The sequence below is a fragment of the Trichosurus vulpecula genome, chromosome 1 (assembly GCF_011100635.1).
Source record: "Trichosurus vulpecula isolate mTriVul1 chromosome 1, mTriVul1.pri, whole genome shotgun sequence".
NCBI classification, from domain to species: domain Eukaryota; kingdom Metazoa; phylum Chordata; class Mammalia; order Diprotodontia; family Phalangeridae; genus Trichosurus; species Trichosurus vulpecula.
Window position 1 is genome coordinate 39,427,490 of NC_050573.1, and position 244,999 is coordinate 39,672,488.

General features: G+C 44.1%; 3 protein-coding genes and 3 non-coding genes across 8 annotated transcripts; 1 reads left to right on the forward strand and 5 right to left on the reverse strand.

The window, feature by feature from the left end:
- Window positions 1-15,727: 15,727 nt before the first annotated feature.
- LOC118834560 (sodium-coupled monocarboxylate transporter 1-like) lies at window positions 15,728-17,754 on the forward strand. The gene has a single exon (XM_036742012.1). The coding sequence runs from the start codon at window positions 15,970-15,972 to the stop codon at window positions 17,686-17,688; it is 1,719 nt and encodes a 572-aa protein (XP_036597907.1). The 5' UTR covers window positions 15,728-15,969; the 3' UTR covers window positions 17,689-17,754.
- A 79,673-nt stretch (window positions 17,755-97,427) lies between these two features.
- On the reverse strand, window positions 97,428-196,650 carry SCARB1 (scavenger receptor class B member 1). Of its 3 annotated transcripts, none has more exons than XM_036759496.1 (13): window positions 196,342-196,650; window positions 141,897-142,054; window positions 136,217-136,358; window positions 130,614-130,817; window positions 127,103-127,198; window positions 125,729-125,844; window positions 124,878-125,044; window positions 121,742-121,860; window positions 115,594-115,667; window positions 113,048-113,099; window positions 109,102-109,248; window positions 102,893-103,021; window positions 97,428-98,804 (listed from the first exon to the last, which is right to left on the reverse strand). In XM_036759496.1, exons 1-12 carry the CDS (start codon window positions 196,465-196,467, stop codon window positions 102,893-102,895), a joined length of 1,530 nt encoding a protein of 509 aa, XP_036615391.1. In that variant the 5' UTR covers window positions 196,468-196,650; the 3' UTR covers window positions 97,428-98,804. The 3 variants fall into 3 exon arrangements, with proteins under 3 accessions (XP_036615391.1, XP_036615403.1, XP_036615398.1); XM_036759503.1 differs by having other exon boundaries at window positions 98,718-98,804; window positions 102,881-103,021; window positions 196,342-196,600; XM_036759508.1 differs by lacking the exon at window positions 102,893-103,021 and having other exon boundaries at window positions 196,342-196,631.
- Window positions 196,651-221,050: 24,400 nt separating this feature from the next.
- UBC (ubiquitin C) lies at window positions 221,051-224,145 on the reverse strand. Its single transcript, XM_036754175.1, is given in 3 exon segments — window positions 221,051-221,304; window positions 221,306-222,733; window positions 224,045-224,145. Coding segments are annotated over 2 exon segments (1,602 nt in total). The 5' UTR covers window positions 222,731-222,733; window positions 224,045-224,145; the 3' UTR covers window positions 221,051-221,127.
- Window positions 224,146-232,469: 8,324 nt separating this feature from the next.
- Window positions 232,470-232,541, reverse strand: TRNAA-UGC. Its single transcript has one exon. It is a non-coding gene; the product is annotated as a tRNA-Ala (tRNA).
- Window positions 232,542-242,529: 9,988 nt separating this feature from the next.
- Window positions 242,530-242,601, reverse strand: TRNAD-GUC. The gene has a single exon. It is a non-coding gene; the product is annotated as a tRNA-Asp (tRNA).
- A 441-nt stretch (window positions 242,602-243,042) lies between these two features.
- TRNAF-GAA lies at window positions 243,043-243,115 on the reverse strand. Its single transcript has one exon. It is a non-coding gene; the product is annotated as a tRNA-Phe (tRNA).
- Between the last annotated feature and the right edge of the window lie 1,884 nt (window positions 243,116-244,999).

Below are 244,999 nucleotides of genomic sequence, written 5' to 3' on the forward strand. Positions count from 1 at the left end.
GGAAGGAAGGTGTCTGGTTTGGTTTCTAAAATTTCTCTTTCCCTTTGTTAAAAAGAATTCTGAACTCTGCCTCCTGCAAATCAAACCCACCCTCATTGTCTAGCACTTCCCCCAGGGAAACAAGTCTGTGCTTGGGTCCATCCCAATTTCAGGGATGCTGGAAGCCATAAATCACCCCCCAGTGATGCCAGGGAACATTTCCTGTTACTCCAGTGAAACAATAGCTTGTAATACAGATGAGCTCATGCAGCCCGTACATTAGACTCGCCATAAATTATTACAAGGTAACAGGAAATCACAGTGACCTCAACTGTACTGCAGGGGAGGCGGCTGGAGAGTTATGAGCCAGTCCAAAACCTCAACACCCTCCCAACTCTGTTCCCAGTCACCGAACTTCTGCGGGTTCGACTCTGGAGACAAACCAGAGTGGGAAGGAAATGCGAGGCCTGAAGGTTTCCTAGAGGGCACAGGAAGACTTCTTTTAAAAAACAATCAAGTTTAAAGAAGCAAATGTAGATATTGAACAAATCACACACATGTGTTTACCTTTGGCTGCCTTTTTCCCCATCTGCAAAATTCTCTCCTCTTCTCTTCCCTTCCTTTCTCTCCTCTCCTTCTTCCCTTCTCTTCTCCTCTCTCCTCTTCCCCCTCTTTCTTCTCCTTTCCTCTTCTCTTCCTCTCTTCTCTCCCCTCTCTCCTTCTCTTTTATCTTCCCTTCCCTCTCCTTCTTTTCTTTTTCCTCCTCTCCTTTCTTCTTCTTTTCTCTCATTTTCTCTCCCTCTTTCCTTCTCTCTCTCCTCCTCTCCCTCTTTCCTCTCCTTTCCTCTTCTCTTCCTCTCTTCTCTCTCTCTCCTCTTCTTTTCTCTCTTCTTCTTTCTCTTCCTCTCTCCTCATCTTTCCCTCTTCTTTTTTCTTTGTTCTGTCCTTTTTTTCTTCTCTCCTCTCCTTCCCTTCTCTTTTCTTTTCTTCTCTCCCTCTTTCCTTCTTTGAGACCTGGCTGGTATTGTGGGAGTGTGGAGAGTTAACTCTTGCCTCCCCATCCCTACTAGAAGCTTAGCCCCCAATTGATGGACATGGCCAGTATTTATGTGCCACATTTTATAGGTGAGCAAACTGAGGGTCTGGGAGGTCACATGAGGTGTCCAAGGTGGCACACCTACTGGAAGCCCCTCCCCTTCCCTGCCTCAGGACACTGAGTGGACTTCCAGTAGCTGAATTTACAGAAGGCCACAAAGAGCCCAAATTTGAACCCAAGTTTTTTTATGCCAGAAACAGTAAGAAGGGACCTAGGAAAAATTCAGTCCAATGTGTACATGAAAAATAATCCCCTGGCCAGCACACCCAAGAAATGATCCTGTCTCTGCTTGAAGACCTCCAGTGATCAGAGACTTACCCACCCCTTCACACAGCCCAATCCCCCAATTTGGGATAGCTCTCATTGTTCAGAATCTTCTAAGTCCCCCCAAACATGACTTTTCCCAAGTGCCTCTAGGTAACATCCACACTCTGCTCCACATTCTACCCTCTGGGGCCGAGCAGAAGAAAGTCAATCCTTCTTCCATATGCTAGCCATCAGATACTTGGGTTGTGCCAGGTCTCTCCTAAACTCACTGGCAGGCAGAGTGGCCAAAGTGCCACTGCTTCATCTGCCCTCGGGGTCTCAGGGACCCTCAGGGGTTAAAGGGTGACCTACAAATACTGTGGAACAGAACTTCAAACCTAGTAAGCCCCTAATTAATCAATCCTTTATTCATTCATTCTTTATAGCTCAAGGGTTCCCACTGGTGAGCATTTTCACGATTACCAGTTGATACCAATTAACCAGCTAGACTTCAGTGAGCTTTTAGAGAATGATATCAACTAAAGTGATACAGCCAGAACAGTTAGTTTAAGAAGTTCCCCCCCTCAAAGTCAATAACAAATACATACAGAATTTCAGGTTAAATTGAGGGGGGTGCCCAGTCTCATGCTATGTTCTGCAGGAGACACAAATATTCTCCCATTTGAGCTTCTCGATCACTTTTCAAAGTAGAGGTTATCATCTCCTTTCTCCAGAGAAAGAAACTGAGGCAGAAAATGATTTAATCAAAGACTCCCCAGCAAGTTCCTGCTACAGCTGGGTGTAGAAGCCAGCTCTCCTGGCTCCCAGTTCACTATATCTGTCCTTAGATCCTCACTAACTACATGATGAGATAGGCCTCTCTGCCTTGTGGGCAGCTGTGCCTAATGGGGGCTTCTTTATTTCTTCCTCAGTTTCCTCCACTGTAAAGTGAGGATTATAATAGCACCTACCTCCCAATAGCACCTTGTTGTGTGGATCGAATGAGCTAGCATTTGTAAAGTACATAGCATAGTGCTTGGTACATAATAGGTGATTAATAAATGCTTATTCTCTCCCCTCCCTCAACTCCTGCAATTCATTGGGAAGAAAATGGATTTTAACTCATCGGAATCCTGCTTTTTGCCTGGTACTCAATGAAGGCCAGTTTCACATGGGGCTCCCAGTGGATGACATCATGGGCCACCCAGAGGATGCTCAAAGACCCCACTTTAATTGTTAGTCTTTTAAAAGGCAATGGTACTTCCCTACATCTTGACCCTAGCCTCAGAGAACCCATGATGTTCTAAGCGGAAAACACCTCAGAATACAGGGCATAGGATGCTCACACTGGGGGAGGTATTACGGAGAGATGTCACAACAGAGAATGTGAAAATGCAGAATGTTAGAGCTGGAATGTGCCTTAGATCACAGAATATTAGAATACAGAACACTGTATGTTAGAACTGAAAGGAATCTTAAAATGTTGAATGTTAGAACATAAAATTTCAGAATGATAGAGACAGATAGTAGATGTTAATAAAAATAGTAATGATAGCCAGCATTTATATAGCTTTTTAAGGTTTGCAAAGCACTTTACATATATTATCTCATTTGGTGATGTTCATGTACCACATTACAATAAAAATAGAAGTGACCCATCACATAACATCAAAAGATACGGGTATTTCCATATAGAAACTACAATGATGTCTTTCAATTACGCCTACATAAAGAACCCTCTCCTAGATCCCCTAAAAGGGACTTTAGAGAACAGAATGCTAGAATATAGAACATAGAATGATAGAGCAGGAAGAGGCCTTAGAACACAGACTGCTAGAACATAGAATGTTAGAGATAAAAAGCAGCTTAGACACAGGCTATTGGAACACATGACCTAGAATGTTAGGGCTGGAAGAGACCTTAGAACAAGACTGCTAGAACACAGAAAATAGAATGTTAGAGATAAAAATCAGCTTAAACACAGGCTATTAGAACACACAACCTAGAATGTTAGAGCTGGAAGAGACCTTAGAATGCAGACTGTTTGAGCTACAAAAAAAACTTGGAGCATAAAATGTTACAGAAAAAAAATGTCCAATCTAAAGTGGGCCTTAGAACCCAGACTATTAGAACATACAGACTGTTAGAATATTAGAATACAGACTGTTAAAGCTAAAAGGAGCCTTAGAAAACAGAATGCTAGAACACAAAATGGTAGAGCTAGAATAGAACTTAGAACATATACTGTTAGAACACAGAATATAAACTATTAGATTTGGAAAGAACTTCTTTCCAGGGAGTCCAATAGTCCCTGTAATTAGCCTTCATCAAATCAGCTGTCACTCTTCAGAATGCCTCCAGGAAGACATGTCCAAAACCAGGTCTTAAAAGCAAAATAGATGTAGGAGGTTGGAAAGGGAGGGGGATGGGGATGGTTGGGGGTGGAGTGGGCATCAGGTGACCTAGTTTCTAGCCCCAGCTCAGCCCCTAATACTTTGTGTAGCCTTGGACAAATCATCACACATCTCTGAGCATCAGTTTCCTCTTCTGTAAAGTGGAAATGATAAGCCACTCTCAGAATGCTGAGTATCCTAAGGCTCTGTCCACAGGCAGGGAATTATTATCTATCTGTGCACGGCCAGGCCAACTGTTCAACTCTGAAGGAGCTCCGGGTGGCAGGAATTGATTTTTTTTCACCTGCTAGGGCGAGGTCTGGGCAGGATGACTGCAAATGGATAGGAGAGCAGGCCAAGTTATGCTGTTAATAAGGAATGGGGTGGGGGAGGAGGCTGAGCAAAAACTAATGATCTGAACAGTCCCTCTAATTAACAGCTAGCATGCGGCAAAAGATAACCTTCTGCTGTTGTCTTTTGGGCAAGGAAAAATTTGGTCATTTATATTCCCCAGGAGCTAGGTTGCAAATTAGCCTCCTCCCACCCCCACCCCACTCCCAATCATTTTAATAAGTCCTTTCCTTTGCAAAAGGATGTAGGGCAGGCAGCCCAGGCGTGTGAGCTCACTGAAGTCATTTAGCCCTGACTAATGGGAAGTGTCTCTGCTGAAGCCGAAGGCCTTCCTCTAAAGCCTCATGGGTCAGGCCTGGAGGTGACCCTGGAGCCTGAGGGGCTGAGCCAACCATGAACACCTAAGCTCTGGAGAATCCTGCTTACCCAGCTGTATCAGCTTCAAGCCCAGCCTTGGATGGGAGGTGTCAATTTGGAGGGGCACAGTAACTACAGGCAAAGTAACCCAGATGATTTTGTTAGGGGATCATAGGCTCCTGGACCTAAAGCAAGAAGGTACCCTGGTGGCTGTTGAATCCAACCCCTTCATTTAAAAAAAAAGGAAACTTACGCCCCAGGGAGGTTAAGGTACTTACCCAAGGTCACATAGCTCCAATCATACTATCATACATTTAAATCTGGAAGGACCCCCTCCAGGGGTGGGGTGGTCTCAAGGGCACAGGTTCACCACCCCTGTCTAGGCTATCAAGTCCAAATCCCTCATCTTACAGAGAGGGAAATTGAGGTATAAAGAGGTTAAGTAACTTGCCTTATTAGATAGCTAGCAAGTGTCGGGGGAGTGGGATTTGAACCCAGCTCTCCTCTCTTCAGGAGGAAGAGAAGAAGAGGAAGAGGAAAAAGAAGGGGAAGAGAGAAAATGAAGGGGAAGAAGAAAGGGAAGAGGAAGGGGAAGAAGGAAGAGTGGGGAGAAGGAAGAGGAGAAAGGGAAGAGGAAAAGGAAGGAGAGGAAGAGGGAAGAGAAGGGAAAGGTGAAGGAAGGGAAGAGCAAGAAGAAAGAGAAGTTATTTTATTCATCTGTTCAATAGTCTGAAGAACATTCAATAAAAAAGAATCCTGGTTGGATAGCAACTTGTTCCACATTTGAAGTCTGTTGGGGAAAAAATGAGCAAAATTGAGAAGAATAGCCATGACAGTCACACAAACAATCGTAATAATGTTAATTCTCTCAAGCCTCAAGAGATACTACCAGCTACCATTTACCTTCGCCCGTCACCATCATCAATCTCGGGAACGGGTGACTCTGCTAATGGCAGCAGATGCATTAGACAGTAGAGGCATTTTTTAATTATCTCTCCATAACGAGTGGAACGTGGAGAATTCATCCATGTTTATTATAAGTCAATATCAGGTAAGCATAGTATGGCAGGACCATCTAACGGGGAAAATTTCCCTCTGAAAGTCATTGTCATTGGATGAAACTGTCTCTCCTCAAGCCCCTCGAGTCAAAATCTAAGGTCTAACCCCACTCCGAGCCCCCAAATAGACTGGCAAATCCTAGCAATGGAGAGTCCAGATCTCCCAAAGCACAAGTTACAAGGTCCTTTCCTTCCTCATTGCCCACAATCGAGATGGTCATTTGACTTGTCATCTGAATGCAACTTTCTATTCCTAGGATCCTGGGCTCTAAGATTGAAAGCCGGAAGGAATCTCAGAAGGCCTTAGAATCTAGCCCCCTCCTTTTTGGGATGAGGACACTGAGACCCTCAAGAGGTGAAGAAATTGGTCCAGTCATAGGTCATAGGGGGCAGAGCCAGGATGCTAGCCCGGGCTCTCTGACTTTAAATGCTGGAGGCTTTCTTTTTAAATAATTTAGAATGACAATAAAGATTTGTTTTGTTTTTTAAAGGAAATGATACTAACACACAAAGTAGTTTAAAGTTTATGGAACACACACACATACACACACACACACACACACAGAGAGAGAGAGAGAGAGAGAGAGAGAGAGAGAGAGAATGTCCCAAAAGTCCCATTAAAACTTGAATGGCTTTAAATTGCACTAAGACTTTTGGGACACCTTGGGTGAGTACAAGTGAGCTTCAGAGCAATCCTGTGAGGTAGGTACTTCAGGAAGTACAGGTGAGGAGACTGAAGCTGAAAGAAGTTCAGTGACTTGGGAGAGAACCACACAGCTACGAAGTTTAGGGGGCAAGATTCAAACTCAGGTCTTCCTGACTCCATGTCCAGACAGCCCATTTTCCATGACAACAAGCTGCCTCTTAGCACCTACTTTCCCGCCTCCTAGATTCTTGGATAAAGCACTGGGCTTTGAATCAGGAGACCTAGGTTTGAATCTAAGCCTTGTCACTAGAGGTGGTATGTGACCTTTCATAGCTCCTGTCCTCAAGAAGCTTCCTTTCCATAGGAAGAGATAGAATGTGTATAATCTCTTTCCTTAAATTGTTAACTCAAGTCAAATCAAAGCAACCAGCATCTATTGATCACTTACTCTGTGCTAGCCACTGTAGAAGTCCTGCAGATACAAAAAAAAAGCAAAAATAATCCCTACCCTCAAGGACTTTACATTCTAGTGGCAGAGAGAGCATGGCACCAAGCTCTTTCCTTAGATTACCACATCAAGTCAAGCCAAGCCCACAAGCATTTATAAAATGTTTAATATGTCCCAGGCACTGCAATAGGGGCTGGGGATACAAACACAAGCACAAAGAAAGACGATGCCTGCCCCCAAGGAGCTTACATTCAAAGAAGGGGAAGGCAAGACATAAAAAGCAGAGGGAGGAGTGGATGCCCACCAGGGGACATGGTAGAAAAAGTCTGAGAAAGTCCGGAGTAGAGCCCAGGGAGGAAGGAAATTCCTTAAAATGGAGGCAGGAGGAAGCGACCAATCAGAGGAAGGGGCCCCCGTGGGCAGAGTGAACTTCCAAGGTGAGGAGGCTCCTATGGTGCAGTGGAGAAAGCCCAGAGAGTCAGGAGTGGAATGTAGAGAAGTTTAAAATCAAATCAACTGAGTCCCATGTCTCCAACTGGTGCCTCCTTCATCCTCCTGCCTTGATATCTCCATAGACTATTAAACTCAACATATCCAATGCTGACAAAACCATCTTCTCTCCAATCTATTCCTCTTCCTGAATTTCCTGTTTCTGTTAATAGTACCATCATCCTTCAAGGAACCCAGGCTTTTGAAGCCTTCCATTTTGTTATCCCTAAATCTTATCAATTGCCAGGTTCTGTTGATTCTTTTTTAAAATTTATTTATTTAATACTTTTGGTTTTCAATATTGATTTCCACAAGATTTTGAGTTACAAATTTTCTCCCCATTTCTACCCTACCCCTACCCCAAGATGGCATGTATTCTGATTGCCCCTTTCCCCAGTCTGCCCTCCCTTCTGTCACCCTACTCCCCACCCCCTTATCCCCTTTCCCCTTACTTTCTTGTAGGGCAAGATAGATTCCTATACCCCATTGCCTGTATATCTTATTTCCCTGTTGCATGTAAAAACAACTTTTTTTTGAACATTTGTTTTTAGAACTTTGAGTTCCAAATTCTCTCCTTTCTTCCCTCCCCACCCACCCTCCTTCAGAAAGCAAGCAATTCAATGCAGGCCACACATGTATCGTTATGCAAGACACTTCCATAGTAGTCATGTCGTGAAAGACTAACTATATTTCCCTCCATCCTATCCTGTCCCCCTTTATTCACTTTTCTCCCTTGACCCTGTCACCCTGTCCCTTTTCAAAATTGTTTGCTTTTGATTACCTCCTCTCTCAATCTGCCCTCCCTTCTACCATACCTCCCTTTCCCTCTACTTTCCTGTAGGGTAAGATACCCAATTGAGTGCATATGTTATTCCCTCCTTAAGTCAAATCTGATGAGGGCAAGATTCATTCATTCTCTTTCACCTACTCCCTCTTCCCTTCCATTACAACAGCTTTTTCTTGCCACTTTTATGTGAGATAATTTTGCCCCATTCTATCTCTCCTTTTCTCCTCCCAATATATTCCTCTCTCATCCCTTAATTTTATTTTTTAGATATCATTCTTTCATATTTAACTCACCCTGTGACCTCTGTCTCTCTCTCTCTCTCTCTCTCTCTCTACATATATATATATATATACACATATATATATATGTATGTATGTTTGTATGTATGTATGTATGTATGTATATTCCCTTCAACTACCCTAATACTGAGAAAGGTCTCATGAGTTACAAATATCATCTTTCCATATAGGAATGTAAACAAAACAGTTTAACTTTAGTAAGTCCCTCATGATTTCTCTTTCCTGTTTACTTTTTCATGCTTCTCTTGATTCTTGTATTTGAAAGTCAAATTTTCTATTCAGCTGTGGTCTTTTCATTGAGAAAGGTTGAAATTCCTCTATTTCATGGAAAATCCATATTTTGCCCTAGAGTATTATACTCAATTTTGCTGAGTAGGTGATTCTTGATTTTAATCCTAGCTCCTTTGACCTCTGGAATATCATATTCCAACCCCTTCAATCCCTTAATGTAGAAGCTGCTAGATCTTGTGTTATCCTGATTGTGTTTCCACAATACTCAAATTGTTTCTTTCTGACTGCTTGCAATATTTTCTCCTTGACCTGGAAACTCTGGAATTTGGTGACAATATTCCTAGGAGTTTTCTTCTGGGGATCTTTTTCAAGAGGCAATTAGTGGATTCTTTCAATCTCTACTTTACTCTCTGGCTCTAGAATATAAGGGCAGTTTTCCTTGATAATTTCTTGAAAGATGATGTCTAGGCTCTTTTTTTGATCATGGCTTTCATGTACTCCAATAATTTTTAAGTGATCTCTCCTGGATCTATTCTCCAGGCCAATAGTTTTTCCAATGAGATATTCACATTGGCTTCCATTTTTTCATTCTTTTGGTTCTGTTTTATAACTTCTTGATTTCTCATAACATTGCTAGCTTCCACTTGCTCCATTCTATTTTTTAAGGCATTATTTTCTTCAGTGGTCTTTTGGACCTCTTTTTCCATTTGGCTAATTTTGCCCTTTAAGGCATTCTTCTCCTCATTGGTTTTTTGGAGCTCTTTTGCCATTTGGGTTATTCTGTTTTTTAAGGTGTGATTTTTCTTCAGTATTGTTTTGGGTCTCCTTTAGCAAGCTGTTGACTTGTTTTTCATGATTTTCTTGCATCACTCTCATTTCTCAATTTTTCCTCTACTTCTCTTACTTGCTTTTTCAAATCCTTTTTGAGCTCTTCTATGGCCTAAGACCAATTCATATTTTTTTCTTGGAGGTTTTTGATGTAGGCTCTTTGACTTTGTTGACTTCTTCTGGCTGTATGTTTTGCTATTCTTTGTCACCAAAGAAAGATTCTATAGTCTGAGTCCTTTTATTCTGCTTGCTCATTTTCCCAGCCACCTACTTGACTTTTGAGCTTTTTGTCAGGGTATGACTGCTTTCAGAATGTAGAGTGCTAGCCACAGATATGTGGATTCCGTGAGGACCAACCCTGACATACTGCGCTTTTCTCAGCAACCTAAAGGGCAAGGACAACTCCAGGGGACTCACGATGGAGAATGCTATCTTCATTCAGAGAAAGAACTGCGAAGTTTGAATACAGACTGAGGCACACTACATGCTCGCCTTTTCTGCTTCTCTTTTGTTTTTGTTTTTGGGTTTTTTTTTTTGTTCTGTTTCTTCTTTCTCATGATTCATTCCATTGGTCAAAATTCTTCTCCACGACCTGACTAGAGCATAAATTAATTCAATGCGAAGTTATACATGACAGTTATATGGGACTTCATGCCATCTTGGGGAGGGAGGGGGGAGGGAGGGGAGAAAAACTGGAACTCAAAACTATGTAGAACCGTGTGTGGTAAACTAAAAATAAATAAAGAAATTTATTTTAAAAAAAAAAAAGAATGTAGAGTGCTTTGTCCCAAGCTTCAGGGGTTTTGCGCTGCCATTTTCAGAGCTACTTCTATTCTGAGGTGGTATGATGCTCCTCTCCTGGCCTGTGCTCTGGTCTGTGAGTGCAGGCACTCATTTCTGCCATGTAACCACCAGAAGGACTACCTCTCCACAGCCACCACAAACCTCTGCCACACCAATGCTCCTCCCTCCCCCAAGAACCGCCAACCAGGACTGTGACTCAAATCCAAGTAGCGCAAAGCAAGAGAACCTTGCCTCAGCACCAGCAAAGCAATCTCTGCACTCCCACTCCGATCAGCTGCTTGATTCCTCTCACTGTGTGGGCCAGAAGCAGCTGCTGCTACTGCTGCTGTTGCTGCTGCTGCCACCACCTCCTCCACTGCTACAACCACCTCTGCCACCCTGGGGCTGCAGCTGGACCTCGAACTTCCCTTACCCAGATCCAGAAGTTTCCCACTGACCTGCTCCATTGTCTTTGGTGTTTGTGGTTGAGAAGTCTGGTAACTGCCACAGCTAAATGATTCAGGGCCCTGAGGCTTGCTCCACCCGGTCTACTCTGAACCTCATCTGTCCTGGCTCAGCCCACGCTGGGCTGAACTCCACTCCCGGTATGGTGCAATAGACCCTGCCCAGCAACCATCCAGGCCATCTTGGGCTGGAGACTTGTTTCCCTCTGTTATTTCATGGGTTCTGTAGCTCTAGAATTTGTTTAGTCATTTTTACAGGTGTTTGGAGGGATTTGGGGGAAAGCTTAAGCGAGTCCCTGTTTTCAAGCCGCCATCTTGGCTCCACCCCCACGCAAGTTCTGTTGATTCTATCTAAATATCTCTCACTTTTACACCTTTCTCCTCATTCCCAAACCCATCACCCTCATTCAAACCCACATCACCTCTCCCTTGAGAAACAGTGTGGTGCAGTGGATTAGAGCACAGGCTCCACGCTCAGATCCCATCTCAGACACTTACTAGCTGTTTAGCTCTTGGCACGTCACTGTTTCTTCCTCTAGAAGATGTGGGTGGAGAGAGGTGTTAGATTCACTGACCTGTGAAGTCCTTTCAACTTCTAAATCTTGGATGGCGGGGTGGAGCCAAGATGGCGACTGGTAAGCAGGGACTAGCATGAGCTCCGTACAGAGTCCCTCCAAAAACCTATAAAAAATGGCTCTGAACCAATTCTAGAACGGCAGAACCCACAAAACAGCAGAGGGAAGCAGGGCTCCAGCCCAGGACAGCCTGAATGGTCTCTGGGGGAGATCTACCCCACACAGAGCTGGAAGCTGGGAGCTGGGAACGGAGTGGAGCAGAGCCCAGCCTGAGCAGTGTGGACCAAAGAGACCAGGAGCTGGGCGGAGGGGGCCCTAGCACCCTGAATCAGTGAGCTGCAGCAGTTACCAGGCTTCTCAACCCACAAACACCAAAGACTGCGGAGAAGGTTAGTGGGAAAAGCTGCGGGAGTAGAAGGAGTTCGAGGATCCGCTTCCAGCCCCGGGGGCAGTGGAGGTGGGGCAGCTACAGCTGTTGTTGCTTCCGGCCCCAGGCCCACCTGGTGGGAGGAATTAAGTGGTGGATCAGAGCAGGAGTGCACAGCCTGCTGAAGATCTAAGCCCAGTCCGGGTTGGGGGTTCTTGGGGAAGGAGCAGTGCTGGTGTGGCAGAGCCGGCACCTCCCCCCCAAACGTGGAACATAGAACTCTCTAGTCTACAAGCAGTCATACCCCACTGAAAAACTCAAGGGTCAAGTTGGTTGGCTGGGAATATGGCCAGGCAGCGAAAACACACCCAGATTCAGTCTCAGACTTTGGATTCTTTCTTTGCTGACAAAGAAGACCAAAACATAGAGCCTAAAGAAGTCAACAAAGTGCGAGAGCCTACACCAAAAGCCTCCAAGAAAAACATGAACTGGTCCCAGGCCATGGAAGAGCTCAAAAAGTATTTGGAAAAGCAAGTTAGAGAAGTAGAGGAAAAATTGAGAAGAGAAATGAGAAGGATGCAAGAAAACCATGAAAAACAAGTCAATGACTTGCTAAAGGAGACCCAAAAAAATACTGAAAAATACACTGAAGAAAACAACACCTTAAAAAACAGACTAACTCAAATGGCAAAAGAGCTCCAAAAAGCCAATGAGGAGAAGAATGCCTTGAAAGGCAGAATTAGCCAAATGGAAAAGGAGGTCCAAAAGACCACTGAAGAAAATACTACTTTAAAAATTAGATTGGAGCAAGTGGAAGCCAGTGACTTTATGAGAAATCAAGATATTATAAAACAGAACCAAAGGAATAAAAAAATGAAAGACAATGTCAAATATCTCATTGGAAAAACCACTGACCTGGAAAATAGATCCAGGAGAGATAATTTAAAAATTATTGGACTACCTGAAAGCCATGATCAAAAAAAGAGCCTAGATATCATCTTTCAAGAAATTATCAAGGAGAACTGCCCTGATATTCTAGAGCCACAGGGCAAAAAAGAAATTGAGAGAATCCATCTATCGCCTCCTCAAATAGATCCCAAAAAGAAATCTCCCAGGAATATTGTCGCCAAATTCCAGAACTCCCAGATCAAGGAGAAAATACTGCAAGCAGCCAGAAAGAAACAATTTGAGTATTGTGGAAACCCAATCAGAATAACCCAGCAGCCTCTACATTAAGAGATCGAAGGGCTTGGAATACGATATTCCGGAGGTCAATGGAGCTAGGATTAAAACCTAGAATCACCTACCCAGCAAAACTGAGTATCATGCTCCAAGGCAAAATATGGATTTTCAATAAAATAGAGGACTTTCAAGCTTTCTCAGTGAAAAGATCAGAACTGAATAGAAAATTTGACTTTCAAACACAAGAATCAAGAGAAGCATGAAAAGGTAATCAAGAAAAAGAACAAGAAAAAGAAATTGCAAGGGACTTACTAAAGGTGAACTGTTTTGTTGACATTCCTACATGGAAAGATGATGTGTATGATACATGAGACATCAGTATTAGGGTAGTTGAAGGGAATATGCATACATATATGTTTATGTATATATATATGGGTGAATGTGTATGTATGTATATATCTATGTGTATACATATATGTATATATAGAGAGAAAGAGAGGGAGAGAGGGAGGGAGAGAGAGAGAGAGGGAGGGAGAGAGAGAGAGAGAGAGAGAGAGAGAGAGAGAGAGAGAGAGAGAGAGAGAGATAGTGTGGACACAGGGTGAGTTGAAGATGAAGGGAAGATATCTAAAAGAAATAAAATCAAATTAAGGGATGAGAGAGGAACATACTGAGAGAGGGAGATAAGGAGAGATAGAATGGGGTGGATTATCTCGCATAAAGGTGGCAAGAGGAAGCAGTTCTGTGGGAGGAGGGGAGAGGGCGGGGGAGGAGGGAATGAGTGAACCTTGCTCTCATCAGATTTGGCCTAAGGAGGGAATACCATACATACCCAACTGGGAATCTTACCCCACAGGAAAGAAGAGGGAAGAAGATAAAAAAGGGGGGGGATGATGGAGGGGAGGGCTGATGGGGGTGGAGGTAGTCAAAAACAAATACTTTCGAAAGGGGACAGGGTCAAGGGAGAAAATTCAATAAAGGGGGATGGGTTGGGAAGGAGCAAAATATAGTTAGTCTTTCACAACAGTATTATGGAAGGATTATACATAATGATACACATGTGGCCTATGTTGAATTGCTTGACTTCTTAGGGAGGGGGGGTGGGAAGGGAAGAGGGGAGAGAATTTGAAACTCAAAGTTTTAAAAACAGATGTTCAAAAACAAAAAAAAAGTTTTTGCATGCAACTAGAAAATAAGATACACAGGCAATGGGGTGTAGAAATTTATCTTGCCCTATAAGAAAGGAAGGGAAAAGGGGATGGGAGGGGAGTGGAGTGACAGAGGGGAGGGCTGACTGGGGAACAGGGCAACCAGAATGTACGCCATCTTGGAGTGGGGGGGAGGGTAGAAATGAGGAGAAAATTTGTAATTCAAACTCTTGTGAAAATCAATGCTGAAAACTAAATATGTTAAATAAATAAATTAATAAAAAAAAAAGAAAAGAAATATTGGATGGCCAAACTTTAGTAATAGCCACTTCACTGGATCCCTTGCCTTTGGTCTCTTCCCCCTCCAATCCACCGCTGTGGTTCAATCACTCAGTCACGTCCAACTCTTCCTGACCCTTGGGGGTCCATGGGGATTTCTTGGCAAAGATACAGGTGTAGTTTTCCATTTCCTTCTCCAGTGGATTAAGGTATGGGTGTTTAGGGAAGAGTGTATCTCTGGTACGAGGGCTACTCATTCACTTTTGGTAGCCTCCTTCACTCAACTCTCACCTCTGGCTCCAGGAAGCTGTTGCATGTGCCGCAGCCACACCTCAGTAAACTGTTTCGGCAGATGGGATAAACCAGGTTGAGGGTAACTGAAGGGTGTCAAACCCATTGGTGAGTTAAGGAGGCATCTACCCCAAGCATGGGACAATAACCAACCAACCACCAAGGAAAGCAGAGATTAAGTGACTTGTCTAGGGCCCGGAGTCAGGAAGACTGAGTTCAAATCTTATCTCAGACACTTACTAGCTGTGTGACCCTGATCAAGTCACTTAACCCCATTTGCCTCAGTTTCCTCATCTGTAAAATAAGCTGGAGAAAGGAAACCTCTCCAGTATCTTTGCCAAGAAAACCCCAAATGGGGTTAGGAAGAGTTGGACACAACTGAAAACAACTCAACAGCAACAATTTGCTTCCTGACTCTAGGCCCAGCATTCTATCTATCTTTTGAGCCACCTAACTGCCCAGGAGAACCTATTACCCAGCTCTGATCTCATCCCTCTGCTTTTCAAAAATCTTCTAATGCCCACTGAGTCAGGCCAAAACTCTTCACAAGCTGGCTTCAATTGATCTTTCTCTCCTTCTCTCCCACTTTATATTTCGCCCAAATTAGATCAGTTACTACGTCCATGCCTCTATTTGTGCTGGCCAATACTCACTTTCTCCTTGTTGACATTCTATCATCCTTAAAGGCTCAGATCAAATGCCTTGTACTCTATGAAGCATTCCCTAAAATCACCTACCTCAAAGGACCCTCTCCCTTTAAACTTTGCTCATAGCTCTCTTATAGACTAATAACATTTTAGTTTAAATTAACAGTTATTTTGTATGCAACACATATTGCCTACTAGATTAGATTGTGTACTTCTTAAGAGAGACTATAAAAGGGAGTTGGAGGTATTGGATCTCCATCAGGAAATTAAGCAAGAATTATCAAGACTTTCTTACACTAAGTTAGAAATAGGCTTAGAGCAGAGACCTTGGTACCAGTGAAAAGGAATTTGCAATTCAAAGACATAGTAAAGAACTTGGGCTCTCTAATTGAGCAGTTCTGTATTCTAAAGGACTTTGACCCCCGGGAACAAAAACCTTCCTTCTAGAGAGAAAAGACCAACTACAGCTACAGGTTGTGGGAACTGCCAGATCTCCCTCTCACTATGGGGAGAAAAGTCACTGAAGTTTTTCCTTAGTCTGATACTTGGCACATGAAGAATCGCCCTCCCTAAAATAGCTGAGGTTTAAACTCAACACACTAAAAGAGAGAAAAGAGACAGCCCCTCAGCTGAGTTTTCCCACTGAATCCAGAAACTGGCAGCAGAGAGACACTCTATGACCTCATAGCCAGGTGAGCAATACTTCATAGTAGTCATGTGCTCATTGAAACACTGGTTAGCAGTAGGCAAGAGACCAACAAATGGTACGTCCTTCCCAGTAGAGACTTCATTCAAAACTGGTGGGGAGCAAATGAGCAAGGTAGAAAACAGTGCCATAATATAACCAGAAAATGTCAGTGCCCTACAGCGATGGAAGGATGAATTGTTCTTCTACTCATATGCTGGAGCCATTCATGTCCCCTACACTTATTTCCTGAATCACATCATTGCATCAAAACAACTCTCAGGATCTGATCTTTTCTACGTATATCCTTATCTACATATATCCTTCACAAGCTGCTGCCATGGACCAAAACTTCTCAGTATGGGACTACGTGGTGTTCCTGGCCATGCTGCTTGTCTCAGCTACTGTTGGCATGTACTATGCATGGAAAGAAAAGGGCAAGCAGACAGATGCTGAGTTCCTCCTGGCTGGGCGCCAGATGTCGGGGATACCGGTGTCACTGTCGCTCACAGCCAGCTTTATGTCGGCCGTCACCGTGCTGGGCACGCCGGCTGAGGTGTACCGCTTTGGTGCCATGTTCAGTCTCTTCTTCATCTCCTACACCCTGGTGATCGTTCTCACCTCAGAGATCTACATGCCCGTTTTCTACCGGCTCAGGATCAGCAGCACCTATGAGTACTTAGAACTTCGATTTAATAAGCAGATTCGCTTTCTCGGAACGATGTTCTTTATCACTCAGACAATACTCTACACAGGTATTGTTATCTATGCCCCCGCTCTTGCTTTGAATCAAGTCACGGGATTTGAACTCTGGGGTGCAGTAGTTGCCACAGGCCTCGTCTGTACTTTCTACTGCACATTGGGAGGTCTCAAAGCTGTCGTCTGGACAGATGTTATTCAAGCTGTTGTTATGGTGGCAGGATTTTGTTCCATTATTTTCCAGGCTTTAAAAATTCAAGGTGGCCTGAAAACTATCCTAAAACATGCTCAGGAAGGAGGAAGATTAAAAATGTGGGACTTTAACCCTAATCCTTTGCAGAGACACACTTTCTGGACAATCACGATAGGTGGCACCTTCACATGGATCAGCATTTATGGTGTCAACCAGTCCCAAGTGCAGAGATACCTGGCCTGTAAAAACAAGTTCCATGCAAAACTAGCCCTTTATTTAAATCTTGTGGGACTCTGGATTATTCTTATCTGTGCAGTTTTGAGTGGTTTGTCATTGTACTCAGTGTATCGTCACTGTGATCCTTGGACATCACAAAAGGTCAAAGCTCCAGATCAACTCATGCCCTACCTAGCGATGCATATTTTACACGACTATCCTGGACTCCCAGGACTGTTTGTGTCATGTGCTTATAGTGGAACATTGAGTACGGTGTCCACCAGTATCACTGCTTTAGCCACTGTAGCCGTAGAAGATCTCATCAAACCACAATTGGATTCACCTTCACCAAAGACTCTTTCTTTACTTTCTCAAGGAACAAGTGTGTTCTTTGGTATCCTGTGCATCGGGATGGCTGCCTTGGCATCATTGATGGGTGGTCTGTTACAGGCGGCACTCAGCATATTCGGCATGGTTGGAGGGCCTCTTTTAGGCTTGTTTTCTCTGGGAATTTTAAATCCTTATGCCAACTCGAAGGGTTCATTTGTCGGTCTTATGTTTGGATTCTGCTTTTCAATATGGATTGGAGTTGGGACTTACATTTACCCTCCACCTCCTTCGAGAACATTACCATTACCTCTTTCCACTGCAAATTGTACCCAAAGTAGAAGCATGCCTCTGAATTTGACTAGCTTAGCAGGTTACTCAGTCTTAATACCATGGAAAAGTACTGCAGAAAGAAGTTTTTTAATGAATACTGTATATTCCCTTTCTTACCTCTACCTAAGCTGTCTGGGGACGATGGTAACCGTGATTATGGGAACGATTGTCAGCCTTCTAACAGGTGGCAAAAATCAGATTGTAAACTCCAACTACCTCCTGAAGAAAAGTGATCTGACACTGGGTAAACTTTTTTCAAGGAACCGAGCAGCTGCAGCATCACCCAGTTAGGACGTTGGATGAAACTGATAAATCACCTTGAAAAGCTTAAAATAAAGAGATAAGATGAAACATTTGAATTTTTAAATGGGGCAGCTCAGAATGGGTGACCATCCTATAGTTTCATGTTTTGTATTTTATTTATTTATATTTTTATATTTCCAAAGATAACTAAGATAAGGTCAGCAAGGTGGCCCAGTGGATAGAGCGCCGGCCCTGGAGTCAGAAAAACCTGAGTTCAGATCTGACCTCAGACATTTACTAGCTGGGTGATCCTGGGTAAGTCACTTCATTCACCCTGTTTGCCTCAGTTCCCTCATCTGTAACAAATGAGCTGGAGAAGGAAATGGCAAACCACTCCAGTATCTTTGCCAAGGAAACCCCAAATGGGGTCACAAAGAGCCAGACAGGACTGAAAACAACTCAGCAACAACAACAAGCAAGCATAAGAAGAAGATTTTAGTAATCTTATTGTATTCTTCCCTGATCAGACCACATTTGGAATGCTGAATTTAGTTACAATGTACTGCCATCATATTTTAAGGCAGATAACAATATCTAGCATTTACATGACACTTGAAGGTTTGCAAATTGCTTTTGAATACATTAATTCATTTGATCCTCACCACTCTTGAGGGAGGTGCTGCTAATATCCCCATTGATGAGGAAACTGAGGCACAGAATCATTAAGTGACTTGTCCACACAGCCTGTCTGAGGCAGGATTCCAACTCTTCTTGACTGAATGCCCTCTGCTCTAGCCACCTAGCATTGGTAAAATGGAATCCATCCAGAGGAGTGAGACAAGGATGGTGAGACTATATAAAGATCCACTGAAAAAAAACAGGGGTGGAGAAGAGAAGCCTGGGGGAAGGGGGGAGAAGGAAGAGAATATGCTTTCATATGATGCCTACTATGTGCCAAGCACTAGGCTAAGTGCCTTACAAATATTATTATCTCATTTGATCCTTACAAAAACCCTGGAAGATAGGAGCTATTATTTTTTTTGGAGGGGGGAAGTCAGGGCAATTGGGGTTAAGTGGCTTGCCCAAGGTCACACAGCTAGTAAGTGTGTCAAGTTGTCTGAGGCCGGATTTGAACTCAGGTCCTCCTGACTACAGGGCCTGTGCTCTACTCACTGCATCACCTAGCTGCCCCCTGGTAGGAGTTATTATCCCCATTTTACAGTTGAGAAAAAAGAGGCAAATGGAAGTCCAGGGTATGTCTGAAGCTAGATATGAACTTAGGTCTTCATGATCTCCAGGACCAGAGCTCTATCCACCATGCCTCTTGGCTGCCTCTATAACTGATGGGGTTGGAGGGAGAGGAGACACTATCATGCTTTAAAAATTTCCGGGTAGAAGGGATTAGACTTGTCTCCTTGGCCCCAAAATTAGAAGCAAGGGTAGACAAATTTAGCCTTGATCTAAGGAAAACTTTTCTGCTAATGAGAGTTAACCAAAAGTGAAATGGACTGGCTTGGGAGGAAGTGGGTGCCCCAGCAGTGGAGACCAGATGACCCCTATTGGGTAGGATATAGAGACAATTCTTTGATGGGTTGGAAGAGTTAGCCTCAGAGATCCTTTCCAACTCAGAGATTCAGGGATTTTACAGATGAGGAAATGAAAGCCAAGAAAAGCAACAACCTCCTTTAGGTCTTATGGCCTTCTGCCCTTCAGTCTGGTGGATAGAGATCTGCTCCTAGGCCACACTGCCCCCAGGCAGCTGGATGTAGATATATCTGCTACTCTGGGTCATAATGGGCCAGGTCAGGAAGCCCTGGGAAGAGATAAATAGAAAAGCAAAGCTTGGTATGCTTAGGAGCCAGACCCAGGAGTACAGACAGGAGATCAGAGCAGCCTGCCATACTAAGTGGGGAAAGGCCAGGCCCTTACCTTCTCCATCAATGAATAATCCAGCAAGGACAGATAGGGGAGAACAGTCTCCTTCTTAGAGGTTTCACTCAAAAACTTGGGAGCCAGAGAAACTGTCTGATGGTAATGACTAAACAAACCTGTCTCTAAGATGGATGCGACTGGGTATTTTTCTTCATTTCCAATGAGGACAGGACAAAAGAAAAATGGGCTTACAATCCAATCCAACAGGAATTCATTAAACACCTATCATGTGCCAGGAACTATGTTAGGCACTTGGATCCAAAGATAAATACAAAATAGGCACTGCCCACAAAAAGTTAACATGTGGTGGGGGATGGACACAACTGTGCTAAGGACTTTACAAATAATATCTTATTTTCAATCGATAATCAATCAATAGACATTTATTAAGAACCTACTACGTGCCATGCTCTGTGCCAAGAGGTTAAGAATTATTATCCTATTTTCAATCAATAATCAGACATTCATTAAGAGCCTACTATGTGCCAGGCACTGTGCTAAGAGCTTAAGAAACATTATCCTATTTTCAATCAATAATCAGACATTCATTAAGAGCCTACTATGTGCCAGGCACTGTGCTAAGCATTTTACAAATCTCTCATTTGCTCTCACAACAATCCTGAGAGGTAAGTGCTATTACTGTCTCCATTTTACAGTTGAGGAAACTGAGGAAAAGAGAGGTAAAGTGACTTGGCTAGGATCACACAGCTAGTAAGTGTCTGAGGTTGGATTTGAATTCAGGTCTTCCTGACTCCAGGGCCAGCCCTCTTTCTACCATGTCACCAGCTGCCTCTCAAAGCAAAAATAAGGAGGGAATATATTCTAGGTATGAGATCCAATCTTTGCACAGACACAGGAGATGTATTTTTGAGTTCAAGGAGCAGTAAGTTGGCCAATTTGGCTGGACTATAGAGTGTATGATGGGAAACCATGTGCAGTTATCCTGGAAAGAGAAGGTAGAACCAGATTTTAAGTAAGAAGCTGAAAAATGTGTATTTTATCCTTGAGGCAAAACGGAGTCATTGAAACTTCTAGGGTAGAAGTATGACACAGATTTGTGCAACAGGAAGCAAGTCTATAAAGAATGCGTTGGAGAGGGGAGATGGGAAGTCAAGAGTCTAATTAGGAGGTTTTTCAATAGTCCAAGTGATGGGAGCCTGAACTAGGTTGGGGGCCATGAGTTAAACAATAGGGACAGAGGGCAGAGATGCTGTACAGAGGTGGCAGACATATGACTTGCAGTCAGATGTGGGCCACTACGCTCCCAAATGATTCCTGAACCAGAATAAAAGGCAACTGGAAAATATTTAACAAAATAAACTAAAAAACAGTAAAAGTGTAGATATTACATTTTAAAACTAAGTCAAGATGTCACCCTCAGGGATCCTTTTGTATAGATAAGTGGCAGTTGCCTCCCTCCCCCACCCACCCCGCTCCCGGCTCTTTCTCTTTGGGTTTGACACCACTGTTGTTGAGGTATAATTAACAAGAATTGGCAATTGATTGGATGTGGGGGTGGAGTAATGGAGAGAAAAATGTCGAGAATGACTCAGAGCTATCCCCGAGAAAAGGAAATGGGCTGATATGTACAAGACTATTTCTTGCAGTTGTTTCTGTACTGACAAAGAATTGGAAATGAAGGGGATACTCATCAATAGGGGAATTGTTAAGCAGGTGATGGCATCTGAAGGTGATGGAATATTATTGCACCTTAAGAAATGATGGAAGGGATGGTCTCAGAGAAACCCAGGAAGACTTGTATGAACTGATGCAGATGGAAGGGAGGAGAATGGAGGAAACAGTTTCTATAGTAACATCATTGTCAGGATCAACTTTGAGATGCTTAAGAACTCTAATCAAGGCACGAACCAATCAATTATAATTCTGGAGGGCCAGCTCCTGATAATGAAGTAAAGGTCTGAAGAAGTGGAAAGAGAAATACATTTTCAGAGACAGACAATGTGGGAATTTGTTTTTCTTGACTTTGCATATTTGTCACAAGGGTTTCGTTCCTTTTTTTATTATTATTTGAAAGGGAAGAGGTCTAGGGATGGGGTAACCAAAAAGAGAAAGAAAGAAAAATAAAAGAGGGTTACTGAAGCATTTTTTAAAAAAATAATAGAAAGACCAATAGGATACGGTATTACAGGATGTCCCAAAAATCTTAGTGCAATTTTAAGCTGAGAAAGAACAAAAGAGGCACTGAAATATTGTTTTAAATGATAGAAAGACAGACAGATGAGTAGGACAAGTTATTACAGGATGTCCCTAAAATCTTAGTGTGATTTTAAGCTATTAAAACTTAATCGAATTTATTATATGCTCGAAAGTGAAGGTAAGCTATGTGTAATAAAGTTTCATGTACAATCCTTTTTTTCAGTTCTATTTTGTGTCAAAAAGTACTTATCTTAGTTGGTGTTTATTAAGGTTAGAATTTTAAAAAGATAATTTGGGGAAAGAGAAAGGAGGGATGGGGGGGAGGAGAAAGAAGAGAAGGAGCAGAGGAGAGAGATAGAGGGAGAGAGGTAGAGGGAGACAGAGACAAAAAGAAAGTTAAAGACAAAGACAGAAAGATAAGATAGATGAACGGATAGGTAGCTAGATAAATGGATGGAGATGGATGGGAGATGGGGGAAGGAGGGAAGGAGAGAGAGAGAGAGAGAGAGAGAGAGAGAGAGAGAGAGAGAGAGAGAGAGGAGGGAGGGAGGGGGAGAAAGGAGGGAGAGGGAGACAAAAAAGAGACAAACAGAAAGATAGATAAGAAGACAGGTGGATGAATAGATGGAGTTGGATGGATGGATGGATGGATGGATGAATGGATGGATGATTAATAGATAGAACATTTATGAAGCACTTACTATGTACTGGACACTGTGCTGATTACTAAGGATACAAACAGAAGATAGTTCCTACCCTCAAGAAACTTGCATTCGTTTTTTTAATTTTATTTTTATTCTGACCATCAATCAATTGTTCAATAAGCATTTATTAAGTGCCTACTATGTACTAGAAACTGTGCTCAGTGCTGGAGATACAAAAAGAAGCAAAAGAAAGCCCCTGCCCTCAAGGTGCTTACAGTCTAATCCAACAAACACCAAATAAAATGGCCATTTGCCTGTCCATGGTAGAACAAATAAAGAAAATTGTATGTGAAACTACCTGCCTCTCTGTGACGTACAGCTTACTTTTCTCTTTAGATACAAAGCGAGTCCGCCTGTGGCTTTCTTCTTTCTGGCCCTTCTCCAATTTTCTTCTCTGTACATATTTTTAAAGCAAACATTTCGATGAGCCTCTGCTTTCTGTTCCTTTTTCTCCGTTTTTGATACCCCATCCCTATCCCCATTCTCATGAGGGAAGACATCCCACGAAGGAGAAGATCTGGGAAGCGTCTGGGATCAGGGTGGGGCTGAAGAAAATCCTGCTTGGGTTGAGGAGGTCCCTTCCAAGCCCCAAGATTTAGGCTCTCTGAATGTCTGAGGGGTGGGGGTGGGGCACTTTCCCAAAACCTCCTTCCTCCGGCATCCCTTCCCTCGAGTCCTGGCCTCCTGCCCTTCTGCTGAGTTTGAAAAATCCCGTAGTCCAGATGCATCTCTGCCTGGCAGCCCACTTCCGATGCCCCAGCAAAAACAGAGCAGCAAATGCTAGTGCTCAGAGGCATCTGGTGCAGAGGGCGTTTTAATTTAAATCAATGACGTATTGATCCATCTTCCAGGCTGGCAGGCTGAGGGCACAGTGCGGGTGTTTCTTTCCACTGGACTGGTGCTTCTTGTGGCCTCAGGTCCTACAGTATAAAACTGATGTCAACCATTTCCTCTTGGAACAGGGAGACCTTTCAGGGCCTAAGGGAGGGGGTCACTGGGGGAGGGACAGTTCATTGGGTTCCTTCTCCAGGCTATAATTACCAAGTTCAAAGCTCACACCCAAGTTCTTCCTTCCGACACAGGAACTGAGTCATGGGTTCAACTTTCTCTTCACACAGCCTGCCCACAGCTTCCTCCTCTCCCTCTCTGGAACTACCCTGCTTTTCAAGTCAGTTGTCCCAGTTTGGTGGACTAAGGACTGGCCAGTTCCTTCCTCCAAGGGAGAAACTGGAACATACAGAGAATGAGGGTGGCCTCCTCCCCCAATCCCTCTTTCTTTTTATCCACCCTCTCTATGTCTGAGTAGACCTTCAAAGAAAGGGGTCTGGGGAGCTTGGGGCAATGGCTTCAAATTCTGACTCAGTTACTTAGTACTCATGTGACTTTGGGCTCATTTCCCCATCTGCAAAACAAGAGGGTTGGATAAGATGGCCTCTGAGGTCCTTCCTAACTCCAGCCCAATACTCTGAGTCAGATCTAGAGTCCCTTCATACCCCTCGTCTGTGGTCTCTCTCTCTCTCTCTCTCATTTAGTCACAACTCATTCATTCAACAAAAGCTCGTCACTGAGGCAGTTAAATGCTGCAGTGGATGGAGAGTGGGACTTGGAGTCAGGAAAGACCTGAGTTCAAATCCCACCACGGATACTTACTAAGCCAATAATCCTGGACAAATCATTTAGTCTCAGCCTCAGTCTCCTCGTCTCTACCTCACAGGGTCGTTTGGAGGATCAAAGGAGATTATATAGGTGAAGGATTTTGTGAACCTTAAGTGCTATAGAGATACTAGCTATTATCATTAGGCTTTGTGCTACACTGAGGATACAAAGCGAAAAATGCAATAGTCCCTGGCCTCAGAAGGCTTACAGGTCTATTAAAGGAGACAACCTACACACACATAGACACACTTATACATCTATCTATATGTTGTCTCTAATAGAATGGAAACTCTCTTACATTCTGTTAATGGAAGAAACATGAACATACATATGTACATGGACATACACACAAACATATGTACCTTTATATACACACATACGTGTGCATATGTGTGTGTGTGTATGTTCATCCTTCATTCTCAAAGAGGACCAAGGTGACAACATTATGCTAAAGTCAAGTTATAGCATGTCCGACTGTAGCTGATCAGGCCAATACGAGCTCAGAATGCTCTACCGCAGGCCAGACACAAATAGTCCATGTGAACATGTGGGGTGGATTCTCTAAATTTGCTCCTTTCATGTTTCTTTTAAGCTACTGCAATTCTGCTTTGCTCATAGAGCACAGTCCCTTGTCCGATGCGGGCACACCGTGAGGGGCAGTCCTGTGCCGGTGTCTTCCACGCCACACAATATTTCAAAGTTCTTTAGAGAGACCTTGAGAGTGTCCCTGTACTGCTTCTTCTGACCTCTGTGTGAGCACTTGCCTTAAGTGAGTTCTCCATAAAATAGTCTTTTAGGTTTGATATTCAAACAACGTGGCCAGTCCATTGGAATTTCCCTCTCTGAAGTAGTTTGAATGCTTGGCAGTTTAGTTCCAGTAAGAACTTCAGTGTCTGGTATCTTGTCCTGCCAGGTGATCTTCAGAATCTTCCTGAGACAATCCAAATGGAAGTGACTCAGTTTCCTGGCATGGCGCTGGTATACAGGTTGCCCAGGCATACAACGATGAGGTCAGCACAGTGGCTCTGTAGGCCTTCAGTTTGGTAGTCAGTCTAATACCTCTTGTCTCCCATACTTTCCTTTGGAGCCTCCCAAACACTGAGCTAGCTCTGGCAATGCATGTGTCAACCTTATCATCTACGTGGACATCTCTGGAGAGTAAGTGGTCAGGGCCAAGAGTAATGCCAAGGTAAGTGGCCACAGCATTGAAAATTTCTCCATTTGCTATAACCAATACTTTTATATACACGCAAACATACAAGTGTATGCATGTATATATCCATGGATATATGTATGTGTGTACATATGTACATTGTGTATATACACACAGCACATATTACATATGCATATGTATGTGCACGTGTGTATGTCTACATATAAATATGCATACATACGTATTGGCTAGGCAGTACAGCAGATAAGTCACCATGCCTGAAGTCAGGAAAACTCATCTTCCTGAATTCAAATCTGACTTCAGAAACTTACTAGCTGTGTGACCCTGGGCAATTCACTTAACCCTGTTTGCCTCAATTCCTTACCTGTAAAATGAGCTGGAGAAGGACATGGCAAACCACTCCAGTATTGTTGCCAAAAAAAACCCTAAAAATAGGGTCACAGAGAGTCAGATACAACTGAAAAAATGAGGAAACAACAACTAAATCCAAGATTTTGAAGAGGAGGAAGCAAATTGGGCAGGTGAAATTACCTGTCTAAGACCATATAGGTAAGAAGTGGCAAGACCAGGACTGGACCCCTAGAGCCTCCAACTCCAAACCAAATGCTCTTTCTACCATCCCCTACTGCCTCCCTATCTGATCAAAATGGCCCCTTGGACAGCGAGAGGGAAACTAACGTTCAGAGGTGAACTTAGTGACTGTTGGACACAAGCCAGGCCACAGGGAAACATGCCACCGCCTTCCCACACACATCCATGAGTGCCCAACAGCCAGTTTCCCTGTGGCATTGAGCTTCCTACTCTGTCCTGGCTCCCAGACAAAATTCCCCAATTCTACCTCAAGGACCCATCTCTCATCTCTTCTATTTCACACTGCTCTCTGTGGCTCCCAAGGGTCTCCATCCTGATTCATGTAAAATCATGGAACCCTTTCATTCACAGCTCTAAAAAGTCATTTTGGTGCCTGGGGAAAACAGCGTCTCACCCTCTCCATCTTCCATCCCCCATTCCATGTGTAATGTGAAAATAATTTTCTTGTCTATCCCTGTGATTTCACTGGTATAAGAAACTTGGTAACAATGAAAAAACACCTGCTTACGTAATCTAAAGTCTTAAATAGTTCCTTGAGCACAGACAGGTTCAGCGACTGACTTAGGCCCACAACAATACATGACAGAGGTGTGGCTTAAGCTCAGGTCTTCCTAACTGCAAGGCCGGCACTCCATGTGCTGACAAAACCAAAAATACAAGAAGTAATTAAGACGAAATCAGTGGAGCCAGAGGAAATTGGTTACTCTACTGGCTCACAGATGGGTATATCTGGTAGCTTCCTATTTGAACCAATGTTGCCAATTAGGTTCATGTTTCTAGCTGACAAAGGATTGTACGTCTTCAGCTTTTGAGCCCTTGAAATTTCAATGCCTTGGCTCAATGCTGTGGTCATCCTGCCCTGGCTATTGTTCTGTTTTCAGGACGGAATGACAAGTCTCAGAGTTGGATGGGACCTTTAAAGACTTCTGGTTCAACCTCCCATGCAGGGGCAGCATCCCTGAAGAGGGGTGCACAATCCTTGTACACCATCAGCATTCACTGAGCAAGAGGGAACAGAGTCCTTCTAATTAGTTAGCAAATGGAAGGCATAAACATCTGACCCACCCCCACTCCCACACTTACTCCCCCTTATTTGGTAGGGACTCTGGATCAGATCTCAGATAACAGTTTCCTGATCTGCTTCCAAGACTGTGGGAGAGCTAAGCCCTTCATATTATTCGTCCCTTGGTTCTTAAAGCTGACCAATGACATCACAAGGGTGATGTCTTGACTTGTGAGCGAATTGGGTTTGCGCCAAAGAACGGAGGAGGCCCCCAGCAGCCCACCCATTGGAAAGCCTTGTTTCCTGTGGGCAGATTTCACCATTTGGAAAACAATCCCTTGCTTCCCAGAAGCCAGCTGAGATCCACCTGGGCCAGCATAAGGATTTGGGGGTTGGGGGAGGAGTGTGGGAAGTCAGGAGAGAAAGTTTCCCACCCGCATCCCACCCCTGCTACATACACACATTCCTCCTTAAGGATCCCTTTCACAAGCCCTTCACATCTGTTCTGAAAATTCAGAGGAAGAAACCAGAGCAAGGCAGGGGCCCAGAAACCAAATGGGCTGACTTCTTTTCCCCAGTACCTCCTAGCCCATGGCTGGAAACATAGTAAGCCTATATTGAATTAATCACTTCCCACTGGATTATGAGTTCATTGAGGGCAGGGCCTATCTTTTACCTTTCTTCATATTACTAGATTTTAGCACCTGTGCCTGGCACATAGTAGGTACCTAATAAATGCTTGTCAAAATGACTTAATAAAATGCTTGTTGATCATGGGTTGACTGAAAAAGATGAAGTGAATATGTTCCTAGAAGTGGTGAGCTGTGACTCATTTGCAGTTACAGCAAAAATACGCCCACATTACATCTGTATTGCACTAAGAACGTTTTAAAAGCCCTCGCTTCCATCCTGCAGCAATGCTGGCCTACCAACAGTTTCTGACCCCCAGTATCCCACCTCCTAATTCCCAAGGCCTTTGTAATAGTGATTCCCCATGCCTGGAATGCTCTGCCCCTTCCTTCCACCTTAGTCTGAGAGACTAACCTCAAAGCCCACTTTCTTCAGGAAGTCCTTCCTGGTCCACCTTCCCCTTTCAGTTTGTCTCCATATACTCTGTATATATCACATATCCCTAGATATTTACATGATGTCTCATAAGAGTAAAAGCTCCTTGAGGGCAAGGACTGTCAGCCTCTTTTTGTATCCTCAGCACTTTCACAGTGCTGGTGCATAGTAGGCACTTAATAAATGTTGAATATTGAATATATATCACATATTCCTAGATATTTACATGTTTTTCCCTCATTAGAATGCAGATCTTTCCTATTCCCCCCACCTACTCATGTCTTGGCTCTGAGATAACCTGTCATCCACTTTGTATGTCGCTTGTATGCCCTCAGTGACTGTCTTCCTCATTAGAATGTGAGTTCTTTGGATTGTTTCTTTGTATTCCTAGAGCTTAGCACAGTGCCTGGTATACAGTAAATGCTTAATAAATGCTTGTTGATTGACTGACTAATGGGCTGATTTCATTTTGATCCTTACTACCTTCCTGTGACAAGGATAGGAAAAGCTATTCCTTTCTCTAGATGGGGAAACTATAGTGCAGAGCAAAGAGGAAAGACCCCACTGTAGGTGATTCTGTTGCCTTCCTAGGAGTAATGACCAACTTTCCAGTCTTAGTGGGGCATGTGCTAATTGTAGGCTAGAAGTTTTCCTATCGAACCCAATTTCATGGCGTCCCATCCCATCTCTGTTACTGTGTGGGCTTAGGCAGTCACTTCTCCCCTCTGGGTCTGTTTCCTAGTCTATATGTACTGAATACTCTCTAGGCTCACTACCCAGAGTCAGGCCAGTCACGTCTGCCCCTCAAGGTTCAAGGGGTGCCTCTGAAAGGCCAGTCTCTCTTGCCATCTGCTTGTACCCCCATTCACACTGTTAGCCACTGAATCCCCCCCAGTGTTTCCCACTGTTAGCCACCAGTAAATAACACCCCAGTTCCATTTAAACCACTTAATATCAATTAGCTTTTATAAATGAATATTTATTTTGAAAATAGAGGAAGGATGCAATTATAAACACTTACCTTCAATACCTCAGGGGTACATTCTTCCTGGGGAGAGCAGTATCAAACTGAAAGAAGTTTCTCTCTATTGATGGTGCCCTCCCAAGTTCACATCCAAATGGGACTTTGATGAAAGATGAATCCTCATCTCATCTACTGCTGGGTAGGGTCCTGAGGATGCTGGGCTGTCTGCCAAACCAGCACGGACTCAATTCCTGGCATCCTGGGCTTTGGGTGCCTTGTTCTCCTGACCTTTCAAAATTCGCAGGGCCATGCTTATGTACTAATCTCCTTCACCTAAAATGAATGAACAAATACCAAGGCAAATAGCCAAGGCCTGTATTCATGGCTACGTGCCAGCCTTGGAGGGAGAGGGTCCAAGGCCTCTCCTCATACAGTATTGTTTCTCACTGGATACTAGGAAGAAGTGGCTGGAGAAAAGAGTCAAAAACCAGAAGCAAACAGGACTGGATGGAATGATGCCTTTGGAATGCACCCCAAGTTCTTACTTGACAGGCACAGCAAATCGAGGAGGGTCCTCTTTCCTTGTGTGGTATGGAATATCTGCACATGCTCAAGGTCTCTGTGCTTTCCCAGAAGCAGGCTCGCCAGCTTTCATGCTTATAAGAACTAGGCTTAATGGCTACTCCTGTGCTCCATATAGAAAGAGGGGATTTGATTTAATGACATCTGAAGTCCTTCCAGACTAAAATACTATCCTTCCATGATTCTATGAATACGTGCCAATCAGCCATTACTTACTGAACACCTATCAAATTCCATGTCCCCCACAACACCACAGGCTATGGGACCCTGATGATCACCAAGTGCTACAAGAGACCCTGTGAATCTATTTATGGCCTATCTGTTTGGAGGGAAAAGTCTCGTAAACTTATTTCGAATAGTACTTGGGTACAAAATGTGGCCCCGAGGAGGTTGCTTCAGGTGGATGGGCTCCTTCCATGGAGAACTTTAAGTGGAATCTGAATGACCACTTGTCAGATATATTACAATTGGGATTCATTTTGAACTAGATGAGCCAAAAAGTCCATGCAGCCAAGTGTCATAGTGGATGGAGCACTGAGCCTGGAATTAGGAAGACCTGGGTTCAAATACAGCCTCATACACTTACTAGCTGGGTGACCCTGGACAAGTCACTTAACCCTGTTGGCCTCAGTTTCCTCATCTGTGAAATGATCTGGAGAAGGAAATGGCAAACCACTCCAGTATCTCAGCCAAGAAAACCCCAAATCGGGTCACAGAGCACCAGACACGACTGAACAGTAACAACAAAAAAGGTTGAATTTGAGCTGGGGCCTGAAGAGTCCTGGGGCTCCTAATTTTGAAGAGAGGAGGATAGAAAGCATTCTGTTTAAATGTTCTAGGATGGGGCAAGAACACAGCAGTGGAACATCGCAGGCAGTGAAGAGGCTGGTTTGGCTGGAACCTAAATTAATTGAGGGGATGATGTGTAAGAAGACAGGAAAGATAGGTTAGAATCAGAACGTGAAGGGCTTTTGATGCCAAATGGAGGAACTCATGTTTTATCCTAGAGGCAGTGGGAAGCATTGGAAATTCTCAAGCGGGGAGGGCATTGCCCAGAGCCAGGCTCCAGGAATAACAATTTAGCAGCCGGATAGAAGACAGTTGAGAAAGGGAAGAGGCTGAGCACAAAGAGAACAATTAATTAGGAAGCTATCGCAGTAATCCAGGCAGGGGGAGAGGAGAGGAGGTCTTGAATGGGGGGAGGTCCTTCAAGGCCCCAGAGGTAGAGTCCTGGTCCCCTTCCTTCCATTCAACATGGAGATTCACTGGGGATCACTATTGACAGAAAACTTAACAGAAGGTGAAATGCTGAAGTTCGTGTACCCAGAGTGGCTTCTGCTGGTCTTGGCTGTACCTTCTTACTGTTGCAGCCTGACTCCTCTTTGGCAGAATAACTGTTTCAGACTGCCCTTGGAACGTGCTCAATGCTCACTCACAAAGTTATTTGTTTCTTTCACTTGCCCACTGGAGACGTCTCCACTCTTCCAGAAGGCAGCTCCAGAGAGAAAAATTATCACAAGGATACAAGCAATCAATTTGGGCTGTAGCACCATGCCTCCTTCTGGGTGCAAGTGTGTGTGTGTGTGTGTGTGTGTGTGTGTGTGTGTGTGTTTAGGAAAGAAAAATCATGAATGCTCTATAAGGCAGAATTGAGGGAGGGAGGAGCAAGAAGGAAGCAGATTTTTCCCTAATTTTGGCCTCTCGTTATGTCAAGGGAAAATGAATAAAGTCTTCAACACATTATCACACACACACACACACCCCTCCATTTTATGGGCAGACAAGAATTCAAGTAGCACAGAATAAGCAGAAATTGGTGGGCTCATGGAATCAATCAACAAGCAGCTATTAAGGACCTACTATGTGTCAGGCATTGTGCAAAGCATTAACAATACAAAGACAAAAATGAAAGAGTCTCTGCCCTCAAGGGGCTTCTATTCTCTCCAGGTGGACAACATGTGCACTCAGTATGTTTAAAGTATATTCCATAAAATCACAAGGAAATGTTTGGGAAGAGGCACTGGCACTGAGGTGGGCCAAGAAAGGCTTTATCCCGGAGGTGACATTGGCTCAGAGCTTTGGGCAAAAGTAGGGATTCTAAGGATTCCAAGATGAAGGAATGTTAGAGGTCACACAGTCCAACCCTCTCATTGGACAGATGGGGCACAGAGGGATGAAATGATTTGCCCGGGGTCGCACAGGCAAGATTCAAACCCAAGTCTTCTGGCACCAAATCCAGGGTTCTTTCTCCTCCCATGCTACCTCCCATGGTCTGTTTCTTTGGACACAATGCCTCCAACCATCAGAGCATGGATTGTGAAAGGTTTGAGAATTTGATAACAATAGGGCACCATTGGTCCCAAGTTTCCCCCCCCCTCTTTCTCTTTTCCATCCAAATTCCACTCCCCACCATCTTTCTCTGGCTCCTAGGGAAGGGAAGACTCAGGGTTACACCATGATAGCTGTCTTCAGATATTTCAAGGGCATCACGTGGAAGAAGGATTAGTGTTGTTCTCCTTGGCCCCAGAGGGCCAAGAAATGGGGGGGCAAGGAAGAGGTGGGGTAGGAGGGGGAGTTTCAGAGAGACCAATTTAGGTTTGATGGAAAGACGAATTTCAATTGGAACTGTTCCACAGTTTGAGGAGGGAGGAGGTTCCCCATGCCTAGAAATTTTCATGCAGAGTCTGAAAAGCCATTTGTCATGAGAGATATAATGGATGGGATTCTTGTTCAGGTCCAGACTGGAGTAGATGGCCTCTGAGGCTCCTGTCAGCCCAGAGGGACTGTAATTCTCTGATTCTCTAAATGAATGAACAGACCAAAAGGCCAGTGTGAAACCTTCCATTAAGCTACCTCTCTGGAATCTGTCATTAAGTTTGAGAGAAGGTTAATGACAAACAAAAGTTTAGACAGTGAGTGGTGAACTCTGAATCACAGAAAATAAAATGTCAGGGCTAGGAGAGCTCTTAGAATAAGGAATGTCAGAGCCAGGAGGGGCCTTAGAACACAGAATGTTAGAGCTGGGAGGACCTTTAGAACATGGGATGTCAGAGCTGAGAAGGACCTTAGAGCACAGGATGTCAGAGCTGGGAGGGGCTTTAGAACACAGGATGTCAGAGCTGAAAAGGACCTTAGAACACAGGATGTCAGAGCTGAGAAGGACCTTAGAACACAGGATGTCAGAGCTGGGAGGGGCTTTAGAACACAGGATGTCAGAGCTGAAAAGGACCTTAGAACACAGGATGTCAGAGCTGAGAAGGACCTTAGAACACAGGATGTCAGAGCTGAGAGGGACCTTAGAACACAGGATGTCAGAGCTGGGAGGGGCTTTAGAACACAGGATGTCAGAGCTGAGAAGGACCTTAGAACACAGGATGTCAGAGCTGAGAAGGACCTTAGAACACAGGATGTCAGAGCTGGGAGGGGCTTTAGAACACAGGATGTCAGAGCTGAGAAGGACCTTAGAACACAGGATGTCAGAGCTGAGAAGGACCTTAGAACACAGGATGTCAGAGCTGAGAAGGACCTTAGAACACAGGATGTCAGAGCTGAGAAGGACCTTAGAACACAGGATGTCAGAGCTGAGAAGGACTTAGAACACAGGATGTCAGAGCTGAGAAGGACCTTAGAACACAGGATGTCAGAGCTGAGAAGGACCTTAGAACACAGGATATCAGAGCTGGGAGGGGCTTTAGAACACAGGATGTCAGAGCTGAAAAGGACCTTAGAACACAGGATGTCAGAGCTGAGAAGGACCTTAGAACACAGGATGTCAGAGCTGAGAGGGACCTTAGAACACAGAATGTCAGAGCTGGGAGGACCTTTAGAACACAGGATGTCAGAGCTGAGAAGGACCTTAGAACACAGGATGTCAGAGCTGAGAAGGACCTTAGAACACAGGATGTCAGAGCTGAGAAGGACCTTAGAACACAGGATGTCAGAGCTGGGAGGGGCTTTAGAACACAGGATGTCAGAGCTGAAAAGGACCTTAGAACACAGGATGTCAGAGCTGAGAAGGACCTTAGAACACAGGATGTCAGAGCTGAGAAGGACCTTAGAACACAGAATGTGAGAGCTGGGAGGGGCTTTAGAACACAGGATGTCAGAGCTGAGAAGGACCTTAGAACACAGGATGTCAGAGCTGAGAAGGACCTTAGAACACAGGATGTCAGAGCTGAGAAGGACCTTAGAACACAGGATGTCAGAGCTGAGAAGGACCTTAGAGCACAGGATGTCAGAGCTGGGAGGGGCTTTAGAACACAGGATGTCAGAGCTGAGAAGGACCTTAGAGCACAGGATGTCAGAGCTGGGAGGGGCTTTAGAACACAGGATGTCAGAGCTGAGAAGGACCTTAGAACACAGGATGTCAGAGCTGAGAAGGACCTTAGAACACAGGATGTCAGAGCTGAGAGGGACCTTAGAACACAGAATGTCAGAGCTGGGAGGGGCTTTAGAACACAGGATGTCAGAGCTGAGAAGGACCTTAGAACACAGGATGTCAGAGCTGAGAAGGACCTTAGAACACAGGATGTCAGAGCTGGGAGGGGCTTTAGAACACAGGATGTCAGAGCTGAGAGGGACCTTAGAACACAGAATGTCAGAGCTGAGAAGGACCTTAGAACACAGGATGTCAGAGCTGAGAAGGACCTTAGAACACAGGATGTCAGAGCTGAGAAGGACCTTAGAACACAGGATGTCAGAGCTGAGAAGGACCTTAGAGCACAGGATGTCAGAGCTGGGAGGGGCTTTAGAACACAGGATGTCAGAGCTGAGAAGGACCTTAGAGCACAGGATGTCAGAGCTGGGAGGGGCTTTAGAACACAGGATGTCAGAGCTGAGAAGGACCTTAGAACACAGGATGTCAGAGCTGAGAAGGACCTTAGAACACAGGATGTCAGAGCTGAGAGGGACCTTAGAACACAGAATGTCAGAGCTGGGAGGGGCTTTAGAACACAGGATGTCAGAGCTGAGAAGGACCTTAGAACACAGGATGTCAGAGCTGAGAGGGACCTTAGAACACAGGATGTCAGAGCTGGGAGGGGCTTTAGAACACAGGATGTCAGAGCTGAGAAGGACCTTAGAACACAGGATGTCAGAGCTGAGAGGGACCTTAGAACACAGGATGTCAGAGCTGGGAGGGGCTTTAGAACACAGGATGTCAGAGCTGAGAAGGACCTTAGAACACAGGATGTCAGAGCTGAGAGGGACCTTAGAACACAGGATGTCAGAGCTGAGAGGGACCTTAGAACACAGAATGTCAGAGCTGGGAGGGGCTTTAGAACACAGGATGTCAGAGCTGAGAAGGACCTTAGAACACAGGATGTCAGAGCTGAGAGGGACCTTAGAACACAGGATGTCAGAGCTGGGAGGGGCTTTAGAACACAGGATGTCAGAGCTGAGAAGGACCTTAGAACACAGGATGTCAGAGCTGAGAGGGACCTTAGAACACAGAATGTCAGAGCTGGGAGGGGCTTTAGAACACAGGATGTCAGAGCTGAGAAGGACCTTAGAACACAGGATGTCAGAGCTGAGAGGGACCTTAGAACACAGGATGTCAGAGCTGAGAGGGACCTTAGAACACAGAATGTCAGAGCTGGGAGGGGCTTTAGATAATAGGACATCTGAGCTGGAGGAGACTAGAGATCATAGTTCAGTCCCCTCATTTTTACAGATGAGGAGAGGGTGGCCTTCAATTCACTAAAGTTAGCACGCCTAAAAGATGAACAAATTGAAAATTAAAGTTTAAGAAAGCGAATGACTGAATAAGGTATGGAATAGAAATTTCATGAGACACTATTGTGCTGTAAGAAATGATGAAGAGAAGCGTTTCAGAGAAACCCAGAAAGACTTATATGAACTGATACAAAGTGAAGTGAGCAGAACCAGGGGCATAATTTATTCAATAACAACAACATGATAAAAACGAATGACTTGGAAAGAATTAGGAATTAGTACAATGACCAGCCAGGCCTCCAGAGGACTAATGATGAAACATGTTCCCTTGTAGAGAGGGGAACGACTCAGAGTACAGAATGAAACGTGTATTTGTTAACACAGCCAGTGAAGAAATTTGTTTGATTTGACCATCCATGTTTGCAGCAGGGATTTTGTTTTTCTTTCATTCTCAGTTAGGGGGAGGGGTTTGGCATGGGAGAGAGGTCAAGAGAAAAGGTAAGTTTTTGCTGACTGAAAAAAATAAAAATATAAATTTTTTAAAAGTTTAAGAAGGGTTTAGATAAATTTACAGATGCAGATCAGAAAGAAATAAACTTTCTCTCCATAGAGAATACAGAATGAAATTTTCCCCAGCCCAAATCAAGTTCTCACAATAACCAAGGTGGAAGGTGGGGAGTGGAGGAGGGGAAGGGTTAACAAATTAATTGTCTACTGTAGGACAGGTGACCCATACTCCCAGTATATTTTAGACAGTAACTAGCTGGGGCCACAGAATCACGGATTTGGAGAAGAGATTTCAGAGACCAGCTAGTCTGACCCCTACCTGAACAAGAATGCTCTCTACACTGTCTCTCTCCAGTCTCTCCAACCAAGGATCATCCAACTTTGGTTTGAAGGCTTCCAGAAAGGGGGAGCCCACTCTCTTCCAAAGCAACCCATGCCATGCTTGAACAAATGTTACTCAATGGGAGGTTGCCCTTATATCAATCCTAAATCGCCTCTTTGTAATTTCCACCCCTTGATCCTGCTTCTGAGCCAGGTAGAATAAATCTCATCCCTCTTCCATGTAACAACCCTTCAAGGTTAATACTAGATAATAGTAATGATAGCTGGTATTTTACAGGATCTCACTTGATCCTCACAATTACTCAGGTACTGTTACGGATCTTCATTTTACAGATGAGGAAACTGAGGCAGACAAGTTAAGTTACTAGCCTATGGTCACATAGCTGGCAAGAATCTGAGGCCAGATTTGAACTGAGGTCTTCTCTACTCCATGCACTCAATCCACTGCACCATCTGCCTGAGGTTCCTCAGTCTTACTTCTCATAGACTCAGTCAAGCTTCTTTTCACCCAGACTTACTCCAGGAACAAAAATTATTAACCAAAAATGTCAAGATTCTGACACCAGGTTGATCTGGGCTCTGGATTCCCAATAATCCCCTCATCCCATTTTCATGGATATTGGAAAGTCTAGGAGGAGCAGTTGGGGCAGCTAGTTGTGTGACCCTGGGCAACTCACGCCACCTGTTTACCTCAGTTTCCTTATCTGTAAAATTAGGATAATAATAGTATCTACCTCTCAGAGTTGGTGTGAAGATCAAATGAAATTATAATTGTTAAGCACTTAGCACAATGCCTGGCACACAGTAGGTGCTATACAAATGTTAGCGGTCATTATTATTATTGCCAAGTGGATAGAACTTACTTGTAAAGTTGTTTCCAAGATGGAAATAAGTCATTCCCTGAGCTCAAGGAACCAGATATCAGTGCTTTGCTTCTCTGTCTCTCTCTCTCCCTCTCCCTCTCTCTCTCCCTCTCCCTCTCTCTCTCTCTCTCTCCCTCTCCCTCTCTCTCTCTCTCTCACACTCTCTCTCACTCTCTCTCACTCTCTCTCTCTCTCTCACCCCCACACCCCATGTGTGTGTGTGTGTGTGTGTGTGTGTGTGTGTGTGTGTGTGTTTGGGTGGGTGTGTCTCTGTCTCTGTGTCTCTCTCTCATTCATTTTATTTTTTTAATTAAATTTTACTCTTATCTTATTTCCCAGTGCTTCACTTCTAAACACAAGAACCACTCAGCCACAAGAAATAAATGCCTCTCAATTCCTAAAAATAGCAATTTGTACTGGGGAACAGGTTAATCAACAAGCTCTCATTGAGAGCCTATCAGTACACAGATCTTGGAGAGTGCAAATTGACAGTGTGCTACTGGGATTCCAGAGGTGACCAGCAAAAGGCACTTGGGTCCCTACTTGTCTTTTTGAGACCAAAAAGATCTCTTAATGTCCCCAAGCTCCTCAATGAAACAAAGCCCCATCTTTTTTTTAATGGGTTTTTATCACCTAGCTTTTCCCCTGTATCCCTCCTCTTCCCTCCCTTCTCAGAGAGTCATCCCTTATAACAAAGTTGTTTTTTTAAAGAGGAAGGGGGGAAAATTCAGCAACACCATCAATACAATGGAGAAATGGGATGTTATATGTGAAGTTCCCTATCTGTGGTCCCCCACCTCTGCAAAAGAGTGAGGATAGGTATCTTCTCATCTCTCTGCTTTGAGGCCAAGCTTATTCTTTACATTTTCACAACATTCAATTTCCCTTGTTTGGTGGTGGTTGTCCTTTACATTTATGCTGTTGTGGTCATTGAGTATATTGTTTTCCTGGCTCTGATTACTTCTCATTGCATCAGTTCATGTAAGTCTTCCCATACTTCTCTGTATTCATCAGGTGTACCATTTCATACAGCACAATGGCAGCCACCATTTGTTCAACTGCACCCCAGTTGATGAGGCCCATCTTTTTAAATAACAATATTTTTCCATATGTTCTAAGGCTACAAGTCACAGGAAAAAAATCAATCTCTAAAGAAATGAAATTAAGGATCACCAAAAGGGCAATGGGGAGGCATATGGTGGGTGGGAGCAGTCCACAATACTTTTGTAATGTAGAAATAGCATAAAGGAGATCATCAAAGAAATATATGACAGAAAGAAAGGTGGGCCAGTCACACAGCAAAAACAAGGGCTGGCCAGTGGACAGCCCTTGGTATCCACACAACTTAAAGAGGTATGAGGAAGACCCTTAATATATTGGGTAGACCCCAAGACAAACTTAGGATAACAGTTCCAAAGGACAGGCAGGCACTGATGAGTTTTGATTTCTGTTACTGGTGGGAACGTCAACATTGATGAGATCATGAGTCCTTTGGGTGTACTGGAATGTGAGACCTGGGAGGGACCCTTGCTTACTTAATCCTTGCTAGATCCTTGGGGAGGTGGAGGGAGGTGAGAGGGAGGGACAAAATAAAAAGACAGATGGAAAGAAATCTCAGCTTTAGAGGAGTTCACCTTTTGGAATAGTGCAATAAGATGAACACTCATGAAACAACCAGAAACTAGTTCAAGGCTGTATAAGAGTCAAGAGCTCAATTCCACAGACCAATGGTCTCCCACGATTCTAGCAGATGCCTCGCTGCCTGGTGCGTCCTGAAGCTGCTTCCTGCCTTTCGACTGGAGGCTCCTCGGGGAGCTGAGGCGGCGGCATTTCTGGCAATGCTTTTATTTATTGCATGGGGCTCTATGCATTTATGGCTTTCTATAAATATTTAATCCTAATGAGCCAGTCACATGAAGGGCCTTGGGTTCGCCTGGGCAGCTGGATGCCCTGCTGTAGGCAGATGACTAAGTGAGCAAGCCCCAAGTTGGATATTTTCCTACAGAATTTGCTGGCTCACCACTGTAAGCTAAATAAATGCCCTTGCAGGGGAAAGGAGAGAAGGGCAGATAGTGTGGGGGTGGGATGTGGGGAAGAGGGAGGAGAAGCCAAGCCTGGGAGGATAGCTGCATAGTTGGAGTAAGACAATAGCTGTGTTCCTATTGTTTGGGACCTTGGACAGCAGCCAGCTGGATTCCCACTCTCTAGATTACCTACAGCAGTAAACACAGACCAAGGAAAGGCCTGGGTCGTGCTGAGACTGAGAAGCAGTTGGAACAGTGAATTCCCAAAAGGGTGGTGGGCGTGGGGAAGAAGGAGGAACATCTGCAAAGGGCCATTTTAAGCAGGCACTGTCTGCTCTTTGCTACTGCGTTAACAAGTGTGCGTAAGCTCTGTTCTCCTGGTGACTTTTACCATCACCCACCACCCCCACCCCTATCATCAAAGAAAGAAGAAAGATAGACAGAGACACAAAGGGAGAGGAGAGAGAGAGAGAGAGACAGAGACAGAGACAGAGAGACTGATTTTCCAGGAAAGCCCAGTACCTTGGTATGACAGCTCCAGACAGCTTTTTACACCAGCATCTTCCTCTTAGCTGAAATCTCACGGCTGCCTTGATGAGATGCATCCCAGGGGACCTGTCCCCCAGTGCTAGTCACTCAGTTTCTGACAGCCAGGCCATTAACCTAATTACATTGTTGTCAAGAGTGTGGCCTTTGCGGTCAGAGCATCTGCTGGAGGCAGAGGGCCAGTGCTCTCAGAAGAAGAGTTTGGGGCCTGGAGGGATGCCCTTGTGAGGTGACTGGCTTTTCAAGAAGATGAGGGAATTAGCAGATTGATATGGAGCATCTCCCTCATTAAACAGTCTTATTAAACATTACTCCCCTTCATGAAGTCTGTTATACATTATTCCCCTTTTCCTCATTATCCAGTCCAGCCAAATCAACTTTCTTATTGTTCCCCATACACAACAATCTCTCTCCCATCTCTATATCTTTACTCTGACTGTGTCCCGTGTTTGGAATGTCCTCCCTCCTCACTTCTACTTTCTAGAATTCCTAATTTACTTCCAAAAGTCAGCTTAAATGTCACCTTTTACATGAAGGCTTCTCTGATTCCCTCCCCTCTCCCCAACTATTCCCCACCCCCAGCGCCTGCTGGGGCTACTCCCCAACTCCCACTCTCATTGGTAGATCAAGCCTCCAGAGGGTCACTGACTTCTTGTTGGTTCCAGATTCTAGGGGCAGGCCTGAGAAGTTAGATTTTTTTAGTACCATCACTTATAAGCCCCTATCCGGTGTGTTCCCTATTGATTATCAGCCATCCAGAGTTAATTTGCTTTTCTAAAAGGTATTTTCACTATTGTGGTAGAGTAAAAAATATTGGGCATAAAAACTTCCCCTCCAAAAAATATTCCTCCCCAAAAAAAGTCTGGGACATACTCTCCCACAAGTACATACAGTATCCAAGGGAGAATGGACTCAAGCTTAGAGAGTATAAGTGAAAGCATGTGTGGCAAAGGGATGATTCACAGCCACTGATGGCTAGAATTCCATTTCTCCCTTTGTGGAATTCTTGTGAAGTTTTCTTTTGTATTTGAAGCTCTCTGCTGGGTTCTAAGGGTCTGTGCCCTTATAGAATACTGAAGCTGCCTTTCCTCTGGGGATCTAGTTCATACTCTTGATAAAGATATTACCATCAGTCACTGTTGTTCTGAGGGAAGTCCAAATCTTCTGACCTTTTGAAGCTTACAAAGTCATCCATTCCAATGCTTAGCACAGAACCTGGTACACAATAAGTGCTAAATGTTTGTTGATTAATTGACTGATCCTCTAGTCTAAGAGATGGAAGAAAGAGGGTCTCTCCTTCCCCCTCTAAGTCATTCCTTCTCAAAGAGCTTATGACTAGATTGGCCTCTCAGTGAAGTAGCAAATTAGGAAACTGCCTTGACTGATTCTCTCTAACCAACCAGAAGACATTCCCTATGTGGCATCACCTGCTGCCATTCACTTGTATCTAATTTGTGATTTGATTGATTCTATACAGGTGTGTAGGAATTGCTCACACCTACTTTAAAATCTTAAGTTGATTAATTCTGCAACCCAGTAAAATATTCTCTCACCTGATAAAAGGGCACAGAGCTGTCTTATTAGTTACATTAATTGGGCTTTGGGGTGTAGGACACCACTCCTTCACTTGACTTTATTTTGTACATTCTTCTATAGGGACATCTTGTCTCCTCCAATCCAACACAGGCTCCTGGAGGCCAGGGACTGTTTCATTTTGTCTTCTCATGCACAGGGACTAAAAGAGTGCCTGGCACTCAGTAAACACTTAATAAATGCTTGCTGCTTGATTGATTAACAGTAGGAAGAAAGACACTTGACATATCCCAGCTTCCTGAGCCTCAGCTGTCACAGATATCTGAAATGTGATGTAACCTTTAGTCCAATTGTCAATTCCTCTGCAAAGCAAAGCACTATGGGAAGAGCACTGAGATTGAGTCAGAGGACCTGGATTTGAATCCCACCTCTGACCTATAGTCCAGTCTTCCTTATGTGTAAAATGACAATGTTGAATTGAGCTTGTCTCTAGGGTCCTTTCCAAGTCTAAATCCAATAAACTGTTGCTGATCCCCCTGGTCAGCAATGGTCCCTTGAAACTGACTGATTGATTGTTTTAATCTTTGTATTTCTGAACTCTTATTATTAAATGAGATAATATTTCTAAAGTGCTTAGTGCAGTGCCTGGCATGTAGTAGGAACTTATTAAATGCTTGTTTTCTTCTTTCCCCTTCATCTCCTCAGTGTTTTGCATACAGTAAGCATTTAATAAGTGCTTGCTTATTTAATGTGAAAGGAATAATTGTATGAATAATAATAAAAATACACAATTATAAAAACATTTTATTAATCAACTTGTGCAATAGTCCATGAACATTAAAAACAAAAGGAAAATGGCAGGAGAATGACTTAGCCTAGGACAATTCCTATCTGAACTGCATGAGAAAAAATGAGGTGATTGTTATTATTAATAATAATGGTTCCCATTTAGATAGCCTTAAAGTTTGTCACACCCTTTATTTCATCCTCACAACAACCCTGGGAGACTGTCCTTCATTTTTGAAGAAGATTGATAACATCACAGGGTGACATTTTGACTCATGCGTGAAATGGGTTGAAGTGATGCACAAAGTCGTCAGCCTCATTCTCTCTTCCAGAATCATCAAAGTCCAATGGCAAGACAAAAGTCAAGATGACCAACGATGACCCAGCATGCAATGGATGACCTTGGCATCTTTGATGTCTGACCAAGCTCTAAGCGCTCCACAGCACCTGCTTCAGCCACCTTCATGGCCAATGGAACAAATTGTTTTCATCTGCCCACTCTACCGGGAAGTCTTCACATGCTTGGGGTAGACAACCCCACCCCCAAATCACCAATGGGTTTGAGACCTGTCAGCTACCCTCAACCTGGTTTAACCCATCTCCCAGGAAAGTTTTACTGAGGTGTAACAGCTTCCTGGAGCCACAGGTGAGAGTTGGGTGAATCAGGTAGGCACCAAAGGTGGATGAGCTGCTCTGAAAAGGGTTGGGAAAGCCCTCACAGCAGAGGTGCTGGCTCTCCTGAACACCATGCTATTATCCTGCCTGTTTTACATCTGGGGAAACTGAGGTATACTGAAGTTAAGTGATGGGTATTCTCAGGATATGGGGTTGTTAGTGGAATACAAATTCACTCTGTGTCAACATGATTACATGACAGCTCCAAAATCTAATATGATCTTGGGCTGCTTTGAGAGAGGCATGGTGCCCAGGACCAACAAGGCAATGGTCCTGTCAGCTCTGCCTTGATTGGATCATATCTGGAACTCTGGAGTTAACTTGAGCTCTACAATTTTAGTAAATTCATTGATTACCTGGAGAAGGTCCAGAAAAGAAGGACAAGAGTGGTGAGAGTCATGCGGTCAGTCAACAAACATTTATTAAGTTCCTACTATGTGCCAGGAGCTGTGCTAAGGAAAAAAAAAACATTTCTGCCCTCAAGGAACTCACATTCTAATAGGAGAGATAGCATGCAGACAATTGTGTGCCAACAAGATACCTAAAAGACAAATTGGAGACAACCCACAGTGGGAAGGCACTAGAATTGAAGGGGTTCAGGAAAGGCTTCCTAAAAAAGGGGAGCTTTGAGCTGGGACTTGAAGAAAGCTGGAGGAGCCTGGAGGTGGAGATGAGGAAAAAGAAGTGCAGGCATGGGAGACAGCAGACTGGAAATCGTATGATACCAGACTGGCTGAAGGAGCTGGGAATATTTAGCCTAGAGTAGGGAAGACTTAAACAATGGCATGAGCTGTCTTCATGTATTTAAAGAAGAGCTTCAGGGAAGCTTGTTGCACTTGGCTAAGATAAGGGGAAAATGAGGAGCAAAGGAAGACAAGTATATGAGGAAAAATTTCCTAACAGTGAGAGTTGTCTACAAATGCAATAGATGGCAATTTGTCCATGGGAGTTACATGAGGGATCCTAGAACAGATAGGCTTGGACTGGATAGTGCCTGGGGTCCCTTCCAGCTCTGAGATTCTGAGTTTTAAGATTACCCAACTCCTGTGTTTACCCATCATTTTACATTAAAAGACACCCCCATGATGCACTCCCAGGGAACTCTGGGGAATTGGTGGTGGGGTGAGCAATGTCACAGAAACCCAGTACGGATGGCAGAAGATGGCACAGATCAGTCCATGAGAAGTAGAGACTTTCTCAGGACAGACCATCCATACAAAGAAGGGGAGAAAGAAAGAGAACTACACAGAGCAGGTTCCCAAGGAATGATCCAAGCTGGTCTCTGTGCTTCCTTGATAAGGCCTGGATGGATCGTTCTGCTCTGCCAGGAACGCATAGTGGTGCCTCCTGTAAAGTTGGCACCACAAAACAAAAATTCCACTCACTGCCACCAAGGATGCGAAACCATAACATTTAAAAGAAAAAAAAAAGAAAACAAAATTTTGAGCAGGCTTCCAAGGGAAAAAATAAAGCACCGTTTGGTGAATCATGAAGTCAGTCCATACAGTAACAAGGATACAGACCTTACAGGCAATGGTATGAATGAATGAAAATGAATTTAGTAAATACCAATGATCTACCAAGCCAATTCCTGCTACTTACATATGTACTGGGAATACAAAGACAAAAGTGATATCATCCTGCCCTCAAGGAGCTCATATTCTGAAAGGGGGAAATAACATATAAAAAGTGTCCAAAAATTCTTAGTGCAGTTCGAAGCTCCTAAAGCTTACTGACTTACTGGCTATCTATATTAGTATGAATTATTAATATCATCACCATTATTTAAGATGGTTATTAATCACTATAATCAATTATTAAATCTTTATAATTATATTTAATTATTATTATAAAATTTTATGTAATTACATATCAGTATACATGTTAATTAATAAATAATTAAATATTGATGGCAATGTGTCATTGGCAGTAATTAAGTAAATAATGTTGATAATATGAGGCTAATTTGTTGGTTGTTGTTAATAATTAATGTTACTAATATTAAGAACTATTATGCTTTAATAGCTTCAAATCGCACTAAGACTTATAGGACACACTTGTATAGGGAAATGGGAATGTGGGCCTAGGGAATCACAGGGATGGTGAGTCTGATGTATATTGTCTCATTTGGTCATTACCACCATTCTATAAAGTAGGTACCATGGGCATGTACTGTCCCTATTTTATCAATGTGGAAACTGAGGCTCAGAGATCAAGTGATTTGCCTTTGGTCACACAGCTAATAAAATGTCAGAGGCAGGATTCAAATCCAAGTCTCTCCACTCCCACTACACCTTGCTGCCTTGGGCTGGTGGACCATCATCAAATGAGCTCATGTGTATCAGCACCTGTTAGGTGGCACAGTGGATAGAGTGCCAGACCTAGAGTCAAGAAGACATGAGTTCAAATCCAGCCTCAGACACATACTAGCTGTGTGACCCTGGGCAAGTCATTTAACCCTGTTTGCCTCCGTTTCCTCATCTGTAAAATGAGCTAGAGAAGGAAATGCCAAGAAAACTCCAAATGGGGTCACGAAGAGTTAGACATGACTGAACAACAACAACATTGCAACAGTGCCCGGTACATATTAAGCATTTAATAAGGGACTGTTGAGTGGTTGACTGAAGGGAAGACAGTGGACGTCAAGAAAGGACACCAAAATTCAGTCCTCTTGCCCTATTTCCCACCATCACCACCTTACAAACAGTAGAAACTCCACGAGGAACCCACACTCTCCCTCTGCCCCACCTGACCCCCAGAGAAGGAAGAGCCCCAGAGCTCTGCATCATTTTTCATAGACCCAGAGTTTCCCCAGTGGAGACCACAGCCATTTGGGGGAGAAGACCAAAGAATGGCAGAGCTGACAATGACTAATGGTGGGTCTCTGCAGACAGCTTGCCCTTCCCCGCCAGACAGCGGGTGGGCGAGCCATATGCCAGCATTTACAAATTAATCGTTGAGTGGGGAGCCCCAGCTCTGTGCACAGCCGCCCAGGGATTCCAGATGAATTTGTCTGAGTCACTTTAGGTTCAGGAAGGAGCTCTCTCCAAAATTAGGATCACTTCTGGCTTTTTTCCCCCTAAACCTATAATTTTATCAGTGTGGGGATTTCCTGGTATGGGAAACTCCTTCCACCTATACAAATCAACACTCTCTCTCTAACTTGGACATGTAGAGAGTCACCTTCAAATGACTCTCCATGGCCCATCTGAAAAAAGGAGGCAAATGAGATCATTAATAGCTCACCTTTATGTAGCATTTTAAGACTTACAAAGCTCCTTAGTGATACTGTCTCGATGGCCACATAACTAGATGAGTCAAAGAGAGGACTTGAACCTGTCTCTTCTTCCTGACACCAAAGCCAGGACCCTAGCACTGTACCACACTACATTTCATTTGTTCCTATGGCTCACAGAGAAAGGATCCACCAAATACAAGTTCTGTATTGGGGGAGAGGGAAGAGCACTGCCTTACAAAAGATATGGCTTCCAGGCATCGGGAGCGATCGTCCCTCTGGACTGTGCCTCGCTCAGACAATAGTTGGTCTACTGGGCTCAGTTCTGGGCACCAGCATTTGGGAAGGACGTTGATAAGTGGGATGACATCGACAGGAGGGTGATGAGGATGGTGCAAGGCCTCAATTCCATGCCATGCACGAATCAACTGAAAGATGTGGAGAAGAGAGGACTTGGGGAGGGAAGAAATCAATGAGCATCGATAACTGTCTTCAAGTACTTAAAGGTCACCAAGCGGAAGAATTCGTCTTGTTCTGCTTAATAATTATAATCGTGGTTAGCATTTCTATACTGCTTCAGAGTTTGCCAAGCACTTTGCCAATATCTCATTTATCCTCACAACAACCCTCAGAGGCAAGCACTAGTATTAGTCAGTCAGTAATATTTATTAAGCACCTACTATGTGCCAGGCACTGGCTAAGGACAGGGGATACAAAAAGAGGCAAAAGACAGTCCCTGCTCTCAAGGGGCTTATAATCTAACAGGAGAGACAACACGCAAACAGATATGGACAAAGCAAGCAATAGATGGGATAAACAGGAAATAATTAACAGAGGAAAGGCACTGGAATTAAGAGGGGTGGGGGGAGACTTCCTATAGAAGGGGGGATTTTAGGTGGGATTTAAAGGAAGCCAGGGAGGTCGGTAGGCAGAGTGGAGGAGGGAGAGCATTCCAGAAATGGGGGTGAGTCAGAGAGAATGTTCAGAACTGGGAGATGGAATGTCTTGTTTGTGGAACAGCCAGGAGGCTAGTGTCACTGCATCGAAGAGTTTGTATTGAGGAGTAAGGTGTAAGAGGACTGGAAAGGGAAAGGGGGATGGGTCAGGAAGGGCTTCAAAGCCCAAATAGAGCACTTTGTATTAGATCAGAGACAGTGGTGTAGTGCTGTAAAATGCACTTCAGGAAAATCTCTTTGGCGGCTGAATGGAGTGGGGAGAGTCTGGAGGCAGGTTGACCCACCATAGTCCAAGGGAGTGAGGGCCTGCACCAGGATGGGGATAAGGGGAGGCGGGGTGGTATAAAAGAGAGGTTGAAGTGGAAAGGATAGGCCTTGGCAAGCTCTTGGCTGTGGAAAGGAGGACTCCTGGGTTGGGAGCCTAAGGGCCTGGGAGGACCTGAGTTCATGTTCCCCCTGACCCAAAGCATTCCATTGGAAGGATTCATAGACTTCGGGCCTTGGAGTCTTTACGCTTCACGAGAACAAACACAGAAAGCAACAACATCTGAGAGTCAGTCAGCAACCGTCAATAACACCCGCTATGCATGGAATATGTGTGTTAAACATTGGGGATGCGAAGAATAGTAACAGCACCGTCCCTGCCTTAAAAAGGTTTACATTCTAACAGCAGGGACAACAAGTAAATATTAGATATAAAGAAGATATATACACATGTGGCCTGTAGAGACTTTGGAGCTATTACAGGCAGCTGGTGGCTCAGTGGATAGAGAAATGGGGCCTGGAGTCAGGAAGACCTGAATTCAAATCCTGCCTCAGACATTCACTAGCTGTGTGACTTTGGGGAAGTCACGTAACCGCTGTCTGCCTCAGTTTCCTCAAATGAAAAATGAGGATAATAATAGCCTCTACTTCATCGGGTTGTTGTGAAAATCAAACTAGATCATATTTGAAAAAATGCTTAGTATGGTGCCTGGAACACAGTAGGTGCTTAATAAATGCTTATTCTCTTCTTTTATCATAATCCTCCAATACCAATGAGAGGCTGGGTTCCCAGAGCATGGCTACATCTTCCCATTGGGGTTCTGGGAGCACCCCAATAGATTTTTTTGTTGTTCGGTTATATTCAGTCATGTTCGACTTTTTGCGGCCCAATTTGGGATTTTCTTGGCAAAGATCCTGGAGTGGTTTGCCATTTCCTTTTCCAGCTCATTTTTTCAGATGAGGAAACTGAGGCAAACAGGACTAAGTGACTTGCCCAGGGTCACACAGTTAGCAAGCATCTAAGGTCACATTTGAACTCAGGAATATGAGTCCTCCTGACTCCGGGCCTGATACTCTATGCACTACAGCGCCACCTAGCTGCCCCCTAAGGGGTTGGACTTCCTTTCTAATGCCATCAGCTCAAGCTCCCTTTCCACTGTGTTCTCAATATCAACCTCCACTTACAGCCAGTATTTTCCCTCTCTCCTTGGTACTCTTGGGTGATCAGTGCTCCAGTATCATTTAACCAAGTCAAATGAATTAGATTTTACAAAGAGAGAGTTACTGAGAAATGTCAACAGAAGGTACAAATTCAGTAACTGTCCCAGGGCTGTGCTGTCCCACATGGTGAAAGCCCTTCCAACTTAATCTCTGATCCGAAGCACAACCCTTCAAACGTTTGAAGACAGCTCTCAAGCCCCTCCCAAGTCTTCTCTTCTCCAGGCTAAACATCCCTCATTTCTTCCATCCTTGCTTCACCATCCTCGTTGAGCCTCCTTCAGACATGCTCAACCGTCTCCACATTGTCAATCATGGGATCGCAGACCTGAAGCCAGAAGGGATTCAGAGTCCAAGCCCCTCATTGATAGATGGGGAAACTGAGGCCCAGGTAAATTAAGTGATCTCCCCAGGTTCTTCCTAAAATGTGGTGTTCAGAATAGAACTTAAATTTGCATAGCCTGGTATACAGCAGCTGCTTAATAAATGCTTACTGATTAAATGAATGAATGAATATTCCAGCTCCGACCAGGGCAAATTATAGTGATACTGGTGCCTTCTTAGAAAGAAAAAGAAAGGGGCAGCTAGGTGGCACAGTGAATAGAGCACCAGCCCTCAAGTCAGGAGGACCTGAGTTCAAATCTGGCTTCAGACACTTGATGCTTACTAGCTGTGTGACCTTGGGCAAGTCACTTAACCCTGATTGCCTTGCCCCGCCCCCTCCAAAAAAGGGAAAAAAAGAATACCTTCCGTCTATAAACTCTGAACATGCCGAATTCCAAATTTGGACTCTTCAAGGTTCTGAGGATGTCTTGGCCCCAGACCCACTTATAAATGTCAAACAAATAGACTTTGTTTCTCAGGTGGTGTCTCTGAAGCTGCGCTCCTCACAGCCTCCCCTCTGCCTAACTTTGCAGAAGAGGATCAGAGTCATGCTCAGTTCAAACAGTCCCTGTGGAAGGAGGAAGATGCCTGGAGAGTTTTCATTTGGCATGATTCTAAACAGGCCCAAGGGTCATCCATCAAACTTGCCTAAGCCAGGACTCCTATCCCCACAAAGGCTCCCGGCTTTAGCTAACACTAACTGGCCTCCAACAGCTTGGAGACCTCAAGTTAAGTAAACAAGAGGGAATTATGGCCAGTTTGTAATTCAGACAGGCTTCCGCCAGCCCTGAACCAAAGTAGCAAAGCCCTTCTTCAGGGAGTCTGGGGAATAAGAGATTTTCTTTTTAAACTTCCCTGGTAAGCTCGATTTTCCCCTAGGGTGTCTTGACTCTAAATCAGCTTATCCCCTTACTTCATAGAGGTGGAGAATGCCTACTTTGGTCTCTTTCCTTTTTCCATTTACTCTACAAATATTTATGTAACCCTCCCCTCCTTATGGGTTGCCCCTCCAACTTGAACTAGTTGAACCAGAAGATGACTCTAACAAAGGTTCAAGAAACTCTATGAGTCTATATTCTTAAAACTACAGCTCATGGGCCCCCACTAGTGTGTTTACCTTTAATAATGAGCCAGAGGACGTAATGAGCTCAAAACAAAGGCATTTTTTAAAATGGCATTGTGGGAATGTAGCTACAAAACATTCTCCCAGTAAATCTTGGGCATATTCTCCCTGAAATATACACATTACTAGAAAGAGTGGACATACACTCCCAGAAAAGCACCCATCTAGGGAATGCACATGGTCAGGGCAGCTAATACCTGTGGCACTATAGGGCCTTGATTTCATTTCTCTTTACATGATGACTTCCTGGGTGTAGCATATCTTCTGGGAAGGTTACGCCATTGTGCTTCCCAGGTCTGCTCTTCTCCATAGCTCAGCTGGACTCCTCTGCAGGCCTCCTTTTTAGGGTTCAATGTCTCCTACAAAATATCTTGCCCTCTTTACAATGTTTACAATCTGAAAAAAGGTCATTTAGGGGGTAAGCCTCTCAGGATTCCACTCCTTTTACAAGCTATGAATGAAATCACTCAAAGGGTAAAATCTTAATGTCTAATTATGTCCCCCTTATGCTCCGTAATTTCATCAATTCGATTAGGTGAAGGCAATTCTATTTATCAGGAGCCCTCCATTCAAACCCCAACATCCCCACTTATCTATGTTTACGCCCCTTATGGTCTTCTAATCATAAACAAGCATTTATTAATCACCTACTATGTGTCAGGCACTCTGCTAAATGACTTTTTTGAGACAATCCACCTATCACAATCCTTAATAAACTGCCTCTATCATGAGCCAGGCAACTGTAGTAGGTTCTGAAGGTGTAAAAGTAAAAAAACAAACCCCGCCCTGAAGGAACTTACATACTAACTTACCCTCAAGCGAGGCATGTCTTAGAACCAAATTACCACCGCCAAGCCAACACCACCACCAACGATGACAATAATATTACGGTTATGTGACACAGTGGATAGACTGCTGGGACTGGAGTCAATCAACCAATAAATATTTATTAATCACCTAATGTGTGCCAAGCACTGTGCTAAGGACTTGGGATACGAAAAAAGGCCAAAGACAGTGCCTGCCCTCAAGGAGTTTACCATCTAATGGAATCAGGAAGTTGTTGTTCAGTTGAGTCCAACTCTTCAGTTGGGGTTTTCTCGGCAAAGATACTAGAGTGGTTTGCCATTTCCTTCTCCAGCTCATTTGACAGATGAGGAAACTGAGGCAAACAGGGTGAAGTGACTGGTCCAGGGTCACACAGTTAGGAAGCATCTGAAGCCAGATTTGAACTCAGGAAAATAAGTCCACCTAGTTACCCCAGAGTCAGGAAGGCTTGAATTCAAATCCAGCACCCGATTCTCAATGGCTGTGTGATCCTGGGCATGTTACTTAACCTACATCTGCCTCAGTTTCTTCAACTGTAAAATCAGAATAATACCAATATTTACCTCCATGGGAACAGGATAGGATGGAGGGAAATATAGTCTTTCACAACATGACTATTATGAAAGTGTTTTGCATAATGATAAAAAAATGATATTTATAACCTCCTAAGGTTTTTCGAGTACCAAATGAGACCAGATTTGTAAACCACTTAGCACAGTGCCTAACAGGGATGGGGCACCTGCAGTCTCAAGGCTGCATGTGGCCCTCTAGGTCCTCGAGTGTGGCCCTTTGACAGAATCCAAATTTCACAGAATTTGGTCAAAGGGCCACACTTGAGGACCTAGAGGGCCACATGTGGCCTCAAGGCCACAGGTTACCCACCCCTGAAACGTAGTAGGCACTATATAAATTCTAGCTATTATTAATAATATTATCAATTAATAATAATGACAATAGCTACTGTTTATACATCACTTTAAGATTCACAAAGCAGTCATCTCATTTGAACTTAGCAGCTGAAATAAATACAAGTTACATGTAACAGAAGGATTGAAAAGATCTGGCCCAGGGGCCCCTTTTCCCAGCAATATCCAATCAGCTAGGCCTCAGTCAAACGTTAGGGGGCTTGCTTCTTGGAATGTCATTTCCCTAGGCCTGCAGGCCTTTCCAGCTACTACTGGAGGGAGGGAGGAAGGATGCGGAAAGGGGAGGGAGAGGGCTGCAGCCTTCACCTCATTTTGATCTCTCCTCTGGCAGGATTTGAATTTCCCACTGCATTTCCAGGCTCCCTGCAGAGATATTAGTCCCTGCTGACTAAAATCTGAATTCGAAGCAGCAGTGTTAACAGAGCAGATATAAACAAGGCTCCCCCTGTTTCTAGAATTCTAAACTTGCAAGGATCATTAGGAAACCATTCAGGGGTCATCTGTCACCTAGATCAAAAGAACAGAAGGAATGTTGGCTCAATGGGCCTTCCCAAGCCTCAGAGATTTCCCAGCAGCGGCCTCATTGCAGAAATGGGAAGCTGGGGCCCCCAGCATCCCCAACCTGCCCAGATATATCTGCCTGCTTTCCGCCTTCCTTCTCTCATTCAAGTCCTTCCAACAAATATTCATTAGGTGCCTACTGTGTGCCAAGCACTGGGCTGGGTGCTGAGGACCGGAGATTTAGGTCATAAACAGACAGCTGGTGCTGGTTAAAATACTAGCATCTTCTCGGTAAAGTGCTGAGAATCACTAATGAGGTGGGATGCATCGCATTCCATTCTAAGCTCTCCATCCCACACTCCTCTGTTGACACACCTGGACCATGATTTAAAAAAAAAAAGCTGGGGCCCCAGGACAGCATCATCAGTACCCTTCTTTGACTGGTTGATTCAAGGAATGCCTGATAAGCACCTTCCAGACAGAAGAGGAAAGACAGTGTTATGCGATCAAGGGATGGCCTCAATGTCAGAAACACCTTGGTTCCAGTGCTGTTCCTGATGCTTCCTAGCTGTGTGACCCTGGACAAGTCACTTAACCTCTGTTTGCCTCATCTATGAAAGGGGGACCATAATAGCACCCCCCTCCAGGGTTTTATGAGGATCAAATGAGACAATAAATGCAAAGTACTATATAAAATGCTAGCTATTATTGTTACGGGGGGCAGTTAGGTGAATAGAGCGCCAGGCCCGGAGTCAGGAAGACTCATCTTCCTGAGTTCAAATCCAGCCTCAGACTCTTACTAACTGTGTGACCCTGAGCAAGTCACTTCACCCTGTTTGCCTCAGTTTCCTCATCTGTAAAATGAGATGGAAACGGCAAACCACTCCTGTATCTTTGCCAAAAAAAAAAAAAACCAACCACCAAATGGGGGTCATGAAGACTCAGACAAATTATTAAGGAGAACGAATTATTGCTATGGATTTAGGGCTAGAAGGGATCTCAGAGGCCCCTCCCATTTTACAAATGAGAAATTAAGGTTTGTGAAAATGGAGTCATTTGTCAAACCCTAAATGTCAATCAGCCCATTTAGGGACTCTGTGCCAGTCACCGAGAATGAAAGACATAAACAAAACCATCCCTGCCCTCAAGGAGTTTATACTCTATGGGTACTGATCAGGATTTGAACCCAAGGTCTGGGCCTCCAAATCCAATAACCTTTCTTCTCTGCTCCCCTGCTTCTAAAGATAAGAGCTCAGAGTCAAAAATGGCCCAGACTTGGGGCCAGAAGAAAGCAGAAGGTAGCCCCTCCCCTCTCTTCCCCAACAAAAATCCACCAGTTCTTCTACAACTTTCCTATGCACAATGGCTCTGTTTCCTGTTGGAGGGCAGGAATTATAATTCTTTAACTATTTATAGAAACCTGGGAGAGAAAGGGCCATTTATCTCCCTTAGAAAAGAAGGGGGTATAGGAAGGATGGAGGGAGAAAGAAGAAAAAAAAAAAGAAGGGAATCTAACCCATCCCCCACCCCCAATCTTGAAAACCAGCAGCAGCCAGCAAGATGTGCCCACCACAGGGATTATTTATTATTGGAAATAAAAGACATTTGTGTCCCAGCATCCTTGACTGGTTGCTGACCTTGGATTTGATTTTCTAAGAGACCATAGGTTGTAACAGCATAACTCTGTATTGGCACATCTATTTCCCTGGCTGGTGGTGGAGGCGGGGAGAGGGGCGATATGTTTTCTATTTGTCACTGCTACCAAAGCCCATTCCCACCTCCTCTTGATAATGGTCCCCAGCCCTGAGCCTGAAGCATGAATTAGGGCCCTTCATCTATTCTAGCAAAACAAACCCTGAAAAATAGAGAGGGCCTGATATTCTGACAGGCTCCCTCATTAATAACCCCACCTACTGTCACCATGAATCTTTCCAGCACCAGCATCTGCCGCTCCAGATCTGGAGATGGGACTGAATCCAATCCAATCCTATCCTGGAAGCGTGTATTAAGGGCCCAAAATATGCAAGGCACTTTGCCAAGCGATGGGGGCACAAAAATAAAATGGGAGAGGGGAAAGCCTTTGTCTTAAAGGAACTTACATACTACTGGGGGTGGGGGGTGGCAAGGAGGGTACAACATGTATGTGACAAATTATATGAGATAACTTGGGGGAGAAGAGAATATAGGGATAAGAAAAGGCGATCAATCAGCAAGCATTATTTAAGTGCCTACCATCTGTGCAAGGCACAGTGCTAGATGTCAAGGAGGGGAAAGCAAAATGAAACAGTCCCTGCCTGCTGGGATCTTATGTTCTATTGAAGGAGGTGACGTATATAAATAAATGTATGAGACTAAATTCAAAGTAAATTAGGGGTAGTAGGAGCTAGGAGGCTAAGGCTGGACTAGATGGCATTGGCCCTACATGCAGGACTTGTTGGGTGAAACCTTTATAGAGAAAAGAACTGGATCTGTAATTTCACAGGAGCTCCTGGTGAGGCATCCCCTTCAACCAATGAAGGTTGGTGCCATCTCTGTAATTTACCATCTTGGAGAGTTGTTGGGGTCCCTGAGAGGTCAAGGGACTTAGCAAGATCACAAAGTCAATATGTTCCAGAGGTAAGACTTGGACTCAGCTCTTCCCGGATCTGAGGCCAGCTCCCTAACCATTAGACAACACTACCTCTCACTGTATAGACATACACCTTTTTTTTTAGAATAAGGAAAGGGACCAGCAGGAATCCAGTCCCTCCTTGATTCAGCATCTTGCTCCTCTCTACCTTAAAGGGAAAAATTGAGACATACTTAAGGCCACTGCCCCAGGATGCCACGGCAGACTACAAGTGGGTAATGTGGAGAAAGGGAAATGTGCCCTCCAATGGTGGGGGAGGAGATGTGTAGAAACTCCTCAGATTCCAAAGATTTCAGCTCAGCTGCCTTTGAATAATTCACCAGGCTTTTCCAACCCCGATCTCCATACATCTGCCATGGGCTGGGTAGGAGGGGATATGACAGTTGTTGACAATTTCCTTAGTAAACAGATCATTATTTCTCAGGCATACATATGTAAGAGTTGCTATCATGCTTCCTGAGCTGACTCCAATTTGAAGCCTGTTGACCTTTTCAGCCCGAATTCCTCCTGATGCTATGGATCACACTCATCTTCCCTGATGTCCCCACCAAATGGACCAACCCTCGCCCCTCCCCCACTCAGCACCACCATGCCCTGAAACACCAAACAGGCTTTTAATTTGAACACGAAGATAGAAAAAGGCAAAAGAGTAAAAGAAGCAGAAAGGAGGCTGGGCTTACAGCCAGAAAGGAAAGGTCAAGTCCAAACCCCTTCATTTCACAGATGAGGGTATTGAGGCCAAGAAAGATTAAGTAGCTTGCAAAAGGTCATCCAATAGGGGTCTGAGGTAGAATTTGAAGCCAGGTCTTCCTAACTCCAAGTCCAGTGCCCTATCCAGAGAGAAAGAGAGGGAGGGAGGGAGACAGAGAGGGATAGAGACAGAGAGCAACAAGAGAGAGAGAAAGACAGAGAGAGAGAGAGAAAGCAAGAGACACAGACAGACAAAGACACACAGAGAGAAAGAGATAGGAGAGAGACAGAGAGACAAAAAGAGAAGGAGACACAGAAACAGAGAGAGAGATAGGAGAGGGAGAGACAGAGAGACAGAAACTGAGAGATTTTTTGCAGATTACAGGTATGAGTCCCAGAGACAGTTTACTCAGCCTACTCTGGTAGGAATTGCCCATGAGTTTATACCCTTTCAGGAATGAGTGTTGAGATGTGTTTGCTTTGCTCTGTGATTCCTTTCCAATTAAACATTTTATTACATCAATACCTGCCCCTTGTCCGTTCTGCTAGCCTGGTGCACACACTGAGTTTAAATGATTTTAGAAGGTGCCAACCGACCTAGAATGGGGACTCGAGCCAAATGAGGTAGATTCGTCATCCAATAGATCCCCAGATGGAGTGGAATACAAACCACACACAACATCTCAGAGAGGGAAGGAATCTCAGATGCCCTCTAGCCAGCCCTTACCTGAACAAGGTCTACAAGGTCCATAAGCAGTAATCCAGCCTTCACTTGGAGATAGCCAGAGATAGGGACCTACTGTCTCCCAGAAGTCTCATGCCACTTTGGCAGAGCTCTATTTAGGAGGAAGATTTTCCTGACATCAGGACAAGATGTGCCTCTGTTAGTCCTACTCATTGGTCCTAATTCTGTTCTCTAAAGTCAAACTGAACAAATCTAAACCCTCCTCCATATGCCAGTCCTTTTAATATTTGAATACAGCAATCATGTCCCCAGGAAGTTTTCTTTCCTCTAAACTAAATATACATCACATCTTTCTTCAGTGGTTCCTCTCACTGCCTGCTGAAGGGAATTTCACGATGTTGGCAACATTCTTGTAGAAGACAGCTCAAGGGAAAATAAGGAGACCCTTCTAACAGGGGCCCAGAATCTAGAGTGGAAAGGTAGCAAAGTATAGTGGAAAGAGTAGAAGGAAGGAAGGAAGGAAGGAAGGAAGGAAGGAAGGAAGGAAAGAAGGGAGGAAGGAAGGAAGAAAGGAAGGAAGAAAGGAAGGAAGGATAGAAGGGAGGGAGGGAAGGAAAGAGAGGGAAGGAAGGAAGGAAGGAAGGAAGGAAGGAAGGAAGGAAGGAAGGAAGGAAGGAAGGAAGGAAGGAAGGAAAGAGAAGGAAGGAAGGAAAAGGAAGGAAGGAAAGAAGGGAGGGAGGAAAGGAAGGGGAAGGAAGGAAAGAAGGGAGGGAGGGAAGGAAAGAGAGGGAAGGAAGGAAGGAAGGAAGGAAGGAAAGAAGGAAGGAAGGAAGGGAGGAAGGAAGGAAGGGAGGGAAGAAGGAAGGAAGGGAGGGAAGGAGGAAGGAAGGAAATTCCTACTATGTGCCAAGAACTGTGCTAAGGCCTTTACAAATATGTAATTTGATCCTCATAGCAACCCTGGAAGATAGGTGCTGTTATTATCCTCATTTTTCAGTTGAGGAAACTGAGTCACACAGAGGTTTAAGTCACTTGGCCAGGATCACACAGCTAATAAGTATCTAAGTCTAGATTTGAACTCAGGTCTTCCTGAATCCAGGTCCTACGTTCTATCCACTGTGATATCTAGCTGCCTCCATGATGATAAGCTCATAGCTTATTTTAGGAACCATCTATTCTGTAAAAGTCATTCTCCAAATGATAAATGGTCAAAATATATGAACAGGCAGTTTTCAAAGGAAGAAATCCAGGTTATCTATAATGATGAAAAAAATGTTTCAAATCCCTGATAAACAGCGAACCTCACATTAAAGTAATTCTGAGGTGTCACTCCATCAGATTGGCAAAGTTGAAAAAAAAGGAAAATGACAAATATTGGAGGGGTTTGGAAAAACAGGCACATTGTTGGTGGTGCTGTCACTTGGTGTTGCCATTCTGGAATCGATGGCAATGCCCCAAAAGTTGTGTCTATCCTTTGACTCAGTAATACCATCACTAGGTCTATGTCCCCAAAGAGATGAAAAAAGAGGAAAAGGTCCTATATGTAGAAAATTATTTGTAGCTTCTTTTGGGGGGGGTAGCAAAGACCCCATAATTATGAGGGTGTCCATCAGTTGGAGAATGGCTTAGCAATTATGGAATATTAATGTAATGTAATAATATTATTCCATAAGAAATGATAAAAGGTATGGTTTCAGAGAAGTCTGAGAAGACTTATGTGAACTGATGCAGAGTGAAAGGAGCATCAGTAGGAAAACTAACCCTAAATGATATTTTTTTAATTAACAATTTTGAAAGACTTGAGAACTATTATCAACTCAATGAAAAACTGTGATTTCAGAGGACTGATGAAGAATGCTACCCTCCTCGTGGCTGAGAGCTAATGGACTAAATATAAAGAATGACACGCACATTTTTGATTATGGCCAATATGGGACTTCGATTTGCCTAATTATGCATATACATTACAAGGGCTTTGTTTTGTATGGAGGAGAAAGAAAATGAATGCTTGTTAATTTAAAAAAGAAAAGGAAGAAAAAAATCATCTAGCCCAAAACGCTCATATTTTTTAAGTGTAGTAAGGGTTAATCCAGTGATCATTGGTCAACTGAGTCTCCCCTGTGCTTGAGAAATTATAGAATGTAAGGAGCAGATAACAGAGAAAGTGAGAGGCAGGGGTGTACCCTTTCAGACCCTGAGTCGCCCATTTGCATCTTATAATAGGCTGCTGACCATTGGATGAATGCAAGCTATAATTCACTGAGAGGATCAGACATGCCCTTTGTGGCCCAGATAAAAAGAAAGCCGGCCTCACTCTGAAACAGTCAAAAAGAGAACCACCTATGAAGTAGGAGCCCAGCTCTTAAGTATCCTCTTCACCTTTTCCCTTGTGAGTCTTGGAAAGTGCAGGAAACCAGGGGGTGGGAAGATTTCTCTTTGTTCTTCTCCCCATCAACGATGGCTTTTGGGAGCAGAAGGTCATGACAGCATCCAGTGTAGAAGAGTCTGGCTGCAGAACCGAATCAAGTCAAAGAGAAAAATGGACAGTATGGAATGCGGAGCTAGGATGCTGCTCAGGAGATAAGTTCAAGAGGTGAGATTCCTGTCAGTCTTAGACTATGGATTCAGATTCTTTCCAAAGGTGCATAGCGGAGCTAAGGCCAGGCTGAGAGCTAATCCTAAAGTGGGAGACGGTCATCATCGTAGCCAATCAACATCCAGCAGAGACTGAGGACATTTGTAGCCCAGAAATCCTGCAGCATCTGGGGCATGAGTTAATTCTTCTCTCACATATCTTGTCTGTATAGGTTCTCTACATGAGTATATCTTCACTTGTGGCAGAGCACGCACAGAGTTCGTAGGGAAGATATTTGGATGCCATTATTCTAACGGCAACATTTCAGCATATGCCTTTGCTTTGAAGTAACTATATACTCTGACTGATTAAAAACAAGGTAAGCGCACCAGTGGGGGTTCATGGGCTATAAGTTTTAAGAGTGAAGACTCATTTAGTGCCTTGAACCTGACACAGTTATCTCTTTAGGAAACTCAATCTGAGAATGCAAGCTGGGAGCGGGGATAGCCCAGAGATACGCTACAAAAGTTTTATTAATGCCTCCTGCTTTTTCCATCACAGTCATTTCAGAATATACCCAGGGCTTTGAGGTCCAGTGGGAAGAAGACTGGCTCTGGAGTCAGAGAACCCAGGATCAAAACCCTGCCTCTGATGTTTACTATCTGTAAACTTGACAACTGAGCTGCGTGATCTTGGGTAAGTCACTTAAATTCTATGGGATAAAATGAGGGACTTGAACTGGACTGACTTTGAAGGAGGTTTCTTCCAGCTGTAAGTTGATGTCGCTGTGATCTCTCGACTCCACCCTACATCCATACTGATCCCTTACCACCACTACTACTACACCTCTACCCCCAAAAAAAGTTAAGAAAAACCAACTAACCCATCAGACACCTCTGACTATGCATGCAACATTCCACACCCATAATCCCACACTCCTCCACCAAAAGGAGGAAGCTGCATTTCCCCATCTCTTCTTTGGGGCTATTTTTCATCATTATAATAACATGACTATATGCAGTATTATAAATACATTGTTTTAATCATTTCATACATTGTATTCCTGGTTCTACTCCTTCTACATGCTAGAATCTATACTACATAATACATCTGTCCACACAAGTCTCCCTATCTGACCCTATCACCTTGCAGATTTGGAAACTGAGGCCAGAAGAGTCAGACAAGTAAAGCGACACAAAAATAATGATAATGGCATTTATATATTGCTTTAGATTTTACAAAGCTTTTTTCTTATTTGATCCTCAGAACAACCTTTAACAAATGCCCATGGAATTGATCGGAATGTCAGTCCACCAGGCAAAGTTTCCTGGGACTCAGGCCAATGCTGCCTCCCCCCACTCCTGGAGGAGTCCAGTTTAGGGGCTGGGCATTCTTACAAACAATGCTCTTGTAACACCCTGATGTCTTCGAGAGAGTAAGTCCTAAAGCTCCCTGTTCTTCCAGTCCCCCTCCCTCTCTCTCCTCCCCACCCACATCTCCCAGCCCCTATCTGATGCGCCCATCTGGTCTAGAGGAAAATGAACGGGATGTCTGGGATGGGCTCAGCTGGAACTCAATTCCTCCCCAGCTCCTGGGCTCAAGCGCTCCAGCCACTGGACACCAGCTCAGAAACCTTGACTCCTCCCCTAGGCCTAACCCAGTCAGGAACAACAAAATGGTTTTTTCATGATGAGATTTCACTGGTGCCTTCCCAGAGTGCCTGGAATTACAGCTGGCAAGGAGAGAAGCCAAAACCTCAGGGCCAGATGCCTTCCAAAACAAAGAGAACCTCCTCCTTCTTTCCCTTCCCCCTCCTCCCCTTTCCCCTTTTCCCCTTCCTCCTCTTCTCCTCCTCCTCCTTCTCCCTCCTCCTCTTTCTCCCACCTCCTCCCCCTCCTCTTCTTTTTCCTCCTTCCTTCCCTTCCCCCTTATCCCCTTTCCCCTTCTCCCCTTCCTCCTCTTCTCCTCCTCTTCCTTCTCCTTCCTCCTCCTCTTCTTTCTCCTTCCTTCTCCTCCTCCTCCCAGCTCAGGAAAATCCCTTTTCATCCATTTTCAGCTTACTTCAATCCCCCTCAACAACTCAGTGATCTCACCTCTGTGGGTATTCTTTCCATCAGTGCAAATAGCAAATTATCCATGCCTTTTCCTCCTGGGCTAATCTCCTCCATATTTTGTTTTTCTGCATATTGTTCCCACCCCTTCCCCCCGCCATAGGACAGTGGATATAGGGGCTGGACCTGGAGTCAGGAAGACCTGAGTTCAAATGTGACCTGAAACACTCATTGGCTCTGCCACCCTGGGAAAACCACTTCACCTTCTGGTCAGCTTCAGGCTCCCCATCTGTAAAACCGATGTAATATAAGCACTTACCTCCTGGGGTTGCTGTGATGTTCAAGTGAGATAATATCTGTACTTCACAAACCGTCCAATGCTATATATAAATGTTGGCTACTTTTACCAATGGGCTGGAGGTCTTCTATCAGAGGTTCTTAGCTTGGGGCCCTTGAATTTATGTTTTCAAAAAATATTTTGATACTCTATTTCCACATAATGGGTCTGATTTGTAATCCTATGTGTTGTATTTTTTGCATTAAGAATACAATTCTGAGAAGAGTTCCACAGCCTTCACTAGACTGATTGCCAGAGGGGTCCAGGACCCCAACGAGGGCCAGAGACCTTGGATTTGGTCTTTTCTCCCCCATTTCATGGGCACCACCCTCGGTTTCACTCAAGGCCTTTTCCCCTCCAAACATTGTCTTAGTGATAATTAATAATAATAATAAATGAAAGGCAACACGGGGCAGAGGCGAGAGGTAACATGAGCACCTTAATCCCTGGTTTATAATTAGGCTCTCCCATTGTCCATCCTTACAGAGAGGAGTCAGGGCTACTCTGTTCTTGTGCTGGAGACCATCCAGGCACATAGTAAGCCCTTAATAAATACTTGATTGATTGGCAATTCCTATTTAGATTTAAAGTGAGGTCCCTTAAAATTTAATTCTTCCAGAATTATCCTTTAAACAAAATCCCGAGGCCACTTAGAGAAGCCTTGAGAGAGGAGCTGGGCAGGGGCCCATTTCCCAATCCTGGCCCCCAGGCTCTGCTCCAGCTCCTTCCTGTAACCTCATGCTCTGCCAAGAATAGATAGCGCCTCTGTCAGACTGATGCAGTAGACAGGCCAGACGGAGCAGAGGCCCCTTGCCCAAGCCTTAGAACAACTAGGAGTGGGGCTGAGTGTGGGGGGGGCGGGGGTTGGGGGGGTGCAAAGGCCTTGCCTACTGAGAAGCCTGAGAGAGATTCCCATGGTGGTAGCAGAACATTGTAAAGCATCGGAGCTAGAAAGGTCTTAGAATAGGAGATGTCAGGTTGGAAGGAACCTTAGAGCATGGGATGTCAGAGCTGTAAGGAGCCTTAAAGAATGTCAGGGCTGGGTAGGGCCTTAGAACAGGGAAAGAGCTGGAAGGGCCTTAGAACAGAGAGTGTCAGTGCTGGGAGGGCCTTAGAACAGAGAATGTCAGGGCTGGAAGGGGCCTTAGAACAGGGAATGTAAGAGCTGGAAGGGGCTTAGAACAGAGAATGTCAGAGCTGGGAGGTGTCTTAGAACACAATGTCAGAGCTGGGAAGGCCCTAGAGCAGAGAATTTAGGGCTGGGATCAGCTTTAGAACAGGGAGGGGCCTTAGAACAGGGAATGTCAGGGCTAGGAGGGGCCTTAGAATACACACAGTGTCAGGGCTGGGAAGGGCTTTAGAACAGGGGATGTCAAAGGCAGGTCTCCACATCCAAAATCAGAACTTGCAAGCTCAAAGACATCTTCTGTCTCTGGGTCCACAGTTCCTTTCACTCTACCTCTCAAATAGCACCATAATTCACATTTCTGAAGCACCATTTGATTCAGAAAAACCCTATGGGGAAGAAAATGCAAGTAGAAAAGGAAACAGAGGGTCTTAAAGGGCCCCTGGTCACACTACTAATTTCAGAGGTGAGATCAGAACCCAGGTCTCCTGTCCCTAAGCCTAGCATTCTTTCCATTACACCACACTGCCCCACCTAGTTATAATAATAAAAACTAACTCCATCAGGCTTTAAAGTTTGCAGAGCATTTTACCTACCTTGTCTTATTTGAGCTTCACAAGAAGGCACACAGGGCAGGTATGATTCTCCCCATTTTGTAGATAAGAAGACTGAGTTTCTGAGTGGTGAAATGACTTGCTTAGAGTGACCCAGAGAATAAGGATCAGAGGAGGAATTAACACCTAGGTCTTCCTGGCCCCAAGTTCAGCCTTCTAACCATGACGCCATACTCCAGCCTCTACGACCAATTAATTAATCGGTGTCGCAGGTTGTGACCTGAAAGAAAGATTTGCTGTGGGTAAGCTGTAATACCTCGATTATCTTCAGATAAGCAAGTGGAGGCTGTAGTTTAATTCCATCAGTTATTAATAGCTTACCTTTATAGCCTCATCACAGGTCTGGAGCAGAAAGAGACCTCAGGGGCCATCTAGCCCAACCCCTGCATTTGACAGATGGGGAAATTGAGGCCCAGGGGCATGGAGTGACTCTGACCCAAGGTCCCACAGGTAATAAATAGTAGGACTAGAATTCAGACTCCATTTGAGCATTTTATGGATTTCTAAACCCTATAAGGCAGGCACCAGAGACATTAATATCCCCATTCTCCATAAGAAAAAACTGAGACTCTGAGATATGTTGACTTGTCCAGAGTCACCCACCTAGTATATGTCAAAAGTGGGATTTGAACCCTGGTCTTTGTGACTCCAAGGGCACACCCACTGTGCCTCCTCTGCCCATTGGCCATTTCCTTCTGGACAGAAGTATAGAGACTGAGGTTCAGGGTAATTGATTATTAACATTTATCCCTCCTGACCATGGCCTGGGCCTTGCTAGCCAATAAGACAACAGCCACCGATCTGCAGAAATTCTCTGTCCAATCATAAGCCAGCACATCCTCACAGGTCAGCATAGAACTCTGGGATGGGAGCGAGCCCACTGATCTCCTGGCAAGAGCTGGCCTGCAAACCCAATCCCCTTGGGGAGGATATTCCCCTTCCACTGAATTGTCCCCACGTCCTCACTCACTCACTCACTCCGTCAACTCAGCAGCAGCCAGGATGCCAACATCTATCAGATAAAGTAATATATTGGCATCCATCACTCAGGAGACGAGAAATAAAGTCACTGCCGTATCATCGTCCCTGGATTAATGTCCCTGCTGTGAAAACAAACCCTGCTTCTTTGCCTCAACATTTATTTTTGATAAATGCTTTGACTTTGTCTTGACATTTCAGGAGCTGCAGGAGACCATTAGCCGGTGACAGTATTCTCTGCCATTGACATTATCTCTTAATTATAATATGCAAGTAATGTGGGGAAAAATGGACCATAAATAGCTCATTTGGAGCTGCTGCATTCTGTCCTGTCAGGAATATTGGAAGGATTCTTGTTGGCATTCACAAGTGAGCAGAGAATAATGGATATCTGGGGCACCCTAGATGCACAATCAACTTTCCGGTCATAAAAAGTTCTGAACATAAGCAAGGATTCTGGAGTTGCAATAAATCATGGGCATTTCCACCGTCCCCACCACCGCCTTTCTTTCCCCATCTCCCAAGTGCTTGGTGTGTTACTGGACCAACATTATGGGCTAACAGCCTGCCACCTCTGGCCCTGCAAAACAATTTAATATTTATTGTAGAATTGATGGGCATTGATTTTTCGAGAAGTTAATTCCATTACGAGGCAAAGGAGCAGGGCAAATGGGCTGACTTGTGCAAGTGAGATTTGCTTGTATCTCTCTTGGACCCAAGGAGGAGAGGAAGTCTGCCCTGAAGCACAAGGGACATGTTGGCCCTGACTTGAGTCTTGTACCCTGACCCAGGGACAAGACGACCTGAAGCTTTGGGTACAGATTGATAAAAACGGGAGTGATAAAAGCTGGAATTTTTAAAGTCCTTTATTTAAGGTTTATAAAGTCCTTTGGGAGGCGGCCTGACATAGTATATACAGCACCAACCTTGAACTCAAGAACACTTGGTTTCGGATCCCATTTATGACACATTGGCTACATGACCTTGGAAAAGTCAACCTCTTTGTTCCCCAAGTAATTCTTTGCCAATCTTCACTGTATCAGCAATGAACCTTATAAGAAAGTTCCTTACAGGGAGTTACCCACTTTGAAAGTCTATGGGATCATAGATTCAGAGATGGAATGTCTTAGAAGGTCGTCTGGTCTAACCCTGCCTAACCCTCTCATTTTACAGATGAGATAACTGAGGCCCAGGAAGGTCAGTTAATTTGCCCAGTGTTAAACAGGCATAAGTAAACTTCAGAGGAAGCATTTGAACCCAGGACTTTTAGCTCTCAAAGCTGTATACTTTTCAATACACCATGCAACAGCCTAAAATTTTATTGTTTCTGTCGTGTCCAACTCTCTGTAACCCCCATTTGGGGTTTTCTTGATAAAGATACTGGAGTGATTTTGCCCTTTCCTTCTCCAGTTCATTTTATAGATGAGGAAACTGAGACAAACAGGGTTAAATGACTTGCCCAGAGTCACACAGCTAGTAAGTATCTGTGGCTAGATTTGAACTCAGATTTTCCTGACTCCAGGCCCAGCTCTCTATCTACTGTGCCACCTAGCCACCCCATAATTTTGGTAGGTATTATTATTTCTTTAAATTCTACACTTTAACCAGTGCCAAAGGGAAAAAAATGCATTTCCAAATACATAATAGCACAAGAAAAAAAGGCTATGGCATATGACTGTGAATCTTTATTATGTATAGTTTGCTTTTTTTTAAGGTTTACAATAAATTTACCATGTTACTTTCAATGTTGTCCAGCTTGTCTGTGTTTCCTTCTGAATTTCCTTCTCTTCACTTCTGTGTATTTTCTTTTAATTGCTTCTATACAGCACTGCTGAAAGTTCGGTTGCTGAAAAAGGCAGGAAAAGAACATTTGTGAAAAGAAAAATGATAAAAAACCAACTTGTGAAGAAACACAGTCTTTCAGATAAAATGTTGAGGAGAGGCACAGGCTGCTCTGAAAACCAGATGGAGGACTGCCCCTCAGATGAGTGAATTGAGAGGATTTATTTGATGGCAAAGTAATACCTGAAGCATCGACGGCTGCAGGGCATCATGGCCCATCCGCTCATTTGTGTTTGACTGTTTTAAGAGGTTTAAAGCTCCAGAATTATAATCTATGCCCTGTTAAGGGTGGCTGTGAGCTAAAAGAACTTGTCACTGCTTCATCAGTTTGACAAAATTATCAACCAACTACTTGGGGGACTATGGGAAGATTATATAAGGATTGTTAGGAATCATAACTGAGCCAAAAAAAAAAGTGGCTTTCTTGTGTTCTAACTCATAAGGTAAAGAAGAGTCACTGACCACTGGGCAGCCCAACTTGGAGGCTTTGGAAGTCTTAAGAAAAGAAAGCTAAATGATGAGACAGAGAAAAGAAAATAAACCAAGCATAGAAGACATCCCAAGGAGCAGGAGACAGAAGATAAAGAAGGCTTCTAGCTAAGAGAATTGACTCAAACTGCTTTGCTGAGAACTTGATGACTGGAGAATGGCTACTTTGAAAGCTGATTGTAAGAAAGCTGGATCTTTCTTCTACATAAAAAGTCCTAGCTCATTTTCTCTAATACCACCTACAGACTGAAAGGAAAACTCATAGGGGTTCTGGTGTTACCTTCTCTGGTAAGGAGAATCAGAAGGGGTAATACAGGCTTTGTATCTGTTTCCCTGAGAGCTGTGGTTTTCTGTCAGGAGAGATTTAGAGTGGTTTGAACAAAGCAGAATCCCATGCTATTTGTAGAACTGAGTGCTCCTTGTCACTAGAAGAGGGTAACACTTTCTCAATGCCTTGTTAAGGGTGGCTGTGAGCTAAAAGGGCTTGAGAGAAGAGGAGCTGTGTTGCCCAGTAGAAGAGCTGTGAAGATGAGAAAAGGAGTAACAGAGAAGTGGTCTTGTATATTGTGTTCTAAGAATCCCTGAAGGGACCAAGATCATCAAGGATTCTAATCCAGAGTTGTTATCCTGGGCACATGGTTCTCCCCACTCATATGCCTCCATGGTAGATTTCCACTCTCCCCCATGGACACTGAGTGCACTGGTGGGAGAATATGACCTTGACCAAGATGTCAGTAAACATGGGCAGGGTCAAAATTCTATCTTTATTTTCACTGAACTCTAACTGAAATTTAGTATTTCCTTCCATTAATTAAAAATATTATTCTGAGAAGGGACCCATCAGCATCTCCAGACTGCTGAAGGGGTCCATGACACACAATAAAAGATTTAAAACTCATTCTATAAACCACTTTTTTTCAGAGAGGTTTTGGGAACATTTATTTCCAAGTGTGTGTTTTGTTAAGACAAAAATATATCAGTAAGTTCAATTTTTTAAAACTGTTTTTGCCTTTTGGAGAAATTGATGGCCTAAAGGGGAAGAAGAAAGGTGTTGTCTTGTCAAAAGGGCGTTCTGACCCTAAAAATGAGTGGACACCCTCATGGGGGCCCAAAAGATATTCTGGAAACATCTAAAACCAGCCAAGTTTTCTGACTCGTCAATGGCCTGTGTCACAGGGTTGGACTTTTTGTTCATTTGGCTGGGGTTTTTTGATTTGGTTTTTTTTTATCCAGACCTATGACTTCACTGGTCTAGCAAACCCTAAGTGAGGAAACTCTCCCTCCCAGTGTATATCAACACCTTCTCTGACACTGACAGTCTTAGAGATCTGCCTGAGGCACTGAGAATTTAAAGGACTTATGCCCAGGGTCACCCAGCGAGTCAGAGGTGGAACATGAAAATGGGCAGACAGCTTTGACTACATTAAGCTGCCACTTGTCTAACAGGGTTATTCAGCTTAAATGAGATAGCACGTGTAAAGTCCTGTTCTAATGTTCAGACTTTATAGAAATGTCTGTTGTTGCTGCTGCCATCTTTGCCCACTGTCCTAGAGCTAGTGAGTTTCACAGGTGGGTTTTGTGACCAGGCAGTCTTGGCTCCCAGTTCAGGGCTCCCTGCCCTCCAGCGGTGGGGGTCTCCTCCAAGGTGGCAGCGCAGAAGCACCAACCCCCAAAGCCCATCAAGTGAATTCGGCTTAGAAAGTGGACTCAAGGGAAGCTTTCATGCTGCTTGCCCAAGATATGTGTTATGGAGTTGGCCTTGGGCCCCTAAATTGCTACATCCAGCTGTACAATAGTCTAACTAGAATTGGGCGTGAGCTGGAGCAATCGTGAGCTCTTGCTGAGCCGTCACCCTTCACCCGTGAAAGTGTGGAATTCTGAAAGGCCAGCATGAGGGCCTATGAGAGAATGGACCGGACCTGACTCCAAGAAGACCCAAACCCACCCAAATCCTAACGCTCACTGACCGTGACTGGATGGCCACCTGGAAATCACTGTCTGAGCTTCAGGCTCCTCATCTGGAAAGTGAGGGTGGTAATACCTGCCGCCCCCACCTCTGGGCATTGTTGGGAGGTGCCAATGAGATAATGTGTAATCCCATGGAGCTGGATGGGGGGGCTCTGGCTCCACAGAGAGAGACGCACTGGGTGACCCTGGGCAAGTCACTTAACAGCTCTTAGCTCCAGTCTATTCACCTGTAAAATGGAGATAAAGATAGTAGCTATCTTACGGCATTCCTGTTAGACTCCAATGAGATTTCAGATCTATTTACACGTACACAGAGCGCTTTGAAAACCATAAAGTGTCCTGTAAATGCTTATTATCGTTATCTCCAGCTCTGTAGGAATTAACCTGGTCCCACAGACGGGGAAGGGGGTTGCTGATCCTGTTACATAAACAAAATGACTTGCATTTCTTAAAGTGCTATATGTGTATATATATATATATATATATATATATATATATATATATATATATATACACACACACACACACATATATATATACACATATATATACATATATATACATATATATACATATATATACATATATATACATATATACATATATATACATATATACATATATATATGCCATTTGGTGGGGTGCGGGGCTGGGGGAGAGGGGAGACAGTGGGAGTCAGCAGACTGAGAAAGTCTGGGCTAAGTGGTTCAGCCCATGGGGAGAGGCCGGCTTCCCTAGTTTGGTAAGGAAAGGTGCAGCATTGAGAATGACACACAACCAGGTCAAGGTCAAGTTCCGCCTGATCTTTCCATCAGCCAAAGACCTCAGACTGATGCGGAAACCGGGAGGAAGTGGCCCCCCAATGCACGATTTTTAGGCACTCAATTAGCACTGTGGAAAACAAGCAGTGGTTAGCACTTCCACACACAGAAGGGGTTGGTTGGTTACACACACACACACACACACACACACACACACTCATACACACGTACACTCACACACACACGTACACACAGATACATGCTCACACACACATACACACCTATACACATAAATAAACACTCACTCACACATTCACACATTCACACATACATACACACTCATACACATACACACGGTCACACATACATACACTCACACATACACAGTCATACACATACATACGCTCACATATACACACACTCACACATACATGCACTTGCACATGCACACACATACACACACATACACACACATACGCATACACCGATACACACATCTATACACACGCATACACACATATGCGCACATATGCACACACACACTTACACATACCTATACACACATACACTCACAATACACACTCACATACACAGTCACACATACACACATGCATGCTCACACACATACACACTCACATACAGATACACACTCACACATACACACACTCACACATATACACACATACACACACTCACACATACATACACACACTCACACACACACACACACTCTCCCGTACACACTTTTCTCTCTTCTCGCCTATTCTCACCCACACCCCACACAAATCTGAAATTAGAGCAGGGCTGGCTTCAGCCCTGGCTGGGTGGGACCCGAGATGTCAGGCTGGGATGCAGAGGGGAGCTGGGGAGGCTTCTGGCCTCAAATTGGACAAATACATCATTGCATTGGACAGAGGCACCTCTGAAGACTGACTTTTTCCAGAGCCTCCCTTCCCCCGCAGCTCCCCGGGGCACTTCTAATTTATGTCCCTCCTAGCTGGAGTCTTCCCTGTCCTGCCACCCACTGCGAGTGGGGAGACTTCCAGGATTCCGAGTCACTCCCTATAAACACACACCAGTGCAGTTTCCCCTCCAGACTCAGGGTATACCTTCAACGTGTCTGAGGACACGCAAGGCCCTGGTTACTCTGAGCTGCATCATCTCTCCTGGGACTCATGAGGTCTTAGAGTCTGGGAGTTGGAGAAGACCTGAGAAGTCATCTAGTGGCCAACCTCCTCATTTGGACACTGAGGTCAAGAGAGGAGAAGTGACCTTGTGTAAGGTTAAAGGGCGAAACTGGTAGTGGGACCTAGAACAAAGATGGCACAACGGAATGAGGTTTGGAATGGGAGTCAGGAGGCCTGTGCTCCCATCTCAGCTCTGCGTGAGTAAGAGCAAATGACTTCCTCATTTTGGGCCTTGGTTTCCTCCTTTGGAAAATGGGGGTAATAAAACCTACCTTAATAATACCTGTTCCTAGGATCATAGATGTTGAGCTGGAAGGGCTCTGAGAGGCCATAGAGTTTGATCCTTCATTTTACATGGAAGGAACCTGAGGCCCATAGAGATTAAATGACTTGTCCAATGTCACGCAGGCAACAAGTCACATTCAATAAGCATTTGTGAAGCTCCTGCTGTATGTAAGACTCTGTTAGACCTTGGGGATGCAGTCTCTCTTCTGAACTTCTCTATTAATGTTGAGGCCATCACCATCCTTCTAAGCCTTGAGGTCTTCCCTCGTGTCTCACTCTCCATGCCTCCTCCAATCCAGCCTCTAAGCAGCTGCCAAAATGATTTTCCTGAAGTACAGGTTGTTCGGCTCCTCAGGAAGCCCTAGCGACTCCCAACTGAATCAAATGTTATTTAATTTTTATCTTGGCATTCTTTAATTTCTATTTTGTATAAGTTTTGTAATGTAGAAAATTACTAGTTCAGTAATAGAAGAAAATATACGCATGTGAAGAATGTATACTCAAAAATGTCTTATTGACAAGAGTCTACAATTGAAGTTTGGAGACCACTGGCCTCTATGATCAAAAAGCACATCCTCCTGGCCTCCATTTCCTTTGGCAAAAACAGAGGCAGTCTTAAGCATGTGTGGGACTCAAGGGCAAATCTGACTCAAAACTGGGTTTGGACCTGGATTCAATCCTGGTTCTACTGCTTGCTACCTATGTGACTTTGGTCAAGTTACTTAACCTCTCTTGGTTTCTGTTTCCTCATCTGTGAAACATGGGCATTGGGGGATGAACAAAATGACCCCCAAGGTCCCTTACAGCTTTAAATCTATGAGCTTATAATCCTCTCACAACGTATGTCCACAACAAAGCTAGTTAAAATGGATAGTAATGGCAATCTCCTAAGAAAGGAAAAATTGCAAAAAGTCAACCAGCATCCTGAAAGGCTCCGCCCCCCCCCCCAAACACACACACTCCCCTTTACCCAAAGTGGGAATACCCATGAGCCTCTGGGCTTATTTTAATATCATCTGGCAGGATGCAGCTAGGCACCTCAGTAGATAGAACTCTGGGCCTGGAGTCAGGAAGACTTGATTTCAAATCTAAGCCTCAGATACTTACTAGCTATATGACCCCCAGCAAGTCTCTTAATCTCTGTTTGTCTCAGTTTCCTCAACGGTGAAAAGGGCAATGATGACAGCCTCTACATCACAGGGAAGTTGTGAGGATCAAATGAGATAATATTTATAAAAAGTGCTTAGCACAGCGTCTGACGCACAACCCTTAATAAATGCTTATTCTATTCCCCCACCTTTACCTCCAGCTGCCTTTTGGCTTCACTACCCATATGACTGTCACTTCAGTAGCACAGAGCCCTTCCAAAGTATGGGCCAGGTAACAAATACTCCAGTTTGCCTTCTACATATCTTTAAGTCAAACTTACAAGACTCTGTGAACAACAACAGGTGGTATTTATTTATCATTTTAAGGTTTGGAAAGTACTTTAAATATATTATATTTATATATATATATATATATATATATATATATATATAATATTTAAATATATTATCTCATTTGAACCTCACAACCACATGAGGTAGGTACTATGACTAAGCTCATTTCGCAGATGTGGAAACTGAGTTACAGAAAAGTTAAAGTGTTTTTCCCAAGCTCATTCACTGCGGCAAAGCCAGGACTAGAGCCACGGTCTCCCTAAAGCACAGGGCTCTTTCCTTGAGGACCCCACTGACTCTCTAATATGAGAAATTATTACAGCACCCTACTTCCAGATATATGTTAGCCCCCCTGTCAGAGGATGTTGGGATAGGTAGAAATCAACATGGTCTGAAGAGCTATTTCTTATATTTTCTAGAGGATATTCGTTGGACTAGATGGTCTCTGAGGTTCCTTCCAACGCTGGATCTATGACCCCATGATTCTGTTGAGGCTGATGAGTACCATGAGATGAGAGGATGCTTGGGTTCCCTGGAATACTCTCCTAGGAAAAGAGAGCCTGGGTCTAAAAAGTCCCAGGGGAGGGGAGAAATTCCTCCAGTCTGGGCAGCTTATAACAGTAGAAGGGAAGTCTCAGAATGGGGAAAGCTCTTCAAAGTCCTGAAATTTCTCCACAAAGCACTTCCTACTACAGTTTTAACCCCTTCTTCGCTCCAAATTTTCAATTCAACATATTGGGAGGTTCCCTCCCACCCCCAGAGGACTAATTTCTCATTTTATAACAGAAATGAATAAAGTCACAGACTTACGGGTAGAGTTGTGATGGGAAATTGTGTGTGTATGCGTGTGTGTGTGTGTGTGTGTGTGTGTGTGCATGCGAGTGTACGTGCAGGCGTGCGTGCCGGGGTAGAAGAGGACATATGCCCCAAGGAGTGTGACTTCCTGCCCCATAGGAGACCAGAAGCCCCAGGAAAATTACTACAATGGAACCATGGGTTTGTAAGAACTTCGATCTTGAGCTGGAAGGAACCTCAGAGGCCATGTAGTGCAATCTCACACACACACACACACACACACACACACACACACACACACACACACACAGAAACTGAGTCCCAGAGAGGCTAAGTGACTCATGGAAAGACATACGGCTAGTAATGTCAAAGACAGGATTTGAACCCCCATCCTCTGACTCCAGAATCAGTGCTTTTTCCAGTGACCACCCTGCTTTTCAGCCCAGGGGCACTCTCAGGAGCTCAGGCCAGGGGAAGACTGTGTGGCAAGGCAGTGAGCCATGGCTGCCATGAGAGGGGAAGTGTACCAGCATATGGGGGGAAGTACTGGTCCATCCCATACTACAGTTCTTTTTTGGGGGGGTGGGGGGGAAGGAAAGGCAATCGGGGTTAAGTGACTTGCCCAAGGTCACACAGCTAGTAAGTGTCAAGTGTCTGAGGCTGGATTTGAACTCGGGTCCTCCTGACTCCAGAGCTAGTGCACTATTCACTGCACCACCTAGCTGCTCCTGGGTATAGTTCCTCTCACCGGCAAGTTTGGTCCAATACCAAAGGTGGTACAGTGGAGAGCATACTAGATCTGGAGTCAGGAAGGCCTGAGTTCAAATCTGGCTTCAGACACCAATTAGCTGTGACCCTGGGCAAGACATTTAACCTGTTTGCCTCAGTCTCCTCAACTGTAAAAGGGTTATAATAATAAGCCCTCCCTCTAACGACTACGGCGAGATAATATTTGTAAAGTGCTTAGAATATTGTCTGGTATATAGTAGGTGCTTAATAAATGTTTGTCTACTTAAAGTACAGGACTGAAATTCGAGTTGATTAGGGGCTCCCTTGGCTTATAGATTACAGAATCGTAGACTCACAGCATCCCAGATCTAGAGATGGAAGGGAGCTCAGAGGCCATCCAGTCCATCCTCCTTCTCCTTTTACAGATGAGGACACTGAGGCAGATGAGGTCCCACAAGTAGGAAACAGGAGCAGCAGGATTCGAACCTGGGTCCTCTGACTCCATATTATCTAATTAGCTGCTCCCTGAGGCATCAGTAAAAAGCAAAGAGCCTCCACTTGCAACTTCTGCCTCTCTGACCATGAAAAATTATGATTCCAAGAATCTCTTCATGGTGATCTCAGCAATGAATGCTGCTTAATATTACCTCCAGATGATTGCCTGGAGCTGGGGGAATGTAGGAAATCCCAGAATATCAGAGTTAGAAGGAAGGGCCTTTGGAGGCATCTGGGCCAAGCAGGATTTGAATAAGAATGCCCTCTAAAATATCCCATCAAGTAAAGGTCCAACTTTTGTATAAGGAGCTCCTGTAACGGGAAGACTATTCACCCAGCTCCTAGGACAGCCCGACCTACTTTGGGATGGTTCTCATTGTCAGGAAGGTTTGGGAGGGTTTCCCCCCTTAAGTCTAAACTGGCCTCCTTTCACCTTTCTCCCATAATTCTTTGTTCAGTCCTCAGTTTTTTCCGCTTAAGTCTAAACTGGCCTCCTTTCACCTTTCTCCCATAATTCTTTGTTCAGTCCTCAGGGGCCAAGCAGAAAAAGTCCAACCCTTCTTCCACAAATATTTAAAGCCACCTAGCCACCTACCCCTACCTAAGCCTTTTCTCCTCTACCCTAAGTATGCCCGGTCCCTTGGAGCAATGCTCCCATTTATAGGCCCTTTATCACCCCGACACATTAAGGGGGCATGGTGTAGAGTGGGCTCCTCTTGACACTCTCTGGTTTATCAATGGCACCTCTTGAAAGCTGTCTAATTAGGGAATGTGGAGAGAAAGGGGATTGTGGTTTACTCTGGGTAAATCAGAAATCCTGGCAAGTCTCCACCACAATAATAAGCCAGAGTGGCCAAGACTGGGATGTCAAATGCAAAACAGGCTTGATTCTGGGAAGCCAAAGAATCCAAAACAAAGACGTGGAAAAAGAATGCTTGATTCTCTCAGATAAGCCAGGGAGGAGAGCTGGGAGCAGAAGGCTTCAGGCTGGGTATTTGTAGGGGGAGCATTATCGACCAATCAACAAGCATTTCTCAAGCAGGCATTATCACTCTGGCATTGGTTTTGAGAACAGCATAGAGGGCATAGAGCCAGCCTCAAAGCCAGGAAGAGCTGGCTTTTCCAGTTCCGTGTCTGACACGTACTGTTTGGGTGACCCTGAACAAAAGCAGCCCCTCAGGGACTGCAAATTGCAGAAGAGGTGTCAGCTAGCATTGGGGGAAGGAGTATTCTCACCTGGGAGGTCCCTGGACCAATAGAAATCACAGGAAACTTGCATGCACTGCAGAATGAACTAGAGAGTCAACAAATCATATATAACAGGATTTGAAGAGCTGGGAAAACCCATCGGAGATTAAGATGAAGACAGGATCTATTTGTTAAGATGAAATCACAGCTCCTGTCCCTACTCCCATCCCTTAGACATTCTCTGCAGCTCCAGGCCTCCTCTCTGAGTGTTCTGGGGACCCAACACCCCTCATCTCATCTCCCTTGTCAGTCTGCCCAGAATCAGAAATCTAGCTCTGGATGAGGAAACCAAGGCCCACAGGTCCCCCGGCTAGTAAGCAATTTGCCCAAGGTCACCCAATAAATTACAAAATTGGCATTCAGTCCCAGGCCCTCTAGCACAAAAGGGAAGGACTTCCATCGCCACATGGAAGCTTACTGGAGTCAAGCCAGGAGGGAGCAAAGTCGTCCACATGAAGCCCATGCAGGTGGAGCAGGGGCTAGGGGAGTGCACAGATGCCCCGTCCAGGCATCCAAAGTTGTGAGAGAACCCAGAAGGGAGCGATAGGGCTGAGGACCCTGCTTTGGGACAGAAAAGATGGATCAAATCCAGACTCTCAGACTTACTAGCTATGAACCATTAGCAGAGGAGGGGTGATGACCTAGACCTCCTAGACCATGACATTACAGCTGCTAAGGAGTCCCTAGAACTCTCCATTAGATTGTAAGCTCCCTGAGAGCAAAGACTGTCTTTTGCCTCTTTTGTACTGTGGCACGTAGTAGGTGCTCAATAAAGGTCCATTGATTGATTTCCCATTTGTGCTATATATAGCTTGCTTTGTATGTTTTTGTTTGCATGTTGTCTCCCCTATTAGATTGTAAGCTCCTTGAGGGCAGGGTCTGCCTTTTGGCTTCTTTATATCCCCAGTGCTCAGCACAGTGCCTGGCACATGGTAGGCACTTAATTAATGTTGATTGGCGACCAGTGAGGGGTTGGGAGGGGAAGAGACCCTTGGAGGCATATTATGCTGGTGGATTGGAGTCTGAGAACCTGGGTTCGAATTCCACCTCTGCTGTTTAAAGCTTTTGAGTGACTTTAACCTCTCTGGGCCTCAGTTTCCTCTCCTGTAAAAATGAGGAGAGGGGGACTAGATGACTTCCAACTTTAAATCTAGGCCCCTGTGTCCTCATCCCCCCACCTCCAAGGCAAGTCCCCCTTGGGCATCCCAGGTTGCCTAAAGTAGAGCAAAGTTCAAAAAGAGGAAGCATCTGTCTCCACCCTAGAGAGGGTTTCAAAAACCATCCATTGCTCCCACTTCCCTTTTCCTGCTGTCGGGAGTAAAAGTCCCGTTCTTAAAGGGAGCAGGAGCCCAGCTGGGCATCTGCAGAGAGCGGGGAGTGGGGATCAGGCTGGCATGGAGCTACAGCACCTCCCTGTGGCCATGTCCCACACTGCAGGGCCTTCCTCTTCCCAGGCCGTCTTCACCACTCCCAGACCTGCCTGCCCAGGCGAAAGTAAGAAGCAGGTCATTTGTTCTCAGACCCCACCCCCACCCCCGAACTTTCTTCTTTCTAATAGAGCATCCCTAATGATAATAATTTTAAGGCAGCTAGGTGGCACAGTGGATAGAGCGCCCAACCTGAAGTCAGGAAGACTCATCTTCCTGAGTTCAAATCCTGCTTCAGACACTTACTAGCTGTGTGACCCTGGGCAAGTCACTTAACCCTGTGTGCCTCAGTTTCCTCATCCATAAAATGATCCAGAGAAGAAAATGGCAAACTGCTCCAGTGTCTTTGCCAAGAAAACCCTAAATGGGGTCACCAAGAGCCAGACACGGCTGAAACAACCCAATTACAACAATAATTTTAAAATAATTAAAGTGCTTTATGAGGATTAGTCAGCCTCATCATTATTACTGTAACAATAATAACTTAAAATTTGCAAAGTCCTTCATATATATATATATATATATATATATATATATACATATATATATATATATATATATATATATATATATATATATATCACCTCATTGGATCCTCCAAACAAACCTGGGAGATCAGTGTTACTATTAGCCCCATTTTACAGATGAGGAAACTGAGACTGAGGTTAAGTGATCTGTCCAGGTCACACAGTCAGTACAATGAATCAATCAAAAAACACGTTTAAAAGCCAGGCACTGTGCTAAGCATTGGAGACAAAAAGAGGCAAGAGACAGCCTTGCCTTCAAGGAGCTTCCAGTCTAACGGAGGAGACGAACAAACATGTGCAAAGCAGGCCGTATACAGGATAAACAAGAAATGATTAACCGAGGAAAGGCACCGGAACTGAGAGGGGCTGGAGAAGGTTACGTGTGTGGAGCAGAATCTACTCTGTCAGCTGACTGGTACCTTTCGGACCCTCCCAACCCTCCTTCTATAACTGCCCAGGCTCCCAGTCAATGCCCTAATTCCAGTCAATTCAGCCTTACCTTGGCCAGTGCCCCAGCCAGTACCTGAGACAGGATTCAAACTCAGGGTCCTCCTACTTCCCAATCCCACATTCTAACCACTGTGCCAACTAGCCACGGACCTCCTCCCCACCCCCTCCCCTGCCCCAATGCCAGCTGGCTCTGCCCATTTGGCAAAGTCATCCTGTCAGGACCTATCATCCCTCCCCTCAGGTGCTTGCTCCACCCTGGTTCCAGCCAGCTGCTAATGGTGGGACTGGGAGGCAGTTTAATACAATTAGATTGTAAGAAAGCAGGGACTGTTTTTGCCTCTTTTTGTATCCCCAACACTTAGCACAGTGCCTGGCACATAGTAGGTCCTTAATAAATGCTGACTGATTGACTGTAGAAAAAACACTGGCTCTAAGGGCAGAGGACCTGGATTCAAATCCTGTCTCTGACCCTATCTATATGACTTTACACAAGTCCCTGAACCACCTGGACCTCAGTTTCCTCATCTGTTGCAGCACCAGAACTATGATCTCTTTCCCCTTCTCCCTGCCCCCTCCCCGATACTGCAAAAAAGACCTGAACACTAAATAGGTCATTCAATGCTTGGAAAAGAACCATGGATTTAAAGACCATTGAGATGATCTAATTTAATCCTTTATTGTAATGATGACCCTTCAGAGCCACAGAGAAATTCAGTGACTTGCCTGAGGTCACACAGTAGGAAAGCCAAGGCTTGAAATGCACGTGTGTACATGTTGTCTTCCCTATACAGTATAAGCCTCTTGAGGGCAGGAGGCATATTTCATTTTTGTATCCTTGGTGCCTAGCACAGTGCCATTTGTATAACAGGCACTTACTAAGTGTTTCCAAGCTTGCCTTGTCTTTATTTTGTATGTATTTTATATTCATTCATATGTGTGGTTGTGGTTCCCATCCTCCAATAGAAGGTAAGCACCCTGCGGACAGGGGCAGTCACTTCTGTCTTTGTATGGTCAGTGCACATAGTAGGTGCTTCATCGCTGCTTGTTCATTTTGAAAGACTTAAGAACTCTGGTTAATACAACGATCAGTCGCAACTTCAGAGGTCTTAAGATGAAACATGGGACCTGCCTCCGGACAGAGAAGCGGCGGACTCGGAATACGGACTGAGATATATTTATCTGGACATGGCCAATGGTACACAGTGGTTAGAGTGCCCAGAGTGGCAGAAAGGCCTGAGTTCAAACCTTACCTCTGACACTTGTTGGTTGTGTGGCTCTAGGCATATTACTTCACCCCTGTTTGCCTCAGTTTCTTCCTCTATAAAATGGGGGTCATGATAGCACTTACCTCTCAGGGCTGTTGTGAGAACAAATGGCATATCTGTAAAGCCCTTAGCAAACCTGAAAAGTGCTACATAAATGCTAATTATTATTATTAATCTATACATGTTTCTAACAGGGGTTTTGGTTTTTCTTGCTTTCTCAACGGGGCATGTAAAGATAGGGAGAAAATGAGGATCTGAAAATACAATTGAATTTACAAAATAATGCTTGCTGATTGATTGGTATGCTCAACCAAAGGCATGTACATGATGGGGACTGGAGGACCTGGATTTCAAAGGCATAGGGAACTCCCTGGTGAGGGAAATCCCTCCACCGGTGCAGGTCAGCACCTTTTGGGCACCATTTGCCCAATCAGCTTGTCTGGGTCCAAGGTCAGATGTGAAAGTCTTCCTGTCTTGGAGGCCAGCTCTCTCTCCCCTCTGGCAGCTGCCTCCCCAGCATGTACAGGTTTACAGGGACGCCCACTCAAACACACACAGAGGCACGTATGTGCACAGACATCAGCAGACATTGGTACAGACCCAGATGCCTGCATACACCCAGGCCCGGCTCCTGGTGTATTCGCCCTGAGACAGACAGAGCCATACGTACCCAGACACTCAGTCACTGCCACAGTCTCTGCCTCCCCTCCTCATTTCCTCCCCCACCCTACAGTGTTTGGAGCCTGACAAATGGCCTTGCTCTGAGGTGCCCTTTTTTGTCACCTTCCCAAAGGGCCCAGACTGATGGATGTCCCTGGCCCGGCACTCGCCTCCATCACCCTGTTAACTGGTGACAACCAGACAGATTGCAAAGGAGACAGGTCCTGATTCATGTTGGCTGCAGAGAAACTGCAGGGACCTGTCAGCCAAGCCTAACCAGAAGGGAAAAAATGCTTCCAGGAGGGGAGGCAGGGAAGCCTGAGTCCCCTACACTCAGACACAGAGACTTGGGGTACAGGCGGAAGGGAAAGGTGGGCTTCTGGCTGAGTCCTCCCAAGCCCCTGAGCCCAGGCTGTCCTGAGTACAGTGCTCCAGTTCAGAATAAAAATACAATAGGAAAGGTTCCAATCCCATCTCTGACACTTGCTACTTATGTGACCATGCATGTGTCCTAAGGCAAAGATACTAGTGTGATAGCCACTTTCTTCTCTAGCTCATCTGGAAACTGAGGCAAACAGGGTTAAGTGACTTGTCCAGAGTCACACAGCTAGTAAGTGTCTGAAGTCAGATTTGAACTCGGGAAGTCATCTTCTTGATTCCAAGCCTAGTATTCTGTCCACTGTACCACCTCGCTGCCAGATGTTTACAGGACACTTAATTCTAGATGTCTCAAAGGCAGGTGGTGATACAGGGACTAGAGCTCAGGAGAAAGATCAGGGCTGGATATGCAGATATGGGGAAGATGATCGGCTAAAAGTGACCTTAGAGGTCGTTGGGTCCAACCACCAAGTTTTACAGATGAGGAAACTGAGACTGGGTGACCCTTTCTTAACAAGATCCTCCGTTTGTATGACCATTGTGAAACAGACATCTCAGGAAGACGAAAGCAGACTTTTAATGCACAGGCAGATTCCATGGAGTCTCACATAGACCATGGAAGGGACCAGAGGGGTCACCAATTCCCTTATGGGACAGGTTAGAAAGTCCAGTTACTAGAGAGAAAAAGAATCAGAAAGTCAGGTTTTCAATCCCAGCTCTGTCACCCACTGGCTTTGTGACTCTGGGCAGGCCACCGAACTTCTCAGGGCCACGGTTCCCGCTTCTGTGAAAATGTATACACAAAATACACAGCCTACTTCAGAGAGCCACCATCAGGAAACAGCAATCTGGTAGATTATAGGACTAGATCCAAGAGCCAGCAGGGACCTCAGAGGCCATCAAGTCCTCATTTTACTAAGGAAGAAACTGAGGCCCAAGGAGTTTCATTGACTTGGCCAGGGTCATACAGAGAGTAAACATCATAGGCCAAGGTAGGATATGAGCCCAGATTCTCTGAATGCAGAACCATTTGTACCATGCTTGAGCAGCTAGGAAGACTCCCTTTCTTGAGTTCAAATCTGAACTCAGACACTTACTAGCTGGGTGACCCTGGGCAAGTCACTTAACTCTGTTTGCCTCAGTTTCCTCGTGTACAAAATGAGTCAGAGAAGGAAATGGCAAATCGCCTCTAGTGTCTTTGCCAAGAAAAGGGGGATCAGGAAGCGTGAGACACAACTGGATAACAACCACAAGAACAACAACCCTAACCGTTATGGAAAGGCTATTGACAGAGTTTACCCAAATTTTAGCAAAACACATGACCCATGTCCTCATGGTTTTGTGATGAAGATGATGAATGGAGGTAGCAGTCTAGATGACAATGCCGTTGGGCAGACTCAGACTTGGTGGAAGGACCTGACCCGAAGAATAGTCATTAAGGGTTTGACATCAACTTGAAAGGTCTCCAGTGGAGGGCCCCAAGGATCCGTGTTTGGTCCTGTCATTTTTTAACATTTTTATCCGTGACCATAGTGCCTTCCCTCTGAGACTACCCCCAATTTATCCTGTCTATATCTTGTTTACAAATGATTTTTTGCGGGTTGTCTCCCCAACTAGATAGGGAGCTCTATGAGGGCCAGGACTGTCTTTTGCCTTTGTTTGTATCCTCATTGCTTAACACAGTGCCTGGCACATAGCAGGTAGTAAATAATTGCATGTTTCCTTCCTTCCCCAACAGACTAAGGAGCTCCTTGAGAGTAGGAACTATCTTTTGCCTTCTTTTGCATCACCAATGCTTAGCACAGTGCCTGGCACATAGCAGGTGCTAAATAATTGCATGTTTCATTCCTTCCCCAACAGACTATGGAGCTCCTTGAGAGTAGGAACTATCTTTTGCCTTCTTTTGTATCACCAAAGCTTAGCACAGCACCTGGCACATCAATCAATCAATATTAAGCACCTACTGTGTCCCCAAAGCTTAACATGTAGCAGATACTTATAAATGTTAGTGGATTGAATAATTGACGCATGCTCATCAAATTTGCAGGTCCCATAAAGCTGGGAGAGATTGCTACCATACCGGATGAGAGTCAAGATTCCAAAAGACCTTGACAGGCCAGAACTTTGGGATGAATTGAATAACACTAAATAGAAATAAATGTAAAGTCTTATACTTGGATCCAAGAAGTCAATTTCACAAGCCCAATGTAGGCAAGGCAGGGCTGGACAGCAATTATTCATCTGAACAGATCCAAGGGCTTAAGTGGACTTTATGAATCAATAGGGTGACATGGGAAGAAAATTAATGGACTTGTGGGCTCAATTAAGACAGGTAAGCAAGGGGCTGCCCAGAGTCACAAAGCTAGTAGGTGACAGAGCTGGGATTGAAAACCTAGGGAGGTAAGTAAGAGTCTTCTTATACTTTGCCCTGGTCAGACGACATCCAAAATGTTCTGGGTTCCACATTTTAAGAAAGACATTGATAAACTGAAGAGTATCCAGAGAAGAACAACCAAGATATTGGGCCTCAAGTTGAGTTCATGAGAGAAATCATTGGAAGAACTGTGAATATTTAGGTTGGAGAAGAGAAAACTCAAGGTGAGCACATGAAAGATATCTTCAAGTATCTAAAGGTCTAGCACTTGGAAAAGAGAATAAATTTGTTTGTTCTGTTCCTGAAGTGTAAAAACAGGAGCAACAGATGGAAGAAATGCCAAGGTGCAAATCTAGGCTTATCATTGAGGAAAATGTTTCTGATAATTAGAGCTCTTCCGTGGGCTACTTTGAAAGGCAGTAGAATACCCCTCCCTAGAGGTCTTCAAGAAGAGACTGGACAATCACTGGTTAGGTATATGACAGTGGAGATTCCTTTCATGTATGCATTGGACAAGATGGCCACCAAGATCTGTTCCAACCTCTCAGATTCTGTGTTTCTGTGATCCTGAGCTGTACTGTATGCCTTCCTGTACTTTGCAACTCTGAGATTCTGTGTTCCATCCAATAAATCTGAAAATACACTGTTCTTTGGAACTTGGCCTCTGGATCTTATCTAAATCCTCCCCATCCTTCAGTACTCATCTTTGGTCCTGCCTTTCACATGAAAACTTCTTTATTTCAGCCTTCATGGATCCTTCCCTTCTCTGAATTACCAGAGCATTTGCTATAAGCTTGTATTATTTGCAGATGAGGCAGTTTTTGAGTAGAGATTTTTATACAGTCTTTTTTATTTGTCTTCCTAGTACCTAGTTCAAAGGTGCTTAATACCTGCTTATTAATTGACTGATTGATTCTGGGAGGTTTATCCACCTCGTTGTAGTGATTCTTTTAAATTGATTAAAATTCTGCAATAAAATAACAATAATCTGAGCCAATATCTTTGCTTTTATCTATTTCCCATTTTTTTTACTGTTAGCAGTTTGATCGATTAGGTCAAGATGCAACTGTTAAAATTAAGATTTTGCTTTCTGAAGGAAAATGTAATTAAATGATTTAAAATATGGCCAAGTCTTACTTAAAATTACCTTGCAAATGGTTTAACCAACTCTACTTTTAGATGGATTATGATTAGAATTATCTTCTCAATTCTTCTTTAAATAAAAAGGCTTGGTTGGTTGTTTTTCTTCATTCTTGAAGAGGACCAAAATGGCATCTCTACATTAGAGTCAAGTTACAATGTGTCCATCTGTGGTTGATCAAACCAATATGAATTTAGAATGCTCTACCACTCCCCGCACAGGTGGCATGGGGAGAACAGTTATTAATTAAAAGAATAGGTAAGGGTGAAGGTGTTGCTTCTCTAGGATGGAGACAACAAGTCTTTCCCAGCAATATCCAGAACATATACTTCCTCCCTTTGGCTGGTTCTCTGCCCAGAGGAGAGCAGAGAGTGAAGAGAGATTTCAGGTTCCAGGAAGATTGATCCCAGTTGATGGGGACACAGTTCAGTGGAGAGAGGCTGCCATTCCAGCCTAGGTGTGGCCCCAGGCAGAGGGGTGAGTCAGTTACTGAACAGATCAGAAGCATAGAGTCCCATGAAATCCCCAGACCACTTTCCACTCACAAATAGTGGGACAGTTAAGAATGTCTGTTTCCTGGGGAAGGAATATTTCTGCCTGGATCTCGTCCCCACTGAGGAGAGAGGTGTGGGGCACCCAGGCCTCCAGGGTCAGAGGTGGACTGCTCTGGGGTGTACAATACTTCCCTAAACCTAGGAATTCTCAGTGAAAGAAAGTTCTCTCAGTATATACTACAGATCAGAAGAGGCAGGATGGGAAAAAGCAGCACTCTCAGAGATGGGGCACTCTGGGAACAGAGATGGCAGTGGACTTCCCCTCATTATTGCTGGGTTCCAAGAGAGGTTTAGCACAGCTCCCACACAGCCATGGGACAAACGTCACTTTTGTATTTGTGTGTCTAGCAATGGCATATGATAGGAAGGCTCCTCTTCCTGAATTCAAATCTGGCCTCAGACATTTACTAGCTGTATGACCCTGGGCAAGTCACTTAACCTTGTTGGCCTCAGTTTCCCCATGTGTAAAATGAGCTGGAGAAGGAAATGTCAAACCACTCCAGTATTTCTACCAAGAAAACCCCAAATGGGGTCATGAAGAGTCAGACATAACTGAAAACAAGTCAATGACAGCACCAACACTATGGAAGAAGGTGAAAGGGTGGAAGGAGGCAGTTTGGGAGGCAACAGGGAGCCATTGATTATTTTTTAACAGAGGAGAGACATGACTCCATCCATGAATAATAGAGACTACTCTGCCATGATATCAGTGATCAATTAACTAGAGTGAGAGAAAGGAGGTTGAAAGATTTGTTTGGCCCATCAAAATCTAGGAGGGCGATAAGAAGAGTCTATGCCAAAGTGGCAGAAGAGGGAATAAAGACAATAAACGGATGTAAGAGATGCCGCAGTGGCAGAACAGAGAACGAGAGCAAAACCGTAAGGTGCTACATAAAGGTGAGCATTTATTGTATATGGGAGGAAATAAAGGTTAGCGATGGCCATTGACTGACATGGCTCCCGCGGCAAATGTCATTGGCACCATTAAGATGAGTTTCATTTTAGGAATGGCAGGACCTCCTTGCCAGCTGGCTGGCCTTGGAGGAAGCTGCTAAGCTCACAGATTTGCCGTGTGTCCTTGGGAAAGACACTTCACTTCCTTGGGCTACAGCTTCTTCATATGAAAAATGAATGAGTTGGATAAGATGATCTTTAAAAATTTTGATTCTGTCTCCCAAACAAGCTGACATCCAGGAGAAATCGACTGGAGAGCAAGCTGTGTGCCTTGAGTGCCCTCCAGTGGCCCAATTGGGCATAACTTCTGATGCAGCCTCATTTCTCCTTCCAGTACATGCTTCATCAAAGACCACCCCAATCCAACAGAGGAGACAGGGACCAAGCTGGTCCTGCAGGGCTAGAGTGGACCTACCAGGCAAGGGTCTTTTGCCCCAGAACACAAAGCCCAGGGCTTCTCTATAATATTTTAAGGTGTAGAGTAGAATAGAATATAGTATAATATTATATATATATAAAAAATATGTGCGTGTGCATGTGTATGTGTGTATGTATGTATACATGTACACATACATACAATACATATACATGTATACATGTGTGTGTATCTGCCATCTGGGTCGCACAGTGGATAGAGTGCTGGGCCTGGAGTCAGGAACAGCTGTTTTCAAATCTAGGTTCAGACACTTACTAGCTGGGTGACTCTAGCCAAATCATTTAACCTCATTTGACTCAGTTTCCTCATTTGTAAAATGAGCTGGAGAAGGAAATGGCCAACCACTCCAGTAACCCCAAAATGGGTTCATGGAGAGTCAGACGTGACTCTCAACAATACGTAACCACAGCAATAACAAAGACTAATGCCAGCTGTGCCAAGCATGCTCTAGGATCTGAGTCCTGTATTGAATTGTTAAGATATTGGTCTTCCTGGGCAGACTTTCAACAAGCACCACACCCAGATAAACAACAAAACTGGACTTGACCCCAAGGACAAGAGGACTATTTCTATATTTGAAGTGTGGAGAGAAGGCAATCCTTTTCCAGAAAGAGGAGGAGGATGAGGCTAAAACCCTTGGCCACATTTACTTGACATAGTAAGTGCTTAATAACTACCTTTTCATTTATTCATTCATTCACTGACCCCCACCGGGTGGATGGGGATCTGGGGTATGCACCCCTCCCCACATACAGAAAGGACTGTGACTTCAAAGGCAGGCTCTCCCCAGGACTCTGCGCCCCACCTAATCTGGTAACATACTGCTCCTGCTTTACCACCATCACCATGTCTAGCTAACCATTGCTCAAAATTCCAGTTTTATCACTTAACTAAAGGCTCCCTTGGTATAATAAGAGGCAAAGCCATTAGCAGGAGTTGACTAACACCTCACACAGAAAGTACAGAATTTCATTCCTTTAGGGTCTTGTGCCTTCGTATAGTTGGCTCTTCCCTCTAAAGATGCAGATCACAGCCTATCAATCCTTGCCTATCTGACTTCAGCCAGTCAGCCAATGGGCATTTATTAAGGGACAGTTATATGCCAGGCACTGTGATAAACACTGGGGACACAAAGGGAGGCAAAAGACAGTCCCTGCCCTCAAGGGGCTTATGATCTAATGGGGGAAACAACATGAAAACAAATATATACAAAGCAAGCTATATACTGGATGACTGTTGTCGTTTGTTTTTTGTTTTCAAAGAGGACCAATGACACCACGGGTGACGGATGGCTCAACTTGTGTGTGAATTGGACTTAAGGGAGGTGCAGCTGCACAAAGCTGTCAGCCTCAGCTTCTCTTCCAGAGTCATTGAAATCCCAGAAAGAAGGAACTAGAATTAAGAGGGATTGGGAAAAGCTTCCTGTAGAATATGGGGTTTTAGCTGAGACTCGAAAGAAGCCAGGGAAGTCAAGAGGCTGAGACGAGGAGGGAGAGCATTCCAGGTGGCAGGGGGGGATGAAAATGCCTGGAGGCTGAAGATGGAGTCTCCAGGCCAGTGAAAATGCCTGGAGGCTGTATTTGGAGCGTCTTGTTCAAGAAGAGCCAGGAGGCCAAAGTCTCTGGTTGGAAGGAGACATATGTAAGAAGGCTGGGAAGGCAGGAGGAAGTGAGGTTATGAAAGGCTTTGAAGGTCAGAGTAATTTGTATTTGATCCTAGATAGTGATAAGGCTTCCCATAACCACGCCACTGTTCTCATGGCCTTCCTTCATTCCCCTTGACACCTTGGAAGCACAGGGATTAGGAATCCGTTAACTCTTGCTCTTGTGACATGACCAGCCCATGAGAACCATGGGTTTCTTTGATGTCGTCTGCTGGCTCTTTCCCTGATGACTACATACATGTATCCTTTAGGGCGAAAAGAATTTCTTTTGAAGCTTGCTAGCTGTGTGACCCTCTGCAATGCACTTAAGCACTGCCTGAATCAGTTTCCTCATTGTAAAATGGGACTGATGACAACACCTACCCCCCAGGGCTGTGATCAGATGAGATAATTGTAAAGTGCTCAGTATAGTGCTTGGTGCTTAGTAGGCTGTTATCCTTTGTGCTTGAAGAGGACAAATTATATCACTGTCAGGTTCGTTGTACAGTGTGTCCAGCTGTGACTGATCAGACCATTATGAGTTCAGAAGGCTCCACCACAAGTCGGGCACAAATAGTCCTTATAAACATTTGGAGTAGAGATGGCACTAAATTTGTGCATCTCACATTTCTTTTGAGCTGCTACAATTCTGCTTTGCTCATAGAGAACAGAGCCTTCTTTGACTCGGGCACATTGTGCTGGGAGGTCCCGTGCCGGTGTCTCCCCTGTCTCACAATTGATTCCAAAGTTTTTCAGAAAGACCTCGCGAGTGTCCTTGTATCGCTTCTGACTTCCATGTGAGCTCTTGCCTCGTGTGAGTCCTCTGTAAAATAGTCTTTTAGGCAAACGCGCATTTGGCAATTGAATTACGTGGCCAGCTCATCAGAGTTGGGCTCTCTGCAGCAGTTTGTATGCTTGGCCAGTTCAGCTCAAGAAAGGACCTCAGTGTCTGGTACTACCAGGTGATCTTCAATCTAAGACAATTCAGAAACCTAAGACAATTCAAATGGAAGTGATTCCGTTTCCTGGCATGGTATTGGTAGACTGTCCAGGCTTCACAGGCACATAACAATGCCTCTGCAGACCTTCAGTTTGATATTCAGTCTAATACCTCTTCTCTCCCACATTTTCTTTCAGAGCCTCCCAAACACTGAGCTAGCTCTGGCAATGTGTGTATCAACCTCATCACCTATGTGGACATCCCTGGATGCTGCCAAGGTAAGTGAACTTATCCACAGCATCCCAGCTCAGTCCGTGCCAATCTGGCTTCCAACCTTATTCAACTGAAATCTCTCTCTCCAAAGTGATCAAGGACCTCGTAATGGCTAAATCTAAGGGCTTCTTCTCAGTCCTCATTCTTCTTGGTCCCTCTGCAGCCTTTGATGCTGCTGGTCATCTTTTCCTCCATGGTTTTTCATGACCATCATGGTTTCCCTTCTATCCGTCAGTTGCTTCTTCTCAGTCCCCTCATTAAAACCATATCATAGTGGTAAAGGAAAGATGGCAGAAGAGGAAGCACCACAGCCAACCTCTCTCACTGTTTCCCTCCAAATAACTTTAAAATAATGTCTCATATCAAATTTTGGAGCCAACAAAAGGTCATTGTGAGACATTTTTCCAGCCCAAGACAAGTTGGAAGGTCAGAAAGAGAGGTCTGAGACACTGGGGTGTGGGCTGGCCTGGACTACACGTGCAACAGCAGCTGTGGCCCTTGGAAGCAGTGATGACAGCAGAAGCAGCAACTTTGGGAAATCTCAGCCCAGAGATGGTAAAGGGATTGGATAATGTTCAGAAAGAGATAACAGGGGACCCCTGCAATGGCACTGGGTGCAGGACCAAGTGATGTCTCACAACTCTATTGCCCTTAAAAAAATTCCAGAGTGAAGAGAAGTGCTTTCAGTCACAGCAGGACCCCTGGTCACAGTTCACAGTTCTAGGGCAGAAAGGAATGCTAGTTCTTATAGCTGCAAAGGAGCCAGGGCCTCTTCTGGGTAAAAACCAGACCCCAGATCAGCAGAGCTGTGGCCATACCTTTTCCCAGACCATATCACCCTGGAAGCACTGAAAACTTGCAGACCCCCAGACCTATTTGTGAAAACATCAAGGCAAAAAAGCCTGGAGCTCGGGACAGTTACCTCTCTACCCAAAACCTTCAACAGAATCCGAATTTAATATAAAATTCAAAATCAAGAAATAAGCTGGGGAAATGAAAAAAAAAACAACAAAGAATTTGATGATTAAAAAGCTTTCATGACAGGGAAAAACAAGACAAAATGTCAGAAGAAGACAATATGGAAACAGATGCAAGGAAAGCCTCAAAGGAAAATGCAGAGTGGATAGGAACCCAACAAAAATTCCTGAAAAAAGCTGAAGAAAGGGCCGAACAGTTTTTTAAAAATAAGAGGGAGGGGTAGAGGAAAAATTAGGAAAAGAAATGAGAGTGATGCAGGAAAATTATGAAAAAAAAAAGAATTAGCCGCTTGGCAAAAGAGGCACAAAAAATACTGAAGAAAAGAGCTCTTTAAAAAAACAGAATTTTTCAGATGGTTAAAGAGGCACAAAAATTCACTGAGGAAAAGAACTCTTTAAAAAGCTGAGTTGGTCAAATGGAAAAAGAGGTAAAAAATCTCACTGAAGAAAATAATTCCTTAAAAATTGAAATGGGCAAGTGGAATCTAATGACTCCACGAGACATCAAGAAACAATAAAACAAAGTCAAAAGAATGAAAAAAATAGAAGAAAATATGAAATATCTCATCAGAAAGACAACTAATCTGGAAAACAGACCAAGGAAAGATAATTTAACAATTACTGGACCTCCTGAAAGCCAAGATCAAAAAGAGAGCTAAGATGACATTTTTCAAGAAATTATAAAGGAAAACTGCCCTGACATCTTAGAACCAGAAGGGGGGAAATAGAAAATGAAAGAAACCACCAATCACCTCCTGAAAGAGATCACAAGAAAAAAACTCCCAGGAATATTATAACCAAATGCCAGAACTTCCAGGTCTAGAAGGAAATAATGCAAGCAGCCAGAAAGAAACCATTCAAATACTATGAGCCACAGTCGAGACCACATAAGATTTAGCAGCTTCCACATTAAAGGAGCAGAGAGTTTAGAATGTGATATTCCAGAAGGCAAAGGAACTTTAAAAACTTTTTTAAAAAACTATAAAACTTTAAAAAGGAACCAAGAATAGCCTACCTAGCAAAACTGAGTATAATCCTTCAGAGTGGGGCAGGAGGGAGAAGATATTTAATGAAATAGAGGACTTCCAAGCATGCCGGATGAAAAGACCAGGGCTGAACAAAATAATTTGATTTTCAAACAAAAAAAAGCATAAAAAAGTAAATGTGAAAAATAAATCACAAAGGACTTAATAAGGTTAAACTGCTTATATTCCTGTGTGGGAAGATAATACGTATTACTCTTAAAAACTTTATCATTATTAGGGAAGCTAGAAGGAGTCTGTATAAAGGACATAGATATGAGTGGACTATGTTGGACTAATCTAAAAAATGGATGGATAAGAAAGGACAAATGGGGAGAAGGGAAAAGAGAGCAATAGGATGGGATTAATTACCTTACATAAAAGAGGTTCACAAGGAAGAGCTTTTGCAGCAAAGGGGAAAATGGAGGGAGCAGCAAGCACCACTTGAACCTTACTCTCTTCTTAAGTGGTTCAAAGAGGGAAGAATATTTATAAGCCCTCAGTTGAATACAGAAATCTATCTTACGCAATGGGGAAGTAGTAGGAGAAAGGGATAAGAGAAGGGAGGGCAGATACGGGGAGGCAGTGGTCAGAAGCAAAACAGACTTTTGAGATGGGACAGGATAAAAAGGGAAAAGGATGAGCAAAAGAAAATGGAATCAAGGGAAATGCCCAGTTAGTAATCATAACTATGAATGTGTATGGTATAAATTCACCCATTAAAACAGAAGCAGGTAGCTGATTAGATTAGAAACCAGGATCCAACAATATGAAATATGATGTTTACAAGAAACACATTTGAGATAAAGAGACACACATAGTTTAAATAAGGTGCTGGAGCAGAATCTATTATGCTTCAGCTGAATTTTTTTTTTTTTAAGGCAGGGGTAGCAATCATGACCTCAGACAAAGCAAAAGCAAAAATAGATCTAATTTAAAAAGATAATCAGGGAAACTACATCGTACTCAAAGGTACTATAGACATCAATACTAAACACATATGCATCAAATGGCATAGCATCCAAATTCTTAAAGGAAAAGTTAAATGAGTTACATGAAGGAAATAACCAGTAAAACTATACTAATGGGGGACCTCAACTTTCCCCTCTCAGAATTAGAGAAATCTAACCATAAAATAAATAAGAAAGAAGTTAAGGAGATGAATAGAATTTTAGAAAAGTTAGATATAATAGACCTCTTAAAGAGAATAGAAAGGAATATTCCTTTTTTCTTGGCTATAGATGGCACCTTTACAAAAACTGACCATATATTAGGATATAAAAACCTCACAAACAAATGCAGAAAAGCAGAAATATTAAATGGATCCTTTTTGGACAAGAACTCAATAAAAATCACATTAAATAAAGAACCTAGGAAGTATAGATTAAAAATTAATTGGAAATAATACTCTAATCCTAAAGTATGAGTGGGTCAAAGAATAAATCATAGAAACAATCACTCATTTCATTAAAGATAATAACAACAATGAGACAACATACCAAAATGTATGGGACACAGCCAAAACAGTACTTAGGAGAAATTTTATCTCTCTAAACACTCGTATCAATAAAAAAAAAAAAGACAGAGAAAGAACAAACCAAGGAATTGGGCATGCAATTAAAAACATTTTAAAAATTTTAAATAGAAATCCTAAAAATCAAGGAAGAGATTAATAAAACTGAAAGTTTAAAAATTGAACCAAAAAATAAAACTGGGAGCTGGTTTTATTTTTTAAAACAATATATTTTATATATTTATATATTTTAAAAACAATGAAATAGATAAACCATTGATTAGATTTTTTAAAAGAAAGAAAAAAATTCAAATTACCGATATCAAAAATGAAAAGAGTGAATGCACTGCCATGAAGATGAAATCAAAGCCATTATTAGGAGCCATTTTGCTCAATTATACACCAATAAAATTGATAAGTGAAATGAATGAATATTCACAAAAATATAAATTGTATAGATAAACTGCAAGGAAATAGAATACTTAAATAACCCTGTCTAAGAAGAGACAGGTGGATGGCTTAGTGGAAAGATTGCTGGGCCTGGAATCAGGAAGACCTGAGTTCAAATGTGGCCTCACACATTTACTAGCTGTGTGACCCTGGAAGAAGGTGATCTCCCCAAGAGCAAGCATGGCTTTAGAAAGGGACAAGGAATGAATGTTCAATATATTGTTTGCTGCTCAAGAATTCCAAGAGAAATGCCAGCAGCAGAGCAGAGGTCTGTATACAATCTTAGTTAATCTGACTAAGACCTTTGATACTGTCAGTCATGAGGACTTGTGGAAGATCATGGCAAAATATGGTTGACAGGAGACATTCATCAGTATTATACGTGAGTTCCACCATGGCATGCTTGCACAAGCTCTTGATAATGGATGATACTCTAGAACTTTCCCCGTCAATAGTGGAGTGAAGCAGGGCTATGTGCTTTCTCCCAAGCTTTTTAACGATGTTTTCAGCCATGTTATCAGGCACCTTCAATGAGGATGAAAACAGCATCAAGGTTAGCTACTGCATTTGAAAAGGCTACAAGCCCAGACTAAAATGGAGGGAGAGTTGGTGCATGATTTTCTGTTTGCAGATAATTGTGCACTCATTGCAGCCTCTGAGGCTGAGATGCACCAGAGTATGGATTGATTCTCTGCTGCTTGTGCTAATTTTGGTCTGACAATTAACACCAAGGAAATAGAGGTTCTCCACCAGCCAGCACCACACCATTCAAACATGGAACCATCAGCTACAGCAAATGGAGAAATTTTGAATGCTGTGGTTAAATTCACTTATCTTGGCAGTATACTTTCCAGGAATGTCCACATAGATGACAAGGTTGATACACACATTGGCAGAGCTAGCTCAATGTTTGGGGAGCTCTGAAGGAAAGTATGGGAGAGAAGAGGTATTAGTCTGCCTACCAAGCTGAAGGTCTACAAAGCTGTGGTGCAGACCTCATTGTTGTATGTCTGTGAAACCTGGACAATCTATCAGAGCCAAGCCAGGAAACTGAATCATTTACATATGAATTGTCTTAGGAAGATTCTAATGATCACGTGGCAGGATAAGGTACCAGACACTGAGGTCCTTTCTTGAGCTGAACTGCCAAGCATTCAAACTCTATTACAGAGAGTGAAATTACAATGGGCTGGCCATGTTATTCAAATGCCAAACATATGTTCACCTAAAAGATTATTTTACGGAGAACTCACACAAGGCAAGTGCTCACACATAGGTCAGCAGAAGCAATACAAAGACACTCTCAAGGTCTCTCAGAAGAACTCTGATATCAATTGTGAGATATGGGAGACCCTGGTACGGGACTGCCAAGCATGGTGTGCCCACATCAAAGAAGGTGCTGTGCCCTATGAGTGAAGCCGAAAATGATTGGAGTGAAGCTCAAAAGAAATGTGAAATGTGCAGATTTAGAGACCTCTACCTCCCAAATATTCAAACAAGACTATTTGTGCCTGACCTGTGTCTCCCAAGCTAGTATTGGTCTGATCAGTCACAGACACCCAGTACAGTGACCCTGACATAATGATATCATTTTGATCCTCTTTGAGTATGAAGGATAACAACCAACCAAGGCATAGACCAATATCTCCCACTATATACCAACATGAGGTCAAAATGGGTATATGAATTAGACACACACACACACACACACACACACACACACACACACACACAAAGGTGATATCACAAGCAAATTATGGAAGCATGGAAAATTTTACCTGTCAGATGTACGGATAAGGGAAGAGTTTATGACTAAACAAGAGATAGAGATCATGGAAAGTAAAATGGATAATTTTGATTAGAAAATTTAAAAGATTTTACACAAACAAAACCCATGCACCTAAAATTAAAAGCAAAGCAGGAACCTGGGGTTGGTGGTGAAATTTACAGCAAGTGTCTCTGATAAAGGCTTCATTTTTCAAAAATGAACTGAGCCAAATATATAAAAATAATAACATTCCTCAATTGATATTGTCAAAGGATATAGTGGGTGACAAACCGCACAATTCCCTCCATCTTGTGTGAAGCATTAGCTCACCAGTTGTAAGACCTCCTTGCCACACTCCTCACGCCAATGATCCCCCCACAATGACATCCGTGTGATAACTTCTGTTCAGTAAGACTTCAAAGGTTCCCTGATTTCAGGAATCAGTTTGGTCATTTAGCTGAAGGCATCTTATCTAATCAGCCAGCTCTTTCAACATTCCCTCCCAACCTCCCTCTGCTTGAAGCTTCCCCCTACCTTTATGGTTTAAGCATATATACTCTCACTCTGGGGAGTCTCTGCCCACACATGTGGGGCTTCCTTGCTGGCATACTCAGTAACTCCCAAGTTTGATACTCTGGGGTCTCTTTATTCCTGCATCACCCACAATATGAACAGGGGGGTTTCAGAAGAAAAAAATCAAAGCTATCAATGCTCTAAAACATGAAAAAATGCTCTAAAACACTGCTAATTAAAATAACTCTGAGGTACCACCTCATACCTATTGCATTGTCTAACATGTCAGAAAAGGAAAATGACAAATGTTCAAGGGGATGTGGGAAAATAGGGTCACTATTGGTGGAGTTGTGAACTGGTCTAACCATTCTGGAGAGCAATTTGGAACCATTCCCAAAAGGCTATAAAACTGTGCATACCCTTTGACCCCACAATAGCACTTCTAGGGCTGTATCCCAAAGAGATCAAAGAAAAAAGGACCCATATGTACAAAAATATTTATAACAGCTCTTTTTGTGGTGGCAAAGAATTGGAAATTATAGGGATGTTCATCAATTGGGGAATGGCTGAACAAGCTGTGGTCTATGATCACGATGGAATAATATTGAATTATAAGAAGTGACCAGTAGGATGGTTTCAGGAAAACCTGGGAAGACCAAGATGAACTGATGCAAAATAAAATGAGCAGAACCAGGAGAACAGTGTATACAGTAACATTGTATTGATGATTAACTATGAAATACTTAGCTACTATGATAAGTACAATGATCCAAGATAATTCCAAAGGGCTCATGATGAAAAATGCTCTCCATTCCAGAGAAAGAACTGATGAATTCTTAGTGCAATACGATGCAGACTTTTTTTTTACTTTATTTTTCTTGGTTTTTTTTTTCAATATGGCTAAAACAGAAATGTTTTGCATGACTTCACAGCTACAATTGATAGTATGTTGCTCATCTTCTCAAGAGGTGGGGGAGGGATCTGAACAAGGGAAAGAATTTGGAACTCAAAATTTTTTAAATGAATTCTAAAATAAATGAAGTATAAATAAAACCACATCCTATCCCCCTAACTGTGGCTATTCCCCACCTCAACCATTTTATAGTTGAAGAAACTGAGGTAGGTAGATTTAGATTTAGCATTTATTTAGCTTTGTAAGATTTCAAAATCATAGTTTTTTTAGATTTAAAGAAGGAACCTTAGACTCCATCAAGTCTAACCTTCCCCCACATTTTTACAAATGAGGAAACTGAAGACTCAGTTTGCGGACAAATCAGAATCACAATCCTGTGAAGTACTTTGAAATTCCAATGAGGTCACTAAGCAAAAGATTCCAAATTGATGCCTCTGGCCTGAAAGTCGCCAGTAGCAAATGCCTGTAGTCCTCACTACAGGAGAGGCTGAGGCTGGTGGATGGCTTGAGTTCAGGAGTTTTGAGCTGCAGGGAAGCTAACGTTGATCTAAGTGTCCACACTGAGGTTGGGCACCAAGACGGTGAGCCCTGAGAGTGGGGGAATCACCCGGCTGCCTAGAGGAGACCAGCCGAGGGCACAAACAGAGTAAACCAAAGCTTCAGTGAGAGATCAGGTCATGAGTGACAGCTACACTTTCATTCAGAGTGTGACAGAGAATCTCCTTTCACAAGGTCAATGGCTAAGAACCACCAAGGAGGGTTTTGGGATTATAACTATGTCTCTCTCCATTTAAATAAACTCTATTTATAATCTTTTTTGGAGGCAATCAGGGTTAAGTGACTTGCCCGGGGTCACACAGCTAGTAAATGTCTGAGGCAGGATTTGAACTCAGGTCCTCCTGACTCCAGGGCCAATGCTCTATATTTATAGGGTCTTGAAGCTATAACACTGTTTAAGTCCATCAAAACTAAGTCATCATAATTATAATGACCAAGCTTGGCTCTGAAAAGAGAAGAAGAGGTACCACCTTCCTTTCTTTGTGGAGGTGAGGTACTACGGGTACAGAATGTTGCATTTATTGTCGGTCATTTGGTGGATGTATGATTGGTTTTGCCTTACGGCCTTTGCCTCTCATCTTTTTTTATTCTTTACGAGATGGCTCTCTGGGTAGTGAGAAAAGGGAGGGACATATTTAGAAATGAAGATGATATGAAAACAAGAGATATCAATTTACTTTTAAAATAAGATTCTAAAATCTTTCTTCTCTCAAGACTCCTAGGGCAGGGCATTGTATACCTCATCAGACTTAAGTCACTATGTTGAGGATTTTTGTTTAACTGTTTGTCTGAGTTATAAAGAGTGGTTTGTGTTTCATATTGAATTCTCTCATGATCTGCTGTGTACATGGCAGTTTTCTTTTCCTTTCTCATTTTCCATTTAAAATAAATTTTTAAAATTAACAAAAAGGGTGGTTCAATTTTGGAAAGGGGTACGCCCCAAATGACTCTAAAAACAAAATCCATTAATAACACTTTTTCAAAATAACAAGTCATCATGGACCACTACGGCAAAGCTGGCTTTTGGGAACTAACAGGCTAGCTATTGAGAAGCAACCAAGGGACCAGCATGGCACAGGATCAGAGTCACCAGAGAGGTCCACCACGACCTGAGCATAGAAGGCATGACCACAAATCCATGGTCATCCAACCACTGATAGAAGGCCCCCGGTCAGGGAGAACCCACAGGATCCCTCCCTAAGCCATTCATTCCACTTTTGGAGAGCTGGTATCACAAGCAAGTTTTTCCTTACAACTTCCCACCTGCTGCTCCTGATTCTTCCCTCTGGGGCAAGCCTGAATATGGCTCTCATATCACACTGCCCTTTCCCCCAATCTTCTCTCCAACCCATTGGTCACGTATCTCAAGGGCTTTCGTTTAGAAACACTCCTACAATTGTTCACTAAGAACCCCTGGGTAGGCTGCTGTTGTTTGTCCTTCATTCTCAAAGAGAACCATGACATCTGGGAGATGATGCCATGACATGACATTCAAATGAATTGGATTTAAGTGAGGGAGGGCTACGCAAAGTCACCAGCCTCACTTTATCCTCCAGAGCCATCTGGGCCCAATGACCAGATGTAGATCAGGACGACTGCAGATGGCCCAGGATGCAGTGGGAGGTCTTGACCTTTTTAAGTTAAGGTCTTTCCCAGGTCTCAGTTTGACTGAAGCAACGTCCATTCAGTGATTAAGGCTAGGTAAGAAATGAGACAAAGAATGGCCTCTATTACCTAGTCAAAAAAAAAAATCAATCTGCTCTCAGAGTTGACAGGTTGAAGGTGGAAGAATTAACCCCAGGTCAAAGAGGAAGGAGCAGAGGCTTCATCAGCACTGACAGGAGTTAGCGAGAATTAGGGCCAAGCTCTTCCCATCCTCACCCCTTTCCCCTACTGAAACAGTCACACCCGCAGACATGTTTTTAATATTTTTATTTTAAAGTGAATTTATCCTTTTAAAGTGAATGAGATTTCTTTTATTTTTTCTAGTAGAAAAAAAGCGATAAAATAGACAGACGTTTGTCCAGGATACCAGAAACACTGTTCCTCCCACCCTAGGGAAGCCAGAGCATCAGTTTGCCAGCTCCAAGGGGATGCAGGGGCCCTGAGATCTTCCTCCCTAATCCTGCTTTGTTTCCCTGGAGGAGCAAAGAGTCCTGGGCATAGGGAAGGGGGTTTCCAGCGTCCCCAAGAATGCAACGGGGAATGTCCTAGGACCACATCCCCCTGGAACAGACATTTGTTGAAACAAGATAGAAAAACGATGAAAACATTAAAAACCAGACATATCTGTGTTTAGACCCTGGAGAGTTAAAATGGCCATCGGAGAGACCACAACCCAAAAAGGGGTGGTAATGCTGGGCCTTCTACCCTAAACCCCAGGCTGTTTAAGTGAGTTCCATAAGCGAAGGCGGCACCTAGCCTGTTCCCTGGGTACAGATGAGACGACCACTGGTCCAGCCCTTCAGCACCAGGGGCCCAAGGGGTCCCCGCCAGTGGTGGCCTCAGCCCCTGGGGTGCCCAGGCCATAAAGGACCCAAGTGAGCAGCAAGTCTAGTTAATCTCTGTGGAGTGAGCCTCCGAGTCCAGCCTGGGCAAATTCTAATAAGGTGGAAGTGATGGGTTTCAGAACCAGGGCACCAAAGACATTACTACATGGGGAGGGGAAGGAGAGAGGGAACGGGGGATGGGGGTAAGGCTCATGTCAGCTTGTGTTCACTTGGTTGGTTGTGCAGTACAGTTTATCCTGGCTCCTTTTGAGGGAGAGGGGGAAAGAAGTACTCAAGGAGGGGGCAGGGGAGGACCAGACCTAACACCTCCAAGGTGTTCTGGGGTCCTGGCATCTGGACAGGCCCAGGGATGTGTAAATCAGGGGAGAAGTCAAGTGTCAAGCTGTTCCCAGACTGGCTCTCATAAAACCTCCCATCCCCAAATGCCCAATTTGAGAGTCCTTGAGATCTTTTCTTCTTTACACATCTTTGACTCTCTCGCACTCTCTCTCTCTCTCTCTCTCTCTCTCTCTCTCTCTCTCTCTCTCTATCTCACACACACTCACACACACACACACACACACACACACACACACACATGAAACGTGTGTGTTCATGGCTGTACATATATAAAGGTGACATCACAGCCACACGGCTGCCACGGCCAGGCAGGGAAGGTCACTCAGGACTCGCTACTGGCAGGCTGTCCATCGTGGGGGTCGTCCTGGAGGAGGGGAGTCTGGGAGCTGGGGAGCTGGCTTGATTGGGGGCCCAGCCCTTCGTGGAGAGTAGCACTGGATGTCCTCTGTGGATGAGAATGGACTGTGTTACCTCTCTTCTCACTAGCACATCCCTACCACCCTCTGCCCTGCTCCCACTACCATCTTGGCATGATTCCACTTGACAGGGAACCCACCTTCCTCTGAGGAGTTTTAAGGCCCACACACCTCCCCTTGGGGATTGTTTATTTTCTGGAGTGACCCAGAGAATCAGTACTATATGTTATCTCTTGTACATCTATTCAGTTACATGTTGTCTCCCCCATGAAAATGTACAGTAAGCTCATGGAAAGCAGAGACTGTTTTTTGCCTTTCTCTTTGTCACTATCTTTGTCACTATCACCTAGTATCACCAAGTGCCTAATAAGTGTGTGTTGATTGATTGACTCTGTATAGATCTCTTATTTTACAGATGGGGAAATGAGTGAAATCCATCCGCCTGAGGTTTCTTCATTGGTCTAGTGGCAGAGATAGGAGGGGGGACCCCAGGCTCCCCATTCGAAGGCCAGGGCTCTTTCTGCACTATTCTGCTCATCTTGCTAAACCCAGAGGTAGCTGTCTCTATCTAGTTGGTCTTTTCCCTCTGCCCAGATCCCTTGCCAGTCTGGCAGATCCTCTTCCCCCCAAACCTTGCTCTTAGCTCTCCTCTCTGATACCTCTCAGGTGAACAGGAAACAGAAACCCAAGAAATCCAGGCAGAGGTATGATGGTAAATGTTTAACAACCAGCTCTCTCAAACCCATCATATGCTTTTACGTTTAATCTGTATTTACTAATTCTTTCTTAAGACTAGACAATCAACAAAACCATTAAACAAGGGCTGAATTGCAGTGTCTGGGCATTTCCAAGATGTAAGTATTCACACTGAAAATTTAACAACCCCAGGCACACCCAGCTCACTCCCAGTTTGAGGTGCCACCAAATAATGCATGTGATGAATTCTTGCAATTAACACACGCTTGAACTAAAGGAGATTTCCCACATTCACCCCCATTCTGAGAATGTTTCCATCAGGAAAACTTTGGGTTCCATCATTCTGTCAGCACCCAATTGTTCCTGGTCCATGTTCAGCCCTGGAAGGTCAGGTGTTGACCCCTTCCAGAAAGGGGAGGGGGGTGAGGGAAGGCTGGACCATTACAGCTTAATACACAGGAGGGGTCCAATTTGGGAAAGCACCCCCCAAATTAGACAAAGGAAAAAAATCAGGCGTGTAACAGCCAAACATACAAGGCGAAGGAGGAGGGGGGCTGTGTCTTTATCAAAATTTAAGGTGGCCACACCCCCTAACATACATCTTAAGGCAGAATCACACATCCTTCCTACCTCATTTAGGGAGTCAGAGATTAGTGGGCAGGGGAAAAACTGAGTGATGGTGTTTGGACACTGCTGAAGAGATGTCCTAAAATGTATAATCATTGTAAGAGAAGTGTCACCCTTCATCTTGTTTGGTCTCTCTCCACCATAGACGATCAGCCCCTTGGGGACCTATACCTCAACCCTGTTGGCCCTGAACTCCTTTCAGTGTGTATCAGAGGTCTGGCCAGGGGGCAAAGCAAGTTAATTAAGGCCCCTGGAGTGAGCCTTCCAGCCCCATGCCCAGAACACCCAAGGTCCCATGCCAAAGGGTATTAGGAGAGTCAGCATCATGGAATGTACAGCCAACCCCCCCCCCATTCACATATACTCCCATTGGCCAAGTTCAGCAATGGTTGGGGGCGGGGGTGAGGGGCCAAGGGGGAGGCATGCTGCCTCTTGAATCAACAAACAACCACATATTTGGGGCTGGGGGTGGAGGCCTAGGGAGAGAAAGGGTAAATAATGCTTGTATAAAGCAGGGCCCACCAGTAACCCAGCTCAGCAACAGGGGGAAGCAAACATTTGAATAATCCCTCTGCAAGTCTGCTCTGAGTCCCATGAGGATAGACTAATAAACTAAATTAAGTTGATGCCACTAATAACCCCCCTCCCCTCCTTCCCTCCTCCCCCAGGCCCACACATCTAAAAATATGCCAGCAGCTGGCTGGCTTTTCTTACAGTTGATGCCTGCAAGGCTCCTGGAAGGCTCCCACAGAAGCCCCTGTGGAACCTCCCCTTTGGGGGGGAGGGGCATGGGGGGAGAGCAGGGAGGAGGAGCTGGCCCCCTTCCCTATATACAAGGGGTATTCAGGCTGTAGGAGCCCAGAGCTAGTCTCTCCCACGTCTTAGGACCCCAAGACTTCTAACATTCTTTCCAGCTCTCAATCTGTGAGGATAATTATGTTAAAAGAATTTAAAGGCATCCTAGCCCACCCAACTGGTTTTACAGATACAGGATTCCAAGACTCAGAGAAGTTAGTCTCAGAGGCAGAATTTGAATTCAGCTCATAGTCTGCATCCTGAACTCAGGCCCTCATCTCCGTCCTTCAATTTCAGCCTAGAGACCCCACCCCTGTGAGGGGAAACCCCATTACCTTCCAAGGCAATGATCCTACGGTCAGGGTTTATGGAGGGAGCTCCAGAGAAGTCGCAAGAAAAAAATCAACCTAGGTTAGGACCTCAGGCGGGGTGGGGGGAGAAGAAAGAAGAATTCCTTCTGCCCTCCTCCTCCACCCCCTTCTCTCTCCATCCTCAGAGACGGGAGGCAGAATCTGTCTAAGGCCAAGGAGGAGGCTGATAAGTGGGGAACCCACCAGGCTCTTGGGAGGCTGAATCAGGGTTGGTGGAGACGGGCCTCAAGTTCTAGCTTTTCCCCTCTGTGCTCCCCTGGAGGAGCACGCACAGTAAGATGGAGTACCGTGCAAAACCCAAAGTCTGAAGTCGGAGGGGCCCCAGGGCGATGATTTCCCCCAATGTGGAATAAGCTAGGGAGGGAAAAAGAAAGCCTCCTGTTTCACCGAGCTGGTGAAGAGGAGCTTTAGCTGGGCCTGTGGGTTATAACTCAGCAGCATTCCCCACCTCCCACATACAATTTAAATAAGGGACTTTTATAGATGAGAACCTGACGACTTCATTTTCATGTTCTAGTCTCTGCCAAATGATTTAAGCAAATTTGTGGGGGCAGGAGAGGGGAGGTCCCTGCCAGGGTCAAGACCAACAGAATTCAGCAGGTCTTGTAATCAGGAGGCAACTTCAGAAACTTGTACCTGTTCTCTCCATAGATTTTTTTTTAATTCTTTTAGATCATAAACCAAAAGATAGGACTGCCCTCTGTGGCTTGTAAACAATCTCAGACACCAAGGAACAAACATTCAGAGGGAGGGGGAAAAAAAAGTCTGCTGCTTTGAAGTTGGCCAGAAATGCCTCAGTTGTTTCATTTATAAAATGTGTGTAATAATAATTCCATGCCCAACCTCCCAGGGTAGTGGTAAGACTATGATAATGAATGGGAAGTGCTTTAAAAACCTTTAAAAAAAAAAACTACAGAAATGAGAGCTTCGCTTCCTATTAACCCTCCACCCCCACCCCCAACTCTGAGATGTGTTCAGTTCTCAGCAAGTAACCTTTGGATACCTCATTTAAAAAAAAAAATAGAAAGAGGAAGTATGGAACAGCAGAGAGAACACTGGGTTTGAAGTCACAGACCACGAGTTCAAATCTTGCCTCTGTCTTCTCCCTAGCTGGATGACCTTGGAAAAGGTCACGCAGGTATAGCAAGCAAAGGTTGCATTTGAACTCGGATCCTTCTCACTCCAAAGCCAGAACTCTTTCCACCTGTAACCGTTGCCACCAGAATGGTTATTTTAACAGCTGGTCTAAAGTAACAGGTGTATTGTTAACATCTACAGGTGCACAGTGGAGGCTGAAGGAGGTTACAAGAGGTGGCTAGGTGGCACCATAGCGCACAGAGTGCTGGACCTGGAGTCAGGAGGTCCGAATTCGAATCTTGCCTCGGTAAGTCCTAGCCGTGTGACCCTGTGTAACTCACGTTCACCTCTGCCTCAGTTTCCCCATATGTAAAATGGAGAAAATAATAGCCCCTACACCTCTCAAGGTTGTTGTGAGGATCAAGAGAGAGAATATTTGTAAGCGTTTCACAAGATTAAAGTGTTGTGTAAATGCGAGCTATAACTGTCACCATGATTACTTTCACTAGGACCGATGGTGTGTACAAATGTCATTTTACCTGCTTACCCACCTACAGTCGGGCTTCCTGCAGCACTGTCCCATTAGGAGCAGAGGTCATCAGGGATTCTGAATAGGACTGAATGGCCTCTGATTTCTTTGAGACCTTTTTATTACTACTCCAAAATAAAAAGAAGGTTTCCTAGAAGACAACCAAGCTAATTTATAGTTCCAGTTGGGAATGACCAGTTTGGTTTTGTTTTCTTAAACATGATTTTTTTAACCTCGATTAGCCCCGTGTGAAGGTTAATGCTCAAGCCGGTCAACTGATTAAGGTGATTTGTGTATTATTTTGGGGGTGGGATTTTTAAAAATTGGTTTGGTAGCTCATTTGTTTCAAAGGGGTGTTCGAAAACTGATTCATCTTCCCCACCCCAACCCACCCACCCCCCATCTGTTTTATAAATGGAAATCAATCATCAGAAATGATTCCACCAAAGTTCAAGCCAGTCTTAAAGGATCCCTCTAAGGACTAAAAATGGGGTACAGGCTCTGGATGTGAAGGGTGAAGGGGTATGGTTCTAGGAAGACAAAGTGCCTCGAGTCTATGTCCTATATGGATTGGACAAAGGAAATGCGTATCTTCAGCCTGGAGAAGTGGGGGGGGGGGAGGGGTTGGGGGGCGGGCGGCCAGGATTGCTGTCTTCAAGAGCCTAAAGGCTAATCACATAGAAAGGAGAAGGTGTTGGTTCTTTAATTATCTGAAGGGCTGTTATAGGAAGGAGGGCTAAGGCTTGCTCCCTTTGGCCCCAGAGGGGAGATCTAGGGGTTGATAAGGGCATGATTTTAGGCTCAATGTCAGGAACAGCTCTCTAACCAAGGGTACTTCCTCCAAGTAGAACGGGGAGGCTCCCCCTTCCTTGAGATATTCAAGCAGAAGCTGCGCCTGTTGGCTGTGGGGGAAGAAGGTGTCTGTTGGACCAGAAGGCTGTCCAAGGTCCCTCCCGACCCTTCCGTTTCCAGTGTGATCCCTCCCAGAAGAGCGGAGTAAAAGGGAATTCACTTGGATTAGGAATGGTGTCTCTGGGGAATTGAGTGACTTTTTTGTTGTTGCTTATGTTTTTTGTGACTTTTTTTAAAAAAAAAAATTATTTATGGGGGCAGCTAGGTGGTGAAGTGAATAGAGCACCGGCCCGGGAGTCAGGGGGACCTCAGTTCAAATCCGGCCTCAGACACTTGACACTTACTAGCTATGTGACCTTGGGCAAGTCACTTAACCCTGATTGCCTTGCCTTCCCCCCTCCAAAAAAAAATTTAACTTATGGAATAAAATGGAATGGGTGACTTTTTAAGATTGGCTTGAACTGTGGGGGTGTTCAAGTTGTGTGACTTTGCATTCATATGTACTGGGTCAATGTTGCTCCAACTAAGGCCCCCGATATATCTTAATCATCTTGCCCCCAGCAACATGTTAGAAAGGAATCGAATTAAGAGCTCAGTCAGCTATGATCAGTCATTTCTGCAAAACATGGCTATGGACCAGAGTTAGTTAATAGGCCTAATTTTGTGGCACAGACATCACCAAGTACTTTGTGACTTGAGCTCATCATAGGAATGTGAATTTTTTCTGGGGGAAAAGGGACCAACAGACAGCCAACAATCCACAGACTGGTAGGCTGCCCACCCACCCCCAATTTTGTCAAGATACACATTGATGCTTCCGAACTTGGATGTCAACATGGACTTCCAAGGCTTGGATTACCCTACTATCATTCACCAAAAATGCTAGTGCGGGTGATCAGGAAGAGATATATCTTCAGCTTACGCTGGGCCACATTGAAAACTGTGCAGAGCAAGATTTGGCTTATTTTCATTTTTTGGATCATTGACCAAAGTACACTCAGAGCCCCAAGTGCACCAAGAAGCCAACTAGTGTCCATGACGAACAAGGTAAGGTGAGTCAGTCCAGCCCTTTGGTGACCAAATAAAAAATAAACCTGGAAGTTAGAGACATCGATGTGACTCTTCACAAGAGCTGGGGTTAGTAACATAAGGGACTGTGAGTACTGTGGACTAGCTCACCCACATTAATCACTTAGGAAGTCTGAATTATTGCATTAGCCAGCAAGCAAGACAGAAAGCCTCCTCCTCTGACCACGGCTCTGATGAAGAGAAAAAGATAGGAAGAATTGGCATTGACAAAGACCAGATGGGAAGGAGAGGGCTGGTTATTAAGACAATGTTAACTTGCACCGAATTTAGTATGCTATTATTAATTACTCAATCAATAAACATTTATTAAGCACCTATTAAGAGCCTAGTATAGCTTCTCAGTATGTTCAGAAGAGCCCACCAGAGTCCTACTGCTCCCTGGGGGACTACGGAGGTCCTCTAATCCAATGCTCATGGGGAAACTGAGTCAGGGAAGGGCCTTGCTCAAGGTCTCACAGATAGATGAGCTAGGATCTAACCTATACCTTCAGACTTCAGATCTAACTCTCCTAACATTTTAATACACTGTCTCCATTAAAAAAAAGAAATAATAAACCTACTATATCTAATTCTAAAGGAACTGAGATAATGAAGGAAACAGATTATAGCTGAGTTCAGGTTTAAAAATTGTGAGTGTCCAAAATGAAACTAGGCCCATGCAAGTTGCAGACCTTGGTGAGGTCCCATTAACTAAGTCATTTCAATTGTTCTAGCCAAGAATTCAGACTATTTAGAAAGAGGATTATTCACTTCTTTCCTAGGGTTTAAACTAAGCCAAAGGCAAAAGAGTTGCTTTCCTCCTGCCTGCCTTCCCCAGGAGACAAAAATGAACCCAATTTTTTTTTCAAAAGGTGGGGAGGGGATATGGAGAAGTGTCTACACTTAGGTTTAATTTTTAAAGATAGAGTTTGGGGTTGTAGACAATGTTTTGAACAAAGTAAGCAGAAAGCAAACAAGGGTTTAAGACACTAAGAATTCTTCTTCTGAATTACTGGCCCCATAACTTCGGTACTCTGGGCAGAGGCTATAGCTAAGACCCAAGAGAGGGCTTTATTTGCCACAAATAAGTGCCCCCCCCCAAAAAAAGGGCTCAGCAAAGTAACAGACAAGTTTCAGTGGTCCTAACGTTTCAGATATGCTGTTGTGTTCAGACTTTGTGGCAGTGGGAAGGGGGTTTTAAAAGGTTACCCCAGCCTGGGGAAGCAGAGGCCAGAATGAATAAGACAAAGACAGAGACTCCCGGTGATTCAGAAAATGAGTCTTAGAATTCATCTCCACCACCCTTCAGGAAGGGAGGCTTACTCATTCTTGAAACAAAGATTTCTCTGTCATAGAGCCTGAGGTGAGATGGGGTACTGGGCCAGATGAGGCACCAGTCAACCTCTGAGGTCCTTCAAGGGCTCCCAGATCTTTCAGAAGGAGACATCGGCCCGTCCTTCCCCACTGGGCTCCCAAAATGGCTTGTCGTGACTTCCCCAGATCAAGGTGAATGGGAAAAAACCAAATGGATTATCTAGGAGCCTTATCAAAAAGAGACTTAGTGATGGAAAATATCTGGTCCAATTCCCTCATCTTACAAAGGGGGAAACTGAGGTCTACAGCCTATAGAGCTAATAAGGACCAGAGCTGGGGCTAACGCTCAGAGTGCTTTTCTATTAGACCACATTGCCTCTTAGTAAAGGAAAGTCACTCAATTCCTGCTGTGCCACCCTCCCCCTACCCAAGCTGCTATACTGCCCCCTCCTCAATATTACTTTGTGTCAACTGTCAGGGTTTTTTTTTTTTTAATGAGACCTGTGATTTCACTGGTACAAGGAAATCCTGAAATTCCAGCTACCTAATGCAGATCGGTTCCATAGAATCTTAGAGATCTGACTGAGGCCCTGAGGGGTTTAAGTGATCTGTCCAGGCTAACGCAGCCAGGTATGTGTCGGAGGACTCCGGCTAATGGCTTCCTATACAGAGGCAGAAATGAGACTTCCAGCTCCCTCCTCTGTATCTGCTGCTCTCTCTGGTTTCAACTTCATGGAGTAAGATAGCCCCTGGTATCCCCATTGTCATCCCCATCCCATGCCCCACCCCTTCCAGCTTCCTTTAGCATATGCTCTTCTCCCTTTAGACTCTAAGCTCCTTGAGGGCAAGGACTGTCTTCTTATTTGTATTCCTAGCACTTAGCACAGTACCTGGCACACAGTAGGCACTTAATAAATGTTTATTGAATTGAACTGAAAAAAGTAGGACTTGAACCCAGGTATTCCTGACTCTGAGGCCAGCTCTCTACCCACTACACCACCTGACCTCTTATTCTTTATTTCTTATTTAGAAACTTTTTATTTACTTATCATTTGGGGGGTATTTACTTATTGCCTTGTTAGAATGTCAACTTCGTGAGGGCACGCACGGTTTTGCTTTTTGTCTTGGCATCCCCAGACCCAGCACACAGCAGTCACTTAATAAATGTCTGAATTGAATAACCAGGCAACGTTTTATTCATTCAACTGAATTAGCAGGCTCTCGATAGATATGTGTTGAACTGAACTGCTGTTACTGTTGTCTAGTTGTTGGGTTTCTTTCAGTTGTTTCAGACTCTCTGTGATCCCATTTGGGGTTTTCTTGGCACAGATACTAGAGTGGTTTGCCATTTCCTTCTCTAGCTTGTTTTACAGATGTGGAAACTGAGACAAACAGGGTTAAGTGACTTGCCCAAGGTCACACAGCTAGTAAGTGTCTAAGGCCAGATTCAATGTTTTCTTGGCAAAGATACTGAAGTGGTTTGCCATTTTCTCCTCCAGCTCATTTTACAGATGAGGAAACTGAGGCAAACAGGGTGAAGTGACTTGCCCAGGGTCACACAGCCAGTAAGTGTCTGAGGCTGGATTTGGACTCAGGTCTTCCTGACTCCAGACCCTGCACTCTATCCACTGAGTCACCCAGCTGCCTATTAAAGGAGATTGTCGTGGTGCTCACTGAGTACCTACTAATTCAACTGAATAAAATGTAGCCTAGTAATGCAACAAACATCTGTTAAGTATCTACTATTAGGCACTGTGCTGGACACAGGAGAGGATGCCAATTAAAAAAAATAGCCACCAACAAACCAGTCCCCTCACTCAGGGAACTTATATTCCACCAGAACTAACTTTTGGCTATTATGCATAATTGAAAATGTTTGAAAAGTGTATTTCAATAAACATGTTAAGGTCCCATAATTCTACATTTGAAAGTTTTCTGCCCCTAGATCTTTCATTAATTCAGACTAGCCTTCCTCTCCCCTCCCTCCCCTACAACCCACCACCCCATTCCTCACCCACTTGGTTGTACCATCCAGAGCTTTTCTTTAGCTGGATGGTTTGCTTGCTTCCACGTGGGTGGGGGGTGGGGGGTGGAGGATGTCCAAGTTAACTCCTTCCTAGCCCTTCTAAATCCTAAGAAGGTGTAATCTGCCTCAATGACTGGCAGGAATACCACCTTGGTAGAAAGCAGAGCACAGGACAATTACCAAATTGAGTTTTTAGTCTAGTGTGTTCTATCTACTCTGGTTTGTGAAGGACCCAGGAAGCCTATATGACTCTGAAAATAAGATATTTTCTGCATGAGAAGCCTTGCTTTAGAGATTCTCATGGGGGTGGGTGCTCACTTCAGGCCTTGAAAAAAATTTGATAGCATCTTGGAGGTTTGCTAAGACCCTACCCAGACCAGGGGTTCTTAACTTTTTTGTGTCCTGGACCCGCTTTGGCAGTCTGGTGAAGCCTATGGACCCCTCCTCAGAATCCTGCTTTTACATACATCAGATAAAATCCACAGGATGCCAAAGGAAACCAATTCTACTGAAATAGTTAACAAACTATTTTTAAAATAAGTTCACAGACCCCAGGTCAAGAATCCCTGTCCTAGACCAAGCACCAGATGTCTGTATGCAAAACCCATTTCAAGTCACTACCAGGAGTGCCCCTGAGACGTCCAGAGAAGATGGAAATCCAAAGGGCAAGCAGCAGAAGGAAGAAGGCGGGGGTCTTAAAGGGAGCCATGGAAAGGAAGTGAAAGCAGCAAAGACAGTTTCTCGTCCTGTCCCTGCCCCAAAGGAAAGAGTGGGAGAAGGCTCCCTGGATGGCATGGGGATGAGCCCACCAGCCTAAGCAGCTCTCCTCTGGCGAACGGACCCGGCCAAAGCTTGGAAGGACTAGCCTAGCCGAGGATGATTTCTAGGCTGGTCCTTCCCCTCTCTCCAGGGCGGAAGCTGGCAAAGAGGCCAAGAGGACTAGCAGGAGCATAAGCTGGGCAGGCACTAACCTGATTCTTGATAATAAGGATGAGAGTGATGACAATGAACAGGCAGCCCAAGGCATTTAAGACATACTGAACATACTGTATCAGCTTGGGTATTAATACCAGTCTGTTATAGAACACGTCCAGGGTCTGGCCTTCCATGGCACCACGCTGGAAAGCAAGAACAGAAAATGAGAGGCATGGCCAACACGTACACCTCCGGGGGCAAAGAATATGACATGACGGGGAGCTTCCCATCTTATAAACCCGATCCACCAGCACCTAGGAAGTATCTACTCTGCTCCAAACAAATGGGCTGCGTGCCAGGGATACAAAGAGAGGCAAAAATAAGTCCCTCAAGGAACTTGCAGTCTAATGGCACAAACATCATGCCATGCAAACAACCACACACACACACACGCACGCACATAATTTAGATATAATTTATACGTAAATATTATATATTTATATATTGTTTGTATCTAATATCATATTTGTGATATATAAACATATAATGTCAATATATTTATATTCTATTTTTATATATAAATAATACATATATATTCTGATGGGCCTCAGAAAGTTAATTTAATACATAACAGTGAGAGAGGTCCCCTCTACTTGAGGGGTTTGTAAAACTTTTTGTATCACAGACTCCTCGGGCAGTCTGGTGAAGCAGAATCGTGTTTTTAAATCCATAAAAATGTAGAGGATTAACCGTTATATTGTTTCATGTATATATACAGTATATTATGTATATATGGTTATTCACATGCTGTTGTAAGACAAAAATATGTATATGTGTGTATTATATATATACAGAGACACGTGTATATACGTGTATATACATATACACATACATACATTCCACGTATGTGGAATGTATGTATGTGTGCATGTATGTATGTATGTCAATACCTGAAGAGCTAGAGAAGAGAGATTCATTTCATTCTGCTCAGCCCCAGTGGGAGGAACTAGGGTCACCATGATACGATGGGCCCTGTAGTCAGAGAGGTTCAAATCTCTTTCCTGACTCTGACTATCTCTGACATGGACAAGTTACTTCACCAGTCTGGGTCTCAGTTTCCTCATCTGTAAAATGAAGAAACTGGACCAAACGCCCTCTGGGGACCCTTCTAGTTCAACATCTAAGACCCCCCCTGCTCAGTTGATGAAAGATACAAAAATGTATATTTTTAGTGGATATAAGAAAAAAGTTTTCTAATGCAGAGACTCATAACCTCGGGTCCATGGACTTCCAAATATATAATTATCAAATGCATGTTATTAAATATGTATATTAATATATATTATATATATAATAAATATATAAAAATAAGATACAAAGGTATCCAGCCATTTTGAAATCATAATTGAAATATATATTTATTATTATGTTTTTATTATACTTTTTAATAACTATTTCAAAATAGCTGGTTACCTTTGTATCTTATTTTTATGCATTTAAAAACATGATTCTGAGGAGTCCACAGACTCTACCAGACACTGCCCAAAGGGTCCACAATGCAGAAAAGATTAAGAATCCCCTGCCTTGGAGCAATCCCAAAATAGACTGGGCTGCTTTGGGTAGTTGGGGCTCACTCCTTCTCAGCCCAGGCTGTCAGGCAAAGGCTGGATGGATCCCTGCTTCTCTAGTGTACAGTAGACTGGGATCTTTCTTCAGGTACAGGCTGGACCCAACGGCCTCAGATATCCAAAGATTCTGACTCATCAAGATAAATTTTTTCAGCACAGTCAATGCAGTCACCTCGGGTAGAGGGTGGTGTGGGGTTACAAATATTCCTCTATAATCCAAGGCCTGATTTAGCACACCAGCCCTTCCACCATGTGGGTCTGCTAAGCCAGAATAAAGAGGCCCCGGAAAAAGTGGCTCCCATCACTCAGACTCTCAGGAGTCTACTGGGATTCAGAAAGTTAACTAAATACATGACAGTGTGAGAGATCCCCTCCACTTCAGGGATTTGTAACCTTTTTGTATTATAGACCCCTTGGGCAGTCTGGTGAAGCCTATGGACCTCTTCTCAGAATACTGTTTTTAAATTCATAAAAACACAGAGGATTAACTCTATTGAAATACAGTTATCAAAATATTTTTAAAAGAAGTTCATATACCCCAGGTTAAGAACCCCAATATCAGGACAGCTAGATGGCACAGTGGATAGAGCACCAGCCCTGGAGTCAGTAGGAACTGAGTTCAAATCCGATCTCAGACACTTGACATTTACTAGCTGTGTGACCCTGGGCAAGTCACTTAACCCCAACTGCCCCACAAAAAAAATCCCAATATACCTTGTATGTATTGATTTATATACGTTCCATCCCCCATTAGATGGTGAATTCCCTGAAGGTAGGGGCTGTTTTTGCCTTTTTTTGATTCCCCCTCCCCCACCAGTGCTTAGCACAGTGCACGGCATACTAAATCAACATTTTGTCAGGTACCTACTATTAGGTGCTTAATAAATGCTTATTGATTGTTTAATGGTAGATGAATCAAATTAAAACCAGAAGGCTGCATGAGAAGTCCTCTACAGGGTCAGTGTTTGGATAGGCCTAGACAGCCTACCCAATGTTCTCTCCAAATTCTCCAATTTCAATCCTCTCTCATTTCAGGGAAAGTCTTCAATTGCTTTGGGCGTGGTGGCTTCAGACTACATGGATGTTTCTGCCCTAGTAGCCTCAGACTGCCTCAGGGAAGGATGGATCTATCTCCACCTACCACAAACGTTAAGTTCTAGACCATCCTCTCTCCACTCCTTTGGGTGGAGCTTCCTAGCAGCCCCACCTAGGGAGAGTCTCACCTAAATCAGCTCCCTGCACACAAGTCCAGACTTGGAAGAGGCTAGGCCTGTCCCTCACCTGAGTCATCACAATAAATAAACTGGGCCCTCCTCCCCAACCTCTACCACCACCACCAACTAGACTGTTGCCTGATACCTAAAAGCTGGGAAACTACATTGTGATTTCTGACACCAAAGACTGAGCCACTAAGATACCATCTTCCAAAAATAGTGATGCCATAAGACAAAAAAAGCCTGTGATGATATAAATAGAAAACTTCAGAGTCAGGAGAGACCTTAGACACCACCTAGTCCAACTCATGCGTGAACCAAAAAACCCTCTACATCATACCCAACATGCAGTCATCCAACCTTTGTTTGAAGACCTCAGGTGAGGTCTCACTCCTTCCCAGGGCAGCCCATTCAACCTCGAGAAGGTTTTCATTGCTAGCAACTCCCCCTTGACCTCAAGCCTGAACTGAGCCCCTGTGTAACTTCTACCCAATTCCTCCTGGCTCTACTCTTTGGGCACCAATACAAAAAGTCTAATCCATCCTCCAAAATGGAGGTCAATTGGGCTTCTATCTTAAACATCTCCAGTTCCTTCATCACATCCTCACATGATGAAGACTCAAGGTCCCTCATCATCCTGGTTGCCTTCCTTGGTTACTCTCCAGCTCAGCAACAGCTTTCTTAAAATGTGGAGCCCAAGTCCATTCGACCAGAGCAGAGGACACATCAGGACTATCACATCAATACCTCTTAATGCAGTCCAGGATCACAGGAGCTTCTTGGACACCATTATTAAGTCATCTCCCTCTTACAAGACCCCTGTGAGGCAGACCAATGTTACTGCCATCGGACAGATGAGAGAACCCAAGAGCAGAGTGACTTTGATGACTAATCCTTGATGGCAAAAAGAGTTTGGAAAAGAGCCAACTTAAGAAGGCAGGTGGGTTGCTTTCCATTCCAGGGCTTTTTCCGTATTACAGGTACAAATGTTGAGTGAATCTAATTTTCCTGACTACAGTCTGAGCTGCACAGAGGGAGACATCAGCCTGCCCTGGTCTCTCCTCTTTGGCCCTATGCCTAACTGCCCACCCCCTCCAATGTTTCCTTGCCTGAATAAGATGCCCAGGATTCCTGGACAAGGAAGAGAGATAGGACTTTACCTCTTCGAACCAAATGAGAGGAAGAACCACCGTCTTGATTTTTCCTGTTTGCCTAAAGAAAAATAGCAAGAAAAACCACAGGGTCATATTTTAATAAAGTTGAAGGCACATTACACACATAGCAAGAGGCAATCTGGGTTGGCCTCAGAGTCAGGAAGACCTGGGTTCAAGTTCCACCCATGACAGTAAACTAGCTAAGTGTCCCCCCGGACAAGTCCTTTCACCCTTCAGGCAACTCTCTAATGGGGGAAGGGGAAGAGAATAAGCATTTATTAAACTCCTACTGTGTACCCAGCGCTTTAGAATATTATTTCTTTTAATTCAGTGACATGAGTGTTATTATTATGACCATTTTATAGTTGAAGAAACTGAGGCAGACAGAGGTAAGGTGACTCACCCAGAGTCAAATAGGTAGTACTACAACTTGCAAAAAAGGTTCTAATCGGCATGGGGTGGAGTAGAGAGGGAGAAGTGGAGTTTCCTTATTGGAAATCCCTTCCATCAATGCAAATCACAGCATCTGGCCTTATGAAAGAAAATAAATTATATGTGGCACCAAGTTTAAGGCACGTATGTGACCAAAGAAGGTCATAGGATCATAGGTCTAAAACTGGAAGGAACTTAAGGGGTAAGCTAGTCCCTCTGCCTGGGTATCCCACAGATGGTAAACATCTAAGGCAGGATTTGAACTCAGATCTTCCTGATTCCGGGTCTAGTGCCCTTACCTAGAGTGCCCTGCTGTCCCTTGCCCTTTGTTAGTGGGCAGGATGGAAAGGCTCAGACAACTGAGATTTTCATCAGGAAGGAATACATTACTGCTACTAGAGAGAACCCAGGGCTGGGGACGTCAGAAAAGCTGGGTTCTGGCTCGGCCCCTCATCCATCATGGATCCTTGAATGACCCCTTTAGAATCATAACTTTAGAGGACCTTGGGGGTCAAATATTGTCCAACTTCCTCATTTTAGAGAGGAAGAAACTGAAACCCTTATGACTCCCCTAATATGACTCGTGAGTGGGAGCCCCCAGGCTGGGGCTCTTCCCACTACCAGGGTCTCCACTTCCAAAAAGAAAGGAACAAGGAGGGAGGGTGGGTGAGGAGAAGCCAAAAAAAAAAAAAAAAGACATTTCTAGCCTCAAACTGTTCTTCTCCTGGAGCAGAACCAAGATGCGGTGAGGCTACAAAAACTGTCTCTTGAGGGCATATTTTAGCCACTAGGGTTAGCTGGGATAAGTGAGGGGCGATCAGCCCTGAGTCAGAGACACAGTGTGGACAGAGTGCTGGACTTGGGAGTCCGGAAGACCTAGGTGCAAATCCTGTCTCAGACACTGACTGACTGCAAGACCCTGGTCAAAACTTGTCTCTTCTTCAGGCTTCAGTTCTGAAGGGACTGGACTCTGACCCTTAAGGTTTAGAGTCTAGGGTCCATTCCTAACTTGTTTGGGTCCACAAAGGACACAAGGACTTGGGACACAGCAAAAGAATTCAGACTCACTATGGGGACAGTCCTTTAGATAATTCCTGCTATAGATACACTTTAAGGTGTGGGCAGCTAGGCGGTGCCATGGTGCACAGAGCACCAGGACTGGCAGAGTCAGGAAGACTCATGGCCCTGAGTTCAAATCCAGCCTCAGACACTTCCTAGCTGTATGACCCTGGGCAAGTCACTTCACCCTGTTTGCCTCAGTTTCCTCACCTGTAAAATGAGCTGGAGAAGGAAATGGCAGACCACTCCAGTATCTCTGCCAAGAAAACCCCAAGTGCGGCCACAAGAAGTAGGATGCCACCAAAACAGCTGAATGACAACTTAAGGTTTTCAAAGTGATGTGTGTGTTTTTGTGTGTGTATACACACACACACACAATTTAATGTGATCCCCACAACAACTCAGTGTGGTTCAGTTTGAGTCATTTTCTTCTGAACCCGACTCTTTGTGACTCCATTTGGGGTTTTCTTGGCAGAGACACTAGAATGGTCTGCCATTTTCTTCTCCATCTCATTTGACAGATAAGGAAACTGAGGCAAATAGAGTGAAGTAACTTGCCCAAGGTCACTCAACTAGTGTCAGAGGTCAGATTTCAATTCAGGAAGATGAGTCTTCGTGTCTCTAGGCCCCACTCTACATTATCCCCATTGTAGAGATAAGGAAGCTGAGGCTATGTGAGAAGTGAAAGTTAACTTGCCCCATCTTTGTAGGATCTCCACGTCGGTTCTGCTCCAGGAAAAGAACAGTTTGAGGCTACAAAAGTCCCTTTTTGCTTCTCCTTACCCACCCTCCTCACCTTTGTTCCTTTCTTTTTATAGAGGTGGGAAGCCGGGTAGCGGGAAGAGCCCACAACCAAGAAGTTGTATTGACACAATATGGCTTCATCTAAGACACAGCCTAAACCCAGGTCTTCATGATGGTAGGTCCAGTCCTTTAGCTGCTACTCAGAAAGAAGAGCTTGGCAGGGTCTGGATTCTATTATCAATCCAGTAAGCCCAATGACTATGGTCTCACTGGTTAAATGGGCATGGGGAGAAATCCAGCTGCCCAGCTGCACTCACCCAATGCCTGAGACAGCCTTGGTATACAGACTCAGCTGCAGTTTGACAGAAACGTTCATGGGGATGCCGGTGACCTGCAGTCAGGAGGAGAGAACAATCATGACGTCAGGAAGAACCACAATGGCTCCCATTTATCCAGCCCTTGAAGGTCTAACAAATGTTTGCAAATAGATAATCTAATTTAAATAAAGGAACCCACTCCGCCCTTTCTCCATCCCTACCAACTTGAGACAAGACTCAGGGTCTCTCTAACCTTGGATTCTGTTTATGAAAGGGTCAATGAGGGATAGTTTGGGGGAGAATCTGCTTATTCTCCCCAAAACCAATTTCATATGGCTATGGACCACTACCCAAGTGGTGAAGTGAATGGAATGCTGGATGGAGTCAGGAAGGCCAGAGTTCAAATCCAGCCTCAGCGGTGTGACCCTAGGCAAATCATTCTTTTTGTCTCAGTAAACAGAATCCATACTTCACTGCAAAGCACAACAAAAATATATGTGATCATGATATGCATGGGCCCCCATCATTCTAAATATTTCAGTTGTTCCTGTACTCAGTGGTCTTTATCTGGGGTCCATGAATTTCTTTTATATTTTGAAATATAATATAATATATTATAATTTTTTAATATTTTGAAAGCTATATATTTTGAAATATAATATATTGTATTTTTTTAATATTTTGAAAGCTGTATCTCGCTCTATTTGTGGCCCTATATATTTTAGTTTATTTATTTAAAATATGGCAGACTGTAGCCCAGTGGGTCTAGAACACAAACAAGGAAAGGAATCCTGATCTAGAACTGTTTTCAGTACTATTCAGATCTTTTGAGATGCCTTGATCTGCTCTACATCAGGCATTCCAGGTGTGGTAGGCCAGAGGATACTTGACTATTAGGGAAAAAGATGAGAAAAGATGGGCATGAAATGGGCCAAAAAGGTGGATGGTGTACCCAGTGATCTGGGCACACCGGCCTGCATCCCCAAAACAAATGGAGGAAGAAAAGAAACACCACAATCCAAGGTTGCAGCTTGTCTCAAGAAAGTTTATATTTAAACTCCACGGAGAGATATTATGTGCCTGGGTCAATTTGTCAGTTATTATAAGATTATCTCTTATCAGGCAAGGCCTCTCCCATCAGATAAATCCATTAGGTCCAGATAAGGAATAATCTAACCAGAGACTCACCCAACGTCCAGTATCTAGGCCACAATCTCTCTCATAACTAATATGGGCTGATATGAAGGGCCAAAGGCTTCACGTGGGCTAAGGTGGCTTCCCAAAGGTCTTCTGATTTCAGGAACAAAGACAAAGATCTCTCCCTGAACTCCTGAGATCAAGACTCTCCCTGATCATCCTCAGCCCCTGTCTCCTGCAAATGTGCCACTTCACTTTGGACCTAGGTTCAAATCCCATCCTGAGCACATTAGCTATGTGCCCATCTTATCTGTAAAATAAGATGGCTGACCTTTGAGAGAAATAATTATTAATAACCAATGATTTGGGGGAATTCAGAGTTCCCCCTTTTCACCATCCTCATTTTAAGACCTCAGTCTCTGAAGGTTGAGTTAATTTTCTCCTTTAGCTCTAGTCTAGAGCTGGGGAATCTGTGGCCTCCAGGCCACATGTGGCCCTCTGGGTCCTCAAGTGGGGCCCTTTGACTGAATCCAAACTACACAGAACAAATTACCTTCATAAAAGGATTTGGTCTATAAAACTTGGACTCACCTAGAAGGCTACAGGTGGCATGAGGACACAGGTTCCCCACCCCTGCCTAAGGTGAATTACATTCAATCAAGCTTGAGTGGAGACAGACCCTTTTGTCTAAACTGCCCAAGGCTGGATATAAAGTTAGTCTCTCCTTCCAAGGTAATATGATGTCATTCTCAGAGCCTCTATGCAATATTTATTCTCTCATTAATTGTGAACCAATTAGAGTTGATTCCCAGCCTGGGGGATACTTACTCTTCAAAGGGCATATAAGCTGTGAGGCTGCTGCCATGACGGCCTTTGGTCTAAGAGAGACAGCCACACGACCATCCTTTGGTTAAAATGCTGACCTTATTAGAAAATGATTAAATTACCCAGAAATTATGTCTCTCCAAGTGACACATGGATGATAATAGCAATAAGTAACATTTACATAGTTTATTGGAAGCAGTTAGATGGTGCAATGCATAGACTACCAGACCTAGAGTCAGGAAGACCTGAGTTCCAATGTGGCCTCAGATACTTCCTAGCTGTGTGACCCTGGGCAAGTCACTTCACCCTGTTTGCCTCAGTTTCCTCATCTGTAAAATGAGCCGGAGAAGGAAATGGCAAACCGCTCCAGTATCTCTGCCAAGAAAACCCCCAGACCTAGAAAGACTTACACGGGCTGATGCAAAGTGAAATACACTGGGTACAAAGTCACAGTAGCAGCGTGGGATGTCAGCTGTGAATGACTCGGCCATTCTCAGCAATACAACGATCCACGACAACTCTGAAGGACTTGGGATGAAAAATGCTATCCATGCCCAGAGGAAGAGCAGATGGTCTCCGAATACAGATTGAAGCAAATTTTGTCGGGGGCTTTTTTCACTTTTTTATTTTCCTTGAGGTTCTTTTTCATGTTTTCTTTCACAACATGACTGGATATGGATATGTTTTGCATGACTGCACATATATAACCTATATGGAATTGCTTGCCTTCTCAATGGGCGGGGAGGGGGGGAAGGAAGAGAATTTGGAACTCCAAGTTTTAAAAACAAATGTTAAAAATTGTTGTCTACCTGTAACTGGGGGAAAATGAAATACCAAAAAAATGAGAGAAAGAAAGAAAGAGAGAGAGAGAGAGAGAGAGAGAGAGAGAGAGAGAGAGAGGAAGGAAGGAAGGAAGGAAGGAAGGAAGGAAGGAAGGAAGGAAGGAAGGAAGGAAGGAAGGAAGGGGCCAAGGAAATTCATACAAAGAAAAATTTAGCTGGGCTTGTTATGAAAGAGAAGGAGAAGGAAAAGAGGAGGAGGAGGAGCATTTTCATAGCACTTTAAGGTGTGCGAAGTGTTCTACAATTATTGTCTCACTGGATCCCCACCACAACCCTGGGAGGTAGGTGTCATTACTATCCCCATTTTACAAATAAGAAAACTGAGGCAGACAGAGGTTCTAGAGGAGCAAACGAGACGATGTTTGTAAAGCACTTAGCACAGTGATTGGCACCTATCAGGCACTATATAAAAGCTAGTTTTATTTGTCATCATCATCACCATCATTACTACTATTACTGGCCCAGAGACACATAGCTAGTAAATGTCTGAGGCTGGATTTGAACTCAGGTCTTACTGATTCAATGCCCAGCTGCCAAAAAGTTTGAGGGAGCAGTAACAGAAGATGAGAACTCTTAACAAAGATTATTTTTAAATTTCCTTAAGCCTCCCCTCGAGAGGCAGGGCAGAGTAGAGGGAGAGAGAGAAAGCCAGCTGGGAGTCACAAAGAACTGGCCTCTAACCCATACTGACTGGCGCTGAGTGTGAACCAGGTCCTGAACCTCTCAAGGTGGACCAGTTGCAGACCTGTGCCTGTAAGGGGCGCCACTGCGGTGGGTACCACCATCCTTCCAGTGGCCCAGATGTGCAGCTTCCAGGGCATCGGCAGCATCAACTCTCGTTCAGCCCAGACGGCCAAAGCATGAGCTTCCCCCTTCTCATCTCCCCTCCCCTCACCCAGCTACCACCCTGGTGCTTCAATGATCCCACCTCTGGCTTGAGCTCAAGGCCTCAAGCCCCTCCCCTAGCAGCTGCCAGAAGGACTTCCCTAGAGCACAGGCCTGACCTTTCACACACCAGCAGCTCTCTCTGGCCCTCAGCATTAGAAAGTCCTTTACTTGGAGTTTTAAATTTTTTGTAACCTGGCCTCTTCCTACCTTTCTGGTCTTTTTGAAATTTATTATGCAGTCATAGAATCCCTAATTACTGCTTATTGTACAGGACACTCCCACCTCTGTGTCCCCAGCCTGGAATTCAATGCCCTCCTCACTTGGCCTGGAGTCAGGAAGATCCAAATTCAAATCCAGCCTCAGACACTAGCTGGGTGACCCTGGGCAAGTCACTTAACCCTGTTTGCCTCAGTTCCTCACCTGTCAAATGAGTTGGAGTAGGAAATGGAAAACCACTCTAGTATCTCTGCCAAGAAAACATCAAATCTGGCCTCAGATACTTATTAGCTGTATGATCCTGGGCAAGTCACTTCATCTCAATTACCCCCCCACCAAAAAAAAGCAGCCTCCATCCACGTCCTGTGGAGTCCAGGGCCGTGTCTACACAGAACAGAAGGGGCAAAGCTCCCATACCGTGGCCTTCTCCACTGCCTAGCTTATTGGCAAAATGCCCCAGGCCCATCCCCTGAACAGGCTTGGCATAAAATGTGGCGGCCTGACACGTTTAAAGCCAGTGGGCTGCCTCTGCTTAATTGGCTGCCTAGGAGACAGGCAGACCAATAACCATTAATTAGTTTACAGCTTTATAGCCCTTTTATAGAGGCAATTCTCCAACAAAGCTGTTTAAATCTGTGCACTGTGGAGTCTGGATAAGCAAAGCAGCTTCACTCACTATCTGACAAAACCCTCTGACAAGCATTTAAGCATCTCCTATGTCAGTCAGTCAGTCAATGAGCATTTAGTAAGCACCTACTATGTGCCAGGCACTGTGCTAAGTGCTTTTAAATATGTGTATGTATGTGTGTATATATGTATATGTGTATATGTTATGTATACATATATATACGTGTGTATGTGTGTGTGTATAAAAATCTCATTTGATGATGCACTCATGAGATGTCTGTGGGGCATCCAAGGGAGATTTCAGCAGGCAGCTGGTGATGTGGGGTTGTAGTTAAAGAGGGTGAAGACAGCTGGATAGGAAGCTTTGGGAGTCAAATCCACAGAAGTGATCATTCCACCCATGGAAACCAATGAGATCACTGGGACTAGGGGTTTGTAACTGTTCTGTGCCCTGGACCCCCTTGGCAGTAGGGATTTAAAGCCCTTCTTAGCAGAATCCTTTTAAATGTATAAAATAAAATGGACAAGATTATAAAGATACTGAAATACAGTTATCACCATTTTTTAAAAAGTTCATGGATTCTCCTACCCCCTATTAAAAGGGAAGAGAAGAGGTGGCAGTGCCCACCCACTCACCCACTCACTGCGTGTGAGACATGGAGGATGATCTGAAAAAGAAGCCAATAAGAGGCTGCTCAAAAGATTCAGGAAAGCAATGTCACAAAAAGCCTGGGGCGAAGAGAGGGCGGGTGGTAGTGTCAAAAAAAGCCCTTCACTTGACTGTCCCATCCTCAAGCCCTGGGCCTCTCCCTTCTGCCTTTCCTAGTCAGACTCGGGAAGGATTTTCCTAAGCTCAGGGTGTACCCTCATCTACCTCCCACTGGCTTCTCAATCCCTGGTAGGCTGGCTTCCGGCCCTCCCACTCCATGAAGATTCTTCTGTCCAAGGTCTGGTAAGGTAAACAAGGAAGGAGCCAGTGAAGAAGAAGAGACTGAAGAAAGAGGGAAATAATTTGTTGTCATTTGGTTGTTCAGTCACATCTGACTCTTCATGACCCTGTTTGGGGTTTTCTTGGCAAAGATGTTGGAATGACTTCCCGTTTCTTTTTCCAGCTCATTTTACAGATGAGAAAACCGAGGCAAGTGGGGTTAAGTGACTTGCCCAGGGTCTATTAAATGTCTGAGGCCAGATTTGCCGTTTTCTTGGCAGAGATACTGGAGTGGTTTGCTGTTTTCTCTTCCAGCTCATTTGACACATGAGGAAACTGAGGCCAACTGGGTGAAGTGACTTACCCAGAGTCAGTAAGTGTCTGAAGCCAGATTTGATGTTTTCTTGGCAAGTACTGAAATGGTTTGCCATTTGTTCTTCCAGCTAATTTTTACAGATAAGGAAACTGAGGCAAACAGGGTTAAGTGAGGGGCACACGGCTTGTAAGTGTCAGAGGCCATATTTAAACTCAGCTCTTCCTGATTCCAGGCCTGAAAGTCTATCTACTGCACCATCCAACTGCTTCCAATAAGGAAGCCTATACTGGGCTGGCAAGCCCCTCCCCCAACTCGATGGCATCCTAAGACCCCTTCCTTGTGTGTGCTGTGAGGCAGGTGCTGACTTACCGGGTGCACGTCGAGGAACAGGGAGTGCTGGTCCTTGTTGGGATGAAGCCCAATCACAGACTCAACCAGGTCGGGATCTGCATTATAGAAATGTGGGTGGGAAAGGAAGAGTGGGGCACCTGGGAAAGACAAGGAAGAAAGGGTGAACCCTCCGAAGGCAATCACTAGACCAGGAAGGAGGTCAGACCCACACAGTCATGCCCACCCACTGCCCAAGTGAAGTGGGGCTGGCACCCAGAGCAGGGACGAGAAGGAGCAGCCTATGTGGTGGCCTCTCCCGTACTTGGCTGGCTGGATCAAAGCCAGCTTTCCAGCCCCAGTGGAGGAACCTGTGAAATGGAAACTTCCATTCACTGGGAGATGAAAAGCTGGCGAAACGCAGAGATGGGAAAGCCTCTCTTTCCATCAATCATCGAGGACGGGCCTGTGCCCGAGGTGGACACCAGCCATCCGCAAGAGAGCCAACGGTATTTTCCTAAGGGGACATTTGCCCAGACTCAGTTTTCAGTCAAGTAACACAGACACACCTACATATGGGGATTTTTTTTAACCCTACCTGTGTGGCCTTGGGTAAGTCACTTTCCTTCTGTGGGCTTGTTTCTTAATCTATGAGATGAGGAGATTAAACGAATTGACTCATAGAGTCAACCGGGGCAATTAGAGCCTTGTGTGAAATCATAACAAGGATAGCTAATGTTTACAGAACACCTCATTCGATCAGCACACCAGCCCATCATTATGCGCATTTTGCAGCTGAGGAAACTGAGGCTGACCCATGACTCATGTAGTTAATGAATGTCTGGAGGCAGGATCTCAATTCAGGTCCATCATTCTCTCCACCACCTAATAAATATGTGCTGAATTAAAGCGGCTTCAGCTATGACCCAGGACACAGGGAGAGTGGACAGACGCCATCCCCCACTTACAGAGGTGAGGAGCTTCGTAAACAGAAGGCTTCTGGACTGAAAAAAGGCCCAAATAAATACTAGCAAGATGCTCCTGATCAAAACCTAAACCCCCAAATTTTAAAAAGATCCTCTTTTTATCTAGTTGGGTCTGACTCTTCGTGACCCCATTTGGGGTTGTCTTGATAGATGGTTTGTCATTTCATTCTCCAGCTCATTTTACAGATGAGGAAACTGAGGCAAACAGGGTAAAGTGACTCGCCCAGGGTCACACAGCTAGCAGGTGTCTGAGGCCAGATTTGAACTCAGATCTTCCTGATTCTAGGTCAAGCACTCTATCCACTGTGCCACCTAGCTGCCCAACAAAGACCCTACTGCATTTCCATTCTAAGCAGAAAGGGAAAATATATCCCACCAATTTGCCAACGGGTTTTTCTAGCTGGGATCATTATCAGCCTGGCAGGCTGGCCCTCATGGCGGCAGAGAGACAGAATTTTTCATATGCCTCTGTGGGATTTTCCAGGCAGAAATGCAAGAGATGGACCTGGGTGATAACTGTTAATTAATTTATGCCTTTACAGGATTCCCACGGGGGCACACAAACCCAACCTCCTCACGGAGCTGGAGCAGGCCATCCAGCCTGTACCTAGCACCACCTGTCTGACATGCGTGAGCTGCCTCCCAAGATGTTATTTCCAGTGTAGATCACAAGAGACGCTAGGCCAATAACTCTTAATTAATTTACAGCTTTATAGGCCATTTATGCCAGCAATTCCCCCACCATCAAAATTATGTCTCCTGATAGGATGATTAGGACGTGCTTGCTGAGCAAAAATCTGGTCTGTGCTACAGCACCAGGGCACAATTTTCTGAGAGTTCTGAAGGTGGAATTTTTCTTGGAGAGTTTCTTCTCCATAATGTTCTTGAGACCTTAAAAGGGAAATTCTAGAAGTATCCTTCTTACCAGACATCTCTGGCACTTACTGCCTATGTGACCTTGGGCCTATTTCTCTCTCTCTCTCTCTCTCTCTCTCTCTCTCTCTCTCTCTCTCTCTCTCTCTCTCTCTCCCCCTTTCTCTCCTTTCTCTCACTCTCTGTCTCTCTCTACTTCTCTCTCTCTCTCTCCCCCCTCCCTCCCTACCTCCCTCTTTCTCTCTCTGAAGCACAGTCTTCTCATCTGAAAATTGAGGGATTTGGACTAAAATTTAGCAAAGCATGGTCTGCACACCCCTGGGGGTCCCCCAAGACTTTTTGGGGGTGTCCATGTGATCAACATTATTTTCCCAATAATCCTAAACCTTTTAAATGTCTCTTACTGCAATTATCAATAGCTATAACTCATATAAACAAAAGCTCTTTGGGGTGGAGGCTGGGGGGAGAATCCTTAATAATTTTTAAGCGTGTAAAGAGGTCCTGAGGCCCAAAAGTTTGAGACCCACTTGATAAATGATCTCTGAGGTCCTTTCAAGTTCTAAGTCCTTCCAAACAGGTGTAAGCACTCTGGGCATGGGCACCTCTGAGAGCCATAACTAGGATGGGGCCAGGTGAGTAAGGCTCCAGCCCAGGGTGCCTACATCTACAGAGCGCCCCCAACAACACTCACAGGCCTTCTGCTGTCTAGAAACAATCAAACTCAGCACGCAGTTAGCAGTAACAGCCAGCATTTACACAGCTTTATGGTTTGCAAAGAGCATTACAACCCCAGGAGGGAGATGTTACCATTACCCCCATTTCATAGACTGGAAGACTGAAGCAAACAGAGGTTCAGTGAGTTGCCCAGGATCACACAGCTCGGCAACCTTCTGAGGTCAGATTTTCACTCTGGCCTTCCTGACTCTAGGTCCAGTGTTCTACCCACCAACCCACCTGGCTGCCTCAAAAAGAATGGAAACTACTAAATATCTTGCTACGGGCCAAACCCCAGCTGAGCTCCTTCCCAGCTCCCACCACAGCCTCCCCGGCACTGTCCAGGGCCTCACGCTGTGCTATCTGCACCCTGGACTTATATCTCTGTGATATTTGCCTTGGGAGGAGTAAAAAATGGCTAGTTACAGTCTTGTGGCCTCTGCAAGAGAAGCCTTACAGAAATCTCTCTTCTGTTTCACTGGGGAGGAGCATGACCCATCTGGCCACTGCCCAAGGTCATTGACTGGGAGGAAAATTTGCCAGCCGGGGCAGAGGGGAAGCCATCGATTGAGAAGACAAATTGATCCCGGAGGACGTCTACTTACTTGACTGACAAGAGCTCATATTCTGGATTCCCGACTCCAGACAAGGACAGAAACCTTCATTCGGTGGGTAGACAGACCCGTTGGCAAATAAGGTGTTAGGGGCCACAAATCGATAAGTAGGAATACCCTTGAACTCTCCTGACTTTTCATAATCAAAATTCAGAGACCTAGAAGGTTAAAAGAGATAAATAACTAAAGAAAGTATCATCAACAACCAGAAAGATAAAAATATCAGTCCATCCATTAGCTACCCAAGAAATCAAAAGTGAGGCTAGACTGGGAGACCGAGAGAAGACTCGACTTCTCTTCTTGGTTGCACCACAAACCTGACTTGACTTCAGACATCACTCTTCAAAAAGACGTATCTCTCCCTTCACTGTACAGGTGATGAAGTGTGGACTACTGCATAACCTGGCAAATTCCGTTGACAGGAATTGTTTTTTCTCCCCCTCATTTTTTATTCATTGGTAAAAAATAGATAGCCCAATGGGTAGGGGAGGGAGGAGGGCTAATTATGAAAATGACTGTAATATAGAGACAAAAGGTATCAAAAGAACTTTTTAAAACCTGGTAATAAGGCAAAGGCTGGTTGTACACACACACACACATACACGCAACCCATGGGACATGGTAGCAGGTCACTTCCCCCTCTCCAGGACTTGGTTTCCTCTTGCTATCAAATGAAGAAACTGGAATAGCTGATTTCCAAAGTCCCTCTTTCAGCTTTGTCGTGATTTTGCCCAAATACAAGCTCAGATGGGATGAGGCAGCCCCCTAGGAGTGGATCCTGCGACCCTAGGAATAGCCTGGCAACACCACCCCCAAACTGATCCATAAATAAGAGTCATTACCGGCAAGCCTCTGGGCTGTAGAACTCAAGATTATACTCTGGAGTCATGAAAGGGGCCCACATCTGTCCAGATGTCCCATTAATCATATTGCACTGGTCTGAATTCCAGAAGTTTAACTAAGAACAGCAAATCGACAAATTTGTTTACAATAACAAATTAACAAATTTGTTAACAATAGCAAATAGGTTAATGGTAGATCTGTTAATAATAACATATTAAATAATATATATTATATAAATATATTAAATAACATATTATATAAATATAAATAAATATATAAATAAAAATAACACATTAAAGGGGGAAAGGATAGATATAAGAATTCATTCTCTTCTGATGCTTATGACAGTTTCCAGCACATGCCCTATAGACAGTTTCATGAGTTATAGTGACCTAAAACCTTTGATCACTTCTGGGCAACTTTCTGGAGATGAGACTGTGACCAGCTGGTCTAGTTCACAAATCAATTCAATAGACATTTAAGACTGGAATCCCACCTCAAACACTTATTAGCTGTATATCCATGGACAAGTCATTTAACCTTTATGAGCTATTATCTGTCAAGTGGGGATAATCATACCGGCTTATGAGGACACTATTTCTATCCTTATACATGACACTTCTGTCCCCACTGGCTGTCCATCATGGCTAGAATGTTCTCCCTTCTTACCTCATCTCTTGGAAATCCTGGCTTCTCTCAAGGCTTGCCCCATGTTGCCCCTTCTATATGAGGCTTTTCCTGGTCCCCTCCACTACCAGCCTTTCCTTCCAAGGTTATCTTACATTTGATTTGAATATGCCATGGACAGACCTATATATTTGTAAGTTTTCTCCCTTATTATAATAATAAGATCCTTGAAGGCAAATACTGTTCCTTTTTTTGTCTTGGAATTCCCAAGGTGCTTAAATACTTGTTGAATTGTGGTATAACGGGAAATGATGAAGGGGATGACTTCAGAGAAACCTGGGAAGGTTTGTATGAACTGATGCAGAGTAGTGAGCAGAACCAGGAGAACAATTTATGCTACATTAACAATTCAGTAAAAATGAACAATTCTGAAAGACTTAGATCCTGATTAATGTAACGCTCATTCACAATTCCTAAAGACTGATGATGAAGGATGCTCCCCACCTCTTCACAAAGGGGTGATAACTAAATTAAAGAAATGACACGACATTTTTTAACATAACCAATACAGGAATTTAGTCTGCTCAGTGATGAATATTTGTTACAAAGCTTTGGTTTGGTCTGGGTTCTTGGGAAGAGAAAATAATTATTAACTGAAAAAAAATTTTTTTAAATCCTTGTTGACTAATTATAAGGATCAATTGAAATCATGTAAAAAAAAGTGCCATTTCACATCAGCTTCTTACCTTGCTCTTCCCATTCCACTTGTCCACCAGATGGATTTTGCTGAAGTCTTCGACCCCCGTAAACACAGTGAACACTCCTGAATGGGAGTTGTTTAACTACAGATAATTGGAGAGATATAAGTCAGTCTCCCGCGGAAATAACGTAGTGAACATGTAGGCTTATTCAATTTAACAAGCCTATATTTAGATGAGTATGAACAAAATTGGGGTATTCTGACACAGAGAGGAGGGCACTGAAGATAGAGTGCTCCTCTGCTCTTCCAGCAGTCATACCATCAGATTTCCATCCTTGTTATGAGAATTATTTTATGTTCTTGTTCAATCATTTTAACTATGTCTGACTTTTTGTGCCCCCATTTGGGGTTTTCTTGGCAGAGATACCAGAGTGGTTTGCCATTTCCTTCTCCAGCTCATTTTGCAGATGAGGAGACCGAGGCAAACAGGGTGAAGTGACTTGCCCAGGTTAGCAAGTGTCTGAATCCACATTTGATCTCAAGACTTCTTGACTCCAGGCCTGGCACTCTATCCACTAGCTGCCCTACTAACATCTCCCATAACATAATGGATGTTATGCCTCTTAATGCAGCCTAAAATCACATTAGCTTTTTTTAAGCTGTCATGTCCAACTGTTGACTAATAGTGAGAAGACAGTCTACTAACACACACACACACACACACATCTTTTGCAAATAAACTACAATCTAACTATGTCTCATCTATCTTGTCCTTGTGGGATTGATTTTTTGAACCCATGTCAGGCTTTACATTGGTTCCAGTTATACTAGACTGCTAGGTGGCGCTATAGTGGACAGAGTGCTGGGCCTGGAGTCAGGAAGACTTATCTTGCTGAGTTCAAATCTAGCCTCAGGCACTTACTAGCTGTGTGATCCTGCGCATGTCACTTAACCCTGGTTGCCTCAGTTTCCTCATCTGGAAAATGAGGTGGAGAAGGAAATGGCAAACGTCTCCAGTATTTCTGCCAAGAAAACCCCAAATGGGGCCATGAAGAGTTGAATACAACTGAGTGACAACACATAGCACCTACTATATTCCAGGCACTGTGCCAAGTGTTTTACAAATATTATTGCATTTTGATCCTCACAACAACCCTGAGAAAGAGGTGCTGTAATCATCCCCATTTTGCAGTTGAAGAAACTGAGGTGGACAGAGATTACATGACTTGCCCAGGGTCACAGAGCCAGGAAGTATCTGAGGCTCGATCTGAACTCAAGTCTTCTTGATTTTAGGCTCAGTGCTCTAATGCATCACCTAGCTGCCTCATCATACCTGCCTGATGTTTTAGCCTGCCAAAATCTTTTTTCCTTCCTCGAGGTCGACTCAAATTTTTAGAGGAGGCTGTTAACCCTAGATCTGAGGGAAAGCTGCCGCAAGACCCTACACCTGAGCTCACGGGCTCACTTACCGAGCCACTTATCCAGGATTTTTCTCCAAAGTGATGCCAATAATGTCTAACTACAGGCAGGTCTTCCCAAGCTGGAGAAGCCTCAAGGATGGGCCTGCCTGATGGTGGACTGACTGAGCACCAGCCATGGATAGATTGACATTTATCATAGTTGTTTACATACCTTAGACTGTATGCTCTTGGAGGGCAGGGACTTTCTTTTACCTTTCTTTGTATCCCCAGTACTTAGCACAGTGCCTGGCACATAGTAGGTAATGAGTAAATGATTTTTTTTTCAGTGACAGCAACTCACAAAGACCATTAAGGTATATATAATAGAGTCTTCCATTCTGGAGTCAGAGGTCCTGGGGTCAAATTCTATCTCTGACACTGAGCTACTTTCATGACATTGGCTAACTCACTTAGCTTCCCTGGGCCTCAGTTTCTCCATCTGTAAAAATGAAGAGATTGACCTAAAGATGGTCTCAGAGAGCTATGAGCTGATGAAGTTGAAGACTGCAACCCCTCTACATCAATGGAAGGAATGCTCACAAGTGACAAGGGTCCTCCTACTTGAAGCACTGAAGTTAGGTGAAGGCACTGGGGACGATCAGCCTGGGGAAGAGAAAACTGGGGTGGGGGGGCGGGAGATAGCTGCCTCCAATCATTTGAAGGGATGTCATGTAGGGAAAGGATGAGACTTTGGCCAGCATGAGAAGCAACAGGGTCCTTCTCATTGGGATGGAGGGGGATGGGGAGCATTCTAACACAAAGGACAGATGATCACTGGATGCAGATTCTTTTTGAGCATGCAATAGATGACCAGCATGGAAATACATTTTGTGCATGTATAACCTCTATCTAATTCTATATCTAATATATCTACTATATCTATACATAATATAGATATTCATATAGAACATATATAATATATCTATTATATCTATATCTAATATAGCTATATCTAATCTAATATCTTTCTCAATGAAAGGGGTAGAGGAGGGAGAAAGGGAGAGAATTTGGAATTCAGAAATTCTTTTAAAAATGTTAAAAATTATTTTTACGTGTAATTGGGGAAAAACAAAACGTTCAACTTCAGCATAGGTTGGACTCAACGGCCACTGTGGAACCTCCCAAATTCTGTGATTCTGAAATGCTCACCCACCACAAGCCTAGGGTCACATTAAAAAGCGCTTAGACTAGCAGAAACAGCCCTTCCCCATTCCTCTGCTAACTTTCTGAACGATGGTGAGCAAGGAACTTCCTCTCACTGGGCCTTGGTATAACCTCGGTCAAACGATGGCTCCAGAATACACAAGGCGTCTTCTACTGCTAAAGGTCCATGGGTCTAATTCTAAAGGGGAATGGAAGGATACCAGCTGTGGAGGGCATAGTTGGAATGGTTGGAATGGATGAGCCTCCCACCCATCTCAGATACTGTGAACAACCATTTAATCCATGGTCAGTGAGCATCGATTAAGCACCTGCTAAGTGTCAGGCATTGTTTAGAAATTCTCAAGTTTAGGGCATGCACAGTGGCTCATTGCAAAGGATGGTGGGTGACCTGGCAAAGAATGTTTTACTTATTTATTCATTTGTTTATTTGTTTATTTATTTGTGCTAATTCCACACTATAGCAAATAATGTTTTGTTTATTTATTTGTTCATTTATGTATTTATTACTGTTCATGCTAATTTCACACTATACCTGGCAAAGAATGTTTCATTCATTTTTTTATTTTTTTATTCATGTTAATTTCACCCTATATCTAGCAAAGACTGTTTTGTTTGTTTATTTGTTTGTTTGTTCATTGTTGTTCATGCCAATTTCACACTGTATCTGGCAAGCCTGCTGAGCAGCAGAAGCCTCCCTCTTTCTGTCAGGGAGACTGGGGAATACGAGTGGAGAATGTTCAACAGGCTCTCAAGTCCACTGGTGGGTCAACTGTTTTTTCTGATTTTTTTTTTAAAAAGAGAGATAATTTTTTTTCGTGGGCATGGCTTGTAGACAAGATAACAGCAATCGATCCAGTTTGGGGTATTTGCTTTCAAAGGATGAGCTAACCAACCTTGTGTGTGTATATGATATTTTGATACATTTTTACTCACCTCTGAAAATAAGCCAAATTTATCCTTAAATGGTAACATGTTAGGGAAGTATTTATTCAGCAGATTGATGAGGGGATCCTGATAACCCCACAAGATGTCCCCCACCGTTCGGTTTATGAAGGCCCGCTGGCCAAACATGGAGAATGACAGGCTCATTAACACCTTCATGGACATGGGTTTGTTCTCCATCATCACCGAGGACGCCTAGAGCAGAGCAGGAGAGAAGACACTGACGTCATCAGGAGATCTGGGGTTCACGACTTGGCGGAGTGGTGTTGAGAAGGGATCTTCTACCGCTCACCATACCCTCGATGGCTCTGACATTTATTATTATTAAATATGTTTTCAAGACCCAGCTAAAACCCTATCTTCTTCTAAAAGAAGCCTTTCCCCATCCCCCTTAATCCCCCTTTCCCCAAAACCCTTAATCCCCCTTTCCCCATCCCCCTTAATCCGGAAGCCTCCCCTGGGAGATTATCTCCAGTTTATCCTGTCCGTGGCTCATCTGTCCTACAAAGTCTCCTCCGTTAGACTGTAAGATCCCTGAGGGCAGGGGTGGTCTTTTGTCTTTCTTTGTATCACCAGCACTTGGCACAGTTCCTGGCACACAGTAGGCCTTTGATAAACGTTTATTGACTAAACAACAGAACAGAAAGTTGATCTGGCTCCATTTCCTGAGATGCAGGCAGATATTCCCTCCCCTCACCCCAGCTGTCAAGAAAGACTCCACCAGAAAGACAAGAGGGGTGACGGAAAGGGCAGGAGCCTGTATCTGAGTCAAGTTTTCAAGTCAACAAGCATTTATTAAATGCTTACTGTGTGCCAGGCATTGCACTAAGCGCAATAGGAAGGCAAAAAACAAGGTCCTGGCCCTCAAGGAGTTTACAGTCTAATGTTCTCAAGGAAACTAGGGATTCTGAGAGGTGGGTTCAAGAAGGAGGGAACCCCAGGTATAGGGAACAGGTAGGGCCAGAGATGGAGTCATGCGAGAGGAGCGGTTAGTCTGGACCACAAACTATGTGAGGAGGACTAATGTCTGACAATGGCTGCCTCTAAAGGCAGGCGGAAGTCAGGTCCAGAAAGGTTTTAATTGCTAAGCAGAGGAGGAATTTGGATTTGATCCTGCAGATAAGAGGGGGCCACTGAAGTTTCTGGAGCAAAGGAGTGACCCTATGCTTTAGCATTACTACTTTGGCTGCTTTCTGCACGATAGACCAGAAAGCGCTACCTCCAGGGGGGTGCTGGAGCTAGCTCACGTTGTTAAATTTTCAGTGTAAGAATTTACACCTCAGAAATCAGCAAATGCTTGATGTAATGTTTTATTGATTGTCATCACTTCAGAAATTGATGGAAAAAGTATTAAGAATACAGTATAGCCGTCTTGGTGGGGGGAGGGGAGGGGAGGGAAGAAAATTTGAAACTCAAGAACATATAAAACTAAGTGTTGTAAACTAAAAATAAAAAATTTAATTTAAAAAAAGAATACAGTATATTTGGGGAGTGGGGACAGTTGTTAAAAACATTTACCAGCACAACCCTGGCCAAGTCCCTTTATTTTTTGTCTACCTCAATCTTCCCACCTGTCAAATGGGCACAGTGCCTATTCTCTCCTCCACCCCTCCCCATACTACCTACCTCCTTAGGTAAGTGGTAGGATCCTGCATCCTAAGGGATGTCATGATTAAGACATGAACATTTCTCAAATATATGGAGAACTGAGTCAAATTTATAAGAATATATGCCATTCCCCAACTGATAAATGGTCAAAGAATATGACAGGCAGTTTTCAGATGAAATAATCAAAGCTATCTATAGTTATATGAAAAAATGTTTTAATCACTATTTATTAGAGAAATGCAAATAAAAACAACTCTGAGGTACCATCTCACACCTATCAGATGGGCTAATATGACAGAAAAGGAAAATGACAACTGTTGGAGTGGATGTGGGGAAATTGGGTTACTAATGCAATGTTGGTGGAGTTGTGAACTGATTCGACCATTCTGGAAAGCAATTAAGAACTATGCCCAAACAGCTACATAAAACTTTTGACCCAGCAATACCACTACTTTGGGACACAGACGTAACTACAGACCCAATACTAGGTCTATATCTCAAAGAGATAAAAAACAAAAAGAAAAAGGATCTATGTGTACAAAAATATTTATAGGAGCTCTATTTGTGGTGGCAAAGAACTGGAAACTGAGGGGAGGCCCATCAATTGGGGAATGGCTGAACAAGTTGTGGTATAATTATAATGGAATACTATTGTAGTATTAAAAATGACAAGCAGGTTGCTTTCAGAAAAACCTGGGAAGACTTACGTGAACTGATGTAAAGTGAAATGAGCAGAACCAGAACATTGTACACAGTAACAGCAACATTATATAATGATCAGCTACGAATGACTTAGCTATTCTCAGTAACATAATAATGCAATGAAAAACGCTATCCACCTCCAGGGAAAGAATCGATGGGGTCTGAGTGCAGATTGAAGCATACTATTTTTCACTTTATTTTGGGGGAGTTTTATTAGTACTTTCTTTCACAACATGAATAACATAGAAGTATGTTTTGCATAACTGCACATGTATAACAGATCAAATTGCTTGCCTTCTCAAGGAGGGGGAGGGAGAGGGATAGAATTTGGTACTCAAAATTTAAAAAAAAAACAAATGTCAAAAATTGTTTTTACATGTAATTGGAAAAAATAAAATATTTAAATTTTTTTAAAGATTAAGAAATGAAAATGCCCTCAGAAAGCATTAAAAGGGCCACCCAAAAGCAAAGTGTCATTATGCTTAGTAACACAAACAATGACCATGGATGTTTGCCCCAGACTTCTCTTCCCCATTCCTGCTGGAATTTCAAGACGGACATCAAGAAGGACATCTCATCAGTCCTTTTTCTGTAACCTTTACAATCTGACTTGACCTCCATTTCTTATCTATCAGAGAAGGCAATCATTTCCCCAAGATATCAGCAGTAAGTTCACTTACTCTCTCCCAGAACTGACGGTTAACATCAGAAGTGGGATTTGAATCGGGTCTCCTGACTCCACATCTACCATACTTTCCACTGTATTTACATCCCTTCTCCTCATTTCAAAACAACCCTGTGACATAGGAGTTATTATTATCTCCACTTTACAGATGGGGAAACTGAGGCAAGCAGCGGTTAAGTGAATTGTCTAGGGTCACACAATGAATGTCAAGTCAACAGGTGCCAACTACGCACTCAGCACTGTGCAAAGCTCTGTGGATTCAAAGAAGGGCAAAAAACAGCCCTGCCCTCAAGAAGCTCACAGTCTAATAGGAAAGACAATGTGGAAAAAAAATATGGACAAAGTATATAGAAGATAAACTCGAGATAATTAAGAGAGGGAAGGCATTAAGGAGGCCTGGGAAAGGCTTCTTCAAAGCAGGACTCTAGCTGAGACTTGATGGAAGCCAGAGACAAGACAGAGAGAGACAGAGACAGAGACAGACAGACAGACAGACAGACAGAGACAGAGAGAGTTAGTACGTTAGTTAGTTCCAATGGGAGACAGCCAGTAAAAATGCCGGAGTCAGGCGATGGAATGTGTGGTCTGGAAAACAGCCAAGAGGCCAGTGTCATTGGATCAAAGATGATATGGAAGAGGGTAAAGTACAAGAAGATAGGAAAGGTGAAAGTGGCCAGATTATAAAGGGGCTTAAAAGACAAACAGAAGATTTTGATGCTGAAGGTGACAGGGAGCCACTGGAGTTTATAGTGCTAAACAGGTCACTCCTTTGCTCGAGAAACTTCAGTGGCTCCCTGTTATTTCCAAGATCAAATCCAAATTCCTCCTCTGCTTAGCATTTAAAACCTTTCTGGACCTGACCTCCACCTGCCTTTTAGGGCTTATCAGACATTAGTCCTCCTCACATAGTCTGTGGTCCAGACTAACCGCTCCTCTCACATGACTCCATCTCTGGCCCTACCTGTTCCCCATGCCTGGGGTTCCCTCCCTCCTTGATTCCACCTCTCAGAACCCCTAGTTTCCTTTAAAACCTTAGATCAGGGGTGGGGAACCTGTGGTGCCAAGGCCACATGTGGCCCTCTAGGTCCTCAAGCGCAGCCTTTTGACTGAGTCCAAGTTTATCTGTTCTGCAAAACTTGGATTCAGTCTAAAGGCTGCACTTGAGGACCTAGAGGGCCACATGTGGTCTCAAATCCGCAGGCTCCCCACTCCTGCCTTAGACTGTAAACTCCATGAGGGCAGGGACTTTTTTTGACTTCCTGTTGTGTTTAGCACAGTACCTGGCACACAGTAAGCACTTAATAAATGCTTGTTGACTTGACCTGAGAACTTGGCTCAGATGCAGACTCTTACACCTTCTACCACCCCTCCCTGTCTTTCTGGTGGAGTCTTTCTTAAAGTTGGGAGGGGAGAGCGGGGAGGGTGGAAGGTGACGAGGACCTACATGCCAGTGGTGGCAGCATCAGAGGAGAGAAGATGTTACCAAGGAAAAAGAGGAGAGAGGCCTTAGCAACTGACTGGATACGGGGGAGGAGGGAAAGGGAGAATCCAAGCTCGGATGACTCAGAGGCTGGTGATGCCTTTGACAGGAAGAAAGAAGTCAGTAATGGGGGGGGGGGGAGGGGGAAGATAATGAATTCCATTTTAAACATTTGCATTTAAAATGCCTGGAGGATGGTCCAATAGGCAGTTAGACATGATAGTCTGGAAGTCAGGAAAGAGGTTAGGGCTGGAGAGGCACATCTGACAGTTGTCCTCATAGAGATGAGGATGGAATTCATGGGAGCTGATAAAATCACCAGACGAAATGGTGTAGAGGGAGAAGGGAAGGTATAGGGAAGGAGAAGGGGAAGGAGAAGGGGAAGAGGAAAAGGAAAAGCAAGGGGAAGAGGAAGAAGAATGGGAAGAGGAAGAAGAATGGGAAGAGGAAGAAGAAGGGGAAGAGGAAGAAGAAGGGGAAGAGGAAGAAGAAGGGGAAGAGGAAGAAGGGGAAGAAGAAATGGGAAGAAGAAAAGGGGAAGAGGAAGAGGAAGGAGAAGGCTAAGGGGAAGGAGAAGGGGAAGAGGAGAAGTGGAAGAGGAAGAGAAGAAGGGGAAAAGGAAAGGGAAGAGGAAGGGGAAGGTGGGGAAAGGAGCAGATGGGAAGGAGGAAGAGGGAAGGGGAAGAGGAAGAAGGGGAAGAGGAAATGGGAAGAGGAAGGAAAGGAGAAGAGGAAGAGAAGGGGAAAAGGAAAGGGAAGGGGAAGGTGGAGAAAGGAAGGGATGGGAAGGGAAAGAGGAAAGGGAAGGGGAAGAAGAAGAAGGCCTACAACAGAGCTTTGGAGGATGCAGTTAGAGGGTGGGACCTGGATGAAGGTACGGCAAAGGAGACTAGGGAGTGGTCAGACAGGTAGAAGGAGAACCAGGAGAGGTCAGTGTCCCAAAAACTTAGAGAGAACTCAACAGTGTGAAAGGTTTGAGAGAGGGCAAGAAGGATGATTGAAAAAAGGTCAGCAAGGATCTGAGAGGTGAGATTTGAACTCAGGTCTTCCTGCCTCCAAATCATGCCCTCTTCCCCACTGTACCATCCAGCTGTCTGGGGCGGTGTGTGCTGGACTCACCAAGACCAAGATGTTGGGCATCACGATGTAATCGGTTTCTAAGCCCTGGGACATTTCAGGCTGGAATTCAAAGGACCGGTATTCTAAGAAGGACACCGTGTCATTGTCATTGAAAGTGATGTTTCGTTTCTGTCTGTATTCTCTGTGAAAACAAATGAAGGGGACCCATAAGCGCCCCATCTGTCAACAGCTCCCACACGTCCTCTCCGTTTGCAGGGCCGTCTCCTCAAGCTCAGCCCTTCACATGGACTATCCAGAGTCTTATATAGGACTCTCTGCTTTAAATGACTCCCCCAATTAGACAAGAGGTCCCTGAGAGCAGAGACCATCTTCCTTTGCTATGTACATTCCCAGGGCTGAGAAAAATTAGTAAATGCTTTGACACCGAACCCCCTTCTCATCTGCTATAACACCATCTGCCCAACCCCAGCTCACCTCCCCCAGGCATTCCGCCCTGATGTTTCTTAGCAGCAGTCTCTCCTTCTCTAACAAAAATCCAGAATTCAGATTGCAGGATCTCCCAGCCAGTCCTGTCCCTACACATTCCTAACTTCTTGTATAGAGATTTATGGTATTGGGTGTTCTTGGCAAAACTCCTCACGCGACTAACATTCCAGGGATCCCATCCAGGGCCCTGTAATTCCCACAAGCACACTGTACTTATGGTGATTAATAGCTCAAAGTCAACCTCTTCCAGGAAGACTTCCATTAAAAATCTCAAAGCTACCACCAAAAAGAAAAAAAAAGGACAAACAAACAAACAACCTGTGAGTTCATTGACCTGGAGCAAGGATTCTTAACTTTTTTTGTGTTCTGGACACCTTGAGCAGTCAATCTAATGAAGTCTATGGACTCATTCTCAGAATCATGTTTTAAATGCACAAAATAAAGTACACAGGAATGATACAAATGAATAAATACAAAGGAAACTAAACATTAGTGGGAGTAAAGATGTAACTTTTTTCCATCCAAACTGACAAATCCCTGAAATCTATCCATGGTGCCCTGGAGAAGGAAGGGGAGGGAAAAGAAGGTGTCAGTGCACCCCAAGTTAAAAAATCCCTTGGTATAGAGAGTTACTGGTGAGGAAGTCCATTCATCAATGAAGATCAGTGCCTGGTCTGCAAAGTCTAGTCTTAGAGCAGGGTTTTGGAATCTGGGTCCATGAACTTTTGAAACATTTTCATAAATGTATTTTTTAATTTTTTGGAGGCTGGGTCTTCCCATCTCACCCAAGTTGGTAGAGCAGCATCACTCTTGGGTCCAATCCCAATACTGATGGGCATGGAAGCTTTAACCTGCTCCATTTTTCTGCATCAGTTTCACCTCTCCTTAGGCAGACCTCCACCCCACCCCACCCCAGCCCCCTGCTCCCAGATGCTTACCAGACTGGCGGTGCCAGAGTTAGTGAGGACACTTGATAGGCTGAAACATTTCTGAGGTTCAGAACTGCCACATTCAAGAGATGCACCAGCCTCTACCTCCCTGGTAGGCAGGGACTATCCCTGGCTAACTGTATTTCAATACAATCTCTGGTAATCCAATATATTTTATTATATGCACATAAACTGTGACACAGGATCCATGGGCTTTATCTGACTGCTGAAGGAGTCCAGGACACAAAAAAGGACCAAGAACCCTTGTCTTAGAGAGCTGTCTGGGAGCAATGTGGAGTTAAGCAACTTGCCCAGGGTAGCTCAGCCAACAGGTGTCAGGAGCAGGATTTGAAACCAGATCTTCCGACTCTGAGGCCAGTCTCCAAACCCAACAGCAAATAGTCTCCAGGGCACCATAATTTCTAATTGCTTTTTAACTCGTTGTCTTCCTCAGGTACTCAAGGACTGGACTTCTGTCTCTGCTTAAGGCCTCTCTAAACACAAGTACCTATGAAATCTACCTTCTCCAAGAAGCTTTCCCCAACCCCTCTTAATTCCCATGCCTTCTCTCTTTCAATCATCTCCTATTTATCCTGGACATAGCTTGCTTTGAATGTAGTTGTTTGCATGTTGTCTCCCCCATTAGATTGTAGGCTCCTTGAGGGCAAGGACTTTCTTTTGGCTCCTTTTGTATCCACAGCATTTAGTACAGTGCCTGGCACATAGTAGGCACTTGATAAGTATTTACTGATTGGTTCCCTCTTTATCCTATATATAGCTTGGTTTGTATATATTTATTTACATGTTGTCTCCCCCATTAGATTCTAAGCTCCTTGAGGGCAGAGACTGTCTTTTGCCTCTTTTTGTAACCCTGATGCTTAGCAAAGTGCCTGGCACATAGTAGGCATTTAATAAATATTGACTGATTGATTATGACTTTATTTATCACACCTGTCCTGAATTAGACATTCACCTGCTGGGGAGCAAGGGGAAGTCACTGGATCACCTTCCTCCTGGTCTCTTCAGTAACTGGACAGTAAATGCCTATCATGTGCAAGGTGCTATTCCTATGTGGTCTCCTTACATTCCAACAAAGTAACTGACTCCCCCAAAGCATCCTCACTCCTCTCCTTAGTTCACAGGGTGGGAAATCCTGCCCCGAGTTGAAAATTCGTAGGTGGTTATTTCTGCCCCTGATTTCACTAGCCTTTGATGCCAGGTGCCAGGCCTTTGTACCAAAGCATTATCTGTCTTTTGCGTTCTTTCTGTTCTGCCCTCTGGTAAAATGGCAAAAACAGCACTGAAGGTGGAGTCAGAAGATTTGAGTTCGAATTCCACCTGTGTCACTTACTACCTGTAAAACCTTAAACAAATTACTTTATCTCTTTGGGCCTGCCCCTCCTTGTCTGTAAAATGTAGGGTTTGGACCAGCCGGCCTCGAAAATTGCCTCGAATTCTAAAGCTCAATTATTCACATTCATGGAGAGGGGAATGGTCCTCCCAGATAACCTAAAACCAGCAATCCAGCCAATATTAATAATAATAAATATATTCTAGCACTCACAAGGTCACTCTACCCTAGAGTACCCATCAATATGGGCAGGCCCTCCAACCCTGTCTGCCCATCAGGTTACAGCAGAAATTAACAATGCATATGCAGTAAAAGGACCCACGTTCAAATCCCACCTAATACCTGTGTGACCTGGGGTAAGTCACTTCTCTGGGCTTCCATTTTGAAAACACTTAACATGAGAGAGCTGGGATCAGATGACCTCTGAAGACCCTTCTGGTGCCAGACTTGTGACCTCTTCCCTTTGACCCATAACCAGCCCTATTCACCAGAGGGACTTTTCTCCAGCTCTCTTGATCTCATATGGATGTCGCTCAAACACTCTCAGTAGATGTCTGGTCCATATTTTTTTCCCTGGACATATACTTCTCCATAGGCATCCTTAATACTGCCTCTCCTGCACAAGTGCTCATCTGGCATGTGGCAAAGCCTGCTTGTGCCCACCACACACTTCTCCATCACCTTGTTATCAGTGAGGAAAATCATCGTACCTATGGTACTCCACCCTGGCCCTAAGCTAACTAAATGACTTTGCACCCTCGGAGCAAAGAGTGATTGGGGCAGAGAGTTAAGAAGCCAGAAGATGCGGACTTTGCCCATGCAGAGATTGTCAATGATAAAAATAACCACTGGCATGTATGTGCATGTGTGTATATATAACATATACATATATGGTGTATCTATGCATTGTGTACATATATAAATACATGTGTGTATATAACTATATGTTTGCATATGCATATATGGTGTGCCATAGATATTTACATATCTATGTAAATTAGATAATTTGATATAATTATAATTTTAATTAATAAATATAAATAATGCTCATTAATTTGTTAAAGTATTTCTTTTACTTGTATGTATTTATTAAATCAATTATTAAATATGGGTTAATGAATTGTTGTTAAATTAATTAAGCAGCAATAACTAGCTTTAAGGTTTGCAAAGCACTCAATAATAACAGCAGCTAACATTTATATAGACCCTACTATGCGCCAGGTGCTGTGTTAAGTGCTTCACCACTATCATCTCATTTGGCCCTTACACCAAACCTGGGAAGCAGGTGCTGCTATTATCTCTATATTATGAATGATGATGATGATGATAGCTAATTATATAGTGCTTACTATGTGCCAGGCACTGTGCAAAGTATTTTACAATCACTATCTCATGTGAGCCTCACAACAGCCCTGGGAAATGGGTATCGTTATTATTCCCATTTTACAGATGAGGAAACTGAGGCAAGTGGAGGTTAAGTGACTTGCCCAAAAGTCAAATAGCTAGTGAGTGTCTGAGGTCAACTTTGAACTCAGGTCTTCCCGAAAGCCACCCCCCCCCCCCGCGCCGCCGCGCCCCCCCCCCCCCCCCCCCAAGCCCTATCCCCTTCACCATCAGCTGCCTCCATAAACGGGAAAAGGTTTTTTTGTTTGTTTAAGGTAAACAAATCTGGCTCTAAATCTCTGATCCTGTGATGTCATCAGTGTGGGACACTCCAGTTATTCCAGCTTCCTCCACCAGAGATCTGGTGCCAGAGCTGGGCACCTTGCCCACGCAGGGGCCTCAGACGCCCAGCCACCACTTCACTCCCTCAGTTTCCCCATCTGTAAAGCTGAGGCCCCAGTGGACACGGGGGTCCCTTCCAGCTCTGCTTCGGGGATTCTCAGACCTACTATGAGCAACCCCAAGACACAAAACGAGTCTCTGCAGGTGAGCAGGAAGAGCCCTGGGCAAAGAGGGAGGAGATCCGGCTCTTCTGGTCCCAGAACTGGCTGAAAACTGTGAACATGGGCAAAGCCCCGCTCCTGGGCGGACTCTCTGTTCCTTCATCTCTAAAACAAGGAGCTGGACCAGGTGGCCTCTGAGCATCAAACCTGGAGTCAGGAAGACCGAGTGCTAACCTGGCTGTGTGACCCTGGCCAAGTCACTCGACCTCAGCCTGCCTCAGTCTCCTCAACTGTAAAATGGAGATGAGAATAGCCTGTACCTCCCAGGGTTGTTGTGAGGCTCAAATGAGATGATGATCAGATAGCACTTAGCACAGTGCCCGGCACACAGTAGGTGCTGTAAAAGTGGTAGTTATTATTATACGTTATAATTGCATATATATATATATAGTTATTATGTTATTATTAGAACAGCCTGGGTTCTAAGATGATTTCTAATATATGCTGTATATATATATGTGTGTGTGTGTGTGTGTGTGTAGATACGTATATATACATATATATGATGTGTGTAGATACGTATATATATGTGTGTCACACACACATACACCTTGTTTGTAGGTTGCACTGCTTCTCCTCCCCTCCCCCAATTAAACCAGGAAGTCCTTGAAGGTGGAGTCTGTTTTTGCCTTTGTATCCTTGGCCCTTAGTAGCACACAGTAGGTGCTTAATAAGCCCTTGTTCACTCAACTATGCCCCATGACATTATGATATTCTATCATTTGTTCAAGACTAGCTAACTCCAATGCAGTATCTACTCAGCCTCCACTGTGAGCACAGATCTTTAAATGCCCCCTTCCCTACGACCGGCTCGGAGATTTTGATAACCCCAAGGCCTCCCTCTCCCTGCCATCGGCTGTCCAGCTGCCCCAACAAGTCCCAAGCATTCAAAGCCATAGAGCTGCCATGGGCAGCTGGGTCTGGGTCTTCTCGCTCTGCTCCCCGGGCATCCAGCAGCCAGAGCCCCCCAGCCTGCAAGCCCCAGGGCCACCTGGTGAGCTGCTCACCTGTAGACGTAAGGCCCCCGCTCCTCAATGTAGGGCTTCTCCCCCTTCAGCACCTCCTCCGGGTTCACCACGTTGAACAGATATACAGACATGTAGAAGGGAATGGGGATCTCCTTCCACATTCCGTAGGCCAGGCTGCTGGGGTCGATTTTGATATTCTGTGGAGGGAAGGACACACGCATTGAAAGAAAAAAAAAAGAATCAAGAAGGTTTCTTTAGTATCTGTATCCATAACAAACAAAAAGTCTTTTCATCACCGGCCGCCATGGTGCTCTAGAGAAAGCCTCTGAACTCTGAGACAAGGCACGAGATGCCGACAGCTCCAGAGAAGACAGGGAGGGTCCATGGGCACCACGTGGGCAGATACAGGAAGGATAACCGGGCATCCCATACGTCTGGTTCACAAGTCCCCAGGTCTAGAGGCCATTTAGTCCAAATGCCTCATTTTACAGAGAAGTTAAGTGACTTGTCCAAGGTGGTGTGTGTGTGCGCATGTCTGTGTGTGTGTATACATATATGTATGTATGTATATATAGATACACACACATATGTATGTATGTATTTAGTACTCAAAGCCACTGTGGTGGAGGGAAGGCTCCTCATTTGTACATCAAGGAAGGAGCAGAGGCCACTTCTGGCATGGCTCTCTTTGCAAAGTCATTGACACTGTCTGACTTTTCTGTTACCTTCATTAATCTGTATGTTCATATATATTATACATGTGTATGTGTATATATACACGTATGTATGCACACATGCATGTGCACATATGTGCATATATAATGTGTATATATTGTGCGCGTGTGTATATGTGTGTGTTTGTACATGTGTGTGCTTGTGTATATATATGTATATTGTAGTATATGTGTATGTGTGTTGCATGTGTATTGTATATTTGTATGAATATATATTTGTGCCTATATATATGTGTGTTGTGTATGTAAATTGTATGTTTATGGATACTTGCATGTATATGTATTGTTGTGTGTGTGTGCATGTGGGTGTATGTATATATACATATATACATACATACACATATATATAATCCTTTCCACTGTACTAGATATCTTTATGTATGTGTGTATATATATACGTATATAGTGCAGTGGAAAGAATGGTGAGTGGCAACAGGAGGACCTGGTTTAATTCTGCCTCTGATGCTCCCCTGAGACCCTGGGCAAACCACCTCACGTCCCAGGTCCTCAGTTTCCTTATCTGTAAAATGAATCCGGGGCTGCCCCAGCCGGCTATCTGAAGCACAGCTGAAGCCTCGGGCCTGTGCAGCCCCACAGCATCGAGAATTGGACTTGGGCATGGGGTGGGGGGTGCTAAGGAGAACCCGCGGTAGGTCTCAACCCACTTTCCCCCGACCCACGTGGTAGAGAGGAAAGCATTCCACCCCCACCAGTGCCCAGGTGTTGGGAGGAATGTTTGTACTTGTGCTCCTGCATTATCTCTGAAGCATTTATAGCCCTTTGAACAAGCCAAAAAATTAGACCAAAATGAGGGGACAGGACATGAGGCTTCTCGGTCCCTCCATCCAGGATTCAACAGGCCATGTGGAATCTGCCACCAAATCCAAGCAGAGAAAAACCAGGCCAAGGCTGGGGTCGGGCTTCTCATCAGCATTTCACTTTTAGCCCAGTTAACAAGCCGGATGAAATCACATCAGCATCTGTGCAGCCAGGCATCCTTTGTGCCAGAAGCAGGCTCAGAACCGGGCGCGGGCACGCTGGGGCAGCTACAACCACACTGCCAGGGCAATGCCTCACCCCCTCCCCCAAACACCCAGAGCCCAGGGAGCCAGACCAGCTCATCTCTCGCCCTCCTGGCTTGGCCTGCTCAGATTCATCAGCCTTCGCGTGTCCATCTCCCCCACCGGGGAAAACACAGGAGCAGTTTTTGGTGGGGACAAAGAACTAGAAGGTGAGGGGGACCCACCCGCCTGGGAGTAATGGAGGAACAAATTACAGCATATGCGTGGTACTGTGCTATAAGAAATGATGGTGGGAATGATTTCGGGAAAACCTGGGAAGGTTTGTACACAGAAATGATTCATACAATAACTTTACAAAAACAAACAATTTTCTGAAAGCCTTAAGAAGTTGGGAAAGACACGACTAACTGGAATCCCAGGGAACTGATGGAGAAACATGCTGCCGGCTTCCCAACAGAAACATGACGGGCTCAGGGTGAAGAAGGACACAGTCATTTTTTGGCACATTGGCGATGCAAGAATCAGTTTTTGATTAACTTTGCACATTATGAGGATTGTGTTCTTGTTCCCCACCACCACCACCACCATGAGGAGGGAGGAGGGAGGGAAGGGAGAAAGAGAAAATATTCAATTTTTAAAAATTAATTTAAAAATAAAAAATAAAAATAAAAACCAATTTTAGTATCTCTTCTTCCTCTTAACTTCTAAATTATTCGATCGAGTTTCTTGGAAAGAGACCAGCCTATTCAGGAAGGCCTTTGAGACACAAGAGAGCTCTTTCACTTTTCTTCATCTGACTGGTTTGTGGACAATAACCACAACAACCCAAGGGTAAAAAAAAAAAAAGAAATGCCACTCGGCCACCTCGCACCCATGTCTTTCCCTCAGGGAGCTCAAGCCTTTGACTAGCATCCCCAAAGCCAGGGTACCAGAATCCTTTTCCCCTACTCCAACCCCCAAGCCCCACCTCAAAGTTTACCCAGCCTTCAAGACCCAACCCAAGTCTGACCCAGTTCCAGGGGGTCATCCCTGCCCGGTCCAGGGACCACTCATCTCTCCTTTGACACATGCTTCTTCAGCCGCTCTCATCACCCAGTACTCTGTGTCTTCATCTGGTACAGCAAAAAGGGCACTGGACTTAAGAGTCATGAAGACTTGAGTTCAAATGCAGCCTCAGACATTTTTACTTGCTGTGTGACCCCCTCGGCAAGTCACTTCACCTGTTTGCCTCAGTTTCCTGAACTCTAAAGTGAGGGTCATAACAGCACCTATCTTACAGGTTTGTTGTGGGCATCCGACGAGATCATATTTGTAGAGAGCTTAGCACAGTGCCTGGCACATAGTAGGTGGTATACAAATGCTTCTTCTCTTCCCCCTTCCTTATGTCTATAGATAATATTTTTCTTTGGATAGTATTCCCATCTCCTTTATTTCTGTCCCTGAGAAGGAGGTGAGGTGGGGAGGTAGGGGAAAAGATTCCTGGGCTTGGACTTACAGGACTTGAATTCGAATCTTCCCTCTGACACTTACTATCTCTAGGACTCTAACCAAGTTATCTTCTCTATGCCACGGGTCCTTCATCTCTAAGACAGATGACCCTTCCAGATTTAAATCCGTGAGCCTTCAAGCACCTAAATTCCATATAAGGTGATAGCTTTAACTATTACAAGATGAAAAAAAAAGCTTTTTAAGAAATCTTTTCCAAAAGATGGAGAAGTGGAAAGAACCCGGGTTCTAAAAGAGGAAGACTTGGATTCAAAATCCACCTGCTTATTAACTGTAACTTGTGTAAGCTTGAGCAGCTGCTTCATGTCCCTGGCCTCACTTTCCTGATGTATAAAATGAGAGGAATAAACTAGCTGGCGTCCAAACTCAAATAGAAATGGATATTTGCTAGCCACCTATTGACTTAGAAAATCACAAACTAACATTATCTCTGGTGCACTGTGGGGGCAGCCAAGTGGCACCATGGTACATAGAGCATCAGGCTTGGAGTCAGGAAGACTTGAGTTCAAATCTAGCCTCAGACACTTCCTAGTTGGGTGACCCTGGGTAAGTCACTTCACCCTGTTTGCCTAAGTTTCCTCACCTGGAAAATCAGCTGGAAAAGAAAATGGCAAAACCACTCCAGTATCTCTGGCCAAGACAACCCCAAATGGTGTCACAGAGAGTCAGACGTGACTGAAAAACAACTGACCAACAACCACCACCTCACCTCCACCTCTCAGAATCCCCAGCTTCCTTCAGGACTCAGCCTAAATGCCATCTCCCGTAGAAAACTTTCCCCTTTAAGGTTACGTTTTACCTGCTCTGTGCGTATGTAGTCTAGACATCTTGTCTTCCCTATTAGAGTCTAAGCTCCTTGAGGGCAGCAACCAAAATGACTGAGTAACAAAAATATTGTGTTGTGTTCTTACTTATTTTGTTAAAAATCTGCCATTTACATTGTAATCTGGTTCCGGCCCCACTTGGGAGTTTGATGCCTCCGGACTAGTGGCCCCTGAGGCCCCTTAGATCCCTGGGATCCCATGGGAAATGACCAGTCTTCCTGCCTCCTATATAGGCTGAGAGGCTGCATTGGATTTGGGCTGTGAATCCTGACTCCGACACTCACTGGCTCTGGGAGCAGGAGCCAGTCACTCAATTCTCATCCTGCAAAGTTCGGATGACAATACCTAGATAATGAACGTGAAGCTCCTTGTAAACCCCAGACCTAGAAAAATGCCGGCTCGTATTTCTTTACTAGTTCTCGAGGGCAGAGTCAGAGTAGCATCATAATCCCAAGCCTTCAGAGAGCTGAAATAACTGGAAGTCATTTCAATTCGACCCAAGCATTCATTAAGCCCCTACTGCATGCAGAATGTTAGACTAGGGCAGGTTTCCCACCCCTGGCTAAGGACTGAAGAGAATAAGATGATGGCCCTTGACCTGAAGCCGCTTGGAGGTCTGAGGAGGGAATGGGCTGAATAAACAAGTATACGTAATGATAATATAAATAATCCAATGCATGGTGTTGTTTTTGTTCAATTGTGTCTGACTCTTTGTGACCCCATGGATCATGTTGTCCATGGGGCTTTCTCGGCAAAGATGCTGAAGTAGTTTGCCATTTCCTTCTCCAGATCATTTTACAGGTGAGGAAACTGAGGCAAACAGGGTTAAGTGACTTGCCTAGGGTCACACAGTATCTGAGGCCATATTTGAACTCAGGTCTCCCTAACTCCAGGCCCAAAATCCAATGCCTAGGAAAGCTCAAAGAAAGTGATCCAGAGCCCCAGAGATTCCAGAAATAAGGAATCCCATCCAACTGGCAGATGAAATCTGAAAACTTTCAATAGTTTAAGATATTGTCACTATCAAGCAAATAGGCCAATTTTCCCAAATGCCTGCAGGTGAGAGAGAGCAGAATGAGTGAACCTTTTTTTTTTAAACCAGTAAGCTCTCAGTGACCTCTGAACTCAAGAACCATGGGTCCTTCCAGTTAACATTCTGTTGACCATTACTGGAAAGCAGGAATCCCTGGAGGAAATTCTGGCCCACTTACAAGACCTCTGGCACATAATGACCCGATGCTTATGGGTATTTCTGTTGTTGCTGTTATATTTTGGCCATAAAACCCACCTTCCATCACGAAAAAGTTTAATAGAACCCAAGACATCTTCTAGCCAATGCTTGGGTCATCTGGGCTCAGTGAATGCCCGGAAAAACCTATTGTCTGGAGGCAAATGACAAAGGAGGCTGCCTGTAGTCCAGATAACAAGATCTAAGACACTATTCCTCCCATGAGGAAGCACACACCCGTTGGAGTTAGCCCCGGGTCAAGGACAGCATCATTATGACCCACTGTTGGGAAGGCTATCAGGGTACAACAATCAAGACAGGCTAATCTGCCTCTTCACCTACTCTTCTATTTGCCAAAGGTTAGGGGTGAGAGCCCTTACTCAGTACAAGGCTAAATGGCCATGACCTTATGAATTAATCCACTCAAGTCAACTGGCTGCCTTTATTGAGGTCTTATCCCGCTCTAAAAAAGTCACTGAAAGGCACTTGCTCTTCTCTATCTAGAGGAAAGCCTGAAAACCCAGAGAGAAAAGATAGCCAGACTCCAAGAGTCAGGATGTTAGCGCTTCCCCTCAAATAGAAGATCCTGCTGGTGTCCTAAGCCCTTCATAAACTAACCCTCCCTCCTTCTCATTTTCTCACGCCTTACACCTTCTCACCCTAACCCTAACCGTCTGACTCTCAGCTGCGGGTGTTTTCACTGGCTGTCCGCCAAACCTCTCAGGCTCTCCCTCCTCATCTCTTCCCCAGGCTTCCTTGCTTCAAGTCCTAGCTAAAATCCCACCTTCTACAAGAAGCCTTCTCCAATCCTCCTTAGTTCTAGGGTCCTCCTTCTGTTGATTATTTCTGATTAATCCTGTATGTAAATTGATTATATGCAGCTGTTGACATGTTGTCTCCCTGTGAGATTGTTGTTTGTCCTTCGTTTTCAGAGAGAACCGATGACATCACGGGTGATGCCCTGACTTGCTTGTAAATTGGATTTAAGCGAGGCAGAGTTGCAAAGTGGCCAGTCTCACTCTCTCTTCCAGAGTCCTCGAAGTCCAGTGACAAGACAAAAGTCGAGACGACTGGCGATGGCCAGCGGATGACCTTGGCATCTTTGATGCTCCAAAGCGCCTGCTTTATCCACCTTCATGGCCAATGGAACAAAATGTTCTCATCTGCCCATTCTACCAAGGGGTCGATTGAAGTAGATATCCCTCTAACTCAGCAATGGGTCTGAGGTCTGTTGGTTACCTTCAGCCTGGTTTAGCCAGTCTGCCAAGAAAGTTTTACCGGGGTGTGGCTGCTGACATTCTACAGCTTCTTGGAGCCACAGGTGAGCGCTGGGTGGCACGTAGACACCAACGGTGGATGAGCAGCCCTGAAAAGCCCTCACATCACAGGTGCTAGCCCTCCCGAATACCTCCACACACACACACACACACACACCATTATATTATGATTACCTTGACAGCAGGTATTATCTTTTACTTTTCTTTGTATCTCTAGCACTTAGCAAATGCCTGCCACGTAGGAGAAGCTTAATAAATGTTTATGAACCATATAAAAATCACTAGTAATTAGAGAAATACAAATTAAAACAACTCTGAGGTACCACCTCATATCCATCAGATTGGCCACCTTGACCCAAAAATAAAAGGCAAAATGACAAATGCTAGAGGGAATGTGGGAGAATAGGGACCTTAATGCACTGTTGGTAGAGTTGTGAACTTGTCCAGTCATTCTGGAAAGCAATTTGAAGCTATGCCCAAAAAGCTATTAAACTTTACATACCCAGCAATATCACTACTAGGTCTATAAGCCAAAGAGATCAAAAACAGGGAAAGGACCCATATGTACAAAAATATGTATAACACTCATTTTGTGGTGGCAAAGAATTGGAAACCGAGGAGGTATCCATTAAATGGGGAATGGTGGAACAAGATACGGCAGACAAATGTGATAGAATACTATTGTATTACAAGATGGTTTCAGAAAAACCTGGGAAGTTTCATATGAACTGATGCAAAGTAAAATGAGCAGAACCAGGAAAATAATTTCTACAATAACAACACCACCATAAACACAAACACCTTGAAAGATTAAAGAACTCGGATCACACAATGGCCAATGATAATTCCAGAGAATTCATGATGAACCATACCTCCGGAAAGAGCTGAGAGACTCAGAGTGCAGACTGAGACATCTTTTTATTTGGACGTGGCCAATGTGAGAATTTGCTTTGCTTGGCTATATATGTTTGTAACGGGTTTTGTTTTCCTTGCTTTCTCAGAGTTGGGAGATAGGAGGAAGAGAATGTTAACCTGAAAATAAAATTTAATGTTCAAATGAAAAATATGTAGCAAAAAAAAAATTGATTAAGTAACACAGTCCATTGGAAGGCTATCTTTAAAATCCTTTCCAGCTTTAACCTAATAAATTTTAAAATCCTTCCTACAACACTATTACGTGTTGTCTCTCCCGTTAGACTGTAAGCTTCTTGAGGGCAAGGATTGTCTTTTACCTTTCTTTGTATCTTCACTTAGTACAGTGCCTGATATATCAAGTAGGTGCTTAATAAATGTTTGTTGACTGATGACATCTTTTACTCCTGTTTTTCTTAAATGTTCCTCACTGGTCGTATGTTATAGCCCACTCCCACCCACCATGCAACAATTCATTGCCCTCTATATAATATTAATTTTCAATTCTTCAATCAATAAGCATTACAAAGTGCCTACAATGTGCCAGGCACTATGCTAAGTGCTGAGGGTACAAATAAAAAGGCAAAAGACAGTCCCTGCCCTCAAGGAGCTTACAGTCTAATAGGGGAGCCAGCATGCAAACAAATATATGGAAAGCAAGCTCTTCACAAGATAGACAGGAAATAATTAACAGAGGGAAGGCACTGGAATTGAAAGGGGCTGGGGAAGGCTTCCAGTGAAAGATGGGACTGTTATTGTGTTCTCAGTCTCACCGGGGACACTATTAGTGACAATCATTTCCTCTCAACTAGCACATCAAGTTCCCTAAAGCACTTTCCTCACTAAGATCTTGCCAAATAAAAAGTGTGAATATTATTATCCCCACTTGACAAAGGATAACACAGAGTCTGGAGGAAGTGGCCTGCCCACGGTCACACAAGTAATAAGCATCACAAACAGCAGGCGCTCAATGAATGGGTGTTGGTGTAAAAGATGACATCCCTCTCTAGTCCTCAGCATCACTACCCATGACATCTCCTGTTACGGGCCGAGTTAGAGTCAAGCCCTGTCCTCCTCGGACCTCCAGCCCCAGGGGCCTGCTGAGATAAACTCAGGGCTTTGGGATGTGGGTGGAGCCAGGAGGAGGGGTCTCGCCTTTGTTGCCTCCCTAGCAATTCCAGGTCTTTGCCCGGGCCTGCCTGACCACGTGGAACTTCCGGCTACCTGACCACGTGGAACTTCCGGCTCTCTGGCAGAGCATGTGGAATTTCCAGTTCTTTGCTGGACTGCCTGCCCGCAGGGAGCTTCGGGTAGCGAGGGAAGAGAAGGGGAGGAGAGTAGGTGGAGTCGGGGCGATCCTAGGACCCAGGTGTATTGAATTTTCACCTGTCCTTCACCCACGTAACCAAAGAGTGTACCTATGTCACTAAAGGTATAAATGTGCTGCTTGCTGAAATAATAAACGGAGTCATTCACCATCTCTCGGCTCCCGCCCCGTTCATTGTCCGCGAGATCAGGCCCTTTGCTTAGGCAGAGGCCTGGGGCTTGGGGGGAACCCCGAGCATAGTTACGAGGCTTCGGAAGCTCGTAACAATCTCCCTCTGTCCCTCACACTGGGTCACCTGCATTCTTAAGGCCCTACATATCAGAAGCAAAATCAGAGTGTTTTCTTCCTTCCCCCCTGTATCTAGTACCCATACTCTGGTCCCCCAAAGCAAGCTGATTCTGGCCCTATTAACCTGGGGGCACTTTTCCCCTCCCATTTCTCCAGCTTATTTTCTGAAATCTTCGTTCCCTCCCAAAGCCAGTGAGCATTCTCTCCCTCTCCCCCCTCCCTCCCTCTCTCCCCACCCCGTGCTCTCTCTCTCTCTCTCTCTCTCATCTGAAATGACTTGCGAAATCCTACACCACCCCCCTGACACTTTTTCCCAACAGTCAGAAACACGATGGCTTTCCTCTTACGCAACCCTCATGACGCCAGCCTACACCCCCCTCAGCACAGCATTTACCAACTGTCCCTCAGCTATCACCTTAATCTAGATTTGGCCATTCATCACTTGATGGAGACAGCCCTGCTGTGCCTGCCTCATGCTAGCAGCAGCCAGGAGTCAGGGAGCAGCTGTGTGCTCCAAGCAGCCTCCTACCCGGCAGACTCGTGTTGGAGTACACAAAACAACGTAAGGTGAACCTCCTCACACAGGGCCAGCCCTAGGAGCCCCCCACAGCCTGGAATTCTGCCTCTAGAGGCTACCTAGGAATAGAGCAGGCCCACAGAATTTAGAGGTGTCAAGGCCTTTGAAGATCATCCATCCAGTCAAGCTTTTTCATTTTGCAAGAGATGTTACCATGGCCCAGAGATGTTGAGTAACTCCACCAAGGGAGCACAGCTCACCACTGCTGGAATGTTGTGAGAGGCCTTGATTGTTCTCCCCTGACTTTCAACCCCAAAACATTCTGGTTTGTCTTAAAAATGCATTCCTAATCTTCTGTCCACAAACCCATCCAAGCCTTTTTCTTTCTCTTATTCTCGGCTTTTAATCACCACTTGAGGAAAGAAGGGAGGGAAGGAATAAACCTTTATATAGTGTTCACTATGTGCCACGTATTGTGCTAAGGGTTTTTGGCAAATATGATCTCATTTGAGCCTCGCAATAGCCCTGGGAAGTGGGTGCTGTTATTATCCCTATTTTACAGATGGGGAAACTGAGGCAAGTGGAGGTTAAGTGACTTGCCCAGGGTCACCCAGCTAAGCAAGTGTTTCTCAATTTATTCTCTGTACCTTTTTTTTTTTTTTACTTGAGCACAAATTGGATTTAAGCAAGACAGAATTGCTCAAAGTTGTGGGCCTCACTCTCTCTTTCTGGGTCATATGGAGCAGGACAAAAGTAGTCAGGCCAACTTGGAATAGCCTAGGATGCCAGTGGATGCCCTTGGAATCTTCAATGGCTGGCCCTCCACAGCACCAAAGATGGAACAAATTGTTCTCATCCACCCGTGCTGCCTGGGGAAGTCTTCGTATGTTTGGGTTGGACATCCCCTAACTCACCAACAGCCTTGAAGCCCATCGATTACCCTCAAACCTGGTTTAGCCCCGTGTGCCAAGACGTTTTTACTGGGACGCGGCTGCTGCACACACTACAGCTTCTTGGAGGTGAGAGCTAGGCACCAGGCAGACACCAAAGGCAGATGAGCAGCTCTGGAAACCAGAGTTCCTAGTCCTCCCCTAATACCCACATGATCCCTCGGCACTTAACAAATTTTATGTTCATTCTATTGGTTCTCATTCTTCTTTACAACATGACTAACGTGAAAATGTTTAATATGAATATATATGTCATGATTGCAAGCCGTCTTGGGGAAGGGGGAGGGGGAGAAAATTTAAAACTCAAAAGCTTGTAGAACTGAATGTTGTAAACTAAAAATAAATAAATTTTTAAAAAATTAAAAAAAAAATTTGTGGACAGTCTCAGAATTTGAAAGGAATTCGGAGGTCAATCAGCCCAACCCATACCTGTCCAAGGATTCCTTCTTAATTTAACCAACTTAACCCAACCAATGGCCACCCAGCTTTTGCTCAAAGACCTCCAGTGAGAGAGAACCCACCAGCAGTTTATTCCGCTTTCTGGTAGTTGCCTGAAAAGTTTTTGGCCATGGAGCCTACCTGGGACTCTCTGCAATTTCCTTCCATCAAACCCTGTTCTGCTCTCGGAGCCCAAATGGAACAAAACTAATTCCTCTTCCTCATGAGGGCCTTTCAAATATGTGTACACCGCTACCATGTGCCCTAGGGGCACCTCGGTGTTGCAGTGGAAAAATGCCAGGCTTAGAGTCAGGAAGACCTAAGTTCAAATCTGGCCTCATAAGAGCCAGGTGACCCTGGGCAAGTCACTTACCATTTGCCTCAGTTTCCAAAATGAGCTGGAAAAGGAAATGGCAAACCGCTCCAGTATCTCTGCCAAGAAAACCCCAAATGGGGTCAAGGAGAGTCGGGCATGACTGAACAGCAACAACAAATTTATACCCCTGGCACAGTGCCTGGGAGAGAGCAGTGCTTAATAAATGCTTATTGACCACGGGCCAGGCAGAGGGCATGAACTCAAGGCTCACTACCATCCTGGTTACTTATCCTTCTGGATGTTTTCTAGTTCATCTATGTCTTTCTAAATAGTGTTGCCAACACCTGAACACAATACTTCACATCTACTCTGAGCAGAGTATGGCAGCACCACCATTCTGAAAGCAATGTATCCCCACATCACATTAGCTTGTTTCTTTTTCGCTGCCATATCACCCCATTAACTTCTATGGAGGTTTCAGTCCACTAAGACCCCCAGAACTTTTTCAGATAAAGTACTTCCTAACGATGCCTTCTCCACCTTGTACTTCAGGGTCAAGTGTCTACACGTTTCCCAATTAAGTTAAATCTTATTAGGTTTGACCCCATAGCCTACATTTTTGGATACTGACTATCTTCTGGTGCATGAGCTGTGTCTCCCAGCTCGGCATCCTCAGCAAACTGGAGAAGGATTCCTACTCGTGGATTAAAAAAAAAAAAAGATCTAAAATAAGAAAGGCCCAAAGATCCATGGGAAACTCTCCTGAAGGCTCCCCTCTGACAACCAAGCTAACACTGATCTACTCTTGACTATTCTTTGGGTCCAACCAGCCTGAAGTGCCATGGGATTGTGCTATCACCCAGCCCATCCTTCCTGCTGTAGAAAATGTGTTTACTCTTTAAACACAGATAAGTGTAAGGCCCTCAAGGAGGTTTAGTCATAATTTATGGCTTCCCTTCACTTCAGCTAAAAAGGAAAACTAGTGGAAAACTAGTACAAGAACACCACCACCACCAACACACACACACACACACACACACACACACACACCCTTTTTCCAGCCAGGACACTCACTTGGATAAATCAAAACCACTCTGGAAAGAAGACAACCATCTGCTTTGGGACAGAAACTCACAGGTAAGATGGTATCTCTTAGCATATAAACCAGTTCAAACGATTTCATTAACGCAAGAGAGAATGATGAAAGTGTGAGTAAGATGGGCTTGGGCCTGTGGGACGATGTTTACAGGTAAACTGTTAACAATAACCAGAATCAGCAGCTGTTGGTGGTCTAGGGGACAGAAAGATGGCCTCGGGGAAGCAGATGATTTGGGTTCAGGTCCCACCTTTGACACATATTAGCTGTGTGACTCCTGACCAGCTTCTCTTAACCAATTTGTATATTTTACAAAACCTTAAGTAGGTTGCCCAATGTTATAAAAGTGTGCATACCCTTTGATCCAGAAATACCATTACTAGGGCTGTATCCCAAAGAGATGATAAAAAAGGGAAAAGGACCCACATGTACAAGAATATTTACAGCAGCTCTTTCCATGGTGGCCAAGAATTGGAAATTGAGGGGATGCCCATCAGCTGGGGAATGGCTGAACAAGTTGTGGTATATGAATGTAATGGAATACTATTTGCTATAAGAAATGATGAGCAGGCAGATTTCAGAAAAACCTGGAAAGACTTACATGAACTGATGCAAAGCGAAACAAGCAGAACCAGGAGAACACTGTACACAGTAACAGCCACACTGTGTGATGACTGACTTTGATAGACTTAGCTCTTCTCAGCAATGCAATGATCCAAGACAACTCCAAAAGACTCTTGGTGGAAAATGTTGTCTACATCCAGAGGAAGAACCATGGAGTCTGAATGCAGATCGAAGCAGACTATTTTCATCTTTTTTTTCTTTCTCATGGCTTTTCCCTTTTGTTCTGATCCTTCTTTCACAACATGACTAATGTAGAAATATGTTTAATATGATCATACATGTATAGCCTATATCAGATTGCATACCATCTTGGGGAGGGAGGAGGGGAGGTAGGGGAAAAAAATTTGGACTCAAAATCTTATAAGAGTGAATGTTGAAAACTTTTACATGTCAGTGGAAAAAATAAAATACCATTAAGTGGGGCGGGAGGGGGTAAGTTGCCCAGCATCAATTGGTAGAGGGAGTTAGTTCTCACCAAGGAGCTCCCTAAGCAGATGAAGCCATGGATCCTGATCGAAATTAATAGTCGATAAACATTTATTAAGCACCTACTACATGCCATGCGCCGTGCTAAACACTGGGGATACAAAGGTTGCTAAACACAGTCCCTGCCCTCAAGAAGGCACAATCCAAAGAGAGAAAAAACAAGCAGACATACAAACAAGTGATATACAAGATAAAGAAGAAATGATTACAACAAGGAAAGCACTAGAATTAAGATGGGTTTGGGAAAACTGGGATTTTGTTGTCATTGCTAAGTTTTGCCCAATTCTTTGTGACCCCACTTGGGGTCTTCTTGGTAGAGACCCTGGAGTGGTTTACCATTTCCTTCTCCAGTTCAAACAGGGTTAAGTGATTTGCCCAGGGTCACACAGCTAGTAAGTGTCTGAGGCCAAACCTTCCTAATTCCAAGCCTAGCATTCTATCCGCTAAGTCACCAGGCTGCACTATTCTAGGCTCACCTGCTCCAGGAGGTACAAAGTAAATTTACTGAAAAGTGTGCAGTGGACAGATTAATTAGACTTGGGGGTCAGGAAGACAAATAAATAAATTGCACCGCAGACACCTACTGACCCCGGGTCAGTGACTCTCTCTGGGCCTCAGTTTCTTCATCTGTAGAAGGGGGTTAGCAGAATCACTTCCATACCTCCCCCACGCCCAAATACAGGGTTGTAAGGATCCAATGAGATGATGTCAATAAAGTACTTGGCAAACCTCAGAGTCCTATATAAATGCAAGATATTGGTTGTCTATGAAAGGAGAAGCCAGCTTCTTCAGAGTCCGTACCCTCCAGATGATCACTTCCTATGTGCTCCCTTGCACTCTGGCTTGGTTGCACTTATACATGTCCCCAGAGAGCCTAGGACACAGTAGTTTGAATGACGATTTCCTCCTAATGAAGAGAATTAAAAGTCTCCCCCTCAACATCCTCTAAGGGAGAACATAAATAAAACCCTGTGAATCTGGCCCGAATCACGATTCATGACGCATCTTCTCTAACCTCCCCCCCAAAAAGGCATTTATGGGGCCACACACCCCCCACCTTCTGCTTCCTCCAGATGGCAGGAATAACAGCCGGAACCAGAAACTGGGAACAAGCCTGTGAAACAACAAGCTAATTTTAAAGGACCCTGGGATAGAGGTTCAAAACAAGGTGCGCCAGGTCCAGAGCCAGAGAAACGGGTTTAAAATAAGATCCCACTTGTAGAGTGCTTCGCAAACCTCAGATCACTACATAAATGTTAGTTATTACAATATTCTTACTATGATTTATTTATGTGCTTGTTTGTTTATTATTGCTGCCTGTGTGATCTTGGGCAAGTCACTGAATCTCTGAGGAACTCAGTTTCCTCGTCTGAAAAAATGAGGAGGGGGTAGATTTGGACCAGACAGTCCAAGAGTCCTTCCAGCTCTAGGTCTGTGGCCCTTAGACGTCACCTCTTATGGCCCCCAAAGGGCAGCCAGGTGGCTCAATGGATAGAGTGCCGGGCCTAGAGTCAAGAAGACCCTAGTTCAAATCTGCCCTCAGACATTTAGTAGCTGGGTGACCCTGGGCAAGCCATTTAATGCTGTTTTCCTCAGTTTCCTCGTCTGTAAAATGAGCTGGAGAAGGAAATAGCAAACCACTCTAGTATCGGAGCAGCTAGATGGTTCAGTGGATAGAACACCAGGCTTAGAGTCAGTCAGGAAGACCCAAGTTCAAATCTAGCCTGCAACACTTACCAGCGGAGGTGATCCTGGGCAAGTTACTTCACCCTGTTTGCCTCAGTTTCCTCACCTGTAAAATGAGCTGCAGAAAGAAATGGCCAACCACTCCAGTGTCTCTGCCAAAAAAAATCTTAAGATGGGACAACTGAACGACGACAAGGGGCCTCAAAAGATTAAATGATTTGTCCAAGGTCACAAAGGCAGACTACTTCCTGGCCATCTCCATACCACGGTGCCTCCACTCTCTCCACCCCCTCTCCCTGACCTTCAACTCCACCCTAGGTTTGCCAGGGTCTCATAGGCACTCAGAATCAGGCTTCCATAACATTCCATGCCTAAATCCCTTACCCAGCTTCCTTTTATATTTTATATTTATATTTCATACAAAAATATAAATATTTTGTATTTATATTATTTCCAGCATTCCCCCATCCGAAGGTAAGCTTCTCGAGGGCAGGGACTGTCCTGTTTGTTTGACTTTGACTTTGTGCCCCCAGCACTTAGCACAGTCCCTGGCACAAAGTGACGCTTAATATGTGCTCTACAGTCCAGAAATCTTTCCATTCCCCTTCAAAGAGTGTCTACAATCATTTTAGTACTCAATCAACCCGCATTTATTAAGCACCTACTATATGCTAGGCAGTCTGCTAAGTGCTGGGGATGCAAAGAAAGGTAAAAAACAGTCCCTTACGCTCTAACGGGGAGACGCCATGGAGACAGACAGCTGGGTATAGACACAGAGACATAGAGAAATAAACATAGAAATGGGAGCGAATCCACAGGAATGGAGTCATTTGCATTAAGAGGGATTCAGACAATAACACGGGTTGCTTTCGAGCAATCAATTTCATATTGCTGATTGTTCAGAAATTCAGAGGAAGGGGTCCTTTGCCCCCACCCAGCTGCTTTAGTCAGAGGTACCAGGATCTCTATTCTAGGTGGTCCAGTGGATGGTGCTGGGGGGAGTCACTACCTGCAGGCTTCAGTTTCTTCCCTTGTAAAAGCAGTTAGACGGTGGCCTCCTTGAGTGAAGAGACCTCCCTTTTTGCCTTTCTTTGTATCTCCAGCACTGAGCGCAGGTGTCTCGCACATAGTAGGGGTGCCTCCCACACAGTAGGGGTTTTATAGGTGCTGACTGATTGAGGGATTGTAAAATGGGGATAATTACAGCCCCAATCTACCCCTGGGTAAATTGTGTGCTCGACGATTTTGAAAACCTTAAATTAAAGCATTTTCAGTCCCTGAAACATCCCGCTGACCAGGTTGGCTGAATACCTAACACTAACCCTCTGGGGATGGAGGAAAGGGCACGGTTCTTCCTCCTATTGAACCAGCGACAACACCTTGAGCAGAGCCACTGAATGACAGATGACACTGGCAGATATAGAGCTTTAAAGTTCATTGCATGCATAATTTCATCCTCATAGCAAACTTGGAAAGTGGGAGCTAGTGTGTGTGTATATGTGTGTGTGTGTGTGTGTGTGTGTGTGTGTGACTGTGTGTGTGTGAGTGTGCATGTCCATGATCAGGAAAACTGAGGGTCAGAAACATCAAGTGATAGGAGCTTTTTTTCTGTTCTTATTCTCACTTTACAGATGGGAAAACCGAGCTTCAGACACATCAAACAATTCCCTCAGAGTGATGCAGCTAATAAGGGCCAGAGGCTAAATCCAAACCCAGGTTCCTCTCAGATCCAAGTCAAAGACTTTTATTATCACCTGATAATAATAATAAACGTTCATATAGCTCTTTTGTGCCAGACACTGTGCTTGATGCTCACAGCAGCCCTGGGACGTAAGTGCTACTATCATCCCCATTTCACAGAGGAAACTGAGACAAACTGGGGTTGAGTGACTTGCCCAGGGTCACACAGCCTGTAAGCACATGAATTTGAACTCAGGTCTTCCTGACTCCGGGCCTGGCCCTCTATCCACAGGGACCACCTTCTGCCTGTCACTGTGCCTCCTAGATTATATCCTTTGCTTTTTCTGTCACCTGCAAAAATAAATTAAGACCTCCCCAACCTACCTCAAAGGTGTGAATCCGAAAAATGTAAAGGGTCCTATAAAGGTGGCGTCATTCTTACCAAGCCAAATCTCCAGCCTCTGCTATGGAAAGCATTCCGGGGGAGGGGTCAGAAGGTCATGGAAAGAACCTTGAAGATCACGGAAGCATCCATCTCCAGTGGAGAGGAACCTCAGAAGCCATCTGGTCCAATTTCCTCATTTTACAGAGGGCGGGCCTGAGACCCAGTAGGGGGAAGGGATCTGACCAAGGTCACCAAGGCGACCAGCAGTAGAGGCAAGATTCAAATGCAGATTCCTATCTCCAGAGTCTCTTTCCATTGCAGCAAGCTGCTTCCCAAATATGTAGGTCTTTGGACAGTGGTGCAGCAAGCAGTGACCACAGCTGTGTGACCCCGGACACTTCTCTGGGCCTCAGCATTTTTGTCTTTCAAATGGGGGGGTTAGATTAGGAAGATAGAGAAACTGGTATTTGAAAAACATAGCCTTATGGTTTAAATATTTTCAGGTATCATTGGGTTCCCAAGGTTATTTGAGAATGTAGTCACATTTCCTACCTGATCATGTTAATAAAATTTCTTAATATATGTCTTTTTTTTAAACTGGACTGTGGTACTTTATGCGGTAGTAAATTCCCTGTCGCTGGAAGTCTTCAAGCAAAGGCTAGATATTAACTTGTTGGTATCATAAGGCAGCTAACTGGCCCAGTGAATAAAGCACTAGGCCTGGAGTCAAGATCTGAGGTCAAATCTGGCATCCTGTACGTCCTAGCTGTGTGACCTTGGGCAAGTCACTTAACCTCTGTTTGCTTCAGTTTCCTCACCTGTAAAACGGGGATAATAGCACCTACCTCCCAGGGCTGCTGCGAGGATCCAATGAGATAATGATTGTAAAATGCTTAGCATAGTGCCTAGCATATAGTCAGCGCTATATAAACATATGTGTGTGTGTGTGTGTGTATACACACACACATATATATACACATACATACATATACATATGTATATATACATATATGTTAGCTATTATTATTAAATTTATGATGCTATGATCCAATGAACCAAGGTCTCCACCAAGACCACCAAGCTTCACCACTGGCCACCACTTCTATATGAAGAGGGGCCCCCTATTATAGCCATTCTTAATCTCATGGACCCCTCTGGCAGCCCGGTGAAGCCTATGGACCTCTTCTGAGAATACTGTTTCTAAATGTCCAAAATAAAATACACAGATTACAAAAAGAAATCAATATAGTAAAACACCTGTCAAAATATTTTAAAAAAAACAATGTTCATGGACCCGAGGTTAAGAACAAGTACGGGGGCAGCTAGGTGGTACAACAGATAGAGTACCAACCCTGGAGTCAAAAAGATCCAAGTTCAAGTCTGGTCTTAGACATTTATTAGCTGTGTGACCCTGGGCAAGTCACTTAACCCCAACTGCCTTTAAAACAAAAGAACAAGTTCATTAGAATGGGGGCTCCCCAAGATCAGGGACTGGCTGACTTCCTATTACTTTGCTATTTGCATCTCCAGGGCTTGGCAGATGGGAAGCACCTCCCAAATGCTTCTTCAATCACTCACTCACCCTACAAAGGGAGAATTAGTCATCCAAGGTGGCAGCCTGATGAAACATTCATCAGAGTAAGACAGAAATAAGAATGAATGAAAAAAAAGCCCTCAGCATGCACCAAGTGTGGGAACTTATACAAAAAAGAAAAAACCTCTTTAGTAAAATTGGAAATATTAAGAAATAATATTTTCCTCTGAAGCCCTTTCCAGACTCCTAAGAAAAGTCCCTTAGAAAGGTGGGTGACGGGACCCAACAAAAAGACAAAAAGGCTTTTTATTAGGTGAATGAATTAAGGGTGACAACCAAGCCCTAACCACAGGGCATCGGGACCCACCCTTCTCCACTGAGAAAGGATTAAAGTATCAAGGGAATATTTTTTTTCTGTACTGTCTGTGTAGGAGGAACATAAATTGTGTACCGAGTTTGAGAATTCAACTATTTAGGCAATCAACAAACATTCATTCCTTTAAAAAAAAAATCCCACCTTCTACAGGAAGCTTATGCCGAATCCACTTGATGCCAGTGCCCACCCTCAGTAGTTTATTTTGAAATGCAAGGTCGATTTTAATTTCTCATTTCTAACATCTACAGCTTGTTTGCACAGAGCTGCTTCCATGTAGTCTTCACTATCTGACTGTTAGCTCCCTGAGGGCAGGATCTGTCCTTTGCCCTTCTTTGAATGCCCAGCACTTGGCACAGTGCCCAGCACACAGCTGGAGCCTAATAAATCAGCTAGCTGGCTGACTCATATGCCCCGAGCTCTTAAATTAGACCCTTTAGTCACCATCAGTTGACTGATAAGGCGCTGTTCCTTTCCCAAGGGACTGTCCTTCACGTACATGCCAAGTATCTATGTGTTAAGCAGTGCATTGGCACCCTTCTCTCTTCCTCTTTTACACTCAAGTCCTGCCCTTCTTTCGAGATCCACTTCAAATCCTATCTCCTCCGGGGAGCCCTCCCCAACTACTCCAGCCCTTGGTGAATTGGGTACTGCCTCCTACACATTCCAGCATCATAGAACCATAGAGTCAGAGACAGAAGAGACAGAATCTTTGGGATTTAGGACAACCTGTCCCCTGGGTTTCCAAATGCCCGAGAGTCATTTTGAACAAAATAGATGTCAGGGATAGAGTGGCAGCTTTAAAGCCAGAAAGACCTAGGTTCAAGTCCCCTACTAAGTACCCACTATGTGCCAGGCGCTGTGCTAAGGGCTGGGGATACAAAGAAAAGGCAAAAGACAGGGCCCATTCTCAAGGAATTCACAATCCAGTAAGGGAGACAACATGCAAACAGCTATATATAAGTGACATATAGACAGGATAAATCAATCAGGAAAGGGACACATACTGGCTGAGTGACTCTGCACAGGTCACTTAACCTCTCAAGGCAAATAAGACTGTAAGTTGGAACGAAAGTGCCATCCTGCATTGGCAGAGGGCATCCCCTGTACCACTAAAATCACATGTGAAGTCCCTGTGGCTATCTCTCCCATTAAACTGGAAGCTTCTTGAGGTCAAGGGCTGTCTTTTTACCTCTTTTTGTATCCCCAGCTGTTAGCGCAGTGCCTGGTACAATAGTAGGCATTAAATAAATGTTGATTGGCTGACTCACGGACCTATTTCCCACCCCTTCTTGTTTTTTTGTTGTTTTTTTTTAAATACCCACAGGACCTGTGCCCTCTCCGTGGACAAGCTCAGTCTCTCCAACCTTGACACTCCCATGTTCTGCCATCTGACTATGTGGCAAAAGGGACCCTCCACAGAACACTTCCTCAGTACAGCACTGGGCAAAGAAATGTGAAACACTGTTTGGGAGAGCTTCCAGCTCCGTGTCAAGAGATCAATTCTCTCCTTCCAGAATCTCCAAGCTCCAGTCCACCTCAAAGGCTCCATCTACTGCTCCAAGTTGAAGGGGACCAAGAATCACTCCTGTGGCACTCCCAAAGAGTTAGCCTTCCATAGCCTGGCATGGGCAGTCCATTGTACTCCTGGAGGGCACTCATCTTTAGGAGGCTTTTCTTGACCTCACTCTAATTCTGCTTCTCTTAACGTCTACCCACTCATTCATGGCTCCTCATTCTAGCCTCTGGGGAAGAGAACAACACCTATATTTTCATATTAAATGAGATCCAGCTTCATTTCAGTCTTCCCATCCCTAGTGCTTAAGGTTCTGGCACATAGCAGGTGTTTAATACTTACTGATAAGAGAATCCCCCAGTCTCAGTCCATTTAATGGTTAAAATTAGGCCCCACCTTCTACAAGACACTTTTGCAATCCCCCTTAAGGGTAGGGCCTTCCCTCTAAAATCATCTCCAATCTCCTTTGCATAGATATCTTTTTACATAGTATTTTTGCACGTATTCTCCCCCATTAGATTATGAGTTCTTCCAGGCAGTTTTTTTCCTTTCTCTGTAGCCCCAGGGCTTAGCACAGCAGCCTGGTACACAGTAGGCACTTCATGAATGCTGGTTGGACTGGACAACTTTTGGTGGAATATTTAGACTGTCCATTCAATGTAAACATTGATTAAGCGCTTAGGTTCACATCTGAATACTTGTACAGTATAAATGCTCTGCATACTAGACTTTCTCCCCTCTCCCCCACCCCCAAATGCTGCGCAAAGCGGACCCTGGGCAAATCTCTTCTCTCTGGGTCTCGGCTTACTCCTCCATAACATAGAAAGCCTGACAAGCTGGGTCATCCAACCTCTCATATATTTTGTTCAGTCTTTTTTCAGTCATGTCCAACTCTTCGTGAGGCCATCTGGGATATTCTCGGTAGAAATCCTGGAGTGGTTTGCCATTTCCTTCTCCAGCTCATTTTACAGATGAGGAAACTGAGGCAAACAGGGTGAAGTGACTTGCCCAGGGTCATACAGCTCTTAAGCATCTAAGGCCAGATTTGAATTGAGGAAGATGAGTCTTCCTGACTATCCACCCACATTCTGACTCAAGGTCCAAGAGGCCCTAGGTTACACAGCAGAGCCCTGACTTCACTGGTAAAAGCTGTTTCCTCAGTGGGAATATCCCTATACTAATGAAATCACAGGTATAGACACCCTCCTGCTCCCCCAAATTATACATCATTATGGGTCATGCAGAGCTCCCTTTCAGCTCTGACAATCAAGGATTCCAGGACAGAACAAGACTCCACCTGTGGCCTGGTCAGCTACAGCCGTACCACCAACAGGGTATACATAAGGCAAACTTTCCTTGTCTGCAAAGTGGATAAAATCCTCCCTGGAAGAAGAGCCGAAGATTAGACATGGAATCAGGAGCCTGCAGGAATGCTCCGAGTTGGCTAAAATCCATCTTCCGTCAGTCCTGGCCCCTGTCCTTGGGGAGGGACGGGGAGGGCCAGAAGAGAGCTCCCAAGGACATGGAAGAGTCCAAGGTTTCTGATAGCTTTCCTCCTCACTGGTGTCCCCCTGCGTAATTGGTGACCTCAACCCCCAGACATTCGCATTGCCGGAAGCCCTTCCAGGCTTTCCTCACCCTCTGGTATGTATCCCCCAGACATCCCACACACCCATTTCTTCTGGACACCAGGGGGGTGACTCAAATAACATCCCACCAATAGGGAAGAGGGCTTTCCCAGTAAGCACCAGGGGATCCCAACCCCACCGGGCTGACGTCCCACTGGGCGCTGGGCCCTCCGGGATAAGGCACTGGAGGCCCCAGTCAGCAGCCCTCAGTAATTCCCGCTCTATGATAAGCAACAGGGACAAAGGCCAGCTTTAGAAGGCTCCGGCTCAAAGTCTCACCGATTTCCTACCCATCCCAGTTGGCGATGACCTTCCCCTTTGGACCTCACCTGGCATGCTGTTTTATAACTCTCTCATGCATTTGTCATGTCATGTCTTTTATGTGGTATGGTTAAGTGTAATGTTTTATGTAACTTTTAGATCATATGTTCAGGTTGACAATGCACTTTGCGTAGAGGGCCGGGCCTGGGAGTCGGGAAGACGCCAAGTTCAAATCCGGCCTTGATCACTTCCCAGCTGTGTGATCCTGAGCAGGACACGTCATCCCTCTGCCTCAGTTTCCTTATTAGTAAACTGGGGATCATAATAGCACCTACCTCCTAGGGCTGTTGTAAGGATCAAATGAGGCAATCTTTGTAAAGAGCTGAGCAGAGTACCTGGCGCATAGTAGGTACTATGTAAATACTTATTTCCTACCCCCTCCCCCACCCCCGCCCCATGTAAACAATTTTTTTCATTCATGTCTGACCCTTTGTGACCCCATCTGGAGTGGTTTGCCATTTTCTTCTCTGGCTCATTTTTATAGATGAGGGAACTGAGGCAAACTGGGTTAAGTGACTTGCCCAGGGTCACACAGCTAGGAAATATGTGAGGCTGGATTTGAACTCTGGAAGATTCATCTTTCTGACTGAAGGCCCGGTGCCCCACCCACTGCACCACCTAGCTGTCCCAGTTAACCAACTGGATCATAAGTATTAGAGCTGTAATCAACCTCAGGGCCCGACGAGTCCAACCCTCTTATTTTATGGAGGAAGAAACTGAGGCCCAGAGGTTAAATGACTGAGCTATGGTTGGACAGAATCTGATGTGGATCTGAACCTCTGTCTTTCAGACCACAAAGCCATTTCTCTACCAGCTGCACAGCAGAGGTGTCAGATGCAGCCTGCCTACATTCCCAAATAAAAACCAGGTTAATATGTAATTGTGGGGGCAGCTAGGTGGCACAGTGAGTACAGCACCAGCCCTGGAGTCAGGAGGACCTGAGTTCAAATACACCCTCTGACATTTGACACACTTGGTGTGTGACCTTGGGCAAATCACTTAACCCCAACTGCCCTGCCTTCCCCCCTCAAAAAAAAAAAAAGATGTAATTGTGAAATACTTAACAAAATAAGCAAAAATACCATAGAACACAGATAATGTTAATATGTGGTTTTGCCATGGACCCTCATGGTTGATGTAATGTCTCCCCCTCCCTGCCCCACCCCCCCACCCCCACCATTTCTTTTTCAATTGGACACCACTGCACTCTTCACCTCCAAAGGCCGCTGAAGTCTATGGACCCCTTATCAGAATCATGCTTTTAAATGTATAAAATTAAATACACAGAATTTAAAGGGAAACCAATTAATTTGAAATAGTTATTTTTTTTAAAAAAACCTAGCTCCTGGGCCCCAGGTTAGGAGCCCCTAGATTTATGATCTGAGGATGGTACCTACCCCACCCCACTCCTGGTATTTCCCAGCCTTTGAAAGAAAATTTGATAAGAGTTAATAGAACCAGATCACCCTGGAAAGGAGAAGGAGGGAAAGGCTGGAGGCTAGCAAGGGCAGCAGGCCTGAGGGGCGGAGGCTGCAGACGTTTCACAATTAGGACACTACCTGACCTAAATTCTCTTGCTGCCAGGGCCTCACCTGATGTCTGAGCTCTCTAGCTAACAAGGGTGACTTGGATTTGCCAAAGAAACAACAAAAGCCAGGGATAAAAAATGATGTAAGCGGGAGGGAACAGCTCCCACACTCCCAGGAAGCTACAATCTTCCAGGAAGAGCCAGCTGGCTCACTGTACCCCACTGGGCAACTTCACACCAAGGGCCAGTGGTCTGGGATGGAGACCACACACCGACCAAGGATTCTGACAAGTGTGCCCACCTCACCAGGCTGGCAGGGAAGAGAATACAAAAATGATGACAGAATACACAGGCTAAGAGGATGAGGGTTCCCCGGGCTTAGAGGGAATAGGCCTCAAGCCCCAGAAAATCCATGACAAAATTAAGAAGAGCCTGGCTCACTATTTCTCAGAAGAGCAGAAGGCAGGACCAGCCCACCTGCACTGAGACCAGGAAGTTATCATCAGGAAGTGATCCTTGCTGTGGTCTGAGGACCAGACTATCTGTGCACGTGGTTACTGGGGGGGAACCTCAACTCTCCTCCCACCGCCACCAAAAGAATAATCACATGTAGGACACTCCTCGTGGAAAGAGACTGGTTTAGGTTGGATTTCTTTCCTCCTTGGTCTCCCCAGAACCCAGCCCAGTAAATGTCTCCCGGAAATCCCATCTGGGAATCACAGCTGGCATGACCCCAGAGGCCATCTAGTGCAACCCTCTCATTTTACAGAGAGGGAAACTGAGGCCCAGGGAGGTGAAATGGCTTGTAGGCAGGGAGGAAGGCAAGGAAGGAAAAGGAGAAGGAGGAAGGAGAGAAGAGGGGAGGGAGGAAGGGAAGGAGAGAAAGGGAGAAGGGCAGGAGAAAAAAGGGGAGGGAGGTAGGAAACAGTATTTATTAAGTGAGTCCACCATTGTGCTTGACGCTTTTTACAAATATGACAACAACACTGGGAGGTAGGTGCTACTATTACCCCATTTTATACCGGAAGAAAGTCAAGCAGAGGTTAAATGACTTGCCCAGGGTCACACAGCTGGTAAGTGTCTGTGGCCAAATTTGAACTCGGCTCTTCCTGACAACAGGCCCAGAGTTCTATCATTGTGCCAACACCTGGCTGCCTCTAGCTGGGGAGACTTATACAGATGAAGTGCGCAGAACCAAGAGAAACAGGTCACAGAGGACAGATTCATAAGAGGCCGAGAAGGAAAGCTGGGGGATGCTCTGGCCAGGTCTCTCCCCTTGGAAGCTGATGGCGACAGAGACAGACTCCACCCGACACAGGTGGGACACAGTCTAAGGACCACTAAGCAGTTATGACGTCTTTATATACTTCAAATAGAATTTTGAGGGAGGGAAAATAGTAAGTAAAAGTAGGAGGAAGCCCAGCGTATGTGGTCAGTAACAGAGCTAGCCTCGGGGTCATTGTGAACTGGGTTCAAATTCTTGTCCAGTGACCCTGGACAAGTCACTTAACCACTTAGTATCTGGGCAGCTCAGACTGCGAACTGCAGAACGGGTTGTAGAGGGAGCACCCTGTGCCAATGACATCAGAGGTCCTGTTCCTCCCCCCACCTCCCACTAAAAAAAAGAAGCGAAAACCACCATTTAAAGCATTTTAAATGCTTTAGGTCTTCCTTTATAAGACACAATAAGCATTTACTTACCACCTACTATGGGTCCAGTACAATGCTAAGCATTTTTACAAATACCATTTCATACGATCCTCCCAACAACCCTGGGAGGCGGGTGATTTTAATATCTCCATTTTACAGTCGAAGAGACCGAGGCAAACAAAGGTGAAGTGACTTGCCCAACGTCACACTTCAAGGACACATCTTGAGGAAGGATTTCTGACTCCAGGCCCAGAGCTCTCTCCATCACACCACCAGACATAGATAGGGTCTAGCTGGCATAAAATAAACCGGCTGAATCCCAGGCTAGCTCTCCTGGACCTAGCTCACCTGCAGAGAGATTAACAGAAGACCCACCTTTCCTTTGTCTAAGGTTGGGGTGTGGGTACCCCCCTTCACTATCCTCCACAGCCCAGTGATATAGAGACACCTCATGCTGGGCCCTGTGTTATTAGGTGTCTAGTATGACCTTAGGCAAGTCACTTAACCTATCTGCCTCAGTTTCTCCATTTATAAAAAGAGGGGGATAACAACATCTACCTCCCAAGATTGTTGTGAGGATCTAATGAGATCGTGTTTGTAAAGTGCTCAGCACGGTGCTTGGCACATAGTAGGTGCTGTATTTGCTATCATCGATCTTATCTATCAATATGTTGCCTTAATATAACATACCTTTATATGATACAGCAATTATAACTTTAAAATAAGTTACCTTTATTATTTCTCGTTCTCCCTAGCCAGCCTTTTAGTTTCTCTCACTCCATCTGTTAATATCCCTTATTATAAGAAAGACTGATGAGGTTGTCCTGGGCAAGTCACTTAACCCTGTTTGCCTCAGTTTCCTCATCTGTAAAATGAACTTGGAGTCTGGGGGAAAAAATGAATCCCACTCCCCACCAAGGGAAGGAATTGGCCCCAGCTTACGGTTTTTATTTCCCCTCCCCATGGTCTGGCCAGCCAGGCCTACCTGCGGTCTCCTCAAACTCTCCAATCCACCTGCTGTCTCCAGGTCTCCAGGCTCCCCTCCTCTCCCTCCCCCAGGCCTGGAACACACGCCTTCCTTCCTTCCTCCCTCCCTCCCCTCTGCCACTGTGAATTCTTAAGCTTCTTTCCACAGTGACTTACCCAGGGTCATACAGTTAGGAACTGTCCAAGTGCGCAATTCCGGATCTGAGGTCAGATGTTCCTAACTAAAAGTCCAGGGCCATACCCGCCCTACCAGCCTGCTTCCCATTTGGGAGATAAGAGTTACTGTGTTTGTACACAGCACTTGGGTACCTGTCAAGTTCAGAACAGTCTGCCTCATGTCTCCCTCCAGCATCCCTCAAGGCCTAGCTAAAATCCCACCTTCTACAGGAAGCCTTTCCCAATCCCCCTTCACACTAGCGTCTTCCCCCTGAGATTATCTCCAGTTTTTCTCATCTCTTTACATGTTTACATGTTGTCTCCCCCAACAGACTCTAAGCTCATTGAGGATAGGGATGGTCTTTGTCTTTCTATGTATCTTCAGAACATAGCACAATGCCTGGCACACAGTAGGTATTTAATAAATGTTTGTTGACTAACAAAATGAGACTATGCTCCTGCCCTCACCAAAGGTTTAGTTTATGAAGAGAGAGGCAACGGTACAAAACAGGTAATCAGATTTTTTTTGTCCACACCTATGACTACATTAGTAATGAAAATGAATGTACCCGGAGTTTACAATTTAAGGTCTTGACACTGAGACAGTTAAGTGACCAGTCCAGGGTCATAGAGCTAGTATGTGTCTGAGGAGGACCGGATGCACTCTGGTCTTCTTGATCCCAAGGCTGGCTCTCCACCTACTTCACCACACCGCCTTCAGGATTGAATCCAGGTGCTCTGGACCCCAGGGCTCTTTCTACTGTACAACCTCACTGCCGTTCAATAGTTTCAGTTGTGGTCTGACTCTGGGACCCCATTTGGGGTTCCCTTGGCAGAGATCCTTGAGTGGTTTGTCATTTCCTTCTCCAGTTCATTTTACAGATGAGGAAACTGAGGCAAACAGGGTTAAGTGACTTGCCCAGGACAACCTCATCAGTCTTCCTTATAATAAGGGATATTAACAATGAAATTTTATGCTTTAAAGTTCATAAATGTTGGTATCTCTGATGACTCACTTTGATAGACTTGGCTCTTCTCAGCGATGCAAGGTTCTAAGACAACTCCAAAAGACTCATGATGAAAAAAGCTGTCCACATCCAGAGAAAGAACTATGAAGTCTGAATGCAGATTGAGGCAAAATATTTGCTGTCTTTTTTTTTTTGTTTGTTTCTGTTTTGTTTCTTCTTTCTTGTGGTTCATTCCATTGGTTGAAGTTCTTCTTTGCAACTTGACTATTGTGAAAATCTGTTTAGCATTAAGGTAAATGAAGAGCCTATATCAGATTGCATGCCATCTTGGGGAGGGGGTGTAGGGGAGAAAATCGGAAACTCAAAAACTCAAGGAACTGAATGTTGTAATCTATATTAAAAAAAGACGTTCATAAGTGAGTCTCAAAAAAATAAACAAACCAGCACACCAACAACTCTGTGAGACAGGGAACTATAGATACTTCTTCCCCCTCATCTTAAACATAGGACACTCTCAGTATGAAAACTCCCTCTAGCAAAGCACAGCTGCAGAGTGTAGCACTAGAGACTTGCCTGGGAGACCTGAGAGATAAAGGGGCTACTGGAGTCAGGAGGACCTGAGTTCAAATCCCACCTCGGACACTTTGACACACTTACTAGCCATGTGACCTTGGGCAAGTCACTTAACCCCAATTGCCCTGCCTTCCCCCCTGCAAAAAAAAAAAAAAAAAAGAAAGAAAAGAAATAGGAGATAAAAGGGCTAGCTTGTGGTCATACCAGTAGTGCATCAAAAGCAGAACTCTTCCCAACTCCAGAATCCTTGTTACTGACAGTACTACCCCCGTTGTATGGATAGGGAAGTGGAGGCCTGAGCCTCAGAGGTTTAGTGACTTGCGCCAGACACAGAGCTTACAGGATCTGAGACCCGGTCTTCCCATCTCCACATGTGACATTTCACCTACCGCCTGGAACAAAAGACACCAGACAGTTGCAAAACAATTCCAACACATTGTGACAACTGTCCCACGTGTACCTGCCAGGGAACTGTTGAATTATGGCAACACATGTGTCACTCAGGATAAATTACTTCACCTCTGGGTGCTCCGGGCATATTACAGGCTCACCTGTAAAACAGGGATGTCCCAGAAAAGAGACTGTTACAAGGGTCTCCCTGGATTAGAAAAGGGCGGTGCCGATTTAAGGACAGTTTGTGGAGGTGTAATTGACAAGGTCTTAGAAAGCAATCAGATAAGATTAGTGTGAAAGAACACAAGATAACTCCTGGTTTTGGCCCCCACGACCAAGTCAGTGGGTGGTGGTGGTTTTTGTTGCTCCAAAGAGATAAAAGTAGCGACTTAAAGGGAATGAAATAAAGCTTGGGGCACCCTGAATCTGAGGAGTCACTGGGTCCCACGGGCAAAGACAGCAGAAGAAAGGTTAGGACAGCTCCCCAGTCTGTCACCTGAATAAGTGAAAGGTGAGGATGGAATGAGGAGATTGCCCAAGAAGAGCAAATGCTACCCCTTGGGTGAAGTGAGTCAGGAAGGAGAGGGAAGCGAGCCTCGATGCAGAGTAAAGAACGGTGGCTCCACAGTAAGAGGACCTGAGTTCAAATTCTACCTAACCAAGTTTCTGGTTTTTTCCTTCTGTAACATGAAAAAGGTGGACTAGATGGCCCAAGGTACCATCCAACTTAGGTTTACTGAGGCCAGGGAAAATATAGTGATTCTGGGGCAGCTAGGTGGCGCAGTAAGTATAGTACTGGCCCTGGAGGCAGAAGGACCTGAGTTCAAATCCAGCCTCAGACACTTGACACACACTAGCTGTATGACCTTGGACAAGTCACTTAATCCCAATTGCCCTGCCTTCCCTCCAAATACACATATATACATAACGCTTCTTAACAAATCTCTCCAGAGGGGATATGTATTTTTTCCTCAAAAAGAACTAAAACCAAAGGAAAAAAGAAAACCTCTGAGAGCCAAGAGGAATGTATCTTTGAAGAGTCCCTGAGAGAGGGTACTGGAGGGATGGATGGAAATCTTAGAGGTAAGAATAGGGCTTCTTCCTTACAGAACTCAGACCAGTAGTCCCTACATCTCCTGATCTTTCCCAGGAGTCTGGAATTGGTAAAATCCAAGTGCTACCTCTCCCCGAGCTGAAAACACGACAGCCTATGGTCTCACCACCACTACCTAGAATAAAGCAGAAACTGTATCACGGGATGAGGGACTATGCAAAGGATATTTGATGCCTTGCACATGGTAGGTGCAATAGATATATTCATTCATTCGTTCCTTTGTTTGTTTGTTTGTTGGAGGGGGAAAGGCAAGGCAACCGGGGTTAGGTGACTTGACCAAAGTCACACAGCTAGTAAGTGTGTCAAGTGTCTGAGGCTGAATCTGAATTCAGGTCCTTCTGCCTCCAGGTCCGGCGCTCTACTCACTGCACCACCTAGCTGCCCCTTTACCAATATTTATAACAGATATTTACCACCCAGGTAACAGCCTGCTTTCCTTGGACATCAGTATCCTACTCTCTTGTTTCCCCCCACCCAAAAAAAAAGTCTTCCCTTTAAAACACAATTTTGTTCATTTACAAAAACAGAACACTTCATAAAATTCCTGCTATGATAAGAATGAAAAAAATAAAAATAAATAGTATATGATTAGAATGACCAATGGGCACCTAAATATGCAGAGGAGAGAGTGCAGGGCCTGGAGTCAGGAGGACCTGAGTTCAAATGAGGCCTCAGACACTTCCTAGCTGTGTGACCCTGGACAAGTCACTTAACCCTTTTTGCCTCAGTTTCCTCATCTGTAAAACGAGCTGGAGAAAGAAAGGGCAAACCACTCCAGTATCTCTACCAAGAATACTACAAGAGTCAGACATGACTGAACAATGACAAAAATAATAGCCAAGTTTGGCTACCAAGTCAATAAGGAATAAATGCCTACTATGCGGAGTGGAAGGGAAAAGGTCCTCAGAGAGGGGACATGGTAGAGAAAGTCTGAAGAGGAAGCCATCACTGGTCTGGGCACTTTCCTTAAAATTGAAGTTTTGGAAGGAACTGACAAATCAGAGGAAAAGGCCACAGGGATTGAGGGAATTTCCAAGGTGAAAAGACCAGAAGCTCTACACAAAGATGAGCTAGCTATGAGAATGCATCTACCTCCCTTCTTTCCAAAGGTGGGGGGCCATGGGCATAGAACACTGCATACACTGTTGGCTGATACACTGGTTCCTTTGGCTAAACTGCCCTCCCCTCTTTCTTTTATTCTTTGCTAAAAAGAGATGATTGAGTAGAGAAGGGGAAAGAGGAAGAAGCTTACTGGGAAATATACATGATTTAAAAACAAAAAATAATTTTAAAAAAAATTTTAATGTATTTTATTTTTAATTTATGAAATAAAACAAGAATTTCCATAACATATAATGAAAAAGATGATTGTACATGAAACTGCAAATCTATTATGTACAACTTGCTCTTCGTTTAAAATTTATAATAAAGTTATCATGTAAATTTCTCTTTTTTTCCCTTTTTTTAGTGATCATCACCACCAACCTTGGAGATAACAGACTCTCCACAATCTACGACAGGCTTGCCATTCCTTATCAGCCTGTCCCACATCTTTTTTTTTTAGGTTATACATGTGTAATCATGCAAAACATATTTTCATATTAGTCATGTTATAAAAGAAAACATAGGCCAAAATAAAACACAAGAAAAAAGAAGAAAGTTGAAAAAGTATGCTTTGATCGGTATTCAGATTCCATCAGTTCTTTCTCTGGGGATGGATAGCATTTTTCATGTTAAGTCCTTCAGAGCTGTCAATTGGGGAATGGCTCTTATATTTATAAATTTGACTCATTTCTCTATATATTTGAGAAAAGAGGTCTTTATCAGAGAAACTTGCTTCAAAAAATTTTTCACAGTTATGATTGCTAGCTGTATTTCCCTCCATCCTTTTTCCTCTCTCTTTATTCTTTTCTACTTTCACCCTGTCCCTCCTCAAAAGGGTTTTGCTTCTGACTTTTGCCTCCCCCGAGCCACCCTCCCTTTTATGAATACCTTTCCCCTTCTCTTACTCCCTTCCCCTCCTCCTTTCCTGTAAGGTAAGATAGATGCCTACACCCAGCTGAATGTATATATTATTCCCTGTTTGAGTCAATTTCAATGACAATTGACAATGTCAATTTCAATTACTCTCATTGGTTCAAGCATTCCCCGCCACCTCCCCCATCCTTTTGTGGGCTCTGCCACTCCAGGATTTGTTTTAGGGCATGATTTAAAGGTCTTTGGAGGGGTTTGGGGAAGAGCTCAGGCGGTCCCTGCCTTCTCTCCCCGGTCCCACATCTTAAGGTTTCCTGCACCAAAGGAGTCCTGTGACTATAACGTGCTTTCCAGAGACCACGTGCTTAATGTGATGCTCAAACACAAAAGTCAGAAGCTAAACATAAAAGCCACATGTGCCAGCTATGGTCAAGGCCCCTGCCCTTGAGGGCTAAGAGTTTCATCACACCCTCAGCTGCAACATGAATCCTTTCCTCACCAACTTCAAGGATTCTTTTGAGTTTTTCCAGCCAGTACAGGACATGCTACACAAGTTAGTGGGGGAAAGAGGCAGACAGGAAGCCAAGTCTCTGACTGGTTCTAGAGCCTGAAGCCCTCCCAGCACCGTTTAAAGCTGTTCCGGGCCTCCTCCCACGTAGAGCTACTACCCTCCCCTCAACAGAAATACTACCCACGCACGTTTCTCCTCTCCATCTGAGCACCAAGAGCCAGAATCTAGGATACCCAGAACCAATAGGCTTGACCTCGCTCTCTGTTGCTCCCTCCATTTCTCTCTCTCCTTCTCTCCCTCCATTTCTCTCTCTCCTTCTCTTCTTCCATTTCTCTCTCTCTCCTTCCATTTCTCTCTCCCCTTCTCACCCTCCATTTCTCTCTCTCCTTCTGTCCCTCCACTTCTCTCTCTCCTTCTGTCCCTCCACTTCTCTCTCTCCTTCTGTCCCTCCACTTCTCTCTCTCCTTCTCTCCCTCTCCTTTTCTCCCTCCATTTCTCTCCCTCTATTTCTCTCTCTCCTTCTCTCCCTCCATTTCTCTCTCCTTCTCTCCTTCCATTTCACTCTCTCCTTCTCTCCTTCCATTTCACTCTCTCCTTCTCTCCCTCTCCTTTTCTCCCTCCATTTCTCTCCCTCTATTTCTCTCTCTCCTTCTCTCCCTCCATTTCTCTCTCTCCTTCTCTCCCTCCATTTCTCTCTCTCCTTCTCTCCCTCCATTTCTCTCTCTCCTTCTCTCCCTCCATTTCTCTCTCCTTCTCTCCTTCCATTTCACTCTCTCCTTCTCTCCTTCCATTTCACTCTCTCCTTCTCTCCCTCTCCTTTTCTCCCTCCATTTCTCTCCCTCTATTTCTCTCTCTCCTTCTCTCCCTCCATTTCTCTCTCTCCTTCTCTCCCTCCATTTCTCTCTCTCCTTCTCTCCCTCCATTTCTCTCTCTCCTTCTCTCCTTCCATTTCACTCTCTCCTTCTCTCCTTCCATTTTGCTCTCTCCTTCTCTCCCTCTCCTTTTCTCCCTCCATTTCTCTCTCTCCTTCTCTGGATATGCTACCAGATGCCATGTAGTCAACCATGTAACCCAAATAAGAACCTCATCTATAGGATTGGGTAGGGGTTGGGCCAGATGACCTCTTAGGTATCTTCCAACTCTGAGATACTGTGATTTCAAACAGAGAAGGGACCTGGGGAATGTCACAGAGAAAGAAAGCCATCGACAATGGGACAATGGGGAAAGGACAAAAGGAAGACTCCTCCACTATTTTAGTGATCTCATCAGCTTCCCAAGGATTCAATTATCATCACAGAGCAGGTGATTCTCAGATCTACATATGCAGCCCTAACCTCTCTCCTAACCTTCTAGACTGAAATATCTGACTGACTGTTGAATTGTTGGTGTTGTTTGTCCTTCGTTCTGGAAGAGGACCATGACATCAGGAAGGTGAGGTCACAACTTACATGGATGAACTGGATTTAAGTGAGGCAGGGCTGTGCAAAGTCACCAGCCTCACTCCCTCCTCCGGAGCCATCTGGGTCCAGTGGCCAGATATAGATCAGGATGACTGGAGATGGCCCTGAGGACTGAAGGAACTCTCACACAAAAGGAATTATTTTACATATCCAGTAGATTGTTTGAGATATCAGAAGTCTTACCTTCTCAGAGGCTATCTTGATTCATGTATTCACTTGATAAAAAGCTGTTCCATGTTCTTCTGAACCAATACCTAGGCAACCTCTTCCTGTGTTATCACTTGTTGGAAGTTCAGTATCTTCCCACATATTTGCCAAATTATCTTCCTGTGATAACTCAAACTGGATATCCCATAGACAGACACGTCCGAAACTGAACTCATTATCTTTCCCACCATTGTCAAGGGTACTGCTGTCCCTCCCAGTCACCCAGATTCACAATCTATGGGTCATTCTTGACATCTCCCTTGCCATCCCCTCCTCACATTCAATCTGTTGCCAAGACCCATCAATCATACCTTCATAACATCTCTCTAGACCTGTGCCAAGGGCAGGCCCTCATTACCTCACACCCAGACTATTGTAATAACTGCTGATGGGTGTGCCTGCCTCAGGTCAGTCCACCCTCCCACTCGGCTGGCAAAGCAATCTTCCTTTGTGCCCAGGTCAGCCCATCTCACTCCCTCCCCCAACTCAATAAACCAGGGATTTGTTTTAATACCTTCAGAATCAATTATAAAATCCCATTTAGAGTTCTGACCCCTTCAGAACCTGTAGCTCCCACCTCCAGAATCTGCTTACACCTTTCACACATATACACACGCCCCCACACCCTGTAATCCAATGACACTGGCCTCTTTGCTCTCCTTACACAACCCACTTCCACCTCCAGATTCCATACACTTTCACTGGCTGTCCTCCATGCCCTCCTCTTGGCTTTCATGGCCTCCTCTAAAGCCTAGCTAAAATCTCACCTTCTACCAGTAGTCTTTCCTGATCTCTCCTTAATTCTAATGCCTTCCTTTTGATGATTATCTCCTGTTTTTCCTGTCTATAGTTTGTCCATAGTTGTTTACTTGTCTCTCTCATAAGTTCCTTGAGAGCGGGAATAGTGTTTTACCTTCTCTGTAACCCCCAACAGTTATGGTGCCTATCACAAAATGGACCTTTAATAAATGTTTACTGTCTGCCATCCTTCATTTCTCTCCCACATATGCTTATGACTGACTTCACCACCATGCCTTAGCAGCCCCATCACCCTGGAGTCTCCTCACCTCTCTGCCCCTGTGCCCCCCTTCTCCCATGGTTGAGTTCTTCCTGGGACCCTCACTTTGAGGAAGGACCCCAGCACAGTGCCTGGCACTTGGTCAATGCTTAATAAATGCTTCTTGTTGTTGACCTGAGAGGAGAAGGGTCTTAAAAATGTATCAAAAGGGTTCCATAAACTGTTAAAGCCTTTATAATGCCATATTTTGCTATTAAGTCTGAGGTTCAGAGAATGAAAGGTATAGTAGACTTAAGCACTGGAACTTACATCAGGAGAAACCTGGGTTCAAATCCTGACTCTGGCCCTCACTTGCTAGCCCTGTGACCCTGAACAAGTCAGCTAACCTCTCTGAGATTCAGTTTCCTCATCTGCCCCTATTAGCCAGTATGCCAGGACTATTTCAGGGAGGTGGAGGGAGTTCCCAATGAGCTGAATGATCAGATTCTAGGAAAAACTAGGAGACAACTTGCTATTGAAAAATCTTCCTAAAGGACGTCAGCCTCCTTTCCTGCCTTACTGACCACAACCTATCAGCCATGATTGCCTCACTCTTTGGAGATCAAAGGGCCTCAGGATAACCACCCTGGATGCTCAATGTCTCTGTACAAAACCACAGGTAGTGTTCTAACACGGCTTCTTAGACTTTTTCCACTCGTGACCCCTTTTCAGTTTCAGCAGTGTTCACTGGCGCCGAGGGCATGTGCGGTGCAAAGTACGCATGCTTTGTGTTCAGAACCAAGGCTGATAAAGCTGCCTGATGAAAAACAGGCAAGCACAGCCAGAAACACCTCAGATTCATTACAAGTTTGATTTTTAATTTTTGGTTGTTGCCTGTTCAGAAACCTTTTACTATTGCCAAATTTTTCACTACCCCATATGGGGTCTTAAGTTTAAGAAGTGCTGCTCTTGAAGACTCGGGAAACCAGGTTGTATTTACAATCTGACCATCAGATACTAGCATGCTTTCACCCACTGGCAGGTTAGTGATTATCCTATTGGATCAGAGGGTCAGAGGAAAAGGTAATAATTGAGTAGCGGTGGGCGGGCCACAAAGGAGCACCAAAGGCAACGAGGATGACTCGACTATAGTTATAGGAAGTTCTGTCACGTTCCCAGAGCAGAATACTTCCCAAGTCTTGCTAAATATGGCAAGCACTGGTAATTCCCCTGGGCACAAATGGTTGTGCCAGATATAATCCAGAAAGCACCAGCCAAGGCTGTGAAATCTTACAAAAGAAACCCCAAGATCTTTACCCCAGTACTGGGAGGAGTTCCATCAACCATGCCAACTAAAGTTAAGGGCATCCAAAAAAAAAAAGGCAGATTTATAAAGTGAAGAGCTGGCCTCAATCCCCAGAGACCTAGGTATTCAGGTCATTCTGACCCATGCCACCTATGCAGCCCTAATTATACTCCTGGTCAGCCAAAGCTACAAAAGAGCTCCCGATCACTGAGGGCAGGGACTTCCTCACCAGAAGAGCCTCACTCCAATGAAATCCCAGATTTAGGACCCGATCCTCCCCCTTCCCAAAACAACAAAAACTCTCCTGAGATACAGTAAAATTGAGGCTGGGTCTAAAATGGCTTATCCACAAAACCTCAGCATTTCCATATATTCCCATCAAAATCCAGCAGGAAGAGACAGAAAGAGAAATTCTATTTAAGGTACCTATGGACAGTATAAAAAATTGGGGAGTTTACCTTCCAAGACATATATAGGAACTATATGTACACTATACATAGGTGTGTAGTCCATATATATATATATATATATATATATATATATACACAAATAAAATACAGATCTGAATTATTAGAGAAATTATTCAAGGTTCATAAATAATCCAAGCTAATATAATAAAAATGGCAATATTACCTAAATTAATTTACTTATTCAGTGCCATACCAAACAAATGACCAAATGATTACTTTATAGAGCTATAGAATGTGAGTTTAATGATAATAATAGCTAATATTTATATAATGCTTCCTATGTGCCAGGCACCATGCTAAATACATTACTATCACTATCTCATTTGATCCTTACAACAGCCCTGGGAGGTAGGTGTTCTTATGATGCCCATTTTACAGATGAGGAACCTGAGGTAAATGGAGGTTAAGAGACTTGCCCAGGGTCACACAGCTAGTAAACGTCTGAAAAACGTCTGACTCCAAGTCCAGCTGCTCTATCCAATGTGCCACCTAGATGCCCTTAATTAAAAGAAACAGGTTATAAGGGAATAAGTAGTATTTTATATTTTTAAAAATATATACTAAAGGCTCCATATAGACTGAAATATTTATAATAGTACTTTTTGTAGTAGCAAAGAACTGGAAGCAAAGTTGAATGCCTATTGGTTAGGGAATGGTAAAACCAAGGGTTTTTAACTCTTTTTGTACCCTAGTAAGTTTTGGCAATCTGGTAAAGACCATGGATGCCTTCTCACAATCATGTTTTTAAATGCTAAATAGAAAATAATTAATTATAATTAAATAACCAATTAAAATAAAAACCAATTATATATTACAATAATATAAATACCTATTATTAGATTTAATGTAATTAATTAATTAAATATTATTATATATAATATTATAGTTATCGGTTTTTTTAAAAAATAAGCTCATGGGTCCCACCAGTTTTAAGAAACCTCTGAGCTAAACGAACTGCGGTATAGGAACATAACAAAATACTACTACGCTATACAGCAACAAAAATTATACTGCATATAGAGAAGCATGGAACTCACATGGGGAGTTTACTCCTTATGAGAATACTAACACGGGGGAATTTCTCACATTCTAATGTGGAAAACAATTTAAGAATGGGCCCAGAGGAAGTAGAGTGGAGAAAATACAGGTGAAGATCAACAAAAGGACAAAAATAGAAGCAATTTTATCACTGGAATAAACTCGAGAACACTTGGCCAGAAAGGGGGGGTGGGGGGAGAAATCGATGAGAAACTCAGGAAATTGATCACAAACCCATCAGAGACATGATGCTTTAATGATGGGGAACTCCAAGTGTTTAGGCATTAACTGGAGATTTCTCAGCCAAAAGCTGAGTAATGGATGATTTCTTGGCTTCTCTTAATAAGCATGTCACCCTCCTAGATATTTAAGGGGAATTGCTAATGCAGAGACTGTGGTTGTTTGAGCAAGAGTGATGGGAATTTGAGGAGGGCGGGGAGGGAAGGGAAGTGACTGCTTCATTTTGAAGTTCATGAAGAAGGAGAAAAATATAGTCTAACATGTGCTCCTAGATTTCAGGAGGAGCTGGGTGGATAGAATGGTGGGATAGAGCCCTGGGCCTGGAGTCAGGACCACCTGAATTCAATTCCGGCTGCAGACACTAGCTGGGTGACCCTGGGCAAGTCACTAACCCCATTTGCCTCAGTTTCCTTATCTGTAAAATAAGATAGAAAAGGAAATAGCAAACCACTTCAATATTTCTGCCAAGAAAATCACAGAGTTAAAAACAACTGAAATGACTCAACAACAACAGAAAAGATGGAGGGAAAGAGAGGTTTGTTTTTTTTTTAAAAAAGGCAATTAGTTTGGCATGGCCCTGCCATGCACAATGAACAAAGGCTGGTTACCAACACCAAGCATTCTAAGACTGGGGGAGACAAAAGACCCAAGCAGGGATATAGCAGGGCTTGGTGTAATGGGATGATAAGAATGGATGACTGTGGCAAAATGGAGCTCTCCACCTCTTCTTGTTTCTGAGCAGGAGAATAACCTTTGGACTGAAAAGGGAAGGGAAAAGAAATGCAGATCAGAAACTGAAAGCCAGAGATAGCACACTACAAGAGCACCCCACTGCCCTGGAGTTTAAATCCCTGGGACAAGATGAAAAGTCACCCCAAGGTACTGATCAAATCAGCTGTTAGGACTGTTCAGCTACTGCCACTAATCTTTGATTAGATTGCACAAGGGGAGAGTGTTGCTCAAGGCTGAAGAAAGGTAAATGTCCCCACTAAAAAATAATAATAATAAATTAATTTAAATTAAATAAAAACGTCTGCAAACTCCAGGCCAGGAAACTTGAATTGGCAAATGATACTGCATATTATTAAACAGGTGGTTAGTTACAAAAGAAAGAGGTGATCACCAAGAGCCAGCATGGCCTCACCAAAAACAGGTCATACCAAACTAACCACAGCTTCATTTTCAGATGCTGTTACTTAACAGATAGACCAGGGCAATTCTAGAGATAAAATTTACCTGAATTGTAGAGGGAAAAAATTTTATTAAAGGCTAAGTACAAAGACAGGTAAAAGATACTCCTTGCCCTCGAGGAGCTTACTGTCTAATGAAGAGACAACATGAAAGCAAACTATGAACAGGATAAACTGGGTCCTTAAGAGCAGGGACTGTCTTTTACCTTTCTTTGTATCCACAGCACAATGCCTGGCACATAGTAGGCCCTCAATAAATTTTTATGGACCACTTATTCTGCTTGGCTTCAGAAGGCAGAATTAGTAACAATACATAAAAGTCACAAAGGCAGATTTAACTTGAGTTAAGGAAAAAGAAATAGATATAATTTTATGAACAATTAGTTACTTAAAAACAGTTGGACCTTAGGGCCATCAGGGTGTCTTTGGTGGTAGCAGGGCCCTCTCTCAGTCCCCTGGAGCTCCTGGGGACAACCCACTGCAGGCCACAAGGCCACAAATCCGAGCCTTTGCCCCAGGACCTTAGGCCTTCAAGGTACAACCAGCTCCTGACCTAGGGTCAGCCCCACCTTTGGGCCCTTCCTGTCTCCATCTGTCCTTGTCCATCCAGCAATACTTCCCCTTACTCCTGCCCCCAAGCAGCCACCTAAGGCCAATGCATTGGACTAGTTCTGGCAGAGCAGCCAGGCAAGTCATGGGAAGGAATCTTTGTGATGCCTGGGATCTTCTTCTGCAGGCAACTATAGGGTACATATAGAGGATAGCAGCCCGAGACCACTGATGGAATCTTCAGGGTTGAAATGCACCCCAACTCTCTTACCCTGAAAGTCCCTCTCTCAAGCCTTCCCTCATGAGAAAAAACACGTCTGAAGCACATTGGAGAAATGAATCATTTTTATGGAGACTCCGCAGAAGGTAGCTGAAGATTTTATGGTCCATCTGTAGGAAAAAGCCCATCTCCCCTAGGAGACAACTTTGACTCAGGTTAGTGGCCAGGCCAAGCTCTGCCTTATTGGCTCCTGATGGCAGGATCAGACCCAGAAGAAGCTTCCTTATCTCTGTCTAGTTAAAGAGTCTTTCTTCCATAGCAAGATAAGCCCCATCACTCAGAGAGGGCTTTGAAAAAGGACATTTTTTAGATGACCACCTGAGGCCATTAAGTGGTGTAGATTCACAAAGCACTGGGCCTGGAGTCAGAAAGACTCCTCTTCCTGAGTTCAAATCTGGCCTCAGACACTTACTAGCTGGGTGACGCTGGGCAAGTCACTTAACCCTGTTTGTCTCAGTTTCCTCATCTGTAAAATGAGCTGGGAAAGGAAATGGCAAACCAGTATCTCTGCTGAGAAAACTCCACATGGCATCAGGAAGAACTGGGTGTGATTGAAAGCAAGATAACTAGATGACCAACTATCACTGCTTCAGACTGAGATTCTGTGGTGCTATAGTAACTCAAGAAAACTATTTAAGCAAAATTTATCATTTATATGCAGAGCTTTACTTCTAAGAGAAGGCAGGGCCCTTAAGGTTTAAAAAACATAACACTATGGCTCAAATACTTTCAGTTATTGCTGGGCTTCTCAGAGTTATCTGAGAATGCAATCACATTTCCAAACTAGTCATGCTGATAAAGTCTCTTAAAATGTGTTTTTTAAAAAACTGGACCAGGGCGTCTTGGGAGGTAGTAAGTTTCCTGTCATTGGTAGTCTCCAAGCAGTCTCCAGTCAAATTGTGGGTATCATAAGGCAGTTAATTGGATAAAACATTGAGGGGCAGCCAGGTAGTGCAGTGGATAGAGTGCTGAGCCTGGAGTTAGGACCACCTAAGTTCAAATCCAACCTCAGACACTTACTAGCTATATGACCCTGGGCTAGTCGCTTCACCCTGTTTGCCTCAGTTTCCTCAACTGTAAAATGAGCTGGAGAAGGAACTGGCAAACCACTCTAGTATCTTTGCCGAGAAAACCCCAAATGGGGTCACAAAAAGCCAGACACAACTGAAAAACGACTCAAAAACATCCACTGTGTGCCAGGCACTATGCTAGGTATTGAGAATACAAAAAGAGGCAAAAGACAGTCCCTGCCCTCGGGGAGCTGGCAACCTAATGATGTTATAACCCATACCATTACATCAACCACTCTGGCTCATTCTTTTTTTAGCATTTACTAAGAGAGTACAGTAAGAACAGTTGGTATAAACATGCCCCCAGAAATGTGAGGCCCACTCTCCCACAGGCACATACCGAGCCCAGAAGAATGAGCTTAAACAGACAACAACAGTAGTGAGACCCACGTGGAGAAAATACATATGGCCAAAGGATAAACTCCTACTTCCTGGCTACTAACAGTCTATCGCAAAAGGTCAAGCTTCCTTCAAGCTTCCTCCTTCTGGTATATACATTTCTGTATCTATCTACATCTGTGTTTGGCATCAGGACATCTCCGCCTGCTTCCAGCTGGGTCTTCTCTCCAATGATACTGTCAATGCTGGGTAAGTGGAAGGTAGAACCCAGGAAGAAGAAAAAAACAGAAAATCTTCTTCCCCACTTGAGCAATTCTCTCTGAGGGGGACCTGAACTGGGAGTCCACCACTACACTGGCCCTCTACTCTAGCCACTTAAAGACCCCAGAGGTATAGACAGCCTAGTTGGTTAACCACTCAACAGTTTGTTGATCCAATAACACCTAACCCCAGGTATAAACCTGGAGTTCCTAATCTGGGGTCCATGAACTTGTTTTTAAATTTTGATAACATCTAAATTTTGATAAATATTGCAATATGACCAATATTCTTTATAAACCTATGTATTTTATTTTATGCGTTTAAAAACTGTATTCTAGGAAAGGGTCCATAGTTTTTTTCAGACTGACAAAAAAGTTAAGAACCAATGATAAAGAGTATCTTGTTTACATATTGATAAGTTCATCAAGCCCTTACATTGATAACATTAATTGAGATGGGGGGGGGTGGAGTATGGAGGAATCCCCGCCCTCACAGAGGAATAAATAGAAAAGCTTCTTTGAGACTCTGTGGGTTCCCACCCTACCTAGTCTATAAAAAGGTAAATACACATAGACTCACATGTGTATATATAGGACACAAAGCAGCCAAAGAGTTCATGGAGAGAGAACAGAACCAAAATAAACCAGACACTAAAAATAAACTGAGGTTATTCAATGGTAGCCAAAGTGATGCTTGGTAACAGGGGAGGAATACATGTGAAGTCCTGAGGTGGGAGAAATGGGAAGTTAGATAACTTAGGAGGAAGAAGAAAAACAAATCTCAAGAAATGACCTTACTTACACTCCAAAAAATTCTGGTCTTTCACCCTACTAACCAAAGAGCTGGGAAGAGTCTGAGGATGTTGGATGACCTGACACCCAGGACCAGAAGGCCCAGCCGTCTTCGGCCTGACTCCAAGAGCATCCTACTGGACCACCATGATACTGACGTACCAGATACCACAAACAAGATGCAGCCCAGCGAGAGTCCAAGAAAGCAGTGGGTTGGCCCACCATCAAAGGATGGGAGGGTGGGGAGGAAGAAGGAAGGAAGAGGAGTTCTGCTTCCAGATCTACAATTTAAACACCCCCAGTCCAAAAAAACCAGAAATGGGAAGGAGAGATCACAAGACAGGCACAGGACTCTGTACTATATTCCCCATTACTTTGTTTTCTGTGAATTCAATTCAAAACAACCAAGATTTATTGTGTGTAAGGTACAGGGCCAAGTGTTACAAATACAAAACCTAAAATCAACAGAATATAGCACCAGGGTCAAATCCAGCCCACCACATCAACTGTAGGTCAAGGACCACAGTGGTCTGTCCTCCCCAGCTTAAACAAACAAAAGTGGTTCATATCTTAAAAGGTCTATTGTGCAGGTAAGGGTCAGGGTTGTGGGTTATGTGTACATCAGCACCAAAGCAGCTCCCAGGAAGTCATGAACAGACCAATCTGGAGTTCTGTCCACCTCTTCCCAAGGGAGATTTTAATTCCTATCTGGAGGAAGCGCAGAAGGGGCCACAAGGCTGGATGTACTGGCCTCATCCAAGAGAGAGAGGGGTGCCGCACTAGAATTATACCTGTCCTTCTAAACACTGATGACTTAAGGGAATGATTTTTTTAGGTTCACAAAGTTTTATTTAAAGGAGAAAGGATTCCCCAAGCCTACATCTGAAGGTGAAAGGAACTCGATAATGGCGTCATCATTGTCTCCACTGCAAATGTACCGGGCTTGAAACCCCGGTTACATAAGGAAATAAAAAATAATCTGCAGATGGAAAATGAGAAGACCAAAAGTGGGTTGGGGTGGGGGTGGAATAGACAGTGAAGGAAAGGAGAGATAAGGAAGGTGGGCACTGTCTCCAGGCGCAAGCCACAGAGTACGAGTACATGCTAACAGTGGTAAGAGACGAATTTCAGCTTCACAGAACAATCTCTAGGTCTTTTTGGAAGCCATACAGAATGTAGAAGGAAAGACTATATAATAAGGCTAAAGAGATAGAGTGGATTCAGACTGTGGAGAGCTTTAAATGTCAGCTGAGGACATTGTATTTTATCCTAGAGCCTGGGTTACGGGGGACCTGGGGTCTGTGAATTTTTTTTAAATACTTTGATAACTGTATTTACATAGAGTTGGTTTCCTTTGTAATCCAATGTATTTCATGCATTTGAAAACATGATTTTCAGAAAGCGTTCATGGGTTTCACCAGAATGTTGCCAAAGAAATCCATGGAAATTAAAGAAATTACCTTCCCTAGAGGCAATGGGGAACACAAGGAAAAGAAGTAGGAAGTCCTCTCTTTGTTTCTGAAGGTAAAGGACAAATTAGGTTCTTCCAATAGAGACAGAAACTGTTAATGAGTGCTCTTTCCCTGCTTAGCCACATATGATAAAAGCTGGAAAGAATCACAGATATCATCATGGCTAGCAGGCCCGATGTGACCTATTTTTGTATGACCCTTGTATTAAGAATGGTATTTTATGGTACACAACCATACAGTTTACAGCAAATGCCCCCCAAAATGGTACAAACCATTCTCAGCTCATGAGGTTGTACAAAAAGAGGAGGCCGCTGGATTTGACCCACAAGTCATATTTTCCTGACCCCTGATTTAAGCTAAGTTCCTCATTATATTAGACAAGGAAACTGAAGTCTAGAGAAGGGATTAGCAGCCAAGTGAAGAAACAGGATTGGAACTGAGGTTTTCTAACTCCAAACCAGACTCCTTTCTCCACTGTGCCACAAAATTATTCCTTCATTTTCCAGATGGTGATGGAGACCCAGAATGGAGAAATAGGTCGCCCAAGGAAATTAACAGAGAAAAGTGGGCACCCTTGGAGAAAGCATTAGTATGCCCCATTTCCTTTCGTTCCCTGTCATGGAATTTTGGGAAGCCCATTAACAGGCGTGTGTGATTGAGTGGCTTGTACTGTTTGAGGATAATTGTTTCTTCCCAGTTGGCTATGGAGCTGGAAAAACTGACAATTCTGGGTTACTAAAGCAGAAGGAGCTTTGTGGGTATGCAAAAGGGCAGACCAGCCCCTTCCTCGTATTCTTTCCTTCGCAACTTCAAGCGAGGCAGAATTGCTGGGAGCTGCTCCTAAGAGTCAAGTCAGGAGGGGGCAATGATCTTGTCTTCCATGTGCCCACGGAAGCTATTTCTGTCTGCTTTGTTTCTTTCTTCTCCAATTGTAAGGCTTATTGGAATTCAGAGAGGGAAACTTCCAATGACCTTGTGAGTTCAGGAGAATCAAAGACTGAACCAGAACTGAATGGGTTGGCGGGTGGGGAGGGTTTGGAAGTAAACAGTGAATCCTAACTGGGATGCCCATCCATCAGGAACAGAAAGGGAACTTAGTAATGATTCCACAACGAAAGAAAAGGACCCTGAGTGCCCTCTACCCCACCAATTCTCTACATGTGTATTTCACCGCCTATTTACTGTAAGTGTGACCCCACTCTCGCCAGGGACCTTGTATGTACAAGAAGAGAGTGGACCCCTGGTTTTACCAACTTTGCTATACTTTCTTTTTTCTAAAATTATAATAATAATAATAGCTAGCATTTATATAATGCTTTATAGTTTGTAAAATGCTTTACAAATATTATCTCATTTTATCCTAATAATCCTGGCATATAGGCGCTATCAGTAGCCCTATTTTTACAAGTGAGGAAACTGAGGCAAACTGAGGGTTTTTTTTTTTAAGGTCACACAGCTACCAAGTGTCTGAGGTCAAATTTGACCTCAGGTCTTTCTGACTCCAGTTTCAGCACCGTATCTACTGAGGCCCCTAGCTGCCTACTGTTCCTACAATGCCATTTTATTTGATAGCTTTGCTTTAAGTAATAGTGTTCTCAGGCTCACTACTGACTCATATTAGTAGAGTTAATGAAGTCTACTGGTTGATTGTTGATGAGAAGCACACTAGTGGGGGCTCTTGAGTAGTAGTATCAGAACCATAGCCCCTTAGAGTTATCCATACCTAGAAACCAGAGTTGAAGTAGGCAGCCTTGCCTCCTGGGGATCCCAATCTCTGAGTTCAAGTCTCTAGCTGGGAGAGATGCTGTGCATAAAACAGAGATGACATCAATTAAACTAACCTACTTTTCAGGGCTGTTGTGAGGACCAGATCACATCATAGTGATCTACAGCTGACATTTATAGAACATTTTAAAGTAGCCAATAAGAATCATACATTAGAAAGCACAAAGTTCAGGAAACCAAAGACATCCATCCATCCATCCATCCATTCAATAAACATTTACTAAATGCCTACTAGGTGGAAAGCTAAGCACTGGGGATACAGAAAAAGGCACAAGAGAGACATCACACCTCTGACACTTAGCATTTATTCCTTGGTACTTGGACAAGCTCTTTAATCTTCCTCAGGATTACATTCTCAATGTCTTCATTTGTAAAACTAGGGGGCTGGACTAGGTGACCTCCAGAGTGCTTTCTAACCCAGTGCCATAATCCTCAATCTTCTGCCAAGTGCTTTCCACATTACGTCATTGGGCTTTGTAAACCACAAAATACTATATAATATAAATCCTATAATATAGCATAAACCATAAAATACTACATAATTAAAACCACCTACTAAGACACATAAAAGTATAAACAGCTGCATTAGAGATAGCCATACAAACAAAAAAAAAGTCACAAACCCATTACGGACAGAATATTAAAGAAAGAAGACAAGAGAACATGCTTTGACAAGCACTGCATTTTGGGAAATCGTTAGTCATTCAAAAAGCCCAAGTCTCAAGAAACATTTTGAAAGTGAGAGCCATAAGTGTGAGGCATGGTTAGGAGTCTTCATCTTAAGAGTCTAATTCCCCTGAAGAACTCACAACAACAGCTAATCACTAGAGGACATACAAATTTAGTGACCACTCTCTACAGCGTGAGAAGGCTCTGGATCAATGATGGACGCCCTTCTCAAAACCGGTCGTAGCTGCTGCTTAACTGGTGTTATCTTACTTCAGCTCTGGGGAGTGGCCAATCATACCTTGGGCGGCTTCGGGACTGTTCTGAGGGGCCTGGACCTACCTGGGTGACCCTGGTCAAGGCACTTTACTGTCCTCATCGGTAAAACGAGGACATCGGACAATGTGGCCTCTGAGCCAAAGGTGGTTCAGACTCTAGACCTATGAGCCTATTATTATCATAATCATTAGCGTCACAGTCAGATCCAGAAAGACCTGACTCACAGTCTCTTGCCTCTGACACATGGTGGCTTTATAACCCTGGACAGATCACTGAACCCTCTCAAGGCCCCAGCCAGCTCTCATGGCTTTAAGTTGGGGACCAGTTACCCATCTGTGTTAGTAGATCTCTTGAGATCCTTCTATCAATGAAATCATTATATGCCTTCTTATTAGGTGGTGCGGTGGATAGAGCTCTGGGCTTGGAATCTGGAATCAGAAGACTCATGTTCCTGAGTTCAAATCTGACCTCAGACATTTGCTAGCTGTGTGACCCTGGGCAAGTCACTTACCCCCGTCTGCCTCAGTTTCCTCATTTGTAAAATGAGCTAGAGAAGAAAATGGCAAACCATTCCAGAGTCTTTCCAAGAAACCCTAAATAGAGTCACAAAGAGTCGGACGTGACTGAAATAACATTTTCATCCTACTTTTGGGTGCCTGGCACGTAGCAGACACTTAAGAGATGCTTGCTGCCTTGATGGATTACCTAGTCTATCCTGGGTGGAGGAACAAAATCAAGCGCAGTCCCAGGCCTCAAAGAGCCAGCTAGAGAGAGATAACTCAGTTTCCTGATTTGTAAAAATGAGGAGCCTGGGCTAGATGGCCCCTCAGTCCCTCCCAGCTCTTGTTCTGAGCTCCCCAAAGGCACCCCAAACACTGGGAAACAATTAGATGTTGTACTGCCGGACACCACTTAGAAATGAAAAAAGGTGAATAAATAAGCGAGCCTCCAGACTGACTAAAAGTCCCTCCCTTCCTGAGGGAAGGGAGATACCCTTAAGTGGAAAAAGGGAGCCGAATGATGCTTTGGGAGTCACTGAGCCAGCAGGGCTGATGAGGCAGGAGCACCACAGGAGGGGGCGCTGCGGAGCCCCCGCCCCATCCAGATGGGAGGGTAGAGGCCGACACAATATACATAGAGAGACCAAATTAATATACAGAAAGCATATTCTCAGAAGCTTCCTCAAAGCTTTTCTCACTTCCGCTCCTGCTTCTCTCACAGGAAGAAGTCAAGTGGGAGAAAATTTAAAAAGCACCTCATGGAAACAGGAGACAAAAGAGCCCTTTTCTGGAAACCGGACGGAGCAGCCTGGGACAGTAGACATAATAGGAGTCAAAGAGGACTCGGGTTCAAATTCTGCCTCTCCAGCTCTGACTTCCTGGGTGACCGTAGGCCAGTCAATTAATTAGTCAACATGATTTTATGAAGGAATTCCATGTTGGGAACTGTGCTAAGGGCCAGGAATGCTAAGATAAAAACAATCTGGGCCCTCAAGGAGCTTACATTCAGATAAGGGAAACACACATACAAAGCCACATTGAATGGGGGGGAAAAAGGCACGACTGTTTTTTCAGCTACAGAATGGGTTGGTTTGATTAGAAGACACCTGAAGGAATGGCAAACTACTCCAGTATCTTTGCCAAGAGAAGCCTAAATGGGGTCACAGAGAGTCGGACACGGGGTGGGGGGGGAGGGTGGACTTCACTTACACCATTACCTATCCTTTAGACTCACCCCTCTATCTCAATGCACTCTCTTAGCCTCCCAGATCTGGGCTTCTTAAGCTTTTTTCATCATGCACTGCTTCGGCAGTCTGGGGGAGCCTAGGGACCCCTCTCTCTGAATAACGTTTTGTTGCCTACACTCCTATCTGAAGGAAATGCCAAATTTCGGTTAGAAGTCAGTGAAGATTAAAGGGTGGTTTTTTTTCTCCCTCCAAGTTCACAGACTCCTTAAAATAACCCCAGGTTAAGAACATCTGCTCTAATGAGACTCACCAGACCTGCCCTACATTAAAAAAAAAACCTTGTAAACGTGCCCCCTTCCCCCCACACACACACACACTTTTACTAAAGCTATTAACCCAGCAGACAGAAGCCCAGGGGGCTTCTTCATCTTTGTATGCCACATTCCCTGGCCAAGGGACTCCCACATAATAGTGTTTTCTACCATTCTGAATTAAGACTGCCAGTGGGGGTACTTGTCACCCATTAAAAAAATATTTAAATAGACCTACGATTCTAACTATGGTGGAAAGAACTGGGAAGTTGAATCCAATGATACAGTACAGACCCTTCCACATCTGCCCATTCTGCGAGACTTTTCCAAGTCCCCACCCGATGGTGACCACCAGGAGGCTGGTCAGCAAGCAATGAAGTCCTTTACTCGTGGCAAGCCACCAAAAAAAAAAAACATAAAAAATGATCGTTCGTCCTGTGTGGTTCCCCTCACCAGCTGGATAGAGCACAGGGCCCGAAGTCAGACGACCTGAGTTCAAATCCAGCCTCAGATGCTAACTAGCTGTATGACCCTGGGCAAGTCACTGAACCTCTGTCTGCCTTAGTGTCCTCAACTGTAAAATGGGCTGTCGTGAGGACCAAATGAGATAATATTATAAAGTGCTTAGCACAGGCTGTTGCTGTTCAGTGATGTCTGACTGCTTGGGACCCCTTTGGGGGGGGGGGGAAGGGTTTCTTGGCAAAGATACTGGAGTGGTTTTGCCATTTCCTTCTCCAGCTCATTTATAGATGAGGAAACTGAGGCAAACAGGGTTGAGTGACTTGCCCAGGGTCACACAGCCTGAGCCTGGAACACAGTAAGCACTTAATAGATGCTTGTCTCCTTCCTTCCTTCGGTTTCCTTTTATTTCTACGGTAGCAGAGCAAGGAGAACTTTTTAGTCTGTCTGTAAACTCTGACACTCTAAAAAGGAAACCCTCATCCAATGACCAAAAATGAAATCCAACTGCCATCTCATCTAATGGGGCTTTGCAATTTTCAAAGCACATTTCTCTCACTGAATGTCCTCCCTAAACTCACACCCCAAAAAGGAATTCTGTGATTCCACTTTGGTTAGGCTGACATCATAACCTGCATTATGGACAACATGAGCCTAGACTAGGCTAACAAGAAGATTCATGAACTTCTGCAAAAACATGGTTTCTGGTGAAGCCTCAACCTGGTATCACTACCAGTCCACTTGGATAGGCAGGGGAAAAAAAAAACATTTCCACAGTGACATTCCCCTTTCCCCCCACCCCCCAAATCCACCACCACTTCCCTGCCTTGGGTTTTCAGAAGAAAACACGAAGCAACCACAAAAATAGAAAACCAGGAACACAGCGTCATCGCTCAGTAGTACTCTCTCCATCATTTTAGGTTACAAAACTTAACAGGAGAATTTTGAAAAAAAAAAAAAAAGTCAAGGAGAAATTCCTCGGCGTGACTGACGCACAGGCAGCCTCCTGCCCCAAAGAAAGGCCTTGACTACACTCAAGTCTTTCCCCATCACCAAGGTCTTATCAGTTTCCAAGGGTACCCCATTGCCATAGGGGAGGGGAAACGGTGAGATCATACACACTTCAATAGAAAGAAACTTCAAAGTCTAAACAAGGCAAAACCTTCATTTTGCAGTTGAGGAAACAGAGTCCTAGAAAGGTTATGTGACTGGCCCAAGGTCACACAGATAGGAAGTGCCAGGGCCAGAATCGGAATCCAGGCCCTCTGACTACAAGCTGAACATCATTCAGAGAGCTCTTTCTGAGGGCTTCATAAAAATCAGACACACAAGTGGTACATAGAGTAGCAGTTTCATGCACAATCATCTTTTTTATTATACTGTGTTATGGAAATGCTAGTTTTATTCCATAACTTAAAAATAAAATATTTCTTAAAAAAATAAAATAAAATAAAAATCAGACACACACACTCCTCAAGGAAAGAAAGGTCAAAATACTCATAGCAATGCTCTGTGGTAGGAAATAAATGGAAATAAAGCTGGTAACCACTGATTGGAAAATGACTTTAAAAACTATAGAACATAGCTGCAATGGAATAGAATATCCTTAAGCAGTTAACTATGAAAATTCACATGAATTAATACCGAGTCTATATATTTGTCTGAATATTGCATCCCCCATTAGACTGTAAGCTCCTTGAGGGAAGGAACTGTCTTTCGCCTCTTTTTTATCCCCAAGGGCTTAGCACAGTGCCTGGCACCTGTGTATAGCCATTTTTCAGTAGTATCACGCTCTTCGGGACCTCATTTGGGGTGAGTCTTCCTGACTCCAGACCTGGCCCTCTGTTCACTGAGTCACCTAGCTGCCTCACCTGGCACATACTTAATAAAATATTCAGTTTATATAATAATAGTTAATATTCTCTTACAGATTCAATAAGTTATTATAACTGAAACTAAAAAAGGCAACATACACGATGGCTACAACCATGTAAATAAAGTCACTTTTAAACTGAACTCCGAGTAACCGAAAAACTAACAATGGTGCCTAAGACAATAAACATCCTTCCCTGCTCAAAGCAGAGGTGGGGGAGGGGACGACGGGAGCAGAATATCATATACAGGTTTCGATGGGGTCCCTTTCTCAGATGTTCCTTGCTTATTTGTTTTTCTTTGTTGTAAGAGAGTCCCTTCAGGACATATTGCCTATGTTTTTAAAAGGTATTAATAAACCATTTTCCTTAATATTAATTCATAACAAAAATGTCTGCTGTACCACTGAACTGAGTCAACCAGAGGGGAAAGACTCCAGGCTCAGTTATATTGAACACTTATTAAACACCTGTTGTATACAGGTATCCAAAGATGTTTTCTCTCCGCTATCATGTCAGTGGTAATTGTTGAATTCTGGTTTATATTTGTAGTGTGACTAGGAGCAAAGAGAAAGAAGGGGGTGGGGTCTCATGGGTATAAAACCATCTATTTATAGAGTTGAAGGACCTCTAGACGTTACGGTGCATAGAATGTCAGACCTGCAGTCTGGAAGAGTCATCTTCCTGAGTTCAAATGTGGCCTCAACTTACTAGCTGTGTGACCTTGGGCCAGTCACTTCACCCTGCTTGCCTCAGTTTCTTCATCTGTAAAATGAGCTGGAGAAGAAAATGGCAAACCATTTCAGTATCTCTGCCAAGAAAATCCCAAATGGGGTGATGAAGAGTCAGACACAACTGAAACAAATGAACAATACTTAAAGCTAATAAAGGAACCAATCATCTAACTCCAACTCCCCCTCATTTTACAGATGACAAAGTAAAGCAGCTTATTTAGTACTACAGATATCAGAAGACTTGGATTCAATCCAGGTTTGACCCTGGGCAAAATCATTCTCTGTGCCTCAGTTTCATAATTAAGACATTCTGCAGACCATAGTAGAAATCATCATTGTCCTTATCCGGTTGCAAAGTATGAGGCAGAATCTTTGCAGCCTGGGAAGTTTGTTATTTTTAAGTTAGCATATTAGCTTCCTACTTAGTGACCCAACCTGTGCCTTCCAACAACACCTCTACAATTCAAAAATCTTAGAATTGCCAGGAGCACAGAGAAGGGAAGAGACAGGGGATCCACTGGGTCATCCTCCCTTCTAGCATGTACTGGACAATCTGAAGCTCTCTCCTCTGAGTTTCTCCAAGGGACAGCTTCTCTGGAGCAAACGCTACACCAATATGCCCTGGACTAGTCATCCAGAGAGCTGGGTTCTGATCCTGGCTCTGGGCCTGCCTGACTCTGGGCACGGTGACATCTCTGCACTGGGGATTGCTCATCTGTACAATTCAGGTGTCGGGATGTCACCACCGCATCACTATTGGCCATTCTATGGTCGCCTACGAACCCTGTGGCATGCTGAAGGTCCCATCTACCCAGCTGCTCTGGGCTGTCAAACTCCCCAATCCACGTGCCGACAGAGATCTATTTTGTGATTATCTCCTCAGGATGATTTTCATCTCTGCATTTCAAAGAGCTCAGTGTGGAGGGCAGGCACTAAATGTAGACATCTGTAAGGTGATTTACAAAGGCTTCTCATGGGGGATATAGGCCTTGCGGTACTCCCCAATTATGGAGTGTGAGGAGGCTTAGCTGAAAAACTTCCGAGCAGCCTACCTGTCCTTCCCCTTCTTTGCTCTCTATCCAGTTAGAACAAGCCATTTCACAGGTGTGGAACAGGGGGCTCCCATCCCTCATCTTTGCCCCTCAGAATTCTGGTTTTCCCTCAAGTTCAGGGGCCACTTTGAGATCCCCCTCTCAGTCTCCCAGGTATTATGGTTCTCCCTCCCTAAAATTACATTTTTTACTCATCTGTGCCTTTGCTTTGGTTCTTCTAGCCCCAGGATAGTGACTTAAAAAAAGGTTTAGATTCAATTATGGAAAGGTTCAGAAACTGAGGCAGAAACTTTTTACAAAGGGCTGGTCAGGGGCACCATCCAAGTGACACATACTCAGCATTTACTATGTGCTCAGGCCCTGTGCTGGGGACCCAGAAGTGTAAAGGATTCTTCTAGGTCTCAATTGGGCTAATGGAAGCATGACATATAAAGAAAGAAAAAAAAAAAAAGAAAAGAAAACCATCAGCCAACACACCAACGCTGAGGCTATTAATTAGATGTCAACTATGCGATATCTAGGCAAACAAGGCCAACAGGCAGGGAAGGATTGCAAGAAACTTTGGCCGCAGCCTCTCCGGCTTCTCTGGGGTGCATCTGCCCCAGGAGCCTGAAGAAGCCGGCTACGAGCATCCTAGACTCAGCCAGACGATGCCAACAGCACTTCCCCAAAAAGCTCAAAGACCCACCGGGCTGGTCCCCAAAGCCCCTTCCCCGGGGAGTGCCTCAGGCTTACACAGGATTCCTAACTCCTTCCTTCTAACTCTCTCCTTTTCATCTAAGGCAGCCCCTCGTTCGGGCGCCCCCAGGTCCCCACAGCTGAGCCCGGGAAATTGTCAGAGGACTCGGGTTCAGCTGAGGGTCCCTGGTAAGTGTCTTCACCTCTCTGGGCTTCGATTTCCTCATCTGTAAAACGGGGGGAGGGATGACCGCTAAAGTCCCCTTCCGGCTGTAAATCTATGAGGACCCTGATGATGCAAGTGTTTTCTTAATCACACCAGGCAATGAATGGAGCCCAAGCGGCAAAGGGTTAAAGGAAAGGTGGGGGCGACGGGCGAGCTCACGCGCAGGAAGCCGGCACTCGGGTTTTCGCTTTCCCTGGCCCCGGGTGCCTGGAGACCTGAGTTCGGGGCTCCTGGGCCAGGCAGCCGGGTCCCAGGGTACCAAGGGGCCTGAGGTCACGTCTCTCTTCCCTCCAGCTCCAAGGCAGCCGGAGCTCTCCGGGCCCCGGTCTGACCGGTCCGGCCGCTGCGCCCCTCCAGGGCGCCGGGTGCCAGGGCCCCGGGGTGCCAGGGCGCGCGGGCAGGAGGCTCACACCTGTCCCGCTCAGTCGGCGCCAGGAAGGGCTCCCAAGCTTTCGCCTGTCTGTCTACCGATCGGTCTGCCGGCACCTCCGTGCCCGGCGCCCCGGGAAGAGGGAGGGAAAGGGAGCCCGATCCCCCTACCCACCTGGAAGATCTGATTTCTGATCAGCTGGGGCACCACGAAGATCATGACGGCGCCCAGGACCGTGCAGAGCAGCCCCACCAGCCCCAAGATCACGGTAGTCTTGCGCCCTCCGAGCTTACGGGCCATGGCACTGGGGGCCCCCGGGCTCGCCCGGGGCGCTCGGTGGGGAAAGGTGGGCTCGGGCGCGGGCAGCTGGACACGGAGCCCACGGTGCGGGGCGAGGAGGAGTGGCCCTGGGCCCCGACCGTTTTATGTGCCATCTCCTGCTCCGAGGGACCGCCCCCTCGCCTGCTTTGACTTCGCAACTCTGGCGGCTCCGGATTCCCAGACTGGCCCAAGAGGGGCGGAGCCGGGCTCGGGGAGGCGGGCCTCCAGATGACCCGGCCCGCCCCCACGCACCCTGGGGCCCCGAGGTTCCCCCCTCTGGGTCTGTGAGAGCCCCCGGCCTCTGCTCCGCTCCCCCGTTGGTCCTCCTGGGGCTAGCGCGCGGCTCGGGGCCCTCGGAGCTGGAGAGGTTGGGGGCGCCTCCCAGCCAGGCTTCCTGGAACCCCGGGGCTCCTCCGTGTGGGCAGGGGGAAGGGTGGGGGAGGGGAGGGAGAGGGGGTGGGGGAATTATCTCCCACGTGGCCCTTTGCCCTTTTAAATTGGCCCAGAGAATCATGGCACCGTTGATTTCGAGCTAGAAGGGACCCTAAGGTCATCTGCAGCTCAATAGATGCCTGTTGACGGAGAGCGTCAGTCTGGAAATCAAGAAAACCTGGGTTCAAATCCTAGATCAGATACTTAATAACCAACAGGCTTTGAACAAAACCCATCCTGTCTGGGCTCCTTTACTCAACTCGCGGCCAAGAGCCTTCCAACTCTAATAAATGCATGACCCTAAATTTTCCTCATTTTGTGGACTAGCCCTATAACCTTGACCAAGACAAGTGCCCGAGGGGGCCTGTGAAGTTAGGAGATTGGCCCCCATGACCACGAGATCCTCTCCACCTCTACATCTTCTCCTTCAGTCTTGTCTCATTCTCCATGACCCCATTTGGGGTTTTCTTGGCAGAGCTACTGGAGGGGTTTGCCATTTCCTTCTCCAGCTCATTTTTACAGATGAGGAAACTGAGGCAAACAGGGTGAAGTGACTTACCCAGGGTCACACAACTAATCAGTGTCTGGGGTAGAATTTGAACTCAGGTCTGAGTTCAGGGCCCCACACTCTATCTGCTGTGACACTCAGCCACCCTGCTCTAAATTTATGACCCTACTAATTCAGTCAGCTATCTCTTTATCCACACTTGAGGACTTCCTAGAGAAGCTGTATAGCCTTGGCCAAGTCACTTAACCTTTGCATGCCTCAGTTTCCTCATTTGTAAAAGGAGGGGGTTGGACTCTGTGACCTTTAAGGCCCCTTCTGGGTCTATATCTATGATTCCAACTGCCTCATTTTACACAAGAGGGCTCCTGAGACCGATTATGTGACCTCGGGCATCAGTGCTGGCCTCTCAGGCTATTGGGAGCACCAACTGAGAAAATGTCTATAGAAATGCCAGCTATGACCGTCTCCTCTGGTCATCTCCCCAAAACTCTGAAGAGGAGGCAGGGGTCAGATTATTCCCGCTATGGGCAGAAGAGAAATCTGAGGCACAGAAAGGAAAGTAATTTGCCCAAAGTCACAAGGTAAGGGGGAAACTGAGGACAATGACCAGGTCTCCCCCTCCCTAAGTCCACTCTGGTTTATTCAGGCTGACCCAGGGTTGATGAGCTGGGGGGTTTTCATATGTGGGTGGGTCTGTTATGTTGTTTTTATTCCAATAAGGGAAGAGGGCAAAAACTAGATACTAGGCAGGTTTCTGCCATCCCCACCCAGAATCTGAGGAAGTACATGCTGATTTCCTGCCCTTGGGGGAAGAGGTGACCCGCCTTGAGGTTTAGATTGTAAGGGAGGGGGACAGCCAGGGCTGGCCTTGTGCAAATGCAAATTAGGTAGGCCCCCTAGTGGTATAAACTGAGGTGGGGTGGTTGGTTTAGGATGAGAGGTCCAGACTCCAGGTTTGGCCCTGCCAACTGGGCTAAGGGATAACCACCTCACCAGCTCCGGACCTCTGGGTCCTAACCCGCATCCGTCACTTTCATTCCTTCTGCTTTAGCCTCCCCACTCTGGCCTGGCATGGGAATCATTTCAATCATTCTGAAAGGAAGCCCACTGAAAGCCCCGAATGAGGCTCCCTCATTGGCATGTGTTTTGGAGGTATTATCTTGACATATGCGTGCTTCACTTAAACCTCCCTTCCAACCTTGGCTGGGTCTTATTTTAATTTCCAATAAAGTTTCGCTGAGGTATTGTTTTGTTTACCCAAGAGAGTGGGGCTGAAGGCCAGGTCCAAATTGTTGTGCAACCGTGTGTTTGTCCCTTAAAAGAGGAAAAAGGAAAAAAAAAAAACAACAAAGGATTTTTGACACACAGGTCAGCCAGTCTCTTCTGAAGGGAGTCGGGTCTTTGCATCTAGGACAACAACCTGATGAGAGGGGGAAAAAATGCTTTTACATTTTAGGGGAGAAAGAAAGGAAAAAAAACAAAAGGAAGCAAGAAGACTGGAGGGCAAAGAGAGTGAAGAAAACTAGGAGGGAAAGTAAGCATAGAGAAAAGAGACAGAACGGAGGAAATAATTAAGGAAAAATAAAAGGAAGCAAAGAAAGTGAGTGAAATGATAAAAAGAACCAGTATTCACAGAGCACTTTAAGACTGGCAAAGCATATATTATCTCGTTTGAACTTCATTTGAACTACCCTGGGAGGGAGATGCTATCATTGTCCCCTCATTTTACAAATAATAATAGTAGCTAACATTTCTACAGCACCTACTATGTGCCAGGATTGTGCCAAGTGCTTTATAGTTGTTATCTCATTGGATCCTCACAACAACCGTGGGAGGTAGCTGCTTTTATTATCCCCATTTTATAAATCTGAAAACCAAGGCAGAGGTAAAATGACTTGCCCAGGGTCACATAGCCAGCTAGTAAGTGGGATTCAAGATACCAAGTCCAAGACTAGAAAAAGGAGAAAATATAGTGGAGGAAAATTACAATAATGATATTTGTGAGGAAGCAACACAGTGCCCTGGAAGGAGTACTAGATTTGGGCTCAAAGGTCTTGAGTTCAAATGCTACCTACTATCTATGGTATGTGACTAGGTAACTCAACCCCTCTGGGACACTGCTTAAACTTATCGGGTTGGACTAGAATGATCTTGAAAGGTCCCTTGGGGTACTAGGATAAAGTAGAGTTTAGGGAAAGCAAAGCCCTTCATGGGCATCCTCAAAAAAAATAAATAAATAAAACCCAACTCTGAAGAAATTGCTCAAAGGAGGGAGAAAAGATTTTTTTTTGCACCTTTTTTTTTGCCTAGTAGTAGAAGAGTTCAACATTGTCACTGCAACATATACACAAATCATACAAGCTGGGCTTTAGCTGGTCTCCATCATCAAACACTCTCTAGGCTTATGTGTCAACAGTTTATCCAGTGGGATAAAGGCACTAAAGAAATTCTCTCCTCTGTGAAGAGGTGGGTTTTTATTTTCCCATTTTACAGGCAGGGAAAACCACTTTCTTCCAAGGTACCTTAGAAAAAGGAGAAAGTGGGGGAAGAGGGGAAAAGAGAGAGCAAAAAAATGCGTATCCCTAGTCAACATATCCCGTTTTAATGTACAAACGTCATTCCTTCAGATTCTATTGTTTCATAATTTGAGGCAGTGAGATTTAGACCCAGACTAAAAGTTCATGCTGTTCTTAATCATTCATTCACTTTGTTAGCTTGCTAGCTAGAGTTGCCACAGGTACTTGAACATACAATATTAGATAGGAACAGGGCCCCGTGATTTCTTTAGTGTACAGCATGGGTTCTCAAGCCCTTTTTGCTCTTGGTGCTCTTGAAAATTATTGAGGTCTACCCCAAAGACCTTGAAGTCTTGAAGGTGGGCAGGATCTGAATAGGTACGTAGTTAGGAAAGGGGAAGGCACTTCTGACTCCAAATCCAGCATTTTTTTTTCTGCTTTGGGTCAGGGGATCGCTGTTAGACTCTCAGTTTCGACAGTTCACTATATAAGCCTCAGTCTCTTCAGTAAAATGGAGCTAAAGCACCAGGCTGTTGTGATAGGAGTGTCTTATAAACCTTCAAACACTGTATGAATGTGAGTTATTGTTGAATAATTCTGAATATGAGTGCAGTACGTACAAGAGAGTCTTAGGAAAAAGGCTCAAGAAGAGGCGCACGGGATGTCACGAGGGAGCTGGAGGTGTGGAGATCAGTGAGAAGACTGTTATCATGTGTATTCAAAAGTAAATCTCAATAAATGGTCAAAGGATATGAACAGGCAATTTTCAGAGGATGAAATTAAAGCTATCTGTAGCCATATGAAAAAAATGCTCTAAATCACTATTGATTAGAGAAATGCAAATCCAAACAACTCTTAGGTACCACATCACGCTTGTCAGATTGGCTAACATGAAAAAACAAGAAAACTAAATGCTGGAGAAGATGTGGAAAAATTGGAAAATTAATGCATTGTTGGTGGAGTTATGAACTGATCAACCATTCTGGAGAGCAATTTGGAACTATGCCCAAAGGGCTATAAAAATGTGCATACCCTTTGACCCAGCAATACCATTTCTAGGGCTGTATCTCAAAGAGATCATACAAATGGGAAAAGGACCACATGTACAAAAATATTTATAGCAACTCTTTTTGTGGTGGCAAAGAATTGGAAATTGAGGGCGTGCCCATCAATTGAGGAATGGCTGAACAAGTTGTGGTATAGGAATGGAATGGAATATTATTGTGCTGTAAGAAATGATGAGCAGGCAGACTTCAGAAAAACCTGGAAAAACTTATATGAACTGATGCTGAGTGAGGGGAGCAGAACCAGGGGAGCATTGTACACAGTTACAGCCACATTGTGCAATGACTAACTTTGATAGACTTGGCTTTTCTCAGCAATGCAAGGTTCTAAGACAACTCCAAAAGGCTCATGATGCTCTCCACATCCAGAGAGAGAATTATGGAGTCTGAATGCAGATCGAAGCAGACTATTTGCTCTCTCTCTTTTTTGTTTTTTGTTTTGTTTCTTCTTCCTCATGGTTTATTCCATTTGTTATAATTCTTCTTTACAACATGACTAATGTGAAAATATGTTTAATATGAATGTATATGTAGAACCTATATCAGATTGCATGCCGTCTTGGAAAGGAGGGAGGGCAGGGAGGGGGAGAAAATTTAAAACTCAAAAGCTTGTGGAAGTGAATGTTGTAAACTAAAAATAAATTAATATTTTTAAAAAAAAAGTTAATCTCAAGCAACAGTTATTATCACCTGTGTGATGCTGAGGAAAAGACAACCTCCTTGGGCCTCAGTTTCCCCATCTGTAAAATGAAGGAGTTGGACTAGATGACCTCTAAAGTCCCTTCCAGTTCTAAATCTGTCAGGACCCTAGGGAATTGTTCTCTATTTACCAATTTATGAGGCATAGTTGGACAATTAAAAAAAACACACACACATCTGCCTGTGACATAGAGATACAGACCTGAAGATGGGTGGTAGCAAAGGAAGCGATGACAAATAATGAACAGAGCCAGAGAATAACTAGATTTTAAGAATGAGAGGGTATGAGAGAGAGATACCGTCATCAGCAGATAATTCATTCAAACACATTTCTTTGAAAATATCTCATATGTCAGGGGCAGCTCGGTGGCACAGAGAGTAGAGCACCCACCCTGGAGTCAAGAGGACCCGAGTTCAAATTCAGCCTCACACACTCGACACACTTCCTAGCTGTGTGACCTTGGGCAAGTCACTTAACCCCAACTGCCCTGCTTCCCCCCTCCAAAATAAAATAAAAAAAAAAAGAAAATATCTCATATTTCAAGAAGCAGCCACAGATGGTTGGCCTTAGCACCAGAAAGACCTACGCTCCAGTCATGCCTCTGACATATACTGGCTTTGTAAGAGGCGCATCCCAGGTAACCCTCTAAAACCAGACAGTTGCTGATGAAGTGGGGTTTAAACATTTATATAGCTCCTACTATGTGCCAGGCACTATATGCTAAGCGCTTCTACTCATTTGATCCTCATAACAATCCTGGGAAGTAGGTATTATTGTTATCCCCATTTTATGAAAACCGAGGTTGAGTGACTTGTCCAGGGTCACACAGCTAGCAAGCATCTGAGGGCAGATTGGAACTCAGGTCCTCCTGACTCCAAGCCTCATGTTCTTTCCACTGAGCCCTCTAGCTATCCTAGCATTGGTGGAAAGAGTTTCTAGTGTTCAAAGATAAGATTATAGGTGCAGAAAAAAATAATTCTATAATTTAAAAGGGTTTAGTAGGTTATTGCAAAATAGTGAGGTGGGGGGGGTTGGGGGAGGGATCGGATTTTAAATTGCAAGATGAGCCTTCAGAAGCATCCTAGAAAGTGGCCTGCAGGCTTTCCTGCACAAAAAAATGGCTGAAGAGTTTGGCTCATTCAGTGGCCCCAAATGACCGGCAGTCTCTGCACGTAGCCACCATGGGGCCCTTACAGTAGGCACCCAAACATCTACCATCTGATTTCTCATGGGGCTTTGGGATGCCCAGTCCACTGATTGTCACACCCTCCTTGCCAACTATCACAGAGTTGCTTCAATGAAAAGCCCCCTGAAAATCCCAAAGGGCGAATGTATTCATTCACATTAGCGACCCATGGAGTGCTAAATTAGATTCCCCTAAGTTTCAATCCTTCCTGGGTCTCAGAGGTTGAGTTCTGCCCTGGTCAGGCCTCTGTCTAATTTCTCTGTATAAAGCTGAATTACACACACACACCCCTACACTCCCTGGATGAATCATTTTTGCATTTGCTCCTATGTGTATATCTTGTCCTCCTTCCCTCCACACAATGTAAGTTCTTCAAAGCCAGGGACTACTGTAGGTTTGCCTCTATGTCCCCGGTAAGAAGCCACTAGGTCTAGTAGACAGAGAGCCCTGTCTCAAATACCTTGGCCAGTTGGTTCAGTGAATAGAGAACTGAGCCTGGAGTCTTCGAGACCTGAGTTCAAATCTGGCCTCAGATACTTATTAGCTGTGTGACCCTAGGCAAGTCACTTTACCATGTCCACCTTTCCTCATCTGTAAAATGAACTGGAGAAGGAAATGGCAAACCACTATCTTTGACAAGAAAACCCCAAATGGGGTCATGAAGAGTTGGACATAATGGAGTAGCATTTGTCACATACTAAGTCTAGGCAAGTCACTTAATTCCTTAATGGTCCAGATGAATATTACAAATAGATCATCTAGAGCTTTTTTGCTCAAATATATGAGACTATAAATTACTATAATGACTCTAAAGGCATCTATCAACATTGATAAAGGGAGTTTCCCTACCAACGAAATCAGAATCTCGTCCTTATCTGTAGTTGCTGTGTTTGTCCTTTGTTTTTGAAGAGGACCATGACATCAGGGAGATGATGACATGACTTGCAGTTGACTTTGATTTGAGTGAAGGAGGGCTGTGCAAGGTCACCAGCCTCACTTTCTCCTCCAGAGCCATCTAGGTGCAGTGGCCTGACATTCACTAGGATGACTGGAGATGGCCCAGGATGCAATGGGGGACCTTGGCCCTTGTAGTACCTAGCAGTCACAGACAGATAGTGCTTTAATAAATACATATTGATGGATTCTTTTTCCATAAGAATCAGGCTAGAAGACTGCTGAGATCCCAACTCTAAACTTCTATAATTATTTAATGTTTAGGATTTGTCTTTTTTCTCTACAGTGATGGTCCTTACCAAGAAGGTCATTCCCCAAACCCAGTTTTGGGACACTCAGAAGGTCCAGGGCCTGAAGAATATAAATGGATAGCAAAAAACAAATAAATATTATCCCTAATAAACACACACACAAGCCTTTTTCTGACTCAGGCCTGGCAACTCTAATATACCATTAATCACCTTGATGAACATAAAATACCCCCACCTTGTGATGGGTGCTCTATCTGGAATGGAGTGAACCTTACACCCAGAACCATTTTCCAGGGGAAAAGTACAACTGTTTTCCAGCCTCCCTTCAACCAGGAACTAAGCTACCAAGAAGTCATGCTAGGTGACAGGATTCTCCTTTCTCAATAGACTGTGGGAAATAGAAGGACTTTATACCTTTCTCGAAGCTGTGCCCCTCTCCCTAAAACATTCCTACTTGTATACTCTCAGGACTGTAACTTAAACAGGACTCAGGAAAGGACAGGCTCTCCCCAGACAGACCTGTCTGTCAGCGTCCAGAAAGGATGTCACCTGATGTAAAATCAGGTGCCTAAAACCGATGATCTAATTCAGTCCCCTCTGCAGAGAGTCAGGTGTCTGAAAACTGCTAAATGACATTCTAAGATCATTCCATTGCCAACCCCTTTCATTCTGAGTAACCCCACCCCTTCAGGTGACAGGTGGCTCCTGTTACAGGGAAGTCCATTGTCTTATGTTTACTCTAACCCCTGGAATTGGAGAATATCATCACTCTTCCTCTTCCCTTGTCCTTCAGAGATTTAAAGGAGGCTATACACAAATAGAAAAAAAAAATAAAATTTGGAAGAGGGTATAGAAAGGGTTCAAGTCAAGAACTGCCTTTAGATCAACCTTTAGAATTCTAGAGGACTAAGTGGGGATGAATGAGGCTGAGACACCCCAAAAAATTTGTTCAGTCGTCTCTGACTCTTTGTGACTCCATTTTGGGTTTTCTTGGCAAAGATACTGTAGCAGTTTGCCGTGTATTTCTCCAACTCATTTTACAGATGAGGAAAGTGAGGCAAACAGGGTTAAGTGACTTACCCAGAGTCACACAGCTAGTACATGTATGAGGACAGATTTGAACGCTAGACACCTTACCACCTAGCTGTGCCCCATCCAAAAAAATAGCAGTCTTCAGGTATTTAGGGTCTATCATGTGATAGAGAGATCAGACTTGTTTTGATGGTGGGAAGTTAGAGACCAATTTAAGCTTTGATATCAGAAAAAATATGTTAACTATCCCAGGATGAATTGGTCCGCTTTGGGAGATCGTGGGTTCCCCTTCTGGGAAGCTGTAAGCAAAGGCTGGATGACAGCTTGTCTGGTATAGTCAAGACTTTTAGGTATAGGCTGCACTAGAAAACTCTTTTTAAAGAGTTCCTTCCTACTCTAAAGTTCTGAGATTCTGTGAACTTCTAGAGAAAAACCCCTACTGAGGCTATATCTCAAGGAAATTATTGACAGCAAGAAGAGACACGTACAAAAATGTTCATTCGTTGAGCATCGTTTGTGATAACCAAAAGCTGTAAATAAAATGTGCCCAGTAATTTAAAAACTGGCTGGGCCAACGAGAGAACGGAATGGAATCTTACTGTACCATCAGATTGAGACATGTGAAAAATTCATAGAAGCATGGGAAGCCTTGCGATGTGATGCCCAAAGACTAATATACGAAAAATGGCGGCGGCCAATATGGAAAGAAAACACCACTGCGGTCAAAGACAACATTCCGTGTGAATACTGTACTGCCACAATTGAGAGGGGCATTGTCACCTTTATGTTAATAACGACTGTTTTCTCAGGAAATGTACTTTGTAAAGGGATTTGTTTGGGAAGTATATTGTTTTATTAAGTGCCAATATTTAAACAATAGTTTTACAACTAAAAAAAGGTTGGTATGCATAATGCTTTATCCCTTTAATTAAAAAAAATAGCCTTACTGAGAGTCCAGAGGAAATAGCTATAAGGAAGTTGACCTCAAGAGCTGGCCTTTGATCTAGTACAAGACAGGCCAGGAAACCCAAGAGCAGCAGATAAGGGTGGGGCTGGAGGGCAGGAAAGGCGGGAAGCCCGACCAAAAAAACAAGAACAAGAAAACCAGGGCCCCTGGGAGGCTTTATCAACAAGATTGCAGGTTGCACGCTTTGCTGGCCTTGAGGCAGCCTGTGTACCTTAGGTTCGAATCCCCTTTCCCCTTCCAAAAGAATCTCACCTACCATCTCTGCAACCCTAGACAAGTTCACCTCTTTTGTTTCCTCGTCAGTAAAATGAAACGACTAGGACTAGGGGATCTCCGAGGTCTCTTCTAAATGTAGATCTAAGACGCCTAATCAATAATAGCTTATTAAACCCCATGTGCCAGGTATTGTGCCAGGCTTTGGATGTATACAAGACAAAAGGTCCCTGCCGAATGACGTATATAAAATAAATACAAAGGTGTTTGGGGGTTTCAGTAAAATGAAACGACTGGGACTAGGTGATCTCCGAGGTCTAAAGGATTGGGACTAGGTGATCTCCAAGGTCTCTTCTAAATGTAGATCTAAGACGCCTAATCAATAACAGCTTATTAAACCCCATGTGCCAGGTATTGTGCCAGGCTTTGGATGTATACAAGACAAAAGGTCCCTGCCGAATGACGTATATAAAATAAATACAAAGGTGTTTGGGGGTAAGGGTGGAAATCAAGAAAATCTTCATGTATAAGGTGGTGCTTGAGCTGAGCCATGAAAGGAACTAGGGTTTTTAAGGCATGGAGACAAGGCAGGGAGACTCATGGAAAAAGTCAGCTGCAGGCGATACTGGGGACCACCAAGCTCCTGTGGACTTTATTAGGCCTCTCCTCCTAATCCCCACCTTGGGCTAGATAGGAAACCCTTACAGAAAGTCAATGATGGTTTATAGGGCTGGTATCAAACTCAAAAAGGAATGAAGACCGCTTACTATACACAAGGAAACCTTCTGGGGCCCCGCATTGACGTAAAAACCACATATAAACATTATCTATTTCCTATTGTATTTTTATTTATTTTGTTAAAAAAAAAGTTTCCCAATCACATTTTAATCTGGTTCAGATAGCAATCAGTGGGTGTGGACTGGGAAGATAGAGCTGAGACCAGAGGTCTGAGGAGAGCCGAGCCCCACCCCACCCCCATCTCCTGGAGTTACAAGTGCCCCTCAGGACTATCTCCAGTCCTCCTGATCTATATCTGGCAGTGGGACCCAGATGGCTCCTTAGGAGAAAGTGAGACTGCTGACTTTGCATAACTCTGCCTCACTTAAATCCAATTCACTTGCATGTCCTGGTATCACCTCCCTGATGCCATGGTCCACTTTGAGAACAAAGGACAAACAACAAGTTCTCAATCACCAGGGGTGTTTCGAGCAGAAATTGGTTGTGCACTTGTTGCAGATTTGGGATTCCTCGTCTGGTATGGGTTGGGCTCATGTCTAAGATCCTATAAGCTTGGATACATCCTTTTCTCTCTCTTAGCCCCCCTCCCCTCCAACCTCTTTTCTCCTCACACCCTAAATGAGGGTGTTGGATAAGACAGGTTCCAGGGTCCCTTCTAGCTCTGAAATCCTGTGACACTTCAGCTTTTTGGGGCGATCTGCACTTTTGCAGGCCTGAATGAAGCTATCTCTCTGCAAGGGAAACACTTCCTATTTTCATATTGACTATTGAACTCTGCCAACTTATGAAGAATTTACGAGGCAAAGGTTTACACAATGAATCATTCAGAAAACTCTCTTTCCCTCCCTGGCCCCAAAAGACTTGTGGAACACCAAAGGTGCCAACTTTGGTGAAGGGGTAGCCTCTCCTCCAAGAAAAGCCTCAAAGACTGCCGTGGTCAGATTCTTACAACAACTGGAAAACAAGTGAATAGAGCCCTTCTGCCTTCACTCCATGAATATTATTTCTTGCTACAACTTCTGCTCTGGACTGGAAGAGGAGAGCTAAACATAATCCTATAGTATCATCAGGAATTTCTCCTGAACTGAATTGTAGACTCCTGCCTCATACGTTATCTATCCTCGATGTGTTTTCCAGGTGAGTCGTTTTTCCATTGAGATATTGCATATTCTCTTCTATTTTTCATTCTTTTGATTTTTATTATTTCTTGGTGTCTTGTGAGGTCATTAGCTTCCCCTTGCCCAATTCTAATTTTTAAGGAGTTATTTTCTTCCATAAGTTTTTGGACTTTTTTTTTCCAATTAGTTGACTTTCTTTTCATCATTTTCTTGATTTTCTTGCATGAATCTTATTTCTTTTCCTAACTTTCCCTCTACCTCTCTTATTTGATTTTTAAAGGTCTTTTTAAAGCTCTTCTAAGAACTCTTTTTAGACTTGTGACCATTTTACATTTTTCTTTGAAGCTTTACAAGTAGCAGCAGTTTTTACTTCATTGTATTCTTCTGAATTTGAACCCCAAGCTTCTCTATCAGTATTGTAACTATCTGTTGTCAGTTTCTTTTTCTGTCATTCACTCTTTTGCTTTTTAACAGTCTATTTCTTGGCTGTTAACTTTATGTTAGGGTCAGGCTATGCTCCCAGGGTATAGGGGATTCAGGTTTGTTTTCAAAACTCTGAAGATCTTTGACTTTTTGGTTCTTCTCATGTGCTATGATCCAAGGCCAGGTGTGGTCCCTGCTCCTCCAGCTTAAACCTTGGTTTAACATCAACCTCAAGTACTTCTCTCTACCCCTGAAGGAAAAACACAACAGACCTCTGTTTTCCTGTGAACACAAGTGTCTGTGTGTCTCCCGCTTGGTCCTGGTACTGAAACCTCAGACTCTAGTCTCCTTTGAGTGACCACAACCAGTCCTCTCTGTCCTGGAACGGTAAACAGGGCCCTGCCCCTCTGCAACCACATTCACCTGCATGTGCTCAATCCTCCTCCCCCATAGACCTAGCTCTGGACCACCTGGGTCCTGCATTCAATGCCAACAGTCTTCCCCTGATCAGCTGCCAACCCCCTTTTCTGTCTGTGGGGTGAAAGATTGCAAAGCCTCAGCTGCCAAGACACAGCTGCTCCCAAGGCTTACTGTTTGTTGACCCAGCAGTATCTGTGCTTCGTTCTGGCCAGACCACCACTCTGGTAGGTCAGATTTTTCCTAATGTCCTGGCAAGTTGTCTTAGGCTGGGCAACTGCGTTACCCCAATAATGAGGCATTATTTGGAAGAGCTGGGTAATTTCCTGCCTTATCCTACCATCTTCCCACTGTAAATCAGGAATTCTTAACCTGGGATCCACAAACCCCTTAAAATATTTCAGGGGGTCCATAAACCTTTATAAGAATTTTTTTTAAATTTTCACTAACCTCTCAGTAGAATTTAATATTTCCTTCAATTATTTAAAAACATAATTCTGAGAAGGGATCCACAAAAAGGTTAAGAACTCTTGAACTAAATGATCTCTAAAGCATCTCCTGCTTCTAAATCTATGATCTGCTCCTGCAGGGGATCTATAGTTATAATCTAAAGGTAGAAGATTTCCTTCTGGAGTCAGGGGACTTGGTTTCAAATACCAGCACTGTCACTAGGGAAGTCACATCATTACTGGGCTGCAGAGATTTTGTAATCCATAAAATGAGGGGGTGGAGGGAGGGTTGGACAAGATGTCCTCTAAGCTCCTTTTCATCTCTAAATCATCTTAGTCTAGGCATGATCAGTGCTAATTCCTCAGCATAGCAGAAAGACAATTGCTTCACAACTCAATGGCCTTTAGCCAAGATCAATTTAGTAAATATGCCACCAGCCTCCTGGATATTTTGGTTTTTTCTTTCTGCAGGAGTTTGTTGGGACCAGGGTGGAAAACAGCTAAACCCTCATTTAGGCTATGGAGGCAGGATCCAGCCACTATCAGATATTAATCACATGACAATCCTACTATGTGACTGGGCACTGTGCTTGGTACTGTTGGGCTTGATGGTGCCAGGGTCATAAGAACCCTCTTCCCTTTACTGATTCAAGACCCCTTTCTCCTTTAAATTCCCACCTTGTAGAGTAGTCCCCAAAGTCCTCAGCTGGTAACATCTCAACATAGCCTGTCCAAAAGTTGTATAAAATTAATTGAAAGGGAAATGGTTGCATAAGGGAAAAGAAGCTTTTCCAGCCAAATTTCTCTTATAAAAAATGCAATATCCTCCTCCTTTCTAATATCCAAGATATTCAGAGAACCAATTCAAAATATAGCAAAACTAGGTGCCAATAGATAAATGATCAGATATTATGAACAGACAGTTCTCAAAGGAAGAAATCCAAATTATGAATAGCCATATGGAACAAAATTTTCCAAATCACTAATAGAGAAATGCAAATTAAAGCAATTCTGGGGCTCTACCTTCCACCTATCAGATTGGCAAAGATGACAAAGAAGGAAAATTACAGCTGTTGAAGGGACTGTGGGAGGACAGGCACACTGATGCATTCTAGTTCCTGTCCTATGTAGAGATTGCAAACCATTGATAAAAGCTATGAATTGGTTCAGCCATTCTGGAAAGCATTAAACCACACGTACTCTTTAATCCAATTTATATTATTAGGCTTATACCCCCAAAGACATAAAAAGGTAAAGAATGAGCAAGGAATAGTTTACCTATCAGATTTATGGGAAAGCAAAGAATTCATGACACAACAAGAGATAGAGAGCATTACAAAATGTAAAATGGATAATTTTGATTATGTTAAATTGAAAAGGTTTTGTATAAAAAAGTCAATGCAACAAAGATTAGGAGGGAAGCAGAAAATTGGGAGAAAATCTTTACAACCAGTATCTCTGATAAAGGCCTTATCTCTAAAATATACAGGGAACTGAGCCAAATTTATAGGAATACAAGTCATTCCCCAATTGAGAAATGGTCAAAGGATATGAACAGGCAGTTTTCAGAGGAAGAAATTACAGATATCTATAGGCATATGAAAAAATGCTCAAAATCATTGATTAGAGAAATGCAAATCAAAACAACTCTTAGGTACCACATCTCTCTTGTCAGATTGGCTAAAATGACAAAGCAGGAAAATGATAAATGCTGGAGAGGATGTGGGAAAATTGGAACACTGTTACATTACTGATGGAGTTGTGAACTGATTCAGCCATTCTGGAGAGCAATTTGGAACTATGCCCAAAGGGCTATAAAAATGTGCATACCCTTTGACCCAGCAATGCCACTTCTGGGGTTTTATCCCAAAGAGATCATACAAGTGGGAAAAGGACCCGTGTGTTCAAAAATATTTATAGCGGCTCTTTTTGTAGTAGCAAAGAATTGGAAATCAAGGGGATGCCCATCAATTAGGGAATGGCTAAACAAATTGTGGTATATGAAGGTAATGGAATACTATTGTGCTATAAGAAATGGGGAAGATACGGACTTCAGAATAACCTGGAAAAACCTACATGATATAATGCTGAGTGAGCGGAGCAGAACCAGGAGAACATTATACACAGTCACAGATATATGGATTCTATGATGACTAACCTTGATAGATTTTGCCCATCTCAGCAATACAAGGTTCAAAGACAACTCCAAAGGACTCATGATGGGGAGAGCTATCTACATCCAGAGAAAGAACTAGGCGTCTGAATGCAGATTGAGGCAAACTGTTTGCTCTCCTTTTTTTTTCTCTTTTGGTTTTTTTTTTTGGTTCTGTTTCTTCTTTCTCATGATTCATTCCATTGGTCATAATTCTTCTTTACAACCTGACTATTGTGTAAGTAATTTATATGTAGAAGATATATCGGATTCCACGCTGTCTTGAGGAGGGAGGAGAGGGGAGAAGAAAATCTGAAACTCAAAATCATGCGGAACTGAGTGTTGTAAACTAAAAATTAAAAAATCTTAATTTAAAAAAGGTAAAGAATCCATATGTACAAAAATATTAATAGTAGGCCTTTTTGTTATATCAAAGAAATGGAAAGAAAGTGCCCATCAAACTGGAGAAATGGCTAAATAAATTATGGCATGTGAATATAATACATTGTTGTGCCACGAAACAGTGAGTGCAATGGGTCAGAGAAACCTGGGAGTGTTTTGAATAAACTGGTGCAAAGGGTATAGAACCATAACAGACACCACTATAGTAACATAAATGGAAACATGAAAAGGCAGCCAAAGTCGGTGACCAATATTTATCCCAAAGATAAACACTTCCCTCTTTTTGATAAATTGTATATGCAATCTTTCAAAGGAATCTTGTCAGTTTTCTGGATAGTAATTAAGGAAAAAACTTTGGTTTAAAAAATGTTTACTTTCCTTGGGGAGCAGTGTGGTCACTATCAAGGACTATTATTATACTATTATAATTGTAATAACCTCAAGACCTGTTGAAGTGTGCAATTTTTCCCTACACAAAATAATCCCAAGAGATGTAGTTATGGGTTCTTAGCTCATTTTTCTGGTTTTTGTCTAGCCTCCTTACCAAGCCAGCATCCATCACTTCTATACACTATCAGTTTGTCCATCTTCACCAGCCCTTCTCCTCCTTTCTAATATTCTTCTATAGGGTGGAAAACCAGACTACCAAGCTTGGCCTTGGAGAAGAAAACCAGACTACCAAGCTTGGCCTTGGAGAAGAGATAAGAACATGTATCTCCTTCCATGTGCTGTCGACATTAACTATGGGTGTGGAATATTGCATATAACCTGAAAAAGAAAGTCAACATGTTGGATTGGTTTTGCTAAACTTTTTTTTTCTGCCTGTTGCAGAGCTAGATAAGGGGGAAATGGAAGAATGTATTCAAGCAGAGATATGATGTAAAAACGAAAAGCATCAATTAAAATATTTAGAAAGTTTAAAAACTTCAAAGAAAGTCAAATAGGTTCCAAGAGAAGACCTGAAAGGCTTTCCTTTAAGTATACAAGGCTTCACATGTGGACTTTGTGAATTTTGTCTGCTCAGAGGCCTTTTTTGCCTCCTTTCTGGTTCTCAATTGTGACATGTGAGCTTGAAGATTGCAAATCCATATAAAATAGCACAAAAGGACTGCACATTATCATGCCCTTCCCATTATAGACAGCCTAGACATCTTATTTCTCAATTTTAATGTGGCAATAAACCTGAATCTACATTTTCTATCAAGAATTTGAAAGAGAAAAAAGAATTTGAAAGAGAACTTCAGGAATAAATAAAAACCCAGGTCAACTCAAGAGTCTCATTTAGCCTATGAATTTAAGTAACTTTTAAAGTTTTCTGAAACAATTTTTTTTTAAAATACAGATTCAAAATTTTCATTATAAACAGCTAGCTCTCTAGGACAGTAGGAAAAAAAATATGTCAGCTGATAATGACACTGCTCTCTCCTGGCTCCCCTCAAGGGTTCTCCTCAGCTAGCTTGTCATCCATCTCCTGTAACCAAAGGAGAGATAGCCTTTCTTTCCCCCCTAAACTCTGCCCTGGGCCCCAATTTCTCTAGCCTGACAAACCATGAATTAAATCCCTATGCAGACTCCCAAATCTATGACTAGCCCTGATCTCCTAATTGCCTGTTGAATTTCTTAATATCATATCAAACTTAACACAATCAAAACTAAACTTGTCACCTTCCCCCTCACCCTCCCAAACCTGGCCTCCTCCAACGTTCCTAATTTGTTGAGAGCATCTCCATCTGGCCCAATCACCCAAGTATGCCACTCTGCTACCCCTCTATTCTTCCCTCTCCATTATCTAACACAACCAAGCAGTGACCTAGTCAATCCTATCTCTGCATCTCTGAAACTTGACTCTCTGTCTATGTAGGTGGCCATGTTCAGGCCTTTCACCGGCCCTCACCTGAAACAAAATTGTTCACCTTTCCTTGAGGTCTTTTCCTCTATGATCCGTCCTCCACATAAATGCCAAAATCATCTTAACCAGGTGTGATCGTATCATTCCATTACTCATAGCCCATCAACGGCTCTCTCTTGGCTCTAACTACAAATTACTCAGGGGCATCTTAGGCTCTCCACAGTCTGGCTCCAATCTAAGTTTTCCACGGCCATATTTCATAGTACTCCACTCTTCACCTAATTCTACACTCCTGCCAGAAATGTACAACCTAGTTAGCTTCAAACCCTGATTCTGCCACCATCTCTTAACTGTGAGATCTTGGGAAAGTCACTTCTCTTGGCCTCAGTTTCATCTGAGGTGATTCAACTAATTTATCTCAAAAGTACAGACCATGTCTAAGAGCCAGTGGTTTTTGGAAGCCAAAATTAAAGAAAAAAAAATTTAAACCAAAAAATTTGCTTCATTCTTCTGTATTTCAAACCTTCCTACTAATCAAAGGTTGCCTTTTCTATCTCTTTGTGCTTTTTAAAATCACTAGGGATAGTGGATAAAGCATTGTAGCTAGAGACAAAGACTTGAGTTCAAATCCAACCTCAGATACTTACTAGCTTGGACCCTAGACAAGTCATTTAACTGCTAGCTGCCTCAGTTCCCTCATCACAAAGTAGTACCTACCTCCCAGGGTTGTGAGGATCAAGCGAGATAATATTCGTAAAGTGTTTAGTAAAGTGTCCAGAACAGAGTGCTTAATAAATGCTTGGTTTCTTCCTTCTTTTCCTATTATACCCACATGAAGAGAACCCCACAGTCCTAAAAAGAACCCCAACCCTGCCCTGTTCTTCATAATATACAGAATATACAACCTGATGACTTACACCATCAAAACAATTTGCTGTGAACTGTGCGGTGTTGTACCATGGACATGCTCCCCCTAGTGAAACAAGCCATTCATCTTGGAGTGTTAAGCCAGGGGAAAAGGCTGTACAGTCCATGTCCAAAGAGTATATCTGAGTTGTAAGGGATCTTGAGAGAAGATTTAGTCCAATTCTCTGATCTTACATGAGAAAAATGAGACCTATTGAGATGAAATGAATTGTTCAAGGCAACGGTAGGCTCAATTACAAATTCAGTGTCTTCCCTTCTGTAGAAGTCCCTTAACCAAAAAAAAAAAAAAAAAAAGCCTGCATAGGTTCGAAATTAGATACCCTGGACCAATCTATCAGCCGCTCCTCAGCTAATGTTAAAGCCTACCTTGCTACAGTACAGAACTTTGATTCAAAGAATAGGCAATTCATGAAATGCGGCACCATAAACCATTTGTCCCTTAAGCTTTAAGGCTGCATAGAATTTAATCAAGAGCTGTATGTTCAGACAATAAACCAATTATAAAAATGCCAAGCAAATTACCTAAATTATATAGTGTCGTTGGAGAATGAGAAGTCACTCTTAAGGTTTATCAGAGTACTTCAGGACCAACTTTTACCTTTCACTCTTTAGCCACAGTAGCTAATTATTAGCAATAACAACACAATATAAATTACAGGTGAAGCAATCAAACACAAACACAGATTCCCTCTAGGAGGGCAAAGTACCAGAAACTGAGGGGAAAAAAAGTCCAATTTTTCTCCGCTTTGGAATGTGACATAGAATGAGTTACATACAAATTTAAAGGAGATTAAAAGGTTGCTTTCGATCCACTGGGGAAAATCATGATCATTCGTCTTGAAGGTAGAATTTACTTTGCCTCCTTCCAAAGAAATTTTTTTTTTAAATTTTAGACTGCCATTTTTTTTCTTCTTTTTAAAAGAAGCTTGAAGAAAGAGAGATGAAATGTTATTTGGATTCTTTCTGGAACAATTGCCCCCGGTAAGGAGGCAATCTAGACAACCTGACCTAAAAAAAGGTACTTTGCTTCCCAAGACTCCACCTCCTAAACTCTTCTGGAAAATAAGAGTAGCATGGGTCATAGCAAATGACCCATGGTCAAGAGTGATGAAGAAGCTGCAAAGGTCATCAGAGAAGGGGGTTATTCTTATCAAATCGAAGTCCAAACCCTGAGTCACCTGAACCCTTTAATACCACTACACATTGGGCAGCAGCTCTTCCATCTATGGGAGTGTCAGTTTCTGAATAATCACGACTTGTTTGCCAATACTAGTCAGGCACGTGAAACATAAACAAAGCATCCTCAGAGTCTCTGTAGGAACTGTTTTCTTGGATTCTCAGAGAAGCAAGCTGGGGTCATAGATTTAGGGCTGACAGATACTTTTGAAGCCATCGAAGACAGCCTCATTTTACAGATGAGGAAACTGAGGCCCAAAGATTGATGTGCCCATAATCCCCTAGGTAATAAGGCAGCAAGGTGGTGTAATGGATAGAGTGCCAGTCTTGAGTTCAAATTTGACCTCAGACAATTTACTAGCTGTATGACTCTAAACAAAACACTTAACCTATTTGCCTCAGTGTCCTCAAAAATGGGGATGATAAGAGCCCGTATCTCCCAGGGTTGTTGTGGAGATCAAGTGAGATAACAGTTGCACAGCGATTAGCGTAGTACCTGGCACATAAACCCTTCACATTATATGAGAGAGGCAGGATTGAACCCAGGTAATTTTTCATGGGCGAGAATGTCATTCCAACACAAGTCAAAACTGATTCATCTAATCACACAAAGATAACTGAAAAGTAGTAGCATTTTACCTTGGAAACACTGATAATTCAAATAGCAAGCAAAACTCCTCCGAGATAAGATTAATAGCTTCCCTGTCTTCAGTGCAAAGATCTAAACTTCAAGGCACCTTAATGCATGATTGGGCAGTGCCAGAAGAGCTAACATGCACATGGCTCCTGCTTTCAGCTTTACAGTGTCTTGTATTGATTACCTAGTTGGATCCTCACCACAATCCTGGAAAGTATTCCATTTTACAAATTTTTAAACTGAGGCTATGAGAGGTTAAGCTCTTGGTCACAGTGTCAAAAGGTCAGACTCCAAGCCAGGTTTTCTTGATTATACACAAACAGTTGGGGCAGCTAGGTGGCAAAGCAAGTAGAACGGCAGCCCTGGAGTCAGGAGGATCTGAGTTCAAATGCGACCTCAGACATTTGACACACTTACTAGCTGTGTGACCTTGGGCAAGTCACTTAACCCCAATTGCCCTGCCTTCCCCCCTCCAAAAGAAAAAATAGAAATACACACGAACTGTCCACTGCGCCAAATTATCCTCACCTAAAAGCTAACTCATAAAAGACAATGCAAAGGCTACCTCCAATATACAGTACTGTAAGGTCTTCAACTTTCCATGACACATATTCATGTTTATCATATATGCCGAGAAGATGCCGTGCACAAATGGAGTTGTTGTAGTTTGTTTTTTTTAGCAAGATTTTTAAGAGACAGTGCATTAAAAAAAAAAAAAACCAAAACTTATTTACCAGAGGCCATTTGCTTTTGGGAGCTAGATACCCAAAATATAAAACTAAATCTGATAAAACTTACCACTTGGTAGGCAAATAAATGATGAAATTACTTAGGACAAGTTATGCAGATGATAGGTGCTCAGCAAGTCTCTCCTGAAGGAATAACCACATTGTGATATAGTGGAGAAAGTACCTCAGGCCCAGCTGCAGCAGAACCACGTAAATCTGTCATTTTCATCTAAGCCTTTTTCCTCAACTGCAAATTGTGAGTATTTTTTGCCCCTCCCTCTCAAAGGGCTGTTATCAGAATGAGATACTAGATGTGTGCTCTAAGGCAAACAAGAAAGCTATATAAATTACATTTATTTAAAATGAAATCTTGAAAACCTGATAGTGATCAAGCTGATTTTTTAAAATTGTTTTTCTTTCAAAAATAAAAATCTTTTACCTACTTTTGACTAAAAAAATGCAAAATGAACTTTTCTAACTCTTGGTAGCTCAGATAAACTGCTCCAATGGTCACCATTGTGAAGCTCTAAATTGGTCCAAATGTGAAAAAGAACTTAGAATTTTGCAAAAAAAAAAAAAGTCATACACTTTGACCTAGAGTTGCTGTTACTGGGCATACATGAGAGGGTGGGGATATCAAAACAAGACCCATACTCAACAGAAATATTCAGAGCAACCCTTTTTGTGACAGCAAAGAAACAGAAACATAGTAGCTGCCCATCTGTTAGGGGATGGCTGAAAAACTGCAATCTGTGAATGTAATATGTTTTTTTTTAAGACTAATATTTGTAATTCAGAGAAACATGGGGAAAATTAGCATGCTGCATGAAATAAGTAGAGCCTAAACATACACATGTGCAAAAAAAAGAACAAAACCTAAAATCTCAAAAAACATAAGGAAGCCAACTTGTGCAATTTTAACAATTAGTCCCGGTGAACTAATGTTTGGAAAGGAAAGGAGGGACTAGGGGAGCAAATTATCAAAATTAATCATTGTCTTGAATATTTCCCCTTTTTGTTAATAGAAAATTCATGAAGGCCAACACCACAAAAAAGCTCACATCAATTATATAAAAATCAGACTGAAAGCATCTAAGATATCTTCCAAAACACTTGTAAACTCCAACATAGCCATCTAACACTGCCTTAAAGTTTATTCTCTGATTTTAAAATGTCAATCAAATATTTGAGCACTGAATATACACAAAAAGACCTGATTTGCCAGTACAGTTTAGCCAGGGAAGAAAAATACAGGAGGCAAAACAGCCCCCTGAAATCCTGCTCATTAAAGCCTAATTCAAATGCAGCCTCTTCCATGAAGGCTTCCTTATTGAACCCAGTGCTTTACTAGCTTCCTCATCAGACCTCACAGAGCAGTTTTCAATTCACCTTCTTTATCATGCAAATAGCTTCAGTTACTATGGTCTTATTCACCCAATGGCATGTACACACTGCACATGGGCAAGGATTCTAAATGCCATGTTCTCTTCAAAAACTAGCAGAGGCCTACTGTATAGGGAAACATGTCTGAATGGCGGTCTTTCATAAGCCATGTAAGTATATAGACTTTTCAAGTACAGAACTTTAAAGATTTTTTTTTAGAGGTCTAGAAACAAATGTAAGATGTCTTCCAAGGTGCCATCATTCTCACAAGAAAACATTAACTAGCACCTCATATTCGAAAAAGAACAAAAACTGAAATGGTTGCAAAAGGATTTTCCTATCAATATAGTTGAACAGCACAGGGGAAAAAAGCCCCTTTCATAAGTAAATGCCTTATGTCACAGATTGTGACAAAGAATTGTTGGCCTTCAGGGTTGTTTTTGTAAACCAGATAATCAACTAAGGAAGCACAGGAAACTTGGAAATGCCACTACCTGTAAGACAAAAGCTCCCTCTCCTGGCAGACTTTTTGTGCTAGACCTGCTGTGTACAATTCTTGTACAAGCTGGGAATTGGCTGGAGATAAATCGCTGAATTCCTAAGTATATTTACATTAAACTGCTGAGCCTAAGTTTAATGGAAACCAGAATATGGGGCTGCTGATTGAAGCAGGACAAACCACATATTCCTGCTAATTTCAAGTACTTTGTAGCAAGTAGGTGTTTTTGGATAAGGAAATCCCTTCCAGGAACTCTAACAGGCCTCAAACTTTGCTGGCATTCAGAGGAGGAACATTTACTAAGCTTATTCTAAGACTGGGCAAAAAGCACCTCTTCTAAACCTGTATTATGAAGGTCTGTAGCACCTACCTCCCAATTGTTGAGAGCTCACATAAAAGTGCTAAGCTCACTCAGTACTTATACAGTGAGCTACTATTCACTTTATAACATGTAAAATATATAAACCTATTGCAGATCGCATTGCTAAATCTTTTTCCACATCATACAATGCTATTCATTAGGTGCAAACTAACAAACCTTGGGTAACCAAACTGACCAAATCTTTTAGGGCTTGCTTCCTTTAAAGTAATTTCTATGAAATTTAAAACCTGGTAGTGTTACTGACACTTAATGCAAACCAGGTAGCTGATACGCTCAGGTGAGTGGCTGTTGCCCAAAGAAAATTTCAGGTAAACCTGCTCCAATTATTCTCATGTAGAAGAGACCTCTATAAAAAAGCAATTTTCAACCCCTCATTCTGGAGGTCACATGTGGGGCAACCTGCTCACGTGAAGTTAAATGTGGTAAGTGTACCTTTTATACATACCGTAAATTTTTAGATTTCAAACCTTTTACTTGCTCTTAAACACTGCCATCTGTGCTTATACTCACTTTATAAATACAAACACCCTATAAAACTCTAATTTGAATCATACTTCTACTCTTGGTCTTGTCAAGTTTATCCAATTATAACTTCATTTTTATCAGTTAAACCAAGGTAGCAGTTGTCTAAATTAACTCATATGCATCATCATTTGGCCATTACTTTTATAAGTTTTTCCACTGTCTCCAATTTGCTAAGCAATACAGTACGAGACTAAGTTCTCTACGTTGAACATCCTACGAAAATCTATGCTATATGAATATAAACTAGTAAACTCTATATGACTACTGGTCACTAAGCAGTTTTCCAGACCCCCAACATTATACATTTCTAAGGCAATAAAACTATCGTCATTTGTTCTCCTTGCTAAACCACCTTTTAGAGTCCTCCCCCCCAAAAAGCTTGTATACAGAAAGAAAATGCCAATTACTTTCTTCTAGCTTACCTATAAGCATACCATTTGAGCACCTATCTAACGGACCATTTCAACCTCCTAGAGACTTACCATTTAAGTATGCTAGTAATAGTACTCTAAGTAATGAAACCTCAAGTTCAAGGATGCTTTCAGACCTAGTCACAGGCTCAGGTCATCCTTCCAATGCTTCCCCTCATATGGTCTTTATACCTCTCATTTGTATGCTGCTAACCTGCACTTTTCTAAAAGAATGTTCATCTAAAAATTGATTACGTACGGAACTGACCTCTTAAAGTCTGTTAGCCTTAAGTAGAGCAAAAATAGTTTAAATTATTGGTAACTTCTATGGCCAATCTGCTTTTCTGTCCTTGTTTTATATTTACTTCAAAATGGCTGAAACTAGACAAACTTCCGACTGTTTTACATCCTTAAATACATTGTTCCAAAATTCAAATAGGTGTCCCACTAATAAACACTAAAATCCCTAACAACCTAAAAATATACCACTATTTGAGATCTTATTTTAAAAGAAAAACAAGCACTTTTGGGAATGCAACAACTTTATTGAAAGAAAAGTGCAGTGAAATTACTCAAAAGCTTGAAAGAAACTTGAGGGAATTTAGACACCTCCCCTCAAGCGCAGGACCAAGTGCAGGGTAGATTCTTTCTGGATGTTGTAGTCAGACAGGGTGCGACCATCTTCCAGCTGCTTTCCGGCAAAGATCAATCTCTGCTGGTCTGGGGGGATGCCTTCTTTGTCCTGGATCTTTGCCTTGACATTCTCAATGGTGTCACTGGGCTTCCACTTCAAGGGTGATGGTCTTGCCAGTCAAGGTCTTCACGAAAATCTGCATCCCACCTCTGAGACGAAGGACCAAGTGCAGGGTGGATTCTTTCTGGATGTTGTAGTCAGACAGGGTGCGACCATCTTCCAGCTGCTTTCCGGCAAAGATCAATCTCTGCTGGTCTGGGGGGATGCCTTCTTTGTCCTGGATCTTTGCCTTGACATTCTCAATGGTGTCACTGGGTTCCACTTCAAGGGTGATGGTCTTGCCAGTCAAGGTCTTCACGAAAATCTGCATCCCACCTCTGAGACGAAGGACCAAGTGCAGGGTGGATTCTTTCTGGATGTTGTAGTCAGACAGGGTGCGACCATCTTCCAGCTGCTTTCCGGCAAAGATCAACCTCTGCTGGTCTGGGGGGATGCCTTCTTTGTCCTGGATCTTTGCCTTGACATTCTCAATGGTGTCACTGGGCTCCACTTCAAGGGTGATGGTCTTGCCAGTCAAGGTCTTCACGAAAATCTGCATCCCACCTCTGAGACGAAGGACCAAGTGCAGGGTGGATTCTTTCTGGATGTTGTAGTCAGACAGGGTGCGACCATCTTCCAGCTGCTTTCCGGCAAAGATCAATCTCTGCTGGTCTGGGGGGATGCCTTCTTTGTCCTGGATCTTTGCCTTGACATTCTCAATGGTGTCACTGGGCTCCACTTCAAGGGTGATGGTCTTGCCAGTCAAGGTCTTCACGAAAATCTGCATCCCACCTCTGAGACGAAGGACCAAGTGCAGGGTGGATTCTTTCTGGATGTTGTAGTCAGACAGGGTGCGACCATCTTCCAGCTGCTTTCCGGCAAAGATCAACCTCTGCTGGTCTGGGGGGATGCCTTCTTTGTCCTGGATCTTTGCCTTGACATTCTCAATGGTGTCACTGGGCTCCACTTCAAGGGTGATGGTCTTGCCAGTCAAGGTCTTCACGAAAATCTGCATCCCACCTCTGAGACGAAGGACCAAGTGCAGGGTGGATTCTTTCTGGATGTTGTAGTCAGACAGGGTGCGACCATCTTCCAGCTGCTTTCCGGCAAAGATCAATCTCTGCTGGTCTGGGGGGATGCCTTCTTTGTCCTGGATCTTTGCCTTGACATTCTCAATGGTGTCACTGGGTTCCACTTCAAGGGTGATGGTCTTGCCAGTCAAGGTCTTCACGAAAATCTGCATCCCACCTCTGAGACGAAGGACCAAGTGCAGGGTGGATTCTTTCTGGATGTTGTAGTCAGACAGGGTGCGACCATCTTCCAGCTGCTTTCCGGCAAAGATCAACCTCTGCTGGTCTGGGGGGATGCCTTCTTTGTCCTGAATTTTCGCCTTGACATTCTCAATGGTGTCACTGGGCTCCACTTCAAGGGTGATGGTCTTGCCAGTCAAGGTCTTCACAAAGATCTGCATTGTCTGTTAAAATAGATATGAAAAAAAAATTTACAACACTGAAATTATTGCTGCCCTTATCCTTAAGCCAATTCAGCCCCTCTAGAAACCCTGAAAATACTTCTTTTGTAATCCCTACGTTTCTACCACTTAGCAATTAATAGAGGTACCTCAGTTTAGGGAGAGGATGAGGAGAGGAATTTAACCCAACCTTAGGGCTTCTGCGCCCTTTACACCTAAAAACCAAACCTTAAAAATTTTTAAGCACTGGAAGGACCAAGCAACTGATAAAAAAAATTACTATTTTATTTTGACATTTGTAAAGGTCCATCCTATCTCTATCTAGCTTTGCCTTATAGACGAGAATGAAAGACAGGAAACGAATTTAAGCCAACCTTAGGGCTAATGCACCCTTCATTCCTAAAAACCAAACGTTAAATTTTTAAACACTGGAAGGACAAATCAAGTGATATGAAAACACTGCGATTTTATTTTGAAGGGTTCGTCTGTTTTCTTGGCCTTATACATGAGGAAAAAAAAAAAAGCTGCACTAATACAGCTCGACCCTTCTAATGTTTAAGCAAATAAAAAAGCAAAAGCCGAGACTTACTTCTTTTTATGCCAAGGTCCCTGTCCTTTCTCCTGACTTAAGTCCTGCAGTATCCACCCCGGCCCCCACCTGACAATGCCCCTTGACCGGCAAAAGAAAGCCCATCTCGAGCCAGGCTGCCCACCGCCCTCTACCCCGATGAGCGAACAGAGAAGGGGCGGGGCTGTGTCACGTGATGCGATAAGCGGACAGAGGGGCCACTGGCCCTCCCCTCAACGCGCCGCGTACTTCCTCCCGGCCCGGCCCCGCCCCGCGCAGGCCAACGTATAGCGTCTTCCTGTACTTCCCGCCCCGCCCCCCGCCCCCGCTGTGCCCGGCTTTACTCCGCCTTTCCTCTCCCGCAGGGGGCGCGCTTCCTTCCTCTCTCGTTAGACCCGGATGGAAACACCCCTCCCCCCCGCGGCCCTCTAACGTTAAGGACCCCTGAACCCTAACTGCCGGCTGGCCCGCGGTACCGTGATCTGGTCTCCCGCTCTCACGGGGGCTTCGTCTCATCAAAGCTCGCCACCGACCGCAATCTTGTCGGCCTCTACCTCCCTTCCTTCTCCCCTCCCCCCAACCGCCCACGGCCAGCGTGTCGGCAACCTATGTCCAGAATAAGCCGCCACTTCAAGCTTGCGCCAACCTCCCCCAAGTTCGCCTACCCGTACCCGGCAGCCACAAAGCCCCCCCCCCCCCCCCCCCCCCGGGGGGCGGCGCTGCACGGCATCCCCTCCCCCTCTCACCAAGCGGTGGCGACGGCGACACACACACTGAACAACGGAGTCAACTCCGGTCCTCGGCGGATCTAACTGCGACACACCCGGCGCGTCCTTATATAGGGACGCAGCGCGGCGGTTCTATGGGGATCCATCCGCGGAAACGCCGAGAAGGGACTATTTCTTCCACGCCAGCACCCCACCCCACCCCCGAAGCAGAACAAGGTCACCGCTCTCACAGCCCCGACTGCACTCAAGTCTATGGCTTCCTCTCACAAAACTCTCTCCCATGCTGGTTTAAGGGACTGGTGAAAGAGCAGCCCAGGGAAGGGGGAGGAGAAGGCCATAGCGTGGGCGGAGGGATTCGGAACGTTCGAAAGGAGTGCTTCGACCGCGGCGGACGTGGAGGGGGAGGGGCGACAGAGAGGAGGGGGAGGCTCGGCTGGCGCCAAAATCCGGCTTGGCTCACTGGAACGAGCGTCCCCACCCCCACTTTCCGCAGAGAGTGGCCGACCCTTCCCCCCACCTCCCGCGGGCCTCGCCCGTTGGGCCAGGACGCCCAGGCCGCAGGGGTGGGGGGCGGGGTGTCAGACAAAAGAGATGTGGAAGGCTTCACCCGGGCCAGGGACCCCACCTGGGCCCACCCCCCAAAAGGGACCATCCCTCCCCCAACGAACTTCTCCACAACCCTGGGATTTGACCCAGCCCACCGCCACCCCGGCTCCCCAATGGGCTTAACATCAGCGCCCTCGCCCCACCCCCACACACATCCCCTCTCTGGGCCTCAGTTTCCTCATCGGTAAAATAAGGGGGCTGGGCCACTGCCTGCTTCCCCCCGCCCCCCCCCCAACTTTACACATCCACCCTCTGAACCTCAGTTTCCTCATCTGTCAAATGAGGGAGCCAGACTCAGTGACCTCCAAGGCCCCCTCCAGCTCTGGATCCTAAGATTGCAAAGACCCCAGCCCTCCGGGGGTCCTGCCGTGCCTGGGACTCTGGGACTCTGGATCAGGCCAGTTAAGGCCTAATAATAAACCCACAGTTTGGCACCGAGTGCTTTGAGGCTTACAAGGGTTTTTCTGAAACCCCACCTTTAATAACCTCACCCGCGGAATATCCGGACTTCCCTAAGGGTAAGAGCCCTTTCCTCAAACAGCAGGCGCTTAATAAATGCTTATTGACTAACAGGGTGTTTCTCCAATCCGGAAGTTGGGATAGCTGGGGACCAGGAGTGTGGTTGGGGGTGGGGTAAGCCCCCTGCTCCCAACCCCAGGCAGGCTGGTGGTCATCTGCTGCTCCTCTCTTCGCCTCTGGCTGCCTTCTGGTCTGCCAAATTCCCACCTCCTTACCTTTGCAGTCCCTCTTAATGCTAGTTCTTTCCCTCTGTGGATGACCTCCAGTTTATCCTGCATATATCTTGTTTACACATAATTGTTTGCGTTTTGTCTCCCCAACAGACTGTGGGACCCCTGAGAGCAGGACTGTCTTCTGCCTCTTTTTACACCCCCCAGGGCTTAACAGTGCCGAGTACAAAGTACACACTTAGTGGCTGACTTGACCCAAAGACTAGTAAAGATAGTTAATAAAGATCATTGTCCAGCTCTACGGCCAGGCTAACAAATATTCTCTGGGTTCTCCGGCAAGAACTGCAGTTCGATGTCTTGGGTGGGACAATTTGTTATCCTGAACATAGCTAAACCATAAAGAGTGTTATATCATTTCACTGAGTCTCAGTTTCCTCAACTGTAAAAACGAAGGGATTAGACAAGTTGAGCCCTTCTAGCTCTAGATCTAGGGCCCTCTGTTCAATAAGGTCCTTTCCAGCTCCAAATTCTTGCTTTTTACCTTTTTTGGCAAAAAAAAAAAAGCCAGCCCTCATATCTGTGATCTCATCAATGGGGCCATTTCCTGCACCCATCCAGACCTTTTGCTGCTACTCCCCTGAGTTTACCACTGGGCATCCTCCCAAGGTGCTAAAGGCTTTCCTTGAGTTCTCCTGAAGTCCCTAGGCTGTCAGAGAAACACAAGATCCGTCGTATTTCCTCACTCTCCCCTACATGGCCAGCACACCTTGTTCAAAAATTATTTTCTTTAATATTATCCTAATTTGTAATGTGGGCTGGCCTGGTCATCTCTCCCATCCACCCCTACGTTGCCCTTTGGGCAATCTTCTTCAGTGCTTCAAGGAATGTGAGTCGAGGCATGTGGCATCAGAAGAATGAAATGCTGGCATTAAAATTTGGGCCTTTGTTCAGGGACAAACTAGGAATCCTTAAAACAACTTTGCGATTTCCCAAAAGCAATCCAGTCTGCCACCTTCCTCCTACTCAACTCTGGTCCATGATGGATGACTTCTATAGAGTGCTAGACTGAACAACAAACATTCAAACATTTTTAATCCACTTGGTTTTCCAGGTGTGGCTAGTAAAGCCTAAAGTCTTTGAGGGGTACGGCTCTCATTTAGAAGACTGTAAGGTTCCTGGGCCTCTTTCTACCCATACACCTTCAAGTCCACAATGGAAACATTTGGAGGACTTCAGATGCAGAATGTCTTTTCCACATGGACTCAGGCAAACCCCAACTCTAGATCTCCCTGTTTCATGCCCCCATTTTAATGTTAGTAATCAAGAGAACTGTAAAACAAGGCTATCTCTGTTATATGTTCCAAGGAATCCGTATAATTCTGACATATGCATAAACTACATCAAAAATACACACAGAATACAGGAAAGGAAAGCAGAGACTTTTAAAAACAAACTAAGCAAAGCCAACAACATTTCCCCTCTGAACTACACTTTACCCCTAAAAATTCTGTTAGTTTTTTTTTTCCCCTTGCGATTTTCAGATGCAAAATCTCTACCTAGAAGACATTAAAAATAAGTTCCATCGACAGTTAGCTTAGCTCAGAAATCCCTCCCAAGAAGCCAGGGTGTTTTATGATGTCAGCAAAATGTGTTGTCATTTGATGAAAACCAGCCATAGGAGAAAATGTTGGCAAACCATATCATAAGAGTGAACTGATTTCCACAGGGGTAGGGGGGATTCCACTTGAGAAGAGGAAAATAGAGCTATAAATAAATGGCTACAAGTTAGAGTGGACTGAATTGACTCTTATAATCACAATAATTCCCTTTCCCAACAACCTACGGGGCTGTATCTGTCAGCTCCCCAGCTGAGTTTAAGATGTAGACTATTCAGACAGTTTTTCAACTATAGATAGGAATTTGGAGTTGGAAGAGCCTTTTAGGTCATTTAATTGTCTTACAAGTGAAGAAACAAGCACAAAGTCAAAACAACAGAAACGTAACAAGACAGAAAAAAAATCAATTTAGATATATATGTACATATATTTCACTGTCGTTTGTCCTTCATTCTTGAAGAGGACCGTGACATCAAGAAGGTGATGCCATGACTTGCAAATGAATTGGATTTAAAACTGGTCAGTTCCACTTGGGCAACACAGCCCCTCCATTCCCTTTCTTTTCTCCCTCCTTCCTCTCCCTCTGTCTGCACAGGGTATCATACTCTCACCTTAGAGTGCCCGGCCCAAAGGAACATAAATTTTGGTGCTAAAACCTCACAAGATATCTTGAGGTTTACACAGGCTGGATTTCTTAAGGACCAAGCCCCAAACCCAGTTCACTCTGGGCTCTGCCGCACTTAGTGGTCATCATTTGAGCCCCGAAGGCTCAGAGTGAAAGTAAATAGCAATTGTTTCTGTTTTGGCCGGAAACCCTGAGGATCTTCTCCCACATCAACTCTTTCGGCTTTTTTTTTTTTTGGACTAGGTAAAAGAGACCATTCTTTGCCTCACTTTCTTACCTAGCATTAATTGATGGAGGGGTCTTGCCTCAGTCACACTTAGACTTGTTAAAGACCTTAGCTTAAAAAGGTCAAAGTCTCTCACTGCATCAGGGCCATCTCCAGTCATTCTAAACTACATCTTGCCCCTGGACCCAGATGGCTCCAGAGGAGAAAGTGAGGCTGGTGACTTTTGCACAGCCCTCCCTCACATAAATCCAATTCACTTGGAAGTCTTGTTATCTTGATGTCATGGTCCTCTTTGAGAATGAAGGACAAACAAAACAAAAATAAATTTGATACACTTAAATGTCTGCTATCTTTAATTTATATTTCATATACTTTGTTTTTATATAAGTTAATTTATATAACGTTGGTTGTATTTTATAAATTAATTACTAAATATAATCAATTATATACATTTTATATAAAATTATTTCTATAAATTTATTTTCTAATATATAATATATTTTAAATCTCTGCAGTCAGAAAAAAATTTCCATTTCTGACTGGTTTTTTTTTTTTATTTATAGAAATCTTCACACACTTTAAACTATTTAAATTATTTAAAATACAACCTTTTAGGACAACACTGACATCCATATTATTGAAAGTGAAATGTGCAATGGAGATTTGACCCTCCCCCCCATTTTTTTTTCTGTTTAAGCACAGGCTGGGAACAAGCTGCGTTTTCTTTGGGGCTGACCTAGTTTCAAGTAAAAACCACACCCTGCTTTTGTTTTTTTTGTTTGTTTTTTTTGTTGTTTGTGTGCAGTAAGGCTGATGATTAATGTACACCAATCAATTAGGTCACAAATTTTGAAAGACTAGGAGAGAAAACAGCTGTTAGAAGAGAGGCAGGGGCCGCTGATGACCCAGATTTAGGAGGTGGGGGGAAGGAACAAATTGAAAAATGGAAGCTCTGAGGCCCACCTGACTCCTTTGCCAATGTTGGGGGTGGAACATTGCCTGTACTTTCAGATTTTTAAATATACTGATTGGTTTGGCTCTCTCTGAGGGAAGGATACAAAAACTAAATATGTCAATAAAATGTATTTTTTAAAAATGAAGATCTTATGATGAAGGGCTGGGGAGACCCTATGATGAGTTACAATGGATATCTAGAAATCTAGGGACAGTGCCCAGTGTTCAGAGGGATTTGTTTCCAAGGATTTGTCTCTTGGCCAAGAGCCTGGGGATTGGGGAGGAGGTGGGGCATACTCTGGGTCACTTGGGGGCAGGGTTTCTTATTGCTTTGCTTTCTAAGCAGAAGCTGGGGTGGCCCTAGGAACAAATGCCCCTTTGGGGAACTAATGGGCATCCCTCCTTGGCTTAGCCTTCCCAACCTTGGCTAGACTGGGAGTCCTCCACCCTGCGAACAGTAACAAGTTCAGTCCATGCACCCCCCAGATAATCCTTCCTTTGCACGCACCCAGTGGATAGAGGTGGTCCCGAGCTGGCGTGGGAGACTAGAGAGAGCCTTATCGAGGCTTAAGCCAATGGAACACAGAGCAGGGCCCAGCAGCAACTTCTCAATTGGTGGGGAAGTGAGCTCATGCACGACCTCCCCCAGCTCACAGAGGGTGGGGAGGGTGGGGAGGGAAGAGAGCCATCTCTCCCAGCTTTTCTCCCTTTCTTCTTCCTCCCCGCAGAGAATGTAATTGCCCTGAAGAGTTACCTCATTTTAGTTTGCATCTGTTGTTTATCAATTGATTCAGCTTTAGGAAAATCCTGGTAGCTGGGGCTGAGCCACAAAGGATGCTTCCGAAAGAAAGAGAAAGGGAGGAGCCTGGGAAACCTAGGCTTGAAGGGTCGGGGCGCACCCGCTGGTCCTGGGAGTGATTTGATCTTAAAGGATGTAAGAAGCAGGCCCTGCAGCTAATCCACCAGCCAAAGGAGCTCCTTTGTTGTTTATCCCTGCCTGGCTTGGTCCCGGCTTAATTGAGGAACCAGTGCTAAAGAATTAATTACACACTCACCCCTTTTCTAAGGAAGGGCTTTTCCCACCCTGAGCAATCTCAGAATAAAAGCTGCTTCAAGTATCCTCTTTATCTTGATTCATAATGATGGCAGGCAGATTTCATTGCGCCAGCGGAAAATCACTGGAACCCCAGGTCTCACTGCCTTTACTATCGAACATTCCTGAAGTCTGAACAATGACCCAAGACCTCCAATTACGGGCCCTTCCTTTCAATGAACATATTCTTACTGTTTCTAAAGACAAAACCAGCCAAATGAAATCCCACTCTCTGCAAGAAGCCTTTCCTGGTCCCTCTCCATTCTAGTGCTTAATTAACTGGAAATGAGTTAATATTTGCAGAGCCTTAGCTCAGCACCCGGCACTTCGTTCTCTTGGGAAAGGTACTGGAGTGGCCTGCCTTTTCCTTCTGTTCATTTTACAGTTGAGGAAACTGAGGCAAACAGGGCTAAGATACTGGCAATTAAGTGTCTGAGGCAGGACTTGAAATCAGGTCTTCCTTGTCTCCAGACCCAGTGTTCTATCCACTGCTCTGCCTAGCTGTCTCAAGCATTATACAAATGTTATGACTATTCCCACTGTATCCTGTCTATACCTTGCTTGTACATAGCTGTTTGCACGTTGTCTCCCCCATTAGACTGTCAGCTCCTTGAAGGTAGGGATAGTTTTTGTCTTTCTTTGTATCCCCAGCCCTTAGCAACGGTGCTGAAGACGTTTAAGAAAAATGATGGTGGTAGGGAACCATAGGTTTTTAGGGGTGCTGGAGACCCCAAAATACAGACATGCTGCAACCATTCGACTCAAGCCTTCTCAGCCAAGGAAAAAGACAAAGTTTATTAGGGATTCACCATAATGGGTTGTCTCAAGAAATCCCACCCTTTGTGAAGCCTGTTTTCACAAGGGGGCCAGTTCAATCTACTGAGCGCCTTCATGGAGGCAAGATGAGACTTTACATATACAAAGATTGTGGGAGGGATTGAGGGGTGGTCTGGGGTGACCAGAGGAGGGGTTTGGGGGGGTCTTGAGGAGGAGTCCAAGGAGGCGCTTGATGGGACCAGGATGAGGTCAGACTCCAGGAACCAGGAGAATGGGATCAAGGGTGGGAAGTAGCTGGACAATAAAGGGCAAGGCTAGGTAGAGATTTGGGCCTAATGATGATGTAAGGCTTATGGCCTTAGGGGAAGGCCAGATCTAGTTGGAAAATTCAAGGAGGGTTCCAGGGGGTTCCCAGAGACTGTACCCTCATCAGTGCCAGGCATATAATGCTTACTGGTCATTTGTTGATAAACACATTGCAGATACTCAACAAATACATACATCAAAAACCATTCAATAACCTCAGCTAAGCTCCTCGAGTTAACTCGATCAATTCCAGCATCTCCGTTCCATCCATTTGCCTTGTGCTTGAGTAATTCCCTGTTGTCTTTAAAACAAGAATAATTTAAAAAGGATTGAACAGGATTGCTTAGTTCTTGAAATAATCTACACAATTTGGATTACAAACTGAGTCAACCACCAGTATCTGGGGTGTGCTGCATGCAAAGTGAAATTAGGAAATGGCTGCATTTTGTCACGATCAGATGGGAAAATTATGTCAAAATGCGGGAACCTCGCCTATCCGCAGAGGCGAGGAAGGGTGTGGAACGGCTCCGACTCAATTAATGTAGATCAAACTATGGTTGAATCGTTTCCCTCCTCCCCCCACCCCCTTTTTGTTTTTTTTTTTGTTGTTGCTACCGTGTGTTACTAAGGATGGCTAGCTGGATGGGGGAGGGAAGGGATACCTTCTGAAAGAAGGGTTCTTTAAATCCAAAAGATATCAATAAAAACAATTTTTAAAGAGTTCTGAAGGGAATTATTTCAAATGAACTCGTGAACATGAATTTTCTACTTTTCAATTTTTTTTTAACTTTTTGGCTACAAGTCTAGCACTCTGATCGTGGTTTGGAATTTATTCATTTAAAGCAAACTTTTGAATGACTTCGTGCACACTCTGTGTGTCAGAGCTGCGGAGGGTCCCAAGATGAGCAAGCCCCATCCTTGACATCCCAGGAGTTTTAAGTCTAAGCAACCCTAAGGGGATCAATTTCACAAGTACCCAAACGATAAGGCAGACAGACTGTTCCAGGTACCAGACCAGACGTGTTTAGGGGGCGGGGCATTGGGCGGAGGAAGGGATTGCTCAGTCTTGTTTAGTTAGGGTCATGCTCTCAAATAGGGGTCCTTAGCCTAGGTCTGCGACCTCGTAAAGTATTTTGAAAACTGCGTTTCAGTATAATCGATTTCCTTCCTACTTCTGCGTCTTTTATTTTATTCATTTAACAACATGATTCTGAGCAGAGGGTCTAAGGGCTCCACCCCATTGCCCACATAGGGCAAGGCACAGAAAAGATGGAGAACGCCTTCCCTACAATGAAAGTCTGGTATTGGAAAATGCCCAGAGGTTGTATTATTACATAATAGACAGCGATTGTTGAAAAGTAGAGGTGTCGTTTTCGCGATAACTGGAATGGATGGAGAGGGCATTAGTAAAACAACAGGCGCCCCAAAGTTTTGCAACAGAAAGTTCTATAAGTTTTGAGGAGATGTAATACTACCTGTCTAACGTGGAATACTACACGTGGGAAAAAGCGTAACTGAAACCAATCTGTCTGAAGGAGGAAAAAGGACACTTGGAGATGCCGGGGATTGAACCCGGGGCCTCATACATGCAAAGCATGCGCTCTACCACTGAGCTACATCCCCAGCCTCCTCTTTCATCCCCTATGGAAAATCCCTAAAAAGGATGTGCTTCCTGATATGCCTTCCTTAGGGGAAAAGTTTCCTAAAATTGTTGGTTTAAAATTAAATAAAACGGTTACACGCTTCCAAAAAATTTCATGTTCTGGTTGAACAGAAAAACAACTGGAAAAGAAGTTAAATTTAAAAAAAAAGAGGAATCCGGGCCTCTCTTTAATTCAGCTTCTTGGAATCACAGAAAAGGCTGCATTTTTGTTGCCAAACCTGTGTATAGATTATTTTGTTTGTAGGTTTCTCTTTTATGGTGTGGTTCAGGTATAAAGGAAAAAGGGAAAGGAAGAGGGAGAGAGAGAGAGGGATGGAAGGAGAGAGAGGAATGGGAGGAGAGGGAGAGGAAGAGAGAGAAGGAAAAAGAAAAGAAAGAAAGAAGAGAGGGAGAGAGGGAGGAAAGAAGGAAGGAAGGAAAGAAAGGAAGGAAGGAAGGAAGGAAGGAAGGAAGGAAGGGAGGAAGGAAGGAAGGAAGGAAGAAGGAAAGAAGGGAGAAAGAGGGAAGAAAACTAAAAACTTCCTCTCATGGTCATTTACTTATTTTTTAAAAACACATTTTATTAATAACTTTTGTTTTTATATCACAGGCCTTTTCACTCCCTAATTCCTACAGATCAAACCTTCCCTTGTAATCCATCCTCCCCCGCCAAAAAAAAGAAAAGAAAATCAAGAAATAAAAGAGACCCTGAATGACATCGTACACCACATTTAGCCCTGTGGTCCTCCACATCTCTGACAGAAGGGTCATTCTATAATCTCCCCAACCATCCATCACTGGAAACCCCGGTATATGACATGGTCAGTTTCCTTTTAGCCACTTTCCCAACTTCATTAATATAGTCATCATGTGTATTCTTCATTTCATTCTGCTTATTTCATACTGCATTCCTTCCTACATATTCATCATTTCTTACTCCTCAATAATATTGGGTTATTTCCTTTATGAATTTGTTCAGTCATTTCGTAACTCAGGAGAATCCACATCATTTCCTATTCTTTGCTACGACAAAGTACCCCTATGAATATTTTGGTATGTATTAAGCATTACTTTCTGGTTTTGACTTCCTTGGAATATACATGCATACTTTTAAATGTATAAAATAAAGGACATAGGGTTACAAGGAAGTGAATTATATTGAAATACTTATCAAAATATTTTAAAATAAAGAAACAAGTATTGGAGGTGAGGTTAAGAACTTCTGCCCAGGCAATCAAGGGGCCATGAAAAGTTAAGTGGTAGAAAGACTCAACTAGACATGGGCTTTTGATATACATGTGACTTCACGGATATAAGTACACCCTTTACAGGTACATCGGGTGACCTAGATGTGCCTTTTCATCTTGTATAATGCTTGCTAGATAATTTTCACCAATCTTCCAATGAACTTCCTGGATCATAGATTTAAAGGCAGGTTAGGGTCATCATATCCAGCCTCCTTGTTTTCCAGATGAGGAAACTGGGCCAGGGGGAGATTTGCTCATGATTACAAAGCTAGTATGTGATAGAAGCAAGGTTTGGACTCAGATCTTCTGACTCCTCTCCAGTGTCCCACACTGTCCTTGCTCTTTGTCTTTTAATGTTTCATGAATAATAAGACAACCCTAAAGTGTTACATCCATTTGTCATCCTTTGCTCATGTTAGATGTCACTGAGGTAAAATACACTTCGTATCTCTGGTCTGGGTTACTAGGTTGATTTCTTTTGAGTGGCATTGGAGCTCCTAGAAGGACAGGACCCTGTGATATTCCAAGCCTGGATAAAATCAGAAAAATGCCATCTTCAGAATTAAATGGATTTTCCTAATCACCCTCCCCAGAAGTCATACTGTCTGATGCCTCCTCTTGGCACGGAGGTAACCCACCTGAAGATCCCTCCACCAAAAATCAACCTGGCAAAGGAACATAGTTGTAGAGCTGAAGGACCCCCAGAGACCATCAAGTCCACGGATTCTTATCCTGGCATCCACAGACCCCATAGATCTCAGGGGGTCCTTGAGCTTGGATGGGGAAAAAAATTACATCTTTCTTTTTCCTAATCCCTAAATAAAATGTAGCATTCCCCTCCATTTCGTTATGTTTTTAAAAGGAGAAGGGGGCCATAGGTCTCCTTAGATTGCCAAAAGGATCCATGACCCCTTAAAAGGTTAAGAAAAGCTCTTCTAGTCCAACCCCTTCACTTTACAGACAGGGAAACTGATCTTAAGTGATTGGCCCAGGCTAAGTGGCAGAGCTAAGATTTTAACTCAAATCCTCTGACTCCAACAGGGCTCCCCAAGTGTGGTCATTGTGCGAAGGTAAGATTGGAACCTATAGAGATTAGTAGCCTTAAAGGGACTGTCTCCCTTTTGTCTTTATATTCCCAGCATCTAGCTTAGTGCCTGGTGCTTAAGAAATGATGGTTGTTTGGCTGATTGAGGTCATCAGTTTAGAATACTGTAGGTAGGGTGGGATGAAAAATAAATATTAAACCCAAGAAGAGGAAGGGAACAAGATTTATTAAGAGCCTACTATGTGCTAGACACTGCTAAGTGCTTTACAAATATCATCTCATTTGACCCTTGAAATAACCCTGGAAGGCAGAGGCTATTATTATCCCCTTTTTACAGATAAGGAAACTGAGCCAGAAGAGGGTTAAATAGAAAGAATGGCCTGAATAGGGTTCTTTCCTTCCATACTCCTGAGTAACTAAATATATTCAGGAAAAGTGAGGTAATTATAATAACCAAATAAGTAAACCATTAGTAATAATGATAACTGCCATTTACATAGTTAAGGTTTGCAAAGTGCTTTACATCTATTAATTCCCTGGATCAGCTTGAACAGTGCCTTTACTAAGCACTCTTTGCCAGGCACCATAAAACCACCACTGAAGAAGATTCCAAGAAGACAAAGAGAAAATATTTTTGTATCATCTGCTATAACCCATACCCCCTAGAGAGGCGGTGAAATTGAATGGACAGTGAGACCATCACCGAGGTCTCATCAAGTCCTGCTTTGGACACCTACAGTCTGCATGGCCCTAGGTCAGAATTTAGCCCCTCTGTGCTCTAGGCAACTTTTTAAGATAGACCTTGCCGAGGAGGTGCTGACCTTCACTGGTGGAAGGAGTTTCCTCTCCAATGCAATAAGAACAGCAGTCTCTAGCCTTACAAATTACTTGGCAGGGTATTCAGGAACCCAGCTACTTTCCCATCCTCAGTCCACTCATCTTCCCTTCATCCATTCAGCTGTGCGATAGAGATGGAATACACTGAGGGTGGTCTCAGAAGGGAGGCAGGAAAATGAAGGATGATCAGCAATGTATTATCGTAGAAGGTAGCACTTTGGTTGAGACCGGAAGGACACCAGAGAAGCTAGGAGGTGGAAATGAGGAGGGGGGCTGTTCCAGGCCTGCGGGAAAGTCAGAGAAAATGCTCAGAATTGGGAAATAGGAACAGCAAGGAGGTGGCTGCATGATCCTGGGCAAGTCACTTCGCCCTGTGTGCCTCAGTTTCCTCATCTGTAAAATAAGCTGGAGAAGAAAATAGCAAATGACTCCAGTATCTTTGTCAAGAAAACCCCCAATGGAGTCACAGACTGAAAAGTGACTGAACACCAACGACCAAGGAGGCCTTTATTATTCAGATTGCAGAGTACAGGATTGGAGTAAGAAGGCTGGAAAGGTTGGCAGAGTTCAGTTTTGAAAGCCAAACAAAGGATTTTTTAAATTCTATCCTGGATGTAACAGGGATCCAATGAAGGTGGTGTGGTCAGGCACTCGTTTTAGCACAGGAAGAATTTGATAAGAGAGCAGAGGAGTAGATTGGAGGTGGGAGAGACTTGGGGCAGGGAGACCAGCCAGCTGCCTATTCCAGTAGTCTGGGGGTGTATTCAGGAGATGCTGAGGACAAAATGGCAGGGCTTTATCAATGATTGGGTGGAAGGGATGAGAAATAGTAAAGAGTTAAGGATGACACGCAAGTTGGGAGCCTGGGAGACTGGAAGGATGGTCATACTTCAAAATAATAGGGAAATTAGGAAGAAGGGGAGATTTTGGAGGGAAGAGAATACACTCAGTTTTGGACATGTTGAGTTTAAAATGCCTACAGGACATCCATTTTGAGACAGGCAGCTAGAGATACAGATGTGGAGGTCATCAGAGGTTAAGGCTGGAGAAGCAGATCTGAGACTCATCTGCCCAGAGATGATCATTGAAGCCATGGGAGACTATGGATTGAAAAGAGAAGAGGGCCCAAGGCAGAGCCTTGGGGGGACCCCCAGCAGGCATGACCTGGGTGAATCTCCAACAAAGGAGAAAGAGACGGAGCAGTCAGGTAAGTAGGAGGAGAGAGCAGTGAAGTCAAGAAAGATGAAGATTGAGAAAAGGTCATTAAATTTGTCAATTAGATCCTAACTTCAGAGAGGGCAGGTTAATTTGAATGATAAGGCCAGAAGCCTGAGAGCAAAGAGTTAAGAAGAAATTGACCGGAAAGAAAGTGAAGGCACCTATTTAAACAGACGTTTCAAAGAGTTTAGCCATACAGGGCAGCAGAGATATAGGACCATAGCTAGCAGGGAGGGGTGGATCATTCAAGGCTTTTTGAGGGTGGAGGAGACGCGGGCATGTTTGATTACAAAGGGATGGAGGGAGGGGGGAGCTTGGAAGTGGCAATGGGGAAGCAAGGAACACACCAACGCCCTGACCTTGACCAGTGAGTTGGGAGGAATGAATGAAAATGCAGATTAGTGCTAGAAAGGAATGCCAGGGAGACTGTATCATCAGAGAGAGACAGATCTCAGTGACTTCCAAAAGATGGAGGCAGCAAGAGTGGAAAACATGTAAGATGAAATCCAGGTTGTTTCCTATGGAGTAGGCATTCCAGACAGCACAGTGGAAGGACTGGGTAGCTTTTGAGTGGGAGATTGGAGGGCAGGATTGGGGTGAGGTGGATGAGAATAGAGATCAGTCATTGGAGGATGGATCTCCGAACTACACTTCCCTGAATCCTGCTCTCATCGCCTCTACACTTGAAAATATTAACTAATGATTATATCTATTTATCTCCCCATCCCATTGCTTTCCCAAATGAACAATGAAAGAATAACAAAGCCCCTTGTAACAAATATGCATAGTTCAGCAAAACAAATTAGTCAAATCAAAAAGTGTTTGTCTCACTTTAAGTCCATCGCTTCCCTGGCAGGAGCTGGGTGGCACATTTCACCTTCAGACCTCCAGACTCCTGGTTTATCACAGCGTCAGTCAAAGTTCTTCTCCATAATGTTGTCACGTACACATCGTTCTCCTAGTTCTGTTCACTTCACTCTACGTCACATCGGTTCATAGAGGTTTTTCCCCGTTTCCTCTGGAAATATTCGTTAGTTCTTATGGCACAATAATGTTGCATTTCATTCATACATCACAATTTGTTCAGCCATTCCCCAGAAGACGGCCCCTGCCGTTTTAGTTTCCAGTTTGAGGCTATTATGAAAAAAGTCACAATGATGTTTTTGCACATACTGGCCATTCTCCTCTTTTTTTGATCTCTTTGTGGGGTATAGATCTAGTAATGGCATAGCTGGCTCAAAGGGATAGGTACAATTTTAGCAACTTTTGGGTCATAATTCTAATTTTTTTTTGTTTTACAGAATGGCTGGACCAATTTATAATTTCACCAAGAGTGCATTAATATGCCTGTACGTGCTCCTCCAGCATTTACTTGGCTGTGTGACCTTGGACAAGTAACTTAACTTCTGCTAGCCTCAGTTTCCTCACCTATAAAGTAGGGATAATAATAGCACCTACTGTTCGGGGTTGTTCGGAGGATTAAATGAAAGGATTTATGTAAAGCATTTTGCATAGCGTTATGTAAATGTTAGCTGTTATTATGAGTCATTTTTTTCATCTTTGCCAATTAGATGGGTGCGAGGTAGCATTTCAGATTGGCTGTAATTTAATTTGTATTTCTCTAGTCATTAGCAATTTGGAGCATCTTTATATGGTTTTACATAGCTTGGATTTCTTTGAAAACTGCCTGTTCACATCCTTTGACCATTTCTTGGTTGAAGAATGGCTCTTTGTTTAATAAATCCACATCAATTCCTCATATAGTGTGCAAATGAGACCTTTATTAGAGAAACTTGCTGCAAAGATTCCTCCCTCCTCAATTACCTGTTGCCCTCCTAATTTTAATTGCATTAGTTATCATTGTGAGTAAAATTCCACAAAGGTAGGCTAAGGCATATTCTTTCTGAGCAAGATGACAGGGGTACTCCCTTGCCTCAATTTAGCCCAGAGCAGAAGGACAGCTCCCCTCTTTTAGCTTTGGGGGAGTAAAGAACAAAGAACAGAACTTCATAGGCAGGGAAAGCGTTGGCAGAATGATAGGAATTGTATAGAAATACAAGGCTGGGGGGGGTGAGGACAATGTCACTGGTTACAGATTTGAGGTGCGGGGGACAATATGATTGGTTTGAAATTAGGAATGAGGATCTAGCAACAGCCCCCCCCTTCCATCTGGTGACTAAGAAAAGCTCACTGTTTGAATCCACCTTCAAGGTCAGAGAGGGTGGACCAGACTTCTTTGGGCAGCACCCAGGCATCCTTGATGGACAGCTTGGTGGTATAAAGACACTAGACCGGACTCCCCAAACCCCACAAGGATAACAGATTTCCTTGAGGCAAGAATAGGACAGTGATTAGCAGGAGAGCTGGGTTTCTAAACTTAACTCATTCCAGGCCAGCTAAATTTCTACACTAAGTTCAGAGACAAAGAACCATGACTTAGTTACAGTACAAAATCAATTAATTGTAAATAGGGTTAATTTTTAAAAATCAATTTCAAAAGCATACTATTTTCTCTTTTTCTGTTTTTTCTTTCTCGTGGTTTTTCTGTTTTCTTCTGATTCTTCTTTCACAACATGACTGATATGTTTAATATGATCATACATGTGTAGCCTATATCAGATTGCATGGCGTCTTGGGGAAGGTGGAAAGGAGGGAGAGGAAAAATTTAGAACTCAAAGTCTTATAAAAGTGCGTGTTGAAAACTGCCTAAATAAATAAATTTTTAAACTGTTCTCTTTCAAAAAACAAAACAAAACAAAACAAACAACCACAAAAGACTTCTTGCTTATCTGTATGCATTCCCTTCCTCATTAGGTCCAGAGAATTTTTCACTTTTGAGTTTGTATCTCTGACAGCAAACCTTAAATGTACTTTTTCATTCATCCTTTTTCTATTTTTCCTATTATAATTATTCATGTATGACCATTTCCTCCTGTTGAATGGCAAGCTCACTGAACAAACAACCTTAATTTCATTGAGACTCAGTTTCCTCCTCTATAAAATGAAAAATAATAACATTTCCGTAGCCTACCTCATAGCACGGTGAAAGAAGGCCCTTGGTGAACCTTAAAGGACCATTTCAGCCAGAACGAATAATTGAGGTCAGGCATTGCGTCTTTGTGTTTCTAATGTCCGAACATGACATCTTACCCATGATAGGCACTTAATTGAATTCTCTTGGACTGAAACAGTTTGGCATGAATATTTGGTCCAACACTCCCTCCCATCTTAACTTTTGAAATCTTTCTCCTTTATTGAGCGTTAAAGCTCAGTGCTTGTACCATATTCTCTATCCATCCATCCGTCTGTCCATCTGTCTGTTCGTCTGTCCGTCCATCAATCCATCCATCCATCTATCCATCCACTCATCCATCCATCCTTCCATCCATCCACCCATCCATCCATCCATCCATCTGTCTGTCCACCCATCCATCCATCCACTCATCTATCTATCCATCCATCCATCCACTCATCTATCTATCCATCCATCCATCCATCCATCCATCCATCCATCCATCCATCCATCCACCCATCCATCCATCCATCCATCCATCCATCCATCCATCCATCCATCCATCCACAGGCATTTATCTTATAAGCAACTACTATGTGCTAGGCACCATGCCAAACTAAGGATAGAAAGAGGAAAAACTGAAAGAGGCCCTGCCCTCAAGGAGTTTACATTCTAATAAAGAAAACAACCTCCATGAAATTTCCTTCTTGGACTCCCCCAGGTGGAAATAATTGTTCCCCCCCTGGAATTTCTCTGACCACCTGATTTGACCTGTCCTAAGCACACATCACAAGCAATGTATTATAGTTATTTGCACGTTTCTGTACTAGATTGCAAGTTCATAGGGGGCAAAGATTGCTTCCTTTTATTTTTGCTGTATGCAGCTGTTCTCAAAACACCTGGACACATAGTAGGTCCTTAAGAAATGCTAGTGGAATTGCTGAGTTGAAGAAATGTTAAGGTCCAGAAAAGTCAAAAGTACACTCGGGAGGAACTATGGGTTTGATCAGACTGTTTCAGACTGCTTCACTCATCATTCAATTCAACAAGCATTTATGAAGCATCTGATATGGACCTGCTATAATTTAGGGTAGTATGGTGTCGTTAAGCAGAGAGCTGTTCTTTAAGCCAGGAAGAAGTGTGTTCACATCGTGCCTCCCACATAGGAGGCCTGTGACCCTAGGCAAAGTGCCAACTTACATGTCCATGAAGGTTACACCTCCATGCTAAAATGGAAGATGCTGAAGACCCTTCCCTCAAGGGGTTTCCCTCCTAATCCTCCACCATGAATGGTATTTCCATTGAGTCTTAAAGTTTGCTAAGTGATTTTACATACATAGATTCTCTGAAAGAAGCTTAGAGACCATCTAATCCAATCCCTCCATTTGACAGATGAGGAAACTGAGGCCCAGGGATTTGAACCTGCTCAAGCTGTCTCTCTCTCTCTCTCTCTCTCTCTCTCTCTCTCTCTCTCTGTTATCTCTTCCCCTCCTCCCCCCCTCCCCCGCCACCTCACCACACACAGAGTGGTAGAACTGGTATTTACACGGGATCATTTTAAGCCTCTCGTTCCCACCGTGAGGGAGAGAGATGCTGTCAGTCAACAAGCATTTATGAATAGTTTACTGTGGGCCATGTGCTCGGGATGCAAAGAAAAGCAAAATCAGTGCCTGCCCCTGAGGCGCTCACATTCTAATGGGACAAAAAGCATATAAATAATTAGGTACATACATACATATGTATATTCCCATTTTATATGGAATTATATATAATGCCATTATATAAATTATATAATATATTAAATTATATAAAACATATAATTATATGTAGTGCTGTTATATAAATTATATTAAATTACATAAAATATATAATTACATATAGTGCTATTAGATAAAAAATAGATGGTTGGTAAGATACATAATTATATATGTGTATGTATAATTGATGGAAGATACTATCTTAATATGCATATATGCCACTTATGTTATATACACATTAAATATTTAAGTAGAGAGAGATGATATTATATATACATGTCATATGTGTATATATAACAGATGGGGTGACATGTATGTATAGGTAATACATGTATATGTGTGTTATATATGTGCATACATTATATTGTGTATATATACTACATTGTTTGTGTCTATACACACATATTTATGCGCACACCAGATGGGGGGTAATGTTATATATGGTATATATATATATATATATATATATATATATATATATATGGTATACATGTGTTAGATATGCATCCTAGGTGTACAATAGATGGGAGATAAGACATATATATGTAACATATGTATATGTGTGTGTCACATATACAGTGTATGTGTGTTTGTTACACATGAATAGTAAATGGGAGATAGAAGGCAAGTCCAGCTCTGGTTAGGATAAAAGTCATTTTAATATTAATATATTTTAAAATCATAATAGAAGACTTCCGTTTCTTTAGGAAATACATCAACCTTTCTTTTCAATCACTTCATTCTTAGGAGGGATTCTAATTTAAGAGAACATGCATGAATGCTTTGACTCGAACGGAAAAGTAATTTGTTTTTTTAATGAAAGACCCTTTTGCCAAATTAAAAGCTCGAGCCCTCCCCGTCGGGGAATCGAACCCCGGTCTCCCGCGTGACAGGCGGGGATACTTACCACTATACTAACGAGGATTGGCCCTGTTTTGGTTTTTTCCATCTATACCTTTAAAGGAAGCGGCGGCGCGAGCGCTCTCCCCGGTAACGCTGTGTTGTGCGTTTTTGTTCCGGGGGGTTGCAGCCGCTACAGACACCCCAGGGCCTAGCGGCCCCCGTCGCCCTCTTCTTCTTCTCTTTTTTTTGTTCTTTTTAAGTGAGTCGAGGTCAAGGTCGAGACCGAGCCCGCCGACGCTTAGCCTTGGGTGCGCGCGCAGATGAGCTGCTGGCGGCGGCCCCTCCCGCGCGCTCCGGGGGAGGAGGGGCAGCCAAAGTGTGTCCCCGAGCCCGAGGCGGGTCCGGTCTGTGATTTCTGGGGCGGCCCGAGGGCGCTCTCCGCGGAGATGACAGGAAAAGGGATGAATTTTTTAAATAAGCAGTGGCCACCCAGGGGAGGTGGGAAAAAAAAAAACTAGCTCCTGCCGAAACCCGGGATCGAACCAGGGACCTTTAGATCTTCAGTCTAACGCTCTCCCAACTGAGCTATTTCGGCCGCTGGAGGGGCGCCTTCCAAGACCTCACTACTATCTCTTGCTCTCGCGGAGCCTTCCCGGAAATTTGTCAGGCTCGCCGCTGCTCCAGCCCTTCCTTCCGCCTGAGCCTTTGCTTCTTGAGCGGAATCCCGGCTCTCGCTGCCCCAGCTCGAAGCACTGGAAGCCGCGGAGCAGTCAAGATCCCGCCTACCCCGGCCCTGCAACAACCCCAGCTCTGCTCAGAACTTCCGGGGGATTCTGATCACTCTCTACTTCTTGCCTCCGAGCCTTTGCACCGGCTGTGCCTCAGTCTGGAAGGCACACCGTCACCTCTTAGTTTCCCTCGTTTCCTACAAGACGCACGTCCTGCAGGAGGCCTTCCTGTCCCCCCAGGTTCTGGTGCCTTCCTCTCCCTTCCGCCTACTCCGAATTTGGCAGACTTCGTTATTTTATAGGTTGTCTTCCCTATTAGAATGCAAGCTCCTTGAGGGCAGGAACTGTGCTTTGGTTTGGTGGTTTTTTTTACCCATAGTGACTACTTTCATTAAATGCCGTCAATTCACTGACCCTCTGTCTCAATCTGTGCAAACTGCTGCCCATTTTCCCTAATGAAGTTAATGGAGGTTAATAACGGTGGTGACTTCCCCAATCACAGCCTTGGGACGGGCATCTATCTCCCTGTGTTCCCCATCAGGGAGCATCCAAGTAGAGTCTTTGGGACAGGTTTTAAGGAGGGAGTCCTGGTTCTTCTCCAGGTACCTAATCATGGAAGGTCAGTCTAGTGCTCAGCGGGGGAGGGCCTTGAATGCCGGACAAAGGAGTAGGGTGAGGGCTTTCCTCATTCCCTCCAGGCCTAGGGCTCCCCACCAAAGTCACCTCCTACTTGGGATCATGAATCCAGACCTGGAGGGACCCTCAGAGGTTGCCTAACATGGTAAAATGTGTCAGATGTAACAGATGGGGAAACTGAGGCTGGTTAAGTGGTTTGACCAACATGTGCATATTTCTGTATGTTTTCTGTCCCCATCCCCACCCCAAAGTGTAAGTTCCTTGAGGGCAGGAACTGCTTCCTTTTTATTTTTGTAAACGCTAATAATAGGTAGCATTTATATAGCACGAGATAGACATGATCTTCACAACAACCCTGAGAGGTAAATTATAATAATCCCCACTTAAGTGACTTGCTCAGGGTCATAGCAAGCGTATGAGGCTGGACTTGAACTCGGGTTTTCCTGCCTCTATTCCCTGCAGCATCTGCTGCAAAGAGCCTGACACGTAATAAGTGCTTGTTGATCGAATAATAGCCATCTGGGAGCTATTGATGAGTTTTAAGTGACAGCAGCCGGCCAGTGCAGAAGGACTCACATTTTTACAGCTGCCTGAAAGAGGAAGCGTGGACCAGAGGTTTTGGAGAGACTCGCAATAAACCAGGTGGGTGAGTGATAATGAGGGCGTCTAATAGGTGGTGAGAAGGAGGGGCACAGATCCCGGGAGAGCGAGGTGGGCTGGCCTGGGCAGGTCTAACAGCCTTATTATTAATCTAATCATAATCTAATAATAATAATCTGATAAGTTAAATTCGACAATTAAGACCTTCCCTGATCCCTTCGGCTCTGCTCACCCTGTCCGGACACCCCCTGTTGCATCTAGAGAAACAAGAAGCACTCTACAAATGTTCTTTAATTTGAGACTCACAACTGTGTTTTCCATACGTTATTAAAGCAGAGGCAGCGGCCACACACAGTCGGTGGCTGGATTTGAACCCTCCTGTATTTTGAATCCAGCACCTTTTCCAATCGAGGGTGCCACGGAGGCATTAGGAGGTTACCTACGTGTGCATAGATGTGTGTAAATGTATGTGTTTATACATACACATATACATTTATACATACACACTCCTATGT

Excerpts from the sequence above, each read along its gene's own strand:
- LOC118834560 (XM_036742012.1), top strand. The coding sequence starts at position 15,970 with ATGGACCAAAACTTCTCAGTATGGGACTACGTGGTGTTCCTGGCCATG.
- SCARB1 (XM_036759496.1), bottom strand. The coding sequence starts at position 196,467 with ATGGCCCGTAAGCTCGGAGGGCGCAAGACTACCGTGATCTTGGGGCTG. Across the intron at positions 142,055-196,341 it reads TCAGAAATCAGATCTTCCAG|AATATCAAAATCGACCCCAG; the intron begins GTGGGTAGGGGG and ends TTCCCTCCACAG. Across the intron at positions 136,359-141,896 it reads CGGGGGCCTTACGTCTACAG|AGAATACAGACAGAAACGAA; the intron begins GTGAGCAGCTCA and ends TTGTTTTCACAG.